Raw genomic sequence first — 288358 nt, 5'->3', positions numbered from 1 at the left:
ACACCTTTCTCTGGTGCGCACAGGCGACATGACATTATGCATCCTTTCGTAGGCCCGAATAGCACTGCACAAATGGTGAGGCCACGAGATGTTGAAAAGGTGTTAGACTGAGTTGCTGAGAGTGGCTCCAGTTCCTTTGCATTATCGTCCACTGGGTTCAGTGCAGAAAGTGCACAGTTGACACCTGATGACCATGGTCATACGGCTTCCACATCACCCCCTTGCAAATCAGCTAAGCAGTCTGAGCCCCAACTCATGTAGCAGTAGCTTCTGCTTTTTGATGACTATTGGCTGAGGTTTCATGATCCATCCATCTACCCCTGCTCCAGAAGTGGGAGAGAATGAGTGCATTGATGCCCAATCACTTTTTAGGTTAGATGATGAGTATATGGGAGGGCTAGTGCACATGGTCAGTGGACCACCGCAGCACATGACAAAATTCAGTTGCCAACTGCAGTGTCTTTATGCAGTGTGCAGACTGGCAAGCTGGGCAGGTTTAAGGAGTTGGTAGAAGATGATGCAGAGGCTGATTAGGTGCTAGACCTCACATGGAGCGGAGGTCATCCTAGTGACATGCGCAGTTGGGAGGGAGGTGCCACTGCCCATGCTGCCACAACAGCCCAGCAAAAGTAGGAGCAGGGTGAAAAGGCACATCGGGCAGCCCCTAGCCAGTACATTGTTCTGAGCTGCCACTACTTTTCCAGGTGGGCCAACCCTGCCCTACACAAACATGTTGCGGACCAAATCAAGTGTGCACCGCCCAACACCATCAGTGGCAAGGTCGACATAATCATCGATATGTAGACCAGTAAGCAAAGCCAGGGACATTACATCTCTCTCTCTAACTGGCCACTGGATAAATGTAGTGGCGGCTGGGGCAGAGGCAGAAGACATTCTACCTCATGTCCTACCACCACCTAGTATTGCTGGACGTTTATCTGTCAAGGTCCCCTCCTCCTTCTACTCTTCTTCCTCCACCATCTCCTCATTTGGTCACAGGAAGACCTGCACCACCAACTTGTGTACAGCCAAGGGTAAACGACAGCAGACTGTTCTTAAACACCTCTGTTTGGGGAACAAATCCCACAATTGCAAGAAGTTTTGGACTGGAATCAAACAGCAGACAGATGAGTGGTTACTGCTGATGAAGCTCTTTCCTGGCATGGTGGTGTGCGATTACGGGCAAAATCTTAATAGCAGCTGTGGGCTTTGAGTTTGACGCACATCCCTTGCCTGGAGCATGTGCTAAACTTGATGGTGCAGAGCTTCCTGAAAAACTACCCAAAGACGTCGGAGCTTATGCTAAAAGTGCAGGCAGTGTGTGCACACTTTCAGCACAGGAGGAAGAGGAGCAGAGCCAATTCACACCGTTATCAGGCCTGTTGTCCACACATGGCTCATAGGGTTACTGTCCCAACATCGAACAGGTACCCAACTGTACAAGCAGGGGACAGTTTGGGAGGATGAGGAGGAAGAGGGGAAGGCGGGGGAGTAAAAAAAAACTTTTTAACAGCAGGGAGGCACTCCGATCAACTCACAGGCATCACCAAAAAAAACCCCCAAAAAATCCCAATAGTGTGCCAACGTCAGCAGCCTGGCACAGGCTCTGGAGCTCCAGGAGGTCTATGGGCAGAGGTGGATGTCTGGGGGGACCCAGATGATATACTTCCCACAGAAAACAACTTGTCGTTTTTCTCTGGGTAACCTGACACACATGAACCATTACATGCTGCAGTACCTGCGGAATGACCGCCATGTTGTCCGTATTTTTTTCCAGTGCAGATTACTGTTTGGCCACCCTGATGGATCCCCGCTACAAGGACAATGCACCACCATTACTTCCATCACTGGAGTTGGATCACAAAATGCGTGAATGCAAACACATGTTGATAGAAAAACTACTAATGGCTTTCCCATCTGATAGCGGGTGCTCAGTGGAACAACAAGGCGGAGGAGGAAGTCACCAATGCAGCTGGGGCACTGCCAGCCCCTCAGAAGGTAGGGTTTGCATGGCCGACATGTGGAAAAACTTTGAGCATGCCAAAACATGCAGCACCAGCATCTGATATGGTCTGTATCAGCAGGAGGCAGCGTTACAACAACGTGGTGGAAGACTACCTGCCAACACATCTCCACGTATTCACAAATGGAAATGCCCCCTTTAACTTATGGGTATCCAAATTGGACACATGGCCTGAGCTTGCCCTTTATGCTTTGGAGGTACTGGCCTACCCTGCAGCAAGTGTACTGCCGTACCGTGTGTATATCACGGTAGGGGGATCATCACAGACAGGCGCATGCGTCCATCCACTTTCAACATAGGTAACCTAACATTTCTTAAAATGAACCAGGCGTGGATCTCACACAACTTGTCAATACCTTTGGATGACTAGACAACTGTAAAAGCTGCACCCAGCCAGTCTTCAACTCTATTTGTTTCATTTGGGGGCGTTCGTCCAAAAATAAAAAAACAAAAAACTGTGTTGGCTACCTCCTCCTCCGCCTCTTCCAAATACAGTATACTGCTATGTACACCTCCTAGTTCACTTGGACCTGTCCTCCTGGTTCAAGATTCTTAATTTTTATTTCTACTCTGTTTAGCGTAGTGATAGGACGCAGCTGTATTGAAGGACAATATTAGGTTTTACGTGTGCAGTTTTACAAAAACGCTCTCTATGTGTACTCTGCACACATCTCTGTGATAGTACCATGTGTACACAAAACTTTTTAGAATCTTCAAACGAGTCGGTGAGAGTGATGTGTGTCAAAAATGTTTTCTACTCTTAGGGAATCATGTCTGCCATAGTACTGTGCCAAAAGGTGCTGTGTGTATTCTTGAACCCATATCTGTGGGAGTAGTTTGCCAAAAGCCACTGTGTGCACTCTGCAACCTTGCCTGTAGGGGTACTGTGGGCCATTGTCTGGGTGTAAAATTTGTTATCAGCTTCTATGATGTAAATGTGGAAACATGTTGTTTGAGTGCAATTTGTAATTGGGCTGCCGATAGCAAGCCTTGCTGCGGACCGCCAGCTCGATCCAAGATCATACAAGATTTTCATCGGCGGCATATGGAACATACGCTACTGGAGCAGACATTTTGGGGCTGTGGAGGTACTCTGAGGAGGTACTCTGCCATGTGGTCTGTGGGTAAAATGGGTAATTTGCTCTGTCCCATGGTCTAAGTGTGAAATTTGTAAGCTGCTTCTTAGGGGGTACTCTGCCCTGTGGTCCTTAGGTGAAATATGTAAGCTGCTTCTGAGGGGGTACTCTGCCCCATGGTCTGTGGGTTAAATTTGTAAGCTGTTTCTGAGGGGTACTCTGCCCCATGGTCTGTGGGTGAAATTTGTAAGCTGCTAACGTACAGTCATGGCCAAAAGTTTTGAGAATGACACAAATATTAATTTTTACAAAGTCTACTGCTTCATTTTTTCTAATGGCAATTTGCATATACTCCAGAATGTTATAAAGAGTGTTCAGCTTAACAGCAATTACTTGCAAAGTCAATATTTGCCTAGAAAATTAACTTTATCCCCCAAAACACATTTCAACATCATTGCAGCCCTGCCTTAAAAGGACCAGCTAACATCGTTTCAGTGATTGCTCCATTAACACAGGTGTGGGTGTTGATGAGGACAGGGTTGGAGATCAATCTGTCATGATTAAGTAAGAATGACACCACTGGACACTTTAAAAGGAGGCTGGTGCTTGGCATCATTGTTTCTCTTCTGTTAACCATGGTTATCTCTAAAGAAACACGTGCAGTCATCATTGCACTGCACAAAAATGGCCTAACAGGGAAGAGTATCGCAGCTAGAAAGATTGCACCTCAGTCAACAATCTATCGCATCATCGAGAACTTCAAGGAGAGAGGTTCCCTTGTTGCCAAAAAGGCTCCAGGGCGCCCAAGAAAGACCAGCAAGCGCCAGGACTGTCTCTTAAAAGTGTTTCAGCTGCAGGATCGGGCTACCAGCAGTGCAGAGCTTGATCAGGAATGGCAGCAGGCAGGTGTGAGTGCATCTGCACGCACTGTGAGGCGGAGACTCTTGGAGCAAGGCCTGGTCTCAAGGAGGGCAGCAAAGAAGCCACTTCTCTTCAGCAAAAACATCATGGACAGACTGATATTCTGCAAGAGGTACAGGGAGTGGACTGCTGAGGACTGGGGTAAAGTCATTTTCTCTGATGAATCACCTTTTCGATTGTTTGGGACATCTGGAAAACTGCTTATTCGGAGAAGACCAGGTGAGCGCTACCACCAGTCTTGTCTCATGCCAACTGTCAAGCATCCTGAAACCATTCATGTGTGGGGTGGCTTCTCAGCCAAGGGAATGGGCTCTCTCTCAGTCTTGCCAAAAAACACAGCCATGAATAAAGAATGGTACCAGAATGTCCTCCAAGAGCAACTTCTCCCAACCGTCCAAGAGCAGTTTGGCGATCAACAATGCCTTTTTCAACATGATGGAGCACCTTGCCATAAAGCAAAGGTGATAACTAAATGGCTTAGGGAACAAAACATAGAGATTTTGGGACCATGGCCTGGAAACTCCCCAGATCTTTCGGCCCAAGTTCCCAACTTATCCAGATCCATCTGTAGCAGAATACTATCTTCTCTTGTATTGACTGCTTTACATAGTTTTGTATCATCTGTAAATATCGATATTTTACTGTGCAAACCTTCTACCAGATCATTAATAAATATGTTGAAGAGAATAGGTCCCAACACTGACCCACTGGTATCCCACTGGTCACAGCGACCCAGTTAGAGAATATACCATTTATAACCACCCTCTGCTTTCTATCACTAAGCCAGTTACTTACCCATTTACACACATTTTCCCCCAGACCCAGCTGTCACGATACTAGTGGAGACAACTGGACACCAGTGGCTAGGTCAAAGAGACTGCAGACACAATGGGTTGCACAAGCAATATTGTATTAGTAATCTGATAGCATATAAGTCCAGATAAATGTTCAGTCAATCTGATAAATGGTTATAGCAGAGTTGATACTCTGCGACACAGCATTCAAAGTCACTGAGCAATGCGGGCACAAGACACAGACTCTTGCAGAGCGGAGGAACACACTAGCTGGCTGGAGTTCTTACTTCACCGCAGGTGTAGTCAGGCAGAGGTTCCTGAAGTCAGGTGTTCAGCAATCACTCGATCAGCAGGCAGGGATCCAGACGTGCAGGTTGACGGAGGACTCCGCCGTTAAGAGAGGACCAACAGGGATAGTAAGTCCAGGCTTGGGACTGCAGAGGCACAAAGTCCAAAACATAATACTCAAGCAATGAAACAGAACAGGTGCTGGCTTTATATACAGCTTTGGCAGGAAGCAAGATGGCCGACTTGTGAAACATCAAGATCCAAGTTAACTAAGGGCAAGTCTAAGGACAAGGAAAAACAGATTCTAGGACTAGATACTGACATTACTCCCACCTCAAGGACGGCCTCTGGATGACCCTAAACCAGGCTTGCCAGGGTACCTTTGATGGAACTGCTCAATCAGTCGGGAGGCGTTAATATTATCCACGGGTTCCCAGGAATTCTCCTCTGAGGAATAGCCTTGCCATTTAATCAAATACTGCAGTCGATTTCTGTAGATTCTTGAATCCAGAATCCTCTCAACGATGAACTGCTCTTGACCATCCACAAGAACGGGATCAGGAGGAGGAGATGAACGTCCTGGAAAAGGATTTGGTACTACATTCTTTAGTAGAGAAGTATGAAAGACAGGATGTATCTTCAGTGTTCTTGGGAGTTTTAAGCGACATGCAACAGCACCTACCAGACCACTGATCCTATAAGGACCAATGTACTTCTGTCCCAACTTAGGGGAAGGGATCTTCATCTTTAAATTCTTCGTAGATAACCAGACTAAATCTCCTACCTTAAATGTTGGTGTTGGTTTGCGAAATCTGTCAGCTGCATTCTTGTACCTCTCTTGTGCGGAACCCAAAGTCTCTTTCAGAAGTTCAAGGTTCTGTTGAAGTGAAGAGATCCTGTCGGCAACTGCTGGTAAAGATGTATCTACCGGTAATCTGGGAAGAATGCTAGGGTGATATCCCAGGTTAGCGTAGAATGGAGACTGTTTGGTGGAGGCACTCTGGGAGTTGTTATAAGAGAATTCGGCCAAGGGGAGTAGCCTTACCCAATCATCTTGCAAATGGCAAACGTAGCAGCGAAGGTATTGCTCTAGTGTTTGGTTGGTACGTTCTGTCTGCCCGTTGGACTGTGGGTGGAAAGCAGAAGATAAGTTAACTTCTATGCCTAATGCTGAACAGAAGCTTCGCCAAAACTTTGAAGTAAATTGAACTCCACGGTCAGAAACAACTTCATCCGGAACCCCGTGCAGGCGAAAGATGTTCTGGATAATTAGGTCAGCAGTGTCCTTCGCAGAGGGTAAACCGGAACAAGGGATGAAATGGGCCGCCTTGGTCAGGCGATCGACCACCACCAAAATCGTACTCTTTCCCTCAGAAAGGGGCAGTTCTACAATAAAGTCCATAGAAATGGATCCCCACGGGCGAGACGGCACTGGCAAAGGCTGTAACAGACCAGTAGGGGAGGCACGTGGAACCTTGAATTTGGCACATACCTCACAAGATGAAACGTACTTCTGGACATCCTTCCGAAAACCTGGCCACCAGAAGAAGCGAGATAAGAATTCTTGAGTCTTCTGAATTCCTCTGTGCCCTGCAACCTTGGAATCATGAACCAATCTCAACACTCTTAACCTCACGGCTTCAGGAATGTAGAGGCGCCGTTCCCGGGTCCAAACTCCATTCCTAAAAAGAAGGCTTACCTCATCAGATGGCTGAGACAGGAAAAGATCAGAGTTGTAAGCTTCTTTGATGACCTGCAGCAAATCTTGATTCTGAATGACTCCTACAAAATTGCAATCAGAAAGTATGGTCTTAGTTGGAGCATCTGGAACAGCGTCAGTGGAGAACATCCGGGATAGAGCATCTGCTTTTCCATTGCGAGAACCTGGTCTATAAGAGATTGTAAAATTGAATTGATTAAGGAAAAGACTCCAGCGGGCCTGCCGTGGGGTCAGGCATCTTGCTGACCTGATGAACTCAAGGTTGCGGTGATCCGTGAGGACCACGATCGGCTGTGAGGCTCCTTGCAAAAGATGTCTCCACTCCTTGAAGGCGGCGATGATAGCCAGTAATTCTTTATTTCCTACATCGTAGTTCTTTTCGGCAGGAGACAGTCGCTTTGAAAGAAAAGCACAAGGATGAAGTAAATTCTTCTCACCTGTTCTTTGGGACAGTATAGCCCCGGTGGCACAGTTTGAGGCATCCACTTCAATAATGAAGGCGAGTTCCGGGTCAGGGTGGATCAGTACTGGTGCTGACGTGAACTCGGTCTTGAGCCGAGAGAATGCTTCTTGGGCATGAAGGGACCAAATAAATGCTGTCTTCTTCTGTGTCAACCGGGTGATGGGCGAGACGATGTCAGAGAAGTTCTTGATGAAACGTCTGTAGAAGTTAGCAAACCCGATGAAACGTTGGACCTCTTTGACGTTCTTGGGGATTGGCCACTCCTGAATCGCCTTGATCTTGCTGTTATCCATACTCAGACCCTGTGGAGAAATTACATAACCTAAGAATTGGATCTCCAACTTGTGAAATTCGCATTTCCCCAGCTTGATGTACAGCTGGTGTTCCCTCAACCGCTGCAAGACAGTCTTGACATGTTGCTGATGTTCCTCCATGGAGCTAGAAAAAATCAGAATGTCATCCAAATAGATTACGACAAAAATATCAAGAATGTCTCTGAAAATATCATTTACGAGATGTTGAAACGTTGCTGGGGCATTGCAAAGTCCAAATGGCATGACCAAATACTCAAAGTGTCCATATCGAGACCTAAATGCTGTTTTCCATTCGTCTCCAGGTCTTATACGGACTAGATTGTATGCCCCGCGTAGGTCCAATTTTGAAAAGACCTTGGCCTGACGAACTCTCTCGAGAAGCTCCAGAATTAATGGCAGAGGGTAGTGGTTCTTGATGGTTACCTTGTTAATTTCCCGGTAATCAACACTGGGTCTGAGCGATCCATCCTTCTTTTTAACGAAAAAGATGGGTGCACCGGCTGGAGAGGATGAGGGGCGTATAAACCCCTTAGACAGGTTCTCGTCGATATATTCTTTGAGAGTCTTGAGCTCAGGACCGGACAATGGATAAATATTACCAAAAGGAATGGTAGCAGCAGGCAGAAGCTCGATTGGGCAGTCATAAGAGCGGTGTGGTGGTAATTTATCTGCATTCTTTTTATCGCACACATCTGAAAATTCTTTATAAACTGCCGGTAACTCTAGGTCCGATGATGGGTTGGCCGGAGATGGATCAGTCGATTTCTCAGAAGTTACCTCTTTAGCTGGGAAGCGCAATCTCTTAGTCTCCCAGTCAATGATGGGATTTTGAGCCTGCAGCCAGGGTAAACCCAAGATAATAGGGAAATGTGGAGAGGAAATCAGAAGTAAGGGCAATTTCTCCTGGTGATCATCTCCCATGAGGACCTTCAGCGGTTCAGTCTGCTGGTCTACGGGCCCTGAGGTCAAAGGGGACCCATCCACAGTCTCCATCAGAATTGAAGACACTCTTCTTTGTGATCGGATTCCATATTCCTTAGCAAAAGAAGTGTCCATGAAGTTACCGCTAGCCCCAGAGTCTATCATGGCGGAACTGTTCACCCAACGGGAGTCAATCCAGATCTTGATAGGAAGGTAACAATGTGAATCTTTTTTCTTATTGCAAGGGTATGAAACTGCAGAAGATAGAATAACAGCATTAATGGGTAGTATCGTTTCGGATGTAACAGAGTTCATATCTGAAAAGTCATAATCAGGAGCGGTTTCTGCAATTTCGGGTGGCCCTGATTCGGAAGTCATGGAGTATGATTCGGAGAAGTCGCGTTCTACCACGGCTGCGGTTGTTCTGCGAGAACGATTGGGGCAGTTGATAATAAAATGTCCTGACTTCCCACAGTAAAAACATAAATTCTCCTTGAAGCGAAATTCCTTCCGTTCGTCACTTACTCGACTTCGTAGGGAATTTACCTGCATCGGCTCAGGTGTGGACTCCTGGGGACTTGGGTCCGGACTCTCCTTAGGAAGGAAAGGTAGAAGCGATTTATTGCTGCGGTTCATCTCAGACCACCTTTCTAGTTTTCGTTCGGAGATGCGAGCGTCTAGGCGAATACAGTGATTGATGAAATCACCTAGAGCAGTGGGAGCCTCCGCACGAGCAAGCTCGTCCTTGATAGAACTGGACAACCCCTTCTTAAATATTGAGTACTTCGCTGCACTATTCCAGGTGGTGTCCTGAGCCCACCTTCTAAAATCCATAGCATACTCAGTCACTGGGCGTTTACCTTGACGCAAATTCAGCAGGGCCGTCTCAGCTGTAAGGCCACGGTTCGGATCGTCAAACATCTGCCCCATGGTGGCGATAAACATATTGAAGTCATTCAGACATGCATCCTGTGATTCTATCAGAGGGTTTGCCCAGGCAAGGGCCTTATTTGTCAGCAACATGATGATAGTCAATACTTTGGATCGGTCTATAGGAAACTGTGTGACATGTGCAGCAAAGTATAAATGACACTGGTTCAGAAACCAACGGTACTTGTCTCGGTCGCCACCAAACCTAAATGGCGGTAGTTTGGGGATGGTAGGAACAGAAGCCTGAGATTGTGCCTCCAGAGCCGCAACTCGGCCACGCAATTCCTGAAGGGTCTGACTGAGCACTTGTATATCATATTTAGTCTGCCCCTCAAGGCCTTCTATTCTGCTCTTCCATGTCTGCACTTCAGCGTGTACAGTGGCAGTGATATTATTTAGCTTCTTAACACGCACTTCTAAAGTCTCTGACCCAGCGGCATCCATTTTTTTAAGGCTTGAGTATCCTGTCACGATACTAGTGGAGACAACTGGACACCAGTGGCTAGGTCAAAGAGACTGCAGACACAATGGGTTGCGCAAGCAATATTGTATTAGTAATCTGATAGCATATAAGTCCAGATAAATGTTCAGTCAATCTGATAAATGGTTATAGCAGAGTTGATACTCTGCGACACAGCATTCAAAGTCACTGAGCAATGCGGGCACAAGACACAGACTCTTGCAGAGCGGAGGAACACACTAGCTGGCTGGAGTTCTTACTTCACCGCAGGTGTAGTCAGGCAGAGGTTCCTGAAGTCAGGTGTTCAGCAATCACTCGATTAGCAGGCAGGGATCCAGACGTGCAGGTTGACGGAGGACTCCGCCGTTAAGAGAGGACCAACAGGGATAGTAAGTCCAGGCTTGGGACTGCAGAGGCACAAAGTCCAAAACATAATACTCAAGCAATGAAACAGAACAGGTACTGGCTTTATATACAGCTTTGGCAGGAAGCAAGATGGCCGACTTGTGAAACATCAAGATCCATGTTAACTAAGGGCAAGTCTAAGGGCAAGAAAAAACAGATTCTAGGACTAGATACTGACACCAGCATTCTCATTTTGTGTACCAACCTCTTGTGGGGCACAGTATCAAACGCTTTGGAAAAATCAAGATATACCACATTTACTGGCCTATAATTTCCAGGTTGACTTTTAGAGCCTTTTTTGAATATTGGTACCACATTTGCTATGCGCCAGTCCTGTGGAACAGACCCCGTCACTATAGAGTCTCTAAATATAAGAAATAATAGTTTGTCTATTACATTACTTACAGTTGAGGCCAAAAGTATTGACACCCCTGCAATTCTGTCAGATAATACTCAGTTTCTTCCTGAAAATGATTGCAAACACAAATTCTTTGGTGTTATTATCTTCATTTAATTTGTCTTAAATGAAAAAACACAAAAAGAATTGTCCTAAAGCCAAATTGGATATAATTCCAACCAAACATAAAAAAGAGGGTGGACAAAAGTATTGGCACTGTTCGAAAAATCATGTGATGCTTCTCTAATTTGTGTAATTAACAGCACCTGTAACTTACCTGTGGCACCTAACAGGTGTTGGCAATAACTATATCACACTTGCAGCCAGTTGATATGGATTAAAGTTGACTCAACCTCTGTCCTGTGTCCTTGTGTGTACCACATTGAGCATGGAGAAAAGAAAGACCAAAGAACTGTCTGAGGACTTGAGAAACCAAATTGTGAGGAAGCATGAGCAATCTCAAGGCTACAAGTCTATCTCCAAAGACCTGAATGTTCCTGTGTCTACCGTGCGCAGTGTCATCAAGAAGTTTAAAGCCCATGGCACTGTGGCTAACCTCCGTAGATGTGGATGGAAAAGAAAAATTGACAAGAGATTTCAACACAAGATTGTGCGGATGTTGGATAAAGAACCTCAACTAACATCCAAACAAGTTCAAGCTGCCCTGCAGTCCAAGGGTACAACAGTGTCAACCCGTACTATCCGTCGGCGTCTGAATGAAAAGGAACTGTATGGTAGGAGACCCAGGAAGACCCCACTTCTTACCCCGAGACATAAAAAAGCCAGGCTGGAGTTTGCCAAAACTTACCTGAAAAAGCCTAAAACATTTTTGGAAGAATGTTCTCTGGTCAGATGAGACAAAAGTAGAGCTTTTTGGGCAAAGGCATCAACATAGAGTTTACAGGAGAAAAAAAAGAGGCATTCAAAGAAAAGAACACGGTCCCTACAGCCAAACATGGCGGAGGTTCCCTGATGTTTTGGGGTTGCTTTGCTGCCTCTGGCACTGGACTGCTTGACCGTGTGCATGGCATTATGAAGTCTGAAGACTACCAAAAAATTTTGCAGCATAATGTAGGGCCCAGTGTGAGAAAGCTGGGTCTCCCTCAGAGTTCATAGGTCTTCCAGCAGGACAATGACCCAAAACACACTTCAAAAAGCACTAGAAAATGGTTTGAGAGAAAGCACTGGAGACTTCTAAGGTGGCCAGCAATGAGTCCAGACCTGAATCCCATAGAACACCTGTGGAGATCTAAAAATGGCAGTTTGGAGAAGGCACCCTTCAAATATCAGGGACCTGGAGCAGTTTGCCAAAGAAGAATGGTCTAAAATTCCAGCAGAGCATTGTAAGAAACTCATTGATGGTTACCGGAAGCGGTTGGTCGCAGTTATTTTGGCTAAAGGTTGTGCAACCAAGTATTAGGGTATGTGCACACGCTGCGGATTCCGCTGCGTTTCTGCAGCGGTTTTGGCCGCTGCGGGCCCGCAGCAGTTTTAGCTGCGGTGTACAGTACCATTCAAATGAATAGTATAAAAAAAACGCTGTGTAGACGTTGCGGAAAAATCTGCGCGGATTTGCTGCGGTTTTGAAACCGCAGAAAGAAGTGACATGTCAATTCTTTCTGCGGAATCCGTAGCGGGTTCCTATCTCCACCATTGTGGAGATGGTGAATCCGCAGGACCAAACCACAGGCAAAACCGCAGATAATCCGCAGGTCTTTTGACCTGCGGTTTATCTGCGGTTTTTGCAAAATCCGTGCGGATTAATCCGCAGCGGATTCCGCAGAGTATGCACACACCCTTAGGCTGAGGGTGCCAATACTTTTGTCTGGCCCACTTTTGGAGTTTTGTGTGAAATGATCAATGTTTTGCTTTTTGCTTCATTCTCTTTTGTGTTTTTTCATTTAAGACAAATTAAATGAAGATAATAATACCAAAGAATTTGTGTTTGCAATCATTTTCAGGAAGAAACTGAGTATTATCTGACAGAATTGCAGGTGTGTCAATACTTTTGGCCACAACTGTAGTTCTCTTAAGGTACTGTCACACTTAGCGATGTACCAGCGATCCCGACCAGCGATATGACGCTGTCAGGATCGCTGGTACATCTCTAAGTGGTCGCTAGTGAGCTGCCACACAGGCAGATCTCACCAGCGACATCGCTGGGGTCGGGGGTCGCTACTTACCTGTCACACTAGGCGATCCTGCGTCCTCCCGCCCTGCTCCACGCATCGCTCGTCTCTCCACAGGAAGCGCCGCAGGAAGCTGACGACGAGAAACAGTCCAGGACGTTCTCGCGCGATCAGCGATAATCAGCGGGGGAGCGGGTTGTAGGTAAGTATCACACACAGCGATATCGCTAGCAATATCGCTATAACGTCACAAGTTATAGCGATATTGCTAGCGATATCGCTGTGTGTGACATGCCCTTTAGTACTCGTGGGTGTATGCCATCCGGACCTGGAGATTTATCTATTTTAATCCTATTTAGCCGGATTTGCACCTCTTCTTGGGTTAGATTGGTGACCCTTAATATAGGGTTTTCTTTGTCTCTCTGCATTTCACCTAGCATTTCATTTTCCACCGTGAATACCGTGGAGAAGAAGGTGTTTAACCCCTTCACCCCCAAGGGTGGTTTTGCACGTTCATGACCGGGCCAATTTTTACAATTCTGACCACTGTACCTTTATGAGGTCATAACTCTGGAACGCTTCCATGGATCCCGGTGATTCTGACATTGTTTTCTCGTGACATATTGTACTTCATGTTAGTGGTAAAATTTCATTCCAATAACTTGCGTTTATTTGTGAAAAAAACGGAAATTTGGCAAAAATTTTGAAAATTTCGCAATTTTCCAACTTTGAATTTTTATGCCCTTAAATCACAGAGATACGGCACACAAAAAACTTGATAACTAACATTTCCCACATGTTTACTTTACATCAGCACAATTTTGGAACCAAAATTTTTTTTTGTTAGGAAGTTATAAGGGTTAAAAGTTGACCAGCGATTTCTCATTTTTACAACACCATTTTATTTTTAGGACCACATCACATTTGAAGCCACTTTGAGGGGTCTATATGATAGAGAATACCCAAAAGTGACACCATTCTAAAAACTGCACCCCTTAAGGTGCTCAAAACCACATTCAAGAAGTTTATTAACCCATTAGGTGCATCACAGGAATTTTTTTGAATATTTAAAAAGAAATGAACATCTAACTTTTTTCACAAAAAAAATACTTCAGGTTCAATTTTTTTTATTTTACCAAGGGTAACAGGAGAAATTGGACTGCAAAAGTTATTATGCAATTTGTCCTGAGTACGCTGATACCTGATTTGTGGGGGGGAACGACTGTTTTGGCGCATGGCAGAGCTCAGAATAGAAGGAGCGCCGTTTGACTTTTTCAATGCAAAATTGGCTGGAATTCAGATCGGACGCCATGTCACGTTTGGAGAGTCCCTGATGTACCTAAACAGTGGAAACCCCCTACAAGTGACCCCATTTTGGAAACTAGACCCCCCAAGGAACTTATCTAGATATGTGGTGAGAACTTTGAACCCACAAGAGCTTTACAGAAGTTTATAACGTACAGCGGTACAATTAAAAAATCATATTTTTTCCACAAAAATGATCTTTTCACCCCAAGTTTTATTTTCCCAAGGGTAACAGGACCCTTAAAGTTACTGTGCAATTTGTCCTGAGTATGCTGATACCCCACATGTGGGGGTAAACCACCATTTGGGCGCATGGCAGAGCTCGGAAGGGAAGCAGCGCCATTTGACGTTTTTGGCTGGAATTGAGATCGGACATCATGTCGCGATTGGAAAACCCCTGATGTACCAAAACAGTGGAAACCCCCCACAAATTACACCATTTTGGAAACTAGACCCCTAAGGAACTTATCTAGATGTGTGGTGTGAACTTTGAACCCCCAAGGGCTTCACAGAAGTTTATAACATAAAGCCGTACAATTAAAAAATCATATTTTTTCCACAAAAATGATCTTTTCACCCTCAATTCTTATTTTTCCAAGGGTAACAGCACCCTAAAAGTTATTGTGCAATTTGTCCTGAGTACGCTGATACCCCACATTTGGGGGTAAACCACTATTTGGGCGCATGGCAGAGCTCGGAAGGGAAGCAGCGCCATTTGACGTTTTTGGCTGGAATTGAGATCGGACACCATGTCGCGATTGGAAAACCCCTGATGTACCTAAACAGTGGAAACCCCCACAAATGACACCATTTTGTAAACTAGACCCCCCAAGGAACTTATCTAGATGTGTGGTGAGCACTTTGAACCCCCCAGTGCTTCACAGAAGTTTATAACGCCCGGGCGTGAAAATAAAAAATTCGTATTTTTTCCACAAATATGATCTTTTAGTCACCATTTTTTTTATTTTCCCAAGGGTAACAGGAGAAATTGGACCCCAAAAGTTGTTGTCCAATTTGTCCTGAGTATGCTGATACCCCATATGTGGGAGAAAACTATTGTATTGGCACACGTCTGGGCTCGGAAGGGAAGTAGTGACGTTTTGGAATGCAGACTGTGATGGAATGGTCTGCGGGTGTCATGTTGCCTTTGGAGAGTCCCTAATGTACCTAAACAGTGGAAACACCCACAAATGACCCCATTTTGGAAACGAGAACCCCTAAGGAACTTATCTAGATGTGTGGTGAGCACTTTGAACCCCCAAGGGCTTCACAGAAGTTTATAATGCCCGGGCATGAAAATAAAAAAATCTTATTTTTTCCACAAACATGATCAATTAGTCCCCAATTTTTTCATTTTCCCAAGGGTAACAGGAGAAATTGGACCCCAAAAGTTGTTGTCCAATTTGTCATGAGTACGCTGACACCCCATATGTGGGAGAAAACTACTGTTTGGACACACGTCGGGGCTCGGAAGGGAAGCAGTGACGTTTTGGAATGCAGACTTTGATGGAATGGTCTGTGGGTGTCATGTGCATTTGGAGAGCCCCTGATGTACCTAAACTATTGAAACTCCCCACAAGTGACCCCATTTTGGACACTAGACCCCCCCACGGAACTTATCTAGATGTGTGGTGAGCACTTTGAACCCCCAAGTGCTTCACAGAAGTTTATAATGCTCGGACATGAAAATAAAAAAATCATTTTTTTCCACAAAAATGATATTTTTGCCCCCAATTTTTTTATTTTCCTAAGGGTAACAGGAGAAATTGGACCCCAAAAATTGTTTTGCAATTTGTCCTGAGTGGGCTGATACCCTACATGTGGGGGTAAAACACTGTTTGGGCGCATGGCAGAGCTTGGAAGGGAAGGAGCACCATATGACTTTTTCAACTCAGAATTGGCTGGAATTGAGATCAGACGCAATGTTGCATTTGGAGAGCCCCTGATGTGCCCAAACAGTGGAAACCCCCAATTCTAACTCCAACCCGTACCCCAACACACCCCTATCCCTAACCCTAGCCATAACCCTAACCCTAGCCCTAACCCTAGCCTTAGCCCTAACCCTAATGGAAAAATGGAAATAAATACATTTTTTTTATTTTATTATTTTTCCCTAACTAAGGGGGTGATAACGGGGGGTTTGATTTACTATTTATGGCGGTTTTTATGTTTGGCAGCTGTCGCACGCTAAAAGACGCTTTTTATTGTAAAAATAGTTTTTGCATCACCACATATTGAGAGCTATAATTTTTCCGTATTTTGACCCACCGAGTCATGTGAGGTCTTATTTTTTGCGGGACGAGTTGACGTTTTTATCGGTACCATTTTCGGGCACGTGACATTTTTTGATCGCTTTTTATTCCGATTTTTGGGACGCAGAATGAACAAAAACCAGCGTTTCATGAATTTCTTTTGGGGGAGTGCGTTTACACCGTTCCGCGTGCGGTAAAATTGATAAAGCGGTTTTATTCTTCGGGTCAGTACGGTTACAGCGATACCTCATTTAGATCGTTTTTTTATGTTTTGTCGGTTTTATGCAATGAAAACTATTTTATATAAAAAATAATTATTTTTGTATCGCTTTATTCCTCGAGCTATAACTTTTTTATTTTTTCTCTGATGATGCTGTGTGGCAGCTCGTTTTTTGCGGGACAAGATGACGTTTTCAGTGGTACCATGGATATTTATATGCGTCTTTTTGATCGCGCGTTATTACACTTTTTGTTTGGCGGTATGATAATAAATCATTATTTTTTGCTTCGTTTTTTATTTTTATTTTTTAAGGGGTTCGCTAAAGGGGTTAACTAATGGGACAGTTTTATAGGGCTGGTCGTTACGGGCGCGGCGATACCTAATATGTGTACTTTTCTTGTTTTTTTTTTTTTTATTTTCAAAAAATGAATTTATTGGGGAATATATATTTTTTTTTTTTTACTAATTTATTTGGCGATTTTTTTTAAATTATTTTTACACTTTTTTTTAATTTTTTTTTTTTTCACTTTATTACATAGTCCCAGGTGGGACATCACTGTCCTGTGACACATCGCTGATCTGTCACATCACAGATCACTGTGACAGATCAGCGATCTGTCACAGGCAGTGCCGAAGGCTTCATCATGCCTGCGCTTTGCAGGCACTGAGGAAGCCAGTTCCCTGCAGGCCCCCGAAGGCCCCCGTCGCCATCTTGGATCCGGGGGCCTGTAGGGAAAGAGCCCCCCGCAGCAGCGCTGCACATTGAGCTGCCGTGGGGGGCTCAGGGAAGCACGGAGGGAGCCCCCTCCCTGCCGATGCTTCCCTTTAACTCCCGGTACACCGCGATCATGTTTGATCGCGGTGTGCAAGGGGTTAATGTGTCGGGGGCGGTCCGTGACCGCCCCTGACACATTGTGCCGGGTGTCAGCTGTGATAATCAGCTGACACCCGGCCGCGATCAGCGGCGCTCACCACGTGGGCGCCGCTGATCGCGGTAGACGTACTATCCCGTCCACGGTCATACGGGCCCGGGTACCGTGGACGGGATAGTACGTCGGATGTCAGGAAGGGGTTAATATATTAGCATTTTCCTCATCATCTACAACCAAACTTTCCTCACAATTTTTTAATGGGCCTACACTTTCACTTTTGATTCTTATACTATTGATATAGTTGAAGAACAGCTTGGGATTAGTTTTACTCTCCTTAGTAATGTGCTTCTCTGTTTCCTTTTTGGAAGCTTTAATTATTTTTTTAGATAAAGAATTTTTCTCCTTATAGTTTTTTAGAGCCGCTTTAAGTCATTTCACTATTCACATTTTTTGCAAGGCAATTGTCCTGCTTTTACTCTCATTTAGCTTTGCGGCTCACTAGCCCTCACTATGACCATTTTACAGTCATTTTAGAGTGCTGAAGTTTGGATCTCATGTGACTTCTATTGGGTTTGAGCCCAGGGTCAAGTTTGAGGTCAAGTTTGGACGAGAACCGAACTTTTTACTGTATGTTTGGCGAACCTGAACATCCACAGGTTCACTCATCTCTACCTATAACAAGTATGTACAGTACGTTATTCTTCTATTATCCTGCACAAACCAAACAAGTCATTTTGTTACATGGTCCCCCCTGTACAAATGCATCAATTAATTCCATTCTTTTTCAATTGCTTCATTATTACTGAAAAATACCAGAATATTTTTTAAGGTCGAGGCTGAGATGGAAACTGTGCAATGACCACAACTTTGCTTTAATTGAGAATGTGGAGATGCTTTATGGTTTACAATAAAACTGAACTTTTGTGTGGCACAGAAAATGACGATGATTTAGTTACATGGGGGATATGACATCAAAGCCTTAATAAAAGGCATGTGGCGTCCTTTGAAGAAAAATAGAATAAACAAATATGAAACATATCATAGAAAACACTATGAGCAGAGAGAAATGTAGAAGGAAAAAGGCAGCAAGCTAGATGTTCATGAGAAATGTATAGGCCTGCTTCTTGTAATGTGGTCCCGATGCTGACAGAATGGAAACACGAGGAAGTCATTCATTTGTCATTATTAAAGTAAATACAAATACAACGTAACTTATGATGTAGATAAATTATGAACAAAGTAGGTTATATGCAGCTCCCTAAAGACTTAATCCTTCACCAGTGGAGCAATATGTAAGGCAGGTTAAACATCTGGATTTAATGTCAGACATTCGCCTTGTTGACACAGCTGTAAATGCATTTTTGATGAACTTGAGCTCTGCTAAAAATAGACAGAGTTCTCTGAAATGGGTTGAAAAAATGTTATTGGTCACCATAAAGATATGAGGTCTCTCAATTTAGAAAAAAAAAAATTACGTAGTTTTGTGACCCAGCTGAATTCTTAAAGGGTATATCTGGGACAGTACAAAAACAAAAAATGTACCTAAGCACTAACAGGCAGGCAATTGCGACCTACCTGCCTGTTGTGCATGGCGCCATTCTCCCCCAGCACACAGCAGTCACATACCGCTCCTGCCGGGCATGCAGAAGCCTCTGCTGTCATCACGGCTAGGGCCATTCCATGGTAACAAAAACTATCAGCAAATTGTTTATTTGTGCATTCACCATTATGGTGTTACATCGGAACCATTTTTTGTGTGGAGCAAATCCGGTTATTAAAGTCAGTGATACAATATGCATGAAAGTAATATCTCTAAACTATTGTTTCTGTATCATGTATCTTCATGATATGCCATTCTATTTGAAGATAGAGTCAATATAATCTGGAGATTTACTAGAAAAATGTTTCCAGGAGAGCTCTATTAAGGAACCCAATTTCATCAATATGAGATGTAGCATATTTCATATAAAAATCTTTCATGTATGGAACATTGCGGCAACAGCCAAACCATAGTCATATTAGATAATAAAATCAGAATAAGTTAAACCAGCAAGAAGCTGAACTGATATAAACCCTTTTGATGCCAAGAACCAGATCTGACATTTAAGATTAATAATCTATAAACACAGAATAAATTCCTTTTTATCTTGGGTATTATATTGCCTCTTGAGGAAAAAACACGTTTTTTATTTGAGCAGAGAAATGGTTTTCCATTGAATTCATTGCATTCCATTGACACTGAAGAAATATTAAACTGGACTCTTGACCATAAATTATGTAGCGTCTTATTTAACCAATATAAAATGTTCATTTTTAGCCAAGAGATTATAATCCCATTGTAAGACATAGTGGAAAATAAAATGTGGCAAGGTTTTTGGGCCTCCTTCACACACGTCCCTGTATAAACACGCATGTAAAAAAACTGGTACCGTTATCACCAGTGTTTTCCATCAGTGTGTCATCCGTGTTTCATCAGTGTTTTTCACGGATGGATCAATAAAATAAAAAATTCCAAAGCTTCTCCTATACTTTGCAATATTATATTGCACATATATGGCATACGGATGGCATCCATGTGGTCTACATGTTTTTCACGGATCCATAGACTTGCATTGACCCTTGTCAGTCACGCTGCCAGAAAAAAATGGACATGTCTTTGTGTGGTTTACCCGAACAAATGGTCCATGTAAAAGCTGTTGCACAGCTTGTTGTATAGCTCCTTGAATATCCACAGTTCAGTAGAAACCTTCAGGCTGTGTACCCACGTAGCGATTTTTAAGCGTTTTTGCCGCGATTTTCGGCGCGAAAACATTTAAAAATCGTGTACAGAACGCCCCCCATGCATTCCTATGGCATTCCGCACATGCTGTGCTAATGCAGCGCTTTTTTCCGCGGCGGAATCGCATCACGGAAAAAATCGCAGCATGCTCATTCTTTTGTGCGGAATCGCAAAGAATTGCCGCGATTCCGCACCCATAGAAATGCATGAGAATCGCTTACTTCCCGCATGTGGCTATGTCCACCATGCGGGAAGTTAAGCGTCTCATGTGCGGTTGGTACCCACGGTGTGGAGGAGAGGAGACTGTCCTCCAGGCCCTGGGTACCAGACCCCTGTAAAAAAAAAAAGAGTAAAAAATCGGGGTATATTTACCTTCCGGCGTCACGCGCTGCATTCCCGGCCTCAGCGTTCCCAGTAATGCCTTGCGGCAAGGTCCTGTGATGACGTAGTCTCGCGTGACTCTAGCGGTCTCGCGAGATCGTTATAGCAATGCGAGACCAATGTTATAACAGGCCTCGCAAGGCATCGATGGGAACGGGAGCGTCGCTGAGACTGCCCGGGAGGTCGGAAGGTAAATATACCCAGATTTTTTTTATTTTTTTTTAGCATTTTAACATTTTATCTTTTTCTACTGATGCCGCATAGGCGGCCTCAATAGTAAAAAGCTGCTCACACTTGTCAAACACTATGTTTGACGAGTGTGACCAACCTGTCAATCACTTTCCAAGCGATGCTTCAAATCGCTTGGAAAGTGCTTGAATATCGCACACAAAAATCATGGCAAAATCGCGAACATAATCGCGGTGAAATTCCGCGGAAAAAACGCGCGATTTCTGGGAAGGAGTCCGGTTTTTAGTGTCCGGAATAAAACGCTACTGTAATGTATAATAATTAGATCTGTCTCTTTAAGCAAGCCAGACTTATGGGACTTGGGGGGTGGAGACAAGAGGAATGAGAAGGGAAGTTTCAGTTTCACTTCTGTGTAGCATGGGAATGCAACTGTTATGCTGTGTGCTGGAGGACGAAGAATAAAACATATCTAAAGTTTAATACCTTGAATTCTTCATAACGTGTGGATATTACAACTGGCGACGAGGATGGGATATAATCACCTACTGCTGTGAGTACGGACTCTATTTTACTGCTTCACACGCCAGCACCACTGAGAGACTCTATCATGGCTGACTACTTGCACACATTCCCACAATTTGATATGACTGATGTCATTAATCTCTCCCATAACTGGAGAAAATGGCTAAACAGATTTGAGAATTTCCTAGAAGCCATGGACATAAAGGAGGAGAAAAGAAAGAGAGCTTTGCTCCTGCATTGTGCAGGCACAGGAGTCTATGACATATACAGTACATTACCTGCAGCAGAAACAGACACATACAGCAACTGCACTAAAGCTCTCACTGGCTACTTCAACCCCAAACAGAACATCAGATATGAAAGATATAAATTCAGGATTGCCAAGCAGCTTCCAGAAGAGTCCATAGACACTTATGTCACACGGCTGAAAGAGTTAGCACATGGATGTGCCTTTACAGATGTAGATGATGAAATCCTAACTCAAATAATTGTCACCTGCTCGTCTAATAACCTAAGGTGTAAGGCTCTGCAGCAGGATATCTCTCTACATGATTTGCTCAAAATGGCCCGTGCTATAGAAATAGCAGATCATCAGGCTACTGTAATGGAGAATGGGGATAAATTACATGTGCATAATCTCAAACAGAAAAATTTACCAGACAAACAAGCCCAGAAACAGAAGAAATGTTATAGATGTGGACAGGATTTCCCTCACCACCAGAACAAATGTCCAGCTATGGGACAAACCTGCAGTAAATGTGGAAAAGGGAATCATTTTGCAGCTGTTTGCAAATCAGCGCACTACAAGCCTCCGCTGCCTATGACAAAATCTGCAGATGTAAAAGTGATAAATCAGGACACAGAAGAAATGTCTGCGACTGAGAACTATGTGTTCACTACCTCTGTCACTGATTCAGTACAGTCTCCCTGTGTTACACTCTCAATCTGCAACACTGACATTACCTTTACAATAGATACAGGAGCTTCAGTGGATATCATAGATGGCACTACATATGAACAATTGAAAACAAGGCCAGTCTTACAACAAGTGCAGACTAAAATCTTTCCTTATGGATCTAAAACACCTCTAGCTATAATGGGACAATTTGATGCTGAAATTAGATATTAAGAAAACAGGCAGAAAACCACTTTCCACACATTACATGGATCGGGAGGCTGTCTTCTCAGCTATCATACTGCCTTGGAGCTAGGGCTCATCTAGATTATTCATACCATAACTGACCCTGCGGATATGGATGTACAAACTATGGTGAACAGCTTTCCCTCCCTATTTAGTGGTTTGGGAAAACTAAAGGACTCTCAAGTACACCTTCATGTGGATGACAATGTTCGTCCAGTAGCCCAGCCTCACAGGCGTATTCCATTTCACCTGAGACAGAAGGTAGAAAAGGAACTCCAATTGCTCATGGATGAGGACGTTATTGAAACTGTTACTGGTCCCACTCCGTGGGTCTCTCCACTTGTGGTAGTTCCAAAACCAAAGACTCCTGATCAAGTGAGACTGTGTGTTGACATGCGCCTGCCCAACACCGCTATCCAGAGGGAAAGACATATCTCACCTACGATTGATGACATCATTCATTTATTAAATGGAGCCACCGTCTTCTCAAACTCGACCTCAATAAGGGATATCATCAATTAGAACTGAGTCCAGAGTCCCGATACTTGACCACATTTTCCACCCATGTGGGCCTCAGAAGATACAAAAGATTGACTTTTGGAGTCAGCAGCAGAAATTTTTCAGGATGCAATAAGGAGTGTCATTCAACACATCCCAAATGCCTTTAATTACAGTGATGACATATTGGTTTTTGGTAAAACTCAAGCTGAGCATAATCGTGCTCTATATGCTATCTTCGAATGTCTGCTTTCTGCTGGACTCACTTTAAACAAAGAGAAGTGCGAGTTTGACAAGGGTTCATTAGAATTCTATGGTCACATCTTCTCGGCAAAAGGAGTACAACCAGACCCCAAGAAAGTGGAAGCTATCAGAACAGCCTCAATTCCACAGGATGCCAGTGAAGTGCGTTCTTTCCTTGGAATGGCAAGTTACTGTGCTAGATATATTCCGAATTTTTCAACAATCAGCAATCCCCTACGGGAACTTACAAAACAAAGTTGTATTTTTCAATGGTCCCAAGACTGTCAGGCCTCTTTTGAAAGAATTAAAAATGAACTCTGCTCGACAACTACTATGGCTTATTTTGATCCAGCTCTTCGAACTGAACTGATTGTGGACGCCAGTTCCGTGGGACTGGGTGCTATTCTAGCGCAGTACAAGGATAACAATCAAAATCCTCACATCATTTCTTATGCAAGCAAGAGCTTAACAAACACTGAAAGAAAATATTCTCAACCTGAAAAAGAAAGCTTGGCAGTTGTCTGGGGATGTGAACACTTTCACTTATTTCTCTATGGAGCTCCCTTCACCATTGTCACAGATCATCAAGCACTTCTTACAATTTTTGGAAATCCCAGAGCTAAAATGCCTGCACGAATTGAACGATGGGGCCTACGTCTGCAGGACTACAACTATAACATTGTTCACAAACCTGGAAAATACAGCAATCCGGCTGATTATCTTTCAAGACATCCTACTAATGATGATATACCTGTGCATTCCTCCATTGAAGAATACCTACGTTTTGTTACAGATCATGCCGTGCCAAAAGCACTTTCTCTTAATCAATTTATAAATGAAACAACAAAAGACAAGACACTCTGTGCCCTAAAACAAATCATCCATAATCGAAGGTTGCATGAAATTCAAAAGGAAAAATTTCCTGATTCTGAGATTGATCTGAAAGAGTTAAAACTATTCTCAAACGTACGTGAGGAATTATCAGTCACTGAAGAACACCTCATTCTTCGAGGTACCAAACTAGTTGTACCTAAGACTTTGCGTAACTTAGTCATACAGATAGCACATGAAGGTCATTTAGGAATTGTTGGCACAAAGAAGTTACTCAGAGAAAAAGTGTGGTTCCCAAATATGGATCACTTGGTGGAAGAAAAGATTAGATGCTGTTCTACTTGTCAATTAATCACTCCATCATCAACCTTAGAGCCATTACAAATGTCTCCGTTACCCACTGCTGTCTGGGAGGAAGTGGCAGTCGATATATATGGACCATTGCCAAATGGCCAATACATTCTCGTAACAATTGATGAATATTCTCGATACCCTGTCATTTCATTTATCTCTTCAACATCTGCTAATAATGTTATACCAGAGCTGGACGACATTTTCTCGGCATATGGTATTCCAAGAGTGGTCAAAACAGACAATGGACCTCCATTCAATGGACATGTGTTTACACAATTTTCTGAATACTTGGGATTCAATCACAGGAAAACCACACCTTGCTGGCCGCAAGCCAATGGAATTGTGGAACGTTTTAGGCGCACTCTGGGGAAACGTATCAAGGCAGCGAGTCTGGAGCACATCCCACTGAAACAGTCATTATACAAATTCATGCGTAATTACCGCAATACACCACACTCCACTACTAATGCTGCTCCAGCTCATTTAATGTTCAGCAGAACCCTGCGTATACGTCTCCCTGATGTGACCAGCCATCCCCGACCGAGTGACTCCTCAGTGAGATCCACAGATTTCTCCAACAAACAAGCCATGAAACGTTATGCAGACAGAAGGCGAAGGACACAGTCAAGTGCCATCGAAAGAGGGGATGTCGTGGTGGTACGTCAAAGACCAACCAACAAGACCTCACCTGTATATGGTCCTGCAAAATATTATGTTACTAAAAGGAAAGGCAGCATGATCACAACTGAACGAGATGGACACTCCATAACGCGAAATTCTTCATATTTTAAAGTCATACCGCAGAATGATGACAATGAACTCTCTTTGGTGGAAGATTTGGTATCCGATGGTGGAGAGGACCAACAAGAGGTAGCTGGTCCATCAATAATGAACCCTCTCAATGAGCCCAGACGTTATCCTACACGAGAGAGAAGAGCTCCATCGAGGCTTATTGAAGAAGTGTAATTACAGTTTTGTTTTGTTTGTTTTTTTGTTTGTTTTCTCTGGTTTTGGAATTGAACAAATAAGACAAAACGGACATATGATTTCTTTGGACGTTTTCACGTTGTTGCATTTATCAGTAATATGGGTTATTTATAGAAAAAAAAAAAGGGGATGATGTAATGTATAATAATTAGATCTGTCTCTTTAAGCAAGCCAGACTTATGGGACTTGGGGGGTGGAGACAAGAGGGATGAGAAGGGAAGTTTCAGTTTCACTTCTGTGTAGCATGGGAATGCAACTGTTATGCTGTGTGCTGGAGGACGAAGAATAAAACATATCTAAAGTTTAATACTTTGAATTCTTCATAACGTGTGGATTAGAGTTGAGCGACTTTTGGTTTTTTAGGGTCGCGTTTCGTTTCGTGAAAGTCGGGTCGAGCAAGATCGTCCGATTATAGGGAAAAGTCGGGCTCGTCCCGAAACACGAAACCCAATGTAAGTCAATGGGGAATAAAAGTCGGCAGTGAGAGGACAGGAAACACACCTACAGTGCCCATTTGAATGCCAAAAGCATCAATTCTTCTTTCTTAAGCTTGTCAACCTTAATTAACTTCATAATACAAGTTACGCACTGAAAAATGGGGGTTATTTGGCTACAAACTGTGGGGGGGGAGGGCTGGTTCCAGGTTTTCATGTGCCCTGGGCGAAAGAGCGCCCCTTTAACACATACCACAACTCATCATGCTCCGATACGGCAGAGAAATAGCGGTATAGTCCAATGAAAAATACCTCACTTTTTACATCTCATGACGAGGCCCATCTATTTCTCCATACAGAATCATTGGTCCCATATAATGTTTGAAACAGTATATGATGAGCTCCACATAATGCTACAGTATATGTTGGTCCCCATGGATGAAGCTCCACTGTCTTATGGGCCCAAATAATGCTCCAAACATAATGGGCCCCATTTCTAATGCTCTAGTGTATAATGGGCCCTGTAAATGCTGCTCCAGTGTCTGATGTCCACCTTTGGAATGTTCCAGTGTATGGTGGGCCCCATCTATCATTCTCCAGAGTATAGTGGTCCCCAAAAATTGCTGTCCCAACATTGAAAACAATCAAATAAGTCTCCTCGCTAGGGAATCCCTGTACTTGTCTGGACAGGTGCTGTAGCTTGCTTAACAGCTCGCCAGCCGTTCTCACGCCCAGTATGGATTGCACGTGATTGCACAAAGGTGAGAAAGGGTACCGTATCCCCAGATAACATGTATGGATAGCGTACACATTTAAAATATATGTCTCAGGAGGCAGGCTCAGACGGTGTTAGGCCCAGTATGGATTGCACGTGATTGCACAAAGGTTAGAAAGGGTACCGTATCACCGGATAACATGTATGGATAGCGTACACATTCAAAATATATGTCTATACAGCATGAGGCAGGCTCAGACGGTGTTAGGCCCAGTATGGATTGCACGTGATTGCACAAAGGTTAGAAAGGGTACCGTATCCCCAGATAACATGTATGGATAGCGTACACATTCAAAATATATGTCTCAGGAGGCAGGCTCAGACGGTGTTAGGCCCAGTATGGATTGCATGTGATTGCACAAAGGTTAGAAAGGGTACCGTATCCCCGGATAACATGTATGGATAGCGTACACATTCAAAATATATGTCTATACAGCATGAGGCAGGCTCAGACGGTGTTAGGCCCAGTATGGATTGCACGTGATTGCACAAAGGTTAGAAAGGGTACCGTATCCCTGGATAACATGTATGGATAGCGTACACATTCAAAATATATGTCTCAGGAGGCAGGCTCAGACGTGTTAGGCCCAGTATGGATTGCACGTGATTGCACAAAGGTTAGAAAGGGTACCGTATCACCGGATAACATGTATAGATAGCGTACACATTCAAAATATATGTCTATACAGCATGAGGCAGGCTCAGACGGTGTTAGGCCCAGTATGGATTGCACGTGATTGCACAAAGGTTAGAAAGGGTACCGTATCCCCAGATAACATGTATGGATAGCGTACACATTCAAAATATATGTCTCAGGAGGCAGGCTCAGATGGTGTTAGGCCCAGTATGGATTGCACGTAATTGCACAAAGGTTAGAAAGGGTACCGTATCCCCGGATAACATGTATGGATAGCGTACACATTCAAAATATATGTCTATACAGCATGAGGCAGGCTCAGACGGTGTTAGGCCCAGTATGGATTGCACGTGATTGCACAAAGGTTAGAAAGGGTACCGTATCACCGGATAACATGTATAGATAGCGTACACATTCAAAATATATGTCTATACAGCATGAGGCAGGCTCAGACGGTGTTAGGCCCAGTATGGATTGCACGTGATTGCACAAAGGTTAGAAAGGGTACCGTATCCCCAGATAACATGTATGGATAGCGTACACATTCAAAATATATGTCTCAGGAGGCAGGCTCAGACGGTGTTAGGCCCAGTATGGATTGCACGTGATTGCACAAAGGTTAGAAAGGGTACCGTATCCCCGGATAACATGTATGGATAGCGTACACATTCAAAATATATGTCTATACAGCATGAGGCAGGCTCAGACGGTGTTAGGCCCAGTATGGATTGCACGTGATTGCACAAAGGTTAGAAAGGGTACCGTATCACCGGATAACATGTATGGATAGCGTACACATTCAAAATATATGTCTATACAGCATGAGGCAGGCTCAGACGGTGTTAGGCCAATATGGATTGCACGTGATTGCACAAAGGTTAGAAAGGGTACCGTATCACCGAATAACATGTATGGATAGCGTACACATTCAAAATATATGTCTATACAGCATGAGGCAGGCTCAGACGGTGTTAGGCCCAGTATGGATTGCACGTGATTGCACAAAGGTTAGAAAGGGTACCGTATCCCCGGATAACATGTATGGATAGCGTACACATTCAAAATATATGTCTATACAGCATGAGGCAGGCTCAGACGGTGTTAGGCCCAGTATGGATTGCACGTGATTGCACAAAGGTTAGAAAGGGTACCGTATCACCGGATAACATGTATGGATAGCGTACACATTCAAAATATATGTCTATACAGCATGAGGCAGGCTCAGACGGTGTTAGGCCCAGTATGGATTGCACGTGATTGCACAAAGGTTAGAAAGGGTACCGTATCACCGGATAACATGTATGGATAGCGTACACATTCAAAATATATGTCTATACAGCATGAGGCAGGCTCAGACGGTGTTAGGCCCAGTATGGATTGCACGTGATTGCACAAAGGTTAGAAAGGGTACCGTATCCCCGGATAACATGTATGGATAGCGTACACATTCAAAATATATGTCTATACATCAGGAGGCAGGCTCAGACGGTGTCAGGCACAGTATGGATTTGACGGCCCAGATTACACAGCGGAGGAGCAGGGAGAGGTAAAGATTGCAAATGCTGGGGCCCTGCCCAAGCAAGGGGGGCCCACTCGTGGGCGTCGGTACTGGCACTGGGCCCCTCATAGTACAGCGGTGTGTCTGACGGCGGGTGTGCACCACCACCGTCAGAGACACTTGATTGCACTATGAGGGACCCTGTGCCAGTGCCCGCGCCCAAGAGTCGGCCTACCCACCTGTCCAGGGCAACGGCACTCGCACGGTGTCGTGCGCTAGGTGGTGACCCCGGCCATGGGGGGGGAGGCAGCACAGTTAGGGAGTTTTAGAAAGTGGCATATGTTGATGTTGGACATTCAGCTGATGCAAAAGGCGAAATAGGTGAAGTACCAGGAAGAGGTGGACCAAAGCAAGCCATTTTTCTGTCACCCTATGTGTCATCAGGGGAAGGTGGGACAAAATCCTTGGAAACCCATGCGTGGTTCATTTTAATGAAGGTTAGATCATCCACATTTTGGGTTGACAGACGGGTCCTTTTTTCTGTCAGGATTGATCCAGCTGCACTGAAGACTCTTTCCGATAGCACACTTGCAGCTGGGCAAGCGAGCTCCTGTAAGGCATATTGGGCCAATTCAGGCCAGGTGTCCAGTTTAGCGGCCCAATAGTCAAAGGGGAATGACCTGTGTGGGAGAACATCGATATGGGAGGAAAAGTAGTTTGTAACCATAGTTGACAACTGCTGTCTCCTGTCACTTTCCATTGATGCAGTATTACCAGTTGTGTGAGCGGTATTTGAAAAATCAGTCCACAACATTGTCATGAAACCCCTGTCTCCAACGCCACTTCTGCTGTGTGCACCACGAACACCTCTGCCAAGCTGCCCCCGGCCCGTACGGCTCGTGTGAGAACCATCACCGCTGCTGTGTGCTGGGAATGCCTCAAGCAACCGATTTACCAGAGTTGCTTGTTTATTAGCCAATATTAGGTCAAGGTTCTCCTGTGGCATGATGTTTTGTAATTTGCCTTTATAGCGTGGATCCAGGATGCTGGCCAACCAGTAGTCGTCATCGTTCATCATTTTGGAAATGCGGGGGTCCCTTTTTAGGATCCGCAAGGCATAATCTGACATGTGGGCCAATGTTCCCGGTGTCAATGATGCACTGCGAGTGCTGGGTGGGGAGCACTTTCTGGCAAATCCACATCCCTCCAGTCACGCACAAACCCTGTACCAGACCTTGCCACGCCAACATTTTCACTTGCCCCACGAGATGCATCCTCCTCCCCTAAGTAATCATCCCCATCATCATCCTCCTCCTCCTCTTCTTCCTCCACCTCGTCCAGAAGAGGTCCCTGAGCAGACAATGGCTGAATGTCATCAAGGATTCCCTCCTCCTCTTCCTCCTCATCAACATTGGCTGCAGACGCCTGCTCCTTAAGGTGCGTCAAAGTTTGCATGAGCAGACGCATAAGTGGGATGCTCATGCTTAGGATGGCGTCGTCTGCGCTTACCAGCCGTGTGCATTCCTCAAAACACTGAAGGACTTTACAAAGGTCTTTCAGCTTCGACCACTGCACACCTGTCAACTCCATGTCTGCTCTCAAAGTGCCTGGCCGTGTATCCTCCCACAAATGCATTATGGCCTGCCTCTGCTCGCACAGCCGCTCCACCATGTGCAGGGTGGAGTTCCACCTTGTTGCAATGTCGATAATGAGGCGGTGGTTGGGAAGGTGGAGCAATCGCTGCAGCTTCTGCATACGAACGGAGTGTACAGGCGACCGGCGGATGTGCGTGCACAGTCTTCGCACCTTATGGAGCAGGGCTGTTAACTCCGGATAATTTTTGAGGAAGCACTGCACCACCAGGTTCAAGGTGTGAGCCAAGCAAGGTATGTGGCTGAGTTTTGAAAGGGCTATGGCTGCCACAAAATTACGGCCGTTATCACTAACTACCTTGCCTGCCTCAAGATGTACTCTGCCCAGCCATGACTCAGTTTGTCGCTTCAAGTACTCGGCCAGCACCTCGGCGGTGTGTCTGTCGCCCAAACACATCATCTGCAACACAGCCTGCTGACGCTTTCCACTAGCTGCTCGATAGGGGGACACATCGTGTGCAACAGTGGCAGCTGCAGATGGAGTGCTCGTACGACTGCGCTCTGTGGACGAGCTTTCGCTTCTGGAGGAGGAGGAGGAGGAGGAGGAGGGTCGAACGCCTACAGCCAACTGTTTCCTATACCGTGGGCTAGGCATCACTGTCCCACCACCGCTGTCCCCTGTGGACCCTGCATCCACCACATTAACCCAGTGCGCAGTGATGGACACGTAACGGCCCTGGCCATGCCGACTGGACCATGCATCAGTTGTGAGGTGCACCTTTCCGCTCACTGACTGCTTGAGTGCATGGACAATGCGGTCTTTCACATGATGGTGGAGGGCTGGGATGGCTTTGCGAGAGAAGAAGTGGCGACTGGGTAGGTCATAGCGTGGTACTGCATAGGCCATGAGTTCGCGGAAAGCTGTGCTTTCCACCAACCGAAAGGGCATCATCTCAAACGAGATTAGTTTGGCAATGTGGGCGTTCAAACCCAGTGTACGCGGATGAGAGACTGAGTACTTTCTTGACCTACTCATAGTGTCTGGGAGGGTGAGCTGGACTTGAGAGCTGCATATGGTGGAAGAAGCGGTGGACAGGGCGGACTGAGAGAGGGTTGATGATGGTGATGGAGTTGGTGTTCTTTCTGATGGCCTAGAATCAGTCTTTAGTTGATATAACAGTGGGATTCCCTGACTGCTGTGGTCTTGCAACGACACCTCAACATTTGCTGCTGTGCTAACCGGTGGGCTTGCAGTGGGGGAAACAATGTAGCGTTGCTGACTACCTTCGTTGTGATCAGTTGCACATGTGGCACTTGAGGTTTGGTGTTGTGTCCACGCTTGCAAGTGCATGCTGGTTAAATGTCTAAGCATGCAACTGGTATTCAAATTTTTCAGATTTTTCCCTCGACTAAAGGTCTTTGCGCACTTCTTACAGATAACCTTGGCCTGATCATGAGGATTTTGTTCAAAAAAGTGCCACACTGCACTCTTCCTACTTTGGCAGACATTTTGCGGCCTAGCACGCTGTGACCTTTTGACCCTCTGGACAAGCTGTCCAGCAACTCTTTTGATGTTTGGAACCTGTCTTTGGAGTGCTCCGGGCCTGCCAGATAACAGCTGTTGCGATGTCGATGTCTGCTGTGGATGCTCCTCATCTGAGCTATTGGAAGCAGCACCCTCTTCCCCCAATGGATGCCAATCTGGGTCAACAACTGGGTCATCCATCACCTCCTCTTCTATGTCATGTGCACCTTCCTCTGTGTCACCGTGTATGGTGGTATAGTGTGCGGGAAGGGGCACCTGAGTCTCATCAGGGTCAGAATCTGGCTCTGTACACTGCCAGGACAATGTAGTGCTCTGAGTGAATGTACCAGCAGAATCATCCATCAGCGGCTGTGCATCAGTGCACTCCATGTCAGATTTATCTTGGCCTGGGTAATTCACAATTTCACTTGATAATCCAGGCATGGTATGTGAAAACAGCTCCATGGAGTAATCAGTAGTATGGCCTGCGTCATCCTTCAATCTTGGTTGGGGTGAAGGACACAAGGAAAGGTGTGGTTCATGAACATGAGCCTCCAATGACGACTCAGTGCTTTTACTTTTTACAACTGAAGAAGAGGAGGCGATAGAGCTGGAGGCTGAGTCAGCAATGTAAGACAAAACTTTTTCCTGATGCTCTGGCTTTAAAAGCGGTTTGCCAACTCCTAGAAAACTAAGCGTTCGAGGCCTTATGTAGCCAGACGATGACACAGGGTCAGCACCTCCTGCATTCGGTCCTATTTTGCTCTTGCCACTACCATCAGATCCACCACCAACACCATCATTACCAGCTGCCAACCCCCGCCCAATTCCACGGCCTCTTCCACCAGCCTTCCTCATTTTTGGTAGAAATGTAGACAAAATCCAACAAACTATATAGTAATGTAAAACAAGGTACAAGGTGTCTATAGGACAGGGGAGATTTTGAATATCTGCACATACTTTTGGACACTGGACACTTTTGGATTGTGTGAGGCCCACTGATATCTGAGCGCTATGTGACAGGCTCGATGGCACTGCTGTGACAAAAGTGACTAGAGGATAAGGGAGATTTTGAATATCTGCACACACTTTTGGACACTGGACACTTTTGGATTGTGTGAGGCCCACTGATATCTCAGCGCTATGTGACAGGCTCGATGGCACTGCTGTGACAAAAGTGACTAGAGGATAAGGGAGATTTTGAATATCTGCACACACTTTTGGACACTGGACACTTTTGGATTGTGTGAGGCCCACTGATATCTCAGCGCTATGTGACAGGCTCGATGGCACTGCTGTGACAAAAGTGACTAGAGGATAAGGGAGATTTTGAATATCTGCACACACTTTTGGACAGTGGACACTTTTGGATTGTGTGAGGCCCACTGTTATCTCAGCGCTATGTGATAGGCTCGATGGCACTGCTGTGACCTAAGTGACTAGAGGATAAGGGAGATTTTGAATATCTGCACACACTTTTGGACACTGGACACTTTTGGATTGTGTGAGGCCCACTGATATCTCAGCGCTATGTGACAGGCTCGATGGCACTGCTGTGACAAAAGTGACTAGAGGATAAGGGAGATTTTGAATATCTGCACACACTTTTGGACACTGGACACTTTTGGATTGTGTGAGGCCCACTGATATCTCAGCGCTATGTGACAGGCTCGATGGCACTGCTGTGACAAAAGTGACTAGAGGATAAGGGAGATTTTGAATATCTGCACACACTTTTGGACACTGGACACTTTTGGATTGTGTGAGGCCCACTGATATCTCAGCGCTATGTGACAGGCTCGATGGCACTGCTGTGACCTAAGTGACTAGAGGATAAGGGAGATTTTGAATATCTGCACACACTTTTGGACACTGGACACTTTTGGATTGTGTGAGGCCCACTGATATCTCAGCGCTATGTGACAGGCTCGATGGCACTGCTGTGACAAAAGTGACTAGAGGATAAGGGAGATTTTGAATATCTGCACACACTTTTGGACACTGGACACTTTTGGATTGTGTGAGGCCCAATGAATATCTGAGCGCTATGTGACAGGCTCGATGGCACAGCTGTGACCAAAGTGACTAGAGGATAAGGGAGATTGGATTGCTTTTAAAAAAGCAGTTTGCGGAGCAGTGGGTAAACAGCAATGCCAGCCTGTCAGGAAGCCTTAAAAGGCAGCCCAACAACCAACACCACTGATACACCACTATATAGCCTCCCCTTGCACTGCACACACAGTGACTGGTGTGTTGTGCAGGCCAAATTGCCTATCAGCAGCAGAAGCAGTTTTTTTTTCTTCTCAGCAGGACAAAAAAAAAAATTGGGATTGCTTAAGCAGTTTGAGGCCCAATGAATATCTGAGCGCTATGTGACAGGCTCGATGGCGCAGCTGTGACCAAAGTGACTAGAGGATAAGGGAGATTGGATTGCTTTTAAAAAAGCAGTTTGCGGAGCAGTGGGTAAACAGCAATGCCAGCCTGTCAGGAAGCCTTAGAAGGCAGCCCAACAACCAACACCACTGATACACCACTATATAGCCTCCCCTTGCACTGCACACACAGTGACTGGTGTGTTGTGCAGGCCAAATCGCTAGCAGCAGAAGCAGTTTTTTTGTCTTCTTCCCTGCCTAACGCTCTCCCTACAGAATCAGCAGCAACCTCTCCCTATGCTAAGATCGGCAGAAGTAAGATGGCGGTCGGCGTGCACGCCCTTTTGTACCCCCTGTGACGCCCACCAAAGCAAGCCAATCACTTGCATGCCCTTCTGAAAGATGGTGGTGACCCGTGCCTATGTCATCACGTTGCCCACAGTGTCCGTGGATCCTGATTGGCTGAAAAAGAGCGCAAAACAAACTTTTGAAACGCGACTTTGGCGCGTAAGTCGCTGACCTCGTGGCCGATCTCATCCTAGGGTCGGGTTTCGTTTCATGAAACCCGACTTTGCCAAAAGTCGGCGACTTTTGAATTTTTTCGACCCGTTTCGCTCAACTCTAGTGTGGATATTACAGCTACGTGGGCACATAGCCTCACAGAGCATAGAATCATAGAATCATAGAATCATAGAATCGTAGAGTTGGAAGGGACCTCCTGGGCCATCTGGTCCAACCCCCTGCTCAAAGCAGGATTCACTAAATCATCCCAGTCAGATGTCTGTCCAGCCTCTGCTTGAAGACTTCCATTGAAGGAGAACTCACCACTTCTCGTGGCAGCCTGTTCCACTCATTGATCACTCTAACTGTCAAAAAGTTTTTTCTAATATCTAATCTGTGTCTCCTCCCATTCAGTTTCATCCCATTGCTTCTAGTCTTTCCTTGTGCAAATGAGAATAAAGTTGATCCTTCTACAATGTGACAGCCCTTTAGATATTTGTAGACAGCTATTAAGTCTCCTCTCAGTCTTCTCTTTTGCAAACTAAACATTCCCAAATCCTGCAACCTTTCCTCATAAGACAGGGTTTGCAGACCGGTCACCATTCTGGTCGCTCTTTTCTGAACTTGCTCCAGTTTGTTGATGTCTTTTTTAAAATGTGGTGCCCAAAACTGGACACAATATTCCAGATGAGGTCTGACCAAAGAGGAGTAGAGGGAAATAATGACTTCACGTGATCTAGACTGTATGCTTCTGTTAATACATCCTAGAATTGCATTTGCCTTTTTTGCTGCTGCATCACACTGTTGACTCATATTCAGTCTGTGATCTATTAGTATACCCAAGTCTTTTTCACATGTGCTGTCACTTAGCCCTATTCCTCCCATTCTATATATGCTTTTTCCATTTTTATTGCCCAGATGTAGTACTTTGCATTTCTCCCTGTTAAAAACCATTCTGTTAGTTGCTGCCCACTTCTCCAGTTTATTTAAATCTTTTTACATGGGATAACAAGCTTTTACTTGTCAGAACATGAGGTAAAGAAAAATGCAGTCATACAAAGCTGTATCATCAGGAAGTAGGAAAACAAAACTGAAACTAAACAAGAGAGACCTTTTCTCTTACAACACATTAAGCAAGGAAACTTTACACAACATCGCCATCTATAGTCAGATCAGCATAAAGTCCTCCTTTACATAAACAATAAATCCACAGCTGTTACAAATGCCAACAAAAGCATGGACATGTGCATAGCAGCATAGGTTATAATTGGTACGTGTGATATTCAATGTCCTGAGACTTAATGGTAGCCAATTGGAATTTCGGAGGCCATGTACATGGAGCCTGTGTGATGACACCCGGAGTCCCTGTGGCTGCCTATTCCACCATATAGATAAAAATAACTGACTGGCACATCCAAGCTAGGGTGAATAGGTGCTAACTTAGGAGCAGCTCCCTCCATGTATGATATACAAATAAGTTGCACTCTATCATGCTAAAGCATGTCAATGAGAAATACTGTATATGAATACTAGAAAAATACTAGAAAAAAATGAGACGCTTTGCACACAATTTGGCCAAGTTACATCTGCCCATCAACCAACATCAAGGTGGTCTCAGAAAAATTCATATTTCATATATTTCACATTGACATGCTTTAGCACGATAGAGTGCAACTTTTTTTGTATACTGTATATGGAGGTGGCTGCTCCTAAGTTAGCACCTATTCACACTAGCTGGGATGTGCCAGTCAGTTTTTTGTTATTTCTATATTAGATCTCTGATCGAGCACTCTGCCCTTCAACATGTGGTGATTTTAATTACAGCAGTTTCCTACCTACCCATAAATGCAGGTTTTTACTGAGCGGGGTGTCCACATTCACCCAGGAATTCAGACATCAGCCTAAGGCCGGGGTCACACTAACCTGCACAAAATACGGTCCGTAGTTTACTTGCGTAATACGGATGAATGACCACTAAATAGTGCTCCGTAGGTCATCCGTAAGCAAGGTGAGGTTGCGTATTTTGCGTATGTCTGCAACCGTATGCAATCCGTATGGCGAGATTTTCTCGCAGCCTTGCAAAATGGACATTTAACAGTTTTCAGGCCTGCAAACAATTTAAATCATTAGCCTGCACCCTATTTATACACTTAGAAACAGGTGGCTGCATCCATTCTGTCCATTTGTGACCTTGCTTTCACGAGGTGTGTTGGTGTTCTTTGTGCAGCATGGCAGAGGGTCTGCGATTCAATACAACTGAGCAGGTTCTCTTTACCTGGCTTTTGTCACGGCGCTTTGGGCAACCATATCCTGTGATAGTGGATCCGCGGAGGAGGAGACGCATGTGCGTCCATCCACTTTTGAGGCAACGACTCACAAGAGGGCATTTTCACCGCCTCTATTCTTCTCTGCGGGAGCATCTGGAGAAATTTTACCAGTACTGTCGCATGAGCATTGCCACATTTGATCGACTCTTGGAGACAGTGCGCCCTGGGATAACCTTTCAGGATACAAGGATGTGCAAAGCCATATCTGCAGAGGAGCGACTTCTACTCACAATACGGTATGTACTACACAACCACATTCTCTATATTCCTAATGTGTGTGCTAAATTATGTTTTTTGCCCTTCTTGGACAAAGTTGAATGCCATCATCTTACTCCAAATATGAATCACCTGACACAGCAGAATGTTACATCTAATATGTCCAGCATATCACTTAGTCATTGTGCCACCAAATATGTGTGTGTTCTTCTCTATCATTTCCTAACAAGTTTGGTCGGCATGTAAATGATTTTTTTTTACTTTAGCCATTCTAAACTTTACTATTTCTGTTGTTCTACAGCTTCCTGTCCACTGGCCTGTCTTATGCCGCCCTCCACCATGAGTTTCTCATAGGAAAATCAACCATTTCAGGCATAGTGAGGTCTACATGTGCACAAATCTGGCCAAGACTCCATCAAGTGGTCATGCCCGAGCCCAGGATGGAAGACTGGTTAAGGATATCAAGGGAGTTTGAGGAGGACTGCTAGTTTCCAAATTGTATTGGGGCCCTGGATGGCAAACATATCAGGGTGCGTAAGCCGACAAACTCAGGCTCCCAATTCTTCAATTATAAACAATACTTTTCTGTTGTATTGTTGGCTCTGGTAGACCCTCAATACAAGTTTATAATTGTTGACATTGGGGCCTATGGAAGGACGGGAGACTCTAGAGTCTTCAATACTTCCATAATGGCTCGGCGGCTACGCACCAACCAGTTGGATCTACCACCACCACGCCAGCTACCAGGCTCCCCCGAACAATTAGTCCCTTATGTCCTTGTGGCAGATGAGGCCTTTCAGTTATCGCGCAATGTCATGAGGCCATATCCCCGGCGCAACCTTGACCACAGGCGCAGAATTTTTAACTTGCACCTATTACGTGCTAGGCGACTGGTGGAGTGTTTCTTTGGGATTCTTTCTGCCAAATGGCGAGTACTCCAGTCGTGCCATTCAGTTGAGTGAGCAAAATGTGAATGAAGTTGTGAAAGCCTGTGTTGTTCTGCATAACTTCACCAGGATACATGATTGCTCCTCCTCTGATGGTGTTGTGCGTAGGCCGAACAATGTGCACAGGGTGAGACCACCTATCAACCCTCAACGTACACCGCTCTCTGGCCTCAAAGTGCGTGATATTTTCACTAATTACTTTATCTCACCTGAGGGGGCAACTTCTTGGCAAGAGCATGCTGTGTCTATGTTATAATTTGTTGCTTTAAGTGTGTCAAAATATATATTACTCAAGCCTTTATGATTCTATGAGTGTTTCAGTGCATTGGTTGGTGTCTGTTAGTATGTTGTGAGGGATTGTGAAAAATCACACAGAGACGTTAATTAGAGTAGACAAATATTTAGTTTTGCCTTTTTTTTTTTTCGCTTAAAGGCAAACATAATTTTGCCATAACACAAATTTGGCAATGGCCAAAATGACCCTTTGTGCCTTCTTTAACTTGTTGTAAAATGAACATAACAGAACAAAACAGCCACAAACATTAGGCCAAAAAAACATTGCTGCATCACTAGATTAACCTAGATTTGCCAACAAAAGGTGAGCTCCATCACCAAAATAAAGGCAACGAGATAACACTCACATTTCCACATAATGTTAGCCAAACATAGAAAGATTCCACCATGACAGGCAAGGCTACCTCACAGCTTTCACACAGATATTACCTGTCTGTACACCAGACAATATTTAAGCATGCTATACTGGAAAGGATGAAAATACAAAACTCACTTGTTAATACATAGAGAAAGCGGGTTATTCTGAATGCTTGTCGCCTAGAAATTTTGTCCTAGAGATTGCTAACAAAAAAGGTGACTACTTAACTAAGGCGAGCACGCCTTTCCTATGCGTTAGCAAGTGAGTAGTGTATTTTCATCCTTTCAGTTTACAGCATAGCGCATTTAAAGATTCTCTTTTGTACACACATGTAATATCTGTCTGAAAGGCGTGAGGTAGCGTTGCCTGTCATGATGGATTGTTTCATATGTTTGGAAAACATTGTTTAAAAATGTGAATGTTACATTATGTTATAAATGTTGGTGAAGGAGAACACCTGTTTTTACATTTAGATTAGGAGCACCAGTTACATCTGACTGGACATCTCCAACCATCAGAATCATAAATCCTCATATGTTGGGGAAGGGGAACGTGGATCAACAGCCTGTGGGTGCGGCTGGACATTGTGGCCAACATCGCCCTGTGTGTGGCCATACTGGTGCCCATGATGCTGGAATTGTCCAGCCTCCTGGGACTGTTGGGGATACTGGCCAGATGATGGTGAGTGGCTTCTTGTTGGCTCTGGTAGGCCCGTGGCTCATACCCACCAAGATAGCCAGATCGTCCCCAACCAGGTTGGGATCAGCCTCCAACACTGGGTGGGTACAAGTGGCCATATTGGTGGGGTTGGCTTGAGGAAGACATTTGGTGCTGCGGTATAGACGGTTGGGTAGGGGGAGGAAGGGGTTGAGGTGTTGGCCCACGTATTAGGGGCTGTTCATACCCTGCTTGAGCAAGCATCTGTGTAGCTGGTCTCATGCGCATTAAATTTCATGGTGAGAGCTGCCACCTCTCCAGAAGTTCAAAAACCTCATATGGGGTATTGGGGGGGTGCTTGCATCAAGCAGGATCTGAATACATCCCCTAATACGGAGCCTGACCTCACGGGTAAGGGCACGGAGATAAAGGGTGAGGCTACGTGCATAGGCCTCCTCACCATCATCTATTGTTACTCTGGACAAATAATTTAGCACCCCTGTGTCCACATTGGTCCTGCTCTCTTGAAGAGTGACCTGGCGCCTTCTTCTTGTTCGCATTGATACTACAGCCTGTGGAGAGGACCTGATCTGGGCAGTTGGGCTGCTGCTCAAGTTGCCCAGCTCTTCCAGGATGGGTGAGGTGGCAGCAGCAGACCGTCCTGGTGGTGTGGTGTGTAGGGCAGCCATTGTGTGGTCTTGTGATGCCTCATCTTCAGCCATCCTTCTTGTAGGGGGAGAAGATGGGCCAGCCACCTCATCCCCTACAGGATCTATAATGGGCTCTGCCTCTGAGGCCGTTCCTCGATCCGTAAGGTTGGATTGAGTTCTGTTATGAAATAGAACAGAGGCAAAAATACATCAATATTTTTGTCCCTGTAAAGTATTTGTGTAATGTATTTGTGTAATGTGGTGTGAGCTATGTACTTACGGTCTCAGATCCAGAATTGGGGCGAGGAAGTTCAGCCGGTCATAGTAGATATATTTTCTCTTCACATGCCCAGCATCCCCTCTCCTGGACCGCTGCTGGCGTTCCCGGCGGAACTGGTCCTGGATGCTTCACCAGCGTTTCATCACATCTTCCACTGCAATGTGACAGGAAAGATTGTCAAAATCATATATTTGAGAGGTCACATTTTCTAACAGTAGTCTAGGCATGGGGCCTTCTGGGGTGTGCTTTCTACCCATGGTGGCATATGTAATTGGGACGATACACAGGGTCTCATTAGCTACACTGAAAATAATTTTATTGGCTTGGAGGATGAGGAGCTTGTGGCCTAACCCCTAATTATGGCTGTGTGAAGCCATGTGTCACATCCAAATGTAACGGCCTCATGAGGCTAATAAAATTACATGCCCAGGAAGGGGGGTGCTGATTGTAGAATCATTTTTAAGCGTGCACTAAGGTTAATTATGTTTTTATAGTTGCACTTACGAATTTTATGCTGCTCATCACGTGGTCTGTCAGCAAAGTCATGGTACATCTGGCGACAGATGCGCCTCCATGACGCCTCCTTTCTTGTCCGGTTCGCATAATTTGCATTGCGTGGGTCCCATATTTCGGGACGCTCCTGCACCAGCACAATTAGCATCTCAACATTAATATATGTGAACGCCATGCTGCTGCTGTACTCCGTGGAGGCGTACTTCCTGGATGTCTGGAGCGGTTTTTGAGCTCATTTGCATGTCTAGGCTTCCTGATGATGGATTGGCCCATTTCCTGTCACCAGCCAAAAGACCTGCGTATTGCTCGCAGGTCACACGTGTGTTCCGTGTGTAATCCGTATTTTTTGGGCACCCATTGACTTGCATTGGCGTACTACGGGCATAGTACGCTGACAATCGCAGCATGCTGCGATTGACACGGAGCGTAGGATACGGAAGAGAAAAATACGCCTGGTGCGAGTGACCCCATTGAAAATCATTTGTTCGTGTGTAATGCGTGTTTTTTGCGCCTCTCACGCGCCCGTATTCCTCGCCAGTGTGACTCCGGCCTTAGGCTACTTTCAGACTTCAGTTTGGAAGCATCAGGCGCGATGCGGCGAAAAATGTAAAACCCGGATCCGGCGCCGGTTGCCACCGGATCCAGCTTTTCCCCCATAGACTAGCATTATCGCCGCATTGTGCCTGATGGCCATGCGGCGTGTCCGGCTTTTTGCCGGAAACGGCAAAAAATGCCTGTCCGGCGTCAGCAAAAAACGTTCCCTGCAACGTTTTTTGACAGCGCCGGACCGCTTTTTTCCACTGCGCATGCCCAAAGTCTCTCTCGCCCTCTCCCTCTTCTGCACCATCTCCGGCCTCAACAGATGATCCGGCGGGCTGCGGCTTCTACCGGATCAGGTTTGACAACTTTTTGCCGCAGCCCGCCGGATTTAAAAATCTGAAGTCTGAAAGTAGCCTAAGAGAGGTATTCACATTGGATAGGGACCCATCAGTTTTTTCTGAGACCACCTTGACGTTGGTTGATGGGCAGACATAACTTGTCCAAATTGCGTGCAAAGCGTCTCATTTTTTTCTAGTATTCAGAAGCCGTATTGCTATTCATATTTCATGTATTTCACATTGACATGCTTTAGCATGATAGAGTGCAACGTTTTTGTATATTCCACCATATGGTGACTATATATAGACACTATGTTCTTCCCCGGATTATTTTTATTATATGGCATGCAATGCAACATGCTACAATTCATTTCTAGTTGGATTTCTTTGTACAGTGGAGCCACATAGACTTTTATTCGAGCCATATTCAGCCATTCTGTGTGAACCTTACAAGAATTTGTAAATATATTCCACCTATTACAGTCGGCCAAGAAGCTCCATGTAAAAAAAATATAATTGCGATTGTTTTCCATGTAATTTTCCACTGAGAAAGAACTACTTCCAGTTTTTGGCAGCACTTCAGCATTTCCTTTCCCAGAGCACAGCATTCTGTTTAGTCATTCACTACATTGATTTGGGCCAATATTTTATGTGTATTTTGGACCAACTATAGGGTTTATGTTGGGATAACCTGTAGTTTTACCTCTATATATGTATTTTCCAGCGTAAATGCTGAGCACCGAGTTCTATCATCCATGGCATTCAGAGCTTTTTCTAACCTTTAGGGTTCACTCACACTGCCATATAACACGGCCGAGTGCTATGCCGTGTATTATTGGAGAACACTCGGCACAATATTATACTATGGGGCAGTGCAGAGCGGCAATAATTTTCTCAAGTCGGTTCAGCATGAGAAAGCTATAGCAGCATGTTGCAAGCGGCTCTTATATTCGGAAAATACAAGCCTATGGTTGAATTTGATATCCGAGTGCAGTCCGACATCCATGGACACAGAGTCAATGGAGAAGATGGAGAAATTACAGTTGTGGCCAAAAGTATTGACACCCCTGCAATTCTGTCAGATAATACTCAGTTTCTTCCTGAAAATGATTGCAAACACAAATTCTTTGGTATTATTATCTTCATTTAATTTGTTTTAAATGAAAAAAAACACAAAAGAGAATGAAGCAAAAAGCAAAACATTGATCATTTCACACAAAACTCCAAAAATGGGCCAGACAAAAGTATTGGCACCCTCAGCCTAATACTTGGTTGCACAACCTTTAGCCAAAATAACTGTGACCAACCGCTTCCGGTAACCATCAATGAGTTTCTTACAATGCTCTGCTGTAATTTTAGACCATTCTTCTTTGGCAAACTGCTCCAGGTCCCTGATATTTGAAAGGTGCCTTCTCCAAACTGCCATTTTTAGATCTCCCAACAGGTGTTCTATGGGATTCAGGTCTGGACTCATTGCTGGCCACCTTAGAAGTCTCCAGTGCTTTCTCTCAAACCATTTTCTAGTGCTTTTTGAAGTGTGCTTTGGGTCATTGTCCTGCTGGAAGACCCATGACCTCTGAGGGAAACCCAGCTTTCTCACACTGGGCCCTACATTATGCTGCAAAATTTGTTGGTAGTCTTCAGACTTAATAATGCCATGCACATGGGCAAGCAGTCCAGTGCCAGAGGCAGCAAAGCAACCCCAAAACATCAGGGAACCTCCGCCATGTTTGACTGTAGGGACCGTGTTCTTTTCTTTGAATGCCTCTTTTTTTCTCCTATAAACTCTATGTTGATGCCTTTGCCCAAAATGTTCTACTTTTGTCTCATCTGACCAGAGAACATTCTTCCAAAACGTTTTAGGTTTTTTCAGGTAAGTTTTGGCAAACTCCAGCCTGGCTTTTTTATGTCTCGGGGTAAAAAATGGGGTCTTCCTGGGTCTCCTACCATACAGTCCCTTTTCATTCAGATTCCGATGGATAGTACGGGTTGACACTGTTGTACCCTCGGACTGCAGGGCAGCTTGAACTTGTTTGGATGTTAGTCGAGGTTCTTTATCCAACATCCGCACAATCTTGCGTTGAAATCTCTTGTCAATTTTTCTTTTCCGTCCACATCTAGGAAGGTTAGCCACAGTGCCATGGGCTTTAAACTTCTTGATGACACTGTGCACAGTAGACACAGGAGTGTTATGATGAGTCACCGAAGGAGGAAAAAACAAAATACCAGCTAAGTCCAGAAAAACCAGAGAGGTTGGCAGCTATCGGATTGCAGACCCCTGGACCTATCCACAACAACTAGCAGTAGCCGTGGGGGGTTCCTACGGTGCCCTAGACCCCTCGATCACAGCCGGAGAACTACATAGCCTAAAGACAGAAAGGGGAAAAACTAAACTGCCCCAGAGCAGACCCCAAAGCAATAGGCAGCCCCCAACATATAATGACGGTGAAGCAAGATGAAAACACTAACACAGATAGAAAGATAGGTTGAGCAAATGATGGGGCCCAAGCTAACTACATAGGACAGGATAGGAAAGCTGCTGTCTGCCATCCGCAAAAACCCTATCAAAATGAGCCAACCGACTGATAGAAAAAACAGGCCCTGAAGTCGCTAGGCTTCAAAAGACTATATCAGCACTCAAGTATATTCTGAAGACAGAGCAAAAGATCAACAGATCAGAGACAAAAATGGAATTCAGCACACCCCCGGCCGGGGATGGCAGAACTCCCAAAAAACAAGGCAAAACAAAAACAAAACTGAAGAGTACAAAGCAGAGCAGAAAAACTTAGCTTTGAGAGGCAGGAATCAGACTGGTCTCCAAGAATCCAGCAGGAAAATCACCAGCCAGGAAGAAGGGCGTCGGCAGCCTTATATCCAGTCCTCAATTCCAGCCACCCAGTCATCATCTAGCTGCCCAGGTGTTTGATAATCAGCCTCACTACCTTCCTTCACCAGAGGAGGGAGTTCATCAGACCTCAATGGTGAAGGGAAAAATGAACTCACAACAGTACCTCCCCCTTGAGGAGGGGTCACCGAACCCTCATCCATGCCACCAGGGCGATCCGGGTGAGCCCGATGAAAGGCATGCACCAATCTTTCGGCATGAATATCAGAGGCAGAGACCCAGGAATTATCCTCCTGACCATAACCCTTCCACTTAACCAAATACTGGAGTCTCCGTTTAGCCAGACGGGAATCCAGTATCTTCTCTACCTCATATTCCATGTTACCTTCAACCAAAATAGGGTCAGGAGGTGCCACCCCAGGAACTACTGGTTCAACAAACCTCTTCAACAAGGACTTATGAAACACATTATGAATTTTAAATGTGACAGGAAGAGCCAACCGAAAAGAGACCGGATTAATAATCTCCAAAATCTTGTAAGGTCCAATAAATCTAGGCTTAAACTTAGGAGAAGCCACCTTCATAGCGATATTTTTTGATGACAAGCAAACCATATCACCCACCTTAAACTGGGGACCAACGGTCCTACGCCAGTTGGAAAACCGCTGGGCCTTTTCCTGGGAGAGAGACAACTTATCCACTACTTGGTCCCAGATCTGGTGCATTCTCTCCACCACAGTGTCAACACCTGGGCAGGCAGAAGGCTCCTCCTGCCCTGAAGAAAATCGAGGGTGAAAACCAAAGTTACAAAAAAAAGGTGACATCAAAGTGGCAGAACTAGCTCTATTATTTAAAGCAAATTCGGCCAAGGGCAAAAATGAAACCCAATCATGCTGATCGGCAGAAATAAAACATCTCAAATATGACTCCAAAGTCTGGTTTGTTCTCTCCGTCTGCCCATTGGTCTGAGTGTGAAACGCAGAGGAGAAGGACAACTGAATTCCCAGCTTGGAACAGAAAGTCCTCCAAAATCTAGACACAAACTGAACTCCTCTGTCAGATACAATGTTCTCAGGAATCCCGTGCAAGCGAACCACCTGTTGCAAAAACAAGGGCACCAACTCAGAGGAAGATGGCAACTTAGGGAGTGGTACAAGATGGACCATCTTAGAGAATCTATCACAAATCACCCAAATAACAGTCATTCTCTGAGAGACAGGCATATCAGAGATAAAATCCATTGAAATATGGGTCCATGGCCTCCTGGGCACCGGCAAAGGCATCAACAAGCCACTAGAGCGAGAACAAGGTTTAGACCGGGAGCAAGTCCCACAGGACTGCACAAAATTCCTGACATCATGAGACAAGGCGGGCCACCAAAAAGACCGACTCACCAGATCTCTAGTACCAAAAATACCTGGATGACCAGCCAATGCAGAGCAATGAACTTCATACATCACTCTCTTCCTCCACTGGTCAGGAACATACAACTTTCCACTGGGACAACGCTCAGGTTTGTCCTCCTGAAACTCTTCCAGAGCACGTCTCAAATCGGGCGAGATGGCAGAAAGAACTACCCCCTCGCCTAAGATGGTAGCAGGCTTAGTCACAACAGGAGAATCAGCAAGGAAACTCCTAGAGAGGGCGTCTGCCTTGACATTCTTAGTGCCCGGAAGAAAAGAGACCACAAAATCAAAACGTGTGAAAAACAAGGCCCACCTAGCCTGTCTAGGATTCAAGCGCTTGGCCGACTCCAGGTAAATCAAATTCCTGTGGTCAGTAAGGACCACGACTTGGTGTTTGGCTCCCTCCTACCAATGTCTCCACTCCTCAAATGCCCATTTCATGGCCAACAGTTCCCGATTCCCCACATCACAGTTACGTTCGGATGGGGAGAACTTTCGGGAAAAGAAAGCACAAGGATTCATTTTAGATGTCACAGGATCTTTTTGGGACAACACCGCTCCTGCACCAATCTCAGAAGCGTCCACCTCCACCTGAAACGGGAGTGAGACATCAGGTTGCCGCAAAACCGGAGCAGAAGTGAATCTTCGCTTCAGCTCCTGAAAGGAAGAAACAGCCTCCGGAGACCAATTCAGCACATCAGCACCCTTCCTAGTCAAATCCGTCAATGGCTTGCCAATACCAGAAAAATTAGCTATAAATTTCCGATAAAAATTAGCAAAACCCAAAAACTTCTGGAGGGCCTTCAAAGAAGTGGGCTGAACCCAATCATAAATGGCCTGTACCTTGGCCGGGTCCATTTCAATAGTTGACGGAGACAAAATAAATCCCAAAAATGAAATCCTCTGTACCCCAAAAAGGCATTTCGATCCCTTGACATACAGGGAATTCTCCCTCAAAATCCGGAACACAGTCCGAACACGTTCCACATGAGAGTCCCAATTCTTGGAGAAGATCAAAATATCATCCAGATAGATAATCAAAAATTTATCCACAAAGTCTCGGAATATATCGTTCATGAAGCACTGGAAGACAGAAGGGGCATTAGTGAGCCCAAAAGTCATCACCAGGTACTCAAAATGTCCCTCCGGAGTATTAAACGCCGTCTTCCATTCATCCCCATGCTTAATGCGAATAAGATTATACGCCCCCCTGAGGTCAAGCTTGGTAAACCAGCAAGCACCTTTAACCCTGGAGAATAGATCAGAAATCAGGGGTAACGGATACTGATATTTAACAGTAATTTTGTTGAGGGCACGATAGTCAATACAAGGCCTTAATGAACCATCCTTTTTAGCCACGAAAAAAAACCCAGCACCTAAGGGTGAAGAGGATGGTCTAATATGACCCTTCTCCAATGCCTCCTTAATATAGGATCGCATAGCCTCGTGCTCGGGTACAGATAAATTGAAAAGCCGACCCTTGGGGAATTTACACCCCGGGTTCAGCTCAATTGCACAGTCATAACTCCTATGAGGAGGCAAAGACGCAGACTCATTCTCACTAAATACATCATAAAAGTCAGCCAAATAGTCAGGAACATCATGCGACTGGGGAGAGGTGGAGAAAACAGGAGCATCACTAAGGGCACACCGACAACCCCAACTCACCACAGACAAAGATTTCCAATCCAGAACTGGATTATGGATTTGCAACCAGGGAAACCCCAGAACAATGGTATCATGCAAATTATGCAACACCAAAAATCTGCAATTTTCTTGATGGTCTGGGGCGACCCGCATTACCACCTGGGTCCAAAACTGAGGTTTATTCTTCGCCAAAGGAGTAGCATCAATACCCCTCAAAGGGATAGGCGTCCGCAGAGGTGTCATAGGAAATCCACAACGTTTAGCAAAATCCAAGTCCATCAGGTTAAGAGCTGCTCCTGAATCCACAAAAGCCTTGGCGGAAAATGTGGACAGGGAGCAGATCAGAGTAATTGCCAGAAGAAACTTGGGTTGAACACCACCCACAGAAAACGTGTGTGCACAACGTTTCTCTCGTTTAGGGCAGACAGAAATAATATGCGAGGCATCTACACAAAAAAAACACAGCTTATTACGCCTTCTGAACTCCTGACGTTGCGCCCTAGACAAAACTCTATCACATTGCATAGGTTCAGACATTTGTTCAACAGGTGGCAACATCTCTCGTGTAGTTTTGCGTTCACGTAAACGCTGATCCACCTGAATGGCTAATGACATAGAATCGTCAAGACCAGAGGGAACAGGAAATCCCACCATAGTATCTTTTACAGTTTCTGACAAACCCTTCCGAAAGAGGGCTGCCAAGGCACCATCATTCCAGGTAGTAAGGACCGCCCACTTTCGGAATTTTTGACAGTACAACTCTGCCGAATCCCGACCCTGGCTTAATGCCAACAGGGTCTTTTCAGCCTGATCAATAGCATTAGGTTCATCATACAACAACCCCAAGGCTTGAAAAAATACATTCACATTATTCAGAATAGGATCATCAGGTTTCAAAGAAAACGCCCAATCCTGGGGATCGCCGCGCAGCAAAGAGATGACAATTTTAACCTGCTGCGTGGAGTTCCCCGACAAGTTAGGCTTCAAAGCAAAAAATAATTTACAATTATTCTTGAAATTCAAGAATTTAGACCAATCCCCAAAAAACACATCAGGAGTGGGAATCTTTGGTTCAGCAGCATGTGAATGAGCAAGATAGGCGGAAATTCAGACAATTGCTCTATCTCCATTGAGAGAAAAATTCCCCCTACGGCCTCAGAGATATAGAGGAAAAAATCTGCACACAAAAAAAAAATTCTGACACTTTTTTTTTTTTTTTTACAATTCTCTCCTGCTATTGAGTACCCTAGGATCTGCGGTATGGCTGGTGATTCTGTTATGATGAGTCACCGAAGGAGAAAAAAAACAAAATACCGGCTAAATCTAGAAAAACCAGAGAGGTTGGCAGCTATCGGATTGCAGACCCTTGGACCTATCCACAACTAGCAGTAGCCGTGGGGGGTTCCTACGGTGCCCTAGACCCCTCGATCACAGCCGGAGAACTACATAGCCTAAAGACAGAAAGTGGAAAAACTAAACTGCCCCAGAGCAGACCCCAAAGCAATAGGCAGCCCCCAACATATAATGACGGTGAAGCAAGATGAAAACACTAACACAGATAGAAAGATAGGTTGAGCAAATGATGGGGCCCAAGCTAACTACATAGGACAGGATAGGAAAGCTGCTGTCTGCCATCCGCAAAAACCCTATCAAAATGAGCCAACCGACTGATAGGAAAAACAGGTCCTGAAGTCGCTAGGCTTCAAAAGACTATATCAGCACTCAAGTATATTCTGAAGACAGAGCAAAAGATCAACAGATCAGAGACAAAAATGGAATTCAGCTCACCCCCGGCCGGGGATGGCAGAACTCCCAAAAAACAAGGCAAAACAAAAACAAAACTGAAGAGTACAAAGCAGAGCAGAAAAACTTAGCTTTGAGAGGCAGGAATCAGACTGGTCTCCAAGAATCCAGCAGGAAAATCACCAGCCAGGAAGAAGGGTGTCGGCAGCCTCATATCCAGTCCTCAATTCCAGCCACCCAGTCATCATCTAGCTGCCCAGGTGTTTGATAATCAGCCTCACTACTTCCTTCACCAGAGGAGGGAGTTCATCAGACCTCAATGGTGAAGGGAAAAATGAACTCACAACACAGGAGCATTCAGGTCTTTGGAGATGGACTTGTAGCCTTGATATTGCTCATGCTTCCTCACAATTTGGTTTCTCAAGTCCTCAGACAGTTCTTTGGTCTTCTTTCTTTTCTCCATGCTCAATGTGGTACAAACAGGGACACAGGACAGAGGTTGAGTCAACTTTAATCCATATCAACTGGCTGCAAGTGTGATTTAGTTATTGCCAACAGCTGTTAGGTGCCACAGGTAAGTTACAGGTGCTGTTAATTAAACAAATTAGAGAAGCATCACATGATTTTTCTAACAGAGCCAATACTTTTGTCCACCCTCTTTTTTATGTTTGGTGTGGAATTATATCCAATTTGGCTTTAGGACAATTCTTTTTGTGATTTTTCATCTAAGACAAATTAAATGAAGATAATAATACCAAAGAATTTGTGTTTGCAATAATTTTCAGGAAGAAACTGAGTATTATCTGACAGAATTGCAGGGGTGTCAATACTTTTGGCCACAACCGTACATTCTCCATCTACTCCACACCTGTGATGTGGTTCTTTTGTGATAGAGAATTGGCTCACACTAAGCGGACACTCAGATCAAACTCTGTCAGAGTTTGAGATGAGTGACGTTGGCATGATCGGCCTGATTCTCTCACATGAGCGAATCTATGCTCATGTGAGTGAACCCTTAAGGATGTGTTCACATATAGACAGTGATCCTGCATTGTTTTCCTGCATGGCACAGAAATGGCAATGGTAACTTATGCCAGAAGATGTATAGAAAGTATTTAAGTTGTGACACCAGACGTAATTGTAACTTGTGTCGAGAACTGTGCATGCCCAGTCCCTAAAACTAGCTCATACCCAGATTGGGGGCCATACCCCATTTAGACCTGTGGAGAGATGGAGGGGAGTTTTTATTGTGCTGTTTATGGTTAAATGAGGCACGATGAACCCGATCTATTCATGAGCAGGATAAAAAATGCTAATTCTGGCCCCCAGTAATCCCATTGTGCTAACGTTCACAGTATGATAGTTGGTAAGCCAAAGTTAAACTACAATGTGGGACAGAATAGTGTTGGGGGGGCAACAATGGTCGGGCAGTGAGATACAGATCCCATTGTCTAGGAATTAGGAATGAAAGGATTATAGTATTAGGCATATTCTTTAAAATAAATAAAAATACAATACCTGTTGAAACCCCCCCAGTACCTCTACCAAGGCAGGTTAGCCAACAGGTTAGTCCTGCTCAGTCACTTCACATCGAGATTCTAATGAAAAGAATCAAAGCACAACACTTGCTAATGAGAAAGTAAGCTAAGCAGGACTAACGATTTAGGACAACATGTAAGGTCCTTTTGTTGGGTTGATTCACAAAAGATCCAGTAGACCTTTATAGGGTACAGTCTATTATAGATCTTTATAGCATAGACTAAAACTTTAAAATATATATATTATATATATATATACATATTCATTCAATGTTTGCATATACCTTAGCATGCTGAGAGTGCATTTGCATCTGCTTGTTTGTTTTTATGATATAGCAATGTCCTCACAACAACCTGTACATTTATTATTATTATTATTATTATTATTATTATTATTATTATTATGCATTTATATAGCGCCATTTATTCCATGGCGCTTTACATGTGAAAAGGGGAAATATAGACAAGTATAATAGACATGTGTAAGACAAGGGACACACAAGTACAGTACATAAGGAGAGGGGACCCTGCTCGCAAGGGCTCACAGTCTACAGGAATGGGTGAGGGTACAGTAGGAGAGGGTAGAGCAGGTTGTGCAGTGGTTCAGTAGACCGAGGATCATTGCATTTAATTCTTTCTTTTAGGAGGTGCCTATCCATTTTAGGTTTTTTTTTTTTTGCAGTGTACCTTTGGGGATAAGAAGCCGTACCTGTATTTACTCCTGTGTAAGGCTTCTTTCACATGTCCGTATATTTCCAGTACTGAAAAAAACGATACCGGAGATGTCCATGTGTCCGTGTGTGTACTATGTATGGCACCCGTGTGCCGCATCAGTACCACACGGACAGCCGCTAAGGAAGAAGCGCTACTGTAAGCACTGTTCCCCGGCGGCTGGTGCTGACGCCACCTGTCTTCATTCTCCCCTACTCTGCCAGTGAGTAGAGGAAAATGATGAGCGTTATTGTCATGCCACCACTGTATACTCACTGTACCTCCGCTCCCGCGCTGTAGCCCCTCGCCACCCGGCAGCCGCAGCGGCCCCTTCTGACAGGTCCGCGGCCGATGGCGTCTCTGCATGCGCCGTAGGCCATGGCCGCGCCTCCCTCCTGTCTCTTGTGCTCCGGCGGTGCCCTGACCCGGAAGCACCGCCCGACCAATGGGAAACCAGGCAGGGGCATATCAGGCCACCCTTCTTCAATGGAGGCGCCTGATCTTCGTGTTTGATAGCACACTAGGCCCCCTGTTTCACCTTGTTCTCGCTTGTCTCCCGCAGTCCTACTCCGGTCTAGTCTTCCGTACCCCTCCTCCGTCCTGCGGTCCGTGCTCCAGTCCCGCAGTCCTACTCCGGTCCTATCTTCCGTGTCCCTGCTCCGTCCTGCTGTCCGTGTTCCAGTCCCGCAGTCCTACTCCGGTCCAGTCATCCATACCCCTGCTCCGTCCTGCGGTCCGTGCTCCAGTCCCGCAGTCCTACTCCGGTCCTGTCTTCCGTGTCCCTGCTCCGTCCTGCTGTCCGTGTTCCAGTCCCGCTGTCCTACTCCGGTCCTGTCTTCCGTGTCCCTGCTCCGTCCTGCTGTCCATGGTCCAGTCCCGCAGTCCTACCCCTGGGCCTGCTCCTAACGATCCCTGTACAGAGGTCGGCTCCACCTGGCGGCTCGGCCGGGGCCCCTCGGTGCCACGATCCAGAGGGTCCACTCCTGGAGACTTTCCTCACCTGACCATCCTGCTAACAGTTATATTAAAGTCTGAACAACAGCAGGTGGAGGCTGTGGAATACCCTGATCATCCGCACCTACTGTCACTGTTATTGATGATGGGGTAACAGTCCCAAAAGCCACCACCTGCTGTCGTTCGGACTTTAATATAGCGCTCATCATTCTCCTCTGATCACTGGCAGAGCAGGGGAGAATGACAGCCCACTTCAGCACCTGCCACTGAGGAACAGCGCTTACAGTAGTGCTTCTTCCCCGGCGGCTGTCCGTGTCATATGGAGGACATCTAAGTGTGTTCTCAGTGTGCACGTGTGTGGGACGTTTTGCCATCCGTGATGACAGCAAAAAACAGACATGTCAGCGTGTTTTGCGCACGGACGCACGGTCCGTGGAAACACACTGGCATGTGCAGAGGCCCATTCATTTGAATGGGTGTACGTGTGTACATGTTTCCGGGACATGTGAAAACTGTCACCACACATACCGGAGACAAAGACGTGTGAAAAGGGCCTAAGACTGGTTTTAATAAAAGTTGGATTATACAGTACATATAGTTTACATTTGTACGCTTAGGCCCAGGAGAACAACATCTGATAGTGTAGGTTCCCATTAGAGAAGGTCTTGTCGCTGGCAGATAGTTTGGACAAAATGCATGCTGTGCCTCAAGTTTATAAATCTAGTCTACATTGTAGTTTAAAATGTAGATATTCAATGTTTGCTTTTATGAATAGATTGTGTTTTTAGAACAAACCCTGTCCTCTTTGATAATGCTATTTCCTTGTTGCTGTAGGGTTAATTTGACAGTTAACAGCCTTATGATGGTGCCCGGCCACTGTACTGTGTGGCATTCAAGAGTAAATCAACTTTATTTCAGTCATGCAGGCAAACTCGGAGAAATTACTGTCACCGATAACAGCATGGAGGAGTCACTGACACTAAATGCAATTTTATGGCATGTTTAAAACAAGGAATTGATCGAATTGTCCGAGGTAGTGCATTTCAGAGAACTGGCGCAGCACAAGAGAAATCTTGGAGACGGAAGTGGGAGGTTCAGATTATGGAGGATGTTAGTCTTAGGTCATTAGTGGAACGGAGATTACTGGTGGTAAACAGATGAGGAGGGAGATGTAGGGTTGGTGCAGAACTGTGGAGAGCTTTGTGGGTGAGAGTGAAAAGTTTATGTTGGACTCTGTAGCAGATAGGCAACCAGTGCAATGACTGGCACAAGGTGGAGGCATATCTGCATGCCCATTTGCGTGGTTTGGTTGATTACCATGGATCTTACTGACAGATTCCCTTTAAGGGCACAAACACGTCTTCTATGTGTCTTCTAGAAATGTCTGTTATTTTGTAAATACGAGTTGACCGCTCTCTTTCCTGAACTGTAAAATACATTTTCAGAGGCTATACTTAGACTTTCTGGTAGAAATTACAGCTCCTGCAGTGTTACAGGAGTGGCATGTCTAGTCTTGAGAATTTCCAAGAATAGCTTCTAATTTTTAACCTTGAGGCAGAATCTGTATCCGGAGAGATGCATCATCATCAAAGGCAATGTAAAAAAAAAAGTGATGATTTATGTTCATTTTCAGTCAAACTTCTTATTAAATCGCTTACATATCTGAGAACAGCATTTTAATGTACAAGACAATATTTGCAATGATCATACTGAATAATCTGGAATCAATTAGAAGCCATGTCTATACACAGTGGGCCTCATCTATGAAAAATAGCGCAAGGAAAAAAAACTACTGCCAAATCAGAGCTTTCCTTTTCAATCCTACACTAGATTAAGCTCAAATCTGATTGGTAGCCATTACAATACTTGGAGTTTTTGCCAGTATTTATTTAATGATAGACTCATTAACAGTAGCATTCTTGCAGCGTGGCAAAGTAATATGACTCCATATGGCAAGGACCGGAGTTATGTCCACATAACCAGAAATGCCCTGACAATTACTGTAGATGTTCATGTTGTCATACACAGGGCAATGTACTGATATATAGGCAGGTGCCAGAATATTACTGCAAAAAAAAAAAAAAAACACAAACAGAAAGATCACTTTGAAAAGATTCCGAATGAATAAGAAAAGATTCATTAATAAAAATGTATAAAATATGTATCTAACATCCCTGTCAACAAAACATCATTTACAGAAAAAGCTTAACTGCTTCCTGGCCAAGTGATTTTTTTTTTGTTTTTGCACTTTTGCTTTATTTCTCTTCTTCTCCAAAAGTTTTCACTTTTTTTTTTAATTTCTCCATCAGCATAGCCATATGAAGGCTTGTTTTCTTTCTGCATGAGTTGTAGTTTTTAATGACACCATTTATCTTACTATATAATCTCCTAAAATTGATCTTAGTGGTGAAGAAAGATTCTGAAATTTGTATTAAAAAAATTGATCGGCAATGTTCTGAAACATAACTTTTTTTTTTATTTTTCCATAAATGCAGGGCTTGTTTTCTTTGTATCAAGCTTCCACTTTTCTTGATACCATTTTGATGCTTTGATTACATTTTATTGCATTTTTGAGGGTATGTGCACTGAAACCTGTGGATTCTGAAGTTTCAATTTTTTTCTGCTTTATGGCGTTTACTGAGCAGGTAAAAAATTATATATATATTTATTATATATATTTATATTTTGATATATCAGACTTTTACAGATGCAGCAAAACCAAGTATATTTATTTTCTTTATTGTTCAATTTGGTGGAAAATGGGAGTGATTTGAATTTTTATGCTTTTTTTTTAAATAAATTTAAATAATAACTAATCTGATCTCTTGTTCGATATACTACAATGTGATTGTATTGGAAGCCTTCATAGAATATCGGAGTCAAACAAACCCAACAAAAACTACTTTTCAAAGTCACATCAGTAAAAAATTCATTTTTATTACACATTTCTTACAAAAAATATATAAATTAAACAAAATGAGTCAATATCAAGGTGGAGACATATTAGGGAGACAAATCAGGTATAAGGTGAAAACACCAATCAAAATTGAACCCCTAACAAAAGGGGAAAAGATTGTCACACCCTAATTAGGACACAGGAGAGGGTGAAATGGGAGTTGATTTTTATATAAACGTTTATGTATAACACACCTTCACTTGTCTGGGAACAACACATGCCATGGTCACTAATAAATTCAGAAGTGAGGGCAAAATCATAGCCCAGGGTTGTTCACCGCACAGGAAGGAGAAAAAGTAATAATCATGTACCTATGCTCCCATTGTGACAGGCCACTCACATGCTATCCATAGTCAGGGAACCGCTAAAGTGCTACTGATAGTGCAGTAATGTACATCACCTTACCCATATAGGGTCCTGAGGAGCCTCTCTACTGCCCGACGCGTTTCGCCCTGCTGGGCTTCCTCGGGGGGCTGTGTGGATGCATTATTGGACCACCTGTATGCTTTTATAGGGGAGTAGAGAGTTTGCAAGTGGCGCGCGCCATCTTTGAAAAGTCGCGCATGCGCAGAAGCTCTCCCGAGTCCCGTCACGTCACTACCGGTCTTCCCGGAAGCCGGCGTGCGTCATCGCAGTGGCTGTTGCCATGACTGCGTGTACACACAACGGGACCGTGTGGAAGACCGCAGCGGCGCGACAGGACACTCATGCGCATGCGTGGGACACCAAACCGGACTCCTCTTTACATTAATGAAACAGATATGAAAATCTATTAACCATTCAAAAAAGTTTCTCAAACCACATAATATACCAATGTAGACATGGGGAGCCACAATATAGATGCATTCCAACATGAATGATACATAACTATCTATTTTAACGCATAATGAAAATTTTATATTCGCAGTTATTATTAATCATCCATTTAAAGTACAATAAAGTAGATATGCCAAAAAGACAATTATTGTACAAAAATAAATCACAAAGCTCTCTTTAGTATAACATAGATAATTATTACAATAAGGATCAATTAGCTCCAGAGTTATGCGCACGTCCTCCATCAATTTCTTGCAACTCTTCACTCCCCGATGTAAATAGTCGTAAAGCAATATTAAAGCATGTGGAAGGATAAAGACCTCGTAAAAATACAAATAAGACAAAAAATATTAAAATATAAACATACAAAAAATACAGGTAAAATATTTTAAAAACGATAAAAAAACGATCATTTAGAGGAATGGCGTAAATGACAACTGCTCATTAAGCCCTGCTGGAAACATTGTACCTAGGGTCACAATCCACCGGCACTCAAGCTGTGCCAATGCCTTTTTGTAGTCGCCCCCTCTGGCTCCACAATGAATGCGGTCTATGCCGCGAACCGAGAAGCCAGTCGGGTTTGAATTATGGCACAGCCTGAAGTGCCTAGGGATTGTTTTTAAACCAGAAACGTCTTGTATTTCCTTTGCCGCCACTATGTCCCTCACATGTTCGCGTGTGCGAACACGGAGTTCGCGAGATGTTAAGCCCACATAGATTAGCTTGCACGGGCATAGTGCATAATACACCACATATCTTGTACTGCACGATATATATGATAAGATTTGATATTCGTTCAAACCATCTGCTGAAGAAAATGCGGTTGCTCGGCAAATGTTTGCACAGGCTCGACATGAGCCACAAGGAAAACAACCCCATTTTTTCTTTGGTTGCTGTGACCCAAACAGGCCCCATGAGGGGGCTGCCACATAGTGACTTCGTACCAACAGGTCTTTAAGGTTTAAGGTCTTTCGACAGAAGTGGGAAGAAGTCTCTTCAGTATGCTCAAAGGGGTATATGGAACTATTAATTAAATCCAATGAGAAAACCTTAAGTGAATTGGAGGATGAAATTAATCACATCGAGCTGGAGCTGCGTGAAAAGATGGATGCCCAGTCTCTGGCCAAATTTAATACAGAGTTAGAGGAAGATTTCACTAAGTGGGAGCAGGATATAGTGTCCTCAAAGACAAAAAAATATCAGAGAGATGTCAATGATTTTACTAACAATAGAGCATATAGGTGGAGAAGGAATCAAGGGGAATTCAGGTCTACCCGTAAAACCCACCATAATTCATTTTCTTCAGCATCCTCTGTGGATGAGGAGGTAGCATCCAACTCCTCCCTACCACCCTTTGTAGGGGAAAGATTGGGAACAAATAAATTTGGCCAGAAGAGAGGCAAAACACAGACAAAGAGAAAAATGACTCCTCCACAATCTAAGGAAAAGAAAACTAAAGGTCATCTGGAGGTAATTAATTTATCAGATCATAAACTTACGCAGCCTCAGTTGGATGTTTTAAGTAAGGGTCTTACTTTTGTTCCCTCTAACAAATTCAATTACTTTGTAGCAATGAAGGATCTTCAGCTTTTCCTGAGGAAGCTGGTTTTGTGCAAATTGCACTTTAAACCGGAAGATACTGATGCAAATATGCTTACTCAGGAACAAGAAGCTATTAATATACTCGAAGAATTGGAAACCGGCATGCCTCCCTCAAGTACAGGTACCTTTCCAACCTTTCTTACTCCTAGGTCAACCACGTTTCCCCCTTTTTCCACCTGTTCGCAGGTGGATATCTTTAACAAATTGGTCTTGGAAGATTTTAAAAAGCTTCCGAGCAAAATGAATCATGTTAATTTGACTAAAGTACAACATGAAGCTTTAAGAGAATTAAGGGGTTTAAGGCCGGTTTCACATTAGCGCTTTTTAAGCGCACGCACGGCCGGGGGTAGCTCCGCCCCCGAGCCGGCTCTCTGCCCGGCGTGCCCGCCCCTTGCTTGTAGCGCCGCCTACTAGCGGACAGCGGCGCCTGCGATCGGCGCACCCTATCTTTAGCATAGGGTGCGCAGATCGTGCGCAGGCCGTGCGCTAGTTGCGCTTTGACCTGCGCTGCGCACTTTTGACGGTGCGCCGAGCGCGCCAAAATCCGAAAAGTTTGATTTTGGCGCGCACGGCGCACCGTCAAAAGTGCGCAGCGCAGGTCAAAGCGCAACTAGCGCACGGCCTGCGCACGATCTGCGCACCCTATGCTAAAGATAGGGTGCGCCGATCGCAGGCGCCGCTGTCCGCTAGTAGGCGGCGCTACAAGCAAGGGGCGGGCACGCCGGGCAGAGAGCCGGCTCGGGGGCGGAGCTACCCCCGGCCGTGCGTGCGCTTAAAAAGCGCTAATGTGAAACCGGCCTAAAAGACGTGGTAATTAAACAGGCCGATAAGGGGGGAAATGTGGTACTTTGGCCATCTACTATGTATGAGAGGGAGGCATTCCGTCAGTTGAGGGACAAGGAGGCATATATCCAACTTCCTGACAATCCAATTCAAAAATTCTCTGTACAATTGTTCCAGATTCTGGATGAGGCAGTTACACAGGGTATTATTCCTAGAAAGATTTGTGAGGGACTTATGGTGGAAAACCCGATAATTCCAACATTCTACTTGTTGCCGAAAGTGCACAAAAATCCAACTATCCCCCCGGGGCGTCCGATTGTCTCTGGCATTGGAGGGCTGTGTGACACTGTATGTAAGTTCATTGATTACTATCTTCAACCGTTGGTGGAAACGCTGCCCTCCTATGTCAGGGACACTACGGACGTCCTGAGGAAGATTGACGGTTTGTCACTTGAACCTGATATGCACTTAGCGACAGTGGATGTGGAATCGCTCTACACGAGCATCATGCATGTAGACGGTCTGGAGGCAACCAGTTTTTTTCTGAGTACAAGTAATTATGAATCCACATTATGCTCGCTGATTCTGGAGCTCCTTGAATTTATTTTGACTCACAACTTTTTTATCTTTAAAGACCGGTTTTTTTTGCAGCAGCGCGGCACTGCGATGGGCGCGGCTTGTGCCCCGTCCTATGCTAACCTCTTCTTGGGTCACTGGGAAAGGGGTATTTTTGGGGGCGGGGTGCAGGCCGCGGCCCATGCGCAGTGCTGGTTTCGATTTATTGATGACGTCTTTATTATTTGACAAGGGAGCGAGTCTGGTTTCTTGAACTTCATCTGTGAGCTGAATAAAAACAATTTGAATATTAAATTAACATATAAGATCAACCCTAAAGTAATAGATTTTTTGGACATTAAAATAATGGTGGACGATGAGGGCAGAATACAGACCGATGTCTTCCGTAAGGAGACATCGGTCAATTCATTGTTACACGCTACATCTGCCCATACATCATCCACCATTCAAGCAGTGCCCATTGGGCAATTTTTACGAATGAAAAGGGTATGTTCTACCGATGGGGCTTTCAGGGACCAGGCTCGTGACCTGAGCTCCAGATTCAGCGAGCGTGGATATAGTAATCGGTGTATTAAAAAAGGTTATCGTCGAGCTCGGGCTACGCCCCGCGACCAATTGCTTGTGGGGTCTGGCCGTACTAATATAGATGGTAAAAAGGACTTTGTCCTAAGATATATTTCCACTTTTAATAACCAGTGGGATAATATGCGCCAGATCTTGCAGAGGCACTGGTCTGTACTCCAGACCGATCCATGTTTGAATAAGGTTTTACCATCTAATCCACTAATGACAGCTAGAAGAGGCAAAAACCTTAAAGACCTGTTGGTACGAAGTCACTATGTGGCAGCCCCCTCATGGGGCCTGTTTGGGTCACAGCATCCAAAGAAAAAATGGGGTTGTTTTCCTTGTGGCTCATGTCGAGCCTGTGCAAACATTTGCCGAGCAACCGCATTTTCTTCAGCAGATGGTTTGAACGAATATCAAATCTTATCATATATATCGTGCAGTACAAGATATGTGGTGTATTATGCACTATGCCCGTGCAAGCTAATCTATGTGGGCTTAACATCTCGCGAACTCCGTGTTCGCACACGCGAACATGTGAGGGACATAGTGGCGGCAAAGGAAATACAAGACGTTTCTGGTTTAAAAACAATCCCTAGGCACTTCAGGCTGTGCCATAATTCAAACCCGACTGGCTTCTCGGTTCGCGGCATAGACCGCATTCATTGTGGAGCCAGAGGGGGCGACTACAAAAAGGCATTGGCACAGCTTGAGTGCCAGTGGATTGTGACCCTAGGTACAATGTTTCCAGCAGGGCTTAATGAGCAGTTGTCATTTACGCCATTCCTCTAAATGATCCTTTTTTTCTCGTTTTTAAAATATATTACCTGTATTTTTTTGTATGTTTATATTTTAATATTTTTTGTCTTATTTGTTTTTTTACGAGGTCTTTATCCTTCTACATGCTTTAATATTGCTTTACGACTATTTACATCGGGGAGTGAAGAGTTGCAAGAAATTGATGGAGGACGTGCGCATAACTCTGGAGCTAATTGATCCTTATTGTAATAATTATCTATGTTATACTAAAGAGAGCTTTGTGATTTATTTTTGTACATTAATTGTCTTTTTGGCATATCTACTTTATTGTACTTTAAATGGATGATTAATAATAACTGCGAATATAAAATTTTCATTATGCGTTAAAATAGATAGTTATGTATCATTCATGTTGGAATGCATCTATATTGTGGCTCCCCATGTCTACATTGGTATATTATGTGGTTTGAGAAACTTTTTTGAATGGTTAATAGATTTTCATATCTGTTTCATTAATGTAAAGAGGAGTCCGGTTTGGTGTCCCACGCATGCGCATGAGTGTCCTGTCGCGCCGCTGCGGTCTTCCACATGGTCCCGTTGTGTGTACACGCAGTCATGGCAACAGCCACTGCGATGACGCACGCCGGCTTCCAGGAAGACCGGTAGTGACGTGACGGGACTCGGGAGAGCTTCTGCACATGCGCGGCTTTTCAAAGATGGCGCGCGCCACTTGCAAACTCTCTACTCCCCTATAAAAGCATACAGGTGGTCCAATAATGCATCCACACAGCCCCCCGAGAAAGCCCAGCAGGGCGAAACGCGTCGGGCAGTAGAGAGGCTCCTCAGGACCCTATATGGGTAAGGTGATGTACATTACTGCACTATCAATAGCACTTTAGTGGTTCTCTGACTATGGATAGCATGTGAGTGGCCTGTCACAATGGGAGCATAGGTACATGATTATTACTTTTTCACCTTCCTGTGTGGGTGAACAACCCTGGGCTATGATTTTGCCCTCACTTCTGAATTTATTAGTGACCATGGCATGTGTTGTTCCCAGACAAGTGAAGGTGTGTTATACATAAACGTTTATATAAAAATCAACTCCCATTTCACCCTCTCCTGTGTCCTAATTAGGGTGTGACAATCTTTTCCCCTTTTGTTAGGGGTTCAATATTGATTGGTGTTTTCACCTTATACCTGATTTGTCTCCCTAATATGTCTCCACCTTGATATTGACTCATTTTGTTTAATTTATATATTTTTTGTAAGAAATGTGTAATAAAAATGAATTTTTTACTGATGTGACTTTGAAAAGTAGTTTTTGTTGGGTTTGTTTGACTCCGATATTCTATGAAGGCTTCCATGTTTATGGGGAGTTACCCATTAATTTTGATGTTTTGAATAACATCACCTCTAGCAGGTATGAGCATAATTGTGTTACTAATGTGATTGTATTGCATTATATAGATAATAATAATAATAATCTTTATTTTTATATAGCGCTAACATATTCCGCAGCGCTTTACAGTTTTTGCACACATTATCATCGCTGTCCCCGATGGGGCTCACAATCTAAATTCCCTATCAGTATGTCTTTAGAATGTGGGAGGAAACCGGAGTACCCGGAGGAAACCCACGCAAACACGGGGAGAACATACAAACTCCTTGCAGATGTTGTCCTTGGTGGGATTCGAACCCTGGACCCCAGCGCTGCAAGGCTGCAGTGCTAGCCACTGAGCCACCGTGCCGCCCTCATGGTCTCCTATGAAGCTCAGCGTGTGGGTTGGTGTCACAGCAGTATGAAGTGGAGACATGAGTGGCATGGAGGCCTTCAGTGACACCACACAATACCATCAGAAGTGAGCCAGTGGTGATGACCTCAGGATCATGCACCTCAAATGTGGGCCACTGTCAGTTACTTTTCCAAGCAGCTGTATAACAAAGCTGTAGCTTGCCTGGTATGATGCGTTACATACAAATTGCAGGTGACCCAATGACAAATATTTGAAACACCTTAGGCCGGTTTCACATTTGCGTTAAAGGCCGCAGCGTCGGCCTGCGCACGGCCACCGCTAAGCCCCCCCTGCCGCGCTTCCGCCGGTAGCTCCACCTCCAGGCGCATGACGCTGCATGCGTCATGCGTCCCCTATCTTTATCACTGAGGACGCAGGCCGTGCGCAGTATGCGTTTGGTGGCAACGTTTAGTTGCAACAGGTTGCGTTTGGCGCTGGTCGGCGCACCGTCAAAAGGACGCAGGCGCCGCCAAAACGCATACTGCGCACGGACTGCATCCTCAGAGATAAAGATAGGGGACGCATGCAGCGTCATGCGCCCGGAGGCGGAGCTACCGGCGGGGGTGGGGCTTAGCGGCGGCCGTGCGCAGGCCGACGCTTCGGCCTTTAACGCAAATGTGAAACCGGCCTTACTTGTACTTTATATTAAATTTAGCCCAATTCCCACGACATAGTATTCTAGCAGCTTTTTTTATCCAGTTTTAAATGGAGCCTGTCAGGTCAGATAATGCTGTTAATCTGCAGGTTAATAGCATTATGAAGGCGCCTCGCTGCAGTACTGAAAGTGCGGCACGCAGGGAAAAAATTAACTTTATTTCTCCCAGGACTCACTGAATTTCAGTCATGCAGGCGTGTCACCACTCACAGCACTGAAAGCAACGGCTGTAACCACGCCCGGCACTGACTGACAGACAGCTCTGCACTGATACACTGCTGTTCCGGCTATAAGGTTCTCTTTAACCCCTTCACGACCTTGGAATTTTCAGTGTTTTGCTTTTTGATCACTTTCTTCCCAGAGTCATAACTTTTTTTTATTTTTACACCAATATGCCCATGTGAGGGCTTGTTTTTTGCAGCAGGAGTTGTACTTTTGAGCGATACCATTTATTTTACCATGTAGTGTAATGGAAAACAGGAATAAAATTCTAAGCGCGGTGAATTTGCAAAAAAATGTGCAATTCCGCAATAGTTTTTTTGTTTGTTTTTTACCATGTTCACTAAATGCTAAAACTGACCTGCCTTTATGATTCTCCATGTCATTACAAGTTCGCAGATACCAAATATGTATAGGTTTTTATTTTTAAATGGTGAAAACAAAATCCAAAGTTTGCAAAAAAAAAAAAAAACAATGGTGCCATTTTCCGAGATGCATAGCATCTCCATTTTTCAAGATCTAAGACTGATTGAGAGCTTGTTTTTTGCGCATCGAGCTGACTTTTTTATTGCTACCATTCTGGGGTAGATACAATGTTTTGATCGCCTGTTATTGCATTTTATGGAATGTTGCGGAGACCAAAAAAATTTAATTCTAAGGTTTTGATTTCTTTTCTCGTTACACCATTTACCAGTCGGATTACTTTAATTTATATTTTGATCAATCGGACATTTTTTGAACGCAGAGATACCAAGTGTGTATTTTATTATGGTTTTATTTTGAATGGGGCAAAAGGGGGGTGATTTGAACTTTTATATTTTTTTTAATATTTTTAAAAACATTTTTTCTGTACTTTTTTTTACTTGCTTCAGTAGTACCAGTAGGAAACTTGAAGCTGCGATCATCTGATCGCTTGTTCTACACATAGCAGGGCATGATCACAATTCCACCCACGGCTGTTAGGGGCACATGACAGCTGATCAAATCAGCTGTCATGTGCTAGAAAAGATGTGGGCTCACCAACGAAACCCACATCAAATGCCGGGACATGACCTATGTCGCATCTATATGTTATAGGTATTGAAGTAGTAGCGTAGCTACCAGGGGGGCAGAGGGGGCGGTGGCCCCGGGCCCCAAGCTCTGAGGGGGCCCACTGGAGCTAAGCTATGTAACTATATCGGCATGCAGATGCGCCGATACAATTACATTCAGCATCAGGGAGTGAGTCATGTGACCGCTCTTCTGCAGTCTGTGGAGGAGAGGGGGAAGGGAGGTCACTCACCCAATCCTGGCTGAGCGCGCTCTCCTTGAAAGCTCCCTGCTGGCCTGCTGCAGAGAAGTCATTAGCTCCAGCAGCAGCCTGACACCGGGACTCTGCCTCTGACTGTGAACTGAGCTCACTGTCTGCACTTGATTGCTTCTGCTTGAGAGGAGCCAGCCTGACAGCCGAGGAGCAGCAGCCAGGACCAGTGGACACACTGCACACAGCATGAGGATTGATGAGTATCTTAGCACATGTTATTTACTGTTTGATATGTCTAATCGCAATTCTTTGTCTTTGCCTGGGAATTTACTGTACTTTATGACTGAGAGAAAACCAGGAAAAGTGCAAACTAGAAATCGCACTAATGGTTGCAGTCATTGAGCAGTGCAGAGAAAGCGGTGCATCTTCCCTGGCAGGCAGAGGGAGGGTTAAACCATTGTATCGATCACCTTATCTCGGCTGTTTGTGCTGGCGTGTAATTACTGTATTAACCTACCCTTTACCAGGCTGACAGCGAGTGCTGGAGGATTAGGGTATGTGCACACGTTGCGGATTCTGCTGCAAATTTTTCCGCGTTTCACCTGCGGATTTCCCCTGCGTTTTGAGACCTGCGGATCCCTATAATGGAGCAGGTGTCAAAACGCGGATCCGCACAAAGAATTGACATGCTGCGGATTTAAATCCGCAGAAAATCCGTGTGGAAAAATCCGCAGCATGTGCACAGCGTTTTTCATTTCTCATAGACTTTAATGGTACTGTACAACGCAGCAGAATCCGCAACGTGTGCACATACCTTAACTGGTGTTTGCTACTATAATAGAGAAAACCATGAGGCACTAATGTCATGCAAGAAGTGACAGTTTATTAGATTATTTGCATATATTCGGCTTCATATATAAAAAAATACGCTTGGCTCATGTAACAAAAAAACGACGTTTCGGCTTTAACCCCTTAATGTCCAATGACGGACACAGTCCGTCATTAGACATATCCCCTGCTTTGATGAGGGCTCGGGCACTGAGCCCGCATCAAAGCCGGGACATGTCAGCTGTTATGAACAGCTGACATGTGCCCGCAATAGGCGCGAGCGGAATCGCCGTCCGCCCGCGCCTATTAACTAGTTAAATGCCGCTGACAGCGGGCATTTAAATAGCATTTCCGGCCGCCGGGCCGGAAATGACCTCATCGCTGGCCCCCGTCACGTGATCGGGGGTCGGCGTCATGTTGCCTGGGCAACCAGAGGTCTCTATGAGACCTCTATGGTTGTTCCAGGCATATGGCTTTCAGCACCACCCGGTGGTCGGCACTGAAAGCACAGCAGTAAATCTGCTACATATGGGCGATCTGCTCATCGCCCATATGTAGCAGAGCCGATCGGGTTGCGCAAGCTTCTAGCCTATTCTAGGCTATTGAAGCATGCGAAAAGTAAAAAAAAAAAATGTTTAAAAATAAAAAAAATTAAAAAAACCTAAAAGTTCAAATCACCCCCCTTTCGCCCCAATCAAAATAAGACCGTAAAAAAAAAAATCCCACATATACATATTAGGTATCGCCGCGTTCAGAATCGCCCAATCTATCAATAAAAAAAAAGCATTAACCCGATCGCTAAACGGCATAGCGAGAAAAAAATTCAAAAGCCAGAATTACGTTTTTTTGGTCACCAAGATATTGCATTAAAATGCAATAACGGGCAATCAAAAGAACGTATCTGCACAAAAGTGGTATCATTAAAAACGTCAGTCCAGCACAGAAAAAATAAGCCCTCACCCGACCCCAGATCATGAAAAATGGAGACGCTACGGGTCTCGGAAAATTGCGCAAATTTTTTTTTTTTTTCTTTTTTTTTAGCAAACTTTGGAATTTTTTTTCACCACTTAGATAAAAGAGGACATAGACATGTTTGGTGTCTATGAACTCGTAATGACCTGGAGAATCATAATGGCAGGTCAGATTTAGCATCTAGTGAACCTAACAAAAAAGCCAAGCAAAAAACAAGTGTGGGATTGCACTTTTTTTGCAATTTCACCGCACTTGGAATTTTTTTCCCGTTTTCGAGTACACGATATGGTAAAACCAATGATGTCAATTAAAAGTACAACTCGTCCCGCAAAAAATAAGCCCTCACATGGCCATATAAACGGAAAAATAAAAAAGTTATGGCTCTGGAAAGAAGGGGAGGGAAAAATGAAAATGTAAAACCAAAAATACCCCTGGTCGTTAAGGGGTTAATAGCCTTGTTCACGGTTTATCTTAATGTGAAAAGTCTGGAGGGTGAAAAAACCAAGTCACCAGGGTCTGTCCACGCACAGCCAGCGTTTCAAAGACATGTGCCAAGCGTATTTTTTGATATATGAAGCCGAATATATGCGAACAATCTAATAAACTGTCACTTCTTGCATGAAGTTAGTGCCTCATGGATTTCTCTATTATTGTTGGATATTTTCTTGGAAGGCACCTTTTTGGTCAGCAATCCCCTACACCGCATTATTTGGTGTTTGCTGTTTCCAGAGTGCTCCTACTGGGAACTTAAGTCTTGTAGTACCACAGCTGCAGCTAGTGCTTGATGACAAATAGCTAAGGAATAGTCTTTTTCTATACAGCGATTGTTAGTGGCATGGACATGTTACTAGTGTGATATAATATATTAGTATCAGTAATGCAGGTGACTTATTGTTGGAGTGAATCCTACAATGTGGTGAGCTACAGGGGAGAGGGAGGTCACCCTGGGACCAGCGCTCTGAGGGGACCCACCCGCAGCACGCCGAAAGTGTTACATACTGTGGCAGATCAGGCAGAATCGATCTCCCTGCTCTGCCACCCAGCTGCTATGGGGCCCCTGAGCAGGCGCTAGGACCCTGTGCCAGCAGTGGGCCCCCCACCTGTCATTGCAAGAGCAACTGTATCGGCTGGATGCCTATTCAGCTGACCGCATTGATGAGAGAAGGAGCATTACGCTCTCTCTCCCATCATCCCCCTCTCATCAGCTTCGGATGTCACTAATGCCGACACTGACGAGGTCGCGATGACATCACTACTCGGAGCCTGCAGTCCGGAGATGTGCTGGAGCTCACAGCAGTGAAGGAACCAGGAGGAAAGGTGAGTATTGGATTTATTTTTTTAAGAGGCTGCATTATACTATAGAGGCTGGCTATGGGGTTGCATTACACTATAGAGGCTGACTATGGGGTGCATTATATAAAGGGCAGCATTATTCTATAAGGTCTGCCTATGGGGAGTGCATTATACTATAGTTTGCCTATGGGAAGTGCATTATACTATATTGAGGACTATAGTGAGACTTGTCTGGTGCATTATACTATATGGAGGCTATCTAGGGGGCCATCATACAGTGTGGAGATTACAGTGTTGGAGCTATCAAACAATTTGGGGAATACTAAGCCATCAGTATATATACAGTGAGGTGGGATTAGACTGTGTATAAGAGAGCATCATACTGTGCATAGGGGAGCATCATACAGTGTACAGGGGGGAGACTCAGGACATTATTAAATGTAAAGTGGGCGCTTATTGCTATAGGGAAACTCCGGTTACCGTGACTGTCAAAGGGGCAAAAATGGCAATATTACTTTCTAGGGGACAAAAGGTGGGGACTGTTTTCTAGGGCACTGGCACCCGGCATTACTATATTATAGGGGGATGCTTTAGAATTTAGAGGTCACAAAGAACCACACAATAGGTGCAGTAATAGGGACACATACGGCAGCAGCGGCTCAGCATTGGGGTATCAGGTGCAGTAATCGGGACACATACGGCAGCAGCGGCTCAGCATTGGGGTATCAGCAGGATAAGGAGTTTGTGCAGGTTGGGAATAGTCCCATTGGTGACAGTGCTGAAAATATGAGAAGTGAAATGTGTCTTTGTTGTGATCTCTGTAGACGAGTCCTGGCTGGAAGAAGCCGTTATGTCGGTCTGGGCCAGATGGAAAAGACAGGAAAAGTGAACGATTCCATCGGAAAGAACGTCAGCTGTAAGTCACCATCTATAACTGTGCTGTGATCTCTTATACGGTATATTCTGTAGGACGGGTATCTACCACTCACCATATGGCGGTAATATCAATGCTGGTCTTTATTTAGAAATTCTATCCAGCAGCAGCGCGATCATCTGCTGAGGTTCTCCTCCACTATTATTGTGTGTCACCCAGTTGTAATCAAGGTTATCTGGTTAGGGGCCCACTAAGAAGTTTCGCCCCCCCCCTGAACCAAAACCCTAGCTACGCCTCTGCGTACCAGGGGTGCACTTTCTTCTTTACATGAGAAATATTTTACCTCTCTCTCTTCTAATTCCCTCTTTCTTTCCAGTTCCCTCTTTGGGGTCTTGTCTAGACAAGAGTATTTCTTTTAGGGTCACCTGGGTACATTCAGGGAGCTATTCCCATACGCTGGCCTCTATACGCACCCACTATCTGTTTCTATTTTCTTCTATTTAGTTCTTTGTCATATATATCAGAGCTGTGCAAGTTGCAGCCCACAGACAGGGACTGACAGAGACCAGAATCAAAAGGCATGGGAGCTACAACGGGGGCCATTATACAGTGCTAGAGCTAATTCAGGGGTCATTGTGTGGGGAGGTTGAGCTGGGTATGGTTCTGTCTGTAGTGGGAGACAGAGAGATTGACATAAGGTGTCATGTGGCAGTCTGCCCATTAGAGGTCACTGGAGAGCACCGACGGCAGTGGTTATGTAACTGTCATATGAGGGTTACATAACTGCCAGAGGTCAAGGTGACTCTGATTGGGCGAATGTGACAGAGGGTGGGGCTACCTGGACTGACTGGATAAATACTGAGGTGAGCTTCTAGAAGCTTCAGTCAGCCAAGGGAGTCCACAAGGAAGGAGAGTGTGTTACACAGAGGAGACCCTTCAGAGACTTTTGACAGTAGAAACGGTCACGGGGGGTGACCCTAAAGGACATTGGTCACAGGCAGAGACGGCCTGTGAGGACCTGGTATTTGGTGGACTTTGTAAGGTGAAACGCCGTGGTGGATTGGCCTAGGGCAGCCACGGTGGAAGAGCCACGAAGTACACTCCGACGGTGAGAGTCTACAAGCGAAGGTACTCGGGCCTGTCTGCAAGAGAAAACAGTGTAAAATACCTGTCATGCATTGTGCTGGTTGTCGTAAGGGCGGCCAATAAAAGCAGAACCTGTTGAATACATCTCCTGTCTGTCTCGTGCCTATCGACGTCAAGAAGCGGGTCACCCCCCAGTCCTGTGAGCACAGCACACCTCCACCGCCTACCAGTCACACCACCTAAGCACCACAGCATGCCCTCCCTCAGCCCGTACTCCTACAATTGTACAATGGATGAGCTAATGCGAGAGCCAATATACAGCGTGAGAGCTAATGCAGGGGTCATTATAGAGTATTGGAGCTAATGTGGGGCCAGTGTATGCAGGGGTCATTATACAGTATTGGAGCTAATGTGGGGCCAGTGTATGCAGGGGTCATTATACAGTATTGGAGCTAATGTGGGGCCAGTGTATGCAGGGGTCATTATAGAGTATTGGAGCTAATGTGGGGCCAGTGTATGCAGGGGTCATTATACAGTATTGGAGATAATGTGGGGCCAGTGTATGCAGGGGTCATTATAGAGTATTGGAGCTAATGTGGGGCCAGTGTATGCAGGGGTCATTATACAGTATTGGAGATAATGTGGGGCCAGTGTATGCAGGGGTCATTATAGAGTATTGGAGCTAATGTGGGGTCAGTGTATGCAGGGGTCATTATACAGTATTGGAGATAATGTGGGGCCAGTATATGCAGGGGTCATTATACAGCATGAGAGCTAATGCAGGGGCCAGAGTATACAGGGGCCATTATTCAGTAAGGGATCCAATCTGCCAGTGTATGCAGGGGTTATTATACAGTATGGGAGCTAATGCAGGGGCCAGTGTATACAGGGGTCATTATACAGTATGGGAGCTAATGCAGGGGCCAGTGTATGCAGGGGCCATTATACAGTATTGGAGATAATGTGGGGTCAGTGTATGCAGGGGCCATTATACAGTATGGGAGCTAATGTGGGGCCAGTATATGCAGGGGTCATTATACAGTGTTAGAGCTAATGTGGGGCCAGTATATGCAGGGGTCATTATACAGTGTTAGAGCTAATGTGGGGCCAGTATATGCAGGGGTCATTATACAGCATGAGAGCTAATGCAGGGGCCAGAGTATACAGGGGCCATTATACAGTATGGGAGCTAATGTGGGGCCAGTGCATGCAGGGGTCATTATACAGTATTGGAGATAATGTGGGGCCAGTGTATGCAGGAGTCATTATACAGTATTGGAGCTAATGTGGGGCCAGTGTATGCAGGGGTCATTATACAGTATTGGAGATAATGTGGGGCCAGTGTATGCAGGGGTCATTATAGAGTATTGGAGCTAATGTGGGGCCAGTGTATGCAGGGGTCATTATACAGTATTGGAGATAATGTGGGGCCAGTGTATGCAGGGGTCATTATAGAGTATTGGAGCTAATGTGGGGTCAGTGTATGCAGGGGTCATTATACAGTATTGGAGATAATGTGGGGCCAGTATATGCAGGGGTCATTATACAGCATGAGAGCTAATGCAGGGGCCAGAGTATACAGGGGCCATTATTCAGTAAGGGATCCAATCTGCCAGTGTATGCAGGGGTTATTATACAGTATGGGAGCTAATGCAGGGGCCAGTGTATACAGGGGTCATTATACAGTATGGGAGCTAATGCAGGGGCCAGTGTATGCAGGGGCCATTATACAGTATTGGAGATAATGTGGGGTCAGTGTATGCAGGGGCCATTATACAGTATGGGAGCTAATGTGGGGCCAGTATATGCAGGGGTCATTATACAGTGTTAGAGCTAATGTGGGGCCAGTATATGCAGGGGTCATTATACAGTGTTAGAGCTAATGTGGGGCCAGTATATGCAGGGGTCATTATACAGCATGAGAGCTAATGCAGGGGCCAGAGTATACAGGGGCCATTATACAGTATGGGAGCTAATGTGGGGCCAGTGCATGCAGGGGTCATTATACAGTATTGGAGATAATGTGGGGCCAGTGTATGCAGGAGTCATTATACAGTATTGGAGATAATGTGGGGCCAGTGTATGCAGGGGTCATTATAGAGTATTGGAGCTAATGTGGGGCCAGTGTATGCAGGGGTCATTATACAGTATTGGAGATAATGTGGGGCCAGTGTATGCAGGGGTCATTATAGAGTATTGGAGCTAATGTGGGGCCAGTGTATGCAGGGGTCATTATACAGTATTGGAGATAATGTGGGGCCAGTGTATGCAGGGGTCATTATAGAGTATTGGAGCTAATGTGGGGTCAGTGTATGCAGGGGTCATTATACAGTATTGGAGATAATGTGGGGCCAGTATATGCAGGGGTCATTATACAGCATGAGAGCTAATGCAGGGGCCAGAGTATACAGGGGCCATTATTCAGTAAGGGATCCAATCTGCCAGTGTATGCAGGGGTTATTATACAGTATGGGAGCTAATGCAGGGGCCAGTGTATACAGGGGTCATTATACAGTATGGGAGCTAATGCAGGGGCCAGTGTATGCAGGGGCCATTATACAGTATTGGAGATAATGTGGGGTCAGTGTATGCAGGGGCCATTATACAGTATGGGAGCTAATGTGGGGCCAGTATATGCAGGGGTCATTATACAGTGTTAGAGCTAATGTGGGGCCAGTATATGCAGGGGTCATTATACAGTGTTAGAGCTAATGTGGGGCCAGTATATGCAGGGGTCATTATACAGCATGAGAGCTAATGCAGGGGCCAGAGTATACAGGGGCCATTATACAGTATGGGAGCTAATGTGGGGCCAGTGCATGCAGGAGTCATTATACAGTATTGGAGATAATGTGGGGCCAGTGTATGCAGGAGTCATTATACAGTATTGGAGATAATGTGGGGCCAGTGTATGCAGGGGTCATTATAGAGTATTGGAGCTAATGTGGGGCCAGTGTATGCAGGGGTCATTATACAGTATTGGAGATAATGTGGGGCCAGTGTATGCAGGGGTCATTATAGAGTATTGGAGCTAATGTGGGGCCAGTGTATGCAGGGGTCATTATACAGTATTGGAGATAATGTGGGGCCAGTGTATGCAGGGGTCATTATAGAGTATTGGAGCTAATGTGGGGTCAGTGTATGCAGGGGTCATTATACAGTATTGGAGATAATGTGGGGCCAGTATATGCAGGGGTCATTATACAGCATGAGAGCTAATGCAGGGGCCAGAGTATACAGGGGCCATTATTCAGTAAGGGATCCAATCTGCCAGTGTATGCAGGGGTTATTATACAGTATGGGAGCTAATGCAGGGGCCAGTGTATACAGGGGTCATTATACAGTATGGGAGCTAATGCAGGGGCCAGTGTATGCAGGGGCCATTATACAGTATTGGAGATAATGTGGGGTCAGTGTATGCAGGGGCCATTATACAGTATGGGAGCTAATGTGGGGCCAGTATATGCAGGGGTCATTATACAGTGTTAGAGCTAATGTGGGGCCAGTATATGCAGGGGTCATTATACAGCATGAGAGCTAATGCAGGGGCCAGAGTATACAGGGGCCATTATACAGTATGGGAGCTAATGTGGGGCCAGTGCATGCAGGGGTCATTATACAGTTAGGGAGCCAATGTTGGGCCAGTGTATGCAGGGGTTATTATACAGTATGGGAGCTAGTGCGGGGGCCATTACACAGTATGGGATCTACTGTGGGGTCTGTCATAAACTGGGGGTTATATACAGTATGGGAGCTATTGTGAGAGCACAAAAGAGACATTCTGCTATGTATTGGGCACAATGGTGGCATTATTATGTGAGGCAGTTAGATGAGCTCTGCTTTAGTACCACACAGCAGGTACAATAGTAGGGACACATACGGCAGCAGCGGCTCAGTATTGAGGTATCAGGTGCAGTAATAGGGACACATACGGCAGCAGCGGCTCAGCATTGGGGTATCAGGCGCAGTAATAGGGACACATACGGCAGCAGCGGCTCAGCATTGGGGTATCAGGTGCAGTAATAGGGACACATATGGCAGCAGCGGCTCAGCATTGGGGTATCAGGTGCAGTAATAGGGACACATACGGCAGCAGGGGCTCAGTATTGGGGTATCAGGTACAATAGTAGGGACACATACGACAGCAGGGGCTCAGCATTGGGGTGAGTAGTTTGTGCAGGTTGGAGATAGATGGGTTGTGGGCTGGAAATGTGAGAAGTCAGATGTGTCTTTGTTGTAATCTCTGCAGATGAGTCCTGGCTGGAGAATTTGACATGTCGGTCTGAGTAAAGGGCCCATTACACTAAGTGATATCGCTAGCAATATCGCTATAACGTCACTTGTTTTGTGACGCAGCAGTGATATTGCTAGCGATATCGCTATGTGTGATACTTACCTCCGCTAGTTATCGTTAATCGCGCGAGAACGTCCTGGGCCGTTTCTCGTCGGCCACTTCCTGCTGTGGCGACGAGCGACGCGTGGACGCGGGCGGGAGGACGTCAGGATCGCCTCGTCTGACAGGTAAGTAGCGATCCCGTCCGCTGCTATGTCGCTGGTGAGATCTGCCTGTTTGGCAGCTCACTAGCGACCACTTAGCAATGCACCAGCGATCCTGACCGCGTCATATCGTGGTTGGGATCGCTGGTGCATCGCTAAGTGTAACGGTACCCTAAGATGCAAAAGTGAACAATTATCAGAAAGAACGTCACCTGTAAGTTATCATCTGTAACTGTATACTAAACTCTTGTATAGTCTGCAGGACTGGCATCTACCACTATGAGGTCACCATATGGCGGTAATATCAGTATTATTTTTTGTATAGAGATTTGTTTCAGTTACAGCGCGGTCATCTGCTGAAGTTCCCCTTTACCAACGACTAAAGTGTGCCAACCTGAGTTGTAATCAGGGTTACCGGTTAGAGGCCCACTCAGATTTTTTGCCCCCCTTAAGCTGAATCCTTAGCTACTGTATTGAAGAGGTTATGATGGGACTTATATTCCTTATAATGGCATATGAATATCACAGACCACAATCTTACCTTGCTCCATTATCCATGTCATGGAAAAAAAAGCTTTACCCATACTAGAAATCTGAAAATATTCCTATTATGGTGTGACAAAGTCACTGGCAAAGTGCTGGAGGGAAGATACTGTATGTTTCACTGAGGCAATTAGCTTCAGTGATTGGAAACGCAGAAGTTTCCTCCAGCACACTATGTGTTGAGAGGGGTTAATTGGCCATTTTTAGGACTGGGCTTTTGTTGACAGCCATACAGCGGGAGACAGGTTGTCCACCTTATGTCCCCCTCCAGGTGTGGACTGGGGGTTAAATTTTCAGCCTCCAAAGGCATTGGTTGCTCAATAGGGCTGGAGAGAGGAACTCCAGTGTTTTGTGTCCTGAGAAGGAAAAGTTGAACTCGTGAGTGGTTACTAACCTGAGTGGGCAGATCCCCACAGATACCATTTTGGTTTGTATTCACTCTTTTTGCACGAAGGGCTGTATTTATTTTCACTTCACATTGGTTTCTGACACATGTATAATAAACCATCGGGAGACCAGTAGCCCCTCCCCCAAATCCAGTTGACGACACATCCGCCCAGAAGGCGGTAAGACGAGCGATGCAAAATATGAACATGGGGGATGATGTGGAAGCACTTTTGACTGTTTTTGAGGGGGTAGCAGAGCAAGAGAAACTACTGCCAGAGCAGTGGGCGGAGATGCTGGCCCCCTATCTAACTGGCAAGCCCCAGGCTTATTATGACCTGGCCTTACAAAATGCCCGTGAATATGCCAAACTAAAAACTGAGATACTGGCACTCGTAGGAGTGACTATGCCTGTTCGAACTCAAAGGGTCCACCACTGGGTGTATTGCAGTGATAAACCCCCTCACTCCAAAATGTTCAATTTGCTGCATCTGGTACAGAAGTGGTTGCAGCCGGAGTCCTTTACCCCAGCCCAGATGGTAGGGCGGGTCATAATGGACAGATTTATCCACTGCCTTCTCAGGCCGGTGCAGACCTGGGTGGCCCAGGGGGATTCCCAAAATGTGGATGACCTAGTTGTCCTAGTAGAAAGGTACCAGGTGGTCAAGAGGTCACTAAGGAAGCCGGCTGGTGTTGGATCCCCATACTGGGATACCCAGAGGGAGCTGTAGGTGAAGAAGAGGCAAAATGCTAGGGCTACTTCATGGGGAGAGGCGAAATAAAGCCGCAAGTAAATAAGGTGCAAGCAATTCAAAATTCTGTTTGCAAGAAGCAAGTTTTGGGCCTTTCTGGGAATTCTAGGATACTGTTGGTGATTAATCCCAAATTTTGCCATGATAGCCTCCCCTCTTACTGATCTTCTTAAGGGCACTCTGAAGAGGAGATGACATTCCAGGAGTTGAAGCTCGCCCTATACAAACAGCATCTGACTTCACAAAAGAGTTTGTGGTCCAGGCTGACGCCTCCAAGGTTGAGTTGGGAGCCGTGTTGTACCAGGTAGTAGATGAGGATGAACAACCAGTCCTATAACTGAGTAGGCCTTTGAAAAGAGCTATGCTATCATAGAGACAGAGTACTTGGCCATCAAATGGGCGATTGACACGATGAGGTACTACCTGTTAGGCCAGAAGTTCAGGTTAGTGTCAGACTAATGTCAGCCCCTGAGACCCTGAGAGGGATGAGGGAAAGAAACAGGAATAATGCTCAGGAGAAGAGGTGGTTTCTGGCACTCCAGGACTTCAGCTTCCCACATTGAGCAATGGCCAGGGAAACTACATGTTAACGCAGACGCACTATCCAGACTTCCCTGCTTAGTGAGTGAAGGAGCCAAAACCTCAGACTTTGGGCAGAGGGGGGGATATGTGGCAAAGTGACTGGCAAAGTGTTGGAGGGGAGATACGTTTCACTGAGCCTATTAGCTTCAGTGATTTTAAACCCAGAAGTCTCCTCCAGCACATTATGCGTTGCTTGGTTAATCGGCCATTTTGAGTACTGAGAGGGTGGGAGGTTGTCCACCTTATCTCCACCCCAGGGTGTGGTCTGGGGGTTAAATAGTTGGCTTTGAGTGTTCAGTAGGGCTGGAGAGAGGAACTCCAGCGTTTTGTGTCCAGAGAAGGAAAAGCTGAACCAGTGAGTGGTTACTAACCTGGGCGGGTGGATCCCTGCAGATGCAGAGACTGTATACCATTTTGCTTTGACTTTCCTATTTGTGCCCAAAGAGCTGTGTGTATTTTCACTTTGCTTTAGTTTCTGCCACATGTCTAATAAACCAACGGAAGATTTAAAGAGACAGTGTATCTGTGTCCACCTCTGTGTGCAGCCGAGTGAGCCGATCTACCACAAGAAACATGCATAGCATAAAGAATAATTGTGCTTGGGCCTTTTTCAGAATATTTGAGGTGGTGAATGAATAGAGAGGTGGCCATGCATGTATCCATTTTTTATATGGGTGATCAGTTGTTTCTTTAATCCCCATTAATCCTATGTTCTTGTTCTTGAGCAGCCAGCATTTATCAAACATGTACACAGGGCCGGATCCAGGTTTTCGTGGACCCCTAAAACACTTATCATGATTCATGATACACAGATACGGCAGAGAAATGTAGGTATAGACCAATGTCAAAGATTTCCTTTACTTCCTACATTACATGAGTGATATCTATTGTAAATTTTGCAATACCATGCATATAGTATATGCATCCCATAGTCCTCCATGTAATGCACAGCCCATAGCCCTCAATATATTATAATGCATCCCCATAGTCCTCCATATAGTAAAATGCACCTCCATATATAATGTACAGCACATAGTCCTCCATATTAGTATAATACACAACCCATATCCTTCATATAATATAATGCACACCCCATAGCCCTCCATATAGTATAAAGCACCTACATTTATAATACACATCCCATAGTCCTCCATATTAGTATAATACACAGCCCATATCCTTCATATAATATAATGCAAGGACCACAGTCTTTTATATACAAGTATAATAAACCTCCATATATAATGCACAGCCCATAGTCATCCATTTAGTATAATGTACAGTCCATAGTGCTTCACATAGTATAATGCACCTCCATGTAAAATGCACAGTCCATAGTCATCGATGTAGTATAATGCACAGCCCATAGTCATACATGTAGTAAAATGCACAGCCCATGGTCCTTCATATAGTACAGGGGTGGGGAACCTCAGGACCACGGGCCATTTACGGACCTCAATGACCTTTTATCCGGCCCCTGGTAAGATTCTCGGGAATCCCAGTGCTTGGGCCAGAAAAATCTCTTCTTGCTCTGTGAGCACACACGCAGTGTTCACTAATGAAGGCTGAGGCGCTTGCAATGAAAGATTACATCCTGACACAAACGTCAGGATGTACTTTGTGAGCAGTTTTAGCACACAATTTGTATGGCCCCAGAATGATGGTATATATATCTAAACGGCACTTTGCAGAAAGATTCCCCACCCTTGATGTAGTATAATGCACCTTTATATAAAATGCACAGCCCATAATCATTCATCTAATATATAAAGCTCAAGTGTGTGTATGTATGTATGTGTAAGTGTGTGTATGTATGTATGTGTGTGTGTGTATGTCCGGGATTGGCATCCGCACCGTCGCAGCTACAGCCGCAAAATTTGGCACAATCACACGTCTGGACCCCGAGAGTGTCCTAAGCTATGTTGTGAGGCAAAATTTTAACCCCACGCATTCCAATTCACCAAACAATTTTGCCCCTATCTACATAATGGGGAAAAAGTGTGTGTGTGTATCAAGCCCCGCCCCTCATGTCATAATGGTTGCCATGGCGACGCTGATGTCATCATAGGTTGCAAGCCCCGCCGCTCATTATGATGTCATAATGGTTGACTATGGGATGGAGGATGTGTGATGGGTATATGGGCATGGGACTATGGGATGAAGGATGTGTGATGGGTATATGGACACTCGACTATGGGATGGAGAATATGTATGATGGGTATATGGGCACGGGCCTATGGGATGGAGGATGTGTGATGGGTATATGGGCACTCGACTATGGGATGGAGGATATGTATGATGGGTATATGGGCACGGGCCTATGGGATCGTGGATATGTAAGATGGGTATATGGGCACGGGACTATGGGAAGGAGGATAATTATAATTTGCTATAACTAACCACAGTTAGTTACTATGCCCGGGCAGCGCCGGGCTCTTCAGATAGTATTAGTATAATGCACAGCCCATAATCATTCATATAGTATAATGAAGAGCCATAGTCATCCATACAGTATAATGCACAGCCTATAGTCATCCATATAGTAGTATGGCCACCGTGTACTCACTGATTTAAAAAAAAAAAAAAAACACACCTCCCATTAGCTCCCTCCCACCTCTTCTTCTGAAGCCTGCAGTTGACTTCAGTGTGCAAGCAATGAGAGCGCATGACGTCACTGCCATGCGCACCCGGTCATGTGCACGCCGACGTCAGCTGCTGGACTCTGATTGGCTGGCAGTGTACATAGGTCTACGCACTGTAATACACTTCAGCTGAATGTGTGTCCAAGGAAGTATTTGCTGGCGTCAAAGGGCCCCTCACCCGTTGGGCCTGGGCGGTCGCAATGACGATCGCTGTGATGGCCCTGCCGATGGTGAGTGGACACCCCCAACCCCGTCTGTCCAGGGCCCTGGCACTTGCCCAGGTGTGCTGGGTGGTGGCGCCATCCCTTCATGTACGGTATATTGATGGCACAAACATGAGATTCTATGATGTTAATTTTTATTTAGGGCCACTTTTACACCAGAGGCTTGTATTAGTATTTGTAGATCAAAAAAATAAACTGAATATATATTTAGAAAAAAGTATAAAAGAAACAATTGTACCCCTTTTGTGTTTTGTGCTCTCGCTTGGCTTTAGCTTACAAATTTTGGCATGTCAATGTAGCCTAAGGTTGGATATATACATTCAATTTTTTGTGCAAAAGCCAAAAGATTTTCCCTTGTATCCACCTCTATGTTTGGATAAAATATATATAACTTGTAACAGCAAAGAACCAGGGCGATGTGCTGCCAATAATGATGATTTTATTGCCAGTTTGAAAGTGCCAGTCACTCAACAAATAAACATTTTGCATAGTTTGTCAGGAGTTTGTTAACTGACACAATATTGGCAAATGAGTGTTCTAATCAACACTGATAATCTAAATAAGCCTAAAGGCCCCGTTACACATAACGATGTCCCAGCGATCCCACCAACGATCCGACATGGATGGGATCGCTGGGACATCGTTAGACAGCCCCTCCAGCGATCAGGACAGCAATCAAGCTGGTTTCCAATGTAAACAGCGGGTATCTAAGAGTCGCGCGGCTCCAGGTCCAGATGAATTACACCCCAGAGTACTGAAGGAGATAGCAGAAGAAATTTTTGAACCCCTCTCCATAATCTTTGAAAATTCTTGGAGAACAGGAGAAGTCCCAGAAGACTGGAGAAGAGCAAATGTTGTTCCTATCTTCAAAAAGGGGAAGAAGGTTGACCCAGGCAACTATAGCCCGGTGAGTATGACTTCTATACCAGGAAAGATCTTTGAACAAATTATTAAACAACATGTATGTCAGTACCTGGATAAGAATGAAGTGATGAAACCGAGTCAGCATGGGTTTGTAACTAATAAGTCATGTCAGACTAACTTAATTTCCTTCTATGACGGAATCACTGATTGGGTGGATCAAGGAAATGCTGTAGATATACTATATCTTGACTTCAGCAAAGCATTTGACAAAGTATCTCATACAATCCTTATTGAAAAAATGACTAAGTATGGAATGGACAAGGCAACTGTTAGGTGGATTCATAACTGGCTTAGTGATCGGACCCAAAGAGTGGTCATAAATGGCTGCACATCCAGTTGGAAGAATGTCTCAAGTGGGGTACCACAGGGGTCTGTCCTGGGCCCTATATTGTTCAACATCTTTATCAACGATTTAGATGAAGGAATTGAGGGTAAACTGATTAAATTTGCTGATGACACAAAGCTAGGAGGGATAGCTAATACTAGAGAAGAGAGAGAGAGGATTCAAAAAGATATCAATAAACTGGAGAAGTGGGCAGCAACTAGCAGAATGGTTTTTAACAGGGAAAAATGCAAAGTACTACATCTGGGCAATAAAAATGAAAAAAGCATATACAGAATGGGAGGAATAGGCCTAAGCAACAGCACATGTGAAAAAAATTTGGGTATACTAATAGATCACAGACTGAATATGAGTCAACAGTGTGATGCAGCAGCAAAAAAGGCAAATGCAATTCTAGGATGTATTAACAGAAGCATACAGTCTAGATCACGTGAAGTCATTATTTCCCTCTACTCCTCTTTGGTCAGACCTCATCTGGAATATTGCGTCCAGTTTTGGGCACCACATTTTAAAAAAGACATCAACAAACTGGAGCAAGTTCAGAAAAGAGCAACCAGAATGGTGACCGGTCTGCAAGCCCTGTCTTATGAGGAAAGGTTGCAGGATTTGGGATTGTTTAGTTTGCAAAAGCGAAGACTGAGAGGAGACTTAATAGCTGTCTACAAATATCTAAAGGGCTGTCACATTGTAGAAGGATCAACTTTATTCTCATTTGCACAAGGAAAGACTAGAAGCAATGGGATGAAACTGAATGGGAGGAGACACAGATTAGATATTAGAAAAAACTTTTTGACAGTTAAGGTACTGTCACACTTAGCGATGTACCAGCGATCCCGACCAGCGATATGACGCGGTCAGGATCGCTGGTACATCGCTAAGTGGTCGCTAGCGAGCTGCCACACAGGCAGATCTAACTAGCGACATCGCTGGGGATGGGGGTCGCTACTTACCTGTCACACCAGGCGATCCTGCGTCCTCCCGCCCGGCTCCACGCGTCGCTCGTCGTCACAGCAGGAAGCGCCGCAGGAAGCTGACGACGAGAAACAGTCCTGGACGTTCTCGCGCGATCAGCGATAACCAGCGGGGGAGCCGGTCGTAGGTAAGTATCAGACACAGCGATATCGCTAGCAATATCGCTATAACGTCACTAGTTATAGCGATATTGCTAGCGATATCTCTTAGTGTGACAGGCCCTTTAGAGTGATCAATGAGTGGAACAAGCTGCCACGAGAAGTGGTGAGTTCTCCTTCAATGGAAGTCTTCAAACAGAGGCTGGACAGACTTCTGACTGGGATGATTTAGCGAATCCTGCTTTGAGCAGGGGGTTGGCCAGATGGCCCAGGAGGTCCCTTCCAACTCTACGATTCTATGATTCTATAGTGGAAAGATACTCTTTTTTGGAACATTGAGTTGTACAAATTATTGGCTGCGGATTTACTGCATTAACATCTGTGACAAAATCCACATACAGTACATGTGTTACAATGAGATTTGCTACGGCTTTCACCCTCTTACATTACAGGAAACTGCAAATAATTCCTCAATGTTAGGGGTTGCGGATCGCACTAAAGATAAAATATGAGAGAGTGCGATCGCAACCCGGGGTCCACCATGCAGAGATGGTATACTGCTGCTAGGTAATGGCGGAGTTCTATCTGAACACCGGCGGGTAACCACTGACCCGATGCGTACAGGAGCAAACTCTTACTTCACAGAGCCGCCGTAAGTAAAGCCAGAGCCTTTTAACCTCACAGGACTCGGCTGGGGGAGCGCTGCTATACGGTCACAAAACCCTGCCCCAGAGACAAGGGAAAGGATCCCTCTAGACCAGCAGCGCTCGGCGCTGCAATTGCAGTGAGAGAAAGACGTGAAAGTGTGCACGGCGCCTCATGTGCCTCTAATCACCCAAGGTTGGGCTAAACAGCGCACAACTTGCGCATGTCACTGCACTGGCGGGTGCTGACTTGGCATGATATGGTAGTGCCCTATGCAGGATGACACCACCGGACGCTAGTGTGATATTGCTAGGTGCACAGTGGCAGAAACATAGCCACCCGTTGGCGCTGACTCAGATACCCTAACACATGCGTATCAATGGAGGGGGTAATTTAAGGAGTCATTCACCAGATTCATGCATCCATCATCACACATACCAATAACATAATGAGTCTATACTAGTGCATGGCCGAGTGGCCATGCGACCCTTTTATAGCAGCGTCCTTCCGGGACCTTCCTGATGGTCCAATCCGAGCTGCTTGAGGACCTGAGCACGTGACCTCCAACCACCAATGAGAGGTCGTCCCACGGGCATGCTCAGTGGGATGCAAAAGGGACAGACTCTGGAGCTGCTCGCCGCTGACTAGTGCAGACTGCTATAGCTGAACCAGGGAAGGCAGCAGCAACCAACCCAACAGCACTAGCTTGAGCAAGACGCTGGGATTGACGGCTTTGCTGAACAGGCTCCACTGCGGCTGGGACTGAATGGGAGACCGCAGAGGGCAAGGGTCGGGATTCCTCCTGTGCAGAGGCAGGAACCTGATACCTAACACTCTAGCTTTTATAGCTTTTATTTTTTTTAATAAAGTTTACTTACGATGCAAGAGCAAAAGCACATTACAAATATGCGAAAGCATGAAGAGGAAAAACGTTGTAGATAAATGAAAACTGCACAATACTATAAAGGAGATCCAGGACTATTTTCTTTTTTTCCATTAAGAGCTTAAGAACTAAAAAACAGGTAGTTGCTAACTGTGGGAAGCCTGCTGTCAATCAACATGCCGTGGGCATTCACACTCCGATGACAGAGCCGCCCAGAACAGTTGCTCTGTGGACGTGAAGCAGCAGATTTACTGGCGGGAGCAGTCCGTGGCAGCTCTGATCCAGCGCCAGGTAGAAGAGTAAGGGAGTTAGTAAATACCTGCCTGTTAGTTCTTAGACCCACAGTAAAAAATTAACTAGACGCAGGCAAGTCATTTAATTTATCCTGTGGTGGTCCTGTAAGGGAATTTCATTTTTGTTCTGGTTCCTCCCTGACTCTATTCTCTTGGACAACTTGTAGTCCCCATATCATTGGAAGACTGTTGTATTAAAAAGAGCTTTTTCAATATTAAATCATTATATTTGGGGTTCTTGCTTCAATTTAACGTTATTCATTTTATTTCTATATTTCCTATATATTGTGTTTTGAGATAAATAGTGGAAGCAGTATTTTTTTTTTCGTATATTAAACATATACTCTCTTTTCCTTATAAACATGTGCTAAGTGCCTGGTACAGAGAGGAAAAAAAAACATGGCACTGAGTAAATGCCAGAAATTCAATGCTTACATAACATCCCACTGAGTTTGGCTTTAGTAACAAAAGGAGAGCAGCTTAGTGCTGTAGTCTTCGGCTCTCCCGTGTTTGCTTTGGGAAACTGCCAGCTTTCCTGATCCCTTCCCTTCAACTGCTACTTATTTCATGAAAAAAAAACCCCTCAAATCTCTAACAAACTTTTCGTTACTTTAGACACTTCACTTGCCTGCTTTTAGCTATTCACATTGGTGAATATTTTATTAATTAAATCAGAATATAAGAAAGCCAGCCGGACCTTCCGTTTTATTTTCTCATAAAACCTCTAGAATGGAAAGTTACAAAGTATATAGGGCCTAAAGATTACATTCACATTCCATCCTTTCACTGCAGATTTGCACAAAATGGCAGTCATAATTTGAATATTGCCTCTACTGACCTGTAGTAAGAATGTGTAAAAACAATATACTGTATGTCCACTGAATGTTAATAAGATATGTGACAAGCACGGCATACACCACAACATAGATTCCCCTCATTTTCAACAGTCACCACTGCAGAAATCATGGGAGTTTTTTTTTTTTAATTAAAGCGCAGTCTACTTTTTTTTTTAAAGGGAACCTGTCAGCAGGATTGTAACCTACAGACAGTGTCAGGTCAGTGCCGTTATACCAGTAGCGTAGCCACCGGGGGGGGCAGGGGGGGGTGGTGGCCCCGAGCCCCGCGCTCTGAGGGGGCCCATCGGAGGTACACTACACTACACCACTATTCTGCGGCAGAGCAGGGAGAATCGATCTCCCTACTCTGCTGCTCGGCCGCTATGGGCCCCTGAGAAGGCGTTGGGGGGCCCCGGTGCCAGCAGTGGGCCCCCCACCTCTCAGCCAGCAATGTCTTCCTGGGCTATTCTGTGCGCACAGGACCTGTGATGAGGTCACAGGAGGGGCGGAGTCAGGGGGTCACATGATCAGGGGCTTCAGTGGCTGCAAGACTCTGCTGTGCTGGTTGTCATGGTGCTGGATGAGGTCAAGTTTCTGTGTGTGGTCAGGAGGGGTTTACAGGGTGGATGTTGCAGAGCTGTTTGTGCATGAGTTGTACGGAGCAGAGCCGTGTGTGTAGAAGGTGTACGGAGCAGAGATATGCATATATGAGTTGTACGGAGGAGCGGAGCTGTTTGTGTACAAGGTGTACGCAGTGGAGCCGTTTGTGTACGGGGTGTACGGAGCGGAGCCGCGTGTGTACAGCGTGTACGGAGCAGAGCCGCAAGTGTATAGGGGGTATCAGGTTCAGTAATAGGGACAAATACGGCAGCAGCGGCTCAGCATTGGGGTATCAGCAGGATGAGGGGTTTGCGCAGGTTGGGGATACATGGTGATGGGGCTGGAATATGAGAAGTGAAACATGTCGTTGTTGTATTCTCTGTAGCAGAGCCGTGGCTGGAGGAGTTGTCATGTCGGTCTGGGCCAGATGGAAAAGACGTGAAAAGTGAACGATTCCATCAGAAAGATCGTCAGCGGTAAGACACCAACTATAACTGTGCAGTAATCACTTATATGTTCTGTAGGACTGGTATTTAACACTGACTATATGGCAGTAATATCAATATTGGTCTTTATATAGGGATTATTTTCAGAGAGATTCTGGTTTATGTCTCCCATTGTGCTCCGCTTCCCCAGCTGACAGACACCACGGTGAACACAGGCCCTGGTTCTTTATCACCGTTAGCCAGGTGCACCTAATTAAGATCTGCAGTGTTAGAGCAAGTTTTGACCTCAATAAATTATGAAAACTAATCTTTTATGACCATTTGATGTTCAGTTGACACGGATCTATGTATAAGTAAAATATTCAGAATTGAGAGTCCTCAGTGGTTGATACCTTTTAATTGCTAACTGAAAAGATGGTAACAAATTGCAAGCGTTCGAGACTACTCAGGTCTCTTCATCAGGCATAGACTAATACAACATCTGAAGAATCACATATTTATACACAACACAGCACAGAAAAAATGCAATAGATAAGACAAGTGATGTGAAGCAGAACTATCATTATGGGAGAGGGAGAAACATAAATATTGGACCAGCTCATAGATAAGGAGTCTGGATGTTTTATTGTCCTCTGATTGGGGTTGGTTCTGTGTTGTGATGCCCCCACAAGGTCTTAGGAGCAAATTCCTTAATTGATGTAAAAAGACATAAATCCATGCGACACATTCATTCCAGCATTGAGAGTGTCAAAGGTCGTCATGAATTTGTACTCACACACTATGTATAAGTAGTCATTTCAGGCTTGAGAGAAGCTTTGTCTCAATCTTACCTTTGCACTACATCACAGAAGTGGCCTGAGATACTTGCCCATTGTGGGATGGTAGATCAGCTTACAATTATGTAAGACAATTCTGCATTTGTATTTATTAGGTATAATGGTCCTGATTAGTCAAGACTGGTGTTGTTCATGCCAGTCTTGATGAGGGGGTGTACTGGAGTCAGAAGCTCCTGATTCATAAAGAGGAGCATGCCTTCTCATGAGAGTGGACAATATGACATGTGCCTCCGTGCGCTATGTCAGAAAATTCACTCCAGTCACGTACCAAAGTGAGATTTCTGGCATAGGGAATGCCACAGCTCATCTTGAATTAGACTAGTTGTAAACACAATGTTGCGCCCCTGTGATGACCCAACTTTGCCTATTTTGTTGGAAATGGGAGAAACTGGGGTGAAAATTTTGCGACTTTTCAAAACTTTTATGCCATAATTCTGGCATGAAAGCTTTGATGAATCGGGGCCATTGTATTTATTAGGTAATAGGTGTAAAATAATAAACCAAATGATTTTGTCTTTCAATTGACATCTTTCAAACTTGAATAATTTGGTTAAAAATATATGGATATTAACACAGACCACTACATTTTTCACAAATGATACACAAAGAAAATCCATCTTTAACAAATATCATTGACTAATAATAATGATTACTCTCAGCTTATGAGGCCTACATTGCCTACAAGTAGTATTCAACCCCCTGCAGATTTAGCAGTTTTACACATTCGGAATTAACTTGGCATTGTGACATTTGGACTGTAGATCAGCCTGGAAGTGTGAAATGCACTGCAGCAAAAAAGAATGTTATTTCTTTGTTTAATTTTTTTTTAAATTGTGAAAAGTTTATTCAGAGGGTCATTTATTATTCAACCCCTCAAACCACCAGAATTCTGTTTGGTTCCCCTAAAGTATTAAGAAGTATTTCAGGCACAAAGAACAATGAGCTTCACATGTTTGGATTAATTATCTCTTTTTCCAGCCTTTTCTGACTATTTAAGACCCTCCCCAAACTTGTGAACAGCACTCATACATGGTCAACATGGGAAAGACAAAGGAGCATTCCAAGGCCATCAGAGACAAGATCGTGGAGGGTCACAAGGCTGGCAAGGGGTACAAAACCCTTTCCAAGGAGTTGGGCCTACCTGTCTCCACTGTTGGGAGCATCATCCGGAAGTGGAAGGCTTATGGAACTACTGTTAGCCTTCCACGGCCTGGACAGCCTTTGAAAGTTTCCTCCCGTGCCAAGGCCAGGCTTGTCCGAAGAGTCAAGGCTAACCCAAGGACAACAAGGAAGGAGCTCCGGGAAGATCTCATGGCAGTGGGGACATTGGTTTCAGTCAATACCATAAGTAACGTACTCCACCGCAATGGTCTCCGTTCCAGACGAGCCCGTAAGGTACCTTTACTTTCAAAGCGTCATGTCAAGGCTCGTCTACAGTTTGCTCATGATCACTTGGAGGACTCTGAGACAGACTGGTTCAAGGTTCTCTGGTCTGATGAGACCAAGATCGAGATCTTTGGTGCCAACCACACACGTGACGTTTGGAGACTGGATGGCACTGCATACGACCCCAAGAATACCATCCCTACAGTCAAGCATGGTGGTGGCAGCATCATGCTGTGGGGCTGTTTCTCAGCCAAGGGGCCTGGCCGTCTGGTCCGCATCCATGGGAAGATGGATAGCACGGCCTAACTGGAGATTTTGGCCAAGAACCTCCGCTCCTCCATCAAGGATCTTAAGATGGGTCATCATTTCATCTTTCAACAAGACAACGACCCAAAGCACACAGCCAAGAAAACCAAGGCCTGGTTCAAGAGGCAAAAAATCAAGGTGTTGGAGTGGCCTAGTCAGTCTCCTGACCTTAACCCAATTGAAAACTTGTGGAAGGAGCTCACGATTAAAGTCCACACGAGACACCCAAAGAACCTAGATAACTTGGAGAAGATCTGCATGGAGGAGTGGGCCAAGATAACTCCAGAGACCTGTGCCGGCCTGATCAGGTCTTATAAAAGACGATTATTAGCTGTAATTGAAAACAAGGGTTATTCCACAAAATATTAAACCTAGGGGTTGAATAATAATTGACCCACACTTGTATGTTTAAAATTTATTAAAATTTAACTGAGCAACATAACTTTTTGGTTTGTAAGATTTATGCATCTGTTAATAAATCCTGCTCTTGTGTGAAGTTTGAAGGCTCTAACTTATTTGCATCTTATCAAACCTGCAGGGGGTTGAATACTACTTGTAGGCACTGTATATGTTATGCAGCCAAGCAGTAACAGTCCAAGACACTAGCATACCCCTAGCAGTCATTTACGACTTAGGAGGTAGAAAAAAAAAAGAAAAAAGAAAAAGTAAAACAAGCAGCTGTAGGATCCGGAGGATATACATAATTTTATTCTTGGCAAGCAAATGCAGAACAATTGGGATGCATGCACTGTATAGGAATGAATGTGTATTTATAGATATTTAGTTATGCATTAGATACCTACTACTGTAAATTTGCAGATAGATTAAACAAGCTCTAAATTAATAAGATACATATATACAATGCAATTATTAACCAGAAAAAAACTATAATGTAATATTCAACAACTTTATTCAGTTATCTCGACAATGTGTTGGATGAGGAAAGTCAGCGTTTGGACTGAGATGAGGCAGAGACAGAGGAGGTGAAGGATAACATTCCCCACATGCTTACTCCTGTTGGTGGTGGTATTAGTACTGGTCGTTGCAATCTGTGGTAGTGGCACTGCTAGTCAGGTCAGATGAGAAGTGGGTATAAGGAAGTGAGACAAGGAGTCTCTTTCTCAAACTGAGACAACTAGCGGGGATGATGATGACACTATGATGATGATTGTGTGGTGGACAGGACCTGGGAACAAGTTAGGGGTCACAGAGAGGCTCTGTGGAGACTCTGCAGGAGAAACATAATCCACAGAAAGCCGAGTCAATCACACTGGGAAATACTGCTCCCTATCAGCACATGAAGCAACAAAACCTACTAACTTGGGAAAAGCAAGCCAGCAATATGACGTAGTCGGCTCCATCTATTTCAAAATCCATATTTCAAAGTACAGATTTCTAAGTACTCTGAATTAGACTAGAATTGGACTGGAATTTGACTGCAAGGTAACGGACTATAACATCACAACAATGTTTCGCCATCTTTTTACTATAGCCCCCAAACTACTCTATTTCTCCCTAACTCCTGCAATCCCTCCACCCAGTAAGGAACTTGTCATTTCCCCCTCCATCCTTCCTAGCTATCTCACCTCTTCGTCACAACTGTTCCTCCACATACAATCATTTTTCTCCAGACACACACGGCCACATCATGTCCTATCCTGCTCCCACCTTCTAATGCTGTCTACTACTCCTCATTGCTGGCGACGTATCCCCAAATCCTGGCCTTCCTCAACACATCCCTACACTCACTTCTATCACCCTGCCACGATCCTCTACATGTCTTCACAACCATGATAACCTCGTACCCATTCATCCAGCCCCCACTCCCCCAACCCCCTTACCTGGAGCCCTATGGAACGCACGCTCTGTCTGCAACAAGCTGTCGTTTATCCATGACCTCTTTATCACCAACAAATTCTCCTTCCTTGCCATCACTGAAACCTGGCTCACTCCCTCTGACACAGCCTCTCCAGCTGCGCGCTTTCCTATGGCGGATTCCATCTCTCTCGCATCCCTCACCCCAGCAACATGGTGGAGTTGGCTTGCTCCTGTCCGATACCTGCTCCTTTACCCCAATTCCTCTGCCACCCTCCGCTACTCTTCCCTCGTTCTAGGTGCACAATGAAAAGTTGTTAATGGCTAATAAATTGCTCAGTAGCACAGATGAACCATCAGAGCACGCTAGGGTTGTAAATCCAAAAGCTAGGAAAGAAAAATTAAAAGAGGTAGGAAGTAACCGACTTTAACAACCTTCTGACAAAAGATGAAGAACAAAAGCAATATGTCCTGCAAGTTGTAAGCAAATGCCGAGCATTATATTCTGACGTTTCAAAAACTACTTTAACAAAAGCTCTAGAATAGATTAGATAACTATGTAAAATTATCAACTCATGTAGGTAAGGCTGGTTTCACATTAGCGCTTTTTAAGCGCATGCACGGCCGGGGGTAGCTCCGCCCCTGAGCCGGCTCTCTGCCCGGCGTGCCCGCCCCTTGCTTGTAGCGCCGGCCTCCTAGCGCACAGCGGCGCCTGCGATCGGCGCACCCTATCTTTAGCATAGGGTGCGCAGATCGTGCGCAGGCCGTGCGCTAGTTGCGCTTTGACCTGCGCTGCGCACTTTTGACGGTGCGCCGTGCGCGCCAAAATCAAACTTTTCGGATTTTGGCGCGCACGGCGCACCGTCAAAAGTGCGCAGCGCAGGTCAAAGCGCAACTAGCGCACGGCCTGCGCACCCTATGCTAAAGATAGGGTGCGCCGATCGCAGGTGCCGCTGTCCGCTAGGAGGTGGCGCTACAAGTAAGGGGCGGGCACGCCGGGCAGAGAGTCGGCTCGGGGGCGGAGCTACCCCCGGCCGTGCGTGCGCTTAAAAAGCGCTAATGTGAAACCAGCCTTAGCATGCTCTGATGGTTCATCTGTGCTACTGAGCAATTTATTAGCCATTAACAACTTTTCATTGGCTGTAATGGTGGGATCAAAAAACGATAATCCCACCAACTCTGCATTCAAATACCACAAATAGTTCGAAAATTTGGTCAGGGCTATTTCTGCAATGTTGTTGTCACATTCTTTATAGTCTAACAGACTATGCAAAATACCTAAATCTTAAAATACCTCAATTTGGATTTTTTCAAACTTTGAGCGACGAGCGGCACGGGTTAACGTCGTTTGATCGAGCTCAAATTTTGGCTCTCTCAATATCTGGAAAGGGGAATCGCTTTGTGTGGTCCAGACGAACAAGATTCTGACATTTTTTTCCCCCACATATGAGATCCGGTCACCCTAGTATACACTCCCAGTCATCTGCTTATGTACCAACTCAACTACCACCTGGTTAAGTTGCGTGGCACAAGTCTTAAATTTAATCAGTCATCATTTTTTTTTTAAAGAAATGTACCTGGTTAAGAAAGTGGTTGCCATGCCCAGAAGCGTATCTGGACATTTTAACCATTCTTCTGTAGTGAAGCAGGCCCTTCAGACTGCAGAAATGTAAGCGTTTGCCTGATTTGCGACATTGCAAAGTTATGGAATTTACTGCTGAATGTGTTAAAGACTTTATATAGCAGTGGAAAGCGGTGATTGATTACATTATGCAGGTCAATTGTAATTGTACTATTGGCAAATGATGAGGATGAATGTAACCTATTAAGGCTCTTCAAAGAGGTTACTAAATTTGCCATAAGGGAAAACCGAGGCATCAACTATATTATCTCCCCCATTATATTAGAAAAAAACACAAGAATGCAATAAGAGATGTAAGAAAAACAGCAACTTATTGATGTTCATTGCCGCACTGAGGCTGTTGGAGACACTTCAGGCTAATTTTAAATACAGTAGGATGTGGGGGAGCAGTAGCCGGTGGATGAGTAGGATGATATTGGGTTACCCAAGGCACAGGCAGAGAATGAGGCTGAAAGTTTGAAACTGATGATTATACTGATGAGGATGCTGGCCATGATAATGAACCATCACAGATGACTGCAGGTAGTGAACTAACAGGACCCTCATTTGTTCTTGCAAGTATGGAAGCTGCATGCTTGATTGTAGGATGACATATCATTAGCATCAAGCAAAGAGACATTTATTAGGTGAAGTGGTTTTCTGCTACGTGAAGCTTTCTCAAAGCAGACATCTGCCAGCCACATACAGTAGTGTTCAAAATACTAGCTGTGGTTTTCTAATTCAAAACATGGAGAAATGTATATAATTTTAACTACTTTACAGAAAATAACAAGAAATGAACATTGGGCTGTTCTAAAAAAATAATAAAAAAAAAAAAATAGTGTCTGCATTTGTCTTTACACACTCACAATATGTCCCATTTTTATGACTATTTAGCAGTCCTGTGAATTACTAACCTAATATTTAGTTGTTACCCACAAATTTTTAGACCTGCTTCACACCTATGTTGCATAGAGTAAACCAACTTCTGGCCCCTGTCACCTGTTATTCCAGCCCAGGATGCTTAGACTACGTCACACAATGTTTTGGCATTTATTGGCTTTGCCTCAGAAACTGCATTTTTGCTGTCACTCCACAAGTGTTGTATCAGATTAAGGTCTGGGGATTGGGCTGGCCGCTCCATAACCTCAATTTTGTTGAACTGGAACCAACATTTTGCTCATATACTGATATGTTTAGTGTCGTTGTCTTGTTGAAACCCCCATTTCAAGGGCATATCCTCTTCAGCGTAAGACAACATGACCTCTTCGAGTATTTTAATATTCAAACTGGTCCATGATCCCTGGTATGTGGTAAATAGGTCCAGCACCATAGTAAGAGAGACATGCCCATATCATGATGCTTGCACCACCAGGCTTCACTGTCTTCACAGTGCACTGTGGCTTGAATGCAGAGTTTGGGGGTCATCTGACGAATTGTCTGCAGCCCATGTACCCAAAAAAAATAAAATAAATAATTTTACTTTCATCAGTCCACAAAATGTTTCTCCATTTCTCCTTAGGCCAGTTGATTCTATCGGCTTCACTTTTTTTTTTTTTTTTTTCTCTTAACAGTAGGACTTTGTGGGGACTTCTTGCGAACAGATTAGCTTCACACAGGCGTCTTCTAGCTGTCACAGTACTCACAGGTAACTTGAGACTGTCTTTGATCATCCTGGAGCTGAACATTGGCTGAGCCTTTACCATTCTGGCTATCCTTCCATCCATTCTAATGGTAGTCTTCCGTTTTCTTCTACGTCTTTCTGATTTGGTTTTCCATTTTAAAGCATTGGAGATCATTTCAGCTGAACATTGACTGCATTTCTTTATAAGTTTCACCCTCTAAAATCAATTTTTTAATCAAAGTGCGCTATTCTTCTGAACAATGTCTCAAATGACCCATATTTCTCAGGCTTTCAAGGAGAAATGCATGTACAACGTGTCCTGGCTTCACCATTAAATAAGGGCCACCTGATTCACACCTGGTTCTTCACAGAATGATTGACCTCACTAGTTGATCTCTACACTGCTATTATTTTGAACACACCGCCTTTCAATGAATTATTCTAGTACGGACTCAAAATCCTGCAGATCATGAATGCGGAGTCTGAATTTACTGCACTAACTGGTAAATTGTGACACGTGTTAATATAATTTCTACCATAAACAGTGATTAATCTGGTTAGTCAGATTGGACTGCTATTATTTTGAACACTAATGTATTCCTCTTCACTACCGGCAGAAACAATGCTCCAATGCCTGTGTGCGGACAGGCTATTTATCAAAAGCCCAATGATGCCACTGCTACCTGCCTTCCTATCATATTCCATACTTTACTGCTGCTGTCTGGGCTCACAGTGCTGACCCTACACAGCTGGATGGCTTCCACCTGTCTGTCATATTCTATACTTTGCTACCCCTGCTATTGCCAATGGATAACCATAGAGTTTCTTCCTGTCCATCTTGTTCTATACTGTGCAACTGCTGGAGCTGAGAGTGCTGGCCTACACAGCTGGATACCGACCGCCTGCATGTTCACCATGTTCTGTATGGTGCAACTGCTGCTACTAGACAGTCAAACATTTCCTGCTGCAAATGGGGAAAAAAAGAGGAGAAACTTGAAATGGATTAAAAAAAGAATTTTTGGACTGCTTGTTTAAAAGTCATTTTTTCTTCATTTTCCAAACAAACCTGTTGCAGATCTAGAAAATGGAATATATTTTAGACAATTAACATATAAGATACTCAATGACTGCCATTACTTCTCCAGGTTTCTGCTCTACATTATCATATACCAGTTTTTCTTCAGTTCTAGCATTAAATTTACCCGTGTTCTACTACAATAGTCTACAAACACAATACTATAGTCACCTGCCTAGGATGCCACACATAGAACTGATACAAGTTGGCAAAAGTAAATATAGTATAGTCACAGGAATTGTTATCTAGTCTCTTAGGCTTCATCCATAATTTTTCAAATGCAAAAAAAAATTATGCAGAAATAATGCAATAGATAAGACAAGTGACGTGAAGCAGAACTATCATTATGATAGAGTGAACAGTTCCAATATTTATGGCCAAAACTGTCTATCCCTCTCCCATAATGACAATTCTGCTTCACGTCACTTGTCTTATCTATTGAATTATTTCTGTGCTGTGTTGTGTATAAATATGTGATTCTTCAGATGTTGTATTAGTCAATGCCTGATGAAGAGACGCGAGTAGTCTTGAAAGCTTGCAATGTGTTACCATCTTTTCAGTTAGCCATTAAAAGGTATCAACCACTGAGGACTCTCAGTTCTGAATATATAGCTATGAGGATAAGTACTTATCCCAAGCTATTCGATCAACACTATGACTAACACTTGGGCTCCAAAGAACTGCTTGAATTTTTTTTTTCTGCTTAAGTACCATATACTCTTTAACACAGTCTAGCGCTTTCCCCAGGAAGAGAAGGACCAAAAAAGTCTGGACTTGAATTAACCTGAACACACATGACTTTTTGAAATGTGGAAGTGAACATGCCCAACATGGTCATCAACTCTTGGATTGATGCAGATTATAGCTGGCAAAGGAAAATATCTAGAAAATTAAAAACTCTTGCAGTAGAAAGGAGGTTATGCAGTGGGGGGTCGAGGAGAAGTCTCATAAAAACTGACTTACTGTTTAACATACATCCCAGAGAGAAGAGTCTGTGCCACAGACTGATCTGAAATAAAAAGGTATGTAATTATCGGAATACCCTAAAAATCTCAATCTGGGTGGGTGAGCACTGGATAGTAACTTCTGGCTGCATTTTTTTTTTTTTTTTTTTTTATTTCAAATGGAAAAAGTGTTGAACAGCCCTGTAACACTAAAGCACAGAGAAGGATCTGGCACGGACTTCTGAGAGCCCTGCTTTCTGCACCTATCTTGCAGCTGGAAGCAAAAACATAGGCTGAGGGGGGGGGGGGGGAAGAAAGGACAAAAAACAAATGCAGCAAGAGAACGGAAGGGGTCTTTTATTTTGGTGGTTCAATATTGTTTTCTCTCCCCCATCTAATTTGGGTCACCTTTTAGAGGCCTCTCAGCTATTCAATTCAAATCTACAGCTTTGCACTGATGAGGGGCAAACACCCTGAATCCCTTGTCTGGAAATTGAATTTCTGGTTTGGTTTTTCCCAAGTAAAGTGGCACAGCTTGTTAAAGGTTCAATACTGACCTTTAGGATTGCTACACCCAAGAGATAGCACTAGAGTTCTTCTCCGCTTCTTCTCCGAAGAGGTTATTTGCATATAGGAAAGTGGGGAAACCTGTCAGTGTCATTTTGGAGGGGGTTAGTTAAATCGTTATCAGCTAAAATGTATCTCTATCCTCTCAACCTAAAGTTTAATATGTGCAACAGTGGACAAATTAAGTTTTAAACAAAAATTTCCAGAAAAACGTACAAAATGCGTTAGCATAGTACAGGGCCTAAGGGTTTATTAGATGACAACAGGGCTTTAAGAAACACTAAAAAGACTGTCCCCATTAGAACACATCCTGTAGTGTCTGGCAACAAGATGTTAGCAGTCGACCCATTAAGGCTTGTTAACTTTGAGGTAGGGCCTTCATGGATCAAACTTGTTTTTCCACCACATTCCAGAGATGCTTGATCGAATTGAGATCTGGGGAATGTGGAGACCAGGTCAACACCCTGAACTCCTGTTCATCTTCCTTAAATTCCTTCAACAATGCAAAAAGAGAAAAGAGGCCATTAGGAAATGCTACTGTCATTATATAGTGTACTAGGTCTGCCACAATGTTTAGTTGGTACATAGTATAATTGTCCTCCTGAATGTCACGACCCAACACTTACTAGCAAAATATTGCCCTGAGCAGCACACTGCCTCTGCCAACTTCCCACAGTGCATCCCGACTTTCTCTATTCCCCAGGTAAGCAGCACACACACACCTGGCTGTGCACATGAAGTAGAAAACAGATTATTATTCATCAAACCAGGCTAACTTCTTCTGTGGCTGCAGAGACCCAAACGCTTGAAGCCGTCTGATGTGCCGTGTGTTCTAAATGTCATAATCAGCATTAACTTTTTCATAAATTTGTCTTACTTTAGGTCTTGAGTTGGCTAAGGCCAGCTGGGCTAACTTGGTCTCGAAGCACACATGCGCCTAGAGCACAAGCGACACCGCTGAGGATTCACTGGTCGTCCCTACATGAAAAATTCTTGATAAACACAGTCTTCTAACTAATAAATGAAGCAAACAAACGTCAATATTTCGCATATATGTACACAACCTCCTGAGAATTTGTAGGCAAGACAAAAAAAATGCCAAAAACTTTTTTGTAAGATTAAAAAAAATCTTTATTCATTGAAATATAATAAAATGGTTAAAAAGTTTTTTACAGATCAAGCTAACGGAATATGATGAAGAACAGCACTGGGAAATGTAAGGTGAGTACCAACTCTGGTACTAATGTTCCATTAGCTTGATGTGTAAAAAAACTTTTTAACCATTTTATTATATTTCAATGAATATTTTTTTCATCTTATAAAAAAATTCTTGCCATTTTTTTCATCTTGCCTCCAAATAATTCTCAGGAGGTTGTGTGTACATATATATGAAACATTTTTGGTAGCTACCAACCAGTTCATACCAGACCAAGCCATAAGACCAGCAGTTCTGGAAAGGCACTAACCCAGTTCCACAATAAGTGAGATTTAAGAGAACCCATCACCAGGTCAAAACTGCTAAGTTTTTACTCGTTTTATTGCCAAAGCTCTCATAGTATTTTGTTGCTTTTTTATTTTAAAATCCAAATCCACCATACAGTTGCAGACATTCGGGCCTTATTATTTAGTGCAAATGTTATGGTTTATCAAGGAGGCAGTACTCATAGGGTAATTATTCAGAGTAGCCTAAAGACCTGCCTCCAGAGAGTCCTCTGAGCAACACTTCCTTGGTAAAGACCATAAAATTAGCACAAAATAAAAAAAGATAATTTATGGAACCATGTCATGGACTTAGGAAAAGAAAATTGAATAATCAAGGGACCAGTGGGAATTACGGTAAACTAGATGAATAAGTGACCTCTTTTGACCTGGTGACAGGTCCTCTAACTTTTCTGAATTATCCAGAAGAATCTTAATGTTACAAATACTTTTTAGATGCCATGATTTGTGTGTGTGTGTAGAATAATTCTGACATCATCCCAATCAAATCCAGTCCATACGATTGTCTTTTTATTAAACAATATAAAAAAAAAAACAAAAAACAAAAACACAAATGTGACTTTTTTCATTGTTTTCTGCCTCATTTTTAAAATTACACAGAATACAATTTTATTTGAAGGATTATCTTCTGCCATACGTTGGCAAATAAACTTTCAGTATTTCTTACATAGAAAGCTGCTTTTGTTCATTACATATAAGTTACACAGCACACACAATGTCATCACTTTAACATATACATTTTTTTTATTATTTCAAACATTTTTGCATCAAGTATTGATGCATCTACAATTCAAAGAATCTTTTGAGATTAAAAAAAAAAAAAAAAAAAATACAATGTATTCCTTTAAAAATTAGATTTTTTTTTTTTAAACTTTTGTGTCCGACAAGACTGGAACAAAAAAAACGTGTTCGGTAAGTCTTGAGATCACAAAAGGCGACGGATATATGAACATACAATTGTGTTTACACTTTACATCTTATTTAGAAATAAAAAAGGCTATAATTCAGCAGGTATAACAACAACATGTAACAATTAGCACACTTGGTTATGCTACAACTCAAAGCAGCCTTCACGGTAATTTTTATTTATTTTTTTAATGTTTTTGCATTTTTGTTCAGGACTCAGATTTGAAATAGGATTTTTTTTGTTTGTTTTTAATACCTTTCTTTTGCTAATGATTGCTGTGGTTTGGATATAGGAAAGTAGGATAGATAACAAATGCAATCAGTAAGTAAAACAGCTAGAAGACGAGTTTTTATTTCGAAGTACGGTTACGTTCGACAGTCTTGCATTTGGGCATTTTAGTGTAACAGGCTGAGGACGGAGCATCTTCCGCCTTCGTGACGCTCTCAGGACAGACAAAAATGAACAGTGCTGCAAAAACACAACATAACTGAAGCTTGGATGATAATGCATACTAAATGCAACCAAGGAATCCTTCATTCCAAGAAAGCAGGACTATATCAAGTGCAAAGTTAGTGAGGATGGTCGCATCTTTATAATGTATAAAAATCGACTGTTTTTTTGTTTTGTTTTTTTTTAGGGGAAAAAACACAAAACAAAACTACCAACAAAAAACAAAAACAAAAACAAACCTTTTACTTTCATTCATTACACTCTAAACAACAAAAAAAAATCTCAATACTGTTTCATTTTCTACTGTACAAATAAACCCTAATGCAGATGCCATCCTCGGTGACTGGACAGGTTGACATGTAAAACATTGCATAGAGTCATATATAGATATATATATATATATTTATAGCAAATAAAATACGAAAAAACAAGATAAGGCACAGGTTATTTTCCTGGTGCTTGGAAAGACACACTAGATCACTGCAATGTTGGCTTCCCAACTTCGCAAGGAGAAATGAGCAGGTAAGAGATTCGTATATAATTACAAAACATTGCTCTCCTTACAGCAAATCAGTCTTTGAAACCTGTTTTATACAAAAGGTAGACAAATGGATGAATATAAATGGAAAATTAAATGGGGCGGACAATGCCTTATTGTTGTAAGAATCCCCTGATAAAATTGCCGGGGGAGGGGGGGGGCAGCAGTAGGACGACTTTACTCTCCTGGGGAACAGGTAGGGCGCCGCTGCAGGGAACACCAAGTATTACATGGTCCACACTAAACTCATAGGGCTGGGTGCTCACACTGAGGACCACTCCAGTTAATAGATAGGGATCCAAAACCTGATGTAACCCCCAAATGAGTTTCAACAGTTCTTAACAGGGATAAAAAAAAAATAGATATCGCTTTGACTACACATTATTGGGTCAGGGCGAAGCCAATATTTTTCTTTAAAGAAGTTTTTTGGGACTTTAACATTGATGGCCTAGCCTTAGGGTAGGTCATCAATGACTTCTGGGTGGGGGTGTGACACCCGGCACTCCCAATTCCCCCCCCTTGCCAGGCAGCTGTGCTCAGTGTCAGCCAGAACTGCTTAGTCAGCTCTGTTGACAGACTAGTGGCCATGGCTAGATACAGAATATCTGCCCTCTTTTGATAGTAGTAGGGGGCGGGTGTGCAGTACTCAGCTGTGGCCACTATATAGTGGACGGAGCTGTGCTGCTCCCTAGCTTAGCAGTACCGGCAGCCGCTGACACTGGAAAGAGTTGATAGGTGGGGAGTTGGGTGTCACAGCCCCACCCAGCAGACACCGATAACCTATGTTAAAGTCTCAGACAATCACTGAAAAACATTTGACATAATTTCGTGAAATCAGACATTTTCAACACACTAGGAGTTTGCATTGCTTTCCTAGCAGATATTATAATACAAAGATGAAAACTTCCTGTGTAGAACTGGGAAAACCAAAAATGAATTAATGGTCAACACACGGGGAGATTTACTAAGAAAAAAGCTCTAGAATTCTGGCTCAAATACTACAAAAAAAACAAAAACAAAACACAACACCTAACCTATGTTCAGTACACCAATGCCCGGATTCGGTAAGGCCGGTTTCACATTAGCGCATTTTATGCGCGCGCACGGCCGGGGGTAGCTCCGCCCCCGATCCGGCTCTCTGCCCGGCGTGCCCGCCCCTTCCTTGTAGCGCCGCCTCCTAGCGGACAGCGGCGCCTGCGATCGGCGCACCCTATCTTTAGCATAGGGTGCGCCGATCGTGCGCAGGTCGTGCGCTAGTTGCGCTTTGACCTGCGCTGCGCACTTTTGACGGTGCGCCGTGCGCGCCAAAATCGAACTTTTCGGATTTTGGCGCGCACGGCGCACCGTCATAAGTGCGCAGCGCAGGTCAAAGCGCAACTAGCGCACGGCCTGCGCACGATCGGCGCACCCTATGCTAAAGATAGGGTGCGCCGATCGCAGGCGCCGCTGTCTGCTAGGAGGCGGCGCTACAAGGAAGGGGCGGGCACGCCGGGCAGAGAGCCGGATCGGGGGCGGAGCTACCCCCGGCCGTGCGCGCGCATAAAATGCGCTAATGTGAAACCGGCCTAAGACTGGAATTTTGCAGGCCAGCCTTAATGAAGTGTTTGTTGGCGTACATTTTTTTGGAGTAATTTACGCTCCCTTTGGGATGCAAATTATAATGATCTTGAGGAGTTGGATTAAAAACGCTTAGTCCACTTTGGCAAACCTGACCAAAACTGCCATAAGAATGTCAAAACTTGCAAAATTTTTCTGCAACTTGAAGTTGCACCTAAATTTTGTGCCACATCAAAGAGTTTTATGTCAGGAAACTCCTTCATTAATCAAATTTGATGCGCGTTTTTGACACTTCTTACAACTCAGACAGCTTTGAAACGTGTCAAGAAAAGGTGAAGTTAAAAAATCCGCCATATTATTGGCATGCAACATTGTTTTGGTGGAAGATATTGGTGTAGAATAAGCCAGTTTAGACGTGGTATAAAGAAGAGAAAAAATGTCTACAATGTCCAGCAAGATGCGGCAAATTCATCACAGAGAATGCAGGACTTTGGTCTAGTGTCTAGTTAAAATTGGGATAGTATTTGTAGGTCTGCCGCAATGTTCCACAAAGCTTTTAACTGGGGAAATATCATTGATCCTACTTGGAAACAGTGAAGGCAATAGGTAACTACTGACTGACATAACTTGGATCTACCATTAATATCACTGCAAATAAAATTAAGATTTATTAAGAAGGTGATTTCATTTACGCAACGATAAAAAGCTAAAATATGCTCCAACCTAGAGAGAAACCCATTTAGACACTGCTTACTAAAAATGTTACTAGAAGTAAAATAGTGCACCCTAGAATCCTACCGAGTGCTACTGGACGCCATAATAAAGGGATTAAAAGTAGTTAAAGTTATAACCATATAAAAATTACTTTGACATAATAAATTTGAAACCGAAAACTATAAGAGAGAAATTTACACTGTACAAGATATAAAAAGTGATTGTTCTCTTAACGGGAGGTGAACCTGCCCCTGTAGCTTTCCTAAATTACCTACGTCTTTGTTAAGACACCATCCTACTTCTACCAAAGCATACGAGGCATCTGATACTTTTATAATATTTTTTTAAAGGATTTTTTTTTTTTATAAATATAACATGCTGTCGTTAGGCAATGTTCACATTTGCAGTTTATGGTTAGAATCAGGTTTTTTTTTTAAGCCATTATTTTTGCCGACTGGTCAGAAATTCCAGATTGTTAATTGGGGTCTATTCCGAAACCCATTTGGACAAAATCAGCTTAGCGCTTCTGGCTATATTATTAAGATAAGCCAAGATCCTAATGTGAACAGAACCTTACTCTACTTTATCTACTTTGGTCTAAAAACTCATAATTGCTTTTACCTATATTAACAGTTATTGGGAGGGAAATGTGTTTCTTAAAGTATTGCCTAAATCTACTGATCTCTCTATATGCAAAACAGATGAAATTATAGTGGCAGTACCACTAATCGGAGTTCAAAAAACACTAATCAATTTGACGCTACAAAATATCACGTGAGCATGTTATAAATCGTGTGTCTAGCCGTACCTACATGCACAATAGCACGAGGCCATGTTTACCAGCGTCAAGGGGGATTTGATGGACTTGGCCGCTAGTTATACGGCGTCTGAACGCTCATTCGATAGGATTTAAAGAAGAAATAGAATAAAAGAACCTTCCGGGCAACAGATGGCCTCACACCATAATATTCTACAGAGATTTATAGTGATATAAACCATCACATTCCCCATTATAGTAAATTAGTTTTGAGTCTGAATTTCCTCTTACTAATTAGGCAACGTCCCTCGTTGAAGTGTAGTGCCGGAATACAGAGAACATGGTGGTTTTCGCTTAGGTGACAATATTGGCAAAATCTTATTACCTGAATATAAATCCCTTGAAGTTTAATGCATAGTTTTATTTTGATTGTCACCATAGTCATTCTATGTGTCTCTTTGGGTCAAGTTTTTGATAAGAAAATGGAATAGGAAGAATATTGATATTACCCAAGTGATATTCTGGCACTTTTCAAAAGTGAAGATGTGGTCAATACAAGTAGAGGAGGTATATATAAAGGGATCATTTCATGATTTTTTGTTTTTCGTGGAAATAGTTCAAAATGGACGGGTAACATAACTCTCCTCTTGGGGGTCTACTTAAACTTGCTCTCTTAACATCACTCTGAGCATGGTGCTTCAGGGACTTTCATTAAGGTCTATGATAAAGGGTGATTTTACATAATTACAGCCAAAAAGGTGCATTAACTATACAACTATGTCACACAACTGGATGACAGAATTAAAATAGATATATATATGGCTGATTATCCAAATGAAATTCCAGTGGTGGAAAAATACATCACAACTACTCTGGGATATAGGCATTAAAGTGACACATTCTAATCCAGTCTATCAGACAGTGCAAAGTGGTCAAAACACAGTGAATCGCACTGCCACTTTAAAAGTAAGTGCATTTGTTGGGGTATGAGGGGAGGATATTTTTCTTTTTAATGCATAAAATTAGACTTAAAAGGTAAGAAAACGCTCTTTCTATAAAATGGTAAAACATACCATTAGTATTCAAAGGGCAATAAGTGCTCTACAGAGGAACAATTTCGTTGGATAGCAGTGAAAGGGTAAATAAAATGCTCGCCTTATCTTGTTATATATTACAGAACTGTATTGCAAAAATACACTGCCTTAAAATTCCACAGAAAATTATATGTTCTTTTAATACGTTGGGAAAACCAAAGTTTTTCCTCTTCTCCAAAATAAGCTCTCTCTACATCCGGATGTGGCCTGGCCAGTCCAGTCCAACGTGTGAGCTGTAGGTGGCCGACCAAGTGCAAATAGCCCAAATAAACTCAAGGATGTAATGTGGCTTTTAAAGCATTTTCTGCATCAAGTCTTTGATTATTGAGGCCAACAGAAACACACTCATGGTGTGCGTAGAGGCTACTCTCCTCACATTTACAAGAACCCACTGGACGGTAAGTCAGGATATAGTTTGGAATTTGCGGGAAGATGGTGGTGATGATGAGACGGTAGATGAGGAGCCGTCTGGGAGCTTCCTGCCACATCCATCGGTGCTGTGTATGGTGTGTTCACATTTCCACCAGCAAAACCATTTTGAAACTGCTGAAAAATAAAAAATGGGTATTGTGACTTTAAAGATTAGAATCAGAAAATGACATCTAATGAAGTCTTTATTATAAACATTTATTTTTTGCGGGTTTGAGGCATTTATGTCCCTACAATATCTTGAAATTAAAGTTGGGCAAAAGGATTCATAGTAGAAACGTCTGTAGTCTGTGGCCACCTGATCAGAGCCCTGTGAACCTCGTCCTACAGCGGGGATGATCTCATTAGTAAGCCCCAGTATAACATCATGCGTGAGTCCGTTACATCACGCCACGCCTACTAATGAGGAGAGACCCTGGATATGCCAGCAGCTAGGTTAGTAGGGCTCTAGTCCAGCAGCCAGAGAAAACTTTTTTGCTCAATTATACTTGAAATGTTCAAGTTTTTACCCGGAACGCTAGGAGCAATCACAATACTCGGACACGCCCTGTTTTCGGTAACTCGTATTTTGGGAGCATTTACATTATAATCAGCATAATCACTAAAAACCCAGAACTCACAAGGCTATACACCGAGAAATACATTCAAGTAGGCAACTGAGTGAGCCGCATCCCAACATCCCAAATTGTAAGAAGTTGTATATTCCTGCTCCAGACATGGTGGATGCAGGCTGTTTAATGCTGTTGAAACCTGCCTGAATTTGCCAGGATCGGAGCTGGCTCCTATTGTGACAACGTAACCCATTGAATGCTGCAGTCAATAGAGCAAATATTTACTAAAACAGAAATCTCAGAACCCGATTGGTCCTCCTTAAAGGGACTGTCAGCACAGAATGACTGTTCAAATCAAGTACAGGTGCTCGGTGAAGCCTTGGCATGGCCAAACATAAATGCACCTTACCATCTACTTATTTTCCCTCTAACTCCTTCGACCTTCTCCTCTTTGACTGACAGCTCTGGCTTCATAGAGCAAGAGAAGAGTGGAGATAGATGGAGACCAAGCAGGTGGGAAGGTGCAGTTAGAAGGGACTCCATTTGAACAGTCATTCCGTGCTGACAAAGTGCCGCCGCTTGGTGCTTCACGGTGGGGCCAATCATTTAAATACATCTTCCCGACTGCTTGTTTTTCCTCAATCTACAGCAGTGTTCCCAACTCCAGTCCTCAAGAGCCACCGACAGGTCATGTTTTCAGGTTTTCATTAGCATTGCCCAGGTGATGGAATTATTGCGTGTGCAGGTACTGCAATTATTACTCCGGCCATTCTAAGGAAATCCTGAAAACATAAACCGTTGGTGGCACTTGAGGACTGGAGTTGGGGAACACTGATCTACAGCCTCTCTCCTTTGACTGACAGCTCTGGTTTCACAGAGCAAGAGAAGGGTGGAGATATATTGAAACCAAGCAGGTGGGAAGGTGTATATAAAAGATTGGCCCCTCCATGGTGCACCGAGTGCCTGTATTTGGCTTGAACAGTCATTCTGTGCTGACAGTCCCTTTAACAGTGTGCCCAGTTTTAAAGTGAGCCCGTCAGCACAAAATGGCTGATGAAATTAAGCACAGGCATTCGGGGTACCTCTGATGTTACCGAGCAGTTCATTGTACCTTCAAACATACTTGTTTAGCCTCAGTCTCCCTTAAGGCTAAGTGCACACGTAGTAGAAAATTTCTGCTGGAAAACCTGACTCCCTTCCCAGAAACCGCGCGTTTTTGTCTGCGCTTTTTCTGCGCAGAAAACGCACGTTTTTTATGCATTTTTTTCTGCGCGTTTTCAAAACGCATAGAACTAGTCAGAAACGCGGAAAAATCTGCGAAATTAATGAGCATGCTGCGTTTACCGCAATTCATTTTTTTCGCGGTAAAAAACGCATCAATATGCACAAAAAGTGCAAAATGCATAGAAATTAATGGGAAGCTTATTTTTAGCGGTTTTATTGGAAAAACCCGCTAAAAATACCGCTAAAAAACACTGTGTGAACACAGCCTTACACTTACTGGATTGGCAGTTCTGTCTTTACAGGAGACAGAAAGAGGAAGAGAGACAGAAAACAAGTAGATGGGAAAATGCCCTGAGCTTGAACACACCTAGGATAATCCAAGCGCTCGTGCTTGGTCCGAACAGTCATTTTGCGCAGACAGCCTAGCCTCCCTTTAAGTAATTGCTATACCTCAGAATCAAAGTAATATTTTTTTATCCCACCACAGCCATTTAGACTCTTTTACTTTTTAATCCCAGTAACTTTATTTTTCCATTAACGTAACGCTGATTTTTGTGAGGAACGAGTTATATATTTTTTAATAAAAATCATAGATACAAGTGTCAGGATCTTGTACCATGTGTTTCCAAGTCCTACGACCAGGCTCTGAATTGCAGACAGAGCAAATCTTCGGCAATGTCTGGATGTAAAATTTCCACTAAACTACTGGTGTGTGGAAAGCCAAAAAAGACTGCAATATTGAAGGACCACAGGAAGAATAGCAATACCTCAGTTTACTATCCGAGGAACTGCCGCTTGTAGTGCCTTTCTGCTAAGACTTGCATTCCTAGACAAAAATGGTAAGAGCTCTACGAGGGTGTGGACTGAAGACTAAGAAGCGACTCTATGAAATAGAAGAGAAGCTCGAAAGCGTATGAACAAGGAGGCTGCTACCACACAGGGGAAGTGAGCAGTGCTCTATTAGGGGTGACCTTGCTTAGCTCGATCTTCAGCATTGACAGATTGAAACCAGTGAACAATGGGTAGCCCTATTGTCAGTCCATCCCAGTATGTCCTTGCAGAGTTCGACCAAGAACGTAATCAGAATGTCCAAATGGAGCTTTGAGAGTGTGGATTGGATAGATTGTTACAGAAATCTGGTGAGAATTCCATGTTAATAGCACCTTTAGTAATATTTTTAACTTAGAAGATTTGTGACGTGTTAAATACTTATTTCATCCACTGTAGAGCTGAACAGACTACCTCAGATTCTGCAAGAACTTCTCACGGAGATGAGAGGTGAAGTGTCCAAAGGAAGAAGATGGAAAGTGGAGAACACGCTAAGGAGGGTGCTAAACCCAAGAATATGCCATCCTGAGGAAGGTGAGATAGGCAAGAGCCTAAACTATGAGCGTAGGTCCAATGACAGGAATAAAAAAAAAAAAAAAAAAAAATCATCCTGCCGGAATACCAAAAGAGAGAAATCTGATCAGAATGAAGGGAGTAACAAAGGCGTCCAAGACTAGAGTGAGGTTACCCCAAATCCAAGGGGAGCTAATACGATGGCTCTGAGTTTGCCATGTCCAGATGGACAGTCCAGACCTACGGCCTAGAAGTCACGTTTCGCTGGATAAGGATAGCCAATGCAGGAAAATGGGCCTTGGGAGTAAACCCTGGCTCAAGACAGGCATGTAAAAATTAAAACGGAAAATGTTGTTGCCAATAGGTTTTCAAATATGAAAAAAAAAAGGCTTTCTAAATGAAATGGTAGAAATGTGACGTCTAAGGATCTTGTTTCCTAATATAACCAAGGCCAAGACAAATCTGAGACTCAAGCCTTTGTCTGCCACAAACATGACACTAAGCTAAACGGAATAGATGGGTGTCAGTCTCCAGGTGGCAGCATATAACAGATTGTGCTTTTGTCCCCCAAAAAAGCATCGAGAAAAAAAGGTTTTCAGCAATTTCTTCAAAGGTTAGGGTCACACAATGTTTTTGGCGCATGGATTTGGAGCGGGTCCTCTTCGAAACGCAACTGAAAAAAAAGCTAACAAAATGCTCAAAAGTATGAATACATACATTTCTATGTAAAAATTTGATATTCATATGTTCAGGCTTCAGAGCATCTCTTAGCTTCTTCAGGATTCCAAAGGTGCTAAGCAGTTAAAGCGGTTGTCCAGAACTTTAACATTGGCCTTAGAATAGGTCATCAATGTCTGATCGGTGGGGGCGCGACATCCGGCACCTCCCGCCGATCAGCTGTCCATTTAGTCATTGGCAGTCAGAATGGCTTAGTTACATTGCTGAAAAGCAAAGCTCTGTCGACTGCATATAGTGGCCGCGGCCGGATCCTGCACATCAACCGCCTACTCAACTCAACAGGGGGCTGGATGTGCAGTACCCGGCCAATTTCACTATTCTGTCGACAGAACTGTACAGCTCCGTAACTGAGCTGTTTCGGCCACCGGCAACATCAAGACCTGCTGATGGGCAGAAGTACCGGGTGCCACTACCGTACCACCCCCATTTAACATTGAGGACCAATCCTAAGGGATAGGTCATCATAGTCAGGGACAACCCGTTTAAAAAAGTGACCTGACCTTTCTTCATGTGTCTTCCACTCTGAATACCTCTATATTTTACAACATAAGTCAACGAGAAGTATTAAAAGACGCTAAGGCGTTTTGTCAGTATTTTTGCTTAAAAAACGCTAGCAGTTTTGTCATTATCGAATGCCACGACATATTACATAAAAACACCCACAAAAATCTTACACTTGAAAAACAGAGGTTTTTGGTCTTTTGAAAAAGCAGATATGAGCACACACCCCAACCCTTATCACCTATGACTGCTTCCTTGGATGGTGGTGACTCTAAGGGGCTAGGATTTCACTTTTGTGACTGCAGGAGTTTGTCAGCTTGATTACAGCATACAGCCCATAGGTGAGGTTTTAAGAAGAGCCTGGTGCGGATATTTAGCGGTGGGCATGTCACTGTGCTCAGATGAGTTTTCTTCCGCATTGCCTGTATGGCTGTTTTTGCCCTCTATTTCACCTGTTTACCAGTGTGATGATAGACCCAATCATTAGCTTACTTTGCCAGTTACATGCTATATTGTGTATAATATATATATACAAACACATATATACACAATATAGACTGAAAACATCAAAAAAGGGAAAATAAATTTGAAATCTTGTTTTTTGTTTTTTTTTTGTTATTCTACTTAAAGTGGATCTGTCACCAGATTTTACAATAAAGACCCCATACATAGTTAAATAGATCTCAGACTTAATAATGCTGGTGTACTTACTTTAAAAATCCACGTCAGACTGGAAGTATAACTCTGCTCTTAAAAGGGAACCTGTCAGCAGGATTGTGCACCGTTATCTACACACAGTGTCAGGTCGGCGCCGTTATACTGATTACACTGATACCTTGGTTGATGAAATCTGTCTTGTGGTTGTTGTTTAATCTTTATTTTCAGTTTTCAGTTAATGATATGTTAGTGCCTCGGGGGCGGCCTGTGGGGGGTGATTAGGTATTCATTAGTACGGCTTCTGACAGGTCACTAATCTCTCACCGACCTGCTCCCTATTTTACATACTGATCATGCAGGTGGCTGCTCTGTAGCCTGATCACATCTATATCATCCACATTTTTTATTTTATCTTGTCATCTAACTTTCTTTAGAAAAAATAAAATTCTTCCTCAGTTTTGCTTATAGGAATAACACATTTGTCTCCACCAAGATGGCGTTGGCCACACCTGTGCAGTAGCATCTATTGTCGCCTGCATGATTTGTGTTTTTGTTTTTCAAAACAATGAGATAAACAGTATGTAAACTAAGGGGCTGGTCAGAGTGGGATCCATGACCTGTTCTAAGCCTTACAGATGAATATGTTAGCAGAGCACCACATGAAGACCCCCCACAGGCCGCCCCGGAGCACGAGAATCTCATTAACTCGAAGCTGAAAATAATGATTAAACAACAACCACAAGACAGATTTCATCAACCAAGGTATCATTGTAATCAGTATAACGGCGGCGACCTGACACTGTGTGTAGGTTACTGTGCACAATCCTGCCGACAGGTTCCCTTTCAGATAAGCTTTTTAGGAGCCCATGAATAAAAATAAATCGTTCATGCCGCAAAGTGTATTCAAGTCTCCTCTGAAACTTTCACCTGACGGACAGCTGTATCTTGTACTAAGTAGTGAGAGAGCTCGGCAGCAGGGAGGAGGGACACTGAGGAGCTTTCAATCAGCCTTAATGGGTGGAGATTGAGTTAAACATTTCAAAAGAAATATCCAGCTATTTGGTCATGGATTTTCAAAGCAAATACAGGATCGTGATCAGGTCCAACAGATTCATTTAGTAACGTATGAAGTTTTATTGTGAAATCTTGTGACAGCCATCAGTATATGTTTTCAGATTTTCTTTTTTAATATCCAATAAAAAACCCCCACAAAACTGTAGGCTCATGATAATTGTGGACGCTTGACTTAACTACGTCCCCTGTCCCTCAACATGTTCTCTGAACGGGAGGTAATCCGGCAGATGCACCCCACCGATGAGAAATCCTCCGCACATGCCCTCATCCTGATGTTTGCAGGATACAAGCAGTGAAGCATCCATAACACTCCTGACCACAACCTGAACAGAACAGGTCATACCCAAGAATAGCTTAGTTACTCACCGATAACGGTGTTTCTCGGAACCCATGACAGCACCACGGAGAGAGGGGGTCCGCCCATCAAGGACAGGAACCTACAGACAAAAGAGCGGCACCTCTCCTCCGCCCCCAGTTGGTTACAGAGCATCAGAGGGTCTCCCGGTTAGTTAACAACAAAAGTATATACATAACATTATAATTTGTATACTTATAGAATCATAGAATCGTAGAGTTGGAAGGGACCTCCTGGGCCATCTGGTCCAACCCCCTGCTCAAAGCAGGATTCGCTAAATCATCTAAGTCAGATGTCTGTCCAGCCTCTGTTTGAAGACATCCATTGAAGGAATACTCACCACTTCTCGTGGCAGCTTGTTCCACTCATTGATCACTCTAACTGTCAAAAAGTTTTTTCTAATATCTAATCTGTGTCTCCTCCCATTCAGTTTCATCCCATTGCTTCTAGTCTTTCCTTGTGCAAATGAGAATAAAGATGATCCTTCTACAATGTGACAGCCCTTGAGATATTTGTAGACAGCTATTAAGTCTCCTCTCAGTCTTCTCTTTTGCAAACTAAACAATCCCAAATCCTGCAACCTTTCCTCATAAGACAGGGTTTGCAGACCGGTCACCATTCTGGTTGCTCTTTTCTGAACTTGCTCCAGTTTGTTGATGTCTTTTTTAAAATGTGGTGCCCAAAACTGGACACAATATTCCAGATGAGGTCTGACCAAAGAGGAGTAGAGGGAAATAATGACTTCACGTGATCTAGACTGTATGCTTCTGTTAATACATCCTAGAATTGCATTTGCTTTTTTTGCTGCTGCATCACACTGTTGACTCATATTCAGTTTGTGATCTATTAGTATACCCAAGTCTTTTTCACATGTGCTGTTGCTTAGGCCTATTCCTCCCATTCTGTATATGCTTTTTTCATTTTTATTGCCCAGATGTAGTACTTTGCATTTTTCCCTGTTAAAAACCATTCTGTTAGTTGCTGCCCACTTCTCCAGTTTATTTATATCTTTTTGAATCCTCTCTCTCTCTTCTCTAGTATTAGCTATCCCTCCTAGCTTTGTGTCATCAGCAAATTTAATCAGTTTACCCTCAATTCCTTCATCTAAATCGTTGATAAAGATGTTGAACAATAAAGGGCCCAGGACAGAGCCCTGTGGTACCCCACTTGAGACATTCTTCCAACTGGATGTGCAGCCATTTACGACCACTCTTTGGGTCCGATCACTAAGCCAGTTATGAATCCACCTAACAGTTGCCTTGTCCATTCCATACTTAGTCATTTTTTCAATAAGGATTGTATGAGATACTTTGTCAAATGCTTTGCTGAAGTCAAGATATACTATATCTACAGCATTTCCTTGATCCACCCAATCAGTGATTCCGTCATAGAAGGAAATTAAGTTAGTCTGACATGACTTATTAGTTACAAACCCATGCTGACTCTGTTTAATCACTTCATTCTTATCCAGGTACTGACATACATGTTGTTTAATAATTTGTTCAAAGATCTTTCCTGGTATAGAAGTCAGACTCACCGGCCTATAGTTGCCTGGGTCCACCTTCTTCCCCTTTTTGAAGATAGGAACAACATTTGCTCTTCTCCAGTCTTCTGGGACTTCTCCTGTTCTCCAAGAATTTTCAAAGATTATGGAGAGGGGTTCAAAAATTTCTTCTGATATCTCCTTCAGTACTCTGGGGTGTAATTCATCTGGACCTGGAGACTTGAATTCATTTAGGTTAGCCAAGTGTTTCCTCACTATCTTTCTGTTTATAGATATCCTGGATTCTTCTATTCCCTTAATAGGACAGTGAAGAACAGTTGATGTCACATTTCCTTTCTGAGAGAAAACAGATGCAAAATAGGAATTTAAAAGTTCGGCCTTCTCAACATCCTGTCTTACCATTTCATCATTTTCATCCTGTAAAAATCCTATAGCATCTTTGACTTTTCTTTTACTTTTGACATATCCCCAAAATCCTTTATTATTGCTTTTGACATCTCTTGCAAGCCTCAATTCATTGTCAGCTTTAGATAATCTGATTTGTGCCCTGCAGGTTCTGCAGACAGCATTATATTCTTCTTTAGATATGCCTCCCTCTTTCCATTTTATAAACATTTTTTTCTTCCTTTTTAGCATGTGCTTAAGTTCTGTGTTCATCCATCCTGGCTTCCTTAAATGCTTCCTATTCTTCCCTCTTTTCGGAATTGTTAACAATTGTGCTTTGAGAATTTCATTTTTCAAGATTTCCCATCCTTCCTGGACATTTTTGTCTTTAAGGATATCCAGCCATTGGATCCCTCCAATTCTCTTTCCGAATCCCTTAAAATCTGCCTTTCTGAAATCTAACCTTGACGTCTGAGTCTTCACAGGTCTTCCTCCTCTAGTTATCCAAAATTCTAAAATAGCATGGTCGCTACCTCCTAGGGTCCCAGCCACTTTTACCTCCTCAACCATTTCCTCCCTGTTTATAAGGATTAGATCCAAGGTAGCAGTTCCCCTTGTTTTCTCCCCTACCTTTTGGAAGATAAAGTTGTCAGCAAGAGAGGATAAGAATTTCCTTGACCTGTTAGTTTTGCCTGAGAGAGATTCCCAACAAATGTCTGGATAGTTGAAATCTCCCATGACAACTATGTCATATTTTTGGGAGAACTTGGCCATTTGATGCATAAAGAGTTCATCCATATCTTCAGCTTGCACAGAGAAGCCTCGTGTCTAAGAACACTCTACACACATTAAATCGTGCTCACCGCACACGTGAAAAAAGGGGGGGAATTAAGCGGGTGCTGTCATGGGTTCCGAGCTACACCGTTATCGGTGAGTAACTAAGCTATTCTCCCTCACCCATGACAGCACCACGGAGAGAATTTCAGAGATTGGTAGCTTAGGGAGGGACCACCGCCTGAAGGACCCTTCTCCCGAAGGTCAGGTCAGATGCAGAGGCTAGATCTAGGCGATAGTGTTTGAAAAAGGTAGAAGGTGTTGACCAGGTGGCCGCCTTACAGATCTGTTCTATTGATACCTCTAATCTTTCTGCCCATGAGGTCGCCATTGCTCTCGTAGAGTGGGCTTTTAGACCCTCCGGGATGGTATTCCCGCTGGATGAGTATGCCAGGGCAATCGCATCCCTTATCCACCTTGCCAGGGTACTTTTGGACGCCCCGAGCCCCTTTCGAGGTCCCTGGAAACACACAAAGAGAGATCCTTCCTTCCTACATCCCTTGGTGGCCTCTAGGTAGTGCACTAAGCACCTCTTCACATCTAATGTGTGGAATTTCTCCTCTCCTCTATTCGTAGGGTTTGGGCAGAAGGAAGGAAGGACTACCTCCTGTGATCTATGGAAGTGTGTTGCTACCTTGGGCAAATATGCAGGGTCAGGTTTCAATATAATTCTATCCTCCATAATTTTAATGAATGGGGGTAATGCCGATAAGGCTTGAATGTCACTCACTCTGCGAGCTGATGTTAGGGCCACTAGCAGTATCGTTTTTAATGATAGGGTCTTTAGTGGAGCTGACTGGATAGGCTCGAATGGGGGTCCTGTTAGGGCTGACAACACTAAGTTCAGATCCCATGATGGTACTTTCTGGGTAGCTATTGGTCTAGACCTGGCTGCGGCCCTCATAAACCGTGATACCCAAGGGTCGCTCGCCACCTCCTGATTATAGAGGGCGCCTAGGGCCGCTACCTGTACCCTCAGTGTGTTAGTCGCTAGTCCCTGTTCTAACCCCCTTTGGAGGAATTCCAGGATTTTATCCATTTGTATTCCATCCTGAACCTTTGCCCCCGAACTGGATAGGAATTTCCTCCAGGTTCTACCATAGGCTTTGATTGTAATTGGTTTTCTACTTTTTTGTAACGTGGAAATTAGATTTTCTGAAAATCCTTTCCCCCTCAGCAGTGACCTTTCAAATTCCATGCTGTTAAATGGAGGTTCACTGCTTGGGGGTGTAGCACAGGACCCTGCGATAGAAAGTCGGGGAGATCTGGTAGAACCCAGGGGTCGGTTACTGACATTATTCTGAGCCATGAAAAGCATGTTCTTTTTGGCCAGAAAGGGGCAATAAGTATTACCCGAGCCCCCTCTTCCCCGACTTTCCTTATCACCGCCGGGAGGAGAATGGTCGGTGGGAAGGCATACAGTAGTCCCCGTGTCCATGGGAGCATAAATGCGTCCAGGGTCTGAGGATTCCCCTTGGGATTTAGAGAACAGAATACTTATTATTATTATTATTATTATTATTTATTGTTATAGCGCCATTTATTCCATGGCGCTTTACATGTGAGGGGGGTATACATAAAAACAAGTACAATAATCTTAAACAATACAAGTCATAACTGGTACAGGAGGAGAGAGGACCCTGCCCGCGAGGGCTCACAATCTTCAAGGGATGGGTGATAATACAGTAGATAATACAATACTTCCACTTTTTTGTTTTTGTGGTCTGCAAATAAGTCTATGTCTGGGGTTCCCCACATTTCCACAATCTTCTGAAAAACGGACTGATTTAGAGCCCACTCCCCTTGATGTAGTTGGGTACGGCTCAGAAAGTCTGCTGTCTGGTTCTCTACTCCCCGTATGTGTAGCGCCGATAGGGACAGTAAGTTTTCCTCGGCTAACCTGAATATCTCGGAGGATGCCTCCATTAGCGTTCTGGACCTGGTTCCCCCCTGGTGGTTTATATAGGCCACTGTTACTCGGTTGTCCGAGAATATCCGGACATGATGGCCCTTTAATGCTGGCAGAAAGTGACTCAAGGCATAATTTACTGCTAGCAGTTCTTTTTGATTCGAGGAGGCTTTTAGTTCTTGACTTCTCCATCCCCCTTGAGCCACACTGATGCCCATGTGTGCTCCCCATCCCACAGGACTGGCGTCGGTGGTAATTACATGTGTGATCTTGGCCTCCCAGGGGATCCCTTTGGACAAGTTGTTTTTGTCCTCCCACCAGGCTAGGGAATGAATAGTTTTTGAAACTAGCGTAATATGATGTTCCAAGTGGTCTCCTAAGGCCCGCTGGTTGGTCAGGATATCCCACTGCAGATCCCTCATGTGTATTTGTGCCCACTGGACCGCCGGCAAGCATGCAGAGAGGGACCCTAACAGGGACATTGCTCGTCTTAGTGTCATAGAAGGGTTTTGCCTCGCTTTTTGTACCATATGAATAATTCTGTCCCTTTTGTGATCTGGCAAGTAACACACTTGGATGTTTGAATCCAGTGTCAGGCCTAGGAACTCATGGACTCTCCTTGGTTCCAGCCTTGACTTTTTCAGGTTCAGAAGCCACCCGAGGTTTTTTAGAGTGCTCATCACTCTGTCCCTCTGTTCTGTGCATTTCTGGCCTGAGTTGCTCGCTATTAAAAAGTCGTCCAAATAAGGCACTATCAGAACATCCTGTTCTCTTAAGTGAGCCATCATCTCTGCCACCAATTTCGTAAAGACCCGTGGAGCCACTGAGATCCCAAATGGCAGGGCCTTGTATTGGAATTCTGTTATTTCTCCTGCTATCGAGACTGCTAGCCTGAGGTATTGCCTGGATTCTTTGTGAATGGGGACATGGTAGTAGGCATCGCTGAGGTCTAAGACCACCATAAAGCATTGCGGAAAGAGAATTTTGATGGTCGATTTGATCGATTCCATCTTGAATTTTTCGTTCTTGATATAGCAATCCAGTCTTTTTAAATTTATGATGGTGCGGAAGGTGCCGTCTGGTTTGGTTACCAGGAAGAGAGGCGAGTAGAACCCCCTGCCTCTCTCCTGTGGGGGAACCTCCTGTAGGACTTTTTTGTCCAACATACTCAGGACCTCCTTTTCGAGGGCGTCCTGTTCGTTTTTTGACGACCTTATCGGGGTAATTATATATTTTTGCGGCGGGAGAGAATAAAAGTTTATCCTTAATCCTGATCTTACAAGATTTATCAGCCAGGGATTGTTGGATATTTTCTCCCAGGCTGGGAGGAAAAAACTTAGTCTCCCTCCCACTCTGGGCCCACAGTCACTTGGTGGGTTTTTTATCCCGGGACGAGTTACCGAAGATGAACCCCCTGTCCCTTCTTCTGTCTTCCCATTTTTGGTCTCTCGGGGGTCTCCTCTGAAAGAACTTTTTGTTCCGAAAGGACCGTTTAAAGCCTGTGGCGCTCACTGGTCCTAGGTTTGGGAAGCCTTTCTTTTTGTCGCCTGCCTTTTCGAGGATGTCATCCAAGGTTTCCCCGAAGAGGAATTTTCCTTCACAGGGAATGGCGCATAACTTCAATTTTGTCTGGAGATCCCCAGGCCAACATTTTAACCATAAAGCTCTTCTAGCTGCATTCGACAAGGCTGCCGTTTTGGATGACAATCTTATTGAATCAGCCGAAGAGTCGGCCAGGAAGGCTGCCGCCCCTCTTATTGGCATGGATTCCAGGATTTTATCTCTGGGAACCCCTTCCCTTATCTGTCTCTCCAATTGGTCTATCCATACCATAAGAGCTCTGGAGGTGCAGGTTGCCGCTACCGCCGGCCTGATGTTTCCCCCTGCTGATTCCCAGGTGCCTTTAAGTAGGGTATCCGCTTTTTTATCTAACGGATCTTTCAGGGTACCCATATCTTCAAAGGGGAGTGCAAACCTTCTTGAAGCTTTGGCTACCGCCACGTCTAGTTTGGGGGCCTTATCCCACGATGTGGATGCCTCCTCATCAAATGGGTACTTTCTTTTGATGGAAGGAACCGTAGAGTTTTTCCTATCCGGTTTTTCCCATTCTCTATCTATGAGGCCTTGGACGTTCTTATTTAACGGAAATACCCTCCGTTTCTTTTGACCCAGTCCTCCGAACATAATGTCCTGGACTGATCTATCAGTCCGGGGGTCTTCCACCCCCATAGTGGATCTTACCGCCTTTACTAAGGCATCCACTTCGTCCAGGGGGAAACAATGATGACCTTCCGTCTCCTCTTCGGAGGATGACGAGTCGGTATTTACAGTATGGGAGGTGACTTCCCCTGACGATAAGCTCTCTGATTGGGACTCTATTACCACGAACCCCTTCCTTCCTTTCCTTTCCCGTTTTTTGGATGAAAGGGCACTCTGAATTTCTGCGCGGATTACCGCCCTTAGGTCTGCGGCATGATCCGGGGTTTCACCGACGAGGACCTCCTGTATACAGGAGTCACACAATTTTTTCTCCCAGGGCGTTGGTAATGGTTTCCTACAGGTGGGGCATTCCCTGTTCTTGGTTTTTTCTCTCTTCTTTCCCTGATAAGGGAAAGAAGTCTATTACAATGGGGAACATTCACGAAGATCCACTTACCCCCCATGCGCGGTTGCAGGTACCGGTTCTGGAAGTGGATCCAAAGCCCTCACTGGGCGATCCACAGCAGGTGACTTGCTCCTTGCAGTTGAATGCTGCGTGGAGTGGCTACTGGACCGGCTCCCCCGTCCGTCTTTATCCTTTTGGCGGTGCTGGTGATGCTGCCTATGTTGCTGCTGCTGCTTAGGCTGCTGTAGCTCCTCATGCTGGTCGCTATCCATCACGTCTGAACGCTTCCAGCCCTGAGGCTGCTTCAGCGTTCCAAATTTGAATAAGCCGCCCTGGCGTCACCTGTCTTCCCGGCCTGCACCGCTGCCTCCCCCGGGGAGTGCGCACTGCGCATGTGCCGACCGCGGGGACCCGGAAGTTCCTCCTTCTACTTCCGGGGCAGCGCCATCTTGGTACACCTCTGTACCCGGCGCTGCCCCTATACCGGCGTCCCCCCCCTACTCCTCCCGGAGCGGCGGCCCGGTCCTCCCCGCCCGCTCACCCTGGACAGCCCCTCAGCTGCAGCGGTTTCGGCAACCGACCCCGCCGTGACAGGGGCCTCCCCGCTGTCTGACCGCGGACGGGACGGTCCCGGATCTTCACCTTCCGGTAAGCGCTGCGCTCCTGCTGCCGTGGTTCACCCGTCAAGGACAGGAACCCAACTGGGGGCGGAGGAGAGGTGCCGCTCTTTTGTCTGTAGGTTCCTGTCCTTGATGGGCGGACCCCCTCTCTCCGTGGTGCTGTCATGGGTGAGGGAGAAACATCTGCTGTGCTTCTAGCCAAAAACATCATCATTCAGAGGTCAGGAAGATGTGATCAGGAGATTTGTCATCACACACTCATATTTACTTCCTATTTAGTTACATGGGAAAAGTTAAAACGTGGACTTAAAGGGGGTTGTCCAGATTGTAAAATATATCTATAAATGCATGTAAAATTGCTAAATATACAACTTTCTGATATACTTTTATTATCAAAGGCGACCCAATCTCCAAATATCAGCTTTGGCCCCACCAGCTCCATTTCCGTCTTGTGTTCAACACGCAGGAGTATTACCATAGTCGGCTTACAACTGCAGCAGTGGATGGAGGGGACGGGCCGACTGCTTGTTTAAATGGTTATTTCAATTTGCTTATTAATCTGCCATCACAGAAAACTGGCTTGAATGCTAAGACTTAATCACCAGAAAATGACTGTTTAAATCAAGTTTTTGTATTAAAAAAAAAATATATAATTTTATATATATTTTGTGTATATATATGGCAATTCTTTTTTTCCATAACACCATCGCTAATAAAAATAAAAGACAGAAATCTTGCAATTTGTATACACACCATTTTTTTTTTTTTTTTAAGACTTCAAATTTCTGTTTCAGAAAATTCACATGTACAATAGCAGCAATGCTTGGATAGTGTTATTTGAAGATGCTCGGGTACTAACAGAGTGCCTTCAGCATACTCGAAAAGTATGTAAGCCCCCAAGGCTGCAGGTCTTGAGGCTGTTTAACAACTGCAACACATGCAGGGATTGCCTAACGAACGGGTTATCCCTGCATGTGTTGTGGCTGTTTAACAGACGCGAGACCTGCAGCCGCGGGGACTCGAGCACTCCGAAGCACCTTTTCTGAGCACGTACACTAATAATTACGCATCTAATGAACGTGGTGCAACCGTGATTGTGAAGTGAGGAGGAGCAGGGTCAGCGCCTATTGTGACTGTTGGATCTTGTGTTATCAGCTGTGGTGTCACCTGTCATTCTAATCCGGTCTATGATAAGGAGCCTGCGGATATCTCTTCCTGTAGGACAGGAAGTACCAGTCTAATAAATCCCCCCTTGTCTAGTGTGAATAAATTTGCCTTTTAATGCACGCACAGAAAAACCGGATTTAAACAATAGGTCATTTTTCTGAGGACACATTCCACTGAAATAAGCCATTGAGCCAATCCACTAACCCCCCCTTCCCCAGCCCTGGTCAAACTGCTCTCTTCTTTGACACACAAGCTGGAAGTGGAGCTCCTGGAACTAGGGACAATCACTAATATGTGGGATTAGAGCACATTTATTAATGGAGGTATATTTTACACACAGACAGTTTATGTTTCAAACTGGTTGACTCCTTTAATGTGGTCCTTTTATCAGAAACCCTGGAATCTGACAGCTGTCGCCACTGGTCCAGTGCCTAAGATTGCTGGCTATCGTCTTCTCAATTTCATGTGGTTTACATGATCAAGCCAGTTACTGAGCACTGGAACTGACGTGAATGATGATAATCTCTGTATACGACTTAAGAACATGAACATAAGGGGTCTTCTACTTTGGACACAGTGTTAGACTGCTTGGATTCCTAGAGATTACTCTCTTGTAGAAGCCAAAATCAAGCATTCAGTTAACCTACAGTGCCACGCATGCTAAAGGGAATCTATCAGTAGGATCGTCTTAAGTAATCTAAATGTGCATGTAGGTTATCGGAAGCTGAATAACGGAATAAAAAGACACCTTGATGTCTGTGACTCGAGGTCTTATTCCAGAGAAATCCACGGTTTTCTTAATACGTAAAGGAGCTGTTAAGATCTATGTGCCTGACATGGCTCGCCCTGAGAAACTGCCTCTAGCACTTTTAAAGGGGGGATTTCCCAGTGTGAGACTTGTAGATCAGGAGGGCAGACTGTCAGTCATTACATGTGTCACACACTTAACGCCCATTTAATTTAACCCCTTCATGACCCATTAAGGTCAAAATAGGCTATTTTGACCTTAATGCTCGGGCCATTTTTTGCATTTCTGACCAGTGTCCCTTTATGAGGTAATAACTCAGGAACGCTTCAACGCATCCTAACGATTCTGAGATTGTTTTTTCATGACATATTAGGCTTCATGTTAGTGGTAAATTGAGGTCGATAATTTTTGCGTTTATTTGTGAAAAAAATGGAAATTTGGCGAAAATTTTGAAAACTTCACAATTTTCAAATTTTGAATCTTTATTCTGTTAAATCAGAGAGTTATGTGACACAGAATAGTTAATAAATAACATTTCCCACATGTCTACTTTACATAAGCACAATTTTGGTAACAACATTTTTTTTTTGTTAGGAAGTTAAAAGGGTTAAAAGTTGACCAGCGATTTCTCATTTTTACAACAAAATTTACAAAACCATTTTTTTTTTTTTTAGGGACCACCTCACATTTGAAGTCACTTTGAGGGGTCTATATGGCAGAAAATACCCCAAAGTGACACCATTCTAAAAACAGCACCCCTCAAGCTACTCAAAACTACATTCAAGAAGATTATTAACCCTTCAGGTACTTCACAGGGACTAAAGCAACATGGAAGGAAAAAATGGACATTTTAATTTTTCCAACAAAAATTTTCTTTTAGCATCATTTTTTTCATTTTCACATGGGTAATAGGATAAAATGGATCCTAAAATTTGTTGGGCAATTTCTTCTGAGTATACCGATACCTCATATGTGGTCATAAATCACTGTTTGGGCACATGGCAGGGCTCAGAAGGGAAGGAGCGCCATTTGACTTTTTGAATGGAAAATTAGCTCCAATCGTTAGCCGACACCATGTCGCGTTTGGAGAGCCCCTGTGTGCCTAAACATTGGAGCTCCCCCACAAGTGACCCCATTTTGGAAACTAGACCACCTAAGGAAGGAACTTGTCTAGATGTGTGGTGAGCAATTTGAACCCCCAAGTTCTACACAGAAGTTTATAACGCAAAGGCATGAAAATAAAAAATATTTTTTTTCCCCTCAAAAAATGATTTTTTAGCCCACAATTTTTTTTTCACAAGGGTAAGAGGAGAGATTGGACCCCAAGAGTTGTTGTCCAGTTTGTCCTGAGTACGCTGGTACCCCATATGTGGGGGGAAACCACTGTTTGGGCAGACGTCGGGGCTCGGAAGGGAAGTAGTGACGTTTTAAAATGCTGATTTCATGGAATGGTCTGTAGGCGTCATGTTACGTTTGCAGAGCCCCTGATGTGCCTAAACAGTAGAAACCCCCCACAAGTGACCCCATTTTGGAAACTAGACCCCCCCAAGGAACTTATCTAGATGTCTGGTGAGCACTTCGAACCCCCAAGTGCTTCACAGAAGTTTATAACGCAGAGCCATGAGAATAAAAAATCATTTTTTTTTTCCACAAAAATTATTTTAGCCCCCAATTTTTTATTTTCCCAAGGGTAACAGGAGAAATTAGACCCCAAACGTTGTTGTGCAATTTGTCCTGAGTACGCTTATACCCCATATGTAGGGGTAAACCACTGTTTGGGCACACGTCGGGGCTCGGAATGGAGGGAGCACTGTTTGACTTTTTAAACGCAAAATTGGCTGGAATAAAAGGTGGCGCCATGTCGCGTTTGGAGACCCCATGATGTGCCTAAACAGTGGAAACCCCTCAATTCTAACTCCAACCCTAACCCCAAACACCCCTAACCCTAATCCCAACCCCAATCATAAGCCTAACCACAACCCTAACCCCAAAAACACCCCTAACCCTAATCCCAACTCTAACCCTAACTACAAGCCTAACCCTAATCCCAACCTCAACCCACCCCTAACGCTAATCTTAACCCTAATTCCAACCCTAATCACAACCCTAACCCCAACCCTAATTCCATCCCTAACCCTAATTCCAACCCTAACCCTAATTCCAACCCTAATGGAAAAATAAAAATATTTTCTTTATTTTATTATATGTCCCTACCTATGGGGGTGATAAAGGGGGGGTTTATTTACTTTTTTTTTTTTTTAATTTTGATCAATTTGACAGTTTCTCACAGTGATCAAAATAAATGACTGAATCTGCAGCCAGTACACTGTGCATGCGCCCGCCATTTTCCAAGATGGCGGCGCCCATGACACAGGACACCGGGACGGTCAGAGGGACAGGAGGTACCGGGGCCGGTGTGGGGGGATCGGAAGGCTGGGGGGAGCAGAGGGAAGGGGGAGGGGACCTGATGATGACTGCGGCGTCCGATCACTGCTGTCAGTCGGTGGCGGCAGCCGATCGACGCCATCAGTCGGTGGGTGAGGGGTCTGATTGCTGTCTCCAGCCATGGACCGATTGTAATATTTCACCAAATTTAATTGAAATATTACAATCGTACTGCGCATGCGCCCGCCATTTTCACAGATGGCGGCGCCAATGCAGGAGGGACGGTGGGACACCGGGTGCCGGAGCGGGACGTGACAGGTACCGGGGAGGGTGAGGAAAATCGGACTGCGGGGGGATCGGAGGGAAGGGCAGATCGTGACAGCAGCAGCCCATCGCCGCTGTCAGTCCGTGGCGGGGGCCGATTGCCCCCGCCAGCCGATGGGGGGGGGGTTAAATTAGTGTTTCCAGCCATGTCCGATGCTACTGCAGCATCGGCCATGGCTGGATCGTAGTATTTCATCAAATTTCATTGATGAAATATTACTATTGCTCTGATTGGCTGTTGAAAGTGAAACAGCCAATGAGAGCGATCGCAGCCACATGGGGGCTAAGCCACCCCCCCTGTAGTGAAGCATAAAGGGTCCTTTGTGTGTGGGTCGGGTGACCTTTCATTGACCCCGGTCACCCGACCCGCAGGAGCGCTATTTATAGCATGACGCCTACGGGGGCATCATGGGTCGTTTGGGCACGACTTTTCATGACGCCTATCTAGGCGTCATGGGTCGGGAAGGGGTTAAAGTATGCTCTGGAGACGGATTCTCATGCAGATCAATCTGTCTCCAGAGCTTGTTTTAAATGAACTGGGCGTTAAGCATGAGACATATAATGACTGACAGTCAGCCCTCCTGATATACATGTGTCACACTGGGAAAAAAACCCTTTCATTTTAAAGCTGTGGAGGCAGATTCTCAGAGAGATCCATGTCCGGCGCAAAGATCTTAACAGCTCATTCACATATTAAGAAAAATGTGGATTTCTCAGGAATAAGACATCGGATCACAGATATCAAGGTAACCTTTTATTCAACTTTTTATGTCCTACATGCAAATATTGACGGCATAGGAGGGTTGATCCTACTGACAGATTCACTTTAAATGGAGAATTACACAGATTATATAAAAGTGAATAGGCTGTTGGTGTAATACATTAATGTGCTGGGCCTTTCAGAGTGAGAGATGCTCTTTGTAACCGCTCTCCTCTTTGGCCAATATCCCTGTTCTGGTCCCTCACCTATCCACCCATAATTTTAAAAAACATAATTAACACAATAGAAATGTATGCATAGGTACACATTGATTATACATTTCATATACTTTTTACAGGAAACCTGTCACCATGAAAATGCACTCCAATCTGCAGACATGTTATAGATCAAGATGAGCTCAACAGATCGATACGTAGTTAAGGGAGTATAGAATCAGTATAATCTGTGATTTATTCCTTTAAACCTTTGCTTTTTGTGGGATTTTGGGTTCAGTGGGCGGTCCTATCCGTGACTGACAGCTTTCTTTGTATCAGTGTGCATACATACATGGCTGTCAGTCACGAATAGGACCGCCCACTGGACAATCATTGACTGACAGCCATCTATGTATGCACACTGATACAAAGAAAGCTGTCAGTCATGGATAGGACCACCCACTGGACCAAAACTCCCAGAAAGAGCAGAAAGTTAAATGCTGAAAACACGTTATGGAGAAAAAAAATCAGTATAACTCGTATCAGTCTGCTCATGTTCCACTGCTCTATAACATGGTGCGTGCACATTGGATGGCATTTTCATGGCGACAGGTTCCCTTTAAGACTATATATGCAAGTATCTGAAGTGCAAACTGTTCTAAGCATCTTACTTTGTTAATCATCTGTTGCTGACCGGGCATCACAGCGTTATATTGCATTTGATTCAGACAGGATGGCTGAGGTTCCTGGAGGCACTGATACATGGAGACTGCACCAGAATAGCATGGCTGGGAAGTCATCAGAACGGCCGGTGCATTTACGCTACACTCTTGGAGCTCAGGAGTCTGTGGGAGACAATCCAAAAACCCATCCAACTGTGAGGATGAGGAGTACATTGACTGATCCACATTTCCTAAATCAAAATCCATTTGTGTAAGGTTAGAAGGCAGTGGCACTGCAGGCAACGGGTCCTGGTAAGGCAAATATTCCTGTTTGCAAGTATACGGAGCGCTGCTCAGTTCAGATTTATAGAACTCCGGAGCCACATTACTGAGGCTAGGTACATATTGCTCAGTCGGCTGCTGGTCTTTGTAAGTGACGGGCACGCCACTCACGTGGTTCCAGTTTGTGAACAAGCCATTGACCTGCATGTGCTTCATTTTGTGACACAGCTGTTGTGGCATCATTTGGTTTGGCGGTTGCTGAAGCATCGGTGTTGTATCCAAGCTATCTGGTGGGACTTTGCTGGGGTCCTGCACACAAGCCATTTGTGGAGCGGCGCTCATGAACATACAGTCTGATTTTCGGTTTAGGGACTCCTGCACGTAAGTGAGAATCTCATCTGCCACATCAATATCTCCAATATCGGGATAGTCAAACTCATTTCTAAAAAACTCGTCGTCTTGCTGTATCACCTCCAAATCATCAAAGTCGATGCCTAAACTTCTCATAATGTTGTAAAGCTCGTTATTTTTCACCTCTGGTAAAACATCCGTGTGCTCTGAAGACTGCGAAACGCTTTTTAATTCGGAAAAAGCCCCTTCCTCTTGCCTCATGTTGTTATTTGCCGCAGGTACCTGAGCGTTTTGCCAAAAGTTGCTCAGGTCATTTCTGTTATCTTTGTAAAAGTTCTCAAAAGAAAAAGTGTTTGAAGCTGGAGGGCAAATGTACACGCTTTCATCCTGCCTGAGCATGGCACCCAGGAGGGAGGCAGGATTGACAGGTTGATCACTTACACTTGCTTTGGCAGTGGTCCCTTTACTGGAAGAACCTTTAGGTTTACTTTGAGAGGGGACCATTACACTTTGGAAGGGAAACGAGGACTCGTACAATACCGCCTCACCAGTCGCAAAAATGAAAGGCAGCTGTGAGCTCCGCTTTCTTAAGTGCTCCGCTCCTTCTTCCTCTCTAATAAAAAACAAACAAAACACACATTGAGAAAGCAAAAAAAAATCAAAACAAAAACACACAAACCTAGTCATTCCTGAGGTAGTTGATGAGTTGCTCATATCAGGATATATGTTGGTATTCTAGTATATTTAATCATAATGCTTAAAAAGTCTACGCAATCAAGGTAATAGAGAAATGGAAACCTCGTCCTTGCAAAAAAAAAAAAAAAAGGAATACAATGTTCTCATGTCCATGTAAAATAGCATGAAGCACCAAACTGCAGAATCTTAAAGCGTTCCCGTAGTTTCTGGTAACTTTTCAGAACCAGCTGTCCTGGGTGTGTACAAGATTATTAACACCATTTCTGGCCATTATAAAACTTTCTCTCCCTGATTCTCAGTTCTCTCAACTAGTTGCTGTAAGGTCTCCTATACACAGAGAGAAGGATTCCTGCTCTTCCTTCTGTGTTGCATGCAGACAGAAACAGCAGCACCATGAAAAAAATTATAACAGTACTGAGCTGTGTGGCTGTGAATCCAGCACTGAACTGAGATTAAACATGTACGTGAAACTACAGTACAAACTGCCTGTGTCTCTGTCTATCCTTGCGGTGCGTACTCCTCCTCTCCTCCATACAAATTAATAGAAGTGCCTTATATTAGTCTATACTATTGATTTAGACAAAGTTTGCAGAAATTATAGTGATCATTTAACCGCTAATTTAGAGGCATTAGCCGCTTTCAGAATTAAAACAATGCCATAACCAGATGTGTACAGACACAGGAAGCCCTAAATTGCAGCGCCTTCCCTCAGTGTCCAAATACACCGTATATTTGGGCTGTAGAGTGGTGTGCAAACAATGGACGAGGTGGTGGCCACAAGCTATGTACATAGCTCCATGATGGCAACTTCCCAGCTATCTCATTTTCTGCGCAGACACCGAGAAAGGTGAAGGCAGACGCACGAGATTCTGATGAAATTGTTAAGTGCCTGCTTATAACTTATCGTAATGAAGGACACTAGACGTTAGCTTGGTGGAATTTACAATATACACTCACGCAAGAGGTCTTTGAGTTGCAATGATATAATCCGGTCTTCCATTCTTATACACAAGCCGTGCATTTGCTTGCACCCAAGTCCATCCATGGTCTTTAGTGAGAAGTCTGAAAATAGTCATGCCGCTCTCTCCAGTCTTAATCACTGCATTAAAAAAAAAAATACGTGTCAATAATGAAGTAAGCGCCATACGCTGTCATACTGCCAATTATTAGCCATAATCCAGGATCATGACTCCAGAACAATGGGTCCAGAGGCGACAACAGCATATTATACTTACCTAGAACTGACTAATATTTTCTGCTCTGCATTATCTTCCTGAACACACTCCACATCCCCACCCTGATAAAGAGCTCAGCTGTCACCATATCAACACCTCTACTTCTAGCTGCCGGCATTCATGTATTCGGAAACCACGTTGGCTGCATGGCTTGTAACCTTAAAGGGAATCTATCACCAGGGTTTTGCTACCACATCTAAAAGCAACAATGTAGGGGCAGAGACCCCGATTCCAGTGATGCATCACCTACTGAGCTGCTTGCTGTCATTTTAATATAATCCCTGTTTTCTCTGCTGCAGATCTAGCAGTCATCAGAATGCTGAGCTCTGTATAACTCCGCCCACACCCAATTTGCAGCTTTCCTTGTGCACTATGCATAGGCAGAAAGCTGCCCATCATGGTGGGGATAGGGTTACATGAATATGGAGGACTACCTGGCAGCAGGTTTACTAGTCATCTAGTGAAAATCTCCTGACGATCAAACCGTGAACTAATCAAAATTACAACAAGCAGCCCAGTAAGTGACTCATTGCTGGAATCAAGGTCTCCGTCTCTACATTATCCTGCTCTCTGGTTAGGTGGCAAAAACCAAGTGACATAGTTGTTAAAGAGAATCTAAAAATGATTATTTCTAAGGTATGGCACAGAAAAAATATGATGCGCTAACATCATAGTTATGAATTTCTTGACCCGTACAGAGCATGACCAACACTAACAATATCAGACCAATCCCATTTATAATAAACTAAAAAGGGAAAAAAAAACCCCAAAACACACAAACAGTGCAGCGCACCACCATGGAATCTGTAACGGAGCCTCCTAACAGTTTCCAAGTCAAAATGAGAAAGAGAAGATACTGTAAATCTCTGTGGTGTCTAAGAAAATGACGTGAAGATTATTGGGGCGATTCACTAAGACGAGCACAGTATATATCTGTCTTGATGGAGCGCTTGATAGAGTACACAGATCTAGTTCATTAACCGTATGCGTGCTTAATGAATCGGGGGCCTCATATCCGGAGTACATTTTTGGAGAAAGTTACACCAATTTAGTGGTGGAACTTCTGATGAATTTGATGGGAGGACGTAATCCCGCCCATGCTACACCCATGAAGCATAGCCAGGACTGTTGCAAAAACATTGCAACTCATTAACACGTTTACACCAGATTTATGTCGGAAGCTCCTTAATGAATCGCCCTTTATGTATCTGTATAATCTCGATCACAGTATGAAACCATGGACATCATACACAGAAGACTGCATCGCCATTTAATCTGAATTATAATACAATAAAAGCCTGTAAGTTGGGCAGCACTTACTTCGGACATGATTTTCTGCACAGTACAGCATATCTGCGGCATGAATAAACTGATAGCCGGTTCCTCTAACACACAGCTCCGCCTCTGTATAGCCCAGTACCAGGCTTCCTCTGTGGACAAACAAGAAAGGCCAAGAGATTAATTATAAAACAACCTAAAATGAGGCTAAGAACTTAGCGCCGTGGTCAGCGTTCTTGTTACTAGTAAGGAGGGAAGAAAACCTTGTGCCGAACCTTAGGGCATGTTCTAGAGTGTAAATGTTATAAAATACATCTAAAAATAATATTGAATAAAAGCAAAAAAATGAAAATCTTCTATGCAGTAGAAGGCGTCTGGATCTTACTTTGTGTCACATCCTATCGGCGTGAAGTCCAGCTTGTGTTTCGTTCTGAAGATTAGGTTTTTAGTTCGGATCTCCAAGATGGAGGGAGACTGCAATGGAGTAGCCAAAGCAAAGAGTGCAAGCTGAGGGGGTATTATGGATCCATCTTTTCCTTTCTTATTCTGTCCGTGAAGATACTTCAGACGTCCTTGAAAATTCATAGCCTGGAGTGTAATATATGAACATACATGAAAAGAAGTCTGGGAGGTTTATTCATTCTACTTAACACATCAATAAGTCCCAAGTATTTAAATGAATAAGTCACATTGAAAGTGCCAGCCCACCTGATAGCAACTGATCAGGTGGGCTGCCAAGTGTCGGTCCCCACCAATCCGATATCGACAACCTAACCTAGGGATCAGTCAGTAATATACGATGACCGGACAACCTCTAATTGTCAGCAGATCAAACGGTCTGTGGTCAGATACAGACCAGAAGCTTCCCGTATTTTTCAGATTATAAGACGCACTTTTTTCTTCCTGCAAATTGGAAGTGATCCAGCCATTTTTTTTTTTTTACCATGGGTACATATGACAAGACGGATGCTGCTGTTTCTTATTTTTGACAAGTTTTTTTTTTTTTAAAGAATAAATTTGAAGAGGGGGTATGAACAGGAACTAATACTGACTGAACTGCTAAATTAATCTTTCAAAGGTCTCAGGTTGGATAAGCATACAAAACCAACGTGAAAACAAGATTTTAGGTTTTTCAGCTTATCTCTATATATAAAAGTGAATGTACCGTATGTATGTATGTATGTATGTATGTATGTATGTATGTATGTGTATCACCAACCAATCACGAAGCATCTTTCATTTTACAAAGAGCTGTTCCAAAGAAGCTGAGCTGTGATTGGTTGCTATGAGCAACAGTTTTCCTTGCAACCAATCACTAAGCATCTCTCATTTCACCAGAGCTGGTTAAAAGTAGCGGAGCTGTGATTGGTTGATATGAGCAAGTTTTCCCACTTGACAACACCTCAGCAGACACTGACATGGTGGGAGAAATCTAGCATCTTCGGGAACATAAGCTCCCAGCCATTGTCTGCCCCCCTGAAAGGAGCAGAGAGCACATGACAGAAATGAATCCCCCCTCCCTGCCCATATTCCCATCACACATCCTCCATCCTGTAGGCCCATCTATTCTCTTAAAGGGATCATTAATATGGAAGTCAGAGCAAATCCATCCAGGGCTTTGGTTTTGACCCCAGGCCTCTCTTAAAGGGATCCCTGGTATGGAAGTTAGGACCGTTCCACTCAGCTCTGTGGTTCTGACCCCAGGGTCTCTTAAAGGGATCATTGGTATGGAAGTTAGGGCAAATCCACTCTGCGCTTTGGTACTGACCCCAGGCCTTTCTTAAAGGGATCTCCGGTATGGAAGTTAGGGTAAATCCCTCAGCGCTCTGATTCTCACCCCAGGCTTCTATTAAAGGGATCATTGGTATGGAAGTCAGGACAAATCCACTCAGCGCTCTGGTTCTGACCCCAGTTCTCTCTTAAAGGGATCCCCGGTATGGAAGTTAGGATCGTTCCACTCTGCGCTCTGGTTCTGACCCCAGGCTGACGGGATGATGTGGGATATTAGGGGTAGTAGTCCGGTGGCTTTGATGGGATGATGTGGGGTATTAGGGGTAGTAGTCCGGTGGCTTTGATGGGATGATGTGGGGTATTAGGGGTAGTAGTCCGGTGGCTTTGACAGGATGATGTGGGATATTAGGGGTAGCAGTCCGGTGGCTGTGACGGGATGATGTGGGATATTAGTGGTAGTAATACGGAGGCTCTGGCTGACAGGATGATGCGGGTGATTATAGTGAATGTGGCTATGCGGATTTTATATATATATATATTATACATACATACATATATACACATACATATATATATATATACACACACACACATATATTATATATATATATATATATATATATATATATATATATATATACACACACACACACACACATATATACATACAGACACACATATGCATACATACATACATACACACCCCGTATATATTCATTATAATTTGTTATAGCTAACCATAATTAATTACGCCGGGCTCTTCAGCTAGTACTATTTATATTTTGCACACTGGTTTGTCTGGCTTGGGGCATGCATTACATACCAAAAATCCAGAGGAGTTATCCAACAGACACCTCAGTCTGCAAACAAAATTTCTTTCCATAAAAGATGAATTCTCAGGTGGAAGTTGTTCAGGTTTGTAGCATGAGGTTATCATCGCAAATTCATTGCCATCTGTAGAAAAAAAGGAGCACAATACAACACATAGGTAAACCATCAAAACCACGGGGTGGCCACATACAGCATATGCATTCAAAAATATTACAAAATCAGAATTTTTTTTACATTTTTAAAAGCTGGTAATCTTGCGCCACACATCTCAGAGTGTATATGGACACATTTGTATACATAATTCCAACAAATTTAATAATGCAAATTCAAGAGTATACAGAGGTGTCAGCAAAATTAACAGTGATGAGCGAACGTGCTCGGGTAAGGCGTTATCGGCGTGTGCTCTGGTGCAAACAGTGTCTTTGGCATACTCAAAAAATATGGTGGAGTCCTCGCGGCTGTTCGACAGCCGCAACACATGCAAGGATGGCCTGTTTGTTGGGCAACTCTTGCATGTGTTGTGGCTGTTGAACAGCCGCGAGTCATGCAGCCGTGGGGACACCACCATATTTTGTGAACACGCCGAAGGTACTCTGTTAGGCTAGTTTCACACTAGCGTTTATTCCATGCAGCGTACGGCGCCGCTAAGCCCCACCCCCTGCCGGCTCCATCTGGTCATCGCCGCCTACTATCGCACATGGACGCATGCGATCTGCGCACCCTATCTATAGCATAGGGTGCGCAGATCGTGCGCTAGTAGGATTTTAGCGTGCGCTGCGCACTTTTGAAGGTGCGCCCGTGTGCGCCGAACACAGCATGTTGCATTTTGGCGCGCTCGGCGCACCTTCAAAAGTGCGCAGCGCACGCTAAAATCCTACTAGCGCACGGCCAGCGCACGATCTGTGCACCCTATGCTAAAGATAGTGTGCGCAGATCGCATGCGTCCTTGTGCGATAGTAGGCGGCGATGACCGGATGGGGCGGGCAGGGAGTCGGCAGAGGGCGGGGCTATGGAATAAACGCTAGTGTGAAACTAGCCTTAGCACCTGAGCACGTTCGCTCATCACTATTAAACTATACTAACTTTTCGGATTTTGGCGTGCACGGCGCACCGTCAAAAGTGTGCAGCGCAGGTCAAAGCGCAACTAGCGCACGGCCTGCGCAAGATCTGCGCACCCTATGCTAAAGATAGGGTGCGCCGATCGCAGGCGCCGCTGTGCGCTAGGAGGCGGCGCTACAAGCAAGGGGCGGGCACGCCGGGCAGAGAGCCGGCTCGGGGGCGGAGCTACCCCCGGCCGTGCGTGCGCTTAAAAAGCGCTAATGTGAAACCACCCTAAATCTCTTATTTAGCTACATAATGGACTTTTTTGGTATTTTTATGTAAAGACAAAAGGAAAGTTAATTATGAGAATAGAGGCATTGTAGTCTCTGGATGGTGATAATAGCAGAAAAAGTTCCGAGTTCGAAAACTCTTTATGGACTGTCTTATTAGGCCATGTGGAAGACAAAGTGTGATGAGCAGTATAATAGAAAAGCGCTTCTCTGGTGCTGCTCCCTGTCTTAGAGGACTGCAGGTTTGAAAAAACAAACAAACAAAAAAAAAAAAAACAGCAGTATCAGCTTAAAAAAAAACAAACAAAAAAAACCACATGCTGTAGTTTGCTCCTATGGTGAGAAAAACATTGGCGCCTAAAATCTCTTTTAAAAAATATACATAAGAAACCTTATATTTTTCCAAGAAAAAGTTATGTCAATAAGTATGTACCGTAATTTTCTAAAGTTCAGGAAAATTTGCTTTGCAATTTTAATATTTTTCAAGATAAAAAAAAGCAGCCCCCACACGAGCTGACCACAGAAATAAGAGACATGCAGAGACTATAAACAATCACCACACAGGAGAAATATTTATCCATTTCAATGAGCCCCAAATTCCTAACTAATACAGTAACATTACTGTCTGCAGCACTTAATAATCAATGGAAAACACCAAGCTGCTCCCAAAATGTCTTAAGAGAAGTTGGCAACAGGTCTCCACACGAAAAGCACCTAAATGTGCCCCAACTGAAAAACAAACATTATATTCTTTGTAGACAGAAAATTCTGCTTTTCTATCCAAACTTGAAGAATCATGCCTCATGTATATGAACACATCACAACTGTGCACACAAGTTTTATGTTAGAAGACTGGGTTGCTTGGTGCAAGGTCCACAACACCATGAGACAGCTGTCAGCTTTATCTTGACTGGTTATCAAAAAATATAAGGGCCAGCACGCTGGTTTTTTTTTTTTTTTAATTATTTGGCAAGCGGGGCAATTTTGAGGGGCTGATGTCAGCAGTGTAACATAGTAACATAGTTATTAAGGTTGAAGGAAGACTTTAAGTCCATCTAGTTCATCTCTCTCTCTTTTACTCCAGACACGGTTCCTTTAAAATTCTACCTTACACGGATCCGTCAAAACAACGGTCCGATGCCACCCGTTTTTTTCAATCCGCCTACGGATCCATTTTCCGCCATTTTGGCGGATTTCGACTGAGCAGAAAAACGGATGTGTGAAACATTCCTTATATGTTCATACAGTTGAAGACACTGATCCCCCAGGATCGAAGCCATGGATTTAATAGATTGAGAGGCCAAGGTGCGAAGTGCCCCAGGAGCGGTGTGGGAAACCTACTTGAATTTTGGCACATTGGCCCTACACTTCACTGTCATTCTTTTAGGCACACACCTTTTTCCAGGACTTCTGGCTGGGATGGGGAATATTTTAATTCTCGGTTGAAGATCCAGGTAGTCTTTACTATTTATTTTGCTTTTCACTTGTGCGTCACCCTTTTCACAAATGTCCACGTCACTAAGACTTGTTTGGTGTGTGGTTCCCTCCTGATCGGTCTAGGAGGGGGTGTGCATGGCCATCAGATTCCCCTCTCTTGGGAAAGTTGTCAATTTAGACTGGCTCCTAGTTCTGCTTGGGTGGCAGTCTGGGTAGATGCTGCGAGCAAGATTTGGGTATCTATAAACTCCAGCTATGGGAGGCTACTAATCCCTGACCCTCATGTGACCTTCTGGCTTGGAGGGATGGGGAGGGTTCATTGAGAGCCTTTCTACTGTCAGAGGGTTCTGATGGCACTTGATATACGAGTACCCTAAAAGGTTCCTCAAGCCGCCTTTGGTATTTGTTGATTAAGTAATTAGAGCAGATCATTAATTAATGAAGCAATGGTGGTACCAAGTACTAGGCCACTCATGCTACATGCACCAAATACTGCAATCCTTCATTAACTTATGTAAATTATAAAGCCATTGTGCTCACAAAACCATACGGGTTCATGAAAAGCTAACAGATTTCATGGTCTGTTGCTGTAACATGAGGAGCAGAAAATGTGTTCAGCATTGAGCACAGCAGGTGTGAGAGGTGGAGGAAATGCGCTGCAGTATACCGAAGAGCAAGCAGACTAAACAAATGGAGAAAAGGACCACCGTTGTAAGCCAAGACACATGAACAACCTGTACTATGAAGGCAGGGGGGGAAATCTATGCTTGTGATACAGGAGTATGACCCCTAAGGAATACTTTCACACTTTTAAAAATGTGCTCAAGAGGTGTTGATCGAATGTGCAAAGAGTATTCAAAGCTTTGTCAGTGCATTCTGGCAAAGAAAATATTGACCATTTGTTTACTAAGGAACACAAAACAAGGTAAATACACCAAAAAAACCATCGACAATAAAAAAAAAAAAAAAAAAAAAAAAAAAAAAAAAAATTTCTAAGGGGACCCATACACAATGGATAGCTGTTGACAGAACAATGGTTGATTATTCGTCAACTATCACACTCCTGACTCCTCTAGACACAGAAGCGCTCGCTCTGCCGATTGCCCCTGTGATCTCTACGACAGAGCCGCTGCCAGACTCCTCCTGGCACTGCTCCGCCTGCAGTAACCGGCATGGACCACTTAGCCAAGACCAACCCCAAGTCATGCACCAGGCAAACATAGAAGAGATAACAGAAATGCTTTCTGAAAGATTGTTTCAGGAACATACAGAAAAGTCAGCACACTCAGACACTGGACCAAGTCTATCCCTGATCTACTTTTACTGTTCATTTTTAGGTTTAGCATTTCTTTAATGCAGTGTCGCCAAGGACATGTACAACCCACGGGAGAAACAGACAGCAAACAAGTCTCCGTAAACTGCCCGTATGAGGTCATTCTATGAAAGCGTCTAATTCCATAATTAAGGGATTAAATACAGGGAGGGGCTTGGGCTTTGGGTTTGCTGCATGTAATTATCTACAATTAACATGTAGACTTTCAGTGGCTGCTATAAAACAAGAATACACAACAAATTACTGAATAAAATCCCAGCTTGCTTTATTTACAACGAATTAGCAAAAGCATTTTTACAGGGGTTACCAGTACAAGAAAAAAAACGACAAAGGGCTCACAGTACTAAAAAAAACAAAAAAAAAAAAAAAAACAATATATACACATGGCATGATTAAAAGTTACTTTTTCATTCCTATTACTTTTGGGATATTACTAGCACTTGTTTTGACATCCAGTTTGTCCTATTGCAAGAGGATTGTGAACACCACAGCAGTGTTTTTTTTTTAAACTTTCCTTCGTTAAATAAGATTTGGTTCAGGTGATCACCTAATCAGAAGCACATTAAGTAGAATCAGGTGTACTCTGGCTGGAATTCAACTGACACTAGAATGGAATGGCTGCCAGACATGTAGAGAAGCTGATTCTTAGGCCTGTTTCACACTTCCGTTTTTTCAAATCCGTCAAAATCCGTTGTTTTCCGTAAAAAAACGGATCCGCCATTTTTTGCAGGATCCGTTTTTTTTGTCCCATAGACTTCCATTACGGTTACAGCGGATCCGTCAAAAAAACGGATCCGTTTTTAAAAAAAAGGATCCGTTTGCATCAGTTTCCGTCAAAAAAACGGAAACGGATCCGTTTGGCGGACACAAAAACGGAAGTGTGAAACAGGCCTTATTAGGGTGTGTGCACACGCTGCGGATTTTGCTGCGGTTCCGCAGCGGTTTTGGCCGCTGCGGACCCGCAGCAGTTTCTGCTGCGGTGTACAGTACCATGATTCCCTATGGGAATCAAAATCCGCAGTGCAGACGGTGCGGAATTTTCCGCGCGGATTATCTGCAGTTTTCAATCCGCAGAAAGAATTGACATGTCAATTCTTTCTGCGGATTCTCCTGCGGTTTGCCATCTCCTCCATTGAGGAGATGGAAAACCGCAGGGCAAAACCGCAGAGCAATCCGCAGGTCTTTTGACCTGCGGTTTCACCTGCGGATTGTACAAAATCCGCGCGGATGAATCCGCACCTAATCCGCAGCGTGTTCACATACCCTAAGGGTGTGTGCACACGCTGCGGATTCTGCTGCGGATCCGCGGCGGATTTGGCCCTGTGGATCCGCAGCAGTTTCTGCTGCGGTGTACAGTACCATTATTCCCTATGGGAATTAAAAACCGCTGTGCAGACGCTGCGGAATTTTCCGCGCGGATTTTGCTGCGGTTTCAAATCCGCAGAAAGAATTGCATGTCAATTCTTTCTGTGGATTCCACTGCTGTTTGCCATCTGCTCCATTGTGGAGATGATAAACCGCAGGTCTTTTGACCTGCGGATTTATCTGCGGATTTTGCAAAATCTGCGCGGATGAATCCGCAGCGTGTGCACGTAGCCTAAAACTGTGCAGTGGACTCTTAATTAATTTTTGCCAGAGCTGTATATATTAAGGTATACATTTTTTGTTCTCTCTTCTTTTTAATGGATTTCAAAATCACTGAGCCTTTTGCCAAATTTTTTTTTCTCGGATAGACAAGCACTTTCACATCATTAACACCTAACATAATTTCAACCAATCACTATTTATACATAGACACCAATCATACCTGAGAGCAACAACCACCTTAATCTACAATATAATTGTCTAATTCTGTCTGTCTGTGTCTGTCTGTAATGGAAATCCCGCCTCGCTGATAGGCCGCGACCAATCAGCGACAGTTGCTTAGTCATCGCGGCAACACGGCCGCATCGCTTATTGTACAGGCACATTACAGCTGTTAAAGGCATCACTGCTGCGTCGCTCATTACACAGGCACAGTCCTGTACATATTCTGGAGTACAATACATTAGGTAATTAGGTAACAGTAGAACAGTGACTGCAGCTCTGGGTGTAACTTGCGTACAATACATTAGGTAACAGCAGAAAAGTGACAGCAGCTCTGGGTGTAACTTGCGTACAATACATTTGGTAAGATCTGAACAGTGACTGCAGCTTCTGGCTGTAACAGGAGTATAATACATTAGGTAAGAGCAGAACGGTGACTGCAGCTCTGGGTGTAACTGGACTACAATACATTAGGTAAAAGCAGAACAGTGACTGCAGCTCTGGGAGTAACTAGAGTACAATACATTAGGTAACAGCAGAACAGTGACTGCAACTCTGCCTGTACCTGGAGTACAATACATTAGGTAACAGCAGAACAGTGACAGCAGCTCTGGGTGTAACAGGAGTATAATACACTAGATGGTGGCCCGATTCTATCGCATCGGGTATTCTAGAGTCTCTGTTAAATAAAAAATAGTTATAAAAATAGTGATACACTCACCTTCCTACGGCCCCCGGACTCTGTCCCGCCTCTCACCACGCTCTTCCGGTCCCAGTAATGCTTAGCGAGAAGGGCCGGAGATGACATCACTCTCGAGAGAGCACAATGTCATCAGCGGTGTTTCACGCAAAGCATTACTGGGACCGGAAGATGCTGGGCGCGTGGCGAGAGGGGGGAAAGAGTCCAGGGGCCGTCGGGAGGTGAGTATATAACGATTTGTAATTTTAACAGAGACTCTAGAATACCCGATGCGATAGAATTGGGCCACCATCTAGTAAATAAAATAATACTGTACCTGGAGACCTCTGTGTGTCTGAAGGCTGAGCGGGGTCTAAAGCCCAATGCAGCTGACGCTGGAATTCAGGCCGGTCTTCCGTATGGATCAGCTCAAAAACACTTTGGTGGATTACATCAGACTAGGGGGAAAAAAAAAAAAAACAAAAAAAACAAGAGTCGCATTATTTTACCACACTTGCCAAAAAGTTAAGTTTTATTTAAAAATAAATAAATAATAATAGTAATAATATACACACACACGAACACACTATATGGTCTACTAACATTACAAAAATGGCAAGGGTTTCCTGCAAATTTTTTAACATGGTGATCAGAGGTGGAGGGAGTGACAGAACGTACGAGGTGGGCAAATTACTTCTATTTTTGGTAGAGTAGACTTTATTAAAAACATTCATTGTCATCATTTTTCATTCTTTGATCTGCTGTAAATGGCTTAACATCGCGGCATGTCTGGGGGTGTTTTGTGTAGACGTAACATCATATTAATAATGTAAACGGCAACTGCAGAACGCCGAGCAGACATATGGCACTAAGCGAGAGCTGACGGGGAACGTTTTATATGGTGGTTTATTTAGCGTGAGCTAATATTTGGATATAAAACTTTATTGGATGCAGAAAAGTCTTGGTTCAACTTAAAAGAAAAATCGCAATAAAAAAAAAAGTATTTTACAGTAACAATTAGGAAGAACCAGCTAATCTGGTTAAAAGCCTATTTTGATTCCAGTTGGATGAATACTTCAAGTGAAAGCAACGAACAAAATACATAAAAGGAAAGATTTTCTTGATTTTAACTGCCATTTTTGGAATTTCAGGATCCTGAACCATATGGTCCTCCAAATCTAGGTCTGTGCACCTTCCAGAGGTCTCTCTTCTTAGGCCATGTGCACACGATGCAGATTTGCAGCGTTTCCGCAGCGGATTTTACTGCGCAGAAACGTTGCATATCCGCATTGTGATGTACAGTACCTTTAAAATGAATGAAAAAAAAAAAACGCTGTGCAGACGCTGCGGATTTTTCCGCGCGGTTTTCCTGCGGTACAAAATCCGCAGCATGTTGCTTCTTTTGTGCGGTTTTCTATCTCCCCTGTTACCAAATCCGCAGGGGGAAGACCGCAATGGAAAACCGCACAAAAACCGCATGAAAACCGCGTGAAAAATGGAAGAAATCCGCAGGAAAAATGCAGGTCATTTGACCTGCGGTTTTCTTCCATTCTGCACGGAAAAATCCGCAGGGCTCAAAACTCCGTCTGCACTCAGCCTTAGAAGCCGATTTCAAAGCAAAAACCAATATGGCTGCAGTCCTTATGGGGGTTGCCCATTTCCTGGTAGGATTTTTAAAATGCCATAAACCGTTGTGTTCCGTGATAGGAAAACCTAACCCCCCTCATTACAGACCCCTTGCTCTATAAATCAAGGCCCCCCTGATGACCATTCATAAGAAAGATAGACTGCATCTATACAAAACAAGATGGGGACGGGCACACAATTTACCCATGCTCTTGCTTCCCCCGACTGTCCCGAGGGTGCATACAGTTTTGCACAGGTGCAGAATTTCCTTTGAAGGCAGCCAGAAAACACCCAACACCACGATCCCGATGGATGGGCCGACCTCTGGATCCATTAGGTTAAGCTCGGTCCCACAATGAATAGTTTGCGACTTTTTGATGTGGCAGAAATTTTGCACCAATTAGCTATGTTAGGTTGCATTTTTGAGGGCTTTTTTTTTTTTTTTTTTAGGCTACTTTCACACTTGCATTTTTTTGCGCTGCGCACCATGCGCAGTGCAAACACACATAAAAGACGCATCATGCGGTTTTGTGCGCTGACGTGCGCATTACCATGCGCACGTCAGCGCACCCATAGACTATAATGGGTGGTTGGGTGAAAAAAAACGCATTGCGTGCGCATGCGTTTTTTTGGGAAAAGTTGGACGCACAAAAAATGCAACAGGATGCATTTCGTGTGCCCGAGCCCACACTAAAAAAAAACAAAAAAAACACATATAGTCTCTTGCTCTGATTTCTGCATTTAGCTGTTCAATGGCAATATCCCCCAATTTTTGTATGGACCATTTTAAATATTGTTCAAATAAAATGACATATTATTCTTTGCATTACTAGCACTCCTTTTATATAGGTTTCCTTTGAAAAAGTGGTCAATGTTAAATTTGGATAAATGACCACTACAAGCAAATCCAAATTTTAGGAATAAAACAAAATTAATTACCAAATGTTGGCTGCTGCTTTGAATAATTGTACTAGTACATGGCTCCCTTTTTCTGACTGTTGCAGATTATATTTCATTTAGAAAAAAATAAAATAAAAGGTTAAAAGGGGTATTCCCATCTTCAAGATCCTATCCCAATATGGAGTATGTGTAATGTTATCATCAAATACCTCCGATTAAAATTTTGTATAGTTCTGATTCACTATGTCGCCTATCTCATGTAGGGTGTTGCAGTAGCTTAGGTATCCATGGTTACCACCACTAAGAGCTGTCTGTCAAAACATGAGTGGAGGTAACCATGGATACCTAAGCTGCTGCAATACCCTACATGAGGTAAGTGACATTGACAATCTGAAGGACTATAGTAAATTTGTAACTGGAAGTATTTGATATTATTATTATTACTACTACTACTACACCTATTATTTATTGGAATAGGATTCTTGGAGATGGGAATACCACTTAATTTTTACTTATTTTTTATTTTTTCCTTACTTTCAACCTTGAGAATTATTCTTTCAGATTGTAGCTGTAAGGGTAAGTCTTTGCACACAGCGCTGGTATGGAATCAGTGCTCGGCACACAGTATAACATTTCAATCCCTGTTGTTCTACGGACACCGTTTAATATAATAGAAACAAAACTTAAAAAAAAACAAATCTCTGTTTTGCTTGGCTTGTGACAGCCTCATCTGTGCCAGCTGATACGGAGGAAATACCAAAGCAATCAAAGTCATAGTATTTAATTAGAACTTCACACGCAACTTTTTTTTTTTTTTTTTTTTTTTTTTTTAGGGCTTGGACCTTACAGCCGGAAGAAAAAAAGGGCATTTTTAACCCGGTCATTACATGTCTGCCAACAAAGCAGAGGCAATTCTAAATATAAGAGCAGACAGACTGTACTTATTGTCCCGATTGTGGTCACGTCTCTCACTTTCATTTGTGCTTTGAGTTACGGCTTTAAATTCTGGAAGACTTCTTACATGGGTGACGTAAAGGGAACCTGAACTGGTATAGGGAAGGAGAAGCTGAGAAGGATGGTATATAGGGTTACTGGAAATGATTCAGCATTAAATCCCTGGTGTATACAAGTCCAGAGGGCTGTCCTACTAATGATTGACAGCTATCTCTGCGTGCAGTGTCATATGGGGAAAACTGTCAATGACCGAGTATCGTAAGCGCAGTCAACTGACTGCCGATCTTGTGCTGCAAATACTAAGGAATCATGACAAGGTGCACATTGTACTGGAGGCTTTATGCCAAGAAGAGTGGGCAGCTTTACCATCTGAGAAAATAAAGAACCTCATCCACAACTACCACAAAAGACTTCAAGCTGTCATTGACGTTAGAGGTGGCGATACATGGTATTAAGAAATGGGGTATGTAAGCTTTCGATCAGGGTCATTTGGGTTGTCATTATGATTTAAAAAGAGAACACAGTTTGAGAATAAATGGCTTCACCCAACCACTAACCACGAGTGGAGAAAAAGTTTTGATGTTATTCATATTCTCTGAAAAAAGGCCAAGAAAGCAAAAATTCTGCCAGGGAATGTTCACTTTTGAGCACAACTATGTCTTTTTAATCTTTTTTTTTTAACTTTTCTATATTAAATTAAAATTTTTAGAAATGTGTCCCTTGCTGCTCTAAAAGTACCGACTACCCTAAAGAGGAAGAGCATACCGTGCAGCGTCATTCTGTGTAAAGGCCCAGTCACACATAGAAACTCACCAGCGATCCCGACAACAATATCAACGTGTCAGGATCGCTGGGGAGTCGCTACATGATCGCTGGTGAGCTGTCAGACAGACAGCTTCACCAGCGATCAGCACTAGCGACGCCGAGCACACGGCGTCGCTGTGTACTTTAGTTACCAGCGCGCTGATGCAGGGAGCTGGTAACTAAGGTACACATTGGGTATCAAAGGGACATGCTTCACTTAGAAACCCGATGTGTACCTTAGTTACCAGCTCCCTGCATCAGCGCGCTGGTAACTAAGGTACACATCGGGTTTCTAAGTGACGCACGTCCCTTAGATACCCGATGTTTACGCTAGTTGCCAGCTGATCGCTGGTCTCCCGCCTGTCACACGCAGCGATACGTGCTGGCCAGCGGGAGACCAGCGATCAAAGAAATGTCCAGGGCTTTCCAAGAGCGATCAGCGATATGGGCAGGGGGGCCGGTCGCTGATTACTGTCACACACAGCGATCTCGCTGGTGAGATCACTGTTGTGTCACAAAACTTGTGACTCAGCAGCGATTTCGCTAGCGAGATCGCTATGTGTGATGGGGCCCCAAGTCTGTCTGACAGCAAGGAAAGTACCCATCAGGTGCTGGGGAAAGCTGGGCGGTGCGTGTGCTAGCGGGCGACTCCCTGCAGGCATCTGGCTTGTCTAACAAAATGGCAAGTGATGGCAGCGAAAAGTGTGATGTAAATGTGTAAATTGGCTGTGGGGTGCACTTAGCTAATTCTAAGTCTATTGTGATAGGCGAGTAGACTATTGAGTGTGGAAAGCAGGGTTCCTCTTTACAGGAGCATCCGAGTCATGTCTGTCATGAGCAAGTGGTGTTTGAAACAGGGTTGTCCTACCATGGGAAAATGGGCAGAACATGCAGTTACTAAAGGTACCCTATTATTCTATAAAAATGATCAATGGGAACTCTTACTCTTAAAGAGGTTGCCCACTACTTAGATATTGATGGCCTATTCTTGGGATAAATAATCAATAGACTAATGGGGGGGTCAGACACCCTGAGCGCACCCACCGTTCAGCTGTTTGCAGCTCTGATGGCAGATGGATTTAAACTGTGTATGGAGTCGGAGCATTACACCTCCATACACCGCATAGTGGCCATTCTTAGATTCCATTGAAGTAAATAGGAGCAGAGCTGAAGATTTTGGCCACTACACGGTTCTGGTTCCATGGTTCCATACACTGTTTACATCCATTCGCCAATGGAGCTGCAAATAGCTGATTACTGGAAGTGCTGTGGACCGGAAACCCAATCAGTATCTACAGTGGATATAAAAAAGCAACACACCACTGTTAAACTGCCAGATGCTGGTCGTGAAAACAAAAGTCACACCAAGAAGAATCATTTCACAGAACTTTTTCCTCTTTTAATATGACCCATATTCGGTACAAATATGTATACACCATGAAACATTGTGAAGACTGTCATCGACAAATGACTTACATTTGGCCCAACACTGACATTACCTAGAACTGAATATCCACCAAAAACTGATTAAAATATTAGAAGAAAATTTGTCTGGGAGGCTGCAACATTCTACAGTAACATTAAAGGCCCTACAGGAATTTTGGGAAAGTACTGATAGTGTACTGCATGAGACAACAATCTCTTATATTTTTTATATGATCTGTGAGGTAGATTGGCAAGTTCAAAATATCCAAGTACGACAAAGTTTTGCCAATACTAAAGGTCTGCCAAAAACAAGTGGAAAAACGTGTTATGGTGTGATGAGATTAAGGTTGATCTTCATGGCCATAATTCCAAAAGGTATGTTTTTATTGGACTGCTCTCAAAGTGATCAGGATCGTCGTGGGGCATTATTATCTTCTCTGCGGACCGATGAGGAATATTTGTGGTTTATTATTTTATTTTTGTTGCAGGAGACATTGGTTTCGGCAGATTTGGTATTCAGTAAGTATGGTTTAATTAAGATTCAATAAAGGAGTCTGTCATTATTTCAAATAAAGGACTTTATTCTGGTTGTCTGCTTTTATATAACACCACTGTGGGGTTACTAATGGATAGGTGTCTTATAGACGCATCTCCATTAAAGGGAATCTGTCACCTATTTTTTTAGTATATAAGATGTGGCCACTGCCATGAGGGGCTTATCTACAGCATTCTGTGTGGAGGGTGTAACCAATCCCTGCACTGCCCCCAATGACTGGAAGAGATCAGCTACAGGGAGAATAAAACTTTATTTTCTTCCTTTATCTGCTGCTCCTATAGGTCTGCTATTCCTGCAATTACTAACAGGTAAATAGCAGATTACTTGCAGAAAAACGGATTCTCGACATGACAGGTTTCTGTTAATACATAGACAAGGCTTATTTGGACTTGGACACCCTTTTGCTTAGCTGTTCCCTGCCTTGGTCATGATGTCCATGTGTCCATATACAACATTAGGCAGATGTTGTAATTGGAACTGAAACCAAATATAATTATTATATTTATCGTCATCAGTCATTTAGGAAAACATTGAATCATTCAGAAATCCACAAACAACTTCTGGAGTGAGTTTGCTGCACTGAAAGTAAAGGGGCCGAATAATATTGCACGCCCCACTTTTCAGTTTTTGAATTTCCACAAAAATTTAAAATAACCAATAAATTTCGTTCAACTTCACAATTGTGTCCCACTTATTGATTCCTCACCAAAAATTTACATTTGACGCATTATATGTGGGAAAAGGATGAAAAGTTTCAGGGGGCCGAGTACTTTCACAAGGCGCTATATTATATATATATATATATATATATATATATATATATATATATATATATATATATATATATATATATATATATATATATATATATACACTCACTGGCCACTTTATTAGGTACACCTGTCCAACTGTGTGTTAAGACTTAATTTCTAATCTGCCAATCACATGGCGGCAACTCAGTGCATTTAGGCATGTAGACATGGTCAAGACAATCTCCTGCAGTTCAAACCGAGCATCAGTATGGGGAAGAAAGGTGATTTGAGTGCCTTTGAACGTGGCATGATTGTTGGTGCCAGAAGGGCTGGTCTGAGTATTTCAGAAACTGCTGATCTACTGGGATTTTCACGCACAACCATCTCTAGGGTTTACAGAGAATGGTCCGAAAAAGAAAAAAAATCCAGTGAGCGGCAGTTCTGTGGCCGGAAATGCCTTGTTGATGCCAGAGGTCAGAGGAGAATGGGCAGACTGGTTCGAGCTGATAGAAAGGCAACAGTGACTCAAATTGCCACCCGTTACAACCAAGGTAGGCAGAAGAGCATCTCTGAACGCACAGTGCGTCGAACTTTGAGGCAGATGGGCTACAGCAGCAGAAGACCACACCGGGTACCACTCCTCTCAGCTAAGAACAGGAAACTGAGGCTACAATTTGCACAAGCTCATCGAAATTGGACAGTAGGAGATTGGAAAAACGTTGCCTGGTCTGATGAGTCTCGATTTCTGCTGCGACATTCGGATGGTAGGGTCAGAATTTGGCGTAAACAACATGAAAGCATGGATCCATCCTGCCTTGTATCAACGGTTCAGGCTGGTGGTGGTGGTGTCATGGTGTGGGGAATTTTTTCTTGGCACTCTTTGGGCCCCTTGGTACCAATTGAGCATCGTTGCAACGCCACAGCCCACCTGAGTATTGTTGCTGACCATGTCCATCCCTTTATGACCACAATGTACCCAACATCTGATGGCTACTTTCAGCAGGATAATGCGCCATGTCATAAAGCTCGAATCATCTCAGATTGGTTTCTTGAACATGACAATGAGTTCACTGTACTCAAATGGCCTCCTCAGTCACCAGATCTCAATCCAATAGAGCATCTTTGGGATGTGGTGGAACGGGAGATTCGCATCAGGGATGTGCAGCCGACAAATCTGCGCCAACTGTGTGATGCCATCATGTCAATATGGTCCAAAATCTCTGAGGAATGCTTCCAGCACATAGTTGAATCTCTGCCACGAAGAATTGAGGCAGTTCTGAAGGCAAAAGGGGGTCCAACCCGTTACTAGCATGGTGTACCTAATAAAGTGGCCAGTGAGTGTATATGCCGAGATTTTTCAACCCTTTTTTTGGCTGAAAGTCCCCCTTCTCGGCTTATATAGCCAGAGGGTAGGTGGGTGAGCGGGGGTGTCACATCATACTGACCCCCCCCGAGCGCGTCTCTCAAGCCCCCCTGCTTGTCCCACGGTCTCCTTTCTTTCCTACAGCGGTCACATGGTACCGCTCATTAAAGTCATGAATATGTGCATATTTATGACTTTAATGAGCGTTACCACGTGATCGCTGAAGGAAGGGAGGGAGACCGAGGGATAACAGGGCTGCAGAGACGCGCCAGGGGGAGGCAAGTATATGCTATATTCACCTGTTCCGGTTCCAACGCTGCTCGCCGCTGTCTGCCTGCCGGGTCCCTCTGTCAGTGATGTTCAGGCAGCAGAGGGCGCGATGACGTAGTCAGTGTGCGCCCTCTGTCTGAACAGTCACAGACACAAGGACCAGGCGGGCAGACAGCGGCGAGCAGAGTTGGAACCGGGACAGGTGAATATCTCAGGTGCCAGGTACTGAGCCAGCGGTGACACCTGTCGCCCATAGCGCGTCGGTGTCCACCTGCTCAGCACACCAGCACCTGGCCCCCAGCGACGAGAGGCGAGCATGTCCTTTTTTTTTTTTTTTTTTTTTTTAATACCTGCAGTAGCGGCAGCAGCAATATATGGGGCATAATCTGTGGGGCACCTTATGGGGCAGCATATGGGGGCATATTCAATGGAGCATCTTATGGGAGCAGCATATAAGGGTATATTCAATGGAGCATCTTATGGGGCAGCATATGGGGGCATATTCAATGGAGCATCTTATGGGGGCAGCACATGGAAGCATATTCAATGGAGCATCTTATGGGGGCATATTCTATGGAGCATCTTATGGGGGCAGCATATGGGGCATAATCTATGGAACGTCTTATGGGGCCATTATTAACCTTTGTTCAGCATTATATGGAGCGTATTTTGTATGGAGCATCTTATGGGGCCCATCATGAACTGTATGGAGCATTATATGGGGCTCCTGATTCAATATGGATATTTAAAAACATTTAACCTACTGATGTCTCAATTAATTTTACTTTTATTGGTATCTATTTTTATTTTTGAAATTTACCAGTAGCTGCTGCATTTTTCACCCTAGGTTTATACGCGAGTAGAGTTGAGCGATACCGTCCGATACTTCAAAGTATCGGATCGGAATGGATCGGCCGATCTTAAAAAAAAGTATCGGTATCGCCGATTCCGATACCGGAAGTCCCATTCAAGTCTATGGGACTTCCGGTATCGGAATAAGAAAAACCCTGTTTTTGCCTTGTACAGCCTCTCTGGGGTCTGTACGGGCCTTTCGGGGGGCTGTGCCGGCCTGCCAGGGGGTCTGTGCAGGCTCCGGTGGTCTGTGCCGGCCTGCCGGGGGGCTGTGCCGGCCTGCCGGTGGTCTGTGCAGGCTCCGGTGGGCTGTGCCGGCCTGCCGGGGGGCTGTGCCGGCCTGCCGGTGGTCTGTGCAGGCTCCGGTGGGCTGTGCCGGCCTGCCGGGGGGCTGTGCCGGCCTGCCGGTGGTCTGTGCAGGCTTCGGGGGTCTGTGCAGGCATCGTCCGATGGGACTACAAGTCCCATCGGGCGATGCCTGCTACCATGACAGTGATTGACACATTAGCCAATGATGGGACAGTAGTAGTCCCATCATCCGGCTAATGTGTTGAATGTAAAAAAAAAAAAAAAAATATTACATGCTACATACATACAACATGCATACTACATACATGCTACATTCATACTACATGCTACATACATACTACATATATACTACATGCATGCTACATACATACTACATGCTACATACATACTACATATATACTACATGCATGCTACATACATACTACATGCTACATACATACTACATATATACTACATACATACTACATGCATGCTACATACATACTACATGCTACATACATACTACATATATAATACATTCATACTACATATATACTACATGCAACATACATACTACATATATACTACATGCATCATACATACTACATATATACTACATGCTACATACATACTACATATATGCTACATACATACTACATATATACTACATGCTACATACATACATACTACATACATACTACATACATACTACATACATACTACATACATACATACTACATATATACTACATGCATGCTACATACATACTGCATGCTACATACATACTGCATGCTACATACATACTGCATGCTACATACATACTGCATGCTACATACATACTACATGCTACATACATACTACATGCTACATACTACATATATGCTACATACATCCTACATGCATGCTACATACATACTACATGCTACATACATACTACATGCTACATACATACCACATATATACTACATACATACTACATGCTACATACATACCACATACATACTACATACATACTACATACATGCTACATACATAACACATATATACTACATGCATGCTACATACATACTACATGCTACATACATACCACATACATACTACATGCATGCTACATACATACTACATGCATGCTACATACATACTACATGCATGCTACATACATACTACATATATACTACATGCATGCTACATACATACTACATACATACTACATGCATGCTACATACATACTACATACCACATATATACTACATGCATGCTACATACATACTGTATGCTACATGCATGCTACATACATACTACATACATACTACATGCTACATACATACCACATATATACTACATACAATACATTCATACAATACATACATAGACATACAGTACATATAACAGAGTAACATACTTACCAATACTTGTCACATTGTTCCCCAAAGCCATTGTCTTTTACAGAATAAATATTAACATAACAAACCACAAAAATACTCACCCACGATCCGAAGCAGTCCACGAGTGTGTCCCACGCAGCAATGGCATAAAGTGAGACTAGGGACTTTTTTTTTTTTAAGTGGCGGAGGAATACAGTGCGGAAGGATACCTACCTTCCGTCATTGGATTCCTGCAGCCCGTAGAGAACGGCAGCATCAGCTGATGCTGCAGTTCTCTACCCAAGATCGTCGTGGGACACACTCGTGGACTGCTTCGGATCGTGGGTGAGTATTTTTGTGGTTTGTTATGTTAATATTTATTCCGTAAAAGACAATGGCTTCGGGGAACAATGTGACAAGTATTGGTAAGTATGTTACTCTATGTTATATGTACTGTATGTCTATGTATGTATTGTATGAATGTATTGTATGTAGTATATATGTGGTATGTATGTAGCATGTAGTATGTATGTAGTATGTATGTAGCATGCATGTAGCATGCAGTATGTATGTAGCATGCATGTAGTATATATGTAGTATGTATGTAGCATGTAGTATGTATGTAGTATGTATGTAGCATGTAGTATGTATGTAGCATGCATGTAGTATGTATGTAGTATGTATGTAGTATATATGTAGTATGTATGTAGCATGTAGTATGTATGTAGCATGCATGTAGTATATATGTAGTATGTATGTAGCATGCATGTAGTATGTATGTATGTAGTATGTATGTGGTATGTATGTAGCATGTAGTATGTATGTAGCATGCATGTAGTATATATGTGTTATGTATGTAGCATGCATGTAGCATGTATGTAGTATGTATGTGGTATGTATGTAGCATGCATGTAGTATGTATGTAGTATATATGTGGTATGTATGTAGTATGTATGTAGTATGTATGTAGCATGCAGTATGTATGTAGTATATATGTAGTATGTATGTAGCATGTAGTATGTATGTAGCATGCAGTATATATGTAGCATGTATGTAGCATGTAGTATGTATGTAGCATGCATGTAGTATGTATGTAGTATATATGTAGTATGTATGTAGCATGTATGTAGCATGCATGTAGTATATATGTAGTATGTATGTAGCATGTATGTAGTATGCATGTAGTATGCAAGTAGTATGTATGTAGTATATATGTAGTATGTATGTAGCATGTAGTATGTATGTAGCATGCATGTAGTATATATGTAGTATGTATGTAGCATGTAGTATGTATGTAGCATGCATGTAGTATGTATGTAGTATGTATGTAGTATATATGTAGTATGTATGTAGCATGTAGTATGTATGTAGCATGCATGTAGTATATATGTGTTATGTATGTAGCATGCATGTAGCATGCATGTAGTATGTATGTAGTATGTATGTAGTATGTATGTAGCATGCATGTAGTATGTATGTAGTATATATGTGGTATGTATGTAGTATGTATGTAGCATGCATGTAGTATGTATGTAGTATATATGTGGTATGTATGTAGTATGTATGTAGTATGTATGTAGCATGCAGTATGTATGTAGCATGCATGTAGTATATATGTAGTATGTATGTAGCATGTAGTATGTATGTAGCATGCATGTAGTATATATGTAGTATGTATGTAGCATGTAGTATGTATGTAGTATGTATGTAGTTTTTTTTTTTTTTTTTTAACATTTAACACATTAGCCGGATGATGGGACTACTACTGTCCCATCATTGACTAATGTGTCAATCACTGTCATGGTAGCAGGCATCGCCAGATGGGACTTATAGTCCCATCGGACGATGCTTGCACAGACCCCCGGACATCAGCACAGCCCCCCGGCAGGCCGGTACAGACCCCCACAGGGTGCACAGACCACCGGCAGGCCGACACAGCCCCCCGGCAGGCCGGTACAGACCCCCACAGGGTGCACAGACCACCGGCAGGCCGGCACAGCCCCCCGGCAGGCCGGTACAGACCCCGGGCTGTCCACACAGCCCCCCCGGCAGGCCGGCAGAGACCCCCGGAAGGCCCGAAATGACGGCGCATCATGATGCGCACACACCGCGCATCATGATGACGTCATTTCGGCTGTCAATCAACTTTGAACTTCCGATTCCGATGCCGACTTCCGATATTGAAAAAATATCGGAAGTCGGTATCGGAATTCCGATACAGCAAGTATCGGCCGATACCCGATACTTGCGGTATCGGAATGCTCAACACTATACGCGAGTCAATAAGTTTTCCCAGCTTTTTGTGGCAAAATTAAGGGGGTCGGCTTCTACACGAATATATATATATATATATATATATGCAAAAAATGAACATATTTCTATATGTCAAGTGAAAAAAAAAAAGATACATACTTGCTGAAATCCAAGATAATCTTGAATGGTGGATGAAGAAAAAAACACAAGTCCATCGGCGGCCACCACCAGCACAAATCCATTGAGTGCCTGCAAGAGAAGAATTATTTAACTCAATATGATCAAATATTATAAAGAAAATTATAAATATTCATCAAGGCACTACTGATCAATAAGAGTAAAAAAAAATATAGAACGAAAACACATTAACATATTACGCCAGTGCTGCACAAGTATAAAATCAAGTAAAAAAATGAAAAATTGGAAAACTGCCTAGACTACAATCTATAAAACCTAATGCATGTCATGGCTGAACGGTAGGCACACTCTATGCTGCCTTAAGGAATATTTTTTTTTGCAGTTGCTTATGGTAAATGGTGACGTCCCATCATTATATGTCATGTCCCCTAAAGTAAAGATCATGAAGTGAAGAATGTTTGCCGTATGCATGTTACTAAATGACGCGGTGACCATTTCTGACCATCAGTATGGCGCCACCTGAGTGCTGCTGGTCACACATGCTCAGTTACAGCCGAGTCTACGCATAGTGATCCGCTGTTCATTTCAGAACAGCCAAATTAAATGACGCCCAGGACAGAACGCTTGCCCATATCAACCGATCAGATTCCAGAGCTTTATTTTCTTTTACAACCTCTAAAAAATAAAAAACTACTATCAACACATTAGCCCCGATCATTCAAAGTTTGTGCCAGAAAACTAGCATAAAAAGTTTTGAAAAGCTGCAAAATATTTGCACAAGGCTACTCAAAAAAGTTGTGACTTTTGTGGTTTTCACTCAGTTACAACAAAGTGGGCGATGCTGGGGTGCTCCTTACGCCACAAATCTTGCTTTTGTCCGGGATGGAAGTAAGATTTGTGGAGAAGGCTTGTCTAATTCATTAAGAAGCCTGTTCCTCAATTAATGGGCGCCTTCTACTCCACCTCACCTACTCAAGACTGGTGTTAAAAATGCTGATGATAAATCAGGGCCATTGTGTTTGGAGTAGTCACTGGAAACTACATTACACAGCAGTGGACAATCATTCAGTACAAGGATCTGAGAAATGAGTGGTTACATACACTTTTATTGTAGGTCTTCAAGTAGTTAAAGGGGTTGTCCAAGCAAAATAAACACTTGTCCAAGGGACTTCATATATAAAAAAAATAAACTCTCCTCTCTTAGGCTGGGATCACACTTGCGAGTGCAATGAGAGACACTCGCGCGAGTCTCTTGCATCAATACCCGGCACTGCCGGCGGCGGTTCGGACTGGAGCTTTCAGCTGCATAGAAAGACATGCAGCCGCACACTCCGGTCCTGAGTGTCGGCAGCAGTGCCGGGTATTCATGCAAGAGACTTGTGCAAGTTTCTCGCATTGAACTCGCAAGTGTGACCCCGGCCTTATACTTAGTCTAGATCCAGCCCAGGTCGCTCTGTTTCCTAAGTCAGTACAGAAAATGGAAACATCATAGGACATCCATCCGCCAGACTGCTGCAGCCGGTGCAGTGATCGGTTGCAGACGTTTCCACTTGCTGTACTAACTCAGGAAAAGGAGCGGCCGGCAATAGATCTAGGTGGGGGCCATTAGACAAGTATCCAGTCACCTGGACAAGCTTCATCTTCCCGTCTTCATCCCAGCATTGTAGTAGCTAGCCTCACGTACAATTTTTCTAGGGGAGAATGGGGAGATCTTAATTTTTGGTACAACTAATTAAAAGGACCAGAGGTGCATTTACACTTTACACTTATCGGGGATGCACACTCCTAAGAAAGCTGTGGTAGTTTCATGATAATCGATCAGTGTGAACCGGCAGCCAATCACATGATGAATGATCAAAATGATTGTTTGCCTGGCCAAATGATTCTTTAGGTTTGCTGGAAAAAAAAAATCATTGTTCTCGGCAGCTAATCATCCTGTGTACAACGAAATTTGTACTGCTGACAATGGCAGCCTGTACTCACTGAACGACCTATAACTCATTGTCTTCTGTGCATCGTAAGCTTGGTCAGCTTGTGTAAACAGGTTAGTAAGCGATCATTGATCGGCAAACATGCAGCCGGTCACGGTGATTTAATACCACAGGTCCTTTAAGTAAACGAGCCCAAAGTCGCATTATGGACAAAAATCTGATTTGGACGAGTCGGCCTCTCGGTAAACAAGTAGACAAAACGTCTCCTTCTGTGATAAGTCACGGAGAGCGCATTTATCTGCTCGTACAATCAACATGGCCTATGCCTTGTTGATAACAAACAAAACATGTAAAATTTGGCAGCACATCTACACGCAGAGATCAACTTCCAGTAAAAGGAATGAACAAAAGCCAAAATAAATAGAGCTGTTTCGCGATCCAATTTCTTCATAGACAAAAGTAAAAAAAGAAAAATGTAATCTGCAATTAGTCTGTATGTGAATGTGCATTGTGCTCGGACTGTAGAACAAGTATAGGAGTTGCTTGCTAGGTCTTCAGAAGCCAGACCAGGGTGGATGGAAAGTTTAGATCATAAAAAGAACACCCAAACACACAAAAATAAATGAATGGATGAACGTAGTCCATCGGCCACGCCACTGTTCTGTGGTTGGTGGATGAGAACCCTACGAACTAGTTCTTACTTGATGGCATTGCCGGCTCATATGTTGACGAGCTGGCCTGGCGCGACATCATCATTGCGGCGTGCCAGACCAGCTAATCAAATGAAGAACCACAGAAGCTAGGAAGCAGGAGCCGAGCTTGTGGTTATTGTAACGATTTTCAAAAATCAAAGATCTTCACATTAGAATGATCAAAATCTATTATCAGCGGCACAGGTTTACCTGCTTTTAGAAAGTACCGTAGATGTTATTTAGAGGATATAGTACATGCCACAAATTGTAGAAAATATGTGAAGGTCAGGTTGCAGATCCCTCCATAGGCCACCTTCTAAGGAGGGACTGATAACACGGCTTTCAACTGTGGACCGTCCGCGTACTTCCTCATGGGAATTACGTTGCACATTTGGTCATGGAACCACAGCAAAATCTGCATGTAATAAACTTGGACTTTGTTATGGATTTATAATCTGCACAGCAGGTTAATTTCTGAGCAGAAATGTTGGCAGAAGATTTTAAAAGGTTTTTAGCAATGTGAATTAAAAGCAAAAAAATTATTTGCACCAGGCCGCTTGATACCTCACAAGCCGGAGTGGATTGCCCAGGAACCAGGATGGATAACATTAAGCATATCGGGTGGGATGAGCTGTACCCAGAAACTTTCTTACATTATTGTTCAAGATTTTTCCCAAATTTCATCTACTTCACTGCTACTGTATACTAGGTGGATTTTACACCCGCAAATTCATATGGAAAATATATAACACATCCTCTTGATTGAAATAAATAAAATGACCCATTTGTAGTCATCCTCTAGTAGTGTTGCTTCATAGAAATTGCAATATGCTATTTAGTAATCATTTTAGACAAATGCTTTCTATTAAGTATGCAATAGGATACCAAAAAAAAACCAATTCCAATCCAATAACATAACTGAGCACCAGCGAGCACTGGGATGTGCTTACATTGTGTGCACGCGTTGGCACCATTATATAACCCATTGTACAACCCAAGATTTAGGGCATGTGGGATCCCCCTTCACTTAATTCTGGCAATTTCAGGAAATGGTTGTTCATCCAGGGATTTCTTCTGATTGCTGGATTTGGAGTCTAACAATATTTTTTTCCTCTTAAAATGAAAAAAAACAAAAAAAAAAAAAAACCCCTGCCCAGTACTTTATGGTAGTTGAACTAAAATAGATTTATGGCTTGTTTTACCTTAAAGAGGACCCGTCACCAGATCAGTTTTTTGCACTTATTTTATTTCTGCTGCTCCCTCCGACATATGGCTCCACAGATATTTGTTGCTAATGTTTATGGTCTTTACCAGAGGAATGTGGATGGTAGGGATCTGGGGCGCGGTCTTTCGGGGGCTCCCTATTAAGGAGTTATAAGTTAACAGCAAAAACTGCCCACTTTTGACCTGATGACAGGTCCTCCTCCTCTAGCCTACTATGACAAGAGATCAGAAGAGTCTGATGTCCAGCTACTGAGACCCTCACTAATGACAAGAGATGGACTCTAAGATCACCTGTTTAAGCAGAAGTGATGGCCACATATACTCTATCGATTGTCTACGGGGACTGGCGGCAATCATATACTGCTACCATAATCGACCCACAGAAAATGACGGGCCAGTAGAGCGCTAGTGTGAACATTGCAGTAATGCACAAGCGACTATTGCTCTTGTTAAACACTTCAATATCACCATCAGCCACAGACAATGAAGGGAGTGGTAGTGGGGATATGTGAGCATCACCTCGTTCAATCAAGGACTGCAAATTATCGTTCTGGGGGTCTTGTTCGATTGGGGGTCCCAGCGGTCAGACACTTATTACCCACCATGTGAATCAATTTGCAGGATGCTGGTCCAGATGCCACGTCAATAGTGTATGGCCACTGGATGGGAGCCCTGCGAACTGCCTCTTACCTGCTGGACTAGCTAGCACCTCTTCTGAATAGTAGGCCTGGTGTGAAATCATGTGAGCTAGAAATCAAAATAGGCGCCATGATCCTGGCAGATAGCAAGCTGATCGCAGGAGTCATGTTCAGTAGCTACTGACATGGCCAAGGGTGCTGTGAATCAATTCACATATCTAATGATAAGATGTTATGATGGACAAGACTTTTCTAAAATGTTGTTTTGGAAATTCACTAAAATGAAATTATAAAGCTTCATATCATAAAAAAATAAGAATTCTTTTTTTCAGGAACATGTAAGACTGTGACTAAAGTTAATAGATGATTAACACTGGTTTCACTGTGATTATGATACATCTCTTAGGGCTATGTGCTGGGAAAGATCTTGGTGCAGACGCTAAACTTACCCATATAAACAATCACGGAGAAATCTGCCCGTCATACACTATCAACAGTGAACAAAGCGTAACACATTAGCATTAATGACTTTTTGTACTTTTTCCGTTTGCTATGTCAAAATCATCATCACGGAAAAAATAATCAGGCAAGGGTTATAGGTTATAGATTAATATAGTGTCAAGTAAGTGTTACATGTACGGTTACTTTTTATGCAGGGTATTTGCTCATTTTGTTTTTATCTTGGGTTTTGTCTGTTAAATGTCAAAATCTAAGAAAAAAAAAAAAAAAGTGTGACTACCCTGTCGTAAGTAAACAGTAATAGTACGTGTAAACATAGGGTACTTAGTGAACACCATTTTTTCCCACAGTGTGTACCCAGTCGGAATGGTCCTATCCTGCCTCTAGTATTATAACCTTATCTCGTGTCAACTGATCTCAATGTGAATAAGGGCAGCGCAGGACCGGGGACCGACTGGTCAGACACATGTGTAAGAAAAACTATATAGATGAAACACGTAGCTCAGAAAGGAGACTACAGCCCTGTCTATACAAGGTACAAGAAACTACAGCAAAACCAAAGAAATGAGCTGGAACAGAAGTTGATATATATGCAATGTGTAAGAGCACGTCCACACTGCGGCCATGTCAGAGACAGAACCCAAGAAAAAACACAAAATGAGCATAGTAAGTAAATAAGTGAATAATAGTAGTACATGTAAATAACACAGGATACTTAATCACTGTTTTGATAAAAGCCATCCCACATCGACAAGGTGTACCCAATTTGGACGGTTCTATCCTGTCTCTAGTATTAAAACCTTATCTTGTGTCAGCTGACCTCAATATGAATACGGGTAGAGCAGGACCGGGGCCCGAATGTGCAGACATCTCCCCATGGGAAGCTATATAGATGAAAGGTCTAGCTCAGAAAGGGGCCAAGCCTCACTCTTCCGCCTTTTGAGCTAGGCATTTCATTTATAGCTCCCCATGGGCGGGAGTCTGCACAGTCGGGCCCCAGTCCTGCTCGGCCCCCCATCTATATTGGGATTGGTGGACACAAGGTGAGGTTTTAAATACTGGAGAAGGGAGCGTCCAGATTTTTTTTTTTTACTGTTTACTTATTACAGGGTATTTTCTCATTTTGTTTTTATCCTAGGTTTGGTCTTTTAAGGGTTATTTATGCATCATGTCAGCACATAAGAGCTGTCATTGGCTGTATGTGCATACTGGCTCACTTGTTAATATGGCATCCGCACTTGTGTTTTACAACAAAGGTCACTTCTTCAGCACAAACACTCCATTAGTTAGGGAGATGGATGAGGTTCATTATCGTTTTAAGGCTGTAACATTAGGGCGGAACCAGAAAAGTGCAAAAATTGATTTATGTGCCCAAATATAAAGTGTTTCCTGCACGAGAAAAGAGTTTCAAATGTAACAAATGTTCACGCCGGGTTAAGTGTGTCAAACACGTTTTCATGAATTGAGAATTCAGTAGTTTTCATACAGAAGATCCATCCATGCTAGTTAGATGGGAAACATTCCTTACATTACTGGGAGAAGAACAAGGTGTCTATACATTACTGAAGCCACCAAACATGAAAAAAATCACTATGCGGAAAGATCAGCACATGTGTATTACAGACACTTTTTAGACTGCTGAACGGTTAATACAAGTCAGATACAGGGGTTGGCCAAAATAATGGAAGCACCCAACGTTTTGGCATCATAAATCTTCGAACATGTTATAAACATGCAAACCGTGACATATGGTAATGTTTTGTATTTGATTATTTGTGTTATGTGATATATGTATGTAAATTAACTGTTTGTTTTGCAAAATTGTAAGAACATTGATGAAAACCTGATACCAAGGGCAGACCTCTCAGATTTTCAAAGAGACCAAATTGTTGGTGCTCGTATGGCAGGCGCTAGTGTAACAGAAAGTGACCGTATGCTTGGCGTGTCAAGAGGTACTGTCGCCAAAGTAATGACTGCGTTTGAAAGAGAAGGAAAAACGTCCGTAGCAAAGCACAAGTCAAAGTTGACAGAGAGACCGTCGGACTCTAAAGCGAATTGTGAGAGAGGATCGCACGACCACGGCTCCGAAAATCACTGCTGAGCTCAATGAACACCTACAGAACCCAGTTTCCATGAAAACTGTTCGTCGGGAGCTGCACAAATCTGAATTCCACGGAAGAGCTGCAATTAGAGAACCGCTGCTCTCAATGACAAGTGTTTCCAAGTGTTTAGAGTGTTGTAGAAACCTCCAGAATTGGTCCCTCGAGCAGTGGAAACATGTGATATTCTCAGACGAATCATCGTTTACCCCATTTCCGACCTCCGGCCGAGTGTACGTTTGGAGACAGCCGAAAGAAGCATTCCTTCCAGACTGCCTTCTCCCGACCGTAAAACATGGCGGAGGTTCTGTGATGATCTGGGGTGCTATTTCATGGAGATCCGCCGGGCCAATGATATCCCTTCATGGAAGAATTAACAGCTGAGATTATTTAGGCATTTTGGGCGACCAAGTGCATCCTATGGTTCAAGTACTGTTCCCAGAGGGGAACGCCATCTTTCAGGATGATAATGCACCAATTCATACAGCTAGAATCATTAAAGCATGGCACGAGGAACATTGTAATGAAGTTGAGCATCTCATCTGGCCCCCACAATCCCCAGACCTCAACATTATTGAGCATTTATGGTCGATTTTAGAGATTCAAGTTAGACGTCAATTTCCGCCGCCATCATCGCTCAAAGAACTGGAGGGTGTTTTAACTGAAGAATGGACTAAAATTCATTTGGAAACAATTCACACCTTGTATGAATCCATACCTTGGAGAATTGAAGCTGTAATCGCCGCAAAAGGTGGACCTACACCATATTAAACTAACTTTTGTTGATGTTTCCAGGTGTTTCCATTATTTTGTCCAACCCCTGTACATAGGCCACACTTCCATGTGTATAAGAATACACAACAGAAACAAGCTTTTTTTGGTTGTGTGTACACAGAATATCATCACATCAAAGCGGAACAGATTCAAGTGATAAAGGTACTCAACTGAACAGCCCAAAGCAATTACCCAAGTGAGCGCTGCAGCCAATTACTTGCCTTAGCACCAATCACACGCCATTGAGGCCAGCGATTGGCTGCAGTGGTCACGTCGATAATCATCAGATGTCAGAAATTGGCAGGAAATTCATCAGGTAAGTGAAGTTGTTACTTCATAGCGTTTTTCTTCCACTGCCAATTATTTTCCAATCTTGGGGATAACCATTTTAAAGACAAGTCACAACTGAACAGAAATATATAAATGCTACATTTCTCTGTTAACATTGGCATCGATAGTCTAGCCTTAGGATTGAACAGGAGCCGATCTGCAGAACCTGGGGTAAGTCACTAAAAAGTGACCAAACCTGCACTGCTCACTGCATACTCTGGACCCTGGTAATAGCTGATCAATGAAGGGGTCATATCCCACGACCTGATTAATAGCAAAGTAGTGAACAACCCCTTTTATTTTTTAATAATGTATAGTAAAGGATGGGCAGATATTATACAAGATGTCACATTTTATAGTTGTCAGATATTCACCCAACAAGCATCAAAATTAATGAGACATAAGTCTCTATATGACATATATTGGGCTATTAGTCAATGATGTTGTACTCTCTGTATTAGATACAAATGAGCTCAAAGTAAGCTGACGTTTCATCTCTATAATATACCATAAATCAAAGCAAAAACAAACCAGCCCTATTCTTAAAGGCGTTTTCTACTACTAGGACAACCCCTTCTTGAGCAGAATGTTTTCCCCCTATAAAATAATAAAGCCTTTACTCCCCTCCCGTGTGGGCACTCGTTCTCCCTGGGGCTCTCGTGCGGTTGTTGTGACACGTGATGGCGGCGCCCAATCAGGGATGGCGTCACTTTCCTCGTCTTCGGACAAATCGAATATGAAGAGGAAGTCAGGGCTGCATCTGATCTCAGACTTCCTCTTCAATTCGACAGGAGGAGGGGACAATGAAGCTAGCACTGATTGGGTGCCGGCCTCACGTCACAGCAACAGCAGCGGGAGAACGAGTGCCATCACCGCAGTAAAGATGCTAGCACAGGAGGGGAGTATAAGCTTTATTATTTTATGGGGGCCATGTGAGCAGTATAAGAAGTCCAAGTAGTGGACAATTTCTTTAAGGCCTTAATATTCAGGAAAAAGCCAGCTGAACAAGCCCATTTTGTAAGCACTGGACACTGATCTTACGTATAAGGTTTTAAAGGTGGGCAGAGCGGTATGGAAAAAAAATTAAAGTAGGTAGGAAGGTGGCAATAAATTGTTTGGTAACGCAGAGGGCGCACCGACCACCTGTACTTGCTTTGAACAGACTCCCATTAGGGCACAGTCAGATGGCCGTATAAAGCGGACTGCAATGCAGAGTGACCGACCCAAGTGTGACGGCTTCATTCACACATGCTCAGGTAGGGAGAGCTACCGGCCAGTCCGTGCACTGCAGTTAGATTTCCATCCAATTTATACCGCCATCTGACCGCGCTGAAAGCATGGCAACTTTTGCTGTCAGCGGTTTAGTCATTAATGGCTGTGTGTCGAGTATTCAGAGGACACACCAAATTTACACTGTTACACACAATGTACACAAACTACTTTGATATAATGTAAAGTGTCAGATCTTCAGTGTGGTCCCGTGAAAAGATATGATAAAGTATTTACAAAAATGTGAGGGGTGTACTCACTTTTGTGAGATCCTGTACACTGAAAAGGTAATACATGATTATATTCATCCAGTACATACAACACGGGATTACTTTGTCTCCAATTTCGGATATAAACAGTTTGCTACAATTTTTAAGCTACATGAATAGTAAAGTGCAGGATCGTAGTATTACAACCTCATCCTCCGAAGAGTAGACATCCTGTAACTACAGTCTCCATCCAGAGGACCTTTACACACAGAGGTGACTATGATTGCCAGACAACCTAATGACCACAGAGCCTATGATCTAGAGTTTTATATCAATTAAGCTTAGAGAAAACCCTCAGCAGCCATTTACAAAGCAGCACTCTTTATTTTGAGCTTGCCCGGGGGTAAATAACCCTTTTACATATGCCAATTTACTGTCAATAAGCCGCTTATTGTAACCACTTCCATGAAGAATTCATTAGGAAGGAAAGTTAAAATGAATGTGTGCGTCAAGGACAAATGTAAACTGTAATTTCCTTAATTGCTTAAAATGCTTTGATAAAGTGCGACCATACAGAGTAAACCTACATTAGTATGGGAGGCCAGGCATGGGTCTTCTTGAACTTCATAAAAGGAACCCCCAGCCTTCGATGTGGCCATCGCAAGAAAATGTACCCATGAGCCATATATTTTAATGACATACAACTCATAACTGCTGAAACATGTACTAGAGAGGCTCATTTAGGACGTCTAAAAGGATCCATACATTCCAGTGTTTCTTTCTCAATTTCCTTTATGCCAAATATGAGACTTGACAAATACGAGAACAATCATGGACACAGCGATTGTTTGTTCGCGATGTAGTAAAAACATCTAAATAGTACAAAGCTCCACTAACAACAATGAAGGAACATATAATATATAAATATGGAACTTATGGGTGTGTGAGAATATCTATCTATATACATATACACACTCAATGGGAGACAAGTTGCTCATAGTAGAACAAGCAATGAGTGACCTGGTGTTGACATGCTGAAAAATGGCTCCCGGGACTCTCTGGATCAGTTTTGGACGTCACAAAGCAAGCCTAAGGTGACAAACCATTAGAAGGCATTTGCATGACACTGAGCTACGAGCCACACGTCCACCTACATTGACTTCACACCACCACTTTCAAATGCTATCATGGTACAGAGCAAAATGGCAATGGAGACTGGAATGGAGGTCTGTCCTTTGTGGACAATACAGGTTGTCCTTCCATGGACTTCTTCTGATAGGTTCTAACCGCTGCACATACTGGAACAGTAGCCCTTTTACATTCAGAATAGGTCAACCTACCTAATGGCATCATCAAATAGCAAATTTTGATGACGCTTTTCATATTTACACAGCAGGCTGCCATTTTGTCTAAGTCACGGAACTTAGCATCCAATCTGAATCAGTGTCAGTAGGAGAATGAACAAAAACAACAAGCCTTTCAAAGTCATAAATGGAGCTGATACCCTTACATGGATCATCATTTCTCATACCTGTAACAGAAGTTCCCCTTCCAGTAATTGCAAATCTTCTCCCGTTTTAATGGTCCTTCGATTGTCACCGATTCCATTGCCATCTTTCTTGGATCCTTGTAGTGCAACTGTAATGTAAAAAAAAAAAACAAAACAATATGCTCAAACCGAAAGCTGGCCCGAGAGAGAAGACATAAATAAAATTAAGAACAAAAATAAAAAACAGGCATTGGATAAGGGGATTGGATACTCCTCTTTGTTATTTCTCCACAGAAACCATCATGACAAACGCTGCACGAATGTGAAATAAAATCAGGGAAAAACTTTCAACAAAATTCAGTGAACATGGTCATACTTGGAGAGTTAAAACGTACGGCTAGCAAAGAGTAGAAACGGCCAAATTGTCACACATTGCATTTAGGCTTTTATTACATCTGCGCCTGCCCTAATATAGCAGCAATACAATGAAATGAATGGAAGTGCGGGGAAGGGACAAAAGTGGAGCCCCAATTATGATGGGGTCAATTATGGTTTCCACCAACGTGTTAGTCCGTTTACTGGTCATAATAAAGCAATACGCCATTATCTGCAGTTTTTTTTATAGGATCTGCAAATGTGATAAGGGTCTTAGAAATATTAAGTCCAATGATAAACACGGTAAGTGCATCGAGGTCACTTTCACACACTCCGCATTTTACATCAGTATTTGTAAGCCAAGACCAGAGGAAAAGTATAATAGAAACACGTCACCACTTCTGTATTTATCACCCTCTCCTGGTTTTGGCTTACAGATACTGATGTAAAACACTGACCAAATAATTAATGTGTGAATGTAACCAGAGATGGGCGGACCCCTGGATGTTCGGGCCCGGTTGAACAGTTACAAGAAGTTCTTGTCTGGGTGCCAGAACAGTACCCGAACCCAGATCCCACATGCAGTGTTTGCTGCGTTGCAATGTGCATGGCAGCGTGCAAACAAAGCTTCTGATTGGCAGGAAAATCATCCCCGCCGGTCAGAGAACCAGTGTTCCCGCGCAGTCAAAAGACAGCGGGAGCGCTCAGCTGTGATCGGAGGTATAAAGCTCACCTCCGGTCACTGGTGTCAGCTGATGGGACTACTGATCCCATCATCCGACACCTGCTGCCACTAATTACAGTGAGAGCAGGAGCGGTGGATGGGAGTATTCATCAGCCGCTCCTGAGCTGTAAATAAATACGATAAATAATAAAAATAAAACGGCGAGGGTTCCCCTGTATTTTTGCTAACCAGCCAGGCAATACTCACAGCTGGGAGCTGCAACCCTCAGCTATCGGCTTCAAAAAAGGCTAGATATCAAGAATAGAGGGGTTCCCACACTTTTTTTAATTGTCTAAATAATCTCATTGAAATCCCCAATGGCACTGTGAGAAAAACTCTCATGGTGCTAACGGGGATGTCACCGAGGTCATGGCAGTTCAGCCGAGCTGGGAACGGAGCTTCAGTGACCAGACGTAACCTCAATGACATCACCCCCGGTCTCAATCAAATCCGAAATCAAACTTCGGATTTTGGCGCGCACGGCGCACCGTCAAAAGTGCGCAGCGCAGGTCAAAGCGCAACTAGCGCACGGCCTGCGCACCCTATGCTAAAGATAGGGTGCGCCGATCGCAGGCGCCGCTGTGCGCTAGGAGGCGGCGCTACAAGCAAGGGGCGGGCACGCCGGGCAGAGAGCCGGCTCGGGGGCGGAGCTACCCCCGGCCGTGCGTGCGCTTAAAAAGCGCTAATGTGAAACCAGCCTTACAGCGTGGGACAGAACGGACAGGTATGGTATATTGTTTTTTTTTTTTTTAATTTTAGTTTTATTACAGGAGAACGAGGGCATCTGTGGAATTAGGCATTTAAATAAAAATGGAAAACTGAGTTTTGTTTTATTTGTAATAAGACTTTATTTTGGCTGTAGGACAATGATATAGAACGGTCAGTGGAGCGCTGGGAATACAAAGACACCACACTTGATTCTTATTTAGCCCACAACACGTTTCGACGGTAACCCCGCCTTCATCAGGTGGCTCTCTGACTGGCGGGGATGTCATGCACATGACAGCACAACAAACACCCAGTGTTCGGGCAGCCGAACCCGAACAGTAACACGGATTTCCTGGTGAAGTCAGAGTTCGGTGTCCGTGCCCGAACAGTAGGCGTTCGGTACGGACTCCGAACCTAGCTTTGAGAGTAGACATACTGTACCTTGTAGTAGGATGTTACATAATCAGAAGAACTGTTGGCTAGCCGACCTGACCAGACGTTTTGCATAAATCCATTGTAAGATCTCCATAACCTAGCCAAACATCCCTACAACACATGTATAACGACACTTAGGTCTATTCTTATGTACAAAGTCACAAATGGAGCTCAAACATGAAAGCAAGGCGCATGGTCAAAAGCCCAGACACATTCAGATTATGTATAACTTTCAGTAAGGCATCCAAGCAGCATTTTAACACAATTTTCTTGCCGATTATCCCTATATCAGCAGATTTTATAGTTTTTTTGCACATAAAAGATGCTCTCTACAATACACAATTTTTTTGGGTTGCATGAACAACTTGTCTAAAACTCTATTTGGCATTACTATTTTGGAGCGACGATTTGGCAGTGAAAAAACAAAAAAACAGATCAAAGTCTAATGCAAATTTTATTTTGATCGAATTGTCGGCAACTTGGGATAAGAAACCAAAACGCCATTAAGACTGTGGCCACCCTGACAATAAAATGTTGCCGTGCTATCATATATTATTGGTGTGAGTTGAAGATCAGCTTTATGGACAACAGTCCCAAGTTGACCAAAAGTGCCTACAACATGATTTCTTTAGAGGAAGCCTTGACTGTTCAAACCAAGCACAGACACTCGGTACACACTTCAAACGGTGTTCAATGTAGCTTCCCATCTACACTACTTGATTTGCATTCATACCTGCCTCTTTCTTTCTTAGTCCTAGCTTTATAGGAGCCATAGATACATGGAAAACTACTAGATGGGAAGGTGCATAGAACTGCCTGGCCACACGTGTGCAACGAGGACCTGGGCCTGATTTTTACAGTTTTGTGCTGACAGATTCCCTTTAACTCAAACAATGTCTGAGGTTACATCTACAAAGGACCTTGTCATGTGAAGTTCACAGGCTATTTATATAACAGTGAAAAGCTTTCTGTAATTGAGAACAGGGGTAAAATATGGTACATAAAGAGAAAGTGAATACCGGTGTGAAACATGGCAGATAAAAAGAAGGTGAATACTGGTGTAAAATAAAGTAAATAAAGAGAAGGTGAATGCTAGTGTAAAATATGGCACATAAAGAAAGAGAAGGTGAATACCGGTGTAAAGTAAAGCATATAAAGAGAAGGTGACTACCAGTGTAAAATAAAGAGAAGGTGACTACCAGTGTAAAGTAAAGAGAAGGTGAATGCTAGTGTAAAATATGGCACATAAAAAGAAGGTGAATACTGGTGTAAAATAAAGTAAATAAAGAGAAGGTGAATGCTAGTGTAAAATATGGCACATAAAGAAAGAGAAGGTGAATACCGGTGTAAAATAAGGTAAATAAAATGAAACTGAATACCGGTGTAAAATAGAACAAGGAAAAAAAAAAAAAAAAAAGTGGTGGCCGCTCTCAGCTAAGACTTCAAACAAATTCGAAATTTCAGAGTATGGAAACAAGAAAAATACAAGCTCCACTTACAGTAATACATCACTCACGTGGTATCAGTCTTACCAGAAAGTTGTTCAAACACAAAGTTTCATAGCAACATAAGAAAATGCCTTCTATGTATTTTTGTAGGAAAATACTGATATCAATGTAAAAAGTTGTGCTTGCACTTGGAAGAGAAGACCGACATCAGAAATCTGAAAATAAAAAATTTGAGCTTGGGCCTCATTCACATACGTGAAAAAATGGTATCAGTGTCATCAGTAATTTGCATCAGTATTCGGTCCGTGTATCTGTTTTTACCATCAGTGTGGTTATCAGTGTACGGTCCCATGTATCTGTTTTACCATCAGTGTGGTCATCCTCGTACGGCCCGTGTGTCCATTTTTACCATCAGTGTGGTCATCAGTGTACAGTCCGTGTGTCTGCTTTTACCTTACCACACAAATACTGAACGTGTGAACAAGGCCTTAATGTTAAATGCATACAGCACAAAAATGCCATCCGTGCAAAAAAGTGTGTGTTTTTCTTAGGCTAGTTTCACACTAGCGTTTCCTGGAGCTGCGGAGGGATGCGCACGGCCGCCGTGAAGCTCCACCCACGGCCACACCTCCTCCAGTCAGCTCCGCCTACGGGTGCATGACGTTGCATGCGACCTGCATACCCTATCTTTAGCATTGGGTACGCAGGTATGCGTTTGCCGGCGCATGCTTCCTTTTGACGGTGCGCCGATCGCACCAAAATGCAACACTGAGTTTGGCGCAGGTCGGTGCACCGTCAAAAGGACACATGCGCCGGAAAACGCATACCTGCGTACGGCCTGCGTACCCAATGCTAAAGATAGGGTACACAGGTCGCATGCAGCGTCATGCCATAGGCGGAGCAGACCGGAGGAGGTGCGGCCGTGGGCGGAGCTTCACGGCGGCCATGCGCATCCCTCCGCAGCTCCAGGAATCACTAGTGTGAAACTAGCCTTAGACCCATAGACTTGGCGCTTCCATAAAAACGGACATGTAAATATCACCACAGGAGAGTATGTTCTGTGAAGAAAAAAACCCAGATACAACACGTTTGTGTGAATGAGGTCTTATCTGCAGTTATTCAGAGGTAATATGTTTTTTTTTTTTTGGGGGGGGGGGGGTTACCCAAGCCCTGCCGGGACATGTTCGATAAGGTTCCGAAATTTAAGCATATGGACACTTTTTTTTTTTTTTTACACCTTAATGCATAAATAATTTTTGGCAAGAAAAAAAATAATACTTGGATCTAAAAATTACAAACCGTTCTGCTCTTATAGTCTATAGCACAGTGCAGAAGGAATAACCATCAAGTCCGGTGGCGAGCTTAATCTCACATTCGGGTTTGTAACCCTTATCTCTCTTCCCCTGGACTCTTGTAAATTCATTTATCACCACATGAAATGAGAGGCGTTCAGGAATTGAGGGATAAGTGTTCTAGAATTCTGCAGACTTTTTACCTCCCTGATGGACGCATTAGCTCTTTAACACGAGACAATAAGAATCAAATATGTAGGATCTTTAACACTACTGCCATCATCGTAAACTGCTCAGATTACAAATATATTAAGCTGGAGAACACTTTACATTGGAGGGGAAAAAAAAAAGTCCAACATTTACAGTGTGAATCCAAGGACAGCATATTTTTTGGAGGGCAGAATCAAAGTGAAAAGTCCCCTAAATCTCCGCAAGTGAGACAGAGGTGACAATTCGAGCCGTGTCAGGAGGATATAATTCATGCACCGCTTTCTCAAGGTTGCTAAGGTTTTCTGCTCTCCAGAAAGCCATTGCTGGATACAATCTGCTTTCATTTGTGTTCAGCTGGAACCAGAGATGATAAAATATAGAAGCCTGGAGTGTGCCAACATAGTGGAAAGTTATATGAGGCAGACTTAAAAGATTTCTAGCCGGGGCCTGTAGCAGCGACAGACTCTTAATATTGTTGTATCAACACTATAAATTATTTAAGACTTGGGGGAATAAAGATAAGCTCAGCCTTCCTCCAGCAGCATATTCCACTCAGGAAACCAGTGCTGGAAACTGCTGCACAAAATACACTTGGAATTAAGCAGCTCATAAGAGTGGCGGAATTTCTGGACATTTGGCTTTTTCACTTCACCAATGTTTTAAAGTTTTACTACGCACGTATGGTACCGTAATCTTTCCTGAAGAGAGAAAAAGAGCCGGCCATGAGAATATGGAAAGGTGTCAAAGGCAACATGGCTAATCCACTCGTTCACCTACTGTAATAGTGCCAACTAAAGGGGGGATCCCTTGCCTTTTTTCCTAGAAGGGTCCTCATAAGGCAAGATATTAAAGGGAATCCATCAGCAAACTTTGCCATGTAATCTGAGAGCAGCATGATGCAGGGGAAGAGACTGATTCCAGTGATGTGTCACTTACTGGGCTGCTTGGTGCAGTTGTGATATAATCCCCGTTTTATCTGCTGTAGATGTAGCAGTAGTCAATGCTGAGCTGTGAATATTCCCACCCACACCTCTGATTGGCAGCTTCCTGTGTACAGTCCGTAAACTACCAATCAATCACTAGTGGGGGGCGTGGTTATACAGATTATCTGGACTGGTTTGCACATGAGACTAAAGGCCCAGTTACATTTAGCGATGCACCAGCGATCCTGACCACGATATGACCCGGTCAGGATCCCTGGTGCATCGCTAAATGGTGGTCGCTAGTGAGCTGCCAAACAAGCAGATCTCACTAGCGATGCAGAAGTGGTCGGCGGTCGTACTCACCTGTCAGACGTGACGAGGGTGACCGTCTTCCGCCTGCGTCCATGGCTCGCTCGACAGCGCCAGCAGGAAGCAGACGACGAGAAATGGACCAGGCTGATCTCGCGCGATCAGCGAAAGCAAGCGGGGAACCCGGTCGGGGGTATCACATGTAGGGATATCGCTAGTGATATCACTGCTGCGTCACAAAAATCGGTGATGCTTTAGCGATATCGCCATGTGTAAAGGGCCCTTTAGTGATAATCTTGATGATAAAACACTGATGGAATTGAAACTACAGCACACAGCCCAATAAGCGACACATCCCTGGAATCAGGCTCTTGCATCCTATACTATGCTGCTATCAAATTAAATGGCAAAAACCTGGTGACAGTTTGCAGTTAACAAGCTCCTACTCTGCTGGGTGTTCATGAGATGAGCTGTAATCGTGAAGCGCTGTATGCATATTCCCAGATACCGTATTATAGAAGTGTAAATAGTACTCTAAGAGGAAGCAGTAAACGTTCAGTGTGAGAAATGGCTCCAAGAAAGGGTTAAAAGGTTATTCGACTCTCTCCAGGGGTTGAAAAAAAATGTTTCCTGTAATTTACTGCAAAAATACAAAAGCTCCACAGCTATCAAGATAAACGTACATTTCCGAGTTCCGATTTTAACTCTGCTCATTATCTGTCAACTTTGCAAAGTTTTAATATAAACGACAGATATTTCCTCCAAGCTCTGCAACTCAAGATTTCCCTTCACATTCTATGAACAGTCGGCTTCAGCAGAACGAACCGACCACGAATAAAGTTTACATGCTGAGGAACTCTCATTTACTAGTTATCCTTAAAGCGGATCTGTCACCACATTCAAAATGCATATATTGTGACACAAATGTCATAGACTTGCTGAGACTGGCATACTTACACTGAAAATCCACATAAGAATGGCTGTATAATAGTTTCCGGAAAGATTATTGCCGTATCTTAAAATGAGTCCAGCTACAGCCCATATTATCATCAGAATTATTCAGCCATTCTGACACTGGTATCACCGTAAGTACATCAGCCTGAGCGGGTGGCGCAGGTGATAGAAGAGACACTGAAACCAGAAGTTCTGGACGGTGCAAGCTCTGTCCAGCCCATTTAGATTGGGTGTGTGGCTGGGACCAGCAGTGCCGTCTCAGTATGGTGGTGTGCGCTGTCCAACTGGAGTTATCAACTTCCTGCTCCAGCCAACTGGAGCCACCACACCCTACTTAACCTTCCAGCTTACTGCTGGGAGCTGCCCGATATAGTCTTGTGTGTCTCCGATTCAGTCCTGTCCGTTCCTCATTGTTCCTTGTTTTGTCCTTGGCTTGTGTTTCTGGCTATTCTTACGGATTAGGATATTGCTACCTGGCTACCCCGCCAACCCCTGGGACTTCGTAAACAGAGTGGCTTGCGCTAAGCCTGTCCATGGTAGCCATTTTAGAGCTGACAAGCGATCACTGACAGACCGGCATTACACAACCAGAGTGAGCTGTGATTCTTGATAGTCAACCATTTAAATGCTGCCATCAAATCACCAAAAGGGTTATATAAAAGGCCTGGTTGCGAATGTGTTTGTGCTCCATCTCGTATTGATGCCCCTATAACATGATCACACTGTGCCAATGGGTTGTCGTAGCAACCAGGGCCCTGATTAAGGGGGGCCATCTTGTTGCTTCCTTTTTAGTATAGCACTATATTCACCAAATATACACAATAAATGACATCACGCTTTCCCTCGTACCAGAAGTCCACCGACTCGGAGAAAGCCTTGACCCTTGACTCTGCCCTGTCCTTCAAACCGCACATCCTAGCTCTTTCCACCCCCTGTCGCTTCCAGCTCAAAAATATTTCCAGAATCCGTCCTTTCCTCAACCCTCAAAACTACTAAAATGCTTGTGCATGCCCTCATCATCTTCCGCCTCGACTACTGCAACATCCTTTTCTGTGGCCTCGCTGCTAACACTCTCGCACCTCTCCAGTCCATCCTTAACTCTGCTGCCTGACGAATTCATCTCTCTCCTTGCTACTCCTCCTCAAATCTCTTCACTGGCTCCCATTCCCTCAGCATATCCATTTCTACCGGTAATTACTAATATTGACCTACAAAGCCATCCTTAACCTGTCTCCCCCATATGTCTCTGAACTAATCTCCCGATACCTTCCCTCACGTAATCTCTGGTCCTCCCAAGACCTCCTACTCTTCTCCACACTTATTCGCTCCTCACCTAATCGCCTCCAAGACTTCTCCCGAATATCCCCCATCCTCTGGAATTCTGTGCCCCAACATGTCCGACTATCAACCACATTCGGATCCTTCAGACGAAACCTGAAAACCCATCTCTCCAAAAAAGCTTACAGCCTGCAATGATCCCCACTGCCTCCTCACCACTACTTGAGCTACCACCTCATCATCACTGGAGCTGCTGCAACCCCCCGACCTACTGTCTCCTTCCCCACCATCCAGTAGAATGTAATCCCAAAAGGGCAGGGTCCTCTCTCCCCTCTATATCAGTCTGTCATTGTAAGTTTGTTTACTGTAAGTGATATCTGTAATTTGTATGTAACCCCTTCTCATGTACAGCACCATGGAATCAATGGTGCTATATAATAAATAATATTACAATATATAGAACAAGTGATTGATTGCTGGATCAAATTACCTTAATAGACTAACAAATATTGAAAGTGTTAAAAAAAAAAAAAAAAAAAATCATCCCCAGCTAGCCACATAAAAAAGATCCTGGCACAGCTCCTTCAACTAAAAGTGATTAAAAAAAGGTACAGGTCTCAAAAAATGATATCATACACCATTTTTTTAGTTAGATGAAAAGGAGAAAAGAAAATACACAAAAATCCCACACAAATAGGAATTACGTGGATAGGTCATTTTTACTGCACAACAAGCGCCGTAAAGAGAAAACTCCCAAAAAAAATAGTGGCAGATTTTTTTTTTTCTTTAACACATCATTTCACCGAACTTGGAATCTTTTCCCATTTTTTTTGTACATTATATGTTAATATGAATGGAGTCATCAAAACTGCAATAGTAAAAATTCAATTGGGGATAACGTCACATTTTGGAAATGACCCTTCAAGGACTGGGCATGGTTGGGGTAAAACATGTTTTAACATCTCAAAAATATGAAACTATGGAGCAATTCCAACCAAATACAAAATTTACCTGTCCTAAACTAATCAACAAAATGAGTCACCTGTTATTAGACGGGAAAAATACTTTCCGTAACTTCATTGTTGCCCAATCTGATCTTAGAAGTAACTGAGGGCGGCCATAAACCTTACAGTGTTTACAGCGATCCTCAGTCACAGCTTCTCCCTGTCGTAAGTGATCACAATCATCTTCTACGATGAAGGCTGGGAAACGCCAAATACGAAGTGTAGAACTGCAGTAAACAGGAGGGTCACATCATTGTCACACTCGCCCGACATCCATGTGGATAAAGCTTTCTCAAATTGACTAAGAAGAATGCAATTGGCAGCGGGCATAGCTGGGACTGCTCTGCCTAAAGGTTGGCGGTCTAGCCTTGTTGGCAGTGGGCATAGCTGGGACTGCTCTGCCGAACAGGTTGGCGGTCTAGCCTTGTTGGCAGCGGGCATAGCTGGGACTGCTCTGCCGAACAGGTTGGCGGTCTAGCCTTGTTGGCAGCGGGCATAGCTGGGACTGCTCTGCCGAACAGGTTGGCGGTCTAGCCTTGTTGGCAGCGGGCATAGCTGGGACTGCTCTGCCGAACAGGTTGGCGGTCTAGCCTTGTTGGCAGCGGGCATAGCTGGGACTGCTCTGCCGAACAGGTTGGCGGTCTAGCCTTGTTGGCAGCGGGCATAGCTGGGACTGCTCTGCCGAACAGGTTGGCGGTCTAGCCTTGTTGGCAGCGGGCATAGATGGGACTGCTCTGCCTAACAAGTTGGCGGTCTAGCCTTGTTGGCAGCGGTCATAGATGGGACTGCTCTGCCGAACAGGTTGGCGGTCTAGCCTTGTTGGTAGCGGGCATAGCTGGGACTGCTCTAACAGGTTGGCGGTCTAGCCTTGTTGGCAGCGGTCATAGCTGGGACTGCTCTGCCTAAAGGTTGGCGGTCTAGCCTTGTTGTCAGCGGGCATAGCTGGGACTGCTCTGCCGAACAGGTTGGCGGTCTAGCCTTGTTGGTAGCGGGCATAGCTGGGACTGCTCTGCCTAACAGGTTGGCGGTATAGCCTTGTAGACCTACAATTTCATAACATAAGAGTCAAAAGTTCACCATATGTATTCTGTAGATTAGGCACACAACCTTCCCCTGACTCCATCAATAAACAACTGTGAGGTTACGTAGAATCCACTAACAAAGGATTAAGTCTCCTCTCCCCATCGGACAACTCCCACTTCCTAATTTCACAGGCGAACATGAGGACATTTGCGCATGAATATATTATACTGACACATATTATAAACAGACCTTGCTGCAACGTAATGGAGCGACTTCAGGATCATCACTAGTCGGATATGAATAGGTTCTACATACAGTATGTGTAACAGCATTTACATCAGTCTATGTGCAGTGAAAGTGGCTAGACTCACCGTCACACAGAGCCGAGGGTGTAGAAGGAAAAACCATTTAAAGGGGTGGTCCAGATCTCTATTTTAACGCAGCCTTCATTACAGATTGCACTTCTCTCCAGTCTACAAAACGTCAACTGGTGGAGCAGCCTGAGACGAGACCTGTCCATCAGCCTCCTCCATTTGTAAAATGCTGTGAATACTCAAGCAGATTTTAATTTGGGCCTCAGAAATGATGTTACTATAGATGACACGCGACCAATGAGCTCAGTGAAGATGTCATCACTGCAGGCTGTCAAAGACCAGGGGCAACGGTAGAGAGGCATCAGAAGAAAGCGAGCAACTCATCTTTATAGACTTGCACTAGTTCAAAATAATAAAATCTAAGAAAGCTTAAAATGGAAAACTCCTATAAATGGGAATTTGGCACCAGGTTTGTGCTAAACCCATTTGAGAACTGCATAATGTAGGGACAGAGATCCTGATTCCAGCGATGTATCACTTATTGAGCTGCTTACTGTAGCTTTGATAAAAATCACTGTTTACATGTTGCAGTGCTCTGAATGCTGAGCTCTATATAACCCCGCTCACACTACTGATAGGCACGAATCTTTCAATGCACAGTGAACACAGAAGGCTGTCAATCAGTGTGGGGGGGGGGGGGAGGGTTTCATAGAGCTCATGAATATGGAGGACTTCCTGGCAGCAGGTTCACTAGTCCTCTAGAGAATAAATCTGCTTTTATCAGCAGGAGATGATCAAAACTACTCTAAGCAATCCAGTAAGTGACATTACAGTCCACTTACATGAACTTGGAAGCAGTCAAACAAGAGTTGGAGGAGGGAACACAACTTCCCTCTTATCTTCCGGATCTCCCAAGGTTACTGGAGTAACATAAATAGAAAGTAGTTCTAACATGGGGAGATTATGAGGTTAGGCAGGGTTACTAGAAACAGGAACCTGAAGTAAAGCCGCCTGTAAAACCTTAGGATAATCGCTGCCCCGCGTGGCCCTTGTTCTATGGACTCGAAGACAATGAACAAGGATTCCGAAGTTGTATCTACATGGAAATGCAGACCACATTGCTAAAGGACACTGGGAACACAGAGGTTTATACCATACTACTACACTGAAAAACTAAAATTGTATCTAGATTACTAGCCACCAGTGCAATCCATCAGCGGTGGCCGGGCTCCTAGGCAAGGAGAGCATGGTTACAAGCTTACTAGTGAGCTTACAAATGCTTCTCCCTCCAGTGCTTTTCTGCACGCATCATGGGGGAACACACAGTTTGGGCCAGCTGGTCAATCCATGCCTCTGATCCAGACCGGCAATCATTAGGAGCATACCGCCACCCCCCATGCAAGCAGAAAGATGGTAAGCAAGTGCTCCTGAGGACACAATATGTGACAACCCCTATATAGGGAATTTGTCATCTATGTAATCTGTGAACACCATGACAGAGGCTGAGACACGGATATCAGTAATATGCCACTTACTAGGCTGTTCGCTGTTATTTCAATATTATCAGTATTTTATTAGCAGGAGATTACAGTGCCTTGCGAAAGTATTCGGCCCCCTGGAACTTTTCAACCTTTTCCCACATATCATGCTTCAAACATAAAGATACCAAATGTAAATTTTTGGTGAAGAATCAACAAGTGGGACACAGTTATGAAGTAGAACAACATTTATTGATTTTAAATTTTTGTGGAAATACAAAAACTGAAAAGTGGGGCGTGCAATATTATTCGGCCGCTTTACATTCAAACTCACTCCAGAAGTGCATTGTGGATCACTGAATGATCCAATGTTGTCCTAAATAACTAATGATGATAAATATAATCCATCTGTGTGTAATCAAGTCTCCGTATAAATGCACCTGCTCTGTGATAGTCTCAGGGTTCTGTTTGAAGCACACAGACCATCATGAAGACCAAGGAACACAACAGACAGGTCCGTGATACTGTTGTGGAGAAGTTTAAAGCCAGATTTGGATACAAAATGATTTCCAAAACTTTAAACAACCCAAGGAGCACTGTGCAAGCGATCATATTGAAATGGAAGGCGTATCATACCACTGCAGATCTACCAAGACCTGGCCGTCCCTCTAAACTTTCATCTCAAATAAGGAGAAGACTGATCAGAGATGCAGCCAAGAGGCCCATGATCACTCTGGATGAACTGCAGAGATCTACAGCTGAGGTGGGACAGTCTGTCCACAGGACAACAATCAGTCGTGCACTGCACAAATCTGGCCTTTATGGAAGAGTGGCAAGAAGAAAGCCATTTCTCAAAGATATCCATAAAAAGTGTTGTTTAAAGTTTGCAACAAGCCACCTGGGAGACAAACCAAACATGTGGAAGAAGGTGCTCTTGTCAGATGAAATCAAAATCAAACTTTTGGCAACAATGCCAAACAATATGTTTGGCGTAAAGGCAACACAGCTCATCACCCCGAACACACCATCCCCACTGTCAAACATGGTGATGGCAGCATCATGGTTTGGGCCTGCTTTTCTTCAGCAGGGACAGGGAAGATGGTTAAAATTGATGGGAAGATGGATGGAGCCAAATACAGGACCATTCTTGAAGAAAACCTGTTGGAGTCTGCAAAAGACCTGAGACTGGGACAGAGATTTGTCTTCCAACAAGACAATGATCCCAAACATAAAGCAAAATCTACAATGGAATGGTTCACAAATAAACGTATCTAGGTGTTAGATTGGCCAAGTCAAAGTCCAGACCTGAATCCAATCGAGAATCTGTGGAAAGAGCTGAAAACTGCTGTTCACAAACGATCTCCATCAAACCTCACTGAGTTCGAGCTGTTTGCCAAGGAAGAATGGGCAAGAATTTCAGTCTCTCGATGTACAGAACTGATAGAGACATACCCCAAGCGACTTGCAGCTGTAATCGCAGCAAAAGGTGGTGCAACAAAGTATTACGTTAAAGGGGCTGAAAAATATTGCACGCTCCACTTTTCAGTTTTTGTATTTCCACAAAAATTTAAAATAACCAATAAATTTTGTTCAACTTCACATTTGTGTCCCACTTGTTGTTGATTCTTCACCAAAAATTAACATTTCGTATCTTTATGTTTAAAGCATGGGGGGGGGGATTTGGGGGCAATAGTTTCGCAAGGCACTGTATCACTTCTGGACTAGCTGCCCAGGTGCCTCCAGGTCAAATCCAGATACCGCCATCACTGGTTAGCAGCGTACTGTCAATATACAATGTAAATAGAAAGCTCACAATCAGTGGTGTGGGATTAGCTTTCTGCTCTTATTGCTGCACAACTGATGCATCCAATCAACTAAGGCTGGTTTCACATTTGCGTTTTTTTGCGCTGGAAAAAAACGCATACGTGCGCATGCGTTTTTTCCCCTATATTTAACATGGGTGCGCATACCTGCGCGCTGGTAAGCGCATGTATGCGATTTTCATGCGCTGCGTTTTTTTGGGGTGTGCGTTTGTATTTTCCAGACGCAGCATGTTGCATTTTTTGGCCCTGCAAAAAAGCGCATGCGCACATATGCGCACGTTTTGCGCTAAAAATGGCCATTATAGCCTATGGATGCGCATACATGCGCACTGGCATGCTCATGTATGCGTTTTTTTGCACATGCGTTTTTTTTGCTAACCATGGAATTTAGGGGTTTGGGTTAGAGTTAGGGTTAGTTAAGGGGGTTTAGGGTTAGGGTCAGTGTTAGGGTTGGGGTCAGGGTTAAGTATGGTTTGGTTAAGGGTTAGGGTCAGGGTTAGGGTTAAGTATGGTTTGGTTAAGGGTTAGGGTCAGGGTTAGGGTTAAGGTTAGTTAGGGTTAAGTATGGTTTGGTTAAGGGTTAGGGTCAGGGTTAGGGTTAGTTAGGGTTTGGGTTAAGTATGGTTTGGTTAAGGGTTAGGGTCAGGGTTAGTTAGGGTTTAGGGTTTGGGTTAGGGTTAAGTATGGTTTGGTTAAGGGTTAGGGTCAGGGTTTAGGGTTTGGGTTAGGGTTAAGTATGGTTTGGTTAAGGGTTAGGGTCAGGGTTAGGGTTAGTAAAGTCATGGTTTGGGCTAGTGTGAGGGGCCACCTAATGTTGGAAAAAACCGCAAACGCGGTAAAAACGCACTAAAAACGCATACAAACGCATAAAAACGCTGCGTTTTTTTCATGCATGCTCATAAAAATGCTTGAAAAAAACGCAGCAGTTGTATGCTTTTGTATGCGTTTTTTCAATGCGTTTTTTTGCGGGAAAAACGCGCTGCAAAAAAAAGCAAGTGTGAAACTAGCCTTAGTGAAACATCACTGGAATCAGGGTCTCTTTCTCTATATTACCATACACTCAGAGGAGATGGCAAAAACCTGACAGATGGGCCTATTTAGTGATATTCTTTGGTCTTTACAAGGGGGCAAACAAAAATGCCCAAATCTTTGGAACCTTATGCTGGAACTGAGAAGAAAAAAGTAGAATACTCAAGAGAACAGCAGGAGCAAAGCAAGAGAAAAAAAAACCTGGTTATTTCACCCATTCACAGGTACATTTTAAAAAAATCTATAGGATTTAGATATAGTATTTAATAACAATGGATTTATTTCTGCTTTTTCGTATCCTGAAATATGCCGTACGTGGCAGATGTAGATCAGCACTTTCATGGCCTCTGTCTGACAATGGAGATCCATGGACATGGTAGCAGCTTTCCAAGTGTACACACTGAACGTTATGCGATCACGGCCTTAAATGCCCGACTGACAAATCCCAGTGATGTAGCTATATATAAGCAAGCAAAGCATCACTGCATAACCAGACCGACCCAGGACACGAGAAGAAAACCTTTATTACTTGACGAAACATTATTGGTGAGATGTTTATCATCAAAAAAAAAACCTCCAAAAAAATATTTTGGGATCAAAGACAAAAAAGAAACCAAGGTAGCGACAGAAAAAATGATCCCTAAAACTTCACTTTTAATCAATATTTAAAATCTGGACAATCCCAGTTCATAAGGACTAGGGTAATATTTAAACAGACACCAGACAAAAATAGTAATAGATACTCCAGGCCACTACACTCGCCCTAATGGGCCCTGGCAAGCCCTGCCTAGCCGCGGAGGTTGGCACCCTAGTTGTAGACGATAGTGGCGTCCCCGCTCAACGTCGGTGACCCTACCCTAGGGTCACCGACGTTGAGCGGGGACGCCACTATCGTCTACAACTAGGGTGCCAACCTCCGCGGCTAGGCAGGGCTTGCCAGGGCCCATTAGGGCGAGTGTAGTGGCCTGGAGTATCTATTACTATTTTTGTCTGGTGTCTGTTTAAATATTACCCTAGTCCTTATGAACTGGGATTGTCCAGATTTTAAATATTGATTAAAAGTGAAGTTTTAGGGATCATTTTTTCTGTCGCTACCTTGAGATGTTTATCATCAGCAAGAAATGATTGCAGTGATCAGTAAATAGCAGCTGCCATTTACTTTTCTTTGACCAAGAAACAAAATGTGTTGGTCTCTAAATGCCATATTGTACAGATGTAACGGTGCAATACCCTGCACAGTAATGAAAGAGCACGCAGGCAGACACCCCGCACACAAGAGCGCGCAGGCAGACACCCCGCACACAAGAGCGACGCAATAGATATGTTGCACAGGATATCACAGACTGATCATAAAGGATACTACCAGTGTAACATACAAAATGCTACTGATATATGATACAGATCTGGTAAAAACAATTTTGCAATAAAAAAAACAAACCCAGACTTGGAAAGAAATGTTTGTTCTTCCACTGTTTGCACTGTACTCCGATGCTTGGTCCATGCGGTTTGTCAGTGATAATGCACTAGTACTACTGTAGAGATCTGGAAACTCTGGGCAGTCCTGTTCTGCCAGTCCTGCCTGCGCTCTGCACAGGACTTCCTCTGTGTAAGTTACAAGATGTCATTACAGCACGCTGCTTTATTGTTATTTGCAGTTACTCAGCTCACAATGACTAAAGCTAATACCTTAAGTATGGAGGAATAGTCTTCAGCCACATTTCTCTAAGAATCCTGTAGATTTAGGCAGGGCTGTGGAGTCGGTAAGCCAAACCTGCAACTCCGACTCCAACTCCTCAATTTCTCTTACACCGACTCCGACTCCAACTCCACGACTCCGACTCCCACACATATTGCTTATATTTAAGTGAAAAATTTATTGTAGTACAATGTGAACCTCAGACATTTAATCATTTTTATGATCCCATAATCAAGATATTTAGATAGAACAGAATATATATTGGTGTACTACCCGGTTTTCATTCTTTTTGGTACAGATACGATATGGATAGACAGATATGGATAAATGGATAGATAGAGCAGATTTCTAATCTGCTTTTGCTATTGAAAACATTATCTATGAGCTCAAAAACCTTTCAGGTGATGCGGTTTTTTAAAAAGATGATCAGCTTTTGCAGCTGAAAAACGTATCCTCAAAAAACACAGGAAAAACGTTGTGTGTGAATGTAGCCTTAGATCAGGAATAGAACAGCCATTTATAGGACATTTCATAACTTTCCCAAATTCCTATGAAAAAATATTCAGCACATCCTGCATTGAATTACTGTACCCAATTTATTATATATTTTAGGAGTCGGAGTCGGTCCATTTTATACCGACTCCACCAAAATGAGCACCGACTCCGACTCCACGACTCCGACTCCACAGCCCTGGATTTAGGATTCCTTGAAGAATTGCTGCATTGAGACATCCTGTATGTGAGAAAATAAATACAATGCATAGCATAGGCAGTGACAACTAGTCTGGCCTTCTGCCAGAGCCACGTTGTCTTACATAACCATGCTGACAAACACCTCCGTCTCTTCTTAGCCTTGCTGGATCAGCCAAGGACCGAGGGTATCAGTCTCATGTGACCACATCTCCTTCCCACAGAGAGAGGAGGCAGACAGCGGCATCAGAGTGAGGAGCATCTCAAGAGCAGCCGAAGACTGAAAGCAAGTATTACATCTATGGAGAGAGGTGTTATCAGTGAGGTGGCGTGAGAAAAAGGCTCACGTGACCACTCGGCACAGGACCCCAGTGGACGTTTCATTTAGATCAGAACTGTGGGCATATATTTTTTGGCACCTGTGGACGCTGCCTTGTTAGGATTGGACAGCATAGTAGAGGGGATAAAGAACTTGCCCACAGAGCGGAACAAAATAAAACGACCATTTGGTTGATAACAGAACTAAAACATTAGGATTATTAGTAAGTTTGGTACCTCGCATCTCCACAACAGAGCAGAGGGGGGGGAAAAAAAAATCTAAAAGAAAAAAAAAAAAAGCCTTTACGTATATAAATTACCGAGTGTAGAAGTGTACAGTTTATAAGGCAAAACTTGCCTTAAGATCCTCTTTAAAGATGGCAAACCAAGGCACAAATATAAAATTATCAATCTGAAGCAAAAACAAAAACCAGAACAGTAAAACAGGTCCTGAATTTCCAAATGTCCAGAAAATGAACAGATGCAACGATCCATCTGACCTTGGCAAATCTTACACTCTGCAGATACCTCCACATTGAGGACAATTTTCATGTTCTGAAAGGAAGGAGGGAAAGAAGCGCAGCGAAGACCATAGCCTGAATCGGGAATTCTGTACAAAATCCTAACATTAGAGACTGCATTGGTCGTGTCCCATAAATAATAAATGAGCATTTCTACTCCACTGAACTCGCTCGACCTACATTATATGCGGTAGCTAACCTTGCCAAGGTTAGAAAGGAACATATAGTGCCGACGCTTCCCCTTCTTTATATAGACATTTAATACACTTCCTTTCCATTTCAGCATGGAAGGAGAAGTAAAAGCCTTTCCCCCTGAAAGCCTCATGTTGTACAACAACCGTGGTGACCGGCATAAAACATGTGACCAGATAAATGCAGAGTCCGCCGCTCCTCAACGCAGTCTATGGTAAGGAATTATTCACAAAAATACATGTAAGAGCTTAGCAATAGGCAGACGGAGCGCACAATCTGAGCTCTATGGACGCAACACATGGCCGCGTCGCGATTCCAAGAGGTTTATGATGTTAAGCACAAGGGGATCGTCATTGCTCCATACGTTTGCTTGGAGTCGTACTAACATTTAGAATATTTATTGTGTTGCAAAAACATAAACCTACGTGTGTTAAGTAGCGACTGACATTTTTACGAGCTGGTTTATGCTTCCACATCAGACTGAAACAAGCGGCGTTGTCATAAAGGTAATGCCGGCTCCACAGCGGGAAGGGAGGGGATAGGAGCGCTGAGAATACAGTCGAGGCTGCTCATTCACATCGCACCTACCTGCCGTAGGAAATTACACCCTGCGAGATACGGAGTCTGAATGAGAACAGTCGGGTGTTAGGGGAGGATCCCTGGTTTTTCTAATCCTTAAAGTAGTTTTTCTATATAAAAAAAAAATCCATTTATCCCCCTACCCACAGGACAGATGGCATGTGATCAATTGGGGTCTCACCTATAGAATGTCAGTCCTGAAAATGATGTTCGGCGACAGCTGTTCGGTCAGTCCCATAGGTATGAGATCTGGATTGGTGGTGGTGGTAGGGGCCCATTCATATCTATGTGACGGACCTCCAGCTATTATTCATTTCTTGCCTAACCACAGAATAGGAGAGAAAATGATTTAGTGGAGAAACCCCTTTAAGCATTTGCACCAAGCCAAGTTCACACACAACAGAGCTGTAAAACACCAGTTTTAACTGTGAAGCTATGAGCAATTGATTTCGGACAGGTTTTGGGTTGAGCGGGTTGTTACAAAAAAAAAAAATAAATAATAAGTTTGACCCAGATTAAAAAAAAAAAAAAAAAAAAAAAAGTCAAATTAATAATATCAGATAAGATTATTAACTTTCAACCCATTCAGAAGTGTTAATATTCACATATCTTGTGCTGTATCCACGTGGGGCAGCTGGACTCCTATGATTTTCGGTATATGCGCTGTCCATTATTTTTGTTGATCGATCACAGACCTGTCACAGTGGATATACTTTTGCACAAGTCCTTTTTTTCTTTTCTTTACAAACTGTCCTTAAAAGAAAAATCCGTAATCCAGACTGAGGGTTGGTTCACGTGAGTGAATAGAAAAATCTGTCAGAGTTTCAGCCAGAAAACTGGGACAATTTTTTTTCTCACTTGTCCAGTCCACATACAATCCTTTCTTTACGGCAACACCTCTTAAATCATTTACAGGACCCATTCACAGTTTCCGATGTTTAATAATTGCAATCAGTAAAACATTGGCCCGAATATTGTTAATTTCCATGAAACCGACTCCAACTCTGCCTCCACCAAAATGGGCTCCAACTCCACAGCCCTGATTGCCGAGCACAGTTGTCCGGGTGCAGCAGCACAATGGGGGAATCCATCAAATCAAAAGGATTCGCCACATTTTCCAAATGGAAATTTTCAGCAGCGCATAGAAGGGTTTTGATCTACTTAGCTGGTACAGTATTAGGTTACGGATCACTTATATGAAAAGGTGTTAAAATCCTCGGAAAATATCTCTCGTCCGCGATTTACATTATTTTTTTTTAGCCAAAATTGGTCACAATTTCATGAAAACTGTGGCATAAAAATGCAACATGGCCACAAAGGGAATATAGAGTCCTGTCATTCTAGCAATCATAGGCAGTTGCTATGACATAGCGGAGCATATTTTCTCTTTAAGTCATGTTCACACAAATGTTCTCACTACATTTTTTCAAAAAATGAGATTACTAAAATCTTATTCCCATGGAACATTTCTTCCCCTGCTTTATGAGCTTGCCAGGGGCACCCCCAGAAGAAGCTAGTGCGAAACGTGTTTGGGTTGGGGTGGAGGAGGTCACGCCGTTCAGTTCACTGGTGCCCTGCCACATTAGATAAATAGCATTATTTAATTATATTTAAATTTATTTAATTAAATTATATTTATATGGGCTACTCTGCTATTCCTGCAGTCTCCGAGAACCTATATCCCTATTAAGGTGGATTCATATGTTACATAAAGATACCGTATTCTGAGACCACAGTTACAAGATATTTATATTGGCTATTCTGCTATTTTTGTGGTCACTTAGGACTTCTATTCCTATTGAGGTGTTATTTATTTATATTGGTTATTTTGCATATTTATAGCTGTAATTTTAGGGTTTAGTCTTTAGGATTCTTTATTTATTGGGCACAGTTGTGATGACTTTTTTTTATATATTTGTGGATTTCTTATGAAAGGCGTTTAAATATCCTCCTGCTGGGCTATTTTGTTATTTTAAGACTATTCTAATATATTAATAATGATTTTAATTTAAAATTTGCTGGGTCTCTTTTTTGGCTACAAGGTGATATGAGTCCGTTTTGTGTTTTCTTACTTCGGTTTTTGCACCAAAAACACAGCAAAATTTGATACATGCCTTTTTTGCTGCGTTTTTGCACTGTCATTGCTTTCTATGGGTGAAGAAAACTGCAGAAACACTGAAAGAAGGGACACGCAGCAGCTTTTCAATTTAGTCAGAAAAAGAGATAATAATGCACGTGCATGATATTTCTGGAATCTTCGCTTTTGCGGATACTGTAAAATGCAACTTAAAATTTGCCTAAGAATCCATAGGGTGTAAGAGGTAACGTTTCTCCTTGTGGACAGCGACAAGCCAGGCCTGGCTTGTCAGAGTGAGGAGACTTATAGGCCAAGCATGCTCCTCTGGGAAAATAAGTTTGCCAATGGCTTCTTCAGGAGCCATAACTCCTGTATTTGCAGATCTGACCATTGTATATAGTATACCAACTCAAAAACGAAGAAAAAAAAAAAAACAAAATGAGAGGAAGGTGCACAGGATACATACGATGTCAGGGTGACGGCTTTCAGAACATGCCATGCTGTCTTGTAGCTACATGTCCTGCTGAAGCTCTCACTACTAATGAGTTTCTGTTATTGTAACGGATGTTGCCTTTATGAGTCCATGTTTTATAGGTGTTGGCACACGACTTTATGACTTCTAGCATTTCCTTTGTTACTTATAGTTAAAATGCTCTTGTCTACTCAAAACACAAGAAACAAATGTACAAAAGGAAGATAAAAAACATTGGTCACTAGACGGGGAATCAACAGTCCAGCATCTGGCTACACATCGGAGCGTACGTGGTCACCGCATACGGCTTTATGTAAATAGCAGTGCCAAGAGGATTGTAGACCATAGGTACACATCCATGAAACGCTTAGCTTATTTTACGTAACTAAACAGCTGCACATCTTTCTGATACAAAAAAAAAACAAAAAAAAAAAACACAGTAACCACAGAATTATATTACTAACTTAAATATAACATGGTGTAAAGATAATTTTGAGAATATTTCCACCATTTAGCTGTGTGACATTTATGATCCAAGATTCAGTACTGTATAATTTATTAATACATCATAAGGCTGTGTGCACACGCTGAGGATTTTTCCATGCGGATCTGCAGGTAAAGTGACCTGTGGTTTACCTGCGGACTTGCCAGCGGTTTTCTCCTGCGGTTTGACACCTGGACAATGGAACAGGTGTCAAACTGCAGCGGAATCCGCAGAAAGAATTGACATGCTGCGGATTTAAAACCGCACGGAAAAATCCGCAGCATAGGCACTGCGGATTTGAAATCCCATTGGCTAACATGGTACTGCCCTGTCTGCAGAATAGCTGCGGATCCGCAGGGCCAAATCCGCTGCGTATCTGCAGCAAAATCCGCAGCGTGTGCACATACCCTCACTTGTAGCTTCACATCCGCACACAGGCAGAGGAAAGGAAGAGAATTCTGCAGCCGCCAACCAAGGCTTTGACAACAGCAGGGGCAGAGGGGGTCTGTGCCTTGTACTTAGAGGAGGACACAATTTGTGAACACTATACAATTACATTATGGCCAAGTTTTGGTATAGTGATCAGTTCAAAGTAGTTTTCCATTAGTTTTTTTTTTTTTTTTTATAGTTGTTCAAATGTGAACAAGTATTACCGATAAACATGAAAAACAAAGAAAAAAAAAAAAAAATCAAAGACACTATTTGCCAGCCATGGACTGCCATGTAATGTCCAACATATACCGCATTTTATACAATGGCACAAAATTCTATTGAATTGGTATAGTTATGTTGGCATGAAATAATAATTGATCGTCTGACTCCTCATTATACATTACCCTGTACAGCATTCAGTATTTTTATATTTCTTACACCTTGAGCCCGAAGTATTTGTGCCACATTTGAAATTCCCTTCAATGAAAATAGATTCTGTTGTGTAGGATTCTAGCATCAGAAAATGAATTGCAGTCCAAATCAAGTTTTGCCATTGAAATGAATGGGTGGTGAAAGAACGCACCAAAAACATAGGCAACAGGTTTTTCTGCATTTTTTGTGCCAAAACCTGATTCTATACAGTGACTTTTTTTTTCCTCCGACACTAAATTCTATCAGCACGGACAAGAGACAAATCTAGCATACCAAAACCGCAGTGAAAAACATTAAAAAGAAAACGCTGGAAAAACCATAAGGAAAACATGCTTTTTTTTCTGCAGCTTCTTTCCTACCAAGAGATCAGGTTTTGCTGCAGAAAACAAAATCTGGAAAAAAAAAAAGCGCCTAGTGTGAACGCCCCCTTACAGTTTTCACTCTGGTTTATTGGGCATTCTTTTTCTCAGTTATTTGCATCTTCTAAAGAACTGCCCAGCTTATGGGGATGTCATTAAGATTCACGGGGGAGGGACGGGAGAGCTCTGCGAGTAAGCCGTCCCCCTGCTACATTATAGTTAAAGATAATAAAATCTTTCTACAATCTTCAGACCAGAAAACAGCAACATTTCATCATCATCATCAAGCTATACTTAGACACAGGAAGCCATAATGAGCGAGTGTCCCTTCAACGACAGAAATCCAAGCATGCCTTACAAGGGACTTCTGTGAAATACAGATTTTTCCTCAATGCCTCTTTTCAGGATCTTACATCAAGGGTAATACCTTAATCCAACGTCTTGTATTAGTCAAAATGCCGGCTTGTGATCTCTGTGGATAAAAACCATATATGATGTGACAATATGTCCTAGCGCCAGACTCAAGCGATTTAGTCTGAAAAGGGACACAGGAAATCGCCTGAGAATAAAGGTACTGTCGAGCGGCTGACAAATGGCACATCTTCAGTAACAAATAGAACGTCACCAAATAGAACCCCAATGTCTCCTATCACCTTATGGAGGAAAACGTATGTGAAGACTAAACCATCCAATTACTATACTACAGAAACACCGGAAAATTAAAAAAAAAAATAAAAAATAAAAAAAAAATCCTGAAAAAATATTTACAACACGATTGTCACACTAAATCCAAAAATGTTTCCTATTGCTTTTTCCCCAGGTGGGGTGTCCTATAATAATAAGAGTTTGCATCAGAACATCCATTGCGCTCTACACTCGTCTCTTCATAGGGTATTCACGCCATCTTTAAGTAAGATTTTACGAGAAACAAATGGTGTCACTCCATTTTCACAGATATTGATTTCACCTTGTTGCAATCCATTTACACGGTCACCACCTGAAGTGAGAATAATGTGTATGACCCAAGCTTCACCCGGTATTATAGACAGGTACAGTGGGGAAAAAAAGTATTTAGTCAGTCAGCAATAGTGCAAGTTCCACCACTTAAAAAGATGAGAGGCATCTGTAATTTACATCATAGGTAGACCTCAACTATGGGAGACAAACTGAGAAAAAAAAATCCAGAAAATCACATTGTCTGTTTTTTTTTCATTTTATTTGCATATTATGGTGGAAAATAAGTATTTGGTCAGAAACAAAATTTCATCTCAATACTTTGTGATATATCCTTTGTTGGCAATGACAGAGGTCAAACGTTTTCTGTAAGTCTTCACAAGGTTGCCACACACTGTTGTTGGTATGTTGGCCCATTCCTCCATGCAGATCTCCTCTAGAGCAGTGATGTTTTTGGCTTTTCGCTTGGCAACACGGACTTTCAACTCCCTCCAAAGGTTTTCTATAGGGATGAGATCTGGAGACTGGCTAGGCCACTCCAGGACCTTGAAATGCTTCTTACGAAGCCACTCCTTCGTTGCCCTGGCGGTGTGCTTTGGATCATTGTCATGTTGAAAGACCCAGCCACGTTTCATCTTCAATGCCCTTGCTGATGGAAGGAGGTTTGCACTCAAAATCTCACGATACATGGCCCCATTCATTCTTTCATGTACCCGGATCAGTCGTCCCGGCCCCTTTGCAGAGAAACAGCCCCAAAGCATGATGTTTCCACCACCATGCTTTACAGTAGGTATGGTGTTTGATGGATGCAACTCAGTATTCTTTTTCCTCCAAACACGACAAGTTGTGTTTCTACCAAACAGTTCCAGTTTGGTTTCATCAGACCATAGGACATTCTCCCAAAACTCCTCTGGATCATCCAAATGCTCTCTAGCAAACTTCAGACGGGCCCGGACATGTACAGGCTTAAGCAGTGGGACACGTCTGGCACTGCAGGATCTGAGTCCATGGTGGCGTAGTGTGTTACTTATGGTAGGCCTTGTTACATTGGTCCCAGCTCTCTGCAGTTCATTCACTAGGTCCCCCCGCGTGGTTCTGGGATTTTTGCTCACCGTTCTTGTGATCATTCTGACCCCACGGGGTGGGATTTTGCGTGGAGCACCAGATCGAGGGAGATTATCAGTGGTCTTGTATGTCTTCCATTTTCTAATTATTGCTCCCACAGTTGATTTCTTCACTCCAAGCTGGTTGGCTATTGCAGATTCAGTCTTCCCAGCCTGGTGCAGGGCTACAATTTTGTTTCTGGTGTCCTTTGACAGCTCTTTGGTCTTCACCATAGTGGAGTTTGGAGTCAGACTGTTTGAGGGTGTGCACAGGTGTCTTTTTATACTGATAACAAGTTTAAACAGGTGCCATTACTACAGGTAATGAGTGGAGGAAAGAGGAGACTCTTAAAGAAGAAGTTACAGGTCTGTGAGAGCCAGACATCTTGATTGCTTGTTTCTGACCAAATACTTATTTTCCACCATAATATGCAAATAAAATGAAAAAAAAAACAGACAATGTGATTTTCTGGATTTTTTTTTCCTCAGTTTGTCTCCCATAGTTGAGGTCTACCTATGATGTAAATTACAGACGCCTCTCATCTTTTTAAGTGGTGGAACTTGCACTATTGCTGACTGACTAAATACTTTTTTTCCCCACTGTATATACATACACTGAAATGTTATGGTAGTCCAGAGTCATGGTGTAGCTGGTCTATCATTGATATTTCACATACATAGTTTCTCATAATTTACTAACCTTGAACCTTAGTAAATTCTGTTATATAGTTGAATTTCAATATGCTATTGGTAAATCTCAAGGCTGAACTTGTTCCATTTAGACAGCTACTCAGCCTGCTTTCCACTCAACTATATTATATTTTTTTTTTTTTTTTTTTTCATATTCTTATATATATATACACACACAGTGGCATGCAAAAGTTTTTGCACCCCTGATCAAAATTACTGTTATTGTGACCAGTTGAGCAAGTTGAAGATGAGATAAAAAATGGACTGCTGCAAAACTTTGGCCACCCTGGATGGTTAGTACCTAGTAGCACCCCCTTTTGAAAGTATCACAGCTTGTAAACACATTCTAACCAGCCAAGAGTCTTTCAATTCTTGTTTGAGGGATTTTCAGCCATTCTTCCATGGAAAATTCTTCCAGTTCTGTGAGATTCCTGTGTCATCTTACATGCACTGCTATTTTGAGGTCTGGCCACAGATTTTCAATGATGTTCAGATCAGTGGACTGTGAGGGCCTTTGTAAAACCTTCAGCTTGCATCTTTTGAGATAGTCTATTGGGGATTTTTACGTGTGTGTTTAGGATCATTATACATTTGTATAAGCCATCTTCGTTTCAATTGCAGATTTTTTATAGATGGTGTTCTGTTTCCATCATGAATTTGATGAAATTTCACTGAATCCATGAGTTCTATTTTAACCTCATCGGTCCACAGGGCTTGTTTCCAAAATGCATCAGACTTGTTTAGATGTTCTTTTGCATACTCCTGATGCTGACTTTTATGGTGAGGACACAAGAGAGGTTTCCTTTTGATCATTCTTCCATGAAGGCCATATTTATGTAGGCGTCTCTGAACAATACAGTAGAGCAATGTACCACAACTCCAGAGTCTGCTAAATCTTCCTGAAGGTCTTTTACAGTCAAGCGTGGGTTCTGCTTTGCCTCTCTAACAATCTTACAAGCAGCTCTCACTGAAATTTTGCTTGGTCTTCCACACCTGATCTTGAACTCCTTTGTTTCTGTTACCTGCCATTTCTTAATTACATTTTGAACTGAGGAATGGACAACTTTGAAAAAAGAGCTTTCCTATCTTCTTATAGCCTTCTCCTGCTTTGTGGGCCTCAACCATTTTAAATTTTCAGAGTGCTATGCAGCTGCTCAGAAGAACGCATGGCTGCTGTTATTTAGCACAAGGTTAGAGGGTGCTGTTTTTTTATAAAGCTGGCAAATTTGCATCTCCTGGCCTCTCCTAACGATGATAGTGAACAAGCCATAACCATAACAGGCTAATTGAGGTCTGAAACCTTGGTCAAAGTTATCTGAGCACACAAATCTCCAACGGCGCCCAAACTTTTGCACTGGTCCATTTTCCTTTATGTCATTTTTAAAGTAAAAAAAAAAAAAAGACAATTTTTTACCTAAAAAAAGCCAGAGAAGTGTAGATATAGACGGAAACCATGCAGTTGGGAAGGCGTGTTCAGTGAGCACCTGTGCTTTGTTTAAACAATCCCTTTAAATCAAGATGAGCAAATTGATCTGCAGAACCCTGTGCAGCGTCCATATCAGTAATCTGTGGCCGCCAGATGGGAGCACTGCGAACCACCTCCTAAGTGTCGGTATCTCTGGCTTTTCTTTTATTCAGCTGGCCTTGCATAATGACTTGTGTATGCACATCAAACCAAAACGATCACATTACACCATGCCGCTAATCAGCGGAGAGGACAGGTTGCTCACAGGTAGAAATTAGGTATTTTCGCAGGGCTTCCCTTCAGTGGCCACAGAATGCTGATCTGGATGCTGGCCCCGGATCCTGAAAATGTATTCGCTCATAATAATAAGCATCTAGGTAGCATGTTTTTCTTTACTGGAGGGCAATTCCCGAGCATGGCCCAGTGACTAGAAACTCGTCACATTACACAGTATTATATACTCTTAGTTTATTTTCCAATATATAAAGAAAGCTGGCTCGTTCTGGGCAAACTAAAGGCCCCGTCACACTAAGCGACTTACCAGCGATCCCGACACCGATATCAAGGTGTCAGGATCGCTAGTAAGTCGCTATGTGATCGCTGGTGAGCTGTCACACAGACAGCTTCACCAGCGATCAGCACAGCGATGCCGAGCGCCCGGCATCGCTGGCCATCTCTGTAAAAAATAGAATCAAAATAAAAAATAGTTATTCTCACCTTCCGACGTCCCGCGCAGCCTTCCTGCCTCTCTCCACGCTCCGGTCCCAGTGATCCTTTGCACGAATGACCGCGAGATGTCACGGTCTCGAGGGATAACAAAGTCTCGCGGTCATTCGTGCAAAGGATCACTGGGACCGGAGCGTGGAGAGAGGCAGGATGGCTGCGCGGGACGTCGGAAGGTGAGAATAACTATATTTTATTTTTATTATTTTTTTACACCTGATCGCTGGTCTCCCGCCTGTCACACACAGCGATGCGTGCTGGCCAGCGGGAGACCAGCGACCAAAGAAATGTCCAGAGGTTTCTTCCAGCGATCCCGGCAGGGGGGCCGCTCGCTGATCGCTGTCACACACAGCGATCTCGCTGGTGAGATCGCTGTTACGTCACAAAAGTTGTGACTCAGCAGCGATCTCGCTACCGAGATCGCTTAGTGAGACGAGGCCTTTAGTGATACGCTTCATGTTTGCAAGAATAATTAGGAACCACTGGGATAATGAGCTGATGAGCCGGGTAAGGGACTTTGTACAATGCAAATTGAGAAGCATTACTCCACAATCTAGTGTCCATGATTTGTATTTATTTAGGGATCATGGTGGTGCAAGATATCTGCATTCATTTCTATAAAAGCAGTCAAGGCCAAATGATGACAGAAAACGTACAACACAATTACAAACCCCCAAATGACTTAGACCACCGGCACATATCCAGCCAATGGTGTACAATTTGTATGAAGGAAAGGTTTTTATGGGAAGGACATGAGCTGTAAAATGCAGTGTAGTTGCAAATCTGGCATTATAGTGGTCCTGCAGACAAATAAAACCCTGTGATGAGAGCAACATGCTCCAACGTGCATCTACAGTATGTGAAAGAGGAATGTTACACAAAGAATTCTTTGTAATGACTTCTCCGCAGACAGAAGTGCCTGCCGCTCACTGCCAGCATTAGACAACTCATTTTTGTTTGCCCTGATCTCTCAGATTTCTATGATGTCTGTATGAGAATTTGTGTTCTTGAACACAAGGCTGATTGTAAAGCATTTATAAGTATTGTGCACCGAGGTCAATAACTCCATATTCCTCAGCGCTTCTTTTAAAAGCATTCCCCAGACACAATCAGCACTTCCGGTTCACTGCACAAAGTGCTCCTTCAGTAAAGCGTTCTGTGGGATTTCTGAACAAAGCACTGCCATCTCAGAAACCATCTCATCAGGTCTCCAACCCAAAAATTGGAACTGTACTCTGCTTCAATACTTGGTTAGCCAGCTAAAGGGGTTCCCCAACATCATTCATCATTTTATTTTATAGGATTGTCAGTTAGTGGTTGGGTAAAGCAATTTATTGTGTTTTCTCTTTTCAAATCATAATGACAACCCAAAACATCCAAATGACCCTGATCAAAAGGTCACATACCCTGGTGATTTTGGCCTGATATTATGCACAGAAGTTGACACAAATGGGTTTGAATCACTACTAAAGGTTCGATATAGAATCACTGCACACGTTGATTGACGGTCAATAAATAAAAATATTCCACTTTGAGCATAATCAACGTGTGCAGTGATTCTATATCGAACCTATACCTACGGGACCATCGGTTCCTTCTCACTAGCACAGTGTACTCAAACCATCTAGTCGAGTGCTAACCATCCTGATTATCTACTGGCTACTAAAGGCAACATCCTCACCTGTGACCTGTTTGCTTGTTATCAGAGTGTGTGCATAAAAGCGGAGTGAGTTTCTGGGATCCAGACAGACTCTTGCATCCTTCATCCGGCCACTAACGTTTCTAGATTGAGAGTCATGGGGAAAGCAAAAGAATTGTCAACGGATCTATGGGAAAAGGTAGATGAATTGTATAAAAACAGGAAAGGGATACAAAAAGATACCAAAAGGAATTAATAACGCCAGTCAGCAGCATTCAAACTGTGATTAACAAATGGAAAATCAGGGGCCCTGTAAAAACAAAACCACGGTCAGGTAGACCAACAAAAATTTCATCCACAACTGCCAGGAAAATTGTTTGGGATGCAAAGAAAAACCCACAAATAACATCAGCTGAAATACTGGACTCTCTGAAAACTAGCAGTGTGGCTGTTTCAAGATGCACAATAAGGAGACACTTGAAGAAAAATGGGCTGCATGGTCAAGTCACCAGAAGAAAGCCATTACTGCACAAATGCCACAAAGTATCTCACCTGCAATACACAAAACAGCACAGAGACAAGCCTCAAAACTTCTGGAACAAGGCAATTTGGAGTGATGAGACCAAAATTGAACTTTTTGGCCACAACCATGAAAGTTACATTTGGAGCGAGGTCAACAAGGCCTACGATGAAAGGAACACCATTACTACTGTAATGCACAGAGGTGGATCGCTGATGTTTTAGGGTTGTGTGAGCTACAAAAGGCACAGTCAACTTGGTCAGAGTTGAAGTAAATACTGGAGGCAAATTTGACATCAGCCCAGAAGCTGCGCATGGGACATACTTGGACATTCCAAAATGACAACGATCCAAAACGCAAGGCCAAGTCGAGATGTCATTGGCTACAGGAGAACAAAGTGAAGGTTCTGGAGTGGCCATCTCAGTCTCCTGACCTCAATATCATTAAGTCACTCTGGGGAGATCTCAAGCATGCAGTTCATGCTAGACAGCCCAGGAACTTACTGGAACGGGAGGCTTTTTGCCAAGAAGAGTGAGCAGCTTTACCATCTAAGAAAATAAAGAACCTAATCCACAACTACCACAAAAGACTTCAAGCTGTCATTGATGTTAGAGGAGGAAATACACGGTATTAAGAAATGGGGTATGTAAACTTTTGATCAGGGTCATTTGGAGGTTTTGGGTTGTCATTATGATTTAAAAAAGAGAAATCACAGAAGTTTGACAATAAATGGCTTCACCCAACCACTAACCATGAGAGGAGAAAAAGTTTTGGTGTTATCATTCATATTCTCTGAAAAAAGGCCAAGAAAGCAAAAATTCTGCCGGGGTATGAAAGCTTTTGAACACCACTGTAATATTATATATATATATATATATATATATATATATATATATATATATATATATATATATATATATATATATATATATATATATATATATTGTAGTGCAGCGGTAGCCCTGTATGCAGTGATGAGGCAGTGACCACACATTCACACATTCCCGGTTCCACCCGGTTGTCTTTTTATACATGCGTTTTTCATACCTGCGTCTCTGGGTGGGCCCCTGGAACGGAGCTGAACTTACCAGAGGACATTTCCAGCTCAGGGTTCAATGGGGTCTCCACGACCTCTCCTGCCACAACCTCTAGAGGTAACCTATCAAGATAATACTCTGTCCCTAGGTTGTTGACCTCTATGACAAGTATCCCTGACTCAGGATCTTCGGGTTCTGTGCCCGTAATAGCATTTAGAGCATTTACCTTGGGAGGATTGACCCTGGTCTCCTACAGGGACCAGTCTCTCCCCAACACAGTCCCATAAAGAAGGGTCTTCACCACTCCCATCACATGTTTAATGTCCACACATGGTGTGGAAAATTTAACTTCTGCAGTACGGTATTCTCGGATTTCCCCATGGATGCCCATCACCTACACTTCCGTCCTTTGGGGTAACAAGGGACCCACGGAGCAAAGTCACTATGCTCCCCAAATCCAGGAGAGCCTCTGTTTGGCACTCGGTCACTAGTACCTGGCACAGCTGGGCATCACTGTTGGCAGTGTATGTAGCAGCGGTACAGACTGGCTAAGCATACACAGTCACCCAGCAAGCATACCTGCAGTCCATGGGCTCAGATTTCAGGGGGCAGTTGACAGCCATATGTTCGGGCCCTTGACAGAAACTGGACCTTCGTCACCCTCACTTTGGGTTACCCCCTCATCACGGGCTCGGTCCTGGGCAGTTCCACCAGTGATTTGTGGACTTTTCCCACGCTTCCAAATTTCCCAAGTGGAGCAATGTCCCGTACAACGTCCTGAGTGGTGTATACCGTTCAATCCATCTTATCAGCTGGTCCGGAGTGCCCAAGTCCCCTTGCCCATATGTAGTGCAGCGGTATAGCGACCATGCTATTTTAGAATTTTGGATAACTAGAGACGGAAGACCTGTGAAGACTCAGACGTCAAGGTTAGATTTCAGAAAGGCAGATTTTAAGGGATTCAGAAAGAGAATTGGAGGGATCCAATGGCTGGATATCCTTAAAGACAAAAATGTCCAGGAAGGATGGGAAATCTTGAAAAGCGAAATTCTCAAAGCACAGTTGTTAACAATTCCGAAAAGAGGGAAGAATAGGAAGCATTTAAGGAAACCAGGATGGATGAACACAGAACTTAAGCACATGCTAAAAAGGAAGAAAAAAATGTTTATAAAATGGAAAGAGGGAGGCATATCTAAAGAAGAATATAATGCTGTCTGCAGAACCTGCAGGGCACAAATCAGATTATTAAAGCTGAAAATGAAATGAGGGTTGCAAGAGATGTCAAAAGAAATAATAAAGGATTTTGGGGATATGTCAAAAGTAAAAGAAAAGTCAAAGATGCTATAGGATTTTTACAGGATGAAAATGATGAAATGGTAAGACAGGATGTTGAGAAGGCTGAACTTTTAAATTCCTATTTTGCATCTGTTTTCTCTCAGAAAGGAAATGTAACATCAACTGTTATTCACTGTCCTATTAAGGGAATAGAAGATTCCAGGATATCTATAAACAGAAAGATAGTGAGGAAACACTTAGCTAACCTAAATGAATTCAAGTCTCCAGGTCCAGATGAATTACACCCCAGAGTACTGAAGGAGATAGCAGAAGAAATTTTTGAACCCCTCTCCATAATCTTTGAAAATTCTTGGAGAACAGGAGAAGTGCCAGAAGACTGGAGAAGAGCGAATGTTGTTCCTATCTTCAAAAAGGGGAAGAAGGTGGACCCAGGCAACTATAGGCCGGTGAGTCTGACTTCTATACCAGGAAAGATCTTTGAACAAATTATTAAACAACATGTATGTCAATACCTGGATAAGAATGAAGTGATTAAACAGAGTCAGCATGGGTTTGTAACTAATAAGTCATGTCAGACTAACTTAATTTCCTTCTATGACGGTATCACTGATTGGGTGGATCAAGGGAATGCTGTAGATATAGTATATCTTGACTTCAGCAAAGCATTTGACAAAGTCTCTCATACAATCCTTATTGAAAAAATGACTAAGTATGGAATGGACAAGGCAACTGTTAGGTGGCTTCATAACTGGCTTAGTGATCGGACCCAAAGAGTGGTCGTAAATGGCTGCACATCCAGTTGGAAGAATGTCTCAAGTGGGGTACCACAGGGCTCTGTCCTGGGCCCTGTATTGTTCAACATCTTTATCAACGATTTAGATGAAGGAATTGAGGGTAAACTGATTAAATTTGCTGATGACACAAAGCTAGGAGGGATAGCTAATACTAGAGAAGAGAGAGAGAGGATTCAAAAAGATTTAAATAAACTGGAGCAGTGGGCAGCAACTAATAGAATGGTTTTTAACAGGGAGAAATGCAAAGTACTACATCTGGGCAATAAAAATGAAAAAAGCATATACAGAATGGGAGGAATAGGGCTAAGTGACAGCACATGTGAAAAAGACTTGGGTATACTAATAGATCACAGACTGAATATGAGTCAACAGTGTGATGCAGCAGCAAAAAAGGCAAATGCAATTCTAGGATGTATTAACAGAAGCATACAGTCTAGATCACGTGAAGTCATCATTTCCCTCTACTCCTCTTTGGTCAGACCTCATCTGGAATACTGTGTCCAGTTTTGGGCGCCACATTTTAAAAAAGACATCAACAAATTGGAGCAAGTTCAGAAAAGAGCGACCAGAATGGTGACCGGTCTGCAAACCCTGTCTTATGAGGAAAGGTTGCAGGATTTGGGAATGTTTAGTTTGCAAAAGAGAAGACTGAGAGGAGACTTAATAGCTGTCTACAAATATCTAAAGGGCTGTCACATTGTAGAAGGATCAACTTTATTCTCATTTGCACAAGGAAAGACTAGAAGCAATGGGATGAAACTGAATGGGAGGAGACACAAATTAGATATTAGAAAAAACTTTGACAGTTAGAGTGATCAATGAGTGGAACAGGCTGCCACGAGAAGTGGTGAGTTCTCCTTCAATGGAAGTCTTCAAACAGAGGCTGGACAGACATCTGACTGGGATGATTTAGCGAATCCTGCTTTGAGCAGGGGGTTGGACCAGATGGCCCAGGAGGTCCCTTCCAACTCTACGTTTCTATGATTCTATGCCCCACCCGACACTGCATGGCGGCTGGCAGAGCCCTCACCAGCCAGTCGACCACCACCCTCTCTACCATCCGGGCCGGGGTCAAAGTCTCAGGCTTGAGGCATTCCTCCACCAACTGGAATGTCATACGCCTGAGACCTGGCAGGACGAGTCTCTGCAATGGACCACTGGTATACCCTCTGATTGCCCTTTACCTTAGTGGTCTCTTCTTGACTTTGCTGATCGTCCCTCACCTTAGGGGTCTCCTCTTTACACTGCTGATGCTCCAGTTGCTGCTGCTGGTCCCATAGCTCCTGCTGGAACTGCAGAGCTCATGGCTGCTGCTGGAATAGCAGCTCCTGCCGAAGAAGGACCACCTGTTTCAAAAGCTCCTCCATTTTTCCAGCTGGCTTGAGCAGTAGCAATGATGTCTTGCTCACAGACGTGCAGCACGCTTTGGGGTATGCCTCAGTTCACAATGCCCGCATTCTCGGACCATATGTAGTGCAGCGGTATCCCCGTATGCAGTGATGAGGCAGTGACCCAGCAAAGTTCCAACACAAAAGTCTCTTTAGTGGTGTGTACTTTATGTGAATTGAACATTAATGTCCAACTCACAGCACTACACAGTTCCCAATATCCTCCAGATCACAGCCAGGAACCATATCCTCTAGTTTGCAAGTCAAACACACCAGTCCTCCTCCTTTACCGTTTCCGTGAGCGACTACACCGCTGTCTACGCTGAGGGTGCCAAACTTCTCAGCTCCCTTGGCTGTTTGGCTCCGCTTGCCTGTGTTGCCTCAAACAGTTGGAGCTCAGCAAAGCCGACTCCTCTGCACGCTAACAAACACCATCTGACTCTGGCCCTGACACACCCATACCCTATACAGTAGGGCTTTTCAACTAGAATCTGTCGCCATGGGCCACATGGAAAACCCGGGCCGAGAACAAAACGGACTGCAACACTACCATCAGCAGTCTGTTTCAAAAAAACAAAAGTCCAGAGCAGGTTTTCCCAACTCTGTCTTGGACACTAGCATTCCCAAGACCAGCACTCTCATGGACTCAATACGCCTCAGTGTGCATCCTCGGGGGAACACACAGCGACCCTCACATGTAACACCGGTCACTGCCTCACAAAATATAAATATATATTTATATAAAATATATATCTCCCATTTAATATAATATGCAAATATTTAAGGGAGTCTTAGACCAGTTATGCCCCTCAATTTGCAAATTAAGTAAGAGTCCAATATCAATATAGCGAGCGGCGTCCGTGGAAGAGAGATGGCAGACATTACACTGAGCACCATTAGCTTACTTCAATGTCATTGTGCCTTGGATTTGGGGTTTAGGCAGCGCTCACTCTGGGAAGAGCTGTCAATCAGGATCAGAGTGCTCAGAATGCAAACAGAGGTTATGAAATGGGACACAAGAGTCCTTGGCCACACCAAGGGTGCATTGGAGCTCCCTCATTTGCATGTGAATTAAAAGTACCTGCCCCTCTTTTGTCCATGTGCTGTGGCTGGTATAGTAGCTCACACCATTTTACCCTTAAAAGTTTTGTAGTTGTTTTACTCCATTAGGGTATGTGCACATGGCATGTTTCAGGCAGATTCTGCCTGAAACCATGCTTCGCAGAATAAAATAAAAATATGCAATGCCACAATAATACAACTTGCTGGGCTAATTTTCCTTCTTTTAGGTGTTTCACAACTTTTGAAGCCTGAAGTAATTAAATGAAGCAACTGGTCCAATCTTTTAGCAGCCATTATGTTTTTATATATGGAATTAAAATAGTAAGAAAAAAAAGGGGCAGAGGCAAAACTGCTGCAAAAGATGTCTAAAAAGACATCAGAAAAGACGCTTCAGGGAAACCACCACATGCACTTCCCAGAAGTGTCTTCTGCTTCAAAAATTATGCAGGCACACTAGTGTCTAAAAGACAATGTGAGCACATTCCATTTCTTTTACACTAAGGATATCTCTCACAGGCCCTTTGTAATTTACGACATCCACAAAATGGCAAATTAGTGTTCTCTCGGGGGTGGGGGGAGACTATTTTATACATTCCTTCATACATTTAAAGGAACCTTTTGTGTATTATTTTCAAGTTCTGAATGAAGACTTTTAGAAAGATTTAGAGGTGGAAAACATGTCATTTTAAGAAGTCCTTAATGCAGGTCACTGACAGCTACTGTAATTTAGGGCAGGGTGAACCGGACATCCTTCTGGATCTAGAAGTCCATAATATAGCAAGAAAACCAAGACTACATAAAAGATACAGAAGATGACAGTCCATCAGACTTCTAGAAATGAAGCCATTTCAACAAATCTGCATCAACATGGAACATTTATGCAAGTGCAGTTGCAAACACCACAAAGCTGCATAATGAAACAGCTCGTGAAGATCCTATAAGAGAGGGGGCCCAAGACTTACATGTGCTGCAGAGGATAAGTTTATTAAGGCCAAGAGCCTCAGAAATCCCCTATTAATCACACCTCAGAATAGAGGTCAGATGAACGCTTCATCGAGTTCATACAGTAGACATCTCAAGGAAAGTGTGAGCAAGGCCAGGCCTTCCTAGTAGGAGTACCGCAAAAAAACTAGAAGATTAAGATCAGGCTTGGGCCAAGGAACACAAACAGTGGCCACCAGAACTGACAAGGGCAAACTCAATTTTTGGATCCAATTCTTATACCTTTTTTAGACGTATTATTCTGAATATGAAGGAGTAAAGTGGAGTAATGATGCAATACCTTTTGCTGTCGACATTGTAAATAATTTATTTAGAAAGGAACCGCAATTGTGTGATGCATCATGAATTAAAAGACTTATTGGCCTATCCACAGGATAAACGGAGTATCAGAACGATGGTGGTCTGAATCTGGGCAGTCCTGCCAAAAATTTGATTGACAAGGATCACAGAGCTTGCATTGTACATTTATTACTGCCTGGTGTTACAGCTCCAGTCCACATTTAAATCGGACTGGCCTATGACAGCAAAAAGGAGCTGTGCTTGGCAAACCAGAAAGGGGAAGTGGTGTGGCCCCTTCAATCTGATAATTGGTTTTCCACGAGTTTGCCCCGGACTCATCCTACATTGGTAGGCCCATTTTAACGGTAGTGTCCAAGAGCCTCTTATCCTTATGTTGTTTTGGCTCATCATTTTGTTTTCTGTAAAACTATAGCCCAAAATTACGCTCTGCTCTATACAGTGGCATGTAAAAGTTTGTACTATCTCCATCCATCCTTCACTCCCGCAAGATGGCTGGACCTTCATTCTAAATACACCATTGTAAATACACACCTGTACTCTGTATCTCCCTCACCTCATTGTTGATTGTAAGCTCTCACGAGCAGGGTCGTCTTATTTCGTCTTATTTTGCTTTAATTATTGTATTGTTAGCGTTGTTACTTATGACTTGTGTTTTGAAACTGTTAAACTGTAAAGCGCTGCGGAATATGTTGGCGCTATATAAATAAAGATTATTATTATTATTATTATTATTATTATTATTATTATTATTATGCTCCCATGGTCAAAATTACTGCTATTGTGAACAGTTAAAGGGAACCTGTCACCAGGTTTGTCCCATATGAGATAAGGCTAGTACTTTTCAGCTCTGATATATAGCGATTTAATATGCTGTATATATGCCTCTAATCCAACCTGCAAGTCAAGAAAAACACGACTTATAATAATCACCTACAGGACCATCGGGTCCGATAGGCATAACTGGTGTAGGCCCGGCGCTCCCTTCTTGCGATCGCTGTCCTCCTTCATGCTTCGTGTGAAGCGTCCCTACATCATCCACAGAGTGTCCCTGGCATCGAATTCCTGCGCAGGTGCAATTTCTCTCTGCCTTAAATCGAGAGCAGTGTAAAATACATCAGTGTGCATGCACCGAGAAAGGTCAAAGAGCACTGACGCATGCGCACTGCAGTGCTTTACACTGCCCTGACCAGGACAAAGAAGTACACCTGCGCAGGAGCGGGATGCCGGTGACAATGTGTGGATGATATAGGACAAGTCATCCACATGAAGCAAGTAGTAAGACTGCAATCTCAAGAAGGGAGGCACCGAACCTAGCCAGCGACGCACATTGCTTCTGACCGCCCCGTAGGTGATTATAGTGAAAGGTCTTTTTCTTGTATTGCAGGCCGGATAGGGGGCATATATACAGTATATTAGAATGCTCTAAATCAGTGCTGAAAGGTGGTGGTCTTCTTTCATATGGGACAAACCTGGTGACAGGTTCCCTTTAGGTAATTTGAAGATGAAATTATCTCTAAAAGGCCCAAAAACTTAAAGCTGACACATTTCTTCTGTACTTTAGGCAAAAAAAAAAAAAAAATTACAAAAAGGAAATTAAACCGATGCAAAGGTTTGGGCCTTGGAGATTTGTGTGCTTTGACCATAGTTTCAGGCCTTAATGGCCTGTTAGGGCAATGGCTTCACATCCTCATTTGGAAAGGTCAGGTGATGCAAGTTTTCCAGCTTTATAAAACCCAGCTTCCTCTAACCTTGTGCCAAAAACCTGCAGCCATGGGTCTTTTTCTAAGCAGCTGCCTAGCACTCTGAAAATGAAAATGGTAGAGGCTCATAATGCAGGAGAAGGCTATAAGAAGATAGGAAAGTGTTTTCATATTACATTTTTCTCAGTTCAAAATGTAATTAAGAAATAGCAGTTAACAGGAACTGTGGAGAACAAAATCAGGTTTGAAGGACCAAGCAAAATTTCAGTAAGAGACGCTCGTAGGATTACTAGAGAGGCAAATCAGAACCCCCCCCCCCCCCGCTCGACTGCAAAAGACCTTACTTGTGGTACACTGTTCTACTGTTCACGGACACCTGACCAAATAAGGCCTTCATAGAAGAGTCATCAAAAGAAAACCTCTCCTATATCCTCACCATAAAATTCAGCATCAGAAGTATGCAAAAGAACATCTAAACAAGCCTGATGCATTTTGGAAACAAGAACTTTGGACCGAGGAGATTAAAATAGAACTCATTGGTCACAATGATCAAAGGTATGTGTGGAGAAAAAAGGTCCCAGAATTTCAGAAAAATAACATCTCGCCAAACATTAAGCATGGGTGTGGATCAATCATGCTTTGGCGTTGTGCTGCAGCCAATGGCACAGGGAACATTTCACGGGTAGAGGGAAGAATGGATTCAATGAAATTTCAACAAATTCTTGATGAAAACAAAACATCTGTATAAAATCTGAAGTTGAAAAGAGCATGGATTCTACAAAGTAAAAATTAACCTAAACACTCGTCAAAAACCACAATAGAGAACCTCAAAAGGTGCAAACTGAAGGTTTTACAATGGCTCTCACTGTCCCCTGATCTGATCATCATTGAAAATCTGTGGCTGGACCTCAAAACAGCAGTGCATGCAAGACAACCCAGGAGTCTCACAGAACTAGAAGAATTTTCCATGGAAAAAATGGAGGAAAATCCCTCAGACAAGAATTGAAAAAGACTCTTGGTGGGCTAGGAAAAGTGTTTAAAAGCTGTGATACCTTCAAAAGAGGGTGTTAATAGGTACTAACCATGCAGGGCAGGGCGACCAAACTTATCCATCAGCCCATTTAACTTTTTGTAATTTCTAAAATGAAAAAAGATGAAAATATTTTGCCTAAAATACAAAAAGAATTGGGAATAACTTTAGTCCTTTTAGAGATCATTTCATCTTCAACTTGCTTAACTGTTCACAAGAACTTACTATTTTGACCAGGGGTGCCCAAACTTTTACATGTCACTGTAGTCACCAAAACAAAAGAAATAGTTGGTGATGAGTTGGTCGACAGGGTACATGAAAAGCAGCCAAAAATTGATCAGTGTGTAATAATGGAACTTCAAGGCTTTTGAAAATAAAAGTTGGCTTTGAGAACACAAAATAGGCAATGCTCTTACAAGGGCACAGGGTGGTTAATTTAAAGGATCAGAGATAAATACCTAACACTTTCGGTTTTGGTTAGCGCCCACTGTGTTGTTGCAGTTTTGATGACTTGGCAATTCTAAAATGTGAAAGCTTGCAACAGGAAATCTGTAAAAGCCCTTCTATAAGTAGTGGTATCCAACCTAAGACTACAGGACTCACAACAAATGTAACGCACGCCTCAACATTGAAATTGCAACACCAAGAAGGAAAACTCCTGAAATTAATGAAATGACAGGATGGATAGACAAGTCATTAATATGCAAACGATGAAGAAATGGAAACTATTTTAAAAACTAAACCTACAGTATAGGTTAAGCCGCACTAAATCCCCTCTTTAGCAGGTCACTAAAATGTATGTAGTCCATTTTCCTCCAACATGTTTCACTGACAGCTTGGTGTCATTAGGGGATGGGACTTAAGCATGAATGCACACTTTTGTCTCAACCCCTGGTGACACCTTTCTATAAGTGAAATGTGTTGGGGGACATGTGCTGCACGATTGAATGGGAGACAAATCCAGAAATTATGAAGGTCATGGTAGCAAGTTTAGGCCACGCAGGCTGCTCACAGTAGAATAAGAAACATGGGGCCTGGAATTGTGGTGTGGAAAAAGGAGGAACACACAGATAGTCCTCCCTACACGATCAGCTCAATATTACATTGACTCGGTTGTGGAATCAATGGTATGGCCATTTTTCCTAAGTGACCCAAACAGTTTTCAAACACACCGCTAGGCTGCACATTGCTGGTCCTACTGTGTGCAGCCTGCATGACCTATTTGTGCTACCCTGTCCTGAAGTGTCTCTAAACTTGTCTCCCATTGAGTACATATAGAACGTCATTGGTCGGTAACTGCAAAGTGAGCTGCCAGCTGCGGATCTTGATTTGTATGCCCAAATGTGTGGTCTGCCTGAACACTGGCGGCACGGTGGCTCAGTGGTTAGCGCTGCAGCCTTGCAGCGCTGGGGTCCTGGGTTCGAATCCCACCAAGGACAACATCTGCAAGGAGTTTGTATGTTCTCCCCGTGTTTGCGTGGGTTTCCTCCGGGCACTCCGGTTTCCTCCCACATTCTAAAGACATACCAATAGGGAATTTAGATTGTGAGCCCCATCGAGGACAGTGATGATGATGTGTGCAAAATGTAAAGCGCTGCGGAATATGTTAGCGCTATATAAAAAATAAATAAATAAATAATAAAATAAATAACACTCCTCAGACAACCATTAATAACCTCAGTGATAGCGGCCAGGGTGTGTAAGTGTGGGGATTTCTGCACGTGGAGCTTACACTCCATACTAAATAAATCGAGAGGCTTTGAAAATGGTGTTTCCATTTTTTCCATCATTTGCATATGTCATCTAACCATACTGCCATTCCCTGAATTCTGCAAGTTTTCCTTCTCAGTGCTGTAATTTCAATGATCAGGAGTGTATATAAAGTGCAGACTACATGGATAAGAGATCTTTCTCCCGTCAATTGTCGATGTTTCTCTATTTTTGAGCATAAGCAGGTCTAATAAAGACTACAGGAAATGTCTATGTATACACATCTATGTATACACCCATACGCATGACACATCTCGTATGTATACACTCATATGCATGACCCTGTGCAACCCAAAAGCAACAGAAGAATTCATCCGCTGCCTACATTTTAGATCCTGTTAAGGCTGAATAAGTGATAACCTCCTGAGGTAATTCTGAATCATGCCTTCAATTGCTTCCACATATTACAGCATCTAGATGATTTTACAAGCCGAACACCGGCATGGGGCCTTTACGGTTTGATGAAGTCACCTGAAAATCCAGAAGATGGGCTCATGGCTGTACTTATCCCCTCGGAGGTGAACACTAGTCATCTGTGTGAGTGACAATCACTGAATAATCGAGTAGAAGTCATCTCAACCCATAAATGTCACAGAATAATATAGATTTATGGGCCGCCTAATAACGTCTTGCATCAGTCACCGCTTTGTCAGAAATATGACAACGCAACGGAGTCATGGCGTAAATCAGACCCGCAGTCAGGGCTGCCACTAGGCATTTCGGGGCCCCATACTGGCAAAATTTTTGAGGCCTCCTTGAGACTTCGCCCAGGCTCCACCCTAGCCCCACCTCCACCCCTCGAACTGTCCATTCAAAAGATTTTTTAAGCCCCCACCATGACAAGGTAGACTCTTTTGGCCGAGCCCTACTCTACTCTAACCTATTAAACATTTGTTAAAATATCCAATACAATTTAGGTACATTTTTATTTTTCAATTTTTAAAATGACCAATAAAAGCACATACAAGGAACAAATCCCGCCACACCATGGCCGGACAATATATTACCACCACATAGTGACAATACTACCATGCTGATCAGTAATAAAAAAAAAAAAAAACAATACCGTCACCATAAGTGCCATTGTACACACCAGATCTGTACTTAGTATGCAGTGTCTGTGTACAGGTAATACAGTGATCACTGTGACATTATACACAGGGGCTCTGTATATAGTGTATATTGTAAAGGTAATAGTGATCACTGGTGACATTGTACAGGACCGCTGTATATAGTACACAGTGTATAGCGTCAGTGTACAGGTAACACAGTGACTCACCAGTGCCATGTCTAGTTGAAGTCCTTCATCTTTGCTTTTAATCTTCATCCAGCACAGACCGCAGTCACTTCTTCCCGCCAGGGCTCCTCTCTGCAGGAAATAACACAGTTATCTAGAGCTCCGCTTGCAGAACACATTACTTATTTTTTCCCAAATTGTAAACTACACCAGATGAAGAAAAAAAGGCAACTGTGTTGCTCTGCACAGTAACAGGACCGCCCACCCACTTAAAACAGTATCCTCAAAAAAAATACATCACTGCAGTAATAATATCCCTTAATTGGCCCCTAAGGTAATAACCTCCATTCTGACCCCCGTGTGTCTCATTCCTGGCTCCAGCCATACATTCTCCAATCCTGCCCCATGTAATGTCCCTCCTGCCCCATGATCCTGCCCCATCTTTCTCTTATCATATCCATCCTGCACCATGATCCTACACCATCTGTCTCCATCCTTACCCATGATCCTGCCCCATCTGCCTCATGATCCTGCCCCATCTGCCTCATGATCCTGCCCCATCTGCCTCCATCGTATCCATCCTGCCCCATGATCCTCCACCATGATCCTACACCATCTGTCTCATGATCCTGCCGCATCGGTCTCCATCGTATCCATCCTGCCCCAAGGTCCTGTCCCATCTGTCTCCATCCTGCCCCTTTTGTCTCCATCCTTACCCATGATACTGCCCCATCTGTCTCATGATCCTGCCCTGTCTCAATCGTATCCATCCTGCCCCATGATCCTGCACCATCTGTCTCCATTCCGCTCCCGCCCCATATTCCTGCCCCGTGTCTCCCATCCTGCCCCCTGTGTCTCTATTCTTCCCCGGTCAATGTTGTAACGCAGGCCCCCTGCTGCCTGGGCCCTGTTGGAATGTGGGCCCCCTGCTGCCTGGGCACTGTTGGAATGTAGGCACCCTGCTGCCTGGGCCCTGTTGGATGCTGGCCTCTGCCCCCAGTCACCACTGAGTCAAGCCTCTTCTCACCGGACTGGAGAGAGACTCACCATGCTCGCCTGCCACCTCACCTGCTTGTCTGGTCTGCCCATCGCCTCGTCCGGTCTGCCCACTGACTTGTCTGGTCTGCCTGGCCGTCCACTCCCACATGGCACACTGCACGCTGCTCTGCTCCAGAATGAGGAAGTGGAGCAGCGCGTGACCGCACGTCAGGACGGATCACGATGCATCAGGCCGCAGCTTAAAGCTACAGTGCCCATTTCCGTTTGCCGGCTGCATTTACAACACTGTAGGTGTCTCTTTAAAACACCACAGTGTTATGCATCAGGGTTCGGAATCAGAAGCCTGAACATATTGTCGGAGGGGGGGCGAGCACGGACTGTGCTGCCAACGTGCTCGGGCCCCCTTTTTGCTCCTAATCACCAGGCCCCATACAGTAGTAAGTGCAATAATGCCCTGATGGCGGCCCTGCCCGCAGTACTAGATGTAACGCTCTGTGAGGGCCTGTCCGCACCGCAGATTACTGGAATATTTCCAATCTTCCTACAGACGTTTTCGGTTGGAAATTACTGCACATAGGAAAGAGGCATCTTAATAGGAGGAGGGTGATGCAGGTCTGGTCACACGCTCCACCAGCGGCCATTTTGTGGAAAGGAGGGCTGTGCAGTCAGTGAGGAAGGTGGCACCAACAAGCGCAGGGCTTCTCTCACCTGTACTTATTTATTAGCAAAAGCCATAAAATCAGGTCTTCAACACGTGTTAAAATAAAGATAACGCGGTCCAACCTCTATCAAGCACTAAATTTAATAAAAAAGAATGAAAAATGTGACCGCTCTCCTGACAAATCTATTGTACATCACATGAATAGCAAATCTGAAACAGAATTTCTCAAGTTTATTATGCTGAGCCGATGTTATTTCCCAGAAATATATGAATAAATTGACAACTGGGTGTTAATATTTTCCTTCACTAATTGGGTAATGTTAGGTAGTGTAAGGACATAACCTTAGGTTGGGGTTTCACAGTCCGTGTACAGACCACAATGCCCACTCTAGCCGCAGGTCTCTCAACCTGAACTGATATACGAGAACGCAAGTTTGTCTCAGGAAACCAGTCGCCAGACCAGGTACTGCAGTGCTTAAGCAATAGAAAAAAATCCAGCGATCTCAAGGGATAAATATTATAAACTAGCTGAAGAGCCCAGCGCTGCTCGGGCATAGTAACTAACTGTGGTTAGTTATAACAAATTATAATTATCCTCCATCCCATAGTCCCGTGCCCATATACCCATCATACATATCCACGATCCCATAGGCCCGTGCCCATATACCCATCATACATATCCTCCATCCCATAGTCCCGTGCCCATATACCCATCATACATATCCTCCATCCCATAGTCCCATGCCCATATACCCATCATACATATTCTCCATCCCATAGTCCCATGCCCATATACCCATCATATATATCCTCCATCCCATAGTCAAGTGCCCATATACCCATCACACATCCTCCATCCCATAGTCCCATGCCCATATACCCATCATACATCAATTTCTGAATTTCCCCATGGTGGGACGATTAAAGGATTATCTTACATATCCGCCATCCCATAGTCCAGTGCCCATATACCCATCACACATCCTTCATCTCATAGTCCCGTGCCCATATACCCGTCATACATATCCGCCATCCCATAGTCCAGTGCCCATATACCCATCACACATCCTCCATCCCATAGTCAACCATTATGACATCATAATGAGCGGTGGGGCTTGCAACCTATGATGACATAAGCGTCGCCATGGCAACCATTGTGACGTCATAATGAGGGGCGGGGCTTGACGCGCACACTTTCCCCAGTATGTAGACAGGGGCAAAGTTGTTTGGTGAATTGGAACGCGCGGGGTTAAAATTTCGCCTCACAACATAGCTTAGGACGCTCTCGGGGTCCAGACGTGTGACTGTGCGGATGCCTATCCCGGACACACACACACACACATACTTTGAGCTTTATATATTAGATTAAAATGTCACATTTAACCCCTTAGTCACAGAGCCAATTTCACACTTAATGATCACACCAATTTTTACTATTCTGACCACTGTCAATTTAAGAGGTTATAGCTCTGGAACGCTTCAACGTATCCCACCGATTGTGAGAATGTTTTTTTGAGACATACCGTATTTTCCGCTTTGTAAGACGCACTTTTTTTCCCCAAAATTTGGGGGGAAAACAGGGGTGCGTCTTACAAAGCGGACATGCCTTACCTAGGCTGTGATCGGGGGCGTCCGGCGGTTGCTGGCCGCTGCTGCGGGTGTGTCCGGTGCCGCGTTGTGTGCCCGTCGATGCCCGGGGCTCTGCCAACATTGTGCGACAGGCCAGAGCCCCGGCATTTCCTCAGTTCCCTGTGTGCCGGTAAAAAGATGGCCGCCGGCGCGTGCGCAGATGGGATCTCGGGACCCAGTTCTCGAGAGATGAGATTTTAAATCTCATCTCTCGAGAGGTGGGTCCCGAGATCCCATCTGCGCACGCGCCGGCGGCCATTTTCCCTGGGTTCCCTGTGTGAGCGCGGTGGTGCCTGCAAAAAAATGGCCGCCGCGCGTGCGCAGATGGGATCTCGGGACCCAGCTCTCGAGAGATGAGATTTCAGGTTATTCACCCTTTACGTGCTTCACAGGAATTGAAGCAATGTGGAAGGAGAAAAATGAACATTTAACTTTTTTTTTTTTTTTTACAAACATTTTACTTCAGAACCATTTTTTTTATTATTTTAACAAATGAAAAAAGGCAGAGCTCAGAAGGGAAGGCGCGCCCCTTCACTTTTTCAAAGCAGAATTGGCGGCTGGAATTGAGATCTGACGCCATGTCACGTTTGGAGAGCCCCTGATGTGCCTAAACAGTGGAAACCCCCCACAAGTGACCCTATTTTGGAAGCTAAACCACTAAAGTGCCCAAGGAACTTACGGTATCTAGATGTGTGGTGAGCACTTTGAACCAAGTGTTTCACAGAAGTTTATAACATAGAGCCGTGAAAATAAAAAGTAATTTCTTCCACAAAAATGAGCTTTACGCCCCCAATTTTTTATTTTCCCAAGGGTAACAGGAGAAATTAGACCCCAAAAGGGATCCCTGATCCTAACCACACAACTAGCAGCAGCCGTGGAGCGTACCTACGATGGTAGTACGCCAGGACACAGTCCGGTTTGTGGACCGATGCTGGGGTACCTCGAACGGTGGTGGCCGTGGTGCCGGGACCATGGATTGTGGTCAAGACAAAGACGTCTCTTTTGTCTTTGAACTTGACCACAAGCATGTTGCCGCTACATTGGGCTCGGGTCTCACCCTTTCGGAGAGGCTGCTCAATTAGAGGCAAAGGGAGACCCCTCTAGTTTCTGCGCACGGTACTGCAAGCGACGGTAGCTCTGGCAGAGAGGGATTGAAATAGTGTGATGCTTGTATAAAAGTTATCAACGTATTGATGGTAACCTTTATCAAGCAGAGGGAGGACCAAATCCCACACTATTTTCCCACTCACCCCCAGAGCAGGTGGACATTCTGGGGGATGGATCCTACCCTCCTTTCCTTGGTAAACTCTAAAGCTGAGAGAGTACCCTGAGGTACTCTCACACAGCTTGCAGAGTTTCATCCCGTACCTTGCCCTTTTGCTGGGCAGGTACTGATGGAACTGAAGCCCCCCTTTGGAGTGGATGAGGGATTCATCCACACAAATTTCCCTTTCGGGAATGTACACTTCAGCAAACTTATTGCTGAAGTGTTCGACGACTGGCCGAATTTTGAACAGTATCAAAATTCGGGTCATCACGGGGAAGGCTTTCAGTGTTGTCCCTGAAATGAAGAAATTTATGGATAGCCTCAAAACGTTTCCGAGTCATAACCATGCCAAATACTGGAGATTGATCTAAAATATCAGTACTCCAGTATTGGAGAATTTCTGGTTTCTTCACAATCCCCATGTGAAGGACCAGTCCCCAATATTTAATAATTTCTACAGAGTTAACGGGACTCCAAGTAGAGAATGAAGAAATTGGGTGTTCGGCCAAAAATTGTTGGGCGTACAAGTTTGTTTGCTCCACCATGAGACTGACGATGGACTCCGAGAAAAAGACTTTGAAAAAGTCTATTTCCCTGAAGCTGGCAGTCTCAAACTGGATTCCTGATTGGGGAACGAAATCAGGAATCCGTGGAGCAAAATTTTCAGGGACGGGGGTCCAGGAGGGAGACCTAGTGCTAGGTTGGGCGTGACTAGCACTAGGTTGGGGGAAACTCACATTTGGCTGTGGGACTTCTTCCAAGGTCTCCAACTCTTCCTCTAAGGCCTCCGACTCTTCCTACCTGGGCTCCGGACGATTGCTCGTCCTGCGACATCTCGATGGTGGCAAGTTTGTGTCACTGGAAGAGGAAGAGTGAGAGGAATAGGGAAAGGTGGGGTCCTCTCTCTCACTATCAGAGGCAATAATTTCACATGCCTCCTCAACTGAGTAGACCCTTTGGGACTGGGATGAGCGGGACATTGTGCGAGTGGTGTGTGCGTGTGTGTGTGCGCGTGTGTGTGTGTGTGTGTGTGTGTGTGTATGTGCGAATGTTTGGTGAAAGTTTTTACTGGAGGAATGGGCTGTCAGGAGGGGACTGTCAGGCGTGCGGGGGTTATGAGGGGACTGTCAGGCGTGCGGGGGTTAGGAGGGGACTGAGGAGATGGAAGTGGAGATGGAACCAGCGGTAGCAGCAGGGGGAGTGGTCAGGGGGTGATCAGGGGTGATCACTGGGGCTGGGGGATGGTTACCGGGGACAGAAAGGGGCTGTCAGGCGCAGGAGGGCACTGAGAATTAGGTGGAGATGGAACCAGCAGCGGCAGCAACAGTGGGTGTGATCAGTGGGATGATCACCAGGGGCAGAAGGTGGCTGAGGAGATGGAGGTGGATCTAAAAAACAGCAGCAGCAGGGGTTAATAAGGAGGGCAGGGGTTGATCAGGGGGGGCAGGGGTTGATGGGGGTGATCACTAGGGCTGAGGGGTGATCACGGGGGGCAGGAGGGGGCTGTTAGGCACAGGGGGCGGCTGAGGAGCCTGCAGCAGCACGGGGAACGATCAGCGGTGCTGGGGGATCACCAAGGGCAGAGGGGGGCTGTTAGGCACGGGGGACAGGAGGTGGCTGAGGAGATCTGGAAATAAAAACCTGCAGCAACAGGGGTTAATCAGGGGGGCAGGGGTTAATGAGGGTGATCACTGGGGCTTAGTGGTGATCACGGGGGCACAGGAGGGGGCTCTCAGGCACAGGAGGCAGCAGGTGGCTGAGGAGCTGGCAGAGCTGGAAACAGCAGGTGGATGATCGGGGGTGCTGGGGGAGGATCATGGGAGCAGGAGAAGATCAGGGGGCAGGGGAGAGTGAGCGGAGGTGGGAGGGGCTGGAATTAGGCGACGGGGCAGAGAAGTATATTACCGGAGGGCAGTGGTGGCAGCGGCGGCGGTGATTGCAGGTCAGGGCGGCAGTCTGGCACCTCGTTCTTCAGCTTCCACGGACGGGATGAAGTTGAGGAACGAGGCAGCCATGATTTTACTCTGCCCCTCCACATCTGATTGGAGGGCTAGCGTCACATGGATGCTAGCTCCAATCAGATGCGAGGGGGGTGACAAAAAGGTCACTGGGAGTGATCGTATCCCCGGGGGGGCGAAGCCACCCCCCTTGGAGTCAAGTCTAGGTCCCCCTGTAACTGCGGGTCGGGTGAACTTTCATTGAACCCGCTCACCCGACCCACAGGAGGGAGATCTTTTCATGACGCCGCATAGGCGTCATGGGTCGTTTTGGCACGACTTTTCATGACGCCTATGTGGCGTCAAAGTCGTGAAGGGGTTAACTGGCGCCGTTAAAAGGCGCAAAGGCAGGCGTTAAGGGCATAATGAAAATCCATTAAAACATGTTGAAAGGTGAGAGGAAAAACAGACATTGTTCTTACTCATATCCTATATCTATTATATAATTAAGGACCCTGATGGTTTGAAACGCGTGATCCTTTCTCTAATTTTGATTGATTGCTCAAACTTGCAGGGAAAAATTAATCAGTGCGGGAATGAGATTTCAAAAGTCTCATTTACTTTTCTGGCACTATAAAACACTGTACTTATTTTTTCCTCCCTCGCTCAAAAACACAGCGTGTGAAGAAGCCCTAAAGCCATGTTCACACGTTGCTTTTTATATGCAAATTTTAAGTGGCGTTTTACAGTACCAGCAAAAGCCATGGGATTTCAGAAATCTCATGGCCAATTTAAAAAACGCTGCAGTTTTCCAAAACTGCAGCATGTCACTTTCAGCGTTTTTTGACTCCTAGAAAGCAATGAGTAAGTGCAAAAAAACACGCTTGTTTCTGGATTTGCTGCATTTCTGGTATCAAAAACCTTAAAAGAAGTTGCATCAGCATGCACAAGAGACAACAAAAACAAAGCAAAAAAAAAAAAAAAAAACACAACAAAGAAACCGTTGCAAAACCTGCTTTTTGTAAGCAGATTCTTTACTGCCAAGAGAGCAGGTTTTGGCTGCAGAAAGAAAAAAAAAATCTAACAAAAATGCAACGTGTGAACATAGTAGTACAGTAATCACTTGTTCTTCTGCGTGTTACAAAAATAAATATTGAAAAAAAAAACAAAAAAAAAAAAACACAACACTTTCTAAACATGGTCACATAGTGCAATATTTTGCCTGCTGAATTCTTCGGGTGGAGATCGGCACTAAGAAATGAAGCGCTCATTGATAAATATTTGGACTGTACTTCAAAGTCTACAGAACGCCACCAGTCTGTTTCATCGCTCTCAGCAGGAGAAAGAAAACCAGGTCATATATCCTCTGGAGGCTCGGGCTAGGAGGCAGCTGCTACCAAATGTACAAAGTTGTGGGCTGGGGATAGAAAATGGTTACTTGCATGTCGTCCCTGTTCCCCGACTTCCTTTGCTTCAGATTCTGAATTGACATTAGAAGACAAATAAGAAAATATTAACTGTATTTCCGGAGAACACCCAGGGTTTGCAGGTTTACTTATTTCCTTCTAGAGCCGGGGAACAAATGGCGAGCTTAGTGTATTTTATACATTTAACTGCAGGGATGTCAACAGCTACAAATGAAAGGCGCCGGTGGAACAGAGAGCAATTCTCCAGTGCTGAAATCTTTTGCACCGATGTCAGTGTCACTGAAGTGACTGAAGCAAGCCTGTAAATCTAGGGGACAGTCCGCAGCTGCCGTCAGGAGCAGCTCCGACAGAACTTCAATTGTCGAAAGGTCCAGTCAAGGATGTATAGTATATATGCTATCACCTGCACCGGCCTTTGGGAAAAGATGATCAAAATAGCCAATCCTGCCCCCTTAAAAAGGGAATGTGGCACTAGGTTTTTGCAATCCAATACAGCATGATGTAGAGGCGGAGATCCTGATTCCAGCTATTCATTATTTAGGGTCTGTGCACACATCTTTTTCCATCTGAAAAGAACGCTTCAAGAAAAGCTAAAAATAATGGAGCACTTTTTTTTTTTTTTTTAATCTGACCAGTGTTACTTCATATAATAACTCTAGAACGCTTCAACATATCCCGCTTATTTTGAGATTGTAATGTGTCACAAAAACACTTTAATGATAATGGTAAATTTAGGCTGATTTTTATTTTATAAATTAACACAAAAAAAATTAACAAAAATTGTAAAAAAAAAAAAAAAATGTTCAAATTCTGAATGATTAGCCGTTTAATCCAGATAGCCTTAATATTTTTGAGTGGTATGACTATGTGCACACGCTGCAGATTGGTCTGCGGATTTTTTATGTACGGAACCGCAGGTAAAATGACCTGTGGTTTTACCTGCGGATTGGCCTTATCACCTCTACAATGGAGGAGATGGCAAACCACAGCAGAATCCGCAGAAAAGTAGTGACATGTCATTTCTTTCTGCGGATTCAAAACCGCAGCTTTTCCACAGTTAAAAATCCGCAGCATGTGCACAGCAGAATGTAAATCCCATAGGATAACATGCTACTGTACACTGTCTGCAGAACTGCTGCGGCCAACACCGCAGCGGAACCGCAGCATAAACCGCAGCGTGTGCACATAGCCTCAATATTTTTGAGTGGTATGACTATCTGGATTAAAGGGCTAATCATTCAGAATTTGAAAATTGCACATAAATGTTGTTTCCCTCAGGAATCAATGCAAACTTGTATGACAGGAAAGAAAAAAATTATTTTTACCCACCTATATTTTGGTAACTAATGAACAGGCCGCTATGGCCGGAAGACTCTAAGGCTATTATTTGGCCATGAATTGCCATGGCAAACATCAGGACCACACAATCAATATCTCAGGGTGTCAATGGGGTTAAAGAGGAAGCCCCCCGCACTCCCTTAACCATCTAGATGCTGTAGTCTCTTTTGACATCAGCATTTCAGGGGTTAAACAGCCATAGTCTGTTGCAACACGGATGGTGGCTAATTCAGGCGGGTTATGCAGAGCTCATGAATGTAGAGGACTACATGACGGGAGGTTTACTAGCCCTATGGACAACCCCTTTAAGAAGGAAGGCTAGAGATTGTCAGAGAGACTATGCAGTAATACCCTTCTCTCTATGAAGCTACAGATAAAGAGCAGGTGCTCCTTAGGGTTTACACAGAGATGTTTACATGGATCTGACCAAGACTCTGTGGCAGAAATGAGAAGAGCAGATTAGTGCTGCTGATTTGCAGTCTGAGATGCCACATGTGTCCGCCTGGTGTAGTACGAGCAGATTACGCTGGCAGTTTGTGGACAGATTTCTCTGGGATTCAAGGGCTAAATAAGAGCCAAACCCTGCAACGATTGTGGTTAGAGTTTGATGCTCTCAAGTCCACATTAAAGAAATCAAAGTGTTTCTTCACATGGATCATTTTATATGAAAATTCATATTCTGAAAAATTCAAATTAAAACATAAAAAAATCCTATTGTGTGTATGGGGCATTTTTCTGCTTCAATTTAAGTAGTTGTCAAAAACTTGAGCCTTGTTCAAGAACTGACATTTTGCTTTTTAAATTCCCATGTGGAAAAAAACCCTTTCATGTCCACTATTGGAGTATTTTCCTACTGAAATTACCAGGAAGCTTATACAGAAGAGCAGACAATGCCCAAAAAATCCACGCCCAAAAAATCCACACCCAAAAACTGTATGAAAATACCCAGAAAAGAGTCAAGGCACCGACTCGCCTAAGACTTGCTGAGTCCTGATGAAGGACTGCGTTTCAAATCCTGAGTAGTGTGTTAAAGGGATTCTCCCTCTTCAAAAAAAATGTTCCTCTGCATGATTGAAGTATAAACTGCTGTTACTAAGACTGTGAATACATGTCAGTGCGAGGGTCGGTGTGCTGATGGATTTTTGAATTGGACAGCCCACAGATCCATCGGGCACGTCATATTCAGATCTTCAACATTGGATCAGAATAGGATGTGCCCTAAGCTTCATTGATCTCATTCTCAGATCCGTCGATTTTAATGATGCGAGACCGGATCTGTGAGGCTATGGGTCCAAGATAAAAAGTCGGACAGCACACAAATGTGAATGGACCCTTACCCTCCCGCCGACCAGTGCAGGGTCTCTGCCACTTTCCAGGTCTCGGTTGTTTGCTTGCAGCGGTGCTGGTCCATTGACATAGCTGCAGCCGAACACTGAGCTCTGACCGTACAGATGGCACGAACAGCTGGGCTAACTGATTGGCTGCAGCGGTAACATCACATCAGCTGCACTGCAGCCAAACAAATAAGACTGGGGCTGCGGTAAAGACTCAGTGCTGGACCCCCACTTTCTTCGTTACACCAGAAGACTGCACATGGGGAAATGTTTTCTGAAATGGAACAGCTCCTTTAAGATGAAAGCTGGGACACCATCTGGATTCGGTTGCTTAGCATCTCCTACGCCTCTTCCAGTACAACCAGTAAGATGTGGGCTTACTACATTACTGGAGGGGCACGCTAATGTGTAACCAAGCAAACAAGAAAGATTTGATGAAAAGTGGCAGAAACTCTACTAGTGACCACATATCACGAGGGACGCTTTCGACAACACATTAGATAAATACCGGCCTTCAACTTATTTCAACTCCGATTAAATGTTTTTCTTTTAAAGATATCTATTGTTACTGGCAGAAAAATCAGCTTCCTTCCAGAGCAGATGATACGATTGCACATTTATATTTTACTTTCCTCAGGAATTCACACACCCCCTGTTCGCATCCTGTTATTCACAGACGGCTTCATCTTAGCTCCAGCAATAAATAGAGGCAGTCATCCAAACCGAGCGCTCCGACGGAGAAATTAAACATTGCGCTCAGTGGATCCCTACACGGCGGCCCTTACATAACATGGCAGCAATTACTGGTGAAAGGCTTTCATTTAGGAGTAACGTAGAACGTCTAATTACATCAGATTGTGGTCAAACCCAGAGAAGAGTCCGGCAAATCCACCACGGCCGAACGTAAGCCCCGACGGGATGATCCAGGGCATAAAGCGGCATCCGACGCTTGGATTTCTGGCCGGATGTGGAATTGATGTGCTGCTGATCGATACAAGGTTTGGTCCCACACAATGGGGCTAATCTGCAACGATTTGATTAGGATTTTAGCTCCAAATCCTGGATGGATAAACTATCCTTAAGCAGGACCGGTTATTGCCAATTCATAGCAATATCCATTATTTTTCAGGAAACCCATAACTCACAGATCTGACTCTTCATCAAAAGCTGATCACAAGATATTACAATAAGTTCATAGCTTCACGGATGTGTTCAGTGTCCTCGCCCCGACGTGCGACATCAAGCACCCAACAGAAGTTATGCTGACAGTGCAAACTTCACTCGTTTCACTGCTAAAATGATGATGCAGCTACATGGGGATGAGCTCAGAAACAACAACATGAGCAGGGCTACTTACTGTAGGCAAGGAAACCCTGTGCAGGCACTGAGCCAGCAGGGATTGCTGGGAGAGTTCAGCTCTGAAAGCTGCAGATTTGTGTCTCTCCCTTGTTCAGTGGCCTGCTGCTTGCCCCATCTTGCAGTGCACCACCCATCCCAGCCCCTCTGCAAATCTTTATCCTACCATACGTTGCTCCACACAATACTAGTATATACAGCTCTATCCTGCAATTCATTGCTCCTTACAGTCCCTCCATATTCTTTACCACCGCTTCTCTCAGCCCCTCTATTTACAGCCCCATCCTGCAGTGCATGGCTCCTAATAGCTCCAGCCTGCAGAACATTCTTCAGTACCTGTAAATAGAAGCCTATTTTGCAGTATATAGCTCCACCTGTATAGATAAGGGAGTGAGGAGTGTGATTTTCGCTTCCTCTCTGCCCATAGGGAGATTCTAGAGTCCCTTGTAGAGCGAGAGATCTTGATGAAGAATCCGGTGGACAGCAGGAGCAAAAGTGTGGTCTGCAGTCCTCACTCATTAACGCTCAAACCCCACAACCGATTGGGGGGGGGACAGCCAGGATCGTACACGTGATTCAACTTCTCCTCCCTCCACTGGATGTGCAGTAGAGGCATCGTGCATGCGCGATCCGAGGACTTCAGCACTACCCATATACTGACATCAGTGATGTTATGTATACTTAGCAGGGCAGCTTGGACTGAAAACCATGTAGGATGCAGTCCGCCAGAAGTCAGTCCAATACATACGGCAGCAGAAAAAACCCGATTCACATGTATGCGATGCAGACAGGTTATCAGAGTAGAAGGCGGGTTTTGTGCGAAATCCATAAAAATTTATGCCAAATCCAAAACATTTGGACAGGTATTACTAGGGATCACACCGCTATGCCCACTGATTACCAGCATTAATGGCATTCAGACCTAATTCTCTAGTAAAGAGTCCAGTTGTAATTTTTCCTCCAGTATGCCATAATGCTTTTACCGCTGCTATTAACAAGATTTACAGGCAATTCTCCTGATCTCTTGCAGAAAAAGCTAAGAATGGGCCTGGAGCAATGCACAGAGATCCAGATCTTCTGCTTATAATTAGATGCATGTGATGTACGCCAGTGACTTCCAGTTCCTACAAGGACACTTCCTATTACATAAGGAACATCCGCCTCCATGTTCACATACTTAAGGCCACACTGAAGGAGAAATTCTACTTTACAACATGACAACGCATCAATGACCTTTAGAAAACAAAAAGTCACTATACAAGCGTCAAAGGGTTGTACCATCTCTACACTAAGAATACAAGGGGCATTGTAAGGGGAGAAAGCGGAGTGTCACTACAAAGGGAGGTTCGTGCTCTGACAAAACGCATCCGAGCATGGGCAACGTGGTCCGCCATTCACTGGCATGGGAAATGTGGCCGTAACTTCCCTCCAGCAGCCTCCGGACAATAACTGACTGCCAGAGGTTAGAGAATCTGGACCCCCAGCAATCATCAGGAGAACTCAAGGGACCATCGAAACAAAACATTAGTAGGAGGATTTGCTTTAATTTAATGCAAAGCAATCACTAATAAAAAAACAAAAAAAAACAAAAGCACACATAACATTGGACTCATTATGTTGTCCTTGCATGTGCCAACCATCACTACTCCACTACTAGGATAACCCCTTCTCATACCCCACGCTTGGCACCGGTAAAAAGAAAAAACAAAACAAAACACTATATTCCTCTCTTGCGCTGGCGGCATTTGCTCTCCCCGGTAGTCATGCTTTGTTGTGACATGTGCCCCTGGCGCCCAGCCAGTTCTGGCGTTACTGTCCCCGCCTACATACGAGTTGAACATGGAGAAGTAGTCCGGGCTGCTGCTGCTCTCCGACTTCCTCTTCAAGTTCAATCTGTAAGTAGGAGGAGACATTAACGCCAGAGCTGATTGGGTACTGGGGGGGGGGGGGGCGAGAGTCACAACCACCACACAGGAGCCCCAGGGAGAGCAAATGCAGACACTGCGGGAAGGCCGACAGCATGGGAGGTGAGCATATCTTTTTTTTATTTTAATCGGGGCCAAACATGGGGGAAGAGAAGTGGACAACCCCTTTAATGATAAATCATCATTCTTGGGAAGTACACCATCTAGGATCACCCTTAAAGGAGCACTGCAGTGGAGCAGAACGGCGGTGGACACCGGATAGAGCAGAGGTAGGTGAGGATACTAATATAGTCACACTACGCTACACACACCTAATAAAAAGAAAATATAGATGGGAGTGTTTTTTTAATAAGTAGCATCTTACTGGCCTAGAATAATAAACACATTAACTCTTGTTAAACTTCAGATCTCATAATATTACAAAGCTAAAAATAAAATCTGCACACGAAACGGTGATTCGACATCATTGCCTTACATAATGATCCCAAAGTCCACAGCAATGCTCAGAATACTTCCAATATTCCGGTCAATAAAAGGAAATCACAATCGTATCTTACCTTCGAAAAAGCCCTTGGCCCTGAGATAGCTGACACTGAGCCGAAGCACTGACAGCTTGTCAAGTTTAGATATGATTTCCTGTGGGAAGGGCAGAAGGCTGGCTAATCGGTCCAGCTCCGTGTTCAGGCGGTCGCGGTGCCTCTTCGAGGGGTTGGACTTAACCCCATCAGGAGCTGTTGGCTTCGCTCTGCATGAAAAAAAAAAAAAAAAAAAAAGATACAAATTATAATCATGTAGTACAAACCCAGAACCGGAAAATGCAAGTTTAAAAAAAATTAGCAAAGCAGGCATGTTTCTCCTCCTCTGGTGCCCCTTACAGATCCCAGAGACCAAATAAGTACAGAACTTTTAGTTTTCTTTCTGTGGTGGACATTAACTAGGATACAACAAAAGAGGCGATTCTCTCACCAACCCCCTCAATGTCAATTCTTCAATCCCCTGCCCAACCAGTGGAAATGCTGCCAAGACATGACCGCCAAAGTCAATCAGTGGTCAGATGCTGTACTTACTGTCATCATGGCTCAGTGCTGATCAGTGATGCCAGCGGTACCGCACGTGACCACTGAGGCAAGCAACAATCGGTAAGCGTGATCCAAGTATCTGCTCTGGGTCAGCAGAAGATTAAATGGGTAAGTAACATTATTTCTTCTAATTCTGATTCCAGTAATTGGACAATGGCTTTTATGCAGCGTAAGTGCGAGTTAGGGTTCTGTCCCGCCATCGGATTATACGCTGCCTCATAGACTGCACTTCAGAAACCAAGAATACTGTTTTAAAACATTGATTATATTTTGACTATTGGAAACAAACTAATAGTGAACTTCGTAGAATCCTGTGGCCTATCTGTCGCGGGATCCACTGCAACGTTCCACTCACACGCTCCTAGCAATGACACAGCAATCTGGTGTTTGAACAAAGATTAGTTATTCATGTTCTCACTTCTGTTAGCGAAATAACGTCCTCCACGGGAATGTATCTCAAATGGGGGAGGGGGATTCCAGCTACAGAATGAAGGCAACAGCGTTCCAGAATTGCAATTTGGCAGTTTAAAATCAGCTTTTAAAAGACCTCACCGAAAAAGTCGATCAGTATTATAGGTTTTAATAAGTGACTGTTTCGCTGGATTACAGGCTCAAAAAAGCAATGAATGCAGAAATCCTATTCTACCCCATGTGGGAGGTCCTCAGTCTACCGAGCAGCCACCGAAAACAGTCAAGGGAGCGTCACATGTCACGACAACAAACCGAAAAACAGCAGCGTTAATAAAAAAGGTAGACGCGGTCAATCAGGACTGTGAAGACAGATTGCTTTGTCTGGAGTTGGTAGAAAAGATTCCAGCTTTAAATAATATATACGGTATACCGTATATATATTTTCCATTCTGAATCTTGGTTAATGTAGCAACTCCCATGTCAATTTAGACGAGTTTAGTAATGGAAATCTAAGGCACTCGTTTATGTTCTCCAAATGAAAAAAAAAAAAAAAAAAAAAAAAGTTTATGAAGGATTCAGAGGGTTGGAGTCAGTAAGGATACGTTCACACGTTGTGTTTTTGCAGTTTTTTTTTTTTTATGCAAAGTTAAAAGCGTCTTTTTACAATACAGGCAAAAGCTATGAGATTACTACATTGGAAAACTACAGCGTTTAAATCTGCAGCATGTCTATTCAGCTATTTTGTAGTATTTTTTTCATAGTAACCAATGAAAGCGCAAAAAACATGCAACTAGTCTTTTTTGCTGCGTTTTTCTGAAACCAACTTTCTAAAATATTTACTGTAGACAAATGACTCCTATGAACTGCATAAAAAAAAAAAAAAACACGCAAAAACTGTTTTTGTTTTTTGTTACTGCCAAAAGAGCAGGTTTTGCCTGCAGAAATAAACCCTGTAAAAACACAATGTGTGAACTAAGAGTTAAGGCCCCGTCTCACTAAGCAATCTCGGTAGCGAGATCGCTGCCGAGTCACAACTTTTGTGACATAACAGCGATCTCACCAGCGAGATCGCTGTGTGTGACAGCGATCAGCGAGCGGCCCCCCTGCCGGTATCGCTGATCGCTGGAAGAAACCTCTGGACATTTCTTTGGTCGCTGGTCTCCCGCTGGCCAGCACGCATCGCTGTGTGTGACAGCGGGAGACCAGCGATCAGGTGTAAAAAATAATTTAAAAAATAAAAAATATAGTTATTCTCACCTTCCGATGTCCCGTTCAGCCATCCTGCCTCTCTTCACGCTCCGGTCCCAGTGATCCTTTGCACGAATGACCGCGAGACTTTGTTATCCCGCGAGACCGTGACATCTCGCGGTCATTCGTGCAAAGGATCACTGGGACCGGAGCGTGGAGAGAGGCAGGATGGCTGAACGGGACATCGGAAGGTGAGAATAACTATATTTTTTATTTTGATTCTATTTTTTACAGGATGGCAAGCGATGCCGGGTGCTCGGCATCGCTGTGCTGATCGCTGGTGAAGCTGTCTGTGTGACAGCTCACCAGCGATCACATAGCGACTTACCAGCGATCCTGACACCTTGATATCGGTGTCGGGATCGCTGGTAAGTCGCTTAGTGTGACGGGGCCTTTAGAGTGTCAAACCCATAGCTTGCCCTGACTTGAACTCTCCCTAGCTCACCAATGATAATTTTGATATTTTCTATTCAGATCTCCTTTTCAGCATGATTCACTTAAATCCATGGAGCAAATAAAGGAAAATAGAACATTGCCTACAAGATGTACCTGTAGAAGCGAAATACAGCACAAAATAGCCGTCGTCTCCACACTCCTCAGCCCCTCGCCTGCCTAAGATGTTTTAACATCTTTTGACTAATACAATTTGGACTTTATTCCGGTGACTGCCACTTTTTTCGTTTTTAGTTGGATCATTCATTTGGCTTTGGTGTGCACCTGAAGGAAAAAAGGTTTTATGCCTGCGTCTGCTTCACAGACGGCATTGGCTGTTCTGTTTTCGGTGGTGCTCGGAATTTTTTTCTAATTTTTAAATATATATGAGACCACCGTAAGGTTAGCTGGGAGGGATGTGAGGGGAGACAGTATGAGGAGGGAGGGGGAAATGTGTGAGGAGACAATATGTGGGGAGAAAAGTGTAAGTGGGAACAGAACAGAGACTGAGTAATGGGGGTGGAGACAGAATAAAAGCACAACCAGGGGACAGTAAGCCAAGGAGAGGGAAGCATGAAGAGGGGGCGGTGTGGAGGGCATGTACCACAAGGACGACAGTGGGTGGGTCATATTTTGTGCAGGGAATATAGTGAGGGGCATATATTTATTCAGGGGCTCAGCATACTGCAGATATTTTTTTATTTAGGAGCATTATAATAACACTTATCTATAAAGGTATCATGTGGGGGATGTGCTGCAGAAGACTGGAGAAGATGGAAGTCTGAAGAGACAAGCAGTGAATGTGAAAACTCCTCATGGAGTCTGGACAAGATGGAGAAAAAGAATAATTCCAAATCAGAGATGACGTCATCCATCAGGTACCTGGATGTAAATGCTTTTTTGTGAGATAAAAATATGATTAGTGTTAGTAGCATTAATGGAGTTGTCCAAGTTTGTGATGAGTCTGCAGACTTCTGAATTCTCACAGTGCGCACTGCACGCTGTCAGGATTCTCTGGTGCCGGCGATTTTCATACATGTGGCCTCACTCAAATATAAATCAAGCGAAGCCGGACACATCTAGGTCGGAATGTGGCTAAGAAGTAAACAAATCACATACTTGTGTTCACATGACTCTTGCTACCGGCAAGAAAGAAAAGTATGCAGTGCATCCGCTGTGAGAAGTCTGCAGTCACACAGAGTGACTGCAGACCTCATCTGGATAAGTCCTTTAACCACAAAATGAAGCCTTGTAGCAAATTCTAACGGCGTGTATTATACTGTCAGGATTCAGCGCTGCTTTCTGGTTCCAGTAATCATCACATGCAATTTTCAATCTTACGGTCACGTGACAACGAGCTTCTCTCAGTTTTTCACTTAACATTGGGAGAATTAGAGCGAGCTGGTCGTCAGCATGTGACTAATTGTGCAAATCACATATGTGCTTGGGGAGGGGGGCCCCAAACGGAAGTCTTGCCCTGCGTGCCAAAAAACCTAGATGCATCTGTGTCGCCGGAGCTAAAACATATAGTAGATCAGTGGGGGCGCAAGGTGTCAGACCCACACCAGTGAGATATTGGGGACCTATCCTAAAGGTACCTCATCAATATTATATACCCAGACAGTCTTTTTAAGCAGTCAGTTCCCACATACCCTAATGTTTGCCAACAAGAACAAAAAAGTAGATTAGAAAAGCGCACTGCCACTGCAAGAAGATATTGAATTATTGAAATCCCAGGATCCATAGACAAGTTATTGACATGCAAATGGTTGAAAAATATACACTCACTGGCCACTTTATTAGGTACACCTGTCCAACTGTGTGTTAAGACTTAATTTCTAATCAGCCAATCACATGGCGGCAACTCAGTGCATTTAGGCATGTAGACATGGTCAAGACAATCTCCTGCAGTTCAAACCGAGCATCAGTATGGGGAAGAAAGGTGATTTGAGTGCCTTTGAACGTGGCATGATTGTTGGTGCCAGAAGGGCTGGTCTGAGAATTTCAGAAACTGCTGATCTACTGGGATTTTCACGCACAACCATCTCTAGGGTTTACAGAGAATGGTCCGAAAAAGAAAAAAAATCCAGTGAGCGGCAGTTCTGTGGCCGGAAATGCCATGTTGATGCCAGAGGTCAGAGGAGAATGGGCAGACTGGTTCGAGCTGATAGAAAGGCAACAGTGACTCAAATTGCCACCCGTTACAACCAAGGTAGGCAGAAGAGCATCTCTGAACGCACAGTGCGTCGAACTTTGAGGCAGATGGGCTACAGCAGCAGAAGACCACTCCTCTCAGCTAAGAACAGGAAACTGAGGCTACAATTTGCACAAGCTCATCGAAATTGGACAGTAGAAGATTGGAAAAACGTTGCCTGGTCTGATGAGTCTCGATTTCTGCTGCGACATTCGGATGGTAGGGTCAGAATTTGGCGTAAACAACATGAAAGCATGGATCCATCCTGCCTTGTATCAACGGTTCAGGCTGGTGGTGGTGGTGTCATGGTGTGGGGAATTTTTTCTGGGCACTCTTTGGGCCCCTTGGTACCAATTGAGCATCGTTGCAACGCCACAGCCTACCTGAGTATTGTTGCTGACCATGTCCATCCCTTTATGACCACAATGTACCCAACATCTGATGGCTACTTTCAGCAGGATAATGCGCCATGTCATAAAGCTCGAATCATCTCAGATTGGTTTCTTGAACATGACAATGAGTTTACTGTACTCAAATGGCCTCCTCAGTCACCAGATCTCAATCCAATAAAGCATCTTTGGGATGTGGTGGAACGGGAGATTCGCATCAGGGATGTGCAGCCGACAAATCTGCGCCAACTGTGTGATGCCATCATGCCAATATGGTCCAAAATCTCTGAGGAATGCTTCCAGCACCTTGTTGAATCTCTGCCACGAAGAATTGAGGCAGTTCTGAAGGCAAAAGGGGGTCCAACCCCTTACTAGCATGGTGTACCTAATAAAGTGGCCAGTGAGTGTATATGAGCACCATGTCCCGCACATCAGAAGGTATTGGTGATTGTGTGAGGGTTTTTCTGCCACGCTGAACAAATATCATCAACATCCGCTATTAGCAGCTCCACTTGCAATTGCCGACCAATGTCCCAGATGTGCTCGATGGGAGACTCTGTAGGCCATGATAGCGCATTTAGACCATGCAAGATGCTCACAGTAGTTATCCTACTCTCTATGCTGGGCACTTGCATCGGGGTTTCCATCGGAATCTCCGAGTGACGCGATTCAGATGAAACCCTTGAGGCAGCCATTCACTATAATGAGGCCACAGAGTTTCTTTGACCTCTGTTCAGCGGCGTCCTTTTCAGAGGTACCCAAAACTGTGGCAGACCACACCTTTATGCACGCCTAAAAAGACGCGACACCGCTGGATCATAGGCCTCAGTATAGGGAATCTTCCGCCGCGGTTCCATACGAATCATGTATTTTAGACATTTACACAGAAACCACAGTGCAAGAGCTCGGCAAGATAAATATGAGCCGAGCCTTACAGCAATCTTTGAGAGAATGAAGAAAAAAAAAAAAATAGCAGGTGAAGAATTTGTTTTATTTTTTACGCCGTTCCTCGTGTGGTATAAGAGATATGGCGACTTTATTCTTCGGGTCGGTGCGATTACAGCGATACCAGATTTTTATCAGGTTTTTATGTTTGGCTGCTGTCACACACTAAAAGATACTTTTTTGTTGCAAATACTAGCATTACCATTTTGAGAGCTATAATTTTTCCACATTTCTGCCGACAGTGACAGTATGGCTTATTTTTTTGGAGGAACGAGTTGATGTTTTTATTGGTACCATTTTCGGGCACATGACATTTTTTGATCGTTTTCCATTCTGATTTTTGGTAGGCAGAATGGAGACAAAAAAAACAGCAATTCAGGAATTCTTTGGTTTTTTTTAATGCAGTTCTGCTTGTGGTAAAATTGGTAAGGCAGCTTTATTCTTCGGGTCAGTACGATTATGGTTGTACCACATTTGTTATTGTGTTATCTTTTTGCGCTTTTACACAATAAAAACTTATAGAAAAAAATATATTTTTGCATTTCTGTATTCCAAGAGCATTACCTTATTAATTTTTCTGCTGATAAGCCACCATACAGCTGTTTTTTTTTCAGCTATACCATTTTTATTTCCATTCGTCTTTTTGATCGCATTTTATTCCACTTTTTTTCTAGGCATTTCTTATTTTTTTATGGCGTTCACTCAAGGGGTTAACTAGTGTGACACTTATAGATTGGGTCTTTCGGGATGCAGCAATAATGAATGTGTACTTTTTTGTTCATTTTTACATTTTTTTAGATTAAAAATGTGTATTTATTAGTGAAATATATTTTTTTTATTTTGCAAATTTTATTTTTTCCTTCAACTTTGATTGCAGGTATATCACATTATACCTGTACAGAAAGCTTCCGAGACCATGCTTTGAGCAATGTCTCAGAAGCTTTCCGCAGCTCGGCAACTTGGGGTCACCATGGTAATGATCGGACCTCCGCGGTTACGCCGATCAAAAGGCAGAGCTCTCATCCCTCTGCCTGCCTCCTAAATGTTGCGATCACTCGCAATCACAGCATTTAGGGAGTTAAACAGCTTGGGGCAGTGCAGGCAACGTCCCTGGCTGTCACAGCAGGAACTCTGCCTCTAGCAGCATTGAGCTCCTGCTCTGACCTGGCAGGAGGTGCTGATATATATCAGCACCTCCTGTGTGATCATGCTGTGATCGGTCAGTCAGATTGACTGACCGATCACAGCAATATGAGTGTGGGGACCGACGGCAGGGGTCCCCGCACCTCTTCCCGCGCCCCTCAGATGTCAGTGACACTTATCTGCACTGAGCTTTCATTGCAGGTTTACACACAGTGAAAGTTCATAGCTGTCATGGTGTGGGAACAGACATCTGCTCATGATGTGCTATGTCCGTCGTTGGGCATTAATAGGTTAAAGTGTCCTATAAGCAGTTTTTCAACACGATAACAACAGGCTGCAGGCTACTCGTCAGCAGGCTGTGTGGTCTAAACATGGTACCATGGCCTGCAGTGTCTCTGAACTATTGGTCATATCTGGTAAGTCATTGGTCGGTAATGGCACATTTAGCTGCCAGCAGCGGATCTTGATGATTTGCCCGCGTGCATTCAGTGAAGCAGGACATTCCTCAGACAAACCATTAATAACCTCACTGATAGCAGCCGAGGCTAGAAGTGCAAGGATTTCTGCATGTGGCGCTCATACTCCATGCTTTACTCTGCTTCCGTACTTTGTCATTTGCACAACATTAACATGTCCATCGATCCTGTAATTTTATTAATTCCTTGATTCTTAAGCCCCCGTTACACATAACGATGTCCCAGCGATCCCACCAACGATCCGACGTGATGGGATCTCTGGGACATCGTTAGGCTGATCGCTGGTGAGCTGTCACAAGACAGCCCCAGCGATTAGAAACCAGCGTCGCTGATCGCTGGTCTCTCACTGCCACACGCAGCGATGCGCGCTGACCAGCGGGAGACCAGCAATCGAAAAGCGGCCCAGGCCGATGCTGCACGATCAGTGATACCCGGCAGGGGGGGGGCGGTCGCTGATCCCCGTCACACAGCGATCTCGCTAGTGAGATCGCTGAGTGTGACGGGGCCTTTACTTCTTCACCTCGGACTGTCCCTAGCAGCGGCCACTACACAGTAAACGGGAACAGTGCTGTTCACCATTTCCATCCGGTTGCCACTGGAGCAGATGACAGCTGAATCGGACTACACAGATCTGACAGCGATTACCTAATCCAGGATAGGTTATCAATATCTTATTTTTGGATATCATCGTTACACCGGAGGGGGGTGGGTGATCTATGAATGTGTTTTGGAGCGGAGCATGAATGTACCAGAGTAAGAAGTTGGACTCATTTTGAAATGTGCTGTAAATTTGTATGTAATAAATCCTGCTAGGTTACATAATATATCAGCACTGAAGCCGCCTCCAGATGTAGAAACATTGCTAGAAACCCCATTTTCAGCTAGCAGCCTTTACAGCAGGGGGTAATAAAAATAGTTTCTCAATATCGCTAATATGGGATTAATATTCTACATACATACGGTAATTGTAGGGTTGGAAAATCCATTTAATGTATCTATTGTAAAAGTATTCATCTGAGAGACTACTGATGAATCCTCTCCAGTATCGAGGTTGGACTAATGGAAATTTACATTCAGTATAATTGCAGGAATCTTAGCAACTGGTCGGTGCCCTGACGACTAGAAAATGCATATTCCCCAAAGACAAGGCATATAGCAACATGAAAGCCTCAGGTGTATAGCCAGGTCATCTACAGCACAAGGTACACTGTATCATAAGGCATTCATGGATAGAGCATTAACCCCTTCACACCGCATCACTTTTTCATTTTTGCGTTTATTTTTCACTTCCCTTCTTCCCAGAGTCATAACCTTTTTTTACTTTTATATCAATATGGCCGTGTGAGGGCTTGTTTTTTTTGCAGGACTGCTTGTACTTTTGAACGACACCATTGGTTTTACCATATAGTGTACTCAAATACGGGAAAAAAATTCCAAGTGCAGTGAAATTGCAAAAATAGTGCAATTCCACAACTTTTTTTTGCATTTTTTTTACCATATTCACTAAACGCTAAAACTGACCTGCCATTATGATTCTCCATTCCCACCATGGGATGGAGGATGTGTGATGGGTATATGGGCACTGGACTATGGGATGGAGAATATGTATGATGGGTATATGGGCACGGGACTATGGGATGGAGGATATGTATGATGGGTATATGGGCACGGGACTATGGGATGGAGGATATGTATGATGTGTATATGGGCACGGGACTATGGGATGGAGAATATGTATGATGGGTATATGGGCACTCGACTATGGGATGTAGGATGTGTGATGGGTATATGGGCACTCGACTATGGGATGGAGGATATGTATGATGGGTATATGGGCACGGGACTATGGGATGGAGAATATGTATGATGGGTATATGGGCACGGGACTATGGGATGGAGAATATGTATGATGGGTATATGGGCACGGGACTATGGGATGTAGGATGTGTGATGGGTATATGGGCACTCGACAATGGGATGGAGGATATGTATGATGGGTATATGGGCACGGGACTATGGGATGGAGGATATGTATGATGGGTATATGGGCACGGGACTATGGGATGGAGGATATGTATGATGTGTATATGGGCACGGGACTATGGGATGGAGAATATGTATGATGGGTATATGGGCACTCGACTATGGGATGTAGGATGTGTGATGGGTATATGGGCACTCGACTATGGGATGGAGGATATGTATGATGGGTATATGGGCACGGGACTATGGGATGGAGAATATGTATGATGGGTATATGGGCACGGGACTATGGGATGGAGAATATGTATGATGGGTATATGGGCACGGGACTATGGGATGTAGGATGTGTGATGGGTATATGGGCACTCGACAATGGGATGGAGGATATGTATGATGGGTATATGGGCACTCGACTATGGGATGGAGGATATGTATGATGGGTATATGGGCACGGGACTATGGGATGGAGAATATGTATGATGGGTATATGGGCACGGGACTATGGGATGGAGAATATGTATGATGGGTATATGGGCACGGGACTATGGGATGTAGGATGTGTGATGGGTATATGGGCACTCGACAATGGGATGGAGGATATGTATGATGGGTATATGGGCATGGGACTATGGGATGGAGGATATGTATGATGGGTATATGGGCACAGGACTATGGGATGGAGGATATGTATGATGGGTATATGGGCATGGGACTATGGGATGAAGGATGTGTGATTGGTATATGGGCACTCGACTATGGGATCGTGGATATGTATGATGGGTATATGGGCACGGGAATATGGAATGGAGGATAATTATAATTTGCTATAGGCTATGCTATGAGGCAAAATTTTAACCCCACGCGTTCCAATTCACCAAACAATTTTGCCCCTATCTACATAATGGGGAAAAAGTGAAAGAAAAAGTGTTGGGAGGCAAATTGACAGCTGCCAGATGTGAACAAGGGGAACTGAAAGAATGAGAGTGATGGCTCCAAAGAGTATATACCGTACAGCTGCTAAGGTGGGGCCCTGACATGGGATACTCACCACACACGGGGATATGAACACACACAAAATGCGCCACACACTACCACGTGCTTCAACACATATACCACCCTCAGCACACATTTCACCACACATACACCAACCTCGCCACATAAAAGTCAAAACACAAAAGTCGCCACTCAAAACTCGCCACGCTGTCCCAGAGCTGTTTAAAAGATGAAAAATGAGCTGTGATTGGTTGCTATCAGCAACAGTTTTCTTTGTAGACAGTTGTGGTAACTGAGGCCTATTATTCTTATCATTTCTATGGTGTTATCGTCCTTCTGTAAAGCTGGAAATAACACAATTTATTACCGTGCCAATACAGACCACCCTCTGACAGACTGCAGGGGAAGCCCAGTATCACATAGGATAGGATTAGATACACGGTTCAGCAGGCAGTATCACACAGGATAGGATTAGATACACGGCTGAGCAGTCAGTAACACGATAGGATTAGATACACAGCTCAGCAGAAAGTATCACACAGGAGAGGATACTTGGGTAATCGTTTAATTTGTGTTGCAAATCTGTAGTGTTGAATACATGATGTGAAATGTTTTTATGTGCAATATAATCATTATAATTTGTTATGACTAACCACAGTTGGTTACTATGCCCAGGCAACGCCGGGCTCTTCAGCTAATATATATATATTTATTACACACACATCATATCTTTTGGGGAGGTGTAGAAAAAATGCTGCAAACTAAATGAACAAAAGAGAAATCTAAATCAAAATATTTGGTGTGACCTAAACTGCATCAAAGCATCAGCTCTTCTAGGCACTCTTACGCACAAGTTTTTGAAGGAACTTTGCAGGTAGGTTGTTACAAACATCTTGGAAAACTAACAACAGATCTTCTTTGGATGTCGACATGTACAACGCCATCTGTCCTTTCATTAGTCCTGGATTACTCTCAGACAGACTAGATTGAGGTGTATACCAAATTGGTTTGTGATCCTACTTCTTGTTTTCTTGGAGAATTACGACTTCTGGTGGATGAGGCCTTTTGTAATGGACTCATCGACCAGAAGTTGGTGGATTTTTTGATTGTTGAGGCTCCGGTGATACCAATTTTGTATACTTTACCGAAGATCCACAAGGATATTTTTAATCCCCCCCCCCCCCCCGGGTGCCCTATTGTGTCCGGGAGGGGTTCATTGTGTAGTAAAGTGGCTATTTTTCTGGATAAGGTTCTACGACATTTTTCAATAGCAGCACGATCATATATCATGGACACCAATGATTTTTTTAGACAAGATTAAGGACACTAAGGTTGATTCCAATACAGTGTTGGCATCTTTTGATGAGACTTCATTGTATACTTCTATACAGCACAAGGGCATGGAGGCAGTCGATGTGGTGCTATCACGCTCAGACGTGGCCCCAGAGTGTGTACAGCTGATCCTCTCCCTGTTAGGTTTTATCCTTAGGAAGAATTTTCTTCTTTTTGGGGATGATTTTTACCTACAGGTACGGGGTACCGCCATGGGGTCTCATGTGGCCCCTACGTATGCAAACATCTATATGGCGGTATTCGAGGATCGGTATGTATACAATTCCATCTACTGGGGCCATGTCCGTGCCTGGTGGCGCTACATCGATGATGTCTTCTGTATATGGGATGGTAGTGTTGAGGAGTTATGTTACTTCCAAACGGATTTAAACAGCATCTATCCGGAGTTTAAATTTACTTTAACGCAATCTGTGACTCAAGTCCAATTCTTGGACACGGTGTATAAAAGAAGGGAGTGTGTTGTGTACGGATCTCTATGTCAAAGAAACGGATAGGAATAGTCTTCTGGAATCTCTCCCCTGGAGTCAGATGCTACAGGTGAGAATAGTCAAGGATGAAAATAAGTTGGACAATCGATTGGATGAGATGTGCTCTAAATTTGTCAATAGGAGTTATCCACTGGGACATGTCAAACGTTTTAAGGAAAAGGCAATTAATTTGACTAGTCAACTTTACCTTAAACGTAATAAAACAACTAATAGAAGGGTACCTTTTGTATCAACCTTTTGCCCTATTAGTGGTAGAATCAATGGAATTTTGAACAAACATTGGGGTTTATTAAGTAAAGGGTTGCCTGAGGTCCCTGAATTTACCACTAGACCAATCTCATCATATAGGCGTGGACACAATCTAAAGGATAAATTGGTGAGAGCGGATGTGGGACCGAGTAGAATTCCACGACAATTGACATTGGGTCCTTGAGTTTTAGCAATTTTCCATGCCTCGGTTGTGCGTGTTGTGGGAATTTGATTAAAGGTGACAGTTTCAATCACCCGCACACTGGGAAGAAATTCTTGTTTAAGGAACGATTTACATGTACTTCCAGCTTTGTCATTTATGTGATCACCTGCCCTTGTGGGTTGATGTATGTAGGGGAGACCACTATGAAGGTCAGGGCACGGATCAGTAAACACTAGTACAATCAGAACGCAACTCCTGGAGTTACCAATACCGAAGCATTTTATTGAATATAGACATTCTGTAAATCAGTTATGTTTTAGGGTGATTGATGGGGTCCCCTTGTTGAGACAGGGTGGTGATAGGACCGTTATGTTAAAAAGAAAGGAGTTGAAGTGGATTTCGACTCTAGGTACACTTCAGCCGAAAGGCTTGAACCTTGATTACAATCTACAGATTTGTACTAAATAATCCACATAGATCTCAACAGTATCATTTTTGGTTTTTCAATAGCACGAGTTGTTTTTAATCATGTTTTTTTTTTTTTTCGGAATGGTGCGCAGAAGTGATCGGAGGACATGGGGACTGAACTGTCCTGAAGTCATGTATATGTTTTATTTATGTGCTGTACATGTTTTCAATCCCCATGCCCTCTTGTCTCTATATCTGGGTGTCACAAAGTTATTTATTGCTAATGGTATTTACTATATATTTAGTGTGTTGTTCTCTATGGGGTTAATTTGGATTAATATAATTGATTTTTCCAAGGTCAATTATTTGTTTGTTTATGATTAGAAGCGTGTAATCAGATCTCTTTTGAGCAGTCATGTGACCACGTCACTTGATTGGTTTATGCTGCGATAGCCATTAAGATTTTGCCCTTGTTAAGTTTATCCACGCAAAGTATGATGATTATCATTGTGCTCCCTGTTCCCAAATTACCATGGAGTTGGTTTTGAGTACATATGAGCGTTGTGGGTTTGTGAGATTGCGATCATGTGACTTTGTCGTACGTCCGCGCTCTCACTAGTAGGGTCAGCATGGATGACGGCCATGTGATTTGTCACGTGACTGTCTTTTGACTGGCACGGGTTTCTATGGCTGCGGTTATGTGATCCGCGCTGAGCGCTATTGCGCGATATCTATGACGTGATACCGCGAGACTTGTGTTTATCATGTGACCGCTCCCTGAATAGTATGGGTCTTTAAGGCTGGAGTTAGGGAGATCGCGTTGAGCGCTAATGCGATATTCTCGTCATAGTATCGCGGGATTTGGGTTCTTCCCTGTGTAACAACGGACAGGCGCTTTTTGATGATTAATGGGGAGTTGTTGAACATTGGACGGCGGTTCTATGATACCTTGGGATATGTGAGTGAATCCAATAGGTCACTAGGATTGGCGCCGTTTTTGGTGATTACATCCATTGGCTAACTGGTTTTATTGTTGATACTTTTTTGTATGATTACATAGGATTGGTGGAGGGTTGCTATGATACATGGGGACCAGGGCTGTGGAGTCGGTAAGCCAAACCTGCGACTCCGACTCCTCAATTTCCCTTACACCGACTCCGACTCCAACTCCGACTCCACGACTCCGACTCCCACACATATTGCTTATATTTAATTGAAAAATTTATTGTAGTACAATGTGAACCTCAGACATTTAATCATTTTTATGATCCAATAATCAAGATATTTAGATAGAACAGAATATATATTGGTGTACTACCCGGTTTTCATTCTTTTTGGTACAGATACGATATGGATAGACAGATATGGATAAATGGATAGATAGAGCAGATTTCTAATCTGCTTTTGCTATTGAAAACATTATCTATGAGCTCAAAAACCTTTCAGGTGATGCGGTTTTTTAAAAAGATGATCAGCTTTTGCAGCTGAAAAACGTATCCTCAAAAAACACAGGAAAAACGCTGTGTGTGAATGTAGCCTTAGATCAGGAATAGAACAGCCATTTATAGGACATTTCATAACTTTCCCAAACTCCTATGAAAAAATATTCAGCACATCCTGCATTGAATTACTGTACCCAATTTATTATATATTTTAGGAGTCGGAGTCGGTCCATTTTATACCGACTCCAACTCCGACTCCACCAAAATGAGCACCCACTCCGACTCTGACTCCACGACTCCGACGCCACAGCCCTGATGGGGACACTGACACATGATTAGTGGTAGCATATATGTGATTGGATGTATCTTTGTTTACCCTTACCATGTGTTAAGATTGTACCATTTTTGTATTAGATTTTAAATTTTATGTTTGTCTTGCATTGTAATGTATTTATTCTGCATTTGTATATGTTTTTGGTATATTTGTTGGCTATTTATCCCACAATGGGCGGATACTGGATGCTGATTGGCCATTTTGGCCTATTTAAGACTAGATGATGAGATCAGGTCTCTGTGTGGGAATATAATCACTTGCAGGACTTCTCGTTCTTGACATTTGATGTATATTTGGAATCGTTGTCCAGCTGCAGAATACATATGGAGCCAGACACCCCCTTAATGACATTGTACAATAGGAAAGTGTCTGTATTTCTCAGCACTGAGGACACCATTAATTTTGCTGAACTGAAGCCCCAAACTTACAAGGAACCTCTCCACCATGCTTCACTTTTAGCTGCAGACTGCCATTACTGTAACACTCTCCAGCCCTTTGGCAAACAAACAGCCTTTTATTACAGCCAAATATTTCATATCCTGACACATCAGGACAGAGCTCCCGCTGCCATTTTTCTGCACCACAATATCTATGTTTACGTGCACAGCTGAGTTTTTTGGCCACAGTACCATATCAAAAGGTATGACTTTTGGCCACAATTCTTTCATCAAGACCACTATAGCCAGACTTCTCCAAAGAGCAGATGGGTTTCAATGGTTTCTGCCATTTCTGAGCTGATGTCACAGTTGGACATAGTCAGACTTTTAATGGAAGACAGGTCTTTCATCTGTTGCAATAACTTTCTTTGGATGTCCCCAGCATCTAAATTCCTCGTTGCTCATTTCTTGGTGTCTGCAAGGCTGACAAATATAGGCAGATAGTTATCCTTTAAGCATGACCATCAGGGAGGCATCTGATTGTTTGGGGTCAGTTGTCCTGCTGAAGAAAAAATTGGGAGCTAATGTGATCAAGAACTATCTTCAGTGCAAAGATAAACAAAAAGGAGTCCTGGAAGCAATGATATGGCCCCAACATAGCCCTGATCTCAACATCCACAGAAGACATGTGGTTACGTCTTCAAGATTTTTGGAATAACATCCTTACAGAGTTCCTTCAAATCCTTAGTGCAAGTGTATCTAGGAGACTTGATCCAGTTTTGAAGACAAAGGTCCGTCATACCGAATATGTTGACTAGAAAAAGCTATTTGGCACTTCTAGATTTGGAAGCGTTTGTACTTCGCAGCGTTTTTCCCACATCTGATTAAAAATGTTTGCACAGCACTGTATATATACACACACATCACCATATTTTTCAGACTATAAAGATGCAACCCTGGTTTAGACAGGAAAAAAACATTTCTCAATTATATAAACTTCACTCACAATGTAAACAAGTTGCTGGTTCAATACCATTAGCTTTTAGGAGGGTAAAATAGGGAGGTACCAAATCTACTGAGTTTGTCTGTAGAATGGGTAGCATTTATAGCTTTACAACACACATTGCATACACTGTGCAGAGTAAACCTATACACAATACTGCTGCAGGCACCGTACACGCATAGCTTGCTTCATGCACACACTAACATTTTGAAGATGTGGCTGATCACATCACATGAATTGTCCTTCAACTAGTCAGCACCTGCAGTATCCATGCAGCTGTGGTGATGTGCAGATACTGATCGCTTCCTCTCCTGCCCTGCACCGATCAGACTGATCAGTGTCAGGCAGGATGACAGAGAGCTGTGTGGCTCTATAGTTTTCTCAGTGAAACATCCACCATACAAACCCTAACACTATTATTGGTCAGAACCATCTCATACCCATAAGGTCTGACAGACATAGTCATGCAGATTACTATTCAGCTATATTTCTAGTTATATAGGTTTAGGTACTTTTATTGGTGCAACCCTAATAGTCATCAAGGAATCTGATTACTACTATTTAAGTTTGTATTGTGCCTACTGATCTTCCATACCTTGATCTTCCTTTACTGACCTCTTTCTCACTTGACGATTTTTAATTTTTTATATACCTTAAGGCTGTGTGCACACAGCGTTTTTTTAGCGGATTTGCCAATAAAACCGCTAAAAATAAGCTTCCCATTCATTTCTATGCATTTTGCACTTTTTGTGCATACTGATGCGTTTTTTTACCGTGAAAAAAACGCTTTGCGGTAAAAAACGCAGCATGCTCATCAATTTCGCTGATTTTTCCGCGTTTCTGGCTATTTCTATGCGTCTTGAAAACGCGTGGAAAAAAACGCGCGGTTTCTGGGAAGGGAGTCAGGTTTTTCAGCAGAAATTTTCTGCTACGTGTGCACATAGCCTTATTGGATTGTAATTACTCCTGAAAGTCTTTCTGGTTGCTAGACAGGAGCTTCCCACCACTTGTAATTAAGTAATTTGCACTTTGGAGGACTTCTTTTCTGCTGCTTAGCAGTATGTTCCTAGTCATTTAAAGTATGCCTAGTGAATATTTTGGTTATAGTTCTTGCAATGATCAGGAAGCATGCAGTATCAGAGTTCTAATTTCTTTTCTCCCCTCTATATCCACCCCCCTCTTTGATTGGCAGCTCAGGCTTCAGAGAGTCAGAGAAGGGTGGAGAGAGATGGAAAACACGTTGGTGAGAAGGTGCATTTAAATGTCTGGCCAGCCCTGGTGCGCCGAGTGCCTGTGCTAGGTTTGAATAGTTATTCTATGCTGACAGAGTCCCTTTAAAGACCTCTCAGATAGGCTGAAGAAAACGCTTTGGGGATTACTGGCCAGTCTAAAGGGATCTCATTTCTCTTTAGGTCAAAACTTTAGCGACCAGATGGCTATAGTAAATTGAAAAGTATATTTTTGGTGTTTTTGTCACAGGTTATAAATTTACAGACAATCAAAAGTACAACTGCACCGAGTTTGAAACATTTTTCATTGTATTAAAAAAAAAAAAAAAAAAAAAAAAAAATTTAAAAGCCTTAAGCCCCCTGATGTCTTAGATGGCTATTGGCCGAACCACTGCTTGTTCAGCTCTCTCGCCCATACATAGGAGCAATCATTCTCTGACAATCACTGGCAAAAATCTCTGCCGGCAGCTTATGTCAAGAAGAAGAGACATGCAAATAAAGTCCATGGAGCCTCATTTAAGAGTCTCAAACACGGGACTAGCCAGATCTTCCTCCAGGGAAGGCCCGAGCCAATACACGTTTGAATGTCAACCAAACCCGTTGAAATCTGTGGGTTTCGTCCAGCGTTCGTTCAACGTGTGTGGGGCTTTACACGTTCCTCATCTGTCAGGTCAGGTCAAGCTACAATCCATTAATATACACCACACTTTTTGACATGAAGAAAACGCAATATTTCAGGTCATGTTTGATCTTGCTCATTTTGCATTTTTTTTTTTTATCCAAACTGTTTTTTGTATCATTTGTACAAAAAAAAAACCCTTGGAAAAACAGATGCAAACTGACATAAATTTATGCAACGGTTTCTATTTTCAGGACTTATGAAAAATAGACAAACAAACCTGCCTAACCCAATAAAACTACAGCAAACTGATGATTACACACTTTCGGCTCTGCATGCATCTCCCGTCACGGCCTGGTCTATGGGTGATGGGGATAGGACTCCAGTTCTTCCATGGCTTTGTATTTGATTCCGGACATTTTTGTGATGAAAAATTCTCATCTGTTGCAGCTGCCACAAAACAAACCCACTGCAACATGGTTAACATACACCACAAAGGAAGGACGAGCGTGTCTACAGTTTACCTCCCATGAAGGAGTGGGAAGGGGGATAATTTAAGAAAAAAAAAAAAAAAGATAAACTTTGAGGCAATAACACCTAAAAGTCCTTTTACATAGGTCAATCACGTGGCACGCTCATGAGTCATCTGATCACTACTTTTATACAGCCTTAAACCCAAAAACCCATCATCATTATCGTCCACAGAACAAGTACACATGTAAACCGATCATGAGCCGCAAGAACCAAACTGTATGTAGATCGATCATTAATAGGATTATTCGATCCCCGTAAACTTTGTATGGACGACACAAAAAAAGTTTCAGATTAGGCCTGTTTCACACTTCCGTTTTTTCAAATCCGTCAAAATCCGTTGTTTTCCGTAAAAAAACGGATCCGCCATTTTTTGCAGGATCCGTTTTTTTTGTCCCATAGACTTCCATTACGGTTACCGCGGATCCGTCAAAAAAACGGATCCGTTTTTAAAAAACGGATCCGTTTGCATCAGTTTCCGTCAAAAAAACGGAAACGGATCCGTTTGGCGGACACAAAAACGGAAGTGTGAAACAGGCCTAAAGGCGGATTGACAAGTTGTGTCGTCGATAAACCTCCGTAAAGGGTGGGAAACCGGACAAGAACAAAATACCTTGTTACTAATCTACAGCAATCAGTTCTGACAGAATTTAATCCAGAGACTCGTCTCAACAGACCAGTGCATGGTTGGTGCTAATTATCCACACTCTGCAGAACAATCTGTGCCCTCAATTAACTGACCTAATTTATTCTGTACATATTTTTTTTTATTTACTTTCCTCATCCAAGAGTTCTTTAAGGACAGTGAAAACTGGCTACCGAGAGCGAGAGGCAACGAAGCGAAAACAGAATGAGAGATGAAAAGGCCTACTGATAAGAAAAAGCCATCGCAAATGCAGCCATTTATGGTCTTTGAAGTGCAAAGGACTCTTAATTTTTGAACTTCAATTATCAGGTTTTATAGTTTATGCAGAATCAGGTCTTGAATCAAACAATTGTGCCGAGTCTCCATCTCCAGCAGACGTGCAATTTGCACGGGACAACCAGATGCCCATCTGAGCGAGGTCAAGAGTCCTGGAAATACCCCATCCATCTCACGCAGGGGAACAAAATCAAAATTTAGACCTTTGGTTTTCAGTTTCGGACGTGGCTTAAAAGTACCATCCCAAACTGCACAAAAAGCGAACACTTCCAACAAGTCAAAGCATCTATGTGGGCAAGTCATAAGCAAATGGATAGCGGTGATGAATGTATTCCAGATTGCTGGTACCACTACGGCACAATGTCCAAGTATTAATGACGCTTGGTACCAACATTGTGACCATCACCCTGGCATTCAGTATAATGGCAAGAGGCATGTAACTTGACATTTAAGCTCTTGCCAGGGGGGAGGGGGAATGGGGTAGTTATTTCTGAATGTCTTGACTTTTGACACCCTCAATCAGTCCCGACAACCACAATTTTGTTCTGATACCCCCTCTGTCTGCACATAATAAGGTGGATGTCTATGTGGCTCCATTCATTAGCTAAGCCAGCCATTGCCGACAGGCAGAAAAAGGACGCCAAATCTGAAGGTTTAGTTTCTGTATGAATCCATATAAATGTTATCAAAAAAAGTTAGCATGCCTTATAAGCCTCCATATGCATGGTGGCAATTACACCTACAGTTGTGGCCAAAAGTATAGACACCCCAGATGTCAGATAATACTCAGTTTCTTCCTGAAATTGATTGCAAACACAAATTCTTTGGTATTATCTTCATTTAATTTGTCTTACATGAAAAAAAACACAAAAAGAATTGTCCTAAAGCCAAATTGGATATAATTCCACACCAAACATAAAAAAGAGAGGGTGGACAAAAGGTTTGGCACTGTTCGAAAAATCATGTGATGCTTCTCTAATTTGTGTAATTAACAGCACCTGTAACTTCCCTGTGGCATGTAACAGGTGTTGGCAATAACTAAATCACACTTGCAGCCAGTTGACATGGATTAAAGTTGACTCAACCTCTGTCCTGTGTCCTTGTGTGTACCACATTGAGCATGGAGAAAAGAAAGAAGACCAAAGAACTGTCTGAGGACTTGAGAAACCAAATTGTGAGGAAGCATGAGCAATCTTAAGGCTACAAGTCCATCTCCAAAGACCTGAATGTTCCTGTGTCTACCGTGCGCAGTGTCATCAAGAAGTTTAAAGCCCATGGCACTGTGGCTAACCTCCCTAGATGTGGACGGAAAAGAAAAATTGACAAGAGATTTCAACACAAGATTGTGCGGATGTTGGATAAAGAACCTCGACTAACATCCAAACAAGTTCAAGCTGCCCTACAGTCCGAGGGTACAACAGTGTCAACCCGTACTATCCATCGACGTCTGAATGAAAAGGGACTGTATGGTAGGAGACCCAGAAGACCACACTTCTTACCCAGAGACATAAAAAAGCCAGGCTGGAGTTTGCCAAAACTTACCTGAAAAAGCCTAAAACGTTTTGGAAGAATGTCCTCTGGTCAGATGAGACAAAAGTAGAGCTTTTTGGGCAAAGGCATCAACATAGAATTTACAGGAGAAAAAAAAAAAAAAAGGCATTCAAAGAACACGGTCCCTACAGTCAAACATGGCGGAGGTTCCCTGATGTTTTGGGGTTGCTTTGCTGCCTCTGGACTGCTTGACCGTGTGCATGGCCTATGAAGTCTTAAGACTACCAACAAATTTTGCAGCATAATGTAGGGCCCAGTGTGAGAAAGCTGGGTCTCCCTCAGAGGTCATGGGTCTTCCAGCAGGACAGACCCAAAACACACTTCAAAAAGCACTAGAAAATGGTGTGAGAGAAAGCACTGGAGACTTCTAAGGTGGCCAGCAATGAGCCCAGACCTGAATCCCATAGAACACCTGTGGAGAGATCTAAAAATGGCAGTTTGGAGAAGCCACACTTCAAATATCAGGGACCTGGAGCAGTTTGCCAAAGAAGAATGGTCTAAAATTCCAGCAGAGCATTGTAAGAAACTCATTGATGGTTACCGGAAGCGGTTGGTCGCAGTTATTTTGACTAAAGTTGTGCAACCAAGTATTAGGCTGAGGGTGCCAATACTTTTGTCTGGCCCATTTTTGGAGTTTTGTATGAAATGGATCAATGTTTTGCTTTTTGCTTCATTCTCTTTTGTGTTTTTTCATTTAACACAAATTAAATGAAGATAATAATACCAAAGAATGTGTGTTTGCAATCATTTTCAGGAAGAAACTGAGTATTATCTGACAGAATTGCAGGGGTGTCAATACTTTTGGCCACAACTGTAGAAGAATACTGTTATAGGCTCGTCATGCAATTTCCTTTCCCATATGATCCACAAGACCCTGGTATGTGCTTGGGTCCTAGAGATCACTCAACAGATTGAGCCACAGAAATGAAAACTTAATACCTTGTATGGATTGTAGAGGACAATACTTAGAGCCTCCGTTTTTTTTTTAATACAGGAAAAATCTTTGATGCCCATATCAATCAGAGCTCAGCTTTCATTTTATTAGAACAGTGCAAGATGTAATTGTACCCTGACAGTCAGTTGGTATCCTTGTGGAGGGCAGTAGTGTTGGGTTGGTATCCAACATGACGTATTGTGATCATGGAGGGCTATGTAAACATGCAAAGGTTCAATCCCACACGCACCCGACTGTCCCGTTTGTCTTAATGCTCTTCCGAGTAAAAAGCCATATACATGGTTTGCTGTAGAAGTGCCATATCTTGGGGTCTGTGGCAAATGCCAAGAAACAAAAGTAGAAAACCATGTGTTGGGCAACGTTGCAGTCATCCAGGAGATCATAAGAGACCCAAGGAAATTGACCATATGATCCCAGAAGGTGCCCATCAGCAGAGCAGGCAGATGTACTGTATACGGATATCGCCTTTACCTTGGAGATATACAGAGTTAGCTATGCAAGAACAGAAAAAGGTGGATTAACAGCAGCAAGTGTCATATTGTAATTGGCTACTGGTATGAGCGTAGATGGCCATAGGACCTTCTAGCATCTCCTGTAACTGGCAATTACATCATCCTTACATTATCCTTTTTCCTATACAAACCACACAAGGGTTTGCTTCAGCCTGTATTCTATTCCTTACTTACATTCCCAATGTATAGATACCATGCGAATTGTACACTTATCAGTGGAGACATAGAAGATGAACGGACCCAGCAGCCACAAAAATCAAGAGTTAAAACTTCACATTTAATGAAAAAAAAAAGGTTAAAAACATGGTGTATGTAAAATCATTATGACATAGGAATGACCCCAAGTCTACATGTTTCGAGAAGAACGCTCTTAGTCTTGGTCAAAGTTCATACCACCCAGGAATCGGTGTTGAGTCTCTTTGCACCGCACCCATTATGGAATACCTCCTATACCGGTGAGATGATGCCTTTTCTTTACACCGCACTGCTTCTGTTCACATTAACGTTAGCGGTTTTGTATCGAGCTTCAGTCACAGATTCGGCATTTCCGCTGAGAACAATATTGCTGCAAGCAGGTCTACTTTTCCCATCAAAATGAAGAATAATATGCTGGAACCCGTTATACCCCAACTACGGCAACCAGGGTCACAGAGGGGGCGGTAGCCATTATACGATGTAAAGAGCTCAGAATTATCATTTAAATTAGTAAACAGCAAGCATGAAAAAAAAAAAAAAAAAAAAATCTAGATAGCTTTTCAATACGACAAGATTAGAACGGTATGGTGGGACTAGACGTCACCAATTGTGTCTTGTAGTGCCCAATACAGCTGATTGTTATATTAAAGAGAATATTTGAACAAAAAAAAAAAAAAAAAATTTAAAGTAAAATAACGATAACAAATAAGCTGAAAATATAAAAAAAAAGAAAAAAAAAATCTAATGTATATATGCACTCATTGAGCTAATTACAGAAAACAACCTAAAAACATAAGGGCCTTTGATAAATGTCGAGATATACTGGCACACTCGTAAGATTTGTTCTGTATTCAAATTACTCCAATAGTCGAGAAAATAAATTAAAATTAAGATCTACAAGCAAATAAGATTAATTTGATTTTTTTTTGCCTCATAGCCAGTTCAGAAAAATGTAAAAATCTGCAAAACTAAGAAAAATTATATATTTTTGAAAACATTTACTAATTTTCATAAGATACCCTTGGCATTGATAGACATGAAATCACTCATCACCAGAACATGTAAATTTTAATCTTTAAAAAAAATTTCCCATATAGGAAAACCTTTTGCACAGACCACTACATTGGGTGTTACGGAGTCCTACTAAACAACGTCATGTTAATATCATGTGTGTACATTCCATAGTGCGGTGGAAGGTACACTTTGCATCATTCAGATTTACAATGGAGACGAAAGACGTCACATGAGAATCGTAAGGAGAAATGAAGACGATTCAGCACTCACCACTGAGGAGCAGATGGGGCTGGGGCTTCACCACGCTCTTCTGCAAGTTTAGAAATGACCGTGCCAACCAGCACTGGAGGGAGATGAAGACGCGGAGAGGATCCACCTCAAACAAGTGGCGTCCAGCTACTGACTGACAGGACAGACATGGAAGTCTTGTACGCAAGCAAAAGCGAGCACATAACTCACAGCAGTGTGAAGAAAGCCACCGACAAGGATGTGGACCAGACCAACACTCACAATACTTCAGTCATCTTCATGGGATGTACTGTGACCAGCCTTCAAGAGTATCCAAAAAAGAATCATATAGTTTTTTCCTATTATATACCACTCTGACTCAGTGCCCTCAACGCTCAAATGACACCGATATTTGGCAGTCTCATCCTTCACCAGACTTGAAATGACAGCAAACCCAAGCAAGGTCCATGACGGATACACATCAGCGATGAGCGAGCGTGCTCGGACGTTTTATCCAAGCATGCTCAGGTGTTATCTGGGTATCTTGGGCGTGCGCATAGAATCCCTGTGGCTACATGATTCGCGGCTATTAGACAGCCTGGACACATATGGGGATGGCCTGTTTGTTAGGGAATGCTCACATGTGTTGAAGCTGTGCAACAACTGCACATCATGCAGCCGCAGGGACTTGAACATAATATACGAGCACATCCATGTTACACGGATAACATCAGAGCATGCTCGAATAAGACATTTTCTGAGCATGTTCGCCAATCACTAAAAGACAGTCTTACATTTACATTGCAAAAACTGGTAGAAAACTATAATTTCCATCTGTGATGAGCTTTTCAGTCTTCCAGCAGAATCACACGTGTAGCCTGTGAATATCTGATGCTTGCAGGCATGAAGTCCAGCTTAGGGTGGGGGAAATGAAGGCGCCAACCAAGCAATGTGCATATGTTCCCTTCTGCCATCTACAGATAGGATCAAACTACTGAAAGCATAAAAAACTGATGACAAAGTGACAGCAATATGCAGTTTTACCAACTCATCAAAAAAATTTAAAAAAGATAAAAACAACTCTTCTTTCCTGTTTAGTCAATGGGAAAGGCCAGTCTCAACAACCAACAATGCAGCCACAAAATACAATAATCCGCCATCTGTATGGAACTCCCCTCCCTACTATTCCTAAATAGGCCTCATTCAGGTATCCGCGAGTTCTGCACGTGTTCTGAGGTTTTCATGGAGAGAACAAGTGCCCATCATAGTCTATGGGACTGTGCACATTTCCGTGGGGTTTATTTTTTACAAAGACAGTGGTCCACAAATAAAAAAAATAAATAATAATCATGAAAACATTGTTGATCAGTCACAAATCAAAAAACTACCCATACAAGTTTATGGTGCCATGAAAATTATGGGAAGCAAATGGGTGTCTGCGTGCAATCGGTGTGCCGTCCATGGTTAACACTGTAAATAGAAGCTTTCCAGTTTATTCTCCTACCCCCCCCACCACCATCAAAGAAAAATCAATGATAAAAGCGGATGATGAACTGACTGATGAACAACAGTTTGGATTTTTTTTTTGTAAACACAAAAGAAAACTCACACGCCTGAACGAGGCTTTGGCAGTAGTAAGATGTCTAACCACTATAAGAATATGCTCTGCAGTCCATACCTACTAGCTTTTTATTGGAAATGTTTGGGGAGTTTTTCGCATCTTTAAGAGTTTTCTGAAATGGCTGTGAAGAGTTTGTCAAATGTTTTTGGAGAAATTTTTTACTGAATTTTATTTTTGGTTATGGTACTTTTTTACACAGCCTTTTTATTGTACATTTCCTTGTTTGGAGCATTTTACATCATGAGATGCTGCAAAGAAGTGACATCCTTTTTTTTCCCCCCCACAGCAAGTATTTTTGAAAGGTGTGACCAGCAAATTGTTTTCCATAGAATTGACTAAGAAGATTCTTTAGAGCATTTCTGTGAGTGCTTTTTTTTTTTTTTAAAAACCTAAGTAAAGAAAAAAAAAAAAAGCTGCTGGGGACAGCTAAGAGGACAAGGGAGAAATAATAAAGGACCAAATCTAGGAGCTGCTGCCACAAAAGGATTATTAGAAAAAGAGTGAAAAGTGGTTGCTTATCATTAAAGGTCCTGAGATTTTTTTGCTCCACCACACGTCCAATGAGCAATGGAAATGACATGGACGAAAATGCCACCGACACTGCCATGATGCAGCTGTACGGCTGGTATGTGGCAACTGAGATGTAGAACCCAACCCTGAAGCCGCTGTCTTAGGAGAGAAGCCCTTCCTTCAAAAAGCACAAAGTTTGGATCCCATTATGGTTATCTGTAGCATCCTTGACCAATTTCAAACAAATAAATAAAGATCTGAGACATGTCACGCACCGATATAAATCATATAGAAATGGTGGTCTTCATGAGACAATCCCTTCAGAGATGACACCATCCACAACAGGAGGAGTTACCATAAATCAGGAGGACTCTTTGATAACTGTATAAAACATGACTGCGTCTTAGACGCTCCATAACTTACTACCACTGCAATGCTATTCACACACGTCGGTGCGATAGTGACCACCATGTCAGATTTTTGGCTCTGGAGATTCATCTAGATTCATCTCTCAACCTCTGAAACACACAAAGACGGTAACACCCTGGACCTGGTTTTCGCCCGGCTCTGCTCAATCTCCTACCTAGATAACTCACCGCTTCCCCTCTCTGACCACAACATTCTCTCCTTTACACTCACAAGTCCTCGCTCACCCCAGCACCCTCCTACCTACCATTCAGTCATAAATCTACAAGCCATTAAAGGCCCCATCTCACTAAGCAATCTCGGTAGCGAGATCGCTGCTGAGTCACAACTTTTGTGACATAACAGCGATCTCACCAGCGAGATTGCTGTGTGTGACAGCGATCAGCGAGCGGCCCCCCTGCTGGTATCGCTGCAAGAAATCTCTGGATATTTCTTTGGTCGCTGGGCTCCCGCTGGCCAGCACGCATCGCTGCATGTGACAGGCGGGAGACCAGCGATCAGGTGTAAAAAATAATTTAAAAAATAAAAAATATAGTTATTCTCACCTTCCGACGTCACGTTCAGCCATCCCGCCTCTCTCCACGCTCCGGTCCCAGTGATCCTTTGCACGAATGACCGCGAGACTTTGTTATCCCGCGAGACTGTGACATCTCGCGGTCATTCTCGCAAAGGATCACTGGGACCGGAGCGTGGAGAGGCAGGATGGCTGAACGCGATGTCGGAAGGTGAGAATAACAATATTTTTTATTTTGATTCTATTTTTTAGAGGATCGCCAGCGATGCCGGGCTCTCGGCATCGCTGTGCTGATCGCTGGTGAAGCTGTCTGTGTGACAGCTCACCAGCGATCACATAGCGATTTACCAGCGATCCTGACACCTTCATATCGGTGTCGGGATCGCTGGTAAGTCGCTTAGTGTGACGGGGCCTTAACCCTCATGCACTTTCAGACTCCCTACACTTATCATTGTCCCCAATCTCTTCTTTGTCCTGTCCTGATCTGGCTGTACATCACTTCAATGACACTCTTAGAAGCACCCTTGACCAAGTAGCTCCCCTCACCCTCAGAACCTCCAAACACAGAGTGAAACAGCCCTGGCTCACATCGCAAACCCGATTTCTCCAGCGATGCTCTAGGTGTGCTGAACGCTTATGGAGGAAAACACTCACACCGGAAGACTTCATACACTTCAAATTTATGTTAAGGACATATAACTCTGCCCTTCACCTCGCCAAACAGACCTACTTCACCACCCTGATCTCCTCACTATCCAACAACCCCAAGAAACTTTTTGACACCTTTCACTCCCTCCTCAGGCCAAAAGCACAAGCCCCTATCACAGACATTTGCGCTGATGACCTGGCCTCCCACTTTATAGAGAAAATAGACAATATCCGTCAGGAAATCCGCTCCCAATCACCAAGTTCAGTGACTCCCATCCCTCCCTGCATTTCCCCTGGCTCACTCTCCACATTTGCTCCCATCACAGAAGAAGTCTCCAGGCTCCTCTCCTCTTCTCATCCGACTACATGCACAACCGACCCCATTCCCTCACATCTCCTCCAGTCTCTCTCCCCAGTCGTCACAACTCACCTAACTACAATCTTTAATCTCTCCCTCTCCTCTGGCATTTTCCCCTCCTCCTTCAAACACTATCATTACTCCATTACTAAAGAAACCCACCCTCGACCCATCCTGCACAAACAACTACAGACCAGTCTCCAATCTCCCCTTCATCTCTAAACTCTTGGAGCGCCTGATATACTCACGCCTTACCCGTTACCTCTCCACTCACTCCCTCCTAGACCCTTCACAGTCCGGTTTCCGCCCCCTACATTTGACAGACACTGCACTCATCAAAGTTTCCAATGACCTTCTGACAGCAAAACGTAATGGTGACCACACTCTGCTCATTCTTCTCGACCTTTCTGCAGCTTTCGACACTGTTGACCATCCTCTCCTACTCTCTAGGCTCCAGTCACTAGGCATTAAGGACACTGCTCTTTCCTGGTTCTCCTCCTATCTTTCCGACCGCTCCTTCAGTGTTCTGTTTTCTGGCTCCACTTCATCTCCTCTTCCTCTCACTGTTGGGGTACCTCAGGGCTCAGTCCTTGGCCCCCTTCTCTTCTCTCTCTATACGGCCCCAATTGGACAGACCATCAGCAGATTTGGCTTTCAGTACCATCTTTATGCTGATGACACACAACTGTACACATCATCCCCTGACCTTACCTCCGCTGTACTACAGAACGCCACTGACTGTCTGTCTGCAGTCTCCAACATCATGTCTGCTCTCTATCTGAAACTCAACCTCTCCAAAACTGAACTTCTTCTGCTCCCACCATCTACTAACCTCCCTAAATCTGACATTTCCCTCTCTGTGTGTGGCACCATAATAACACCCCGACAGCAGGCGCGCTGTCTGGGTGTTATGTTAGACTCCGATCTCTCCTTCACCTCCCATATACAATCTCTTGCCCGCTCATGCCGCTTACACCTAAAGAACATCTCTAGAATCCGCCCTTTTCTAACCATGGAAACAACAAAATCTCTCACTGTCGCCCTGATCCACTCCCGCCTGGACTACTGTAATGCTCTATTAATTGGCCTCCCTCTCACTCGACTCTCCCCTCTCCAGTCTATCCTTAATGCAGCAGCCAGGGTTGTCCATCTGGCTAATCGTTACTCAGACGCGTCCGCTCTTCGCCAGTTGTTACACTGGCTGCCAATTCATTACAGGGTACAATTCAAAGTACTTGTTCTCACCCACAAAGCTCTCCACAGTGTGGCACCCCCTTACATCTCCTCCCTCATTTCTGTCTATCGGCCTAACCGACCGCTGCGCTCTGCAAATGACTTTCGACTAACCTCTGCCCCAATCCGTACCTCCCACTCCCGACTCCAAGACTTCTCCCGTGCTGCGCCAATCCTCTGGAATGCTCTACCCCAAGATATTAGGACCATCCACAAATTGCATAGTTTTAGACGCTCGCTCAAAACACATTTGTTCAGAGCGGCCTATCACATTCAGTAATCAAAGTCATGTTTGTGTGTGTGTAGCCCATTCACTATCTCCATCTAACCCCCACCCCCTGAAGATGGCTGGACCGTCATTGTAAATACATCATTGTAAATACAAACCTGTGCTTTGTATCTCCCCCACCTCATTGTAGATTGTAAGCTCCACGAGCAGGGTAGTCTTATTTCGCTTTAATTATTGTATTGTTAACGTTGTTACTTATGACTGTTGTGTTTGAAACTGTTCAACTGTAAAGCGCTGCGGAATATGTTGGCGCTATATAAATAAATATTATTATTATTATCATCTAGAGACGATCTCACCTTTCAGTCCTCGGCTCCTTGCAGACATTTCTAAACACACAGAACATTCTTAAAAGAATAAATGAAACTGTTCCCGTCTCTAAATTGCACCAAAGCAAATTAGGGCAAGTTACAGTTCTACTGGGCAAGAAGGAACATGATTTATTTTTCATCCCTCAAAAGGCGTTATTATCTGAAGAAACAAGGATTAACACATTAAAGAACAAAAAATAGACCACGGAAAGCCAAGACAAGTCTGAGGTGGATTATGTAAAGGGAAACAAGCCATCAATATAAACCTTTTGCAATGTGAACAGAGTCTGCCCGAGGTCAGAATCCCACTGGATGGAACCAAGCTCCCTCCACAAAGGGAAAAGGATGGCATCAAAACGCAGTGGATTTACAATGAATCAGATGAGAAAGGAACACTAATATGCATAGGTGGTCGCAAAGCCCAAATAAATGCCCCCAAACTTCCTGAAAACTTATTTTACAGTCAAATGCCCATAATTTAGCATCTCAAACCAGAAAGTTGTGGAATCACTTATTTACAACAATAGACTGAATTTATCATTTTACAAGAGTAAGAAATATCTAATTCCAAAATGTCTGTAATTATATCTATAATTTTAAAGATAAATTAGCGCTAGAGTCTGTGTAAGGCCAGGATCACACAGGCGAGAAACTCAGACGAGTCTCGCATCTTAAGGGTGTGTGCACACTGCGGATTGGTCAGCGGATTTGTCCACGCGGATTTAGTAAGATCCGCAGGTAAATCTGCAGGTCATAAGACCTGCGGATTGCCCTGCGGTTTATTATCTCTACAATGGAGGAGATGGTAAACCGCAGCGGAATCCGCAGAAAGAATTGACATGTAATTTCTGTGGATTGAAAACCGCAGCAAAACCGCGTGGAAAAATCCACACCGTCTGCACTGCTGTTTTCCATAGGTTATAATGCTACTGTACACCGCAGCAGAAACTGATCCGCAGCAGAATCCGCAGCGTGTGCACACACCCCAATACCCAGCACTCGGGAGCGGAGCGTGCGGCTGCATAGAAATACATGCAGTCACACGCTCCGCTCCCAAGTGCCGGCGGCAGTGCCAGGTATTAAGATGTGAGACTCGTCCGAGTTTCTCACATGTGTGATCCCGGCCTTAGGAGGCTTATAGGCCATGCAGTGCACCATATGTGCCTTTCCAAGAGACGAAGAGGACAGGAATTCTAGTGCCACCTATTGAAAGGAGCAATTCTTATAAAAAGAGAAAAAAGAAAAAAATATTGACTAAGTAACGTGGACTACAACATGACTTTGGAAAAGAAGTCAAACCAGCAACTTAATTTGTAGACAGATGTTTCAGGCTGTTTGCCCCTCATCAGTGCACAGCAAGAGAATTGGTTTGTGGTAGGTAAGAGGCACTGAAGGGGAGGTGGCTTGCATGGCCTATAAGTATAGAGATGAGAAGAACAGGAACTCGAAAGACTATTTGCCCATTTAAATTCCCAAAGGAGTACTTTATAGCCAAGGTGTCTCTTTACGTCAACTTGGCACACTCCACAAAGAGAAACTTTACCCCATAGACCACCTGTCAAAGCCTCTTGTCCAGCCAAACCAGTCCAAGTTTCTGCAAATAATGTCTCCGGTTTGGCTTGTTAGCCTAAATTCATGCGGAAAGGCCATTTAAAAGGTCAATAATAACTTTTAGGATTGCTACTTCCAACAACTGGCACTAGAGTTTGTACTCTTCCTCTCTGACGAGGCTTCTTGCAGACCTATAAAAGGTCCAATTAATAATGAATTAATGAGGCTCTTCATTTCATTACTGCAATACAAGGTCCAACATGGTCATTAAAAAATAAATAAAAATTACCGATTTCCTGCTGCTTCTCAGTACCACTGCCACTTTGGACAGGAAGATAGGCATGGGACCACCACAGTACCTAACGAGATACCACTTTAGCCAGTGTTTGCTTGCTGTGGCTACGATTCCATATGATCAGAACAGAAGCGGCCTCCCAATATCCCAGTCTGGTCATATGGAGGTGTCCTCAGCAATGAAATGCCAATTCCTTCCAGTAGTAGTATAAACAACAGCAGGGGACCATGGTATCGAAACATGGGAGCGCGAAAAACTGATAAAAACTATGCTTTCCCCTTATTACATCACATTGGGCTCTGTGCAGCATTAGATAAAAGACGAGCATCGGATGCTTAGAATTTAATCATAATACATTCTAAAAAAGTGGAACTTAAAAACAAATTTTCAGCTAGCGGCAGAAGATATGAATCAGAGGTCAACCACACATCTGTACAGGGTTCCTTTAGGGTACACGACTACTTCAGATGGGTCTTTTCTAAACCCAGCCTGAAAATGCACTTAATAAATGCTAAAAAGAATGTTAAAATGCCTTGATGTGCACATGTGCAGGCCTATAAGCTTCTTTTAAAGCACCACTCCAAGGTGTTGTTTATTTTTTCACTGCTGGAGTGGTGTTTAAAAGCAAGCCCCGTCCGGCGTCTTCACCGTTTTTCAGCACCGCTCCGGTCAAGGGGCACCACCTTGTGAGTGAAGCTTCTGACTGGCCGTAAGTCAGAGGCGACGTCACAAGCTCTAAACACAAGTCTATGAGAGCCAGAACGAGGCTCTCAGACTTAGAATCATAGAATCATAGAATCATAGAATCGTAGAGTTGGAAGGGACCTCCTGGGCCATCTGGTCCAACCCCCTGCTCAAAGCAGGATTCGCTAAATCATCCCAGTTAGATGTCTGTCCAGCCTCTGTTTGAAGACTTCCATTGAAGGAGAACTCACCACTTCTCGTGGCAGCCTGTTCCACTCATTGATCACTCTAACTGTCAAAAAGTTTTTTCTAATATCTAATCTGTGTCTCCTCCCATTCAGCTTCATCCCATTGCTTCTAGTCTTTCCTTGTGCAAATGAGAATAAAGTTGATCCTTCTACAATGTGACAGCCCTTTAGATATTTGTAGACAGCTATTAAGTCTCCTCTCAGTCTTCTCTTTTGCAAACTAAACATTCCCAAATCCTGCAACCTTTCCTCATAAGACAGGGTTTGCAGACCGGTCACCATTCTGGTCGCTCTTTTCTGAACTTGCTCCAGTTTGTTGATGTCTTTTTTAAAATGTGGTGCCCAAAATTGGACACAATATTCCAGATGAGGTCTGACCAAAGAGGAGTAGAGGGACCTCTACATTGATTAGTGACCTCCGCTCAGCTCCATAAAACACTGGAGCAGCCGGCAGGTCACTTTTCACCAGAGACCAAAGGGAGCGATGCAGGAAAACGAAGGCAGCAGCAGGCAAGTATCAGACAGGGGGCAGGAGACTAATATGTAAAGCGCCACTCCAACGCTGCATTAGAAAAAAAAAACCCTCTGGAGAAGTGCTTTAAGTGTGGCCACTTCCAACTCACAATTTTTTATTCCCTTTATGACATTGGACGTACTATCCCGTCCATGTACCCCGGGCCTTAAAGGGAATGTCACCTCATTTTGGCGGTCTATGTAAATGATTTTGGTCCGATCCGATGGGCAGTGTTTTGGGTCCTTTCCTCCACCCCTCTTTGGCCGCTGTCCGCAATATTTCTGGGAATTTCCGTAGTTGTCCTCCATATTATGCACGTGTGCGTTACAATCTTGACTCGCGCACACGCGCAGTATGCTTTGTCCAACTGCGGGCAAAGCCAAAAAGCATTAGTGCGCAGGCGCCGGTGAACTATGACCCAGAAAACAGCTAAATACTTCCGGGACATAGTTCACCGGCGCATGCGCACTCATGCTTTTCGGCTTTGCCAGCAGTTGGACAAAGCATTCTGCGCATACGCGAGTCAAGATTGCAATGAACAAGCTTAATATGGAGGATAACAACGGAAACTCCCAAAAATATTGCGGGCAGCGTCCAGAGAGGGGTGGATGGAAAGGACCCAAAACACCGCTCCGGGAACACTGCGATCAAACATCATCGCAGCATTCCGGGAGCAGGCAGAGGGGCTGTCAGCTGTGACAGTCCCTCTGCCTTTAGATCAGAGACCCCACAGTATGACACGGGGTCCCGTTCTCTTCCATGGTAACCCGATGTCGTCCTGACGACATCCGGGTTACCAGAGCTCAGAGACTTCCTGTCATGCGCAGTGCATGTCAGGAAGTCTCTGAGGTCAGTGTGCAAAAAGTGCAGCGCTGACATCTTATATGGCATGCAGATCAGCATGCTATATAACTGATCAGCCTGCACAAAATGAGTGTCCCATAGTGGGACACAGTGCAAAAGATAGAATGAAATAAAACAAAAAATTAAAATTGTAAAAACATATGTAAAAAATATATATATTTATTCTATCATTAAATCAATATTTGAAGAAAAAAAAAAAATCAAAATCAAACAATAAAAGCACACAGATTTAGCATCGCCGCGTCCGTAATGACCCGACCTATAAAACTGTCCCACTAGTTAACCCCTTTAGTGAACACCATTAAAAAAAGGCAAAAAAAAAATAAAAAATGCTTTGTAAACATACCGCCGAACAAAAAGTGGAGTAACATGCGATCAAAAAGACGGATATAAATAATCGTGGTACTGCTGAAAACGTCATCTTGTCCCGCAAAAAACAAGCCGCCATATATCTCCATCACCGGAAAAGTGAAAAGAAAAAAAAAAAAAAAAAAGTTATAGATCTTAGAAAGGGATGCAAAAATAACTATTTTTTATGCAAAATAGCTTTTATTGTATAAAAGCGCCAAAACATAAAAAAAATGATAAATGAGGTATCACTGTCATCGTACTGGCCCGAAGACTAAAACTGCTTTATCAGTTTTACCACATGTGGAATGTTATAATCGCCCCCCCCCCCCCAAAAGAAATTCATGAATAACTGGTTTTTGTTCATTCTTCCTCCCAAAAATCAGGATAAAAAGCGATCAAAAAATGTTATGTGCCCGAAAATAAAAACGTCAACTTGTCCCTCAAAAAACAAGACCTCACATGACTGTGGGCCAAAATATGGAAAAATTATAGCTCTGAAAATGTGGTGATGCAAAAACTATTTTTTGCAATAAAAAGTCTTTTAGTGTGTGACAGCTGCCAAACATAAAAACCCACTATATATAGTGAATCAAACCCCCCCCTTTATCACCCCCTTAGTTAGGGAAAAATAATAAAATTTAAAAATAAAGTATTTCCATTTTCCCATTAGGGTTAGGGTTATGGGTGTGTTGGGGTTAGGGTTGGAGTTAGAATTGAGGGGTTTCCACTGTTTGGGCACATCAGGGGTTCTTCAAAGGTGACATGGCATCTGATCTCAATTCCAGACAAATGTGCATTGAAAGAGTCAAATGGTGCTCCTTCCCTTCCAAGCTCTGCCAAGCGCCCAAACAATGGTTTACCCCCCACATACGCAGGACAAGTTGCGCAACAACTTGAGGTCCAATTTCTCCTGTTACCCTTGGGAAAATAAAAAATTGGGGGCAAAAAGATCATTTTTGTGAAAAAAAATAAGTTTTATTTTTACAGCTCTACATTATAAACTTCTGAGAAGCACCAGGGGGTTCAAAGTGCTCACCACACATCTAGACAAGTTCCTTAGGGGGTCTACTTTCCAACATTGTGTCACTTGTGGGGGGTTTCACTGTTTGGGCACATCAGGGGCTCTCCAAACGCGACATGGCGTCTGATCTCAATTCCAGCCAATTTTGCATTGAAAAGTCAAACTGTGCTCCTTCCCTTCAGAGGTCTGCTGTGCGCCCAAACAGTGGTTTACCTGCATATATAGGGTATCAGCCTACTCAGGACATTTTGTACAACAACTTTTGGGGTCCAATGTCTCCTATTACCCTTGGTAAAATAAGACAAATTGGATCTGAATTAAATGTTTTGTGAAAAAAAGTTAAATGTTCATTTTTTTTTTTCCCCAAAAATTCCCGTGTAGCACCTGAATGTCTTTTTGAACACCATCAGGGGTGCAATTTTTAGAATGGTGTCACTTTTGGGTATTTTCTATCATATACGAGACCTCGTAGACCTCTCAGTGGCTACAAATGTGATGTGGTCCCCAAAAAAAAAAAAAAAAAAAAGTGTTGTAAAAATGAGAAGTCACTGGTCAACTTTTAAACCTTATAACTTCCTAACAAAAAAAAAAAAAAAAAAAAAAATTGGGGTCCAAAATAGTGCTGATGTAAAGTAGACATGTGGGAAATGTTACTTATTAACATTTTGTGTGCCATATTTTGTGATTTAGGGGCATGAAAATTCAAAGTTGGAAAATTGCTAAATTTTCACCAAATTTCTGTTTTTTTCATAAATAAAACGCAAATCATATCAAAGAAATTTTAACACTATCATAAAGTGCAGTATGTCACGAGAAAATGTCAGAATCACCAGGATCCATGGAAGCGTTCCAGAGTTATTACCTCATAAATGGACAGTGGTCAGAATTGTAAAAAATTGGCCCGGGCATTAACTTGCAAACCACCCCTGGGTGTAAAGGGGTTAAATAAAGTTGTTGTTTTTTTAATTCCACAAAATTAAAAAAAAATTAAAAAATGATGATAGCCCTTCCTGAAGAGTCTCCTCCTGTAAAACTCCGTTGGAATGTGGATGTCTAGAAGACGACATGTATACATACACCCTTAAGAGAAAACTCACGGTACGGCTAGCCAAGCGTTCCCAACTGCCCACAGTGGCCAATGGCCCAGTCTCACCTGCCGGAGTGTCTGCGCAGTGAGTGAGCCGTCAGGCAAGCAGAGAAAAGTGGGGCTCAGCACGGAATAGTCAGGGAGGCAGAGGCTTTGGGAAGTGCTTTGCTGAAGCATTTAAGCCCCATTTGCACATGAGTGATGTGATTGCACCGGTAAAGGTGTGGATGACCGCTTCAGAGACAAGACCATATAAACAGTTTGTTGGGTTGGATCGTTCTGACAGAGAACATTTACAGTAAATCATGTACAACTAATGCAAGAAAAGGCCATCATCTCTTTACAGAAAGTGAACACATAAAATTTTGCAAATCCAATATAATCACAAAAGAGGGCTCTTAACATTTTCTACAAAAAGTCTTTTGGATGACCAACGTGAATAAATGTACAGTATTTAGTCCACCGCTGCCCACAGGAAGGTTCAACTTCCTTCTCTCTTTTTGTTCTTTGTTTAGTTTTGCTGCATTTATTACTACAAAAGAAAAAGGAAACTACAAAAGTTGAAAATATATATATATATATATATATATATATATATATATATATATATATATATATATAGACTTGGGGCTCAATTCATTATGTCTGGCGTACACCGCAGTCTTACAGGGAATCTGTCACCAGGTTTTTGCCACATGAAAGATACCCTGATTCCAGTGAGGTTGTGTTTACTGGGCTGCTTGCTGTAGTTTTGATAAAATTGAAGTTTTATCAGCAAGAGATCATTAGAAGACTAGTAAACCTGCTGCCAGGTAGTCAAACATGTGACTTCTGTATAACCTCGACCCCACCTCTGACTGGCAGTTTTCAGCATACACTGTGTCTGGGCAGAAAGCTGCCAATCAGTGGTGTGGGTGAGGTTATACGGAGCTCAGCATTCAGAGAACTGTTAGATCTGCAGCAGATAAATCAGTGACTATGTAACAATGACAGCAAGCTGTCCAGTAAGTGATACATCGCTGGACTCAGGGTCTCAGTCCCTACATTATGCTGCTCTCAGATGGGAGAGCAAAAATCTAATGACAAATTCCTTTTAACGAAGAGGCGTGACAATTTCATTAAGGGGGCCAACGCAATGATGTGCGCCCTTACATAAGAGACTGCTGCAGCCAATCACTGGCCTCGGAGGTGGTGGTGGTGCAGTGGTTACATCATCGCTGCTACACAGAACCAAAGGAGACAGGAAATGCTAGATCACTGAGGGTTTTATCAGGAGATTAATTACAGGGTTAGTCCGGAGTCAGGCTACTGTATAACACGGCCGAGCGCTATGCCATAAAGCGTCACCTAGCACTCGGCCCAGTGTTACTCTAAGGAGCAGCTCAGATCGGCATGAGAGAACAGCTGCAGCATGCTGCGATTGGCAGCGAGACTTGGCTCACTCACACCCATGCAAGTCTATGGGTGCGAGTAAAACATCGCACTGCGCTCAGAAATACACCAATGTCAGCAGCATTCTTTTGATATGAAGATACGAGATCCAAGTGCGCTAAAATGAGGGGGAAAAAAATAAAAACACCCAATTCCACAAATTTTTGGGTTTCGTTTTTACAGTACGCTGTACAAATGACCTGGGAATTAATTTTTTCATAAAATCAATAGTACAAGAGAAAATAAGAAACAAATCTGCTGATTTCTCTGTCAGAATTGGTCATTAGCAGCAACGCTGTCATTTCTGAGGTAAAATCTGTATTCAGGGACCACGTCCCCATTACGGAGGTAGGAGACGGCGGCTGTTACTGAGGAGATTCTAAAAAGGACGATAAAACGACGATGACTGAGGAGCTGGGTGACGGCTTGTTTTAGGAGTGGCAGGTGGAGGTAATTGAAAGGTACCGAACTGGGGGACTTAAATGTTTAATTGGGAAAAAAAAAAAAAGGCAATTTTTGAGAGCTGTGTTTTTCTTGACAGCATTTACCGTACAGATTAAACAATTTTATATCTCAATAGTCGGTTTTCCTGCAAAAGTCTAATGTTTATTTTACATTAAACTGAACACAAAAAGTTTAAATGTTAACAGGAGATTTATCTGGGACTTTAAAAAAAAAAAAAATGTACCCGAGCACTAGCAGTGAGGTAATTGCAGCATACCGCTGTGCCCAGCGCCATACTCCCCCGGCACAGAGCGTTCACAGACTTCTCCTGCCGGGCCTGCAGAAGCCTCTGCTGACGTCACGTCTACGGAGCGGAAGCCTCTTTTTCACTCCGCTCTGTTAACAAGGCGGGCCGTCCAGCATCACTCTGATAGCCAGATCCCCGCTGCCTGTCAAATTGGGGGAGCCGATTGTCAGTCAGAATAATGTCAGAAGTCCCGCCCCGTCCCCAGAGGCAGCTGAATCCCCGACAGGAGCAGCATGTGACCACCATGGGGCAGGGAAGGAAAGACGGTGTCGGGCACAGTGGGCAGGTAAGTTGCATTTACCTGCCTGTTAGTGCTCAGGCATATGTTTTTTGTTTTTTCCATAAAGTCCTGCATATACCCCTCAATTCATTTTTTTTTTTTTATGTATAAAAAAAAATGAAAGGAAAAAAAAGAGAAAAGTTTTTATATTTTTTAGTCCCCTTGCAATATAGAGGTATTGCAGTATATAGTAAAGATCAGAGTATCATATGGAGTCCAGCTGAGCCGCAACTAGTACCAACATGGCAGTGACAAGGCCCTTCAGCAGGCAACGTGTGCACTCAGAACACTCACTTTAAATGCAGCCATCAGACATTAACAGCCGCATTTAAAATGGCAACAGCCACAGTAGCTCAGCTCTGATCGCTGCCGTTAGATGTTAGCAGTGTAACACAGACAGCGTCTGCCCTGGGTGGAGAAGGCTCAGTTTCGGAGTTTTCTCCATATACAGTACAATGACCCACTGTATAACAAATCCATCATGGAGCCTTATGGGGTTAAAGGGAACCTCTCACCCCCCCCCAGGGCGTTTTTAAGTAAAAGAGCCACCGTCAGCAGCACCAGGCTGCATTCTGTGAGGCTATGTGCCCACGTAGCGTTTTAAAACGCTCACTAAAAACCGGACTCCTTCCCAGAAATCGCGCGTTTTTTTCCGCGCGATTTCACCGCGATTATGATCGCGATTTTCACGTGCGTTATTCAAGCACTTTCCAAGCGATTTGAAGCATACTGGTTGGAAAGTGATTGACACGTTGGTCACACTCATCAAACATAGTGTTTGACAAGTGTGACCAGGTTTTTACTATTGAGGCCGCCTATGCGGCATCAATAGTAAAAGATAGGATGTTAAAATGCTAAAAAAAAAAAAAAAATAAAAAAAAATCGGGTATATTTACCTTCCGACATCCCGCGCTGCATTCCCGGGCCTCAGCGTTCCCAGCGATGCCTTGCGAGACCTGTGATGACGTTGGTCTCGCGTTACTATAGCGATCTTGCGAGACTACGTCATTACAGGGCCTTGCTGCAAGGCATTACTGGGAACGCTAGGCCGGGATGGCAGCGCGGGATGCCGGAAGGTAAATATATCCCGATTTTTTATTCTGTTTCTTACAGGGGTATGGTACCCAGGGCCTGGAGGACAGTCTCCTCTCCTCCACACCGTGGGTACCAACCGCACATGAGACGCTTAACTTCCCGCATGGTGGGCATAGCCACATGCGGGAAGTAAGCGATTCTCATGCATTCCTATGGGTGCGGAATTGCGGCAATTCTTTGCGATTCCGCACAAAAGAATGAGCATGCTGCGATTTTTTTCCGCGATGCGATTCCGCCGCGGAAAAAAGCGCAGCATTAGCACAGCATGTGCGGAATACCATAGGAATGCATGGGGGGCGTTCTGTACACGATTTTTAAACGTTTTCGCGCCGAAAATCGCTGCAAAAACGCTTAAAAATCGCAACGTGTGCACACAGCCTTAAGGTGGCTCTTCTGTTTCTGACCCCTAGTAACGCATAAATATTGACTTTTATAAATAAAAGATGGCTGGGAGGCAGCTGATACAGGAGGACACACCATACCTATGGGACACATTACAGGTATGAGGACTTATTTATGAAAGTCAATATTTCTGCGTTACTAGGGGCCAGAAACAGAAGAGCCACCTTCACAGAATGCAGCCTTAGTGTTGCTGAAGGTGGCTCTTTTACTTAAAAACACCCTGGGGGGGGGGGGGGGGGGGGGGGTGACAGGTTCCCTTTAAGGTGGTTTTCCATCACTTTGATGTTGCCCTGATAGCGGGAAGTCAGACACCCAGCACCACCTTTCCGCCCAGTTGTTTGCAGCAGTGTAAAGGCCCCGTCTCACTAAGCGACTTACCAGCGATCCCGACATCGATATGAAGGTGTCAGGATCGCTAGTAAGTCGCTATGTGATCCCTGGTGAGCTGTCACACAGACAGCTTCACCAGCGATCAGCACAGCGATGCCGAGCGCCCGGCATCGCTTGCCAACCTGTAAAAAATAGAATCAAAATAAAAAATATAGTTATTCTCACCATCCGATGTCCCGCGCAGTCTTCCGGCCTCTCTCCACGCTCCGGTCCCAGTGATCCTTTGCATGAATGACCGCGAGATGTCACGGTCTCGCGGGATAACAAAGTCTCGCGGTCATTCGTGCAAAGGATCACTGGGACCGGAGCGTGGAGAGAGGCGGGATGGCTGAACGGGACATCGGAAGGTGAGAATAACTATATTTTTTTTATTATTTTTTTACACCTGATCGCTGGTCTCCCGCTGTCACACACAGCGATGTGTGCTGGCCAGCGGGAGACCAGCGACCAAAGAAATGTCCAGAGATTTCTTGCAGCGATCAGCGATACCGGCAGGGGGGGCCGCTCGCTGATCGCTGTCACACACAGCAATCTCGCTGGTGAGATCGCTGTTACGTCACAAAAGTTGTGACTCAGCAGCGATCTTGCTACCGAGATTGCTTAGTGAGACGGGGCCTTAAGAAGCAGTACACCCTGCTCCATGTCACCGCCTAGTGGCCGCAGCCGGGTACTGCAAATTGGCTCCTATAATCTGATCAGCAGTGTCAATGAAACAGTGTGACATTATGGTGGCACTTCACTCTATACACTTACATCTGGCCTCTGCTGGCACGGCAAACATTGAGGGGGAGTTGCACTTGTCGGCAGACAATATTTCCATTGGGAACCTTAATTGTATTGTGGCCAGTAAGAACTTGGGTTTGGGCAGGATGGTCATTGACTGGTTCCTGTCACCAGAGCAAAAGTGGGCAGCTGCGTAATATGATTGTAAAGATAAGGACCTTTAAATTTAGTGCCAATTTTGATGGCCTTTACAAAGAGGGCGGGACTCGTAGGATTATCAGGGTCGTATGTTTGGGCTGCTCTGTATCTTTACCCTGTGTGCACCATCCACAAGGGAAAAATCTGAACAACAACAACAAAAAAAAAAAAACTACCCCACCCCCATCTCTGTATCCATTTGGAGGATGAAAAAAAAAAAAAAAAAAAAAAATAATATAATACTCAAATAGCAGCAGGATTAAATTGAGGGCAATAAGTGGCCACTTTTCACCTGATGACAGGTCCTCTTTAATACTCAAGCTGGAAACCCAGAACTAACCACTAAGCTGGACAGTTTTAGAGATTCTATAAAGGTGACACTGTTTAACCAATTAAAGGGGATAATGCGATTTGGCCACCTACATTTGTAGTGACACGAAACAGCAATATAGTCTGTGCCGCACATCTCTGCAATAGTTGTAAGTGGACAACCAGACCTCATCTAGGATTTATCCAGGAAGGGGTGTAAACTGAAACACTCAGTTATACATCAATCATACAATACTTTACTGCTCATTCCCCTTAAACCAATTCATCCACAACCCAAAGCCTCTCCCTACATTTCCATATTATGCTTCCTGCCCAAGCAGCCATGTCTAGAGAAAACGGAGGGTGGAAGCTTGGTAAATTATGGGATAACGTACGGTATGTAAGCAGTAGAGCTAGTAGGTTTCCCAGTTACCCCACCATTTAGAGGCACGGCCCTATAGCCATGTGTGTACATAACCCTATTACGCCGTACATGCCTCCTTTGTGGAAGGTCGCCTGCTCCCCACACCCTTCACGAGCTGCTCACAAAAGCAAAGCACATCTACAGTAATTGAATAAGCAGAAAATACAAGAAGACCTCGGCATTGAGCAAGTCCATGTCATGTACAATGTCAAAGCCCGAAATAAGAGGGAGCGCAGGAACTGCTCTATAAACACTTGATTTAAAGCAGCGATCCTAAAACGACCTGTGAAAAGCTCCTCTGCTTGCTGCTAGAACTCTGCAGGATACAAGAAGTAACAGTCATTATTGCTGGAAGGCTAAAAGGGCTGAAGATCCTTCTAAATAAAGACCAAAGGTCTTCCCGCTGTCCTCTGACATTATTTGGCATGGAGCCCACCCTTCCTGCATTGTAACATACCACTAAGCCGCCATTAACCCTCTCACGGCCTCGAAAACTTTGCAGCCAAAAAGCAGACGCAGGAGCTACCTTCAGCACAGGCCGACTTTATAAAACACTTCATATTCATCTAAAATAAACTAATAGAGTTTGGGACATGAGAGATAACAGCGGTGATCATGGGTCTAGAGTGGGGTATCTTTCAACAGGATTCTCCTCTGCTTACGGAAAAAGAACTAGAGACTTTCAAGCAAAGTAACAACAAAAGACTCCAAAGAGATAAAGAAACAATTCACAAACTGTAAAGCAAGCAAAAAAAAAAAAAAAAAATACAAGTCCCTATACGTACACAGAGCTCAAGAAGCAAAGGGTTAATCAACTTAGTCATTTATTAGTACACTTAGGCAGGATATGAGAAAGCAATAAAAATCATACAACTGCATCAACAGAAGTAAATACAAGCGTAATAAAGCTTTAAGATAAGTTGGAAAATATTTTGCAAGGAAATAAATAAAGGAAGTATTCAGATATTCCAATAGTTGTATTGTTCATTTTATTTATTTTTGTTATTGGGCAATGTTGACACTTTGTATTTACTGCGATTTTCTTACAGTTATTAGGTTCTTCAGAAGGATGGAGATCTGGGGATTTATTCTGAAGGTATATAGGCTGAACAGGATGGACAAATGGCTTTTTTTGGCCTTGCTAAACTATGCTACTTTCACGCATTACACTTATTTTAATATGTTCTATAGATAAAAAAAAAATCTAATAAAAATCACTGTAATAAGTATATAAACTAGAAATATCCACGGGATATTCAGATTAATATTTGCATCTATGGATGAATCCTCACATATAAAGCAGTGTAAAGGACGGCCATGTGTAAGGACTCTCCGCGCACCATCATCTCGGTACTTGCATTCTGCCCCTGTTAATTGGTGTACGAAAAATGCGGGGATTCAGTCACATTTCCAGTCATCCCCCCCCCCTCCACCTCTGTTAGGATGACAAACAGCCAAAGCAGTATCATCCTACAGGTCCCAACAAGCAGCGCTCCCACCACCGTCTGCACGAGTGGCACGAAATAGTAGGAAGGAGGCCCCTCGGCTTACACCCCCTGCTGTTTACTACTTACTAGTTTCTCCCCTTGCTGCTTGTTTCTTAGAAATTAAAAAAAAAAAAAAAAAAAAAAAACACAACAACACACAACAACACAATTTCTCATGATTCGTCTAGATTTCATGATGGTGACATACACCACCGCTGGTCAGGGAAACAATCCACGAAAATGTATCCATTTCCTGCAAAGGTTTTTGGCATCGGGGAACAAGCGGGTTTGCTCCATGGATTGTGAGAAATCTGAGACCGGGATGGATGCAATCTCCTGACTATAGACAAAATATGCGTGTGCATTACAGAACTATTTCACAACTTCATTGTTCTGACATTTACATGACTCATCCTGGAGCTGCAGAACGGGAAGGAGAGGAGATGGAAGATGCGGACACCATTAGCAACACAGTCACATAGACAGATATATAGGATTATCGCTCCTGTATGCATCTATAGATCTTTACATAGAGTAACAGCGATACATCATTTCCATCTTGCCAGAAGGCGGATGGGTTCAGCAATCACCTCTGTCCTTCATCCAAGGCAAATTTCCACTGCCCTGGACCTGCATCTATATACTGTGGGTGCCAACCAGCCGCAGTCACCCTGGCACATGCCCCTCTGGCTACGCCCCTGTTTTGGCCAATATAATAGCGTTGATCTCTGTTTATAAAATACAAACACCTAAATAATGGACAACTGTTATCCCGAGGGCATTATGTGGCTACACCTCTATCAGGATGGCAGGCGGGCGACGACTGACCACAACTGAGAGACAGGCACCAATAGGACAGTCCTCTGTGGGGCCCAAATGGCGGCAAAGTTGTTTGTTTTGCTTTTTTAATACTGCAGAGGATTAATCAATTATATATACAGTATGTATGAATAGTGAGGAAGAGCTGGAGAATGACACAGAAGAGATGTGACTGAACAATAAGGGGTGGAGCAGGCCAAGAAAAAACAGCACAAAGTACCGAAAACATCCAGTGAGGGAGATAATGTGCGGCAGCACCGGGGTCTGACACAAAAGTAGAAACTGAGGGGTTAAACACACACACCAGGTGCAAGCTGATATAATATAGCGTTAACATCTTTCCTACATCGAGGACCCTTCCCAGTATAAAACAGCACCTCCAGTACAGTCCTCCTCATTAACCCCATCCTCGCCAGCCCCTTATACAACAGGAGCAGAGACCACTTATTCTCTCAGCATCCCAACACACACGTTAAAAAAGAAATAACATCAGCGGCACCTCGGATCAGCACACAGGGGGCGCCGCTCATCAGCAGGGTGGACTAGGAGGTCACTGCTCAGCGGTAATATCTAAATTACCAAAATGTAGCAAGATAACTAATTACGGTAAAATTACACATCACTGCATACCGACATAGTCTTCAGTGTGCGCAATACACCTAACATATACACACACACGAGTGGCAGACTGACACCAAGCAGACCCCTCCGCCCCAGCGCTGCCACGACCCTTCCGCGCCACCACTGCCCCGACCCCTCCGCCCCACCGCTGCCCCGCCCAGACACCTCCGCCCCGCCACCACGTCCCCTACGCCACCACTGCCCCGACCCTTCCGCACCACCACTGCCCCGACCCCTCCGCCCCACCGCTGCCCCGTCCCCTCCGCCCCAGCGCTCCGCCCCGCCACCACTGCCCCGACCCTTCCGCGCCACCACTGCCCCGTCCCCTCCACCCCAGCGCTGCCCAGACACCTCCGCCCCGACACCTGCGCTGCCCAGACACCTCCGCCCCGTCCCCTACACCCCACTGCTGCCCCGTCCCCTACGCCCCAGCGCTGCCCCGACCCCTCCGCGCCACCGCTGCCCCGACCCCTCCGCCCCACCGCTGCCCCGACCCCTCCGCCCCGTCCCCTACACCCCAGCGCTGCCCCGACCCTTCCGCGCCACCACCGCCCCGTCCCCTACGCCCCAGCGCTGCCCCGACCCCTCCGCCCCACCGCTGCGCTGCCCCGTCCCCTCCGCCCCAGCGCTGCCCCGACCCTTCCGCGCCACCACAGCCCCGTCCCCTACGCCCCAGCGCTGCCCCGACCCTTCCGCACCACCACTGCCCCGACCCCTCCGCACCACCGCTGCGCTGCCCAGACACCTCCGCCCCGTCCCCTCCACCCCAGCGCTGCCCCGTCCCAGCAGGTCGTTCCCATTAACCCCTGAGAGCTCAGCCGCACTCTGACATGCATTCACTCGGCTGTAGGTGCTGCACACCGCCGGTATTAGGCCTGCGGGGCCCCGTAGCCGGGCACGGGATGACTTACGCCTTCTGCACGGGTTTGCGCCTCTTCCTGCTGGCGTACATGATGTTGGTGTTCATGCCGCTGCTCCTCTCCAGCACAGACTGACAGCGGGGCTCCGCCTGTGTGGTGGGTTCTTCTTTCCTCCTTCCTGCCAGGCCAGCAGCTGTTGCACGGATCCAATCCCGGGTGTGAGAGTTTCTGAGCTTTATGTCCCAATCAGCACATTGGCGGCGGCGAGCAGCGCAGACAGAGCGAAACTCCGGAGAGCGGCCGTCACTGCTGCCGAGAGATGGCACCGCCCCGCCGCCTCCTACTGCTGCTTTTTTTCCTCTCTTCCCTGCCTGAACTCTCGGTAGAAGCGAGATCCTGGGCTGCTAAAGGACCTGTGATGATGTCACAACCATGTGACCAGTCACGTGCTTGGGGGAGGAGTCAGGCGGCGGGCTGTGCAGGAGGAAAAGTGTCAAGTGGTGTCACATAGTGCGGTGTGTATAATGCCGAGCTGTGTGTGCGGTGTGTATAATGCCGAGCTGTGTGTGCGGTGTGTATGATGCCGAGCTGTGTGTGCGGTGTGTATAATGCCGAGCTGTGTGTGCGGTGTGTATAATGCCGAGCTGTGTGTGCGGTGTGTATGATGCCGAGCTGTGTGTGCAGTGTGTATAATGCCGAGCTGTGTGTGCGGTGTGTATAATGCCGAGCTGTGTGTGCGGTGTGTATAATGCCGAGCTGTGTGTGCGGTGTGTATAATGCCGAGCTGTGTGTGCGGTGTGTATAATGCCGAGCTGTGTGTGCGGTGTGTATAATGCCGAGCTGTGTGTGCGGTGTGTATAATGCCGAGCTGTGTGTGCGGTGTGTATAATGCCGAGCTGTGTGTGCGGTGTGTATAATGCCGAGCTGTGTGTGCGGTGTGTATAATGCCGAGCTGTGTGTGCGGTGTGTATGATGCCGAGCTGTGTGTGCGGTGTGTATGATGCCGAGCTGTGTGTGCGGTGTGTATGATGCCGAGCTGTGTGTGCGGTGTGTATGATGCCGAGCTGTGTGTGCGGTGTGTATGATGCCGAGCTGTGTGTGCGGTGTGTATGATGCCGAGCTGTGTGTGCGGTGTGTATGATGCCGAGCTGTGTGTGCGGTGTGTATAATGCCGAGCTGTGTGTGCGGTGTGTATGATGCCGAGCTGTGTGTGCGGTGTGTATGATGCCGAGCTGTGTGTGCGGTGTGTATGATGCCGAGCTGTGTGTGCGGTGTGTATAATGCCGAGCTGTGTGTGCGGTGTGTATAATGCCGAGCTGTGTGTGCGGTGTGTATAATGCCGAGCTGTGTGTGCGGTGTGTATAATGCCGAGCTGTGTGTGCGGTGTGTATAATGCCGAGCTGTGTGTGCGGTGTGTATAATGCCGAGCTGTGTGTGCGGTGTGTATAATGCCGAGCTGTGTGTGCGGTGTGTATAATGCCGAGCTGTGTGTGCGGTGTGTATAATGCCGAGCTGTGTGTGCGGTGTGTATAATGCCGAGCTGTGTGTGCGGTGTGTATGATGCCGAGCTGTGTGTGCGGTGTGTATGATGCCGAGCTGTGTGTGCGGTGTGTATGATGCCGAGCTGTGTGTGCGGTGTGTATGATGCCGAGCTGTGTGTGCGGTGTGTATGATGCCGAGCTGTGTGTGCGGTGTGTATGATGCCGAGCTGTGTGTGCGGTGTGTATGATGCCGAGCTGTGTGTGCGGTGTGTATAATGCCGAGCTGTGTGTGCGGTGTGTATGATGCCGAGCTGTGTGTGCGGTGTGTATAATGCCGAGCTGTGTGTGCGGTGTGTATGATGCCGAGCTGTGTGTGCGGTGTGTATGATGCCGAGCTGTGTGTGCGGTGTGTATAATGCCGAGCTGTGTGTGCGGTGTGTATAATGCCGAGCTGTGTGTGCGGTGTGTATAATGCCGAGCTGTGTGTGCGGTGTGTATAATGCCGAGCTGTGTGTGCGGTGTGTATGATGCCGAGCTGTGTGTATAATGCCGAGCTGTGTGTGCGGTGTGTATGATGCCGAGCTGTGTGTGCGGTGTGTATGATGCCGAGCTGTGTGTGCGGTGTGTATAATGCCGAGCTGTGTGTGCGGTGTGTATAATGCCGAGCTGTGTGTGCGGTGTGTATAATGCCGAGCTGTGTGTGCGGTGTGTATGATGCCGAGCTGTGTGTATAATGCCGAGCTGTGTGTGCGGTGTGTATAATGCCCGAGCTGTGTGTGCAGTGTGTATAATGCCGAGCTGTGTGTGCGGTGTGTATGATGCCGAGCTGTGTGTGCAGTGTGTATAATGCCCGAGCTGTGTGTGCAGTGTGTATGATGCCAAGCTGTGTGTGCAGTGTGTATGATGCCGAGCTGTGTGTGCAGTGTGTATGATGCCGAGCTGTGTGTATAATGCCGAGCTGTGTGTGCGGTGTGTATAATGCCCGAGCTGTGTGTGCAGTGTGTATAATGCCGAGCTGTGTGTGCGGTGTGTATGATGCCGAGCTGTGTGTGCAGTGTGTATAATGCCCGAGCTGTGTGTGCAGTGTGTATGATGCCAAGCTGTGTGTGCGGTGTGTATGATGCCGAGCTGTGTGTGCGGTGTGTATAATTCCGAGCTGTGTGTGCGGTGTGTATAATGCCGAGCTGTGTGTGCGGTGTGTATGATGCCGAGCTGTGTGTGCGGTGTGTATGATGCCGAGCTGTGTGTGCGGTGTGTATAATGCCGAGCTGTGTGTGCGGTGTGTATGATGCCGAGCTGTGTGTGCGGTGTGTATGATGCCGAGCTGTGTGTGCGGTGTGTATAATGCCGAGCTGTGTGTGCGGTGTGTATAATGCCGAGCTGTGTGTGCGGTGTGTATAATGCCGAGCTGTGTGTGCGGTGTGTATAATGCCGAGCTGTGTGTGCGGTGTGTATGATGCCGAGCTGTGTGTATAATGCCGAGCTGTGTGTGCGGTGTGTATGATGCCGAGCTGTGTGTGCGGTGTGTATGATGCCGAGCTGTGTGTGCGGTGTGTATAATGCCGAGCTGTGTGTGCGGTGTGTATAATGCCGAGCTGTGTGTGCGGTGTGTATAATGCCGAGCTGTGTGTGCGGTGTGTATGATGCCGAGCTGTGTGTATAATGCCGAGCTGTGTGTGCGGTGTGTATAATGCCCGAGCTGTGTGTGCAGTGTGTATAATGCCGAGCTGTGTGTGCGGTGTATATGATGCCGAGCTGTGTGTGCAGTGTGTATAATGCCCGAGCTGTGTGTGCAGTGTGTATGATGCCAAGCTGTGTGTGCAGTGTGTATGATGCCGAGCTGTGTGTGCAGTGTGTATGATGTCGAGCTGTGTGTGCAGTGTGTATGATGCCGAGCTGTGTGTGCGGTGTGTATAATGAGCTGTGTGTATAATGCCCGAGCTGTGTGTGCAGTGTGTATGATGCCGAGCTGTGTGTGCAGTGTGTATGATGCCGAGCTGTGTGTGCAGTGTGTATAATGAGCTGTGTGTGCAGTGTGTATAATGCCCGAGCTGTGTGTGCAGTGTGTATAATGAGCTGTGTGTGCAGTGTGTATAATGCCCGAGCTGTGTGTGCAGTGTGTATAATGCCGAGCTGTGTGTGCGGTGTGTATGATGCCGAGCTGTGTGTGCAGTGTGTATAATGAGTAATGAGCTGTGTGTGCAGTGTGTATAATGCCCGAGCTGTGTGTGCAGTGTGTATGATGCCGAGCTGTGTGTGCAGTGTGTATAATGAGCTGTGTGTGCAGTGTGTATAATGCCCGAGCTGTGTGTGCAGTGTGTATGATGCCGAGCTGTGTGTGCAGTGTGTATGATGCCGAGCTGTGTGTGCAGTGTGTATGATATGAAAGTGTTTAATTTGCATTATACCGCCCCCCCCCATGTGAGTGTAATAAAACTTATTTTTCTTGTCTTTCAGGTTGGACCGGGGGCTTATCTACAGTATTATAGAGTGCTGTAGATAAGCCCTGAAAGGCAGTGGCCCAGGTTATATCGGCCGAAAGTGCTGACAGGTTTGCTTTAATCAAGTTGAAGATGAAATGAACTTTAGAAGGCCTAAATCTAAAGATTACACATTTCCTTTGTATTTTGGGCAAAAAAAATATATTGTCATTTTTTTTACAAATTACAAAAAGGAAAATGGGCCAATGCAAAAGTTTGGGCACCCTGCTTAGTTAGTGCCTAGTAGCACCCCCTTTTGCAAATATTATAGCTTGTAAACGATTTTTGTAGCCAGCCATGAGTCAGTTCTTGTTTTACATATTTTCATCCATTCTTTCTTGGAAAATTCTTCCAGTTCTGTGAGATTCCTGGGTTGTCTTGCATTCTCTACTATTTTGAAGTCTGGCCACAGATTTTCAATGATATTCTGATCAGGGGACTGTGAGGGCCACTGTAAAACCTTCAGCTTGCACCTTTTGAGGTAGTCTATTGTGGATTTTGACGTGTGTTTTACGATCATTATTCCTTTGTAGACGCAATCCTCTTTTCAACTTCAGCTTTTTTACAGATGGGGTTATGTTTGTATCAAGAATTTGTTGAAATTTTTATTGAATCCATTCTTTTGTCTACCCATGAAATGTTCCCCGTGCCATTGTTCACCCCAAAGCATGATTGATCCACCCCTATGCTTAATGGCTGGTGTGATGTTCTTTTCCTGAAATTCTGTGCCCTTTTTTCTCCACACATACCTTTTTGATCACTATGGCCAAGGAGTTCTGAACTTGTCAGCAGGATTGTCACAGTGTCAGGTCAGCGCCGTTATGCTGATGCTCGTGCTTTGGGGCAGTCTGAGGTGCTTTGATTAGCTATTCATACTGATGGCTTATGACTGGTCACTGATCCCTCACTGACCTGCCCTCTATTTTACATACTGTATATGTTATGGTTTGAAAAAAAAATTACAGTGCCCCACATGAAGACCCCCCCCACAGGCTGCCCCAGGGCACGAGCATATCATTAACTGAAAACTGAATTTAAAGATTAAACAACCACCACAAGACCCTGAATTTTATAGTGATGATGCAGGAGAGGTTTTCTTCTGATGGCTCTTCCATAAAGCCCATATTTGTGCTGGTTTATCTGAACAGTAGAACAATATACTGCAACTCCAGAGTCTGCTAAATCTTTCTGAAGGTCTTTTGCAGTCAATCAGGGGGTTCTGCTTTGCCTCTCTAGCAATCCTATGAGCAGCTCTCACTGAAATTTTGCTTGGTCTTCCAGACCTTATCTTCACCTCCTCTGTTCCGGTTAACTGCCATTTCTTAATTACATTTCAAACTGAGGAAAGGGCAACTTGAAAACGTGTTAGGCAGCTGCTTAGAAGAACTCATTGCTGCTGTTTTTTTGGAACAAGGTTAGAGGAGGTTTTTATAAGGCTATGTTCACACGTTGTGTTTTCGGCAATTTTTTTCTTTCTAGCAAAGTTTAGGCTGCTTACAAAAAGCAGATTTTGCCTAGTTTTTATTGCTGCGTTTTTTCAGGGTACTTATTGTCTTTTGTGCATGCTGATACAGTTTAGTGCATAAAACAATAATTTGATTCTACGTCATTGATTTTGGCACCAAAAATACAGCAAAACCTGATACCTGCGTTTTTGCAGCATTTTTTGCACTAAAACAAGTGGAGAAAAAGCGCTAAAAGAAGGGACATGCTCTATTTTGTAAAAAACGCAGTTCTTTGACAAAGCAGTAAAAGAAAACAAGCTGTATGCATGAGATTTCTGATATCTCATGGACCTTGCTGGTACTGTGAAGCAGCTGAAAATGTGCATAAAAAGCGCTGCATAAACTCATAGTGTGAACTTAATCTGAAGCTGGGAAATTTGCATCGCCTGGCCTTTCCTTGCGATGATAGTGAACAAGCCATAACGCTAACAAGCCAGTTAAAGCAAACAGCAGGATTTTGCTCAGTAAACTACAGACATTGTCAGGTAGGTGCCGTTATATTGATTGGGCCGGGGTCACACTTGCGAGTGCAATGCGAGAAACTCGTGCCTCAATAGAAAGACATGCAGCCACACACTCCGGTCCCGAGTGCCGGGTATTGAGGCAAGAGACTCACTCGAGTTTCTCGTATTGCACTCGCAAGTGTGACCCCGGCCTTAAAATGATACCTGGGTTGATAAAATCCGTCTTGTGATTATTTAATCTTTATTTGCAGTTTTCAGTTAATGAGATTCTTGTACTTCAGGTCTGTCTGTGGGCGGAGCTTTATGTGGTGCTTGCACACTGCTAGTACAGTACAGCAGAGCTAACTCTATACAGCAAAGCTAACACAGTACACCTGAGCTAGCATAGTACAGCAGAGGTAAATCAGTACAGCAAAGCTAGCTCAGTACAGCAGAGCTAACTCAGTACTGAAGAAGGGTGATGTAATTTTCTGTCGTTAAGGGGAACCTTTCTTCAAAACCACAATAATAGAATCAAGGGGTGGTTTGGGGCTTCCATGCCTTTAAAATCTGCTCCTGTAGCATCTGATGCTTGCTGAGCGTGCGTAGGGAGGTGTACTATCCTCGGCTTTTTGCATTAGAGCCAGCTTGTCTTTTAACACTGTGGAGCAGAATGGAACCGCACCTTTGACAGGTTACAGGTAGCTTGTCACATTTATTTTTTCTTTTACTATTTAAGACAGCGCCATCTTCAGAAAGCTATTAGCGCTATGGATCACATTATGGTGGTGATTTTAGGATGGTATTTTTGATTGCCAGTTCCCCTTGGAACCCCCTTAGAGGGGCTGTCCACTCCCACTTCAATCCTCCAGAAATACATCAGCGTCGCTACAGTGGTCAACCGCCATCTTTGGTTGCCAGCATTGACAGGCCATACCAGCATATGTCCGCTGGTGGCATTCATGTGCCATGAGACTGGCATCACTTTTATAAAAACAAGCTGATGACTTTATTACCTGGGGAAGCAACTATAAGTCACAAAACCCCGACCGCGCCTTCTTGTACGTGATACCCCCTCTTTTTTGTATAATGGGATCCCACGTTATTGTTCATTTTTTATTTCTTTTTTGATGTTTTAAATTCAGTGTCCCGGTGTCTGGCGTTCTGGTAACTGCTGTGATGTTTTGCACTGATGTCTACAGGTACAGGGCAGAGTCTTCCTGCCTGTCATTGTGTCCATGCACTAGCGTCACTGACCCCCGGGTGTGCCTCGGATGGATGTGTTGATATATTGGTTGTATTTTTATTGTTGTTGGTTGTATTACGTTTGTATTGTATTGTATTGGTTGTATTGTATTGGCTGATATATTGATAGGTTGATATATTATTTATTAATATATATATATATATATATATATATATATATATATATATATATATATATTATTAGGCTGATATTGATTGGTTGATATATTGGTTGTATTTTTATTATTGTTGGTTGTATTGCATTTGTATTGTATTGGTTGTATTGTATTGGTTGTATTGCATAATTGCATTATTGTTGGTTGTATTGCATTTCTTTGTCCCATCAACTGTTTACCATTTACACCCTCCATTTTTAACATGCCCTCTGTATGTCCAGACAAAATCTGCTGAGGTCATTTTTATGTCCCCACTGATCACTTTTTATTATTGCAGGTCAATACAAATGTTGTCAAAGCCTAAGATTCGGCTCCATATAATAAACACAGCAGCGCAATGGGGCCCATGATCTGCCACTCCTCGCCCCAGGGTGAAGCCAGTTAGCAGAAATGAGTGAATGGGTTCTGATAATTGACCAGACAACAGCTGATCGGGGTTGCCAGGTGTCGGACCACCATTGATCTAATATTGACATCTTATCTTAGTGTTCACTCCTGAACAATCCCTTTAAATTCCGGTATAATATGGCTAGTCAAGTGTGACCTTTACCCCTTACCGTCACTTCTAATTTTCGTATTTACATTTGCTTTTCTCTCTCGCCTTATTCCAAAAGCCATCATTTTTTATGTTTTCATTTTGCGGGACGAGTTGTAGTTTTGAATGACAGATCTCAATCTGCTGCGATGCCCCCAGTGGCCATTTTCCCGGTTGCCACTGTAGGGAAGGTGGACTGACGGACAGACCTGTCTGTAGTGGGAAGGCGGAGGTGTAGCGCAGTGTAAGTGGGAAACCGCTGAGATAAAGAGAAAGGGTGTAGTATTGTAGTTTGACCATAAGAGTTCAATGGAGAGTGTAAGAGTGGGACTGAACATCTCCTATTGGTCAGAGAAACTGTCAGGTGATGGTGGGCGGAGTTACCAGAACTGGAAGTATAAAAGGTTTAGAGAAGGTTCTGGAGAGTTCAGTCAGCGAGACTCGAGAGGAGCACACTAGAGGGGAAGTTCTGAGGAGAAAGAGACAGTAGAAAGGCTCCAGAGGGGACTGACAGTTGAGGCGGTCACGGGGGGGTGGCCCAAAGGACAGTAGCCGCAGACAAAGACAGCCTGGGGGTACCAAACGGACGGCGTACTCAGACTGGTGAAGTGCTGTGGTGGATGGGCCTAGGGCAGCCACAGTGAAAAGAACCACGAGGGATGCCACGACTACAGTAAAAAAAGAAGCGAAGGTACCCGGGTCTGTGTACGGAGAAGTGTGAAGCTGTGGTGAATTGTTGTGGTCGTCACGAGGACGGCCAATAAAAACGGACCTGTTGAATACAAATTCTGTCTCAGTCTCGTGTTTGTCTGCGGCATGAAGCGGGTCATCCCCCCCCTGTCGGCTACCCCTACCTACACCACCACATCGCAGCAATGGATACGAGGGCCTCCGGGCTTTCACAAGATGCGGGCAGAGCGCCCCGCATCACAGAGCACCACCGTCGCACCAGCCTGGGATGGGATTTCCCATAGGCCACTGCATCGCAGCAATGGATATGCATAGCTCCGAGCACCACCGCCGAACCTGCCGCAGCAGCCTGGGATGGGATTTCCCATAGGCCACTGCATCGCAGCAATGGATATGCATAGCTCCGAGCACCACCGCCGAACCTGCCGCACCAGCCTGGGATGGGATTTCCCATAGGCCACTGCATCGCAGCAATGGATATGCATAGCTCCGAGCACCACCGCCGAACCTGCCGCACCAGCCTGGGATGGGATTTCCCGGAGGCCACTGCACCTGCCGCACCAGCCTGGGGTTGGAGTCATACCGCCGGACCACCGAACATCTCCTCTGACCACGCTCCACCAGCGCTGGTGATCCTCCTCAGGTAAGCTGAATTCGGACTGTAAGACGGACCCCCATTTGACTCATTATTTTTTTCCCTATTTTCCTTCTGACAATTTGGGTGTGTCTTAAGGTCCTTTGCGTCCTATAGTCTGAAAAATACGATAATTAATTTTCCATATTGATCAGACTTTTACAGCTACAGAGATACCAGATATATTTTTTTGAATATGGTAAGTTTCTTTTTAAATCAGGAAAAAGAGTGGTGATCAAAATTTTTGTTTTTTTATATATATTTTAAAACCTTTTTTTATTTTTTAGTTTATTTTTTTTTGTCTTACAGTATTGCAGTTTATAGTGTAAATCGCAGTTTCCTGCGAAGCTCAGCCTATTGCGCAGCTTTACAGGATCACCAACAAAGCAGGAATAGGTACCAAGGCCCCCAGCCGTATGATAACCTATCAATCCCTCGTGATTGCATCAAACCACTCCATTAAAATGACACTGTGGGAGATTGACAGCGATATGTAAATGGTTAACAACACCGATCAGAGTTCAGTTGTGAGATACAGATGCCTGTTCATTTCAAAGAATTTGTGCTGCATTAGAGAAGTCTTGCAAACAGGAGTGTGAGGTTCAGATTATGAAGGAGGTTAGTCTTAAGATCCCCAAAAAATATTAAATAGGTGTTGGCTAAATGATAGTTTGGCTTACATCCATCTCTCTCAAGTTCCCCATTCACAGAAATGCTAAGCCAACCATTGTTGTCTGCTCTGGGAGAGAGTCACTGCCAGACATTTCTGGCAGCAGCTTATCTCCTGGAGAATAACAGGATTGGCTGTTGGTAATCGGATGTGCCACATCCTTCTCTGCTTCGACATCAGCTGTCAGGGAACAGAATGGAGAGCCTCGGAAAGGTGGTAAGCAGAAATAAGGGGAAGATCTAGGTAGGATCATGCAGGTGACATGAACGGTTCCTGCTGAATGACTGGCAGCAGAGATCATGAAACCCATGGGAAGTTGGTACAGAAAGTCATTCTATTACAGGATGTATAATATTTATTGGCTGAATCTTTATTATCTCTTTGACATAAATCCCTAGAGAACTTTGCGTTGACTTTTGCTAACTTAAGCGATCTCTTACAATTAGTAAGGGGTTGGAAAATAGACAATGCAGTCAATATACCACAGTGACACTGTGGCCATTATTCTGTCTATTAGGAATGTTTGTGACAAAAATAGCAGCGTTCTACAATTCTGATGGTACATAGCATAAAAAATGACAGTTCAGAAATAGCATCCACGCACTACGGGAGATGGGGGCCTTTCTAATTATAGAAGGAGATCGCTAATAAGAGGTGCGTTCCTTGGTTTGTTAGATACAATGCTGGTCCAGACTGGAAAGATAAGGACTACAAAGTGGTTCTGTAACTATAGGTTACATAGTTCAAAATACCAAGCATGTTGTGTGCAATACTGGCAGTCCCATAGGCCATGAATGGAGTTGTGACTAGTGCGGCCACATTGCAGGTGCCCTATGGCTTGGGATGGATGGTGGTCCTTGTCGTCGGGCCACCAGCGATTAGTAAAATAACTTGCCAACTATATTTTACAGCTGAACTATTTTGAAGTTCTTAGAGGTCCTTGATTCCATGTTAAAATATATATATATATATATATAATATATATTTTAAGATGGGGTTGGTAGTGTTCAATGGCTTTTAACGTTATATTTGTGCTGTAAACTATGCAGGTTTTGAATGTAGTGATACATAAAACATACCATAGATGTACGGTATATTCTCTTATGTTTACATACTTTGCCTTTTAAATAAACTTTCATTGGGAAAAAATATTTTTCACTCTTTTTTTCTACTATTTAAAGGGTTTGTCCATTTCTGAACAACCCCTTAATGGCTCTGAACAGTTCCTGTTTGTAAGGTAAATATGCAGTTTTATTATTTTATGACGAACAGTTGAGCTGTTAAAAAAGAGATGTAGTGGACGGCCCACCCTATATTTTTTGGACAGGTAATTTTAAGTCCTATTGGTGAAATTCATATGCGTTCTTTTTGATCCTTTAAATTAAATTAGTACAGTGTTAAGATATATTTTTTCTGCAGGCCTTGTGCACGTGATATGTAGCAGAGGTGTATAGTGACATCCCCAAGATTATAGTGAAGTCGCTATTTAGAAAACAGAAAGGATATGACATAGCCCGACCTATAGATAGGAGACTGTGCTCATGGGGCCTATCACCCCCAGTTTCTGTCCTAAACCATCAGGGGTGTTGTCACTAGCCCCCTATGGACTTTAATGTAGACCTTCATCTTTTTACTGCTACAGACCCCACCCAAAAATTACTATAAATAGACCACTTAAAAAACAAAGTATAATAGATTAATGGACACTTTTTCTGGACAACCAGGCATCTTGGCATGAATTTTTCCAATACCCTAGGTTCAGCCATGAATCGCTCTACCCCCTACGACCACTAGCAAAGCTGGTATCAACCTCTTTACTACCCGAGTAGTGACCACCAAGGGTGTTGATCTCTGTATCCAATATTTATTTTATAATATTTCGAAAGAAAAGTAATCATTGCCTTCCAATTTAACTTTTGAACTCATTAAAGGTAATTAAGCAGAAAAACTATACATGTTTGGCATTTTTGTCATTATGAAGACCTCTAGTATAAAATTAACAGGGTTGCCCAGGCTTTCTTTCTCAGTGACTTTTTTGTACTGCCCATCTTAAAATTGTATCTCAGATTACTAGTATATGCAAAAAAGTGAGTAAAAAAGTCATAGTTGTTGAAATGTATTGGCGCATAAAGGAAAAAAAAATGCAGTGTAGCACCAGAGTATGCTGTGTCCTTAACTGTTTAACCCCTTTGTGACATTGCGATTTTTTTTTTTTTTGCTTTGGTATATTGTTCTTTTTCCTTCCCTTCTTCCAAGAGCCAAAACTTTTTTTTATTTTTCAATCAATATAGCCTTATGATGGCTTGTTTTTTTTTTTTTGTGAAACGAGTTGTTCTTTCAAACGATACCATAGATTTTTACCATAAAGTGTACTGGAAAACGGAAAAAAAATGTAAGTATGGCAAAACTGCAAAAAAAAAAAGTGCAATTCCACAATTGTCCTCTTTTTATTATTATTTACCATGATCATATATGGTAAAAGTGACCTGTCAATATGATTTCCAAGGTCAGTACAAGTACACAGATACCAAACGTATATTTTTTTTTTTTTATTTAAGTAGAGAAAAAATTTCTGAAATATGTAAGAAAAATACAATTTTGCATATGTTGCTATTTTCTAAGAATCGTAGCAATTTCATTTTTTGGGATTTGAGGCTGGGTAAGGGCTTATTTTTTAGGTCCTCAGCTAATGTTTTTATTGATGCCATTTTGAGGTAGATACGATGTTTTGATCGCATTTTGTTGAAATGTTGCATCAGCCAAAAAAAAACGTAATTCTGGAGTTATGATTTTTTTCTCGTTACACCGTTTACCAATGAGCTCATTTACCACGAGTCAATGTTCAGAGGAGATTCACAATGACAGGCATGGGGGTCTCCTGCAGAGATCCTGCTGTCATTACAACCCATCAGTGCCCCGCGATCATGTGACATGGGCGGCGGGGCGCGGCAAACGCAACATGTTGCATTTTTTGAGGTGTCAAAAATCCGTCAAATATGCGCAGGCATGCGCATGTGGATGAGTGCGTTAAAAAAACGCATTACTGTCTATGGAAACGCATTGGTACGCAAGGACATGCTTACATATGTGTTAGAAATGTATGCATACTTCTGACTGAACAATTCCAGGAAGTTGTTTTCACTTCCAGTCCTAATATGTCCTCTTCCCCCAATGTGTCCTCTGCCAATGTTTCTGACCCAATCCTCAAATTGACTGCCACATCCCCTGTAACAACTTCCCTAACCTCTCCCAGCCTGCCTTCACAGCCCAACACCTCCCAGGTCCACAATGTAATTCCCTCCTGCAGATCCCAAAAGTAAAGCCCTTTTTTTCTTTTTTGTTATTTGTCAAATTTCCTCTTGTTATGTTTGTTAATAAAAATTATTTTGGTTCACAATATCTGTTTATTTATCTCTTTATTTAAACGTGTGTATTGTTGAGTGATGTATTAATGGGTGTTACAGTAAAGGTGTTTATTATTAACGTTACAGTCAAGGTGTTAGTATTAAAGTCAGCGAACATTACAGGTAAATAACATTACAGGTCCATTTAACTTAGCAGTTTAAACCATATCATCTTGCCATGCCACATGTTCAATATCCGAAACAAAATAGGCAGCAAATTTATCCCTCATTTGGGCAACTTCTACTGTTGTCCTCAGAGGGTGATTTTGGTAATCCTGCAATGTGGTATGAACAGGTTCATCAAGTTCTAATTTGGGTCGCTCTTTTGCCAGGATGTAATTGTGCAGAACAACAGACGCTTTCACAACCTCAACAATTCTCAATTTTTAGATTGAGGGCTGTTTCCAAAATGTGCCATTTAGATACCAGCAATCCAAAGGCACATTCCAAAGTTCTTCATGCCCTTGTCAGTCGGTAGTTGAAAATTCTTTAGGTGTGATTCAAGTCCCTACTTGAGTACGGTTTTATGAGGTTTGCACACATTTGAAACGCCTCATCCCCAAACACAACAAACGACATTGGCGGTCCTTCAGTGTTTGGAAGATGTCGTGGCTGTGGAGAATTGAAATTATTCCCATACAAACGTTGGCCCATGTCAGAGTTTTTGAATGTCTGTGAGTCATTTCCTCATCCAAATAAGCCAAAGTCCACGGCGACAAATCGACAGTCAGCATCTGCAATCGCCATGAGAACAATGGAAAAGTATTTTTTGTAATTGAAATACTCGGATCCACTTCCAGCAGGTTTCATAATCCAAATGTGATTGCCGTCCACAGCCCCCAAGCAGTAAGGAAAATTACAAATGTCCTGGAATTTTTCAGCATTTTCCAGCCAGAGTTCAGTTGTGGGTTGGGGGAGGAATTCTTCATGCAGAACATCACATAAATGTCACGGGGCAGTAGGGGGAAAACAAGATGTGGAACCAGGGCCCCTGAACTGCCCCTCAGGCTAATGGGAGTGCCCTGACTCTCCTTAACTTGGGGTACACTTGATGGTAGTGAGGCCCAAGTCCCCGACCTGTCCCTATCTCCTGTTTAGCTCTGAGCTAAACCCCCAAACCCCTCCCCAGGAGGTGAGACATGGAAACCGTGTACTGCACCAAATAACAAACAAGGAAAGATACGACAGACACCTAAGGGTAAAATAAACTAAAAAACAAGGCTTAGCTTCTCTCTGCTGCTAATGCTCCGAGCAGCAGTGTAAGGCACCAGAACAAGGGGATAGCTGGAGCTCCACTGCAACACAGCCTGCTCCTGAGTCCAGCTAGGTTGGTCTCCAAATGAATAATATCACCAACAGTGAGTTGCAGCACCTGATGACCCTTTATAGGAAGGAGGGAGTGGTCACACCTGGTGACTGACTAAACATGTAACACCAGCGGCCACCGGGGGGGGAACCCAGCAGCAGACTCACTAAACTTGTAGTAACACCAGCAGCCACCGGGGGCAAAACCCATATTAACCCCCAAGGGCCAGAAAGGAAAAAGGTTTATATAAGAGAGTCCAGACTCTGACACAGATCCAAAAATGGATTGTGACAATAAAGCACGGCAGATGTCTCCAACAATCCCAGAAAGTGTGGACACTCCAATCCGGAATTGAAAATGTAGAGATGATAAGGTCTCTCCGGTAGCCAGGAATCTGCCAAACGGAAAAAAAAATTAAGTACATGGCTTTTATAACAATAATAATAACAACATGTGTTTGTTTTTCAAAATTACGTACCTCAGGCTCACCAACAGACGTTCCTCAGCAGGAATTGCTCGATGTGGCTGTGTGTCCTGCCTGGTGATGGATCTTTGGACACGTACCAGCAAGTCATTGAAGCTCTGTTCCGACATTCTCGTGTACTCAAAAAACTTCTCCGGGTTTTCACACAGCTCAGTGTACAAGGAGTGGTAGGCTCCACGGCTCTCTCAGACTTCTAAGATGGGGTGTTGCCAATAGCGACGATGACGTCTTTTCCGTCCTCTTCTTTCTTCAAAAGCAAAGGCAACAGCCAATTTCAATGACAAATCAATATGAACAAGGAAGCTCACCATGCTAAGATCCATCTTGAAGCTGGATACAGCAGCCAAATTACGACACGATACGATACCATAATTTCCCCCGGGATTAATAAAGTGTATCACAGCAGCGTTACAACAGCATTACAAACAAAACATTACAAACAGCATGTTAGGGCTGGCGGAACGCACCAGATTATAAAATAGTAGAGAGTGCGTTCGCAGCCCGGGGTCCACCGTGCAGAGGTGGTACACTGCTGCTAGGTAATGGCGGAAGAGAAGAGCGGCGTGAAAACAGTCACACGTGGGTTATGTCACCCAGTGTGAACAGGAGCGGATTCTGTTACTTCACAGAACCGCACAGCCGCTTGAAAATGAATGCCGGAGCCTGTTTAGCTCACAGAGCCTGGCCACAGAGTGCACAGCAAACAGCCACAGAACTCCACCCCAAGGCATGGGGTTAGAGTCCTTCTAGGCCACTGAGCGCGCGGCGTCGCTGCCACGAACGCCGCTATAGACGCTGGCTAAGGAGTGCGGAGCACTTGCTCTGGGGCGTGCCGAGTCACTGATGGTGACTAATATCTGACTCAACTCTCCTACCTACGCCTTAGCCTGGGCGCTAGCAGGCTAGGCTGCACAACACATGCGTACCAAGGGTAGGAGTTTCATAATGAGTCAGTCACCAGAGACATTCATACGTGCATCCATCACTCACTCCTTATAGTCAAAAAATACTGGCTATCCTAGCGCATGGCCGAGCGGCCATGCAAACCTTTTATAGCCACAAGCATCCGGGACCTTCCTGGCTTCTCGGATGGGCCAATCCGAACACGAGCAGGACCTGAGCACGTGAACTTCGATCTCCAATGGGAGATCACACCACGGGCATGCTCAGTGGCCCGACTTGAGGACTTAGTCCCTGGAGAATCTTGCTGCTGAGCAGCATGCATTGCCATAGCTGTGCCAGAGGTGGCAGCAGCAAGCAAACCCACGGAGCTGGTCTGCGCAGAGCGCCGGGACCGACGAGTTTGCTGAGCAAGCTCCTCTGCGGCAGGAGAGGAATGGGAGACCGCTGGAAGTAAGGCTCGGGATTCTCGCTGTGCAGCAACAGAAATCCGACACCTAACATTACCCCCCCTGCTAGGGCCCTGTCCTCTCTGAGCCTCACTCCGCTCAAACTCTGCAATGAGAAAATGAGAAGAGGAGCGTGGATGTTCTTCCCAGGTCCGAGCCTCTGGACCATGACCCCTCCAATCCACCAAGTAAAACTTTTTACCTTGCATCTCACGATGGCATTGACCTCAAACTCGTCAGACGACAGGTCCGATGTCCTGGCAGATGGCTCAGAAAACCGGGACATGTGAACCGGCTTAAGGAGAGACACATGAAACGTGTCCGAGATAGCCAAATGTGGTGGAAGGGCCAGACGGTAGACCACCGGGTTAACCTGCTCGAGGACCTTGAAAGGGCCAATATAGCGCGTTGTGAACTTAGCGGATTCCACCTGCAGCCTGATGTTTTGAGCGGAGAGCCACACTAAGTCGCCAAGAGCAAAGGTCAGAGCAGGGCGCCAGCGAGAATAAGCGGATGACCTCATTCTCTCCTTGGAGGCCCGGATAGCATCCTGCGTGTGATCCCAAATGTCACATGCCTCCACCGCCCAGTCTGCCACCCTAGAGTCGGTGGACGACACGGGCATGGTGCCGGGGGACGCGCGGATGCTGATCGTAATTTAAGAGGAATGGGGTCTGACCGGTGGAGTCGGCCACAGCGTTGTTTAAGGCGAAGTCCGCCCATAGCAGCAAGGATGCCCAATCATCCTGCCTGGCCGAAACAAAATGTCGCAGATATGTCACCAGGGTCTGGTTGGCTCTCTCAACCAACCCATTCGTCTCGGGATCATAGGCCGAGGAGAGGATTAGCTCAATGCTGAGCAGAGAACAGAGCTCTCTCCAGAACCGAGACGCAAACTGAGGACCCCGGTCGCTGACAATTTTATCCGGCATGCTGTGCAGGCAGAAAACATGTTTAATAAACAACGCTGCCAGACCACGTGCCGATGGTAGCCAAGAGAGTGGTACCAGATGCACCATCTTGGAGAAATGATCGGTGACCACCCAAATGACAGTGCTGCCGCTGGACTTGGGCAGACCTACCACAAAGTCCATACCGACCATCTCCCAGGGCCTGTCCGCAACCGGCAGAGGATAGAGTAACCCAGCAGGCCGCTGCCGAGAGGACCTATTCTGGGCGCAAGAGACGCACGCCTGAATATAGTCCCTGACGTCACGGGCCATATGCGGTCACCAGTACGTCCTTGCCAGGAGTTCAGAGGTCCGTTTGATCCCAAAATGGCCACCCACCCTGGACGAATGGGCCCAAGAGAGGACCTCCGGTCGCAGATGGGCAGGAACTAAAGTCTTGCCCGGAGGTACAGACTCGAGAGCAACCGGAGCCATGGTCCTCAGGCTCTCTGATGGGACTATCAGCTGAGGCTTCTCCTCCAATGACACCATGGAGTGGGAAAGAGCATCGGCCCGGACGTTCTCCCCGGAGAGAAAATGCAGCGTGAAATGGAATCAGGAGAAGAACAAGGACCATCTGGCCTGGCGAGAATTCAGCCGCTGGGCTGTCTGTAAATAGACCAAATTTTTGTGGTTGGTAAACACCTGGAATGGGTGGCGAGCCCCCTCCAGGAGGTATCTCCACTCTCAGAAGGCCAGCTTCATTGCTAGCAACTCCCTGTCCCCGATGGAATAATTCCTCTCCGCCGGTGTGAAGGTCTTAGAGAAGAAGAAACATGGGTTCTTCCGACCTTGCGAGTCCTTCTGAAAAAGGGCCGCTCCAGGATGAAGGGCTTATCTACATCAGGGCGATGTAGAATGGGAGCGCTAGCGAAGTGGGACTTAATGGAGGCGAAGGCCTTGGAGACAGTCTCCAACCACAGTTTGGGATTTGCACCCTTCTTGGTGAGGGCAACCAAGGGCGCGACCAAAGATGAGAAATGGGGATTGAATTGACGATAGTAATTTATGAACCCCATAAAGCGCTGCACCGCTTTGAGAGAATAGGGTTCCTGCCAATCCACTGCCCGTAGCTTGGCAGGATCCATGGCCAAACCCTTGGCTGAGATGATGTAGCCCAGGAAAGGCAAGAACTCCAGCTCAAACACACATTTCTCCAATTTGGCATAAAGAGAGTTGGCCCGCAGGAGATCGAAAACTTTGCGAACATCTCTCCGGTGGGAGTCAATATCTGAAGAGTAAATGAGAATATCATCCAGATAGAATACTACCGAGGTGGTAAGCATATCCCGGAAGATGTCATTCACAAAGTCTTGGAAGACGGCTGGCACGTTACATAGCCTGAAGGGCATCACTAGGTATTCATAGTGCCCATCTCTGGTGTTAAAAGCCGTCTTCCATTCGTCCCCCTCACGGATGCGAATCAGGTTATAGGCACCCCGCAGATCGAGCTTAGTAAACACTCTCGCTCCCCGTAGCCTATCAAACAGTTCCGATATCAGGGGCAAAGGATACTTGTTCTTAATGGTTATAGCGTTAAGACCCCTGTAATCGATGCATGGACGTAATTCTCCATTCTTCTTTTGGACAAAGAAGAATCCCGCACCCGCCGGAGACACCGACTTCCTAATGAATCCTCTTGCCAGATTCTCCCTGATATACTGAGACATGGCCTCTGTCTCTGTAGAGATAAGGGATATACTCGACCCCGGGGAGGCTCAGCACCGGGCAAGAGGTCAATAGGACAGTCGTATGGGCGGTGCGGTGGAAGGGTCTCTGCCGCCTTCTTGGAGAATAGGTCTGCATACTGTCAATATAGCTTGGGAAGCGAAGAGAGATCTGCAGAAACCTCAGAAGTGGCGACCTGTATGCAGTCCCTCAGACACCTACCCTCGCAGGCCTTGCTCCAACTGAGGATTTTTCCTGAAGACCACTCTATATGGGGAGAGTGAGATCGCAACCAGGGAACCCCTAGGAGGACCTGGTCGAGCCCTTCGGGCATAACAAGGAGAGACAGCATCTCCTGATGAGGAGACAAAGAGAGTCTCAGTGGAGCCGTCTGGTGGGAGATTTGGGACGGGAGTGTCGCCCCATTCACAACTCTGGTTGAGGTAGCAAGACTAGGAGGACTGCGTGTTGTTGAGTGAAGGCAGAAGACATGAAATTGCCCTCCACACAAACCTCCACCATCAGAGTTGAGGAATTAAATTCTAACGCCCCTTTAAACAGGAGCTTGGAGGAGAAAGTCGCGGTGTCTAGTAGGCCCCCTCCGATAACCACTAGACGGGAGCGTTTCCCGAGCGCTGTGGGCACTGGTTAGCAAGATGCCCAGTCTGCCGACAGCGGAAGCAGACTGGAGCACCCGCGCAGACCGGGTCCTGAACCCCGTGCGGGACACCTCCATGGCCTCTGGAGGCTCGGGAGGCTGACTGGAAGGTTCCAGTGGTCTCGCGAAATTTGGAGCCAACTTATAATGTTGGCGGGACCTGGAACGCTCCAGCCCTCACTCCATGAAGCGAATGTCTATTCGGGTAGCGACCGTAATGAGCTCCTCTAAAGTGGTGGGCACCTCCCTGGTGGCCAGGGCGTCTTTGACGTGATCAGCCAGGCCTCTCCAGAATATGGGTATGAGAACCTTATCTGGCCACTCCAACTCCGAGACCAGAGTTCTGAAGAGGATGGCATACTGGCTGACCAAATGTCTATTAGAATCACTGCACACATACACTTAAGGAGTATTTGCTTATTAGTGAAATTTATTGAAAACAAGTGCTCTTATAGTGATTGCGACAGAATGACGTTTCGGTCATTCAAGACCTTGATCACATAAGTCGCCTTGAACAATGTAGTGGTTCATGAAGGATGTGGTCCTTATGATCAAAATAGGGACAGCGAGTATGCCCGTAGTAGTTCTGAACTAAGGGCTGTCCTGAATTAGGTAATGGTCACTTATTCCTTTAGGTTAGCCAGGGTCAGAGCGGTCGCTCTATGTGGGGTGGTGGCGAGACGGTGGAGTGTGTTAGCACTTAGTTGTAGCAAGGAGGAGTGTCACTCCTCCTTGCTACAACTGAGTGCTACAACTGAGCGTTAACACACTCCACCGTCTCGCCACCACCCCACATAGAGCGACCGCTCTGACCCTGGCTAACCTAAAGGCGTTCAAAGCAAGCCTCATTTGTGTGCATTTTTTCTACTAGGCAGCCAACCCCCTCCGTAATCAGGTAGGTGTGTGGGTGGCTGTTTCTATCAGTAGTTTGCACCTGTGCTGCCCCTGTGTATAGTAATGAGGGCCTGCTGCATCCTGCTAGTGCATTTGTCATCTGACAGGTTTTGGTAAAGGCTGTTTCCTTATGGTATGCTCTAGTCCACTAGCCTGAAACCACATGGACGAGGGATCATCCCACCGAATGCTCTCTTTTCCCGTGGGCAAAACACTATTTAGAAAACACAGGGTGAGGTTAAAACAGTGTGGCATTAATTAATTTAGCCACAAAACAGGCAAATAACACGTAGAACAGTCCCAGCACAATATCCAAGATGAGTTACATCGTACACTCACTGAAGTACTATGGGTATGAAAAGGAAGTCATAGTGTTCCAACAGGACAAAAACACGAAGCATACATTGAATTTGGTGAATAAATGGTTCAATGACCATGAAGTAGAGGTGCTGGATTGGCCCCCACAGTCCCCGGACTTCAGCCCAATCAAAGACTTGTGGTTAGAATTGATGAAAAAGCTCTATGCTTACCCAAGTGAATCGACCAGTGTGCACCAACTTTGGGAACATGTAGAAGAGACCTGAGGTTCAAATTTTGGTCCACACAAGCTTGAACCTGATTGTGAGCATGCCTAGAAGAATTCATGCAGTGCTGAAAGCCAAAGTTGGATTTACAAAATACTAACAAAATAATAAAACTTAAAAATTAGGGGGTGTGGCCTGGATTTCCATCAGGGAGGACGTGTGCCGTTACAGCTCCCACTCCCAGGCCAATAATATTGGCCGTTCTAACACAACCTGCACTTATTTAGTTCCCCTGAGACCCCAGGAATCTAAGTACAACGCGCACCTTCACCGGAATGAAGATCTCAGTGTGGCGATAGTCTGGTGAACGGGAAGGAGAGGCTCAGGCCTGCACGCTGCCTGCCTTCCTGTCCTGGGGACTCCAGCTGCTACGATCGCTGCCCCTTCCGAGATCCCTGAACCCCGGAGAAATAGTGTCGCTGTGTGGAGCTGACATTCACCCCCTGGTCATTAGTATGCTAATGGCCATTGTCAGTGTACCAATTATAATGATACATTTATATGTGAATGAAGATATCCTTTGACAAAAGATGGAAAAATAGGACTAATCGCATAAATGTAAAAATATAGCAAACATGAGCAAAGCTCCAAAAACACGACAAACCGTCCAAAGAGATAAAAATATAGAAATTTTATTATAATATTAGAAAAGGCAGTTTATAGGTAATAATAGGATAGGAAAAGGGGCAATGAGTCCATAACCGAGTATGAGCAAGGGGTGCTAGAGCAATTACAACCTCCAGCAGCTAATGTAGTGTTAATTAACTGTGGAATAATAAGTCATATCATCCAGGTAGAAAAATCATACTCAGAATAGTAAACTTCACTACGTCATAAATCAAAATAGGCATCACATGTTCCAAGTACTAATCGGATGCCGACGTGAAATTGAAAGTGAAAGTAGATTATTCCTGAAAGACAGCGGCCACAGGCTTCCTTGCATCCAGACACCCACCCCGACGCGTGTTTCGGAGGGTCACTCCTTCATCAGGAGGCGTGACAATCAAGGGAAGAGACCCAGTATAAATAGCTGTGAATACCGGAAGTGGATGTGCCACGACCCGGATGTGACGCATCAGCGATCATGACAACCCCCAGACACCGCGCGGCATCAGCGTCATGCAAACAGGGAAGCGTCATGGCATCCCTGGAAGCATAGAGACGCCGAGAAAAGCCCAGCAGCAGGGACGCAG

At 44.0% G+C, this 288358-nt stretch overlaps 1 protein-coding gene across 2 annotated transcripts; it reads right to left on the bottom strand.

Annotated features, from left to right (window-relative positions):
* Window positions 1-101180: 101180 nt before the first annotated feature.
* AHR (aryl hydrocarbon receptor) lies at window positions 101181-266396 on the bottom strand. Of its 2 annotated transcripts, none has more exons than XM_073581436.1 (11): window positions 266061-266396; window positions 219386-219573; window positions 161709-161815; window positions 150574-150663; window positions 137345-137465; window positions 130414-130544; window positions 128245-128447; window positions 127902-128011; window positions 126304-126445; window positions 124027-125263; window positions 101181-103633 (listed from the first exon to the last, which is right to left on the bottom strand). In XM_073581436.1, exons 1-11 carry the CDS (start codon window positions 266114-266116, stop codon window positions 103469-103471), a joined length of 2550 nt encoding a protein of 849 aa, XP_073437537.1. In that variant the 5' UTR covers window positions 266117-266396; the 3' UTR covers window positions 101181-103468. The 2 variants fall into 2 exon arrangements, with proteins under 2 accessions (XP_073437537.1, XP_073437536.1); XM_073581435.1 differs by having other exon boundaries at window positions 101181-103636; window positions 266061-266395.
* Between the last annotated feature and the right edge of the window lie 21962 nt (window positions 266397-288358).

This window comes from Dendrobates tinctorius, unplaced genomic scaffold (assembly GCF_039654945.1).
Source record: "Dendrobates tinctorius isolate UK_male_01 unplaced genomic scaffold, ASM3965494v1 ptg000070l, whole genome shotgun sequence".
NCBI lineage: Eukaryota > Metazoa > Chordata > Amphibia > Anura > Dendrobatidae > Dendrobates > Dendrobates tinctorius.
This window is presented reverse-complemented; position numbering and strand designations above follow the sequence as displayed.

Bases quoted from the DNA above. Each gene is read 5' to 3' on its own strand.
- AHR (XM_073581435.1), bottom strand. From the start codon at position 266,116: ATGAACACCAACATCATGTACGCCAGCAGGAAGAGGCGCAAACCCGTG. The intron at 219,574-266,060 runs GTAAGTCATCCC...TTTTTCATGCAG, and splicing joins CGCAAACCCGTGCAGAAGGC to AGCGAAGCCAACAGCTCCTG. The intron at 128,012-128,244 runs GTAAGATCCAGA...GTTTGTCCACAG, and splicing joins CCGATAGGATGTGACACAAA to AGGAAGCCTGGTACTGGGCT.